Source organism: Euprymna scolopes, chromosome 22 (genome assembly GCF_053919585.1).
Source record: "Euprymna scolopes isolate OS-2025 chromosome 22, ASM5391958v1, whole genome shotgun sequence".
Classification (NCBI taxonomy): domain Eukaryota; kingdom Metazoa; phylum Mollusca; class Cephalopoda; order Sepiida; family Sepiolidae; genus Euprymna; species Euprymna scolopes.
In genome coordinates this window covers 35,292,765-35,540,752 of record NC_136503.1, presented here as the reverse complement: position 1 = coordinate 35,540,752, position 247,988 = coordinate 35,292,765, and the positions used below count along the sequence as shown (strand labels likewise).

General features: G+C 32.9%; 1 protein-coding gene across 1 annotated transcript; it reads right to left on the bottom strand.

Moving 5' to 3' along the window:
- Nucleotides 1-28,247: 28,247 nt before the first annotated feature.
- On the bottom strand, nt 28,248-236,792 carry LOC145243965 (kinetochore-associated protein 1-like). The gene is made up of 61 exons (XM_080107095.1): nt 236,691-236,792; nt 226,576-226,708; nt 221,822-221,939; nt 218,747-218,862; nt 212,113-212,182; nt 210,708-210,791; nt 206,948-207,066; nt 201,221-201,305; nt 198,240-198,304; nt 195,447-195,556; nt 188,634-188,784; nt 186,004-186,041; nt 183,318-183,380; nt 177,052-177,127; nt 171,047-171,166; nt 166,617-166,706; nt 163,201-163,257; nt 161,581-161,642; nt 155,548-155,656; nt 154,065-154,208; nt 151,011-151,067; nt 150,662-150,775; nt 147,750-147,869; nt 145,537-145,680; nt 145,335-145,421; nt 139,887-139,990; nt 137,123-137,231; nt 125,682-125,819; nt 124,853-124,972; nt 122,560-122,635; nt 120,095-120,159; nt 118,601-118,708; nt 115,379-115,407; nt 109,794-109,895; nt 108,808-109,010; nt 106,851-106,936; nt 106,113-106,272; nt 103,255-103,514; nt 97,738-97,830; nt 91,746-91,874; nt 91,452-91,568; nt 88,290-88,399; nt 85,113-85,311; nt 79,337-79,417; nt 77,883-77,978; nt 76,933-77,023; nt 73,560-73,618; nt 69,990-70,221; nt 66,994-67,064; nt 66,150-66,354; nt 65,193-65,308; nt 56,070-56,146; nt 52,337-52,406; nt 49,710-49,828; nt 47,240-47,375; nt 46,045-46,149; nt 44,952-45,063; nt 43,465-43,525; nt 39,179-39,314; nt 31,597-31,683; nt 28,248-28,563 (listed from the first exon to the last, which is right to left on the bottom strand). Exons 2-61 carry the CDS (start codon nt 226,702-226,704, stop codon nt 28,420-28,422), a joined length of 6,534 nt encoding a protein of 2,177 aa, XP_079963221.1. The 5' UTR covers nt 226,705-226,708; nt 236,691-236,792; the 3' UTR covers nt 28,248-28,419.
- Between the last annotated feature and the right edge of the window lie 11,196 nt (nt 236,793-247,988).

Sequence of the window (247,988 nt, the reverse complement as noted above, 5' to 3'; positions counted from 1 at the left end):
AAATATATATATATATAAATATACATATATAAATATACATATATAAATATACATATATATATATATATGTGTGTGTGTGTGTGTGTGTGTGTGTGTGTGTGTGTGTGTGTGTGTGTGTGTGTGTGTGTGTGTGTGTGTGTGTGTGTGTTATGATTCATTTGTGGTTCGAAAGTGATTTTGAATTACCACATCAATGACCCCCCCCCCAAAAAAAAAAAAACAAGTGAGACCAATCAGCTAAGTAGAATCCAGAAGGAATGAAAAACCGAGGAGAGAGCATTGACCAGATCTCCCCTGGATAAGTGCAAAGAGAGCTGGAAGCTTGGGGAGAACTATTGCTACTCAAATTCCAGTGAAGCCAAATAGCCACTGCCAACAAGAAATCAATAGCAAGCAGCTGTTGCGATAATGCAAATTTATTTGCAAATACTATCGAAAGAGGTGAAGAATACTGAAAATCTGAAGAGACTTGTCACTCAGCTTCCAGGGAACAGGACAGGCTGTTTTCAAAGAATGATCTTTGATAACCTCTTTGAACGCTCCTTGTAAGCCAACAATAATGACAATATTTTAGATTAACACTCTCAGCTAAATTCTCATTCCAAAATGAAATATTACTTGGGATGCCAGGTTGCTCACAGGTAGGGGTGGGGCTAGTCTTTTTTTAAGGTCAAGTAAATCTGAACATTTTTTTCTGTTAGTTTGACCGATTCTTTTAGCAAGCTAGTGTGAAAAATCTTTAAGGAAGTAGAGGTAAGGACCATAAAACTTTATTGCTATTATATCCACTCTCTTTCTTTCTCTATTCCTTTGACTGTTCATCATCTATCTATATTTTTATAAAGTAATAGGGTTCGTGTGTTTCTGTCTGTGTGTACAGCTCTCCATCATCAACGAAATATAAAGGAGGTAAGAGGGTAGATCTCTCCTGGTAGAGAAACATTAGAACCCATTTTAGGATGTTTCTGTTATAGGAGATATAAGAATCTTTGCCTAATTTCTTTATATACTAGTCTACAAACCACCCCCGTATCGAATGACTTATGCTCATTTGCATATCACATTATATTAAATCTCTTTAACTAATTACCTCGACCTTATTACATATTGGAAATATTCTAATCATTTCAACTGTATTATTTACAAAATCTATTTAACATTTAATTATTTAATATATTTTCATTTAATTTTATATTCGATTTATTTCACTTTACGTATATTATCAAAACAATTCATTTGCGAGGAAAGCTTTATGTTTTGGGATTGTATTGAAAATGTAATGGAAATTTCAATTTCGTTCCGTTTTAATCTTTTATATTTTACTTGCCAATATTATTGAAAGAATACAATTCAACTATCGTAATTTTATATAAATAAACAAAAACAAATATTTTAAAATAAAACTTTATTAAAAAAGAAATAATTTTATTTTTAAATGAAAAAAATCAATTTAGTAAAATAATTGTATTAAACACCCCCAGCCTTGTCAGCAAACCTGTAAACCTATAAAAGTTAACATTTCGAATGTAAACAGTGATTTTTCGATTTTGTTAGCGCTTGCCGCAATTAAAGACAATTAAAACGGAACTAACTTTATTTCCATTCTATTTTTTAAACAACCCCCAAAACATAACGCTCTCTTCCAGTTATAGCCAATTTTTTTTTAATTAAATAAAACAGGTCAAAATAAACAGATAAGCGCATTTTCTTTTACATTTTTCTTACAACCAACGTTGTCATTTTAACCAACTGCAGGATACCGTTACTTTTGTGGGGTTGTTTTGAAAATGGCACCGAGATTATAATTTCGTTCCAATTTAATCTTTCTGGTCGAGCCTATTTCGAAAGCCTGTCTTATCATAGATTTGAACTACAAATAATTTATTACATTTTGATTATTACTATCTTAAGACTTAAAGCTTATATTTATTTCATTTTTCTATTTATATATTGAATTAGTTATTTCCAGTCTTATTTAAACTTAGTGCTTTCTTTAAACCGGATGAACCTTTTATAAAAATATGAGTAACGTAAAGAACACGAACAAGGTTTTATTCAACTGAATTTCTTCCAGTTTACTAACAAAATATATAAATTTAAAAGAGATATAAATAATAAAATAAAAAGGTTATGTAATTTAAAAGAAATACACGTACTCACAAAAGCAGAACTTTTTTTACACATTTTTTTCTTTAAAACCATAACAATGAGACTAACAATTACCTAGATCTTAGTAATTATTTGTTTTAATAGAACTATTTTAATTGTACTGTTTACTTAGTTAACCTAAGTTGGTATTACATTTATTTTACATTTACTTTTTTTTTTTAATTATTACTTTTAGACTGTGACGTTTACACCCAGAAGTAATGAGTCACACGTAGGTCGCTTTTATTCATTCCTTTTGGTCAAGATCAAAGTGTAGTATCTGTTCTTCAGATGCTGCACTTCATTTTCTTGTTCTCTTTCGGTGGAGGAGAAATCCTTCACGACTGAGACAATTTTTATTTTTGTACCTTTTCTCCACGTTAAAAAACGACCCTGGTGTCTAACTCTGTCCCGTGGGGAGGCATAGTAAATAGGTACAATATAATTGTTTATAATTGTACTATTCAGAAATATTATTTATAGTTCGTCCATTTCAGTTAGTATACATTTCCTTTACGCTTAATTAATTTACAATCATTAATATCGTTAAACAATTCCGTTTAAAACCGAAATTATGCCACCCAAACGAAGTAGAAACGAAAGTGAGGAAGAAAGAATGGAAAGATTGGAAGCTAATAGACTAAGAGTTGCTGCAGTTCGCTCCAATGAAAACAATCCAGATAGAGAAAGACGTCTAGAACTTAACAGGATACGTCAAAGAGAAAGGAGAGCAAGACTGTCAGATTTGGAAAGAGAAACCCAACGTGAAGCTGACAGAACTAGACATGCTGTAAGGCGGTTAAATTCATCACAAGATGAAATTCAAGAAAGGCAAAGATATGCACTGGAAAGAGAAGCAATATTACGATCGAATGAATTATATGAGGTAAGTAGACGTACACAAGGTCAGTTGAGAGTAGCTCAACGACATCAGAATGAATCGGAAACCCAACGAAGCTTTCGCCTATACCAAGGGCAACAACGAGAGGCTGCATGGAGAGAGAGTATGACTTTGCCCCAGCAATTGACAGAAAACGAGGCAGCTAGACAACGAATGACTGCTTTGAGACACCATGAAATAGAACACTGCAATAGAAAAGGATTGCTCTACAACAAAAATGACTCTCTCACTACAGCTGATATAGGAAAAATGGACAAAGTATGTCAACATTGCTCAGCTGTAAAATTTAAAGGAGAACCCCCTGGTTGTTGTTCTTCTTCTGGCAAAGTTGTGCTTGATAGCTTTCCACCACTGCCTCAGTTGCTTCAAGATTTGCTCTCCGGCAATGGTCCCATCTCTAAAGATTTTCTGCAAAATCTACGCAGTTATAACAATTGTTTTGCAATGACATCATTTGGTCACAAAATTGTGGCAGTACATGGGTGGAATCCTTCTTTTAGAATTCGAGGCCAGGTTTGCCACCAGATTGGGAATCTTTTACCACCTGAAGATGAAACAGCAAAGTTTATTCAAGTCTACTTCTTGGATAGTCAGGAAGAGGAACTACATAATCGGGGACGTGACAGTAGACTCAATAGAGACATTCTCCAAAGTCTGACTGAATTTTTACATGAGAACAACAGCTTCATTTGTCAGCTGAAAACAACAAAGGAGAGGATTGAAGAAGAACACTTGGTAGAACATAAAGTTGTCATAAGGGAAGACCGAAGGCCGCAAGAAGAGCATCCACGGCGATTCAATGCTCCAACAACAACGTATGAGATTGGAATATTAATGGAGAATGAACCAACAGCTAACCGGGATATTGTCTTGCGTTTTAGAAATGATACATTAAAATGGATCTCCGAACTACATCCCCTCTACGATACTTTAATGTACCCGTTAATGTACCCCTATGGTTCTCCATCTTACAACATCTACATGAAGGCATCCAATGGGCGAAAAGTTACCCAACAGCAATTTTATTCGTACCATTTAATGACTCGGCCTGGAAACTATTTTCTCTGGTACTGAAGGCTATTTCAACAATGGCTGGTGGATGTGTACTGCAAGATTGAAACAGAACGTTTACAGTTCCTGAGGCGTGAGCAACAGACCCTGAGAGCTGACAATTATAGCAACTTGAGAGATTCAATTCTTAGGGAGGATGGGAATCCAGAACAGTTTGGTCAACGAGTTGTTCTTCCGGCAACTTATACAGGAGGCCCTCGATACATGTTTGAGCGTCAAAGTGATGCCATGGCATATGTTCGGCGAATGGGCCGAGCCGACCTCTTCATCACGTTCACAACAAATCCAAAGTGGACAGAAATTACAGAAAATTGTCTTCAAGGGCAAGACCCTCAGGATCGTCCAGATATTGTTGCCAGGGTTTTCAGGCAGAAGCTAAAAAAGTTACTTGAATTTATTAAAAAGGGAGGATTTGGCAGGTTGAGGGCTTTCCTGTACAGTATTGAATATCAAAAAAGAGGACTGCCGCATGCACACATCCTCACCTGGCAGGCCCCAGAGGACAAACTTCTACCAGAAAAAATGGATCTCTGCATATCTGCAGAGATCCCTGACAAAGAGGAAGATCCTGATCTTCATGCTAAAGTGATGGCACATATGGTGCATGGACCTTGTGGACCATTTAATCCAAAGTGTCCATGTACGATTGACAACAAATGTTCCAAAAAATACCCAAAAGAATTTCTTCAGTGTACCGAGCAAGGCCAAGACTCTTACCCCAAGTACAGGCGAAGAAAACCAGAAGATGGAGGCCAGACTGGTACAATAAGGATGAAGAGAAATGGTCGGTATGTTAATCAAGAAATAACAAACCAGTGGATTGTTCCGTACAACAAGGTCCTCCTTCAGCAGTTCAACGCTCACATTAACGTAGAAATTTGCAGCTCGATCCAAAGCATCAAATATGTCCTCAAATACGTGAATAAAGGATGTGATCAAGCAGTGTTTGAACTACAAAGAACTGATGGAGTAGCTAACCAACAAGGCCAAGTACAAAGTCACATTGTGGATGAGATCCAGCAGTTCCAGAATGCAAGGTATGTCGGCAGTTCAGAGGCAGCCTGGAGGATATTGGAACATCCCATCCATGAACATTTCCCCCCAATTGTACAACTTTCTGTTCATCTTGAAAATGGGCAGCATGTCATGTTCTCAGCTGATACTGCTCTGGAACGAGCCCAAGGTCCACCGCCTGCCACAACTTTGACACCATTTTTTCAACTCTGCCATGAGGATGACTTTGCAAGGGGTCTCAAATACGTAGAAGTCCCTGAGTTTTACACTTGGAACAAATCGACAAAGAAATGGATGAGAAGAATGCGTGGGGTACAAGTTGAAGGTACTGAAAATGATGATGTATGGAAGGCACCATGCATTGGGAGAATCTACACGATTAGTCCAAAAGCAGGGGAGTGTTATTTCTTACGCCTGTTGCTCAATGAGGTTGCTGGTCCAACTTCATTTCAAAATTTGCGAGCATACAATGGTCAGGTGTTTGAAACATACAGAGCAGCGTGCCTTGCTCGAGGCCTTCTAGAAAATGACCATCACTTGCATCAAGCAGTAGGAGAGGCAAGTGCCACTCAATCACCTTCAAATTTGCGAAGCCTATTTGTGATAATTTTAACAGCCTGTGAGCCAAGAAATCCTCTTGAGATCTGGATGGCTTTTCGTGATGTAATATCTGAAGACATTCTTCACAGATACAGGCAAGAAGTTAACAATCCAGAAGCAGATTTTAATGAGGACATCTACAATAAAACTCTTTGTCTAATTGAAGAAAAAGTTCTCCTTATGTGCGGTCAACCATTGGCAAGCTATGGATTACCTGCACCAACGCAAGGGAGAGATGAAAGACTCGCGAGAGAGTATCAACGTGAAGTTACTTATAATCTTGAAGAACTTTCCCTACAAGCAAAAAATATGCAAGAAAAACTGACCGATTCTCAAAGAGAAGTTTACAATTCATTCATGGCAATGTTGGAAGCACAAGGTGAAATGAACAAAAACATGATGTTTCTTGATGCTCCAGGTGGTACGGGCAAGACTTTTGTAATCAATTTGATCCTTGCAAAGATTAGATCCATGAGAAAGATTGTGCTTGCAACAGCATCCAGTGGCATTGCTGCTACTCTACTACAAGGTGGCCGCACTCTTCACAGCACTTTTAAAGTACCCTTGGATACTCATCGAATGGATCAGCCAGTTTGCAAAATTACTGGTAACTCAGCCTTGGCAAATGTAATTAGAGACACCTCTGCAATCATTGTAGACGAAGCCCCAATGACGCACAAGAGTGCTTATGAAGCAATTGACCGAACACTGCAAGACATCACAGGAAACAAGAATCCCATGGGTGGCATTCCAACCTTATTTTGCGGTGATTTCCGTCAAATCCTCCCAGTGGTTAAAAATGGCACAAGGGCTAACATTGTCAATGCAAGTTTGAAACAATCCTATCTCTGGAGGCACGTTATAGTGAAGAGACTGACTACTAATATGAGAGCCTATATCTCTGATAACACAGCTACAGCAGACTTCTCAAAATTGCTTCTCCAAATCGGTAATGGTCAGTTTCCTATCACTTCTTCACCTGACACAATTAAGATTCCAACTGCGCTTGGTAAATGTGTCGGTAATCAGAAGCAACTGAAAGACAAAGTGTACCCAGACCTGCAAAACAATGGAAAATCACCGGATTGGCTTGCTGAGAGGGCTATTATTTCGCCATTAAACAGCAATGTGAATCATTTGAACAATTCAATAATGAATGAATTTCCAGGAGACACAAAGCAATACAAGTCAGTTGATTCGGCTACTAATGAATATGAAGCTGTTCACTACCCTGTGGAGTTTTTAAACTCTTTGGAGATATCTGGAATGCCTCCACACATTTTAAATCTCAAAATTGGATCGCCAATCATGATTCTTCGATCCTTGGAACCGCCAAAAACAACAAACGGAACCAGATGTGTTATCACCAGATTGCACACCAATGTACTTGAGGCCACCATTTCCTGTGGTCCCTACAAAGGCGAAACCGTTCTACTGCCAAGGATCCCCTTAGTTCCATCGGACTCAGAACTTCCATTTAAATTCCGGAGACTCCAATTTCCTGTGAAGGTGTGTTTTGCAATGAGCATAAACAAAAGTCAAGGTCAGACATTTAACACCATTGGCGTAGACTTGACATCAGACTGCTTCAGTCACGGTATGTTCTACGTCTCCATCAGCCGGACAGGAAGTTCAGAAAAACTCTACATTCTGGCTCCAAATCAAAGCAGCAGAAATGTAGTTTACCCTGAGGCTCTTCAGTGAAAAGTTCGAGAAATGGATATGAGGAAAAACTGACATGATCTGATTGTGGTAAGTTTTTAGTATTGAATGTGCAAGATAAAATTTAAGCAAGAGTTGAAAATTACTTCAATGAAAAATTTACTATGTAACATCAAGTAACCTTCCTTTTTGATGAAAATGTTTTGTGAAGTTCCTGATTGAATTTCAGTCACTACAAGAGGTAGTTAAAATGTTAATCACCTTATGCAATCGTTGCTCTTACAACATCAACTTACTGGAAAGGTGCCCACAGATTTTGGTACCCGAGTGCGCAACAAAGCTCCGTGCGAAGCACGGGTATCTTTGCTAGTAATTTATAATCTTAACAAAGCCATTATTATAACACTAGCAGAAAGCCAGGCGCATAAAATCAAACATTAAAAGTAGGACTGTTTGAGAAATGCGGGCTAAGCTCCCATTCCTCTAGTTTAAAATAGGGTGAAGCCCTCTTAGCTTTTGTTTGGAAAAGGTCGGTTTAGTTAGGTTCAAATTCTGTAGAAGCACGAAAAAATTATGGTAGCGTTTTATTTAATAATTATTTCATCATAAATATTTATGCATAATAATCTGAAAAAACAAAGTCTAATTAAAATTTACCGCTGCCATATTTACCTAAATTCAATTTATTTTTTAAGTTTTGAAAATGGAAACTTAATTCAAATATTTAATCGGTGGCGGCCATTACTTTTAATTTTTTTCCCACCAAAACGATTTTTACTTATTAAGTAATTGCGAATTTGGGAAAAACATAAACAAACATATACAAAACAAAAGCAATGCTAAGTTCATAACTATTGGCAAACCAGAATAGTAACCTATTGAAAGTTAGCTGCAAACGGTGTTTGGTCAGATCCTTTTTCTGATATTAAACTACATCAATAATATATAACTTCCTGCGAGAGTTTCAGTTTCTCAAATTTATTTATTTATTAAATTGTAAGGTGAAAGTACAGGATAGTTAACAAAGAACCTTCCTCTTTACGTTAAGGGTGTCTTTCTAAATAATGTTATTATTTCAGCACGGTCAGTAACTTTTATTGGGTGGGATTTCTGCCAGTAATTTGTTTTATTATTTATTTATAAATCATTATTGAGACCTGTGGCGTTCATTTTTTTCTTATTCTCACGTAACCATTGACACAATTGTTTTTTAACCGAATAAACACTTTAAAGTCTATTGTAAAACAAACCCAACATTTCGTATTAAAAACTGTTTTAATTAATTATTTGTAAATGTAAATTTGTAATTCAATTTTGCCAATTTTCTGTATAATAACATGCTTTTTAATAAGTAAAAATCGTTTTGGTGAAAATAATAATAATAATAATAATAATAATAATAATAATAATAATAATAATAATAAACAATGGCCATCAGCGATTAAATCTTTGAGTTAAGTTTCCATTTTCCAGACTTAAAAAATAAATTGAATTTAGGTAAATATGACAGCGGTAAAATTTTATTTAAACTTTTTTCAGATTATTATACATTGTAGCAGTCATAGAAAACTATTTTCTCTGGTGAATCGATGCCCCCCCCCCTCTGAGTTCTTCGGTCACAGGCTGACCCGTCAGCTAACTGGGCGCATTGATTCATCTGTTCCCTAAAAAGTCTTCAGTGAACATCAGTCAGTCAGAACCGGACCTGTAGCCTAGCAACACCTATCCTCACTCGCCCTCTGTCCACTGGACATCTCGACGGCCTCCACTTGGAGACAACTGTTATTAGTTGGCCAACACCTATCCTCACTCGTCCCCTGTCCACAGGACATCTCGCTATAGCATTGACGGCCTCCACTTAGAGACAAACAACTGCTATTAGCTGGGGACGACACAGTACTGGCTGACCAACAACGACCTGAAAAGAATTTTTTTTCTTTCTCCCTTTTTCACAGTCTGACCTGCCAGTTCTTGCACCAAATAAAATATTCTTCGTTGTTAAAAAGAAGTTTGTTATTTCTTTTGTGTTTTGACTATTAATATATTTAATCAGGAAGGTAAAACAATTACCTTTCCTAAAACATAAATATTTATAATAAAATAATTATTAAATAAAATGCTATAATAATTTTTCGCTGCTTCTACAGAATCTGAACCTAACTAAACCGAGTTTTTCCAACTAAAGCTTAGAGGGCTTAGCCTTATTTTAAACTAGGGGAATTTAGAAGTTGTTAACTTAAAAATAAAACAACTTTTATTTACATTTAAAATACCTCAAGCATATGAGATTCCACTTTTTCAGATGATTATGCGTGAATACACTAAAACGATATTTTAGAATTTAGAATGGGTGTTCAATTGTGCATTAATGTAAACTGATCCCATTTCAGTACATCATAACTTTTTAAGCAGTTAAGTAATTTTTACCACTAATTCTAAGGCCGATCAGCAAAACCATAAAATCACATGTAATTGCTATATTTTTCGTTTTTCTACACACATCAGCGTCCCCCCACTCCAGTGAAGGGGAGGAGACGTCTTTGATGGCTGTCCGTCGCCTTCTACGCCCAAACCAAATCTCTACGATTCAGCTAACCTGATCACGTGACTCACACGCAATCCGATCAGCTGATCCTGACTTCCGGTCAACGTATCTCAATATAATTTACACACCTCCCTCTTTCTCTTTGATCCATTCTCTAACATTCTATCTATCCTAATCTTCAAAAAATGTACGCATTTTTACATTCTAGTACATTTTTTTCTATATCTACACAACCACTCGGCTAAGAAAGATCAGACACCATAAAACAAAAAAAACGAAACTTTTTTTTTTCTCAAGTCAGCCCTTTTCCAACTGCCTTCATAATTTTATTTTTTAAACCAGAATCTCTATCTGATCTCTTTGGCATATTCCTTTTGGGTGTAGGGTAGTACCTCCTATAACTCACGTCAGCTGCTTCATCCAGCCACCCTTATGCCGCAAACTAGAGGTCTCACTTTACCTCTTTATGAAATCGACGACTCTTCGTCCAAATGTGTCCTTGATCCTTTCTTCTGTATGGTTGTTCTATTAATTAGGGCTTTGTTTTCGTTTCGTAACTAGCTTATCTTTTGGGGACATTCTCAAAGCTCATTTGTCTTCGTGGTTGGCTTCCAAAGTTTTAAGATATACCTTTCATCCACTGATTCACTCGGATTTCCTTGCTTTGACCCTTAGAACTTGATGAAGACTTAGAAAATATCACCCTTAACTAACTCCTTTGCGCCAAAATACTTATTTGCACACTAAATTCTATCTAATGGCCCGATTTTTGTGATTTTTCTTTTCTCTCATCCGAGCTTCCAAGATCCGGCAGAGATATCCCACATTCATGCGTCTCTAAAAAACATACAAGGTTATATCTTCTGACGTACCTACGGTATGTTTTACTTTTCTCTCACCTCATTAAGCTATATGTGATTTGCCTACAGTACTGCCTCATATAGGTCCCTAGTACCTTTAAGGATTCTCGTATCCTCTCCACGCCTGTCTCTAATTAACTGAGTCAAGTCTTACCTCCTGCTTGGAATCGTCATGTGCGACCAGCTTTTTTTCAAGCCCTCAATTTCCACAGGGTCCATCTTATTCTTCAAACGGGGCATCTCTAATGCTTTCCCGGCAAGTTACTCTTCTTGCGAAAAAATATTTATGGACTTTTTAAAATAAACACAAAAAGCAAATTATTAAAAAAGAAAATCTCTCTTTTAGCCTATCACATCTGTAAAAAATTCTCAAAAATACCCACTTACGTAATTGCTATTTTGGTCCCCTCTCTAAAATTCTAATTTATTCTAAGCCAACCATTTCCAGTATAATCCTATTTTTTCCTAAATCATTTCAATTCTAATGTATATAGCTAATAATGACTACGCATCCGGAGAAAAATCCCACGAGAAAAAAACGACACAAAAAAATTCTACAACCATTTCGAAAATTAGAATAAATATCAACTGAACCTTTGACACTTTCAAAACTTAAGAACTAGTTGACCCCTTATTCAACCCAGTAGTGTGTCTTTTTTTTCTTACATTGCTTAAATCTTATTTCTTTCCCCTTTTCCCAATTTTATTATTATTATTACTATCATTATTACTTAATTAACAACATGTAGTTACTTTTTATATTTTACATTATTTCAATAAACCTCACGAGGCAAAGATTCACTCCTTCTCCATTCTGCGAAAAAAATACATGTCAAGAACAAGAAAATCCAGCATAATACTGATTCGAGAAAACATAATATAAAAAAATAGAAATAAAAAAAATTCTTATAAACATTCACAAAGTTTCATCTCACCAATAAAATATCAAATAACAAAACACAGTTTCGTGGCAACCCCAATTGTCCACGTCAACAAATTCTGAGATCGGCTGTATCACCTTTACCACCTCACAGAATATCAAATAAAAAATTTTAAATCACAGTCGTTTACAAAAAATACATAGACATTTACAATTTAAATACATAGTCGTTTCCAAAAACAAACAAAAAAAAACAACTTACTTATAAACTTCCAGACATTCCTTCACAACCAAAAATTCAACACAAAATAACAAATCGATGGAAACTAAAATTGTCTACGTCACCCAACACTGGGGTTTCCTGAAAAAGAAAAAATATCACCTTTTACTTATCCGAGTGATTTTTGTTATGGCCTCTTCTGCCATTTACTCTTCTGCCACTTACGCCACGTCAGGGGAATTCCATTTGCTCCCCGATGCCGGACAGAAATACATTTCGCTCTGCTATATTGGAAAAAAGACAACACTTGTTTTTTCTTTCTTTTTTTTTCTTCAACTAAAAAACATATTTTAACATTTCATAAAACAGTTTACACGATTTACATACAATGAATAACATTTTTCCACACAGAAAAAAACTTCCTAAGAAAAAACCGTACAATTAGAGAAAAAAAAATTTTCACATCAGCAGAAACTGTCCCTTGTCTTTTCACAAAAACATACCGAGTTTTACAGTCTAAAATTGCAACATTTTAAATGTATATAATTGTGTAACTTCTAACTCATAACAAATATTTTCTCTCTGGTAATGTGAAAGGTCATTTCACCACACTAACTAAATCCATATGTTCTATTTCTTCTTTTTCTGTCTGTTTTACACGTTGGCTGTATATTCAAATCAACAATTTATTATCAGTATGTCGATTGATATATCTGTTTTGTTTTTCAGTTTTTACTATTTATTTTTTCTACACGTAACATTCTTTTTCTTTCTTTCTATTGTCGGTATTAATATTTTTTTTCTTTGTTTCCTCTGTGTTTTCAATTTTCATATTCAAGATCAACAATTCGTTATCTGTATGTCGATCAAGCTGTTTTTTTTTCTTATTTCTTCTTAATTTAGCATATAAGCCTATCTATACATAATTTTAATGTGTCTATTTTTCTTCTTTTTTTCGTTGTGTCTATATTTTTTTTTTCATTGTGTCTATATTTTTTTTTTCGTTGTGTCTATTTTTTTTTTTCGTTGTGTCTATATTTTTTTTTCGTTGTGTCTATTTTTTTTTTCGTTGTGTCTATTTTTTTTTTCGTTGTGTCTATATTTTTTTTTTCGTTGTGTCTATATTTTTTTTTCGTTGTGTCTATATTTTTTTTCGTTGTGTCTATATTTTTTTTTTCGTTGTGTCTATTTTTTTTTTCGTTGTGTCTATATTTTTTTTTCGTTGTGTCTATTTTTTTTTTCGTTGTGTCTATTTTTTTTTTCGTTGTGTCTATTTTTTTTTTCCGTTGTGTCTATATTTTTTTTTCGTTGTGTCTATATTTTTTTTTCGTTGTGTCTATATTTTTTTTTTCGTTGTGTCTATATTTTTTTTTCCGTTGTGTCTATATTTTTTTTTCGTTGTGTCTATATTTTTTTTTTCGTTGTGTCTATATTTTTTTTTTCGTTGTGTCTATATTTTTTTTTCCGTTGTGTCTATATTTTTTTTTTCGTTGTGTCTATATTTTTTTTTCGTTGTGTCTATATTTTTTTTTTCGTTGTGTCTATATTTTTTTTTCGTTGTGTCTATATTTTTTTTTTCGTTGTGTCTATATTTTTTTTTTCGTTGTGTCTATATTTTTTTTTCGTTGTGTCTATATTTTTTTTTTCGTTGTGTCTATATTTTTTTTTCGTTGTGTCTATATTTTTTTTTTCGTTGTGTCTATATTTTTTTCACCATGGTTCAATGAATGGACCCTACATTGTTGTTTTTTTGCTTTAATTTTCTTTATCTTTTCATCTTTTGTGTTTAATGTACAATATTTCTTTTCGCTGTGTCTATATATTTTTATGGTAACCTCCAGGCTCGATTTTTTTTTCTACTTATGTACAGGTGGATTGGTCCACTGGCACCAGAATTTATTATGTTGTGTTGTATCATAAAGGGGATCGTGTGTGATCATCTAGTCAGAGTTAATGTTGTGTGATCATCTAGCTGTTCTTTATATTAAATGATATGTTCATATGCCATTGTGTGTGTGTGTGTGGTACATGTATTTTTCAACATACCATCTACGTCTTGGATATTGGTCCATCTGGAAACATCTCATGCCTTGGAGGGGAGACGGTACCTGTTTTGGACGAAGGTTCATTCACTCCAAAACAAAGAATTTTTTTTATAGTTTTTATTTCACTTTCCAGATGTCTCGCAGAAGATGGAAAGTGAATCTCTGGCTTGTGTAGTTTCTCTTGGTCTCGTTTCTACACACCGCAGCATCCCCCCCCCAGTGAAGGGGAGGAGACGTCTTTGATAGCTGTCCATCGCCTTCTACGCCCAAACCAAATCTCTACGACTCAGCTAACCTGATCACATGATTCACACGCAATCCGATCAGTTGATCCTGACTTCCGGTCAACGTGTCACAATATAATTTACACACCTCTCTCTCTCTCTTTCTCTCTTGATCCATTCTCTAACAAATATATAAAGATTCTTGTAAAAATAAACTTTATTCATTTTTATTCTTTAGAAAAAATATTTTCCTGTACGCCACACAGAAATTTGTCAAAAAAGTTAGTTTTGTTTTAGAAGCAAAATATCGACTTCAGCTTCGTTATCGCATTTAAAAAATAATAAACGTGGTTTTTCATATGTATTTTTATATTTATTCACTAGATGAAAACGTAAAAATGTTTTTTTTCTGTAGAAATTTGTTTTTATGACGGAATGAAATTTGACGCACTGGCGTATCTTTTTAGCAAACCAAAATGGTGTATCGAAATCTGGCATGCTGGCGTACTAGTATGCTGGCGTGCCAAAAAAATTACCCACGACTGATATGCAAAATAAGAAAACAGTGTAGGGAGAGAATAGTTAAAAAAGACCGTCCGATGTCAAGAGTGAGTTTCTATATAATAACACACTATTTAGAAAAACATTCATGACATTAGGAGGGATTTTTGTTAACTATTCTGTACCTTACCTTTTTGAAAACATGTTCAAATGGATGGTTTATCACAAAGGATACCAATATTTATTCAACAGAGTGGCAGGGGATGTCAATGTGGGTTTGCATATTTCTCAGAGTGAGATGAGTCTTTGGGCCATAAGTTAATGAATTGTGTTCAGTTGTAAGATATGTTGGTCTTGATTTGCAAGTTTGTTGTTATTAATGTCCATCTTGATATGGGACCCTTATACAGTAGGATTTTTATGTCCATAACTTGGCAGTAGATTTGCCTTTTCAGGTGGACACTGGGCAGTCTAGCACAAAAAGCCTGAATATATATAAATTTTTCAGCAGATGAACATGGGAGGTTGGGAGTTGGTTTTCTGAGTGTCTCACTTTGGGTTTGTGTGCCTCTAGGGCAGAATGGACCTTTAAGCTGTAAGCTTACAGATTGTTTGGTTGGAACATATGTGTTGATTTGCAAGTCTTTTGTCAGTATTATTGTAAACTTAAAAAAAAAAAAAAAATTTTGTTATTTGTTTTAAAGTGGAGTTATAATTTTGTTTATAGAGAGAATTCTGTCGTAGCACTATCAAAATCGAGCACCGCTCTCAGACCTGCACAATAAGCAGAAGACCACGGTCTGTGCAGTGATGACACACCCTCAGGAAAACATTACCAACAACACTGACCAATGCATGATTGAATTGTATTTTGAAAATTGCATTTTTGGGGGAAAAGGTCAGATGACAACTGAATTTGAAAAGAAAGTGCTTATTCTGTGGAAAAAAAACCTAAAAGATGTTACAAACACAAAGCTAACCAGACGGTAGGAAAATGGCATAAAAAAAATTACGTAGTAGTGATGATGAGAACCGTTAAGATGATGGTATCTTATTGCTTCCATTCTGCGTTGAGACAACGAATACCTTCTGTAAGGGTAGCTGCACATGTAATTGTGAAGCAAGAGTTACACAATCCTTAGCAGCATTCATCCACGTATGGAGTATTGTTGTCACATTTGGGCTGGTGCATCTGCTACTAGTCTCTCACTCCTGGACAGGGTTCAAAAGAGAGTCGCTCACCTGATAGGTCCTAAACTGTCATCTAAGCTTCAACCTCTGTCTCACCGATGAAATATTGCTTCCCTCTGCCTATTTTACAAGTATTTTAATGGTAGATGCTCCGAGAAACGACAAGTCTTTACACCCTCTTGACATAAATACCCTCATCAAGTCCGACAAGCAGCAAAATCCCACCCCTACACTGTAGACATCCCTAGATGTAGGAAAGCCTTCTATTCTAATAGTTTCTTCCCCAGAACAGCTAGACTCTGGAATTCCCTTATGGGTTCCTGCTTCCCTAACTGTATTGGCATGCAGAAGTTCAAGTGTAATGTGAGTATACATCTTGCTGCTCAACTTCCTACATAGTATCCCTACAATTTATGTCCCTGATAGTAGGCTTCTACATCAAAGTGGCACTGTGCCTTTTAAAAAAAAAAAAAAAAAAAAAAAAAGAAAAAATCTCTCCTGAATTGACACTGCTTGATTCCAGTGGTAAGGAGAAACCCAGGCGACTAGAAACAATGCCAAAATAATGGTATATAGCAACCATAATATATTCTAAACAATAAACATTTGAGCAAATGTTAAACAAAACTTGCATTAATATGTAAGAGAAATTTCTAATGCATATTTCAAAAGTGTACAACCATCTGAAGCAAATCTAAATATTAATTTACTTGTTCATGCGTCCGGTGTCACAAAAAAAAAAAAAAAAAAATCTTCATTGCAAACATTAATTAATGAGACGAATTTATAGTCGCTCTTTATCAGTTTAAAAAATTCATTAAAACTATTTCCTCTCCAGAAATTTAAAAACAAAAATAAATAAATAAATGAACATGGCTGTTGGTTTACAGTTTCAAATTTATTTTATAATTTAAAAATTAGTCATGTTAAGAGGAGAATCTAAGTCTTTTTTTTATAATTTTTTTTTTAAATTAAAAAAAAAATGTGCAAGTGAATTGAATTCTGTTTCTTTATAAAATTATTCAGAAAAAAAAAATGTGTTGTGTTGAATTTTCATTGAAAAAAATGTAAATTTTTTAAAATTAATTCTTTTCAGCTTTAAAAGGTGTAAAAAGAATTTACTAAAAATATTGTTTTAAATTCGTTTTTTGTTTTATTTTATTTTTTATTCTTAACTAACCTGGGTGTCTGGCGTTGCCCGGGTGTTTGGAGGTGTATGTTGAGCAAAAAAAAAAGTGATAGTAGGCAGGCTCGACTCCATACTGCGAAGGAGGAAAAGAACGTGAAAAAACAAAACACAAAAAAACATGACATCTTTGCTGTTGTGTCCATCGCAAAACCGGAAGTGACATAGGTTTAAATTAAGGCTAGTCAATCGAAAAAAGGGGATGACTTTTAAAAATATCAGCGAAAAAAATTGACCCCTCCCTGTAGAAAAGTATCCAGTTGAGAGTGAAGGAATTAATGTTTTTAGCCAATTTTTCAATATTTGTCGTCTGAAGGGTCGAGCCTCAAAACAATATTGATCTCGTGAAAATCCGTTTCCATATTACCAGTTCTGGCAAAATTACATTATTATTATTAGAGTTCCACAGGCGTGCAGTTCTAAGAAAGAAGCTTTGTTCATGGAATCCGCGTTTTGATTTAGGCACAGATATAGAGTGGGGGAAATTTTTCACAGTGGATTCAGCTAGACGGGTGTTTTTCGTGAAAGATTGGCGAGGGGGGACCAGAGATTGGAGTTCAGACGAGCATCTGCCATGGAAATAACGATAAAACAAGGACAGGCTCGTAACGTCTCTTCTGTGGGAGAGAGGTTGCAGGGTAGAGAAAAGGGCATCTCCCACTAAGCCACGAAGTCTATTTTGTACTCTGTCAAGGCAGGATAGGCTGTTTTTAGCAGCTCCTGCCCAGATATGGCAACAGTATTCCATCCTTGGACGTACTTGGCTTTTATATAGATAGAGAATTGCATTAGCAGTGAGATATCTTCTGGAGCGGTAGAAGGATCCCACCATCTTTCCAGCGACCTTGGCAACAGACTTGATGTACGTGTTCCATTTCAGATCAGGAGTAAAGGTCAAACCCAGAAGCTTGTCAAAACACGGAGCCTCACCCAGACGAGAGCCATCCATCACAATTGATGCCAGCTGGGGATCAGAGCGTTGATGATGTAAGGATAGGAGTTTGGTTTTGGATGCATTAAAGGTAACCAGCCACATCTTCCCCCACTGAACCACGCGCTCGAGATCAGAGGAGAGAGAATCAGAGAGAACTTTGTCATTTACAGCCTTTGATGTGTTGCCGTAGATGGTTGTGTCATCAGCATAGATGTCAACGAATGATTTAAGTATGTGTTTAGGGAGGTCATTGATGTAGATCAGGAAGAGAGTTGGGCCCAGGATTGACCCCTGGGGGACTCCAGCATTTATATTGCAGGCCTTCGATTTTTGTCCATCGACCACTACTCTTATGAGCCTATCGGAGAGAAATGATTTAATGATTGAGAAAACATTTCCAGTTATACCGTAGCTGGAAATCTTGTGAAGTAGACCCTTATGCCATACCTTGTCAAAGGCCTTTGATATGTCAAGAGCAATTGCCCTAGAAAGGAAGCCTTTGTCAAGAGATTCACTTATCCTGTGGGATATAACCGTCAGCACATCTGCGGTAGATCTTGCAGAGCGGAAACCATATTGTGTGTCACTAAGAAGGTTATTCCTGCTGAGGTGGTTGACTATTTCTCTATTTAATATGGATTCCAGCAACTTACTCATAACACACAGGAGACTTATAGGTCTGTATTGAGAGGGAGATGACTTATCACCTGAATTCTTAAATATAGGGCAAACTGAAGAGGTCTTCCAGGGAGTCGGAAAGCAGTGTTCTTAAATAGGTTTTATATCAGAATGTCTAGTGCATTTGAGAAGGTTTATTACCACACAAGCAGAAAGGCAGTGCATATAAAATCAACAATAGGTTCTTTGATATGACAGGAATGCATTCAAAATGAAAGTTTCTGAGTAAAGCACAAGTGAACCATGATACTTGAGTTTTTTTATTATAACTTAAATTAAAGCTATTATCACCGCACAACCAGAAAAGCTAGACTCTGTTCCGTGTGCCTGCTTCCCACCTGACTACAACTTGGATGTCTTCAAGTCCAATGTTAACAAATTCTTAATGAACCGCCCCCTTAAGTAAACACTTCATCAAATCTCCACACTAACGTAATGTACTTGCAATAACCCTTATCCCTGAGTGGCTTCCGGGCCTTGATAAGTGGTGACCACTGTGTTTAAAAAAAAAAAAAAGGACATACAAAATCAACAATAGGTTCTCTGATATAACAAGGGCATGTTTGAAATTAATGTTTCTGTTAAAAGCACAACTGAAGCATGATACTTGACTTTTGCATTTTAGATTTTAATTCAAGCTGCTATATATGAAAATAATTTTATAAAACCAACAGTAGGTTCTCTTCAGTGCAATGTAGACTACAATGTATTGGGGATTAAGTAACTGTGGTGGGGGGCATGCGAAGCTTCCTCCCGATGCACCACTTTGGATCTCTAATTAGAGCATTTTGAAATACTGAAATAGATTTAATTGAAAAATGGGTGATTTCACTGATTCCAATGTCAATAAAAATATGAGTGTTAAACATTCACTGATCATCATTCAATCCTGTGCAACGTTAGATTTCCCTGCTAGTTTAAAATCTATATATCTATAAAAGTGAACGTGTCTGTGTGTGTGTATCTGTGTACATTTCCCTACGCAATAGCTCAATTTTAAGTCTACAGACTCAAAATTTGATATACAGGGTACTGAGATTTGGGAAAATCTTTGTAATCCGTTTTCAGCCAGAAAGTTGGCTGTTAAGGGGTCAAAATTCAATGGTTTGACCTTTGAGAACTCTACCAAACTCCTCAACCAATTTTGGGTCTAAATGCTTGAAATTTTAGATATAGGTTTCTTGAACATGGATCTAACTTAACTTGATTTGAGCCCCAAACAATAAATGTTACGGTGTCATAATAGGGGTCAAAGTTAAAAAAATTGACCGCTTTTGTTTTTTGCTCAACATACGCCTCCAAACACCTGGGCAACGCCGGGCTGAAATGCTAGTATGTAATAAATGTGATATCTTGAACTTTAATAATAATGCATAAGCGTCCCATACCTAGCCGGACATTAACAACAACAAACTTGCAAATCAAGTAATAAATTCTTACATCATTATTTAAAAGGCATATTCAAGAAAATTTCTCAGTTTTCATTGAAGAAACGAAATCGAATTAGAAAGTTCTTCATTTGAATATTTGATTTCAACAGGAAAAGTGATCAGTTAAATATAAAATGCAGAAAGAAATAATTTTGAAGGTAAAAACAAAATAAATCCAATTTATTGGAATATAATCAAAACATTTTTGAAATATACAAAAGAAAATACAAGTTATCGAAGGAAGTGACATAACTTATTTCTCATTGGTCAGTTTTATCACGTGTGACTGCAGTAATAGTTTCATCTGAATAAACTCTAATATAATTGTGTGATAACATTGTCTATTGATATGGATATTATTCTGGTAGGATCATTTTGGTGAACAAATATGATGTTGGAAAGCCCAAAACTGCAGTCAAATGTTAGCAAAAGGGGTAGACAATTTCCATTCAAATCAAGCTGCGGAATAACTCAAGGAAAACAGCCGAATTGCTCAAGAATTACATACATTAACTTTGCCAATGGTAATCTCACTTATTGTACATTTGTAATAATTTTAATGGCAGTTCACAAATCAATCAGAAGACAAAAAACAGATGCTGCAACATTTGACAAGACTTTAGTGATGCATCTTCATCACGGAAGTGATGGTAGCTAAATGGTTAACAACACGAACTAACAACCTAGGTTTGTCAAATTTCAATCCAGTTTGTCCTACAAAAAACACTTTCACTTTGGATGTTGGCAACCTTCATGTGATCCCTTCTATAAGTACCCAATGTCTTTCTAGAAAGATATTAGGGAAACGAATGCCAACAATTATCTGATTCATACAGAAACACTTTCACTTTGGGATGTTGGCAACCTTCACATGGTCCCATCCGTGAGTACCCAGTGTCTTTCTTTAGAAGGAATTTTATCTGAAAGATATGAGGTGCCTTCAATAAGTTTCCAGACTTTTTTTTGAATGGGCACTTTTATTGACAGTACACACATGAAATTCTAGTCACCTTTGAAGTAATCTCCTTCAGCTGCAATGCACTTGTACTGTTCCAACAACTGATGGAAGACTTCTTGTGTGAGCTGGCCAATGATCCTCATCACAGCCTCTTTCATCTCCTCAATTGTCTCACTAGGTCGAATTAAACAAAAATTGTAAAAAAAGCTAATTAGCAACTAAGTCTTAAATTTCACAATCTAAAAAGGTATGTGGAGATGTATAACACAATATTGTAATTCTGTAACTTGATACAAGTTACAGAACCATGTATTTTAATTTTTTTATTAAACACAATAATATAAACTGTTATGATAGAATTAAATTGTTTTATATGATTTCTTTTCAAGAAAAATGAAGGTCTAATTTGCTGGCACGATGACTTTATAATAATGTATCTGTCTTGCTTCCTGCCCATATACAACTTTTTTAGAAAAATCAATCAAATTTGACCAGTGTTTGGCTGCAAAATTGATAGCAGTAATCTTTATCAGTCTTTTTTTTTTTTTTTTTTTTTTGAGTTGTTCACTATTTCTGGAAAAAACAAAAAACAATTATTTGAAAACACTTATATTTTATATTTTTGTAATGAAATATGAATAAAACTGACTATTGTTTGGGTAAATTGAGAAAACTAATAAAAATTTAATGTAAGTTTATCATCGATATTATATTTTCCAGTAGTGCAAAAGCACTATATTTGGAACTGTTTAAAACAGTAATTTGGATTTCAGTTAACTGTTTTGTTCTCTGAATCATATTAAAATATACTGTTGGTTAAAAAAATTATTGCCGGTTTTGATCTCAAACCAACTAACTGCATACACTTGGATGATAAATTTGACCAGAATATTTGATTTATCATAGTGCTTGAGGATAGACACCTCTGGTCCATAAGCACGTTAACCTTGTGGCTTATGTTAACCATCTTCCTTGATTCAAGGGCCCAATTTTCTAAGCTGCATATCTTAGTTTAACTTCTCGAAAAATGCCAACAGCATACTCTCGAAAAGTAGACTTATCTTCACACTTAAATTATTGGTTTCTTCTGCTGTCAGATAATGATGATTAGGAGAGAAACTATTTTTTTAAATTTTACTTGCGGCAAATCTTTATAATTATTGATACAAAGTTTCCGAAAGGACCAGTAAATGTTGTTAGGCTTTTTGTTTCATCAATTAATTTAAAAATTGCTCTAAATGGCAGTTCTTCTAGTGGAACCTGAAAATTGCAAAATTTGCATGTTTAATAATAGAGCCAGATTACATAATAAATATCAATATATTATCTTATTTTCCACAAAAAAGGAACATAATTGCAGGTGAATCTATAGAATTAATTTTATCTCCTTGTTAGAAGGACAAGTGCAGATTATGTGCCTTGTTTGAAAATTTTCTGTCTTGCACTTTACTGCAAAGTCATCACATCTCAAGACAGGAAGTTTACAGCTACAAGAAAATATATCAAACAGTCTGTCTAGCTGTTCCTTCATTCTTTTCACTTTGATTGCTGCAAGAGATTTCCTGTCAATTTGTTTGGCCCTCTTATAGCAAAATATATTGACCTTCTGTCCTATATAACGTTCCCCCAACAAGGGAAATTGTGGATTAACTACTTGCCAAATACTAATTAATTCCTTAGCAATTAACATAGAAATCCCACTATTTTTTAAGTGAGGATAACTGTTTTCGAGGAAATAACTAAACTGGATGACTTGTCGTGAAGTTGGGGTGCTGTTTCATCCAAACGACAAGGTGGACCAGCAAATTTTGTGAACCACGGGTTAAAACTGAATATTGTGCTTTAACTGATGTTCTAATCTGAAAAGCAAAATAAATAAATGAACTGAAGGAAACTGTTTTAAGCTATCTTCCAGTTTCATATGTAATAATGAAAAACTATGTAGAGTTGCATTAGATGTATTGAAGAGAGAGAGGACAAAACCAAATCAGAGGCATAGTAGTGATTAGTTTAGACATTTTTCGCAGACTTTAGCTCTTCCTTTAATAACATGGATTTACTCATAGATTCATTCTTGCTGTAGTTGTGCCATTTTAAACGAGTGTTTAGAGTTTGAAAAACCAGTGCTTGTGCATCTATGTTACCATGCTATTTTTAATAGTATTTTCAAGTTAAATTTAATTTTTATGCAATTTTTGTTTATTAAATTTTTAGGTGAAATTACAGAATAGTTACAACACAATCTCCTATCTTCCCCATGTTAAGAATGGTTTTCTAAATAACAGTTATTTTAGCACAATAACATAGATGCACAAATAAAGAAAACCTTTAAAGCAGTTTCCTCATTTACTTGTATTAATCTTTGTGGGTTATCTGATTTTAAAACTATAATTTTAGAAGAAAAATACTGCTTAAAAATAATTACTCCCTGAAAATAAAAGAAATAAAAATTTGACACTAATTTTTTGCAAAGTATATTTTTATTAAGTAGAAAAACTTGAAAATTTACGTGGTTATGTTTCATAAAGAATGTGTAGAATAAAATTGTATGGACTAATTTTTTTGTTTGTTTGTTTTAATATAAAACTGGAGTATTACCATATTTTAATAAAAATTTCAAATAGAATTTGATGTTAAATATTAGGTTGGTGAAAAAATAATGTTTTGACGTTCGTTTGAACGTCAAAAAAATGCCATTATTTTTGCACCAACCTAATAGAAAAACAAATTAAAAAAATAAAACAAATGTTTAAATTCACTGCAGACACTTGAAATATAATAATATATATATTTTAAACAAGTCTTTTTCGTTTTTCCTTTCGAAATATTTAAACCTAAATTGTAATGTTTTCAAATTAAATAATAAACAAATGTTAATTTTCAATATCAATAACGAGCATGTTTTGCGACGGTGAAATCTTAAAATGTTTCCACACAAAAAAAGTTCCTGAAATGAAAAAGCGAACTTTGGTCGCTATTATTTAAAAAAAAAACAATTTTTCCTTTACAGTTAATATTTATTTTATTAATTCATTATCCTCACTCACTTTATTTAAAAATGTAGTTTAAAAATTATCCTAAATAATGATTCCATTTTCTTAACAGTACGGTTTTTTTGATGACGGGACGTTCTTGGAAATCCACCAGAAAACTTTTAATAGCTTCAATTTTTCAACTTTTAAAGTCATTTCCTCAAGCAAAGACAACGATTTTAAAAAAAATATTTCATGTAGGTCTTTTCTATGTCAAACCCCAACTATTATCATCATTGCCTCACCGGGGTTCCAAAATCAACCTACCCTATTGTCTCATAACGACAGCCTCTAAAGTCTTCCTTGAGCTTAGGGAATAACCAAAAATCAAAGAGAGCAATGTCTGAACTATAGGGAGGGTGAGAAACTGTCTTGATGACCATCTCGGTCAAATAGTCTGTGACAAAGATGGAGTTGTGGACTGGTGCATTGGCCTGATAGAAATGCTACTGACCCGATTTGAAGAATGCTGATCTCTTCCAACGAAATCTCTTCCTGAACTCACTTAAAACCTCAACATAGTATTCCTTGTTGACTGTCTGTACAGTGGGAACCCAGTGCATGTAAATCATGCCCATGTTGTCAAAAAAGGGGATCATAAGTTTCTGGGTGAATTTGCTCTGACTGACCCAGAAGGCCAGACAGATTCCGATTCCTACTGTAGTTGTTCATTTAAACCAGAAATTATAAAAATTAATCATCTCATCAGATGTATAACAATAACATACTGAATTTTCCAGAGTCTACGACAATTTTAAATGCCTGTACAAAAAATGTCTGGAAATTTATTTAAAGTACCTCACACTCACACACACACACACACACACACATATATATATTATTGTTCGTAAATAAAATCTCAAGATGCCAAGTCTTGAACGATATGCGATTTGCATATGCATGATGGCAAGAGACTATAAAATAGAGCCAAATTATGTCGACAGCTGAACTAGAAATGCGTTCATATTGAAAGGGAATCAACATATTGCAACCATTTTTGAGATGACGAGAGAACAGTGATTGTAGGTTGCATTATATTTTAAACTGTGGCAACAACTACAGTGACAAAACCATGCCATACTATTTTTTTCTGATTTATGTTTCTGCAGCAGAGACAACATTGGAAAATTGCAATTCAGAAAAGGTGCAGAAAAGACAAAGATTGCCTGAAGCAGTAACATCTTAAACTAGACATTACAAAATTACAGATGGAAGATGCAAGAAAAGGATCAGTCACTCAAGACAGACCTTTTAAACAGTTTTTGCCAACATCGACAAAATAAACAAAAATGTAAGAGATCAAGTTGTACTTTCAGCAAAACGATGCAAAAATCACCACAACATTTTACCAAATAAAATTTTATTAAAGATTACTTTTTAAAAGTTAGTGAAATTCTGTCATGTAAAAGCATCAACGTCACAAAATAAGATTGCTAGACGTATCACGAGTTTAATGATTTAAACATGTAAATCTAGTAATCTTGTGTAAAAAAAAATAATAATCAAACTTTATGAAAGTAAAAGTATTACTTTGTGTTGCCTTTACCAAGTGTTGAGAAAAGAATATTAGGTTGAGAAGAAACTTCTTGCAGAATTTTTAATTACGATTTCAAATGTATTTTATGATACTTTTTTTGCTCTAATTGTTTAAATTACAATCGCTTTAAAACAATGTCTTTTCAGACAAGATGGAAATAAGGCAAATTTGCACAATTTTATTTTAATTCAAGCTAGGCCAAAAACCTGCTGAAACAGCTCACGATATCAACGAAGTATTTGGCCCAGGAACCAACACAATGGTAGTTTAAAAAATTTTGTGTCAGCGATGAAAGGGATGTTGACAACAATCAATTAAGAGCCTTAGTCGAAATCAATCCATGCACAAATGTTTGAGAACTTGCTTCTTAATTAGATGTAATGTATACGATTTCCAACCACTGAGAGTGATTGAAAAACTTGATAAAAGGCTGCCTCATGAATTGAACAACAACCAAAAGAAACACCATCCTGAAGTGTCATCTTCCCTTTTGCGCAACAAGAGCACTCCGTCTCTCAACTGGGATGTGACCTTGATGAAAAGTGGGTTCTTTACAACAACTGGTGGTGCTCAGCTCAGTGGTAAGATGTCGACGAAGCTTCACAACACTTTCTGAAGCCAGAGTTGCACCAAAAGAAGGTCACACTGACTGTTTGGTGGTCTGCAACGGGTCTCATCTATTAATTTTTTGAATGCAGGCGAAACCATTACGACAGAGAAGTCTTGTCAACAAATAGATGAAATGTATCAGAAACTTCAGCAACACACAGCATTAGTCAACAGAAAACAATTCTCCTCCACAACAATGCTTGACCGCATATTGCTAAACCGACCCTGCTGAAGTTGAATGAATTAGGATACAAAACTGCTTCATCCGCCATACTCTCCAGACTTCTCACCTACCAACTACCACTTTTTCAAACATCTCAACAACTTTCTGCGTGAAAAATGCTTCAAAAACCTAAGTGATATTAAAAACACATACAGCAACTTCATCAACAGAACGCAATATTTTTATGTTACTGGCATAAATACACTTGTTTTGCATTGGCAAAAATGTGTTGATAAGGATTTTTGTTTGAATCGAGATATGTTCATCTGAATTTAAAAGTTAAAAACAGTAAGAACTTTGTTAATCTGATATATTACAGAAATTTTTAATTGAATTTATTTGGTACAAAAAATAAAACAATCATGCTTCAATTGGTTTTGTAAGGAAAGAGTAGTAGGAATTTAAACAAAAGAGGATACAGTAGCACTTGTCCAAATTCACCTTGAATTGCTGTATTATTGCTGCACTTATTACTTCTCTTACAAGTCTATTAAATTGTTGTATTGCTGGTGACCTTATTTGGACGTCTATTCCAAAGCCCAGGAATCCCGATTAAGAAAGCAGCCCTCTTTTGGTTCACATCTGTGGTGAAATAGTTTCTTGTAGTGTCCGCATAGATCTCTTTTTGGTACAGAAGTGATGGAATAGTGACAGGTCCAGATCAATTTAATGAAATGTAAACATATTAAACTTGCAGAATTTAAAAAAAAAAAAAAAGAAGCAAATTGTATCAATGGCAACTGATGTTGCAACTGTAATGCACTCTGAAAAGGTGGGTTTTGTTGACAGTTTAAAAAAAGATGTTGAAGAGGTACTTTATGACAAAAAAAAAAAAAAAAAAAAAACATTGCGAATTGAAAATAATTTCATATGAGCAAGAGCGTTCAATTACCGACAATTTGTTTATTTTCTCTCCGCCATGAATGTAGAGAATTTCTGGCACGTTTTACAGATTTTTCTTTCTTTTGCTTTCAAAGCTTAGATTGTTTTTGGCGATGAAAAGAAAATATATGTTTCAGAGTTACGTAATCCAATATTTGTAAATTTTGTAATTAAGGAGCTGTTGACAACATTTTGTTTCTTAATATCTACATAATATTTATTTTTCTAAAGTGTTTAACTTGAGAAAAATAATCATTCAAGTCATTTAGAAAACAAATGCACAACCTTAAGTCATTGAAAATAATAGATCAATATGATGCAGCAGGGGAGACAACTGTGTAAGTTTAGATTTCGAGACTTTGTTAAAAAGTATATCAACAAATTATGTGTTGATCAAAATAGAAAAAAAAAATGATAGGGTTCAGATAATTTAATTATTTGTGGCCCTTGAGAAAAATTTAAAATGTTGATACAAATCAAGAATTCAATCTAATTAAAAAACAAAAATATGAAAAAAAAAAAAAAATCTTTGACATACATACCAGTCACAGAACCAAAATGTCATGTTCCGAAAATTACATAAATTGATCAAGTATTTTTTTTTCAATTAAGAAAATCAAATTAAAGCGAAATGTTTTGATCTGACATGTTTAATAAATAAGGGTAAGACAACCCAATTCGAACTACCAAAATCAAAATCAGCCTCCATGGCTACAATTTACTATTAAAAAAAAAAAAAAAATTATTTTCTATATACATAAAAAAAAAAAAAAAAAAAAGAACTACATGATCAATTTATGGGATTTTTGGAATGTGACATTTTTGTTCCATGATAGATGTGTACATCACAAAGATATTTTTGTATTTTTGTTTATTTTAATCAGTTTGAATTCTAGATAAGAAACAAAATCCAATCAAAATTTGAGATGATGTATTGCATGTGCATAGACAAATACAAGCAACGTTGCATAATTACAAAGGAGAAAAATAATCTTCATCCATTTTTTTTTTTTCACATTTACAGTATCAGCAAATTGTTTCCTTTACATTTGAATGTTGTCGAAGGGACTGAAGCATGGGTTGTGGTGTTAATGCCCATTGATCTGAATCTGTGTCCGTTTTGCGGCTTGTTTTGCTTGCATGAAGACATTAAAACTCGCCTCGTACAACGTCTTTGTTACAATGTCCATTTGATTTTCTTGCACAATCAACTCAAAAATCATATCTTCCACCTGAAAAGAAGGAAAACAATAAATCAAAAAATATTGTAAATTTCTTGTTTCAGTTTTACAATAGTCTAAATTGTTGGTTTTCTTTAGTAGACGAACAAATGAATCATACGCTGAGCTGCAAGTTCATTGCTCTCAGAGTTAGGGGCAATGAAAAAGTTTAAAAAGTTCTTGTTCAGAATTCAACCTAAATACAGAAATATCTTTATGACGTATATACCCATCATGAAACGAAAATGTCAGATTCCAAAAATTACATATATTGATCAAGTATTTTTTTAACTAAAAAAAATCAAATTTTATGAGGAAGCGAGGATGGCATGTCACAGTCTACAATATTTATTAGGTTGGTGCAAAAATAATGTTTTTGACATTCAACTATATATATAAAAACGATATTATTTTTGCACCAACCTAATAAAGGAAGACAACTCAATTCGTACTACCAAGACAGAAATAGATATCAAAATCAATTTTGTAATGCCTACAAATTACTATTGCTAAAAATCGTAAAAACATTTTTTACATAAAAAAATTATTGATCAATTTATGTAATTTTTGGAATATGACATATTCGCTCCATGACAACTGCATATATGAAAGATTTTTCTGCATTTTTTTTTTTTAATTGGATTGAATTCTAAACAAACAAAAAAAAAAAACTGTACATTGTAATAATTGGTTAATTGTTTTACGTTTTTGACATCAAATAATGTCAAAAATGTAAAACAAAAAACAATTAATCAATTATTATAAATTATGGAACTCAGTTCTTAGGTATAAGGTGTTGTAATGTTGAATATATTTAGTTTTAGCTTGATGCAAAGGAAGTACAAAGGCAGTGGAAGCTCTCAGATAATTGATTTTTGTGAAATTTTAACAATAAATTAATATTAATAAATATTCCCCAAATTTCAGCTCCTTTGAAGTATTTTAAAGGTTTTATAAGTAAAAAAATGAAAAAAAAAAAAAACAATGATCTTAACTTGCCATTTGAAAACTTAAATATTAAATTTGAGTCATAGTCATTAGACACTTATAAAGCAAGGTTACTTGAAATTTCAATTTCTGAAGACAGTTTAAAAATTAAATTTGAGACATTTTCTAGAATCAAAATCGGAATAAGGATTCTAGATACAAGGTTTGTTATCATATCTTGATTTTTAATCTTTATAAGAGGACATATAAGTGGTGGGAAAATGTTTTCTTTGGGAAATTCATTTTACCCATTCTGGAAATTATATATAAAGGGATTAACCGAGGATGAAAGAAAGCCTCATGGAAATTTAGTTTAATGAGAGTCCATCATAATCTAGTTATGGCAGGGTTATGAATCTTCCAGAATCTCAAACCATCTCTCTTCATCCTCCATCACATCAGGTAAGTCTTCATAAGTACATTGTGAGTCCTTTACTAGTTGTTAGATGTAGGTTCTTTGCGATCTCCCTACTGTTTTAGCATCTATAAAAGAACATTACTGACAATTTCATCCTTAGCCTTCCAGCAAATCTGCTTCTTTCTTTGAGCAAGGCTGAAATCTAAGGAAGATATCCATAGAATTGCTTTCTTGTGAACAGCTGCCTCCAAGGGATGTTAAGAATGCTTACAATTCTGGTGTACATATTCTCAATTTTCTTCTCCAATCTTTTGGGTAAAAGTTCAGCTACTACTTCCATATATGAGAACTGACGTAACAATGATTTTAAAAAAACAAAAAACAGAAACAAAAGAAACTCGCATTTCATTTTAGTGGAAAGATTTGATTTATGGGGAGATGATTTCTGTGGCAAGAGGTGTGCAATCTCGTACCATACCTCTTCTGAGTCGATATTGTTAAATACCAGTGGAAAGTGGAGTGTGTGTGTGTATGTATATATATATATATATATATATATATATATATATATATATATATATATAGTAACTTATAAAATATATATGGCGATTAAGCTACACTGAATATTCTGCGTTTCATCCACTCTAGGACTCTTCAGGCTTATGCACATAAGCCTGAAGAGTCCTAGAGTGGATGAAACGCAGAATATTCAGTGTAGCTTAATCGCCATATATATTTTATAACTTACTAACTAGCTCTACCTACGTATTGAGCACTTTTGAAGTAAATACTTAAAGTTTACGCATAAATTTATACAATTTATACTTTCGTATATTTATTTTATGTGAGTAAATGAAATATATATATATATATATATATATATATATATAACTAAGTGTATGTGTTCAGGACGATTGAAAACAAATGCCGAGATAAGCAGAGAGCACATACGGCACCTAGATTTCTCAAAGGGTCACCCATTTGGTACTAACCAGGCTCAATGTTGCTTAACTTTGGCTTGCTTGTACTAACAAACAAAAAAAATAAATAAACTATACTATTTGCCATTACTTTGAGACAGTGTAGCACAGTTTTAGCTTATTTAGTGTGTCAGCAAAAATTGCCAGACAATCATTTTTTGTTTCACTTATTTATTTATTTATTTTTTTTTACAGTGATCACCACTTATCAAGGCCTGGAAGCCACTCAGGGATAAGGGTTCTAGTACATAAAATTACATTTCATTATTTGTATAATAATATTTATTTCGATGTGGCTAAGTAAAAGTAGGATTGGATTCGAAAGTTTCCACACAAGTTGAAAATTATTTAAGAGAATGCAAAATTTGATTACAAACTTATATAAATTTATAGAGTTGTGAAAGAATGAAGAAATAAAATGTCTAAATTCATGCCCCCCTGATATTATGAACAGGTCTTGGAGTATGAATTCCATATCATATAGATTTTTTTTTTTAGACATTTTTAAAGATATTTTAATAATCGATTAAAAGCAGCAATTTAATATTGTTTTTATGAATTTCAAAATTGAATAAGAACAGAATTTAAATTATTGCATAGTTGCTGAAGTACTACGAATACGATGATGACGACAACAACAGATGCCTTTAAATTTAAATTAAATATTTCAGTATATTTTAACCCCTGACAACATCAAATGTTTTTATAACAGGTACTTACCTCTTTGAGAATAGCTGAATCGACACATTTCGATCTTGTGAATGTCAAATTCTTCAACAAAGCATCAGGACCAACAGATAAAATATTCTGGGAAGAAGAACAAATATGAAAACTTTAATTCTAATATTTTAAAAGAAATCTCAAAAGATTCCTTTTTTTGAAGGTGAATAATTCATATTAAAATGGTATAGTTACAGTTAAGAAAAACATTAAAAAAAATAAATCGTCCATCTCTGAAAATAATAACCTAACTTGAAGTAGTCTGGAAAAAAGCTATTAATGACAAGAATTTATAAAGAGAAAAGTTAAAATTTTGTTTACATCCGAATTGTATCAAAATAATTTTCAAAATAAATGGGCTATCATAAGTCGAAAGTTCATTTTAATATATTTCATACTTTTTCATACTCAAAACAAAGCTGGTTTGAAATATCTTGTACAAACTTTGACAATTCTACCATGAAAACTATAAAAATATATATTTATTATTATTATTTATTCACTTTTTTTTTTTTTCTCCAAATATTGTAGAAAAAGCACTGTGGATGCATTTTCGGCAGCCCAGAAATTCTTGTTTTTCCCTTTTTTCCCCTCAGTCCTCATCTCAAATGAATGAGCGATGTTGTGCGAACAGTAGTTAGAGATTACTAAATTCTCTTTCCATTCTGTTCTTGTTGCCATGTCACCAATAAGAGTGCTGGTGGTAAACGTTTTGCTGGGTTGACGTTATCTGCCTAATAGTCAGGGATCTGACTTTGGTGTAACTCCAAAGGAGGTTATCCTATCAGCAGGTGCAAAATACTGGTACTGCTGTGAGAACTGCTACTGCTTTTCCTTTTCAATGCTCTACAAAAGTCTCCCTTCTTCACTCATTCTTTCATCTTTATTCTCACTCTCTCTCATGTTTTCTCTGCCGACCTCTTCCACAAACTCATATAGCAATACACATGAAAAAATTGAAATAGCTTAAAATATTTCAATATTTGTACTTATTGGAAGAGCTTGATGAGCTAAGAAAGAATCTTTTAAATTTTTAAAATCCAATTCAAATTAAGGAAGTTATGACCATTTTTATGCCCTGCGTGTTTGGATATTTTCCCCTCTTTAAGACCATATGCGTTTTGTCACATTTTTTACACTACTTTCTCAGTAAAAATGCTATATCTTTGTTAAAACACAAAACTAAGCAATGAAATTTACCATATAAGTGTATTTTTGTGCAAGGAATCTGAATATGCTACTAAAAATCTCCAAATATTAATGGTTTCCAAATAATTTGCAGCAAATACACATAAATATGCTGCAATTCCTTAAAAATGTCATATATTCATAAAAAGAAAAGAAGTTAAAGAACTCAAAGCTGAATTGTAATGCATTATATGTACAAATAACTGAAATCGAAATTTAGGACTGTTTAAAAATGAATATATTGCAATATTTCTGTGATATTATTGTAGATTAATACCTTCCGTTAACCCCCCACCCCCCACCCCACTGACCACCTCTCCAAAATATGCAATTTTACCTTTGTAGGCAATACGTGTGAATACCTTAAAAAACTTTAATGAAAGATAAACCAGCCATTCTAGTGCGCCCTTTTTTTTTTTCTAAGACGATTATATGTGGTTTTAAGAGGGTCTGTGTACAATTATGAGAGGGTGGGGAAGTTGCCACCCTGACTTTGGGTTAATGATAGAGCTAAGGAAAATTATTTGTGAACATCCTGAAGACTTGAATGAAACAAAAAAAACAATTTTAGAATTTAGAGTGGGGGTTAGTTTCACATAAATTGAACATAAAATAATTCACCATTTCGAGACTATTCTAGTGCTTTAGGACGGTCTAATTTATTTTTTTATGGATGATAAATGGTGCACTTTTCTGTAAGGAAGGATTTTTTTTAAGACACTTATATGTAGCTTATCAAAGAACTTTATTTGATGAGGAGTTTGCCCCTTAGACTTAGTGTTATTGTTAGGGCTAAAGGTTTTTAAGAGGAGGCTTGCCACTCGTACCTAGGTTAGAGGTAGGATTAAGGGAGTTTTTTTTTTGTTTTTTTAAGGCGTTTGACCCCTATATTTACAGTTAGTGGATCATAATTATTGGCCTTTGAAAATCTTATGCCTTAGATTTTGGACATCAAATTACTTTTAAATATGAAATTTATTTTTGTTTGTTCGTGGTAATTCTTAAGGGAGGGGGGGTGAAACTTAAGAATTACGACAAATAGACGAAAATAAATTTAATTGAAAACAAGTGACGTCATTAACAGAAAACGTGACGTTTGGAAAACTTATTAAGTATTTTTACCCACTTATTTAAATATCAAAAAACATTTTTTGCTGAAGCTAACAAATTGTTCACAAATTTTTGATAAATTTGGTTTTTATTTTCAATTACATTTCTTGTTCGAGTGACACATTATTTCATTAAACTTTCCAGTTGAAGACGTTTTTTTTATTTATCTACCTGGACTTCAGGACAAGATCACAGTGTGGTATTCTGATGCTACATTTCGTCTTTTCTGTCCTCTGTCAGTGAAGGAGAAATCCTTCATGACTGAGACAATTTTTATGTTTGTTTCTATCCAGATTGACCTTTTTGGGAAGCTGGATTTTCCTCGCATTAAAAACTGACCTTGTGTCTAACTGTCCTCGTGGAGAGGCAAGTAAATAGGAACTTAACTAGAAACTGAGCACCTCCTACGAATATTTAAATATTGACTTTGTATTTAAAAAAATTTTTTTTATATATAATTGGGTAGATTAGTGTCCATTCGATTATAATCCACTGAAAAAAATTGTAAAAAAAGACAAAAAAATATATATATATTAGAGGTGGGTGGGTTGACTGCTCGCACACGTGAAGCAAAAAAATCATCTTTCACATTTTCGTTTTTTTTTTTTTTTTTTTTAAACAAAACACTGCTTAATTTACCGTTAAAAACTAATGTAATGGATAAAAGTGCACACGTTACATATTTGTTTTTCAACTATATTTTTTAAATTTGACCAAATATAACGCCGGATTGCTTTAAAATTATATATTCTAATAACCGAATAGCTCTAGTTAAGCTAATTATGTTCTAATAATATGAGCTCCAACTAAATATGTAAGAACATTTTTTTATATTTATATTTTCATTTTTTTAAATTTTTAATTCGTTCTGGAATAAAAAAAAACAAAACAACAAAAAAAAGTTTGTTTACAGTAAAGTAATTAATATCAGCGATAGTAGCTGCTGCTGCTTCTACAGATTGTTTTTAGATACTTTTTAGAAATAGAACGATTTTTTTCCAGGTATCATGATTTTAAATTGTTCGGTACCACGAGATAAAGCCGGTTACATTTTTTAATGGATAAATGTAGTAAAAAGATTGATTTATTTAACAGTGGGTGTACGAAGAGATTTTTTTTCAAAATTTTCCAAACTCGTCATGTTTGAGTTTTTTTTTTTAACACAACAAAAAAATGAGCTGTCAAAAGAATTTCGGACAACCAAATCTATTAAAAGTAATATCTCTCCTAGTTAATTTTCTAAATTTAATGACGAAATTCTTAAGAGAAATGTGGTACGATCGTTTATAAATCAGAGGGGGGGGGGGTCACTACAAAATCTTACCGAAAACGCCGTTTTATGATGTTAACATTTTTAGCACTTTATTTGCTTAAAACTGTTAAAATATATAATGTACATTAATTAATTTATTTGAAAGTATATTCATTTTCGAACAAAACGGTGGTATTTTGAGGACTTATGCTTTGGTTTTTAAAATATGACGATTTTAGCAGAACCCCCTTGAAATCCGTAATTATCCAAAGAGTTTTATCGTCGGTGTGTATTGCTACTCTAAAGCCTAACTATGAATAATCCAAAAAATAAAGTGAAAACCCAGAACCACAACTTCCCATGTAGATCCCCTCTCCCACTACAAGGTCGGTTTCTCTATCAGGAGTTTATATTCCTACCTTCCAGAGATTGAAATACAATTATAAGACCAAACCCAACCTGCTGTTCTTCCTTAGCTGATTTCTCCATCAAAGGTTATTCTAACTTCACACCCAAAACCGACCCTCAAGATCAACATAGAATATGTACCTACATTAAGGATATCTTCAAAGATCCCAAACATACCTACATGTGCTTTAGAGTAACGCTTATTCACAGTACAGCATTTATATTTGCCCTCTACCATCCCCACAATGATGGAGTAGCTATATTTGAGTATTGTTGAGCAAACTGATCATACCCTTTCTATTCATCTCTCAGCTAACATTCAATTCAATATTCACAACGTTGAATGGTTAGTCCATTTAAACAAAACAGATAAAAGATTTTGTCATGATTTCTCCCTTGCTTATGACCTAACCAGATTGTTAACGAACCCACTTGTGCACCCGATGCTGATAGACAATTTCCAAGTCTTTTAGATCATTTTCTAACAACATGCCCCGAACTATGCTCGACCTCAGTTCTATCTCCGCTAGGATATTCTGATCACTCGGTTGTCTCAATAAAGATAAAAAACAAAGTATAACAAAACATCAAACAGTATACAGATACTTGATGGCTGACTGGGACAGTTTCGAAACATTCATATCAAAATAACCCCTACACTATGTTTAAAAAGAATGTCAGCTATAGCATCAGACTTGACTGACTGGTTAACAATCAGCATAGACAGCTACATGCCCTCCAAGAAATTTCAACATAAACCAAACAGCCAGACATGATACACCCCTGAATGTGCTGCTGCCATTGCACACAGAAACCACTACTTCAACTGCTTTAAATGTAATTTTGAAACTAAAGTCGCCTTTAGAACTGCCAGCAATCATTATAAAAGGATTAGAAAATGTGAGACGTCATATGCTCAGTCCATTAAATCCAAACTAGAACAAAAGCTTACCTCTATTCTTTGGCGAATAATAAACAAAGTCTTGAACAGATATGTCTCTTCTATCCTGACCATCATCAATGGGCCTGAGGTGATTTTGTCAGCATCAGATGAAGCCAAATTTTTTGCCAAGAACTTTGCAGCAAACTCAACCCTATGTGATCAGGACCATCTACATCCTGAATTTTCTCTAAAGACCAAAAATAATCAGAGCAACATCCACGTATTTGTTTGTGATGCTACTAAACTCATCAAGAACCTTGATACCAGCAAAACAACTGGTTTTCACAATAATCCAGTCATATTACTCAAAACGCTGCAACCGGAACAAGCACTCGTTCTTGTAAAGTTGTTCAATCAATGACAAGAGGAGATACGCAAATAACATTACCATTTACAGCAACACTTCAAAAAACGATAACGGTCAAGATCTGTCCGAGTCTCTCTCCTCTGACCTTGAGAACGTAATGTAATGGGATAAAAGGTGGTTAAATTTAATACATCTAAAACAAAGTTTCTATCTAGTCACCAAGAATGTCTATCTGATCCGAACTTGGCCCAAATTGATATGGATAGTTTTCGGTTCAAAGAAGCTTTCTACTTTGACAAGTTTCTGGATCTAATCTTCACTCCTGACTTGAAATGGAAGATTTATATCAAATCTGTTGCCAATGGTGCCAGAAAAATGATTGCGTCATTCGATAGCTCCAGAAGGTATCTCACTCCTAATGCAATCCTCTACCTGTATAAGAGCCAGGTATGTCTTAGTGTTGCCACATCTGGGCAGGAGCTACTGGAGCCTCCTATCCTTCCTTGACAGAGTTCAAAACTGGTTTCAAAACCTAGTAGGAGATGCTCTTTTCTCTTCCCTGCAATCTCTTTCTCACAGAAGAAATGTTGCGAGCTTGTCTCTGCTCTACCATTATTTTAATAGTAAGTACTCGTCTGAACTTTAATCTATGGTCTCACCTTGCCAAACCTTCACAAAAGCACTTGTCTAGCTACAACCAACTATTAACAATTTCCCTTACTTATCAGTGCCGAAATCTAAACACAAATTCCATGAACGAAGCTTCTTTTCAAGAACTGCCCGCCTGTGCAACTCTGTGCCACCGGCCTACTTTCCAGCTGAATACAACATGGCCATCTTTATGTTCAATGTAAACAAGTTCTTATCGATAAATATCATATAAATAATCAAATTCTACTCAATTTCCACCGTTAACGATTACTACACTGTTGTCCTTGTGATCTCTCTACTCATTGACCATTATCCTCTAGTGGCCCTTAAGCCTTGATAAATGCGGACTCTCTTGGGTGAAAAAAACCCAAAAAAACTTGATTATCTTCCCTACGAATTAGATTTAAGGTTGTTGCATGTCTGACAAATGCATTCAACCACTAGTTTGACAAAACTTGCAACTCTGTTGTTAAAATTTGCAACATCTAACTCCAAACTGACAAATCTCTGAAAAAAAATCAGCTTTTTTATTTAAAACCAGATGCATTTTATTTGCATATTATTAAAACAAATTAGTTCATAGAAGCTCTCTCTCTCTAGATGTAACCAAGTTAAACCAATCAAAGCATCTCTAATCTCTTTTTTTTTTCTTTTTTTTTTTTTTACATAAGCATCACCACATTATCAAGGCCAAGAGGCCACTCAAGGATAAAGGTTAAAAGAGTGTACAGTAGAAATTGGACAATATAGTAATCATTAGTAATGAAAATTTGGTAAATTTGATAACTTATATGGAACGGCTCATCAAGAACTTATTTACGTTAGACTTGAAGACAACCATATTGTAGTCAGCCGGAAAGCAGGAAAACTGAAGACAATTCCACAGGCGTGCAGTTCTAAGAATCAGTTCATGGAATCTACGTTTAGGTTTAGGCACAGATAAAGAGTGGGGGGAATTATGGATAGTGCTTACAGCTAGACGAGTGTTTCTTGTGAAAGTTTGGCGAGGGGGGACCATAGATTGAAGCTCAGTCGAACACTTTCCATGAAAATAACGATACATCAGAGACAAACTCGCAACATCTCTTCTGTGAGATAGAAGGTGCAAGGAAGAGAAAAGGACATCTCCTACGAGGCTACGAAGTCTATTTTGAACTATATCAAGGCAGGACAAGTCCTTTCTAGCAGCTATCTCAGACAGCCTTCTTCATCCACCACTCTATAATAAAGACTAATATGTACTTACTTATATTTATTCATTCATAATGCATAAATGAGCAAGTAAAAAAATTGCCAGCCAAAACCATTTTAACTGTTTACGGGGGGGGGGGGGGATAACAAATCAGACAAACCCCTGCCATCTGAATCTATTTTTTGTAATGACAGTTTCTTTTTGCTTTTCCTTTTCTTCTGTCTGTACCAATCGACACTTCTTTCTTTTGAACTTTCCAGTTTGCAAGGCTTTTTTTCCTCTATTTTTAAACTTCAGCAATTGAGACATTTTATATAACGATATTAGTGTGAACACTGGTGATGTCTAATAGTTTTTTTTCTCGTCACACTCATATCAGATCTGTTTCCTCTCCCAGACACAAATATTCACAATATTATACAGAAGACATAGAATGCATTTAATTTTATTTTGTATATGATAATCAGCCAGGGATGGAATATTTAAAATCTGAAACATAATAAGAGAAATAGAAAAACGTTTGTAGTTTACCTTGTAGATATCTTGGTCGACGTTGGTAGTGGTAGGAGTGTTCATTAGCAGACAGGCCATTGCACAGACGTAAAGGTCCACATTGCAATAGTATTTAGACAAAATGGTCAATTCAAGGGAATGAATGACAGGGCAACTGGACAATAAAAAAAATAAGTACATAAAAATGATTCTTTTTAATAATAAAGTGGCAGGGCAGCAGGAGAGAGGAAAGGAATGGGAGGGGGGAAGGAGAATGATGGAGAGAGAAGAGGAAGAAGGAGAGAGAAGAGGAAGAAGGAGGGAGAGAAGAGAGGAAGAAGGAAAGAGAAAAGGGAGGAAGAAGGAAAGAGAAAAGGGAGGAAGAAGGAAAGAGAAAAGAGAGGAAGAAGGAAAGAGAAAAGAGAGGAAGAAGGAAAGAGAAAGAGAGGAAGAAGGAAAGAGAAAAGAGAGGAAGAAGGAAAGAGAAAAAAATGTAAAATGTTTGGAAGGATGAATAATGTATACAGAAGTCAGCAAGTTGAAATGAAAACTGTTTATTTCAACTTGCTGTCATTTCTATTTTCAATTCCTTTCTTCATGTTGTTTAATAGTTATTAAATCTTTATCTATCAATGTCTACATCGGTAGGGAATGCAGCTGGAGCTCAAATGTTTTAGCTCCAATTCTAGCTAATGGCACCCAAGTCCATTTTTATTTTTTAAACTTTTGAGATCAGTACTATATATTACATACAATATAATATTCAATAGAGAACCGGCTCTGTAATAATAAATATGAAATCTACATGAATTAAAATATATTTAAGTGTATTTTATGACCCAGCAAGCCACTGGTAGTTTTAAATAAACTAAATCATTAATACATATTCAAACTACATTTAAATTTTTTAAGTGGAACACATTCCCAACAGTTCTTTAATTGTTAACAATTTTTTACCAGACATTAAAACGTTTCTATCGTCGCTTTTTGTAGTTTTTTTTTTTTTAAATTTTTATCCCAAACAAGGCATACTGCCACTTGGAATGTAAGGGGCTACTATTTGGGATTGTATTTAAGAGGGGACTGTGGGACATTGAGCAGCAAGACGTCTGCTCACATTACATTTAAACTTATGTAGGATAGTACAGAGAAGCAGAAAACAGGGAGGTAATTCCAAAGTCTAGCAGTCCAAAGAAAGAAACCATTAGAATAGAAGACTTTCCAGCATCTTTTAGGCACAGAGATGCAATATTGTGGTGATGGGACAGAGATTGGAGCTTGGTTGATAGTGCAGAGCCTATTAGATTTGAAACTTTTTCTTTGAGCATCTAAAAGTGAAAGACTAGTGGTAGACACCAGCCCAGATGTGATAACAATACTCCATGCATGAACTAAAAACCTTTTTAATTGATTGACAAACTATCCCTTCAACTTTTATTCGCTACTAGCAGGACCCATGGGACACCTGCGTTGTCCTGGGGGGGGGGGGAATAATAAACACAAAAACCTACTGTTACCAATCTTGAAACTTAGATTACTATTTTTATTCTAATTTGGAAATTTCTATAATTTTCAACTTTCAAATTATAAATAACCAAAAAATAAAATTTTTTAATCAAGTGTAAGTTACGTAAAGACAAAAATCACATTTACAGAGAGACAAAATACTCTAAGTTGGAATACAAAATTTAATTGTAGCTAGAATTGACTTTAAGTTTAATATTGATGGAATATTTATTGAAATAAAATAAAGGAAAACTGAAATAAATTAAAATAACAAAAATTGTATGAAAAGAAATTTGTAAACCTGAATATATTTTGCATAATATTTCTCCAAACTATCCAATTTAAATATATACCTGGACAATGGCAGGTAAGTAGAGTCAGTTTAATATATAAACAAAATATTAATTATCTATTTATACAAATAAAAGTGTGTTTACACCACAGACTAATATTTGCCATATCGAATTGACAAAACAGATTTTTGTATCTACCTTCCGTTATAAAAGCTATTTACCATTAACGAAAGTGAATGTTACCAAGACTAAAGTGATAAGCAGTGGTTGTAGTGTTGGACAGCATCCAAAAAAGAGGAAAGTTCCTCTGTTCAGTTTGTAAAAATGGCAGTTAAGTGCAATTCAAATTTTGTTTTGGTACCTGTCAGCATTAGTAACACAAATGCAGTGAAATTAATGGTAGGGTGAACGAGGATAATCAAGTTGGGTGCAAGAAATGTAAAACAATAGAGATGGATGAGAACTCGGATGTGGAGAAAATATATTTGGATGCTGAAACTATTGAGCTTTTGCAGAAGTTTTGTTTGTTTGGTGATATTGTGGGACCACAAGGGTGAAACAAATGTTTGCGCAATTGCAAAAATTAGGAGTTCAAAGAGTAATCTCAAGGAACTTCTGCTACTACTAAACAGAAAAGCATTACCACTGTTGACACTAGAAAGAATCTATCAAACGTGTGATGAAGAGAAATAAATGGTATGATGTGATGGATACATAATGTTTGTTTTGTTGAGTTTTACAGCATGTCAACCCTTTTGGTCATTTTATGCTGAGTATCTATGGGTTTAGGACAACTTTACCCCTTGTTCTAGCTGGCATATTAGTGGTATGACCTTTTTAAATTTTTTTTTATATAGGCCAATTTTTTTAAGGTATGAAGGTATAATGTGGAGGTTGGGTTTTTTTTTTGTTTTGTTTTTTTAATAAGATTCTTAATATTTTTTTCTTTATATAAACTACAATGTTTAATGTAAGTCCTAAGACTTAGTTTAGATGCGCTCAGAGGAAGATTAAATCTGACAAGTATAGGGATATGTGTGCAGAAGAGTAGACTTTGTTGGTATGGTCACATTGAAATAATAGATGAGAGTTCTTGTTAGTAAATGTAGAACAGTTGAAGTAGCAGGTTCAATTCACAAAAGAACAAGGAAAACTTGGGAGGAAGTGATAAAATTGAATCTGAGGGAAAGAGGGATGAATAAAATCTAGCCAGAGATAGGACAATTTCTTAGAGCCATCCAACACATGGTGACATGTAAAACAGACGTTAAGCTGAATATAATGATGAAGCAGGTGAAAAATACCATCTTTACTATGTACGTCAGATACTTTACTTAATTGTTGAGGAGATAGATGTACACAGTATATTTTTATTGTGCTCCCAGGATTCACCCTAGGCGGGTGGAATCGGCTTACCCCGTAGGAGGAAGTTTTATGGGAATATCAAGTTCCCAAATAGTCCCTAGTTAGATAAGTTTTTACAACTCTTGCAAGGAGGTCTCAACATCCTCCTACATACAGCACTTGGTATTCCCAAATGGTCACCCATCTGGTATTAATCAGGCTCAATTTTGCTTAACTTTGATCTAACAAACACTGGTGTGTAAACATGATTATGCCGTATATTTTATTTGGAGAAGACATGGATTCAAATCTAGGTTCATATCCATTGCAATCGTTTAATGTTCTATGCATTTCAGATGACATGATTTATTTCATAAACAGATGAACGGTTTTACTATTAAGGCACAACAAATGTACGACAAGGCACAACAATTGTTCTAACTGATTCTCTATATGTGTGTAATTAAGGCATGATGAATTGCTCCTAGCTTTTTTTTTTTTTTTTTTCACTAAAAATCTTTGTAAAAAATAAAGTTTTTTTTCAAAGTTGGAGGAATATTGAAAAAAAAAAAAAAAAAAAAAAAACCAATAAAATACTCTCTTAAAAGAAAAAATGTTACTTTTAAATTGTAAATATTTTTTATACTATTTTTTTATAGTAAATCTTTACTGAAAAAATAACTAAGAAAAGTAAATATATCGAATAATTTAACCACATCCCCACCCCAAATCTCAGCCCATCAGTCTGAACATCAAGGACAAAAACTTGTAAATTTCTTTTACAAAGATTTTTAGCAGAAAAAAAAAAGTGTGCCAATCTATCTAAATTAAAATCAGTTGTTTCTTTTTGTTCTTGACATAAGAATCCCAGGTTGTTGTTTGAATAACGTGCCTAAATATCATATGAATAGAGAATCAGGAGTATTTGTCGTATTTATTCTACGTTTGTAGGGCCTTAATTTGTCATAAATAGTGAAACACAAAGAAGGTAGTTCTTTTCTATCAGCAATCTTCTTGAGATCAAACAAAGATTGCTTAGTGATTGCAAAGAGAACTGCTTTCTGAACATGAAGAGTGTAGATAAAATGTTTTTAACGTTGGGTGACAAATTGATAAATAAAGCAAGCAATAAGATAATGTGCATGTGTAGAAGTAATGGAGGATGTAATGTAAACTACATACCTTTGTATAAGGTTAAACGCATGTAGACAATTTTGGAGTTGCTCATCATTGGAATTAGCAGCTGAAAAATCAAATTAATTCAAAAAAAAAAAAAATGCATCAATTAATTTTGAGGAAAATTGAGGGGGAGAATAGAAAGAGTTCATACTTCACATTTTATTAATTTGAGATATTTACGTTTTCTGCTGCCTAACAACAGTTAATACATTTACAAGAAAAAGAAAACCTTATTTCTGATGTTTTTTGTTGATAATCAAAAGTGAACAGCTGTAATATGATTGGTTTCATTTTTATGGCATATCAACATTTTGTGGTTAACGTTACAACATTTTAAAAATACTTTTTCTTTAATTTGAATACAACAATAACTATAGTAAACAATTCATGGTGAAAGACTTTCCTGGACACACTAATCATCCTGTTAAATTCATGACAGCTCACAATGAGGCAGGTTAATCTTCCTACTAAGTTCATGGGGGATGACAATCCTGGTAAGTTAATAATGGCCAATCATCCTGCCAAGTTCATAATGGACAATGATCCTAGGCAGGTTGATTGCCCTGATAAATTTATGTCAGAAAACCACTCTAGGTAATCATACACCATTTTCATATAAGTATATTTGAAGGTAGACAAAACTTGAATTATATGTATTATAAATACAATATGTTACACATATACACACAAAGGTTGGATATAGATATATTAAAAAACAATAAAATAACAAAGGTTGATATAGATATATTAAAAGACAATAAAATAACAAAGGTTGATATAGATATATTAAAAGACAATAAAATAACAAAGGTTGATATAGATATATTAAAAGATAATAAAATAAGAAAGGTTGATATAGATACATTAAAATAAAAGATACTCAAAAAGGCTTATGAAATAAATGTCATTATCACGTTCGAATTTTTGGTTGTAGCAAAAATATTAGTGTTGGGACGGAGATCGGAATCAGGAATCAGAAAAAAGAAAAAAAATCGACAAATTTGGGGTTATCGGAATCGGTATCGAAAAAATTGGTGCCTATTTTCCAATGCCGAAACGATTCTTTTGTCTTTTTTTTAATTTTGTTTAAAGCAAAATCTTCCATTGCTGGTAATAATGATAAAATAATAAATATTTATTGATTTTAATACCAGTAAAGCTAAAATCTATAAATCATCCTCCACAAGTGTATTTTGAGGTTTAGAAAAATATCTGCATATTTAAACGTGTTTTTTACAAAAATCGGGGAAAAGATGACAACTCTTTTATAGTTAAATATTTAGAGATTTATAAAGAATTGGAATCAAGAATATTATATGGAATCAGTAATTGTATCAGAATCAGGAAAAATATTGGAATCGTCCCATCACTAAAAAATATCTATAATAAGATAAAAATCTTTTTAAAAAAAATTAAAAATAAATTCATTATCACATTTTCTATATTTGTGAAATATTGACAATTCCGATCAGAAATAGGATATTACTTACATTTTGTCAAATGAGACCTAATAACAGCCAACCAGATTTTAGCAAGAGACGGCATTAAAAACAGAGCCGGAATGGAATTAATTCTTATTATTACACTTTCCAGTTCAGTCATCTAGAAAAAAAAAATGTTATAAAATAGTTATATATAGAAAAGCAATTTCATCTTTCTCAGATCCTCAGTTTCAGATTAACAGAAAAATTGCATTAACCTGGCAGATTAAAGAAAACCACCTGGAACAGAAAAGAATTCTTATAGTTTGAAGCTCAAATTCCAGAATACACAAATGATTCAAATAGCTTTGTATAGTTCCAAAAGTTAGGCATTTAAGGCAAAGGATGAAAGTACAGGCATTCTGTTTTCGGAAATTAATGTTGGCAAAACCATTGTGGATCATTGTAAATTAAATAAACTCAGGTTTTAAAATGCCATCAAGGCAAGAAAAGAACGAACTGGTTTGGTCACATCGTTAGAAGAGATAATGAAAACAATCGATAACAGACATTCCAGGAAGAATTTCCCAATAAAAGAACTGGTGGTAGGTCTCTAAAGCATTGAACCGATCAGATCCAGTGATATAGAGCTTCTGCTAACAGTGGACAGATTACTGGTGCTTGTTTAAACAAACGCATTTCAAGTGAAAACCTTATTATGTACTTACGTGTGATGACGAAATTAGTATAAATTCCAATTTTTAATTGTAATTATTTTTCTACTAGATCATTTTTGTAATTTTTACAATAGGTTTTCACCTGAAATGCGTTGGTTTTAAAGGTCATTAGTGTAAACAAGCACCAGATTAGCAAAGGTAGGATTGGATATTCAAAAAATGTGCAAAGATTTGCTGAAGATTATGCAATAAATTAAGTACCAACAAAACAACTGATAAGAAACAATTAGTCAAACACAAGTTGCTATTTTTACACATACCTGATGAAGGGGGATTTTGGGTTCATACCTTTCCAAGATTATTAGTACACAATTAAAAAACAATGCATCCAATAGAATTTGAACTCAGGAGAATGGATTCCATAGTCTGTAATGGAATCCATTCTGCCAATCACACAACTCTTGATTTAATGCTTTAAATCTTACCATTTCCATAGTCTTCATTTTGGTCAAAACTGCATCCCAGAGGCTCAGATCATAAAATTGGTAGTCAAAACACAGACTGGTAACAAGGTATGCAACCAAAGGAATCTGGGGGAAATAGATATAAAGATGCAGATGATGGTTTTATTTAAGAAAATTTTCATTCCATAAAAAAACAATTCAGCTTAATTTTTTTAAACAGACAATTTAAAAAAAAATTAAAAAATTTGGTTTTTGTCCAGAATTCTCCCCGTATTAAAAAACAAAACTAAAAAAATAAAATAAAAAACTCTATGATGGACATACCTGTGACAGAATGAAAATGTCATATCTCAGAAATTATGTAAATTGATCAAATAGTTCTATTTTTAACTAAGAAAATCAAATTTTACAAGTAAGCAAAAAAGAAACTGTCTTGCATCACCATCTTGAAGAAACAAGGGCAAATATCTCCACAATAATTCAAACATGCAAAATCAACCTGGTACTGTCTACAATTTCTTATTAATTGCTTAAAATCATTAAAAAATAATTTTCTTTATAAAAATAAGACTATTTGATTGTGATTTTCGGACTATGATATTTGTTCAGTCATGTGTATGTATATCAAAGATTTTTCTGTATACTTGTTTATTAATATGGGGGAAGCCTGGTCAGCCAGCAAAAATTCTTATACCAGCATTAACCAGGCAATAAAATGATCTATATAATAATATCCTTATTTCTACATTGTCAGCTGTCATTACTTATTTGAAATCGTATTTCATACATATTTTAAAATTTAAACAATGCTTATATTAGGGAAAACACAACTGACTTTCATTGATATAACTTATTGATGTTAATGTTCATGGATATATATATATATATATATATATATATATATATATATATATATATATATATATACACACTGAAAATATGATTTTAATAAAAAAAATAAGTTGCTTGGAAGAAATGAAACTATGTCAAAAATTATTTCACTGAAAATAATTTCTGACCAATCATTAGAATATTATGAAATTCAAAAGCAAAATATTGTTTTTTGCTTTGTAATGTTGCAAATATTTTATTCAAACAGCCAGACATTCTTTAGCCTGGACTGATTACTTAAGAGAGATGTTTTAGTTAGTATATACTTTAGAACAAAAGAAAAAAAAAACATAGAAAAATGAAGGCTTAAGAATTAGCAGCATACGTTTCGCTCCTGATTGTGATTCTTCCAAATACTTCTGGCCAATTTTTCTTTATTACATTCTTCAAAACTTTTTGCTGTCATCGCAATATTCAGTGTCTCTAAACAAACCAAATAGCGTTGAATTTGGATGAGCTTGCTGGAAAACAAATTAAAAGAAAAAAAATTGGGGGAGAAAAAAAGGCATGCATGATAAAAGAAAGTTGCTGGTTTGAAAAATGACTTCATTTAACAATCCTAATAGCGAAACAATTGTTGACCTTAAGTAAATTCAGCTGAATTCAAAAATAGATAATTTGTAATAAGATTTTTTTTTTTAACAATTTAATTGCATTATAGTATTTGAGAACATTGCTGCAAAGAAGGTGGCTTTCCTCTACCGTGCTAGAAAATTACTGACACCTGTAAGCATTCTGTATCTCTACAAAGTAAGCATGAGCAATAAAACCATTCACATCAGACATTATCTTGTATCTTTACAAAGACACCATCTACTCATGCTTGGAGTATTGTTGCAACATTTGGTGAATCTACCATTAGTCTCTCACTCTTATACCGAGTTAAAAAAAGTTGCCAATCTAATAGTGTAACCCCTACAGGGCCGGCTCAGATGCACAGGCTTGAGAAAAGAGTGCAACTGGTGCTGATCCCTGTGGCATCACCTTTGTTTCTGTCTAGTGATCGAATTTTTCGCGCCACCGTGGTCCGCTTACTTGTTTCTAACCTTGATCCGGCTTCCAAACTGTCAACAGGGCCGGTCTGAAAATAGACTGCACTCAGCAACGGCATGTTCAAAACAAAAAAAAAAAGAAGCCAAGGATTAACTGGTTTTTCTTAACATAAAATAATTATTGCTTCAACTTTACAAATAGGATTACACAACTGCATTAATCACTTATAAAGATCTGAGGGGCTAGTGTTCACTAACAAAGTTCTTTGTTTTTTTTATCGTCAGTTACACTGGGGAGAAAAAGTTTACAGAAGCGCGTGTTATAAGGAGAGGGGTAGGTCGCCGAAGACACGTGGCAGAGTGTCACTTAGATGTCTCCGCTTAACGTTATATTAGCATTGGTCAGCTGTAACTCCGCCCCCCCCTCGATTTGTTTCCAAATGGTCGTACATCAATCAGCAGCCGTCCTTTTTTCGGGGTCCAGTAACATCCCGCTTCCTACTGAACTCTGAACGCCCTGACGCAGAAGAGAAGAAAAAAAAAAAAATGACATATAAAACTATCGAAGAGAAAAGGGTTTTTGGTTTTAACGAGTCTCCCTCCCCCCCTCTTGTCAGCGGGCCTCAAAACTAAATTACTACGTCAGCAGAGGTAATAAATGTCCACGTGCCAGGGGATGGTGATTTTATAACTTACTAACACCTATCATTTTCCTTACAATTCAATTTCATGAGATCCAGTCTATCTTGCAATAAACATTTTCTCTTCAATTTTTCATTTATCAATCGTCGTGGAGGTTCTCTTCCCAAAGGGTTTTCACGGTCAATACCAATTAACAGACCACTTGACTCGTTTCTCAAATGATCTTCGAACAACAGAATTATTATTTCAGTAAAGGGGCAACTTTTATAGTTTCGCTGTCAGCTGTAGTGTTCCTTAGACCAAATTTTATGAACCCAGTTTTCCTGTCTTCCATTTACTCTTAGCCACTTGACGGCGATTAACTTGTTTTCCTTTTGGTGGTCCATCAATTAACATAAGTGTTCACTTGTCCTGCTTGGGAATTATTTTTTTATGACTTCTATTTCAGGCATAGATACCCTTCAACTATCCATTCTTGTGTGTGTGTGGGGGAGAGAGATCATTTTGATTATCTGTTAAAAAACACCTTTCTTTTCACTATCATCACCACTAACATCCTCTTCATTAGATTCAACCATGCGAAATCCCCTGAATTCGTGTTGAAAGAGACCACCCAGGAGACAGGCTGCCTTTCAATCCACTAGCAAGGTCCTCCCGGCATCGCCCGGGCCCCATCGGGTGACAATAGGGCTCCTACTATAAACCAAACTCTAACCATTCTCATTGCCGGAATGTTGCATCCTTGCATCTTTTTTTACAAGTACTCTAATGGAATGTGCTCTGATGAACTCATTGCATTTGTACCTTCCTTGATGTACATACGTCCAACAAACCCATCTAGCAACAAAATCTCAACCTTTTACTATGAAGATCGCTAGATGCCAGAAAACCTACTTTAATAGCTTCTTCCCTCAGAGTGCTAGACCTTGAAATTTCCTCCTTGTTTCCTACTTCCCAGACTTTACCAACATGCAGAAGTTTAAATGTAGTATGAACTGAAATCTTGCTAACCTCCTCACATAGTCCCCAGTAGACATGGTCTCAAATAGTAATCCCTTACATCCAAGTGATAATATGCGTTGTTTGGGGTGAATAAGGGGGGGGGGGTCACTCACAAGTATGCAATTTCTCTTTGAAATAACAAAGAATTCCAATACTGACCTAATTTGGTTTGGTGTCATTGAACTGGTGGAAGAAATCTCCTGCATTGAAGCCATATTGAACAAACAACAAAAACTACGCATCTGGCACATACTTGACACATCGGTAGCATTCTGTGACTAAAAGACAAAAAACATTACCATGAATAACAATACAAAGTAGGTAGTTCATCTTTAAGGAAAACAAACTGTTAAAAGAATATATATATATATATAATTTTTTCATTTATTTATATAGACAAATATTCCATAATCGCTACACTGTTTTGGACAAATTAGTTTGCAAGAAACCAAAAGTCACTCGATGTAAAAAAGTTTATTTGCCACCGAAGGCATCTGGTTCAAAAATGGGAGAAATGAAATATATTTTTTTATAAAAATAAAATATTAAAATGCTAAAATTTAAGTGGGAGGGGGGTGACATTAAGTGACATTTTAGACTCACAATAGAAGGTGGTAAGGGAAAAGAGAATACCAAGACTTAATAGGATAAATGGAAAGAGCAGACAGAGATTAAAAAAAAAGAAAAAAAAGAGACAAAAAAGGAAAGGAAGGGACAACGAAAAAGAAGAGGAAAAAAGAAGAAAAAGGAAGAGTTCAGCATGATTACATTACTATAAGGAATGGGATGGGGTGAAAACATGAAGGGTTAAGAGATAATGTGCCAAAGAAGGCAAGAGGCCGACATAAGGGGGGGGACAAATTAGTGTATAGGGTTTATAGTGAAGCATATATACACATATCAGCAATCCAGGCGGACTCATACACAGACATACACGTGTGTAAAGAATATATATATATATATATATATATATATATATACACACACAGGAGATTTACTGGTTTCATTTGAATCAATCTTCAGACAAGAATGAAATGAGTGCTGTTAAAAGCTATTTTCTATTCACATTTATTTCTTGTTTGTAATTATTGTTTCTAATAAAATGCATGCAAAGACAAAAAAAAATATTTGGATTTTCCTGAAAACTACTTTTATGAGCCAAAAATTTAAATTTAATTTTAAACAAATATATTTATTAAAAATTTTTTTTTTTTTTAATCCTCCACTTGTCTGGTCTTTTAACCAGTTAAATTTGGAATTTTAATGTTACAGTTTGTTTTTTTTTAAACAGTGGGTTTTCTATTATTTTGATACACATGCGCATGACTGACAGTTCACACTGAATCGGACATTTAAAACCCCAATCTTAACCAACATTTAAGGATGTGCCAGGCATTACCACCAGCATGTCACATAAAACAAAAAAAAAAAAATATCTGGATTTTTCTGAAGAAGAGTTTACTTATGGGTCGAAAATTCTAATTTTAATAAATATCTTTATTAAAAAAAAATCCTGCACTTATTTGGTCTTTTAAACCATTAAATTTTGAATATATAAGAAACTAGCCTGGGTGCCCGGCGTTGCCCGGGTGTTTGAAGATGTGTGTTGAGAAAAAAAAAAAAAAAAAAAAAAAAACGTAGTAGGCAGGCACGCTCAAACCCGTACTGTGAAGGAGGAAAAGAACATAAAAATAAATGTGACATCTTTGCCATTGCATTCATCACCAAACCAAAAGTGGCGAAGGTTTAAATTAAGGCTAGTCAATTGAAAAGAGAGGATGACTTTCGAAAATATGGGCGAAAAAAGCAACCCCCTCCTCGTAGAAAAGTGCCCAGTTGAGGGTGAAGGAATTAACGTTTTTAGCCAATTTTTCAATATTTTTTGTCCGAAGGGCCGTGCTTCAAAATGGTACCATTCATGAAAATCCGTTGCCTCTGTCGAAAGCTTTAGGCAGACATGCAAGCATACATACATACATTTAAACAGACAGGTGAAATTTATATTATAGATGGTTCTGTTTGAAATTTTGTCCAAATTTCTGAGTTTGACTGAAACATTCCAGAGTTCGACAAGATACACCTGAAGAAGATTGGCGGTTACACCGACCGAACGTTATGAAAATGACATTCAAGGTGAGAACAGTAGTCCGATGAATCCAAATAATATAAAGAAACATTATCTTATAAAAGATATTTTTCTAAATCTGTTAAACAGAATAAACAGTCAAGAATGAATGTGTTAGATTTTTAATAAATAAGTTAAGATTACAAAATCTGGTTCTTATCCAAAATTCAATCTAATTAAAAAAACAAAAATACAGAAAAATCTTTATGCACACTCCTGTTACAACAAAAATATCACATTCCAAAAATCACAAATTAATCAAGTAGTTCTTTTTATATAGAAAATAATTTTTTTTTACAATTTTTAGCTATTAAGAGCATATCATAGCCATTACATGGCTGACTTTAGAATCTTGGTAGTTCGAATTGAGTTGTTTCCATCTATTTATTAAATATGGCTAATCAAGACACACCAGTCTTACTTCATAAAATTTAATTTTCATAGTTCAAAAATGGAAAAATAGGGAGGAAAAGGGAAAAAAGGAAATGAAAAAGAAAAGGAAAAAAGAAAAAAGTAAAAAAGGAGAGAAAAAAAAGAAAGGAAAATGAAAAAAAGGGAAAAAAGGAAAAGGAAAAAGAAAAGTAAAAAAGAACAAAGAAAGGAAAGGCAAAAAAAAAAAGAAAGAACAAAAGACAACATAAAGAAAAAAAGATTGATTCACCTGTCCTGAATAGCCAAGCAGAAATAAAATGCTCCTCGGGATGTTTCCACTTCGTAAAATGTAAGCCACTCTAAAAACATGAAATAAAATAAAAGATTAAAATGAAAGGGATTTAACTAAGTTCACTTAAATTGAGATACAAAAGCAGATTAAACTCTGGAAAAATTACAGTAAAATGTAATGCGACATCTGGGCTATAAAGTGATGGTGGTTTCAGTGGATCCCAGGAAATCCAATGGGATCCAAACTAAAGTTTCTGATTGAATTCTAACATTTAAACTGGGCCCCTTCCCTCACTGATTAACTTGTTTTTACCATTCTCCCAAATTATTTAAATTAACAAAGTTGTTTTTAATTAAATCATTTAAAAAAATAAAAATGTTACTATTTCTTTTTTTTCTTTTAGTTGATAGATCAGTTTGTTTTTTTAAAGTTGGTAATCTATTCATTAATATGGATCTCTTCCATAATTTTTAGAATTTATACTAATTTTGACATGACACGTAAGTACATAATGTCCTCACCTAAAATGCACTGCTTTTAAAGATCACCATTCCACACAAGCATCAAAAACATAGTATGCTCCAATCTATTCACAAAAAACACTTGTCTAGTCAAAAAAAAAAAACTATCAATAAATTCCCCCACTCTCTATCAGTGCCTAAACCTAAATATGGATTCCATCAACAAAGCTTTTTTCCTAGAACTGCCCATCTGTAGAACTGTTCCGCTGGTCTGCATTCCAGCTGACTACAATATTGTTGTTTTCAAGTCTGACGTAAACAAGTTCTTATTGAACCGTCCTCGTAAACAATGTAAATACCAAATTTCCACCACAAACAATTACTAAGCTACTGTTCCAATGTCTACACTACACACATTAACCTTTATCCTTGAGTGGCTTTCAGGCCTTGATATGTGGTAACCCCTTTGTAAAAAAAAAAAAGAAAGAAAAGTGGTCTACATGTAGGGTTGGGAGGGTCTTATCACCATTTTGTATCTTTTAGTCACACTCTTCCATCTCAATTGTAAGATACCATACAGAGGCTCCTTCAGTCTTTGACAGACTATGGATACCCACGTAATTGTGCCTGCGCATGAAATTTTGTGGCAGGAGGTGTACAATCTCAAACCACATCTTTCCTGAGTTGGCATTGTTAAATACCAGTGGTAAGTGAAGGGTATGTACAAGATGACTGGAAACAAATGCCGAGATAAGCGGAGAGCACATACAGCACCTAGAATTCACAAATTGTCACCCATGTGGTACTAACCAGGCTCAATGTTGCTTAACTTCAGTGATTTGACGAGAACCGGTGTGTTAACGCGATTATGCCGTATGTAGGACACCATTAAAGATATTTCAAGCAGTCCATTGAGTTAATTATGCATTATAGTAATTGTATAAATATGATGAATGGAGGAAGACTGAATCAAAGTTATTGTAAGTAGGAATGGATTTAATTTATTTGGATTCTTCAGACTACTGTTCTCATCTTAAATATTATTTTTACGTTTTGGCTGATGTAACCTCAGACCTTCTTCATGGCTCAAGAACCTGTGACATGTATAAAATATTTGGTAAAATTAAATCATAAGTTACTTTTCTGGAGGTTGAAGGTTCAATCCTCAGTGCAGCCAACACTCAAAAATTACAGTTGCAAATTACTTGAGACTTCTACCCAGGCATTGTTGATGGAACGAGAGCATGCTACTTCTGTGGATTAAATAAAGGATTCCGCTTAAAATTCTTTACGGATTCCAGAGTTTAATAAGATACACCTGAAGATCGGAGGTTACATGAACCATAACATTGTGAAAATAACACTCAAGATGAAAATAGTAGTTTGAAGAATCCAACCAATAAGTATAATCCTAATCTAAAAAATTCAGAAATGTAATAATTAGGGCTATGACAACAGCATATTCTTTTCCTTGTTTTGATTCTCAGGTTTATATCCATTGATATCTTATGTTTTTATGCAGAGTGATGTGGTTCTCAGTTGATTAATTGTGTCTAATTGTGTCGGATATATACTCGAGAGTCAAAACAATGAAAAGAATATGCTGTTGTCATAGCCCTAGTAATACAGTATAATTATATAATTTAGATTAAAAGATAAAGAGTAAATGATTATCAACCTTGATCCCTTTAATTGCAAATTGTGACAAATTGAATATTTTTTCTAAAGTAATCCGTTGGATCACAACTGTTTATGACAATTTATTTTTCAATTTCATTAAAAACTGTGACATATCTGTTAAGCAATTATTCTTGCACATCCACAAATAATAAGTGTCTTTACTTCTATATCAATTTTATGGTTAATTTACAAGTAAAAAGAATTAAGTCTAATTTATATACGCGTTTATAATTTCTATGCATACACTATGTAAATAATGAAAACAAAAAAAGATATTAAAAATTATTTGATAGTGGTGGCATTGACACACAGTAGGAGAGAGAGTGAAAAAAATATATTGATAGCAAAGTAAGAGATAGGCGACTTGTTCAGTTTATTATAAATTATGGCTAATTGTCAAACATAATTCAATCCCAGAACTAAGAAATATTTTAACATCTATTTTGTGTCCTTAAAATAGACAGGAAAAAAGCTATAGAAAAACAAAGCTTGATTGACTCACATTTAGTATAATAATAGATGATATATCTAAATGAATAAATGTGAAAGCCGTTATCATTAAATGCACAATGTATGGTTCATTGGATAACATGCTAAGCATCATTTCTAAGTGACAGTTTTCTGGAGATTGAAGGTTCAATCCACAGTACAGGTGATACTAAGAATATAATTAAGAATTACTTTAGACTTCTACTCAGTCACGACTGGCAGAACGAGAGTAATCTACCCCTGTTGATTTAAATAGAGTTCAACTTGAAACTCTGTACAGATTCTGGTGTCCAACAAATGTGGTTAGTGATTACATCATCCAAAATGCGAGAAGATGAAAATGGTAGTCTGAATGATCAAAATAATAATCATGTCATGATTTCATTTGGGGATGTTTTTATAAATAGTTTGACTCAAAGCGAATGCGGTATTATGGTGGTTGAATTTTTAATGAGACAGACAATTGATCATGGTGAATGGGATTGTTAGCTTTTTTTTTTTTTTTTAAATTTTCTTATGATTTTGTTTTAGCTGGAAATGGGGCATCCTATCAGATGACAGCCTTCATCTGTTATCTCATACATTTCAACCGAGAGATCTTTTTAAAATTCCAATCATACCTTTAAATGCAATTGCACTTGATTCACCAAGTATATTTGCCAAGTAGTTTTTGAAATTTAAGTCTAGTTGCTCCAATAATTATTAGAATAATGGAGATCTTCCTAAGATTCCAGTTTCTTTTCATGTCGTATATATGGCCTTCATATTTCGTTGTCTTTTCCCTCTCAGCTCTGTTTAACTTAGCATCATTGAGGACACTGAACGTGTCTAATTAACCGTAAAGAAAATTACCCACCCCCACAAAAAAAAAAGCTACATGAATATTGGAACATTGGAAGAGAATAATCTACCCTCACTCCATGCATTAAAATGAAGAGTTAAGTTTGAAATTTACAAACGATTACTCATTAGATTAAAAAGAAAAGTAGAACATGCAATATGTGAACATGTCAAGGACTAAGATGAAGACAAAAACATGTCAAAAAAATAAACTAAAAAGGGTTGAAACAACCATAGGGAAGAAGTAAAGAGCAAGCTACCTTTTCAAGTTGTCGTTGTCAACATATTTTTCTTCGGTTTCAAAGTTATTAAAGTTGCCAAAATCCATTGTGAGAGTCTGTCAAAAAAAGAAAGAAAAAAAGTCTTTAAACAAATCAGAGTAAGACGTTTCTGAATTTTTGAGATGAGGATTGGTTATTCGTATTATTTGGATTCATCGGACTACTGTCCTCATCATGAGTATCATTTTCACAACGTTTCGGTCGATATAACCTCCGATCTTCTTCAGGTGTATCTTGTCGAACTCGGGAATTTGGACGGAATTTCGAGCGAAACCCTTTATTTAACACCATTAAAGCCAACAATGTGGTTGCGATATGTAGACGACACATTCACACATTCATACTCTGGCCCCATCAGGAAAATGTTCAAACGTAACTAGACCATGTGAACTCGATCCGTCTAACTATATAGTTCAAAATGGAAAAAGAAAATAACAAATTATCGTTCCTAGATGTGCTAATAACTCGCATAGGTCGGGTTTATGTCATATGTATACCAAAAGCCAACTTTCACTGACAGTATCTAAACTACAACTCTCAGCATCCATATAATGTAAAGAAAGGAATCGTCCGTTGCTTACAATACCAAGCAAAAGCAATATGTAGTAACATCAGTGCATACTAAGACGAGATGGACAGTTTAAGAGAAACCCTCCACCGAAACAACTATCCAGACAGCATGACATCAGCTCCAAGAAATCTGGACCAAACATAAAAGGACACCACTCAGAAACTCACCACAGTTTGTATACCATATATGAAATATATCTGAAAAGCTTCAACGAATATGTAATCTATATGACATCAGGACAGTGTTCAGGAGTGATTCAACTCTCCAAAAACAGCTTGTGAGAGTCAAGCCCCCTACAGAAAAAATCCTGACTAAGAACTGTGTACATGAAATCCCATGTAAATGTGGAAAACTATACAGAGGTGAAACATGTCCGTTGAAAGTATGGTTAGAAGAACATCGAAAAGTCGTAGTACGTGGAGAAACTGAAAAGTCAGGTATAACTGACCATATCTGGAAAGAAAAGGGAAACCATCTACCATTATGGGACGAAGTAAAAATTATAGACAGAGAGGAACGGTGGAGAGTAAGACGACTGAAAGAAGCAGCACATATGCTGGGGAATAACCAACTGCTAAGTAGACCTAGTATAGAATTCAATACGATATGGGAACCAGTAATTATAATAACAGATAATATATACAAGTAAAAAAAAAAAAAATTAAAAAATAAAATAAAAAACATTAATATATATAAGTATAGAGATAGATATACATTAATATGTAGTAATAATTAATAATAAATGGTGATATTTACAACTAGAAATAAAAATAGGTTGAAGGCGCCTAAAATTCATACCAGAATTGTCTGCAAGAACTCGTGGCGCAGTGATTAGAGTACTGGGAAAAATCAATTGTAAAACTGATATTCTCCTGAAGGTTGAATCCTCAGTGTGGGCGACCAAAATCTACATTTGTGAATTATTTAGGACCTCTATCCAGTCATGGCTGACGGAACAAGCGCACACTTCATTTCACTAAATTTAATGTAATTCTAGTCAATAATGACTAATTTGACATAATGCTTAGAATTTTCACTAATGGCCCGGGATTCAATTCTTGGTGGAGTTGCTACAAAAACTAAAAAATGCTATTTAATACCTCCCTGCTAAACACCCAGCATTATAAGATGAGGATCAGGGATAAGTGGAGTAAGTGGGAAAAGGAGTAGAACTCTTTCCTCAATCTTGATGTAGTAGTCAATGAAAACGGACCCTTTGTCTCACCCTAAACTATGACCTTCACGCACAGACTTTTTTTTACTACCTAAGGATCCAAGTGCTGATTATTAGTACTAGCGTTCATAATAGTAGTAGTAGTAGTAGTTCAGTTTTGATAATTCTTCTTTGAAAAAGGCTCTAAATGTATATTAATATCTCTAGTAGTGTTGGGACGATTAATCAGAATCAGGAAAATCATAGTTGTTGGGGTATTGAAATTGGGAAAATTTGAGCCTAATTTCAGATTCTAAAAAAAGGTTCTTTTATTTCCTCATTAATTTATTTTTGTTTAAAACTGAATTTCCTGTTGCTGGCTCAAGTGAAAAATATAAATGAAAATATCGTGAGGAGTTTATCAAAAATGTGGAGACAATACATAAAAGGAAAACATTAAGTTTTTTCCAAATTAAAAAGAAAAATTTATCTACGTTTCCAAATAGATCAAAATTCTCTACTACTACCCCCCTCGCCAACAAAAAGAAAAAAAGGAATTCCATTTGCTTTAGGCGATTTTAGAATCAGAATCGGTAATAGAGAAAAGAATCAGTAATTAAATTGGAACTGTCCCAACACTAATCTGTAGTTAACATGGTGGTAAAAAATCGTACCATGTATACAACGATGCTTTGCCAAATTTAGTATAATTCTATTTAGAATTTTTGGAATCTGTAAGTGTTTGTGTTTAATATTAGCAGTAGTATTAACATTTGGTTGAAGAAAAAAAATCTACTTGGTAACATTTTACAGTTTTGAAATTGGAAATTGACAAGCGGTGTTTATCAAATGAAAAATGTCTTATAATTTAATATTGCTTTCATTAGTTTGAAAATATTTTGTTAAGGAGAAAAATTTATCTACATTTCCAAGTAGTTAATTAAATTTCTTTTTACACTAACCTTAAGTCTGAGTAGCCAAGTCATCAAACCATATGTAATAGTCAAAAAAGTTGATCCCCCTCCCACCAACAAAAGGTTTGATTTGGTTCACTGGACAACAATTTTTTACTTTTTGAATGTTGTCTAGATTTCTACAAATGATTTAGGATATTTTTGCACTGCTTCATCAGATCAGGTTTTTGTGTGAAATTGATTAAAAAAAAATCTATATATCTATATAAGTGTATGTGTCTGTGTACATTTCCCTACGCAATAACTGTCAATTTTAAGTCTACAGACTCGAAATTTGATATACAGGCAACTGAGATCTGGGAAAATCTTTGTGATCCATTTTCAGCCAGAAATTTGGCTGTTAAAGGGTCAAAGTTCAAGAAACCTTTGAGAACTCTACCAAACTCCTCCGACAATTTTGGGTCTAAACACTTGAAATTTTAGATTTTTGGACATGGATCTAACTTAATAAGTTGATTTGAACCCAAAACAATAAATGTTAAGGAGTCATAATAGGGGTCAAAGTTAAAAAAATTGACTGCTTTTTTTTTTTTTTGCTCAACATACACCTCCAAACACCCGGCCAACGCCGGGCTGAAATGCTAGTTTAAAAAAAAAAAAAAAAAAAAAAAAATCAAATCTTGTGACAAAATCGATTACATTTTTGTGGCATTATCAGCTGATTTTGTCAACACATATCATCCTAAATGTTTTTAAGAGAAAAAAATATTCTGCCAACAACCTATATTGATTACCTGATAGAAACATCGATTATTATAAACTGAATCGTTGTCATTCATAAAGGTAAGTACACATAAATTGTATGTTGTTTCACCATTGTTCAAAATTCAGGGTTTGAACTTCCATTTCTTCGAACTCTTAGAATGCTCAGCTGCAGGGAGGTCTATCTTCAGATTCCAAAAGTAGTCAGTCATCATGATTGCATCCCAGTAACCCTGATACTTAGTCTCTATCTCTTTCAGGTCCTGATGGAACGTGTGGCCCTGCTCGTCACTCATTGAACCCAGGTTCTCAGGAAACCAGTCCATATGTGAAAATAGGTAGTGCATCTTAACGCTTATGTTGCAGCCCATGTTTCGGAAAGCGGTCAGCATGTTGTTGACAAGCTCTGCATAGTTTCAGGCCTTTTTATTGCATAGAAAGTTTTTCATTACCAGAACAAATACCTTCCACATTTCCAGTTTCACTTTGAGTTTCTGAACTCCGGATCTCTAATGAGCTACTGGATCTATGCCAGCTTTCAATTTGTCAATCCTAGAAAAGCCTGGCATGAGTAAGTGAAGCAATCACCATCCTTGTCCAGAGTCTTTGTGAACTGCTTGGTTAAGCCAAGCTTGATGTGCAGAGATGGGGAGAGTATTCTGTCTGACCACTGGAGGGTCGTTGATGATGTTCCTTTCTTTGCAAGGCACCAGTTCCTCCCGCACATGCTAGTCCTACTTCGTGTAATGTCGGGCACAGTGCTGCACCAATTTTTGGAAGATTTTGAGGTTTTATAACTTCAAACTGATCCCTTCTCAACATAATCACCCAGAACTATAAAATCTGAATACTTCTTGTTATTAAAATAATCATTTCCAATCAAAACAATTACTCAACATGGCATTTTAACCCCCACCAACTTCTAAAATGCTCCACACATGTATACATGTGAACAAAAAAAAAAAAAACATGTGGCCATAGCTCAAAAACTTGACTTGATTGAGTAACACCAATGTGATTTTTGGATTCAGCACATCAGATTTGTGCTAAAAAAAAAAAAAAAAAATAAATAAAAAAAATGCAGACAACAAATTTATTGTTGACCAGTGTTATTTGTGATAAAAAAAAGTTAAACATTTTGAATTATAAAATCTAGTTAGATTTTCTTACGTATTAGTATTAAAAAAATGTTGAAAGCAAATTATTAATCGTCCCCCTTTAAAACATCCAACCTAAACTGTTTGTTGATAAATACTGCTTGTTAATTAAAACCAGAAGTTATCACCAAATAGACTTTTTCACTTTAACCTAACATTTTTACTGAATATGACACACCCAGCATTTCAAGATGTCTTCATGCCAAATTTAATGCGATTTTGTCGAGTGATTATTAAGGCTATACTTATTTAGTAGTAGCAGTAGTAGTGTTAATATTTACTTTTATAATGCGCTCAATATCTCAAAAATACTTCATGAAAAATTTAGTGAAATTTTTATTTATATTTTTAGAGTCTATAACACAGGCGACAAAAAGAAAGTCCGCACTTTTAATTTTTTCAAAAACTGCAAATTTAAGCTAAATTTAATATAACTGTTTAAACAAACTATACCTCATTTGAGTCACCTTTTATTCCTCTATAATTTTACCTGTTCATATTTGACTTCACATCAATTTAAAAAAAATACCTTCAAATTGAGGAGGCAAAAAGAAATTAAAATGTAACTTTGGGACATTAATGCAACAGGAACACAATGAATTAGTTAATATTTAGTAGCATAGCCCTTCTGCAATTTGACAGCCTGCAATCTTTTGGGAATTTCTTGAATTAGCAATACACATGAAAAAATTTAAATGGCTTAAAATATTTCAATATTGGTATATATAGAAAGAACTTGATAAGCTAAGAAAGAATCTTTTTAAATTTTTAAAATCCAATTAAAATCAAGGAAGTTATGACTATTTTTATGCTCTGCATGTTTGGATATTTTCCCTTCTTTAAGACCATATGCAATTTGTCACAATTTTTGCACTACTTTTTCAGTAAAAATGCTATATCTTTGTTAAAACAAAAGATTAAGCAATGAAATTTGCCATATAAGTGTATTTTTGTGCAAGGAATCTGAATATGCTACTGAAAATCTCCAGAAATTAATGATTTCCAAATAATCTGCAGTAAATGCACATAAATGCTGCGATTGCTTAAAAATGCCAGGTATTCATTAAAAGAAAAGTTAGAGAACTAGTTAGTTGTAATGCATTTTATGTGCCAAAAACTGAAATCGAAATCTAGGATTGGTTAAAAATGAATATATTGCAATATTTCTTTGGTATTATTGTAGATTAATACCTTCTGCTACCCCTGTCCATCTGACCACCTCTCCAAAATATGTGATTCTACCTTTATAGACATTTGCATGTAAACAACTTGAAAAACTTTAAAAAAAGATAAACAAAAATTATTTTAGAATTTAATGTAAAATGATTTCCCATTTTGAATCATTTGAGCGTTTTAGGGCAGTTACCCCCTCCCTCTTTTTCCTATGATGGATAAATTCTGGGTGTTTGTTTGTTTGTTTCTTTTCTAAAAGGCGATTATGCGCGGTTTTAAAAGGGTCTTTGTGCAATTATAAGAAGGTGGGGAGGTTGCCACTCTGACTTTGGGTTAATGATAGGGCTAAGGAAAATTATGTGTGAACATCCTGAAGACTTGATAGAAACAAAACAAAAACAATTTTAGAATTTAGAGTGGGGGTTGGTTTCACATAAATGTAAAATAATTCACCATTTCAAGATGATCCTAGCATTTTAGGACAGTTGACCAATTTATTTTTTTATGGGAGATTAATCATGTGCACTTTCTTTAAACGTTTTTTATGCTTTTTTTTTTTTTTTACGCTTACATGAACTCACAGAGGAAGTTTGTTTAGTGGGGAGCTCTGCCACTTGTACTTAGCGTTATTGCTAAGGCTAAAGGTTTTAGGAGGAGGCTTGTCACTCATACCTAAGATTAGACATAGAATTAAGCGAGTTTTTTTTTTTTTTTTAAGAGGGTGTTTGATATCCATTTACAAGAATTACGACAAACAGACAAAAATAAATGTTATTTAAAAAAGTGACGTCCCTCTAACAGAAAACATGATGCTTGCTTATCAAGTATTTAAATTCTATTTAAAAAAAGAAACAAGATTTTGCTAAAGCTGACAAATTGTTAAAAATTTTGAATTAATGTTATTTTGATTTTTAATTACATTTCATTTTTTAACTGAGCACCTCCTACAAGCATTTAAATATTGATTATTTTTTTATTTTATTTTTAATAATCGGGTAGATTAGTTTCCACTTGTTAATAATTCACTGAAAACATTTTTTAAGGGACGAAAATTAGAAGTGTGTGTACCGTTCGTACATGTGAACCAAAACAATCATATTTCACATTTTCACCTATTAAAATATTTTAAAATTTACTACTACCCAATTTTTAAAAATATTTGTATGGTTGATATCAAAATAGCTCTAACTAAACATGTAAGAATTTTAATTTATAACCAGATTTTCAATTTAAAAAAAAATCGATTTGAAATAAAAATAAACAAAAACAAAAGGTCTGTTTACGCCATGTTATCACTGCTGCTGCTGCTGCTTCTATCACTACTACTACTACTACTACTACTACAGAAGTCTTGATTCAAATTCATAACCATTTTTTCGGATATTATGATTTTAAATTGCTACGTACCACTAGAAAAAACATTGTTCAATCATCTTTTTAACGAATAAACATAGTAAAAAGATTGTTTTATTTAATAGTGAGTGTCCGAAGAAAATTTTTTCGAAATTTTCAATACTCATCATTTTGAAATCTTTTTTTAACACAACAAAAAAACGAGTCGTCAAATGAATTTTGAACACTCGAAATTATTAAAAATGACATCTCTTTTGGATAATTTCCAAATTTCATTAAAAAATTCTTCACAGAAACACGGTATGAATGTTTAGAAATTGGGGGGGGGGGGGGGGGGCGTTACAAAATCTTACCGAAAATGCAGTTTTATGATGTTCACATATTTATCACTTTATTTGCTTAAAACTCTAAAAATATATAATGTATGTTATTATTTACTAATTCATTTGAAAGTATATTCATTTCTGAACAAAACGGTGGTATTTTGAAGACTTAAAGTGCTTTGGTTTTTAAAATATGACTATTTTAGCAGAAACCCCCTTGAAATCTGTGATTATCCAAAGCGTTTTAACGGCCATGTGTATTGTTACTTGAATTAGACTGCAGCAATACTCCAGGAAAAGGGCATCCCACTTCTCTTTAATTTTTGTCCAAAGTTCTTCCAAATTTGAAATTTTATCATTGCGTAGCTGTTGCTTGATAGAATGCCATATGTTTTCGATAGGATTGAGGTCTGGAGATTGTGCAGGCCAATCCAAACACGGAATATCTGCTCTTCCAGGAACTTCTTGATATTGCCAGCTGTGTGAATGGGAGCATTATCCTGCATGAAGATGGGATTATCATCCAAATTCCGACCAAAGTAGGGTAGAAAATGCTCAGTCAACATATTAATGTACTTGATAGAATTAATTCAACCTTGCAAGCGAACTATAGGCCCTGGACCATTTGTATTAATAATGTCCCACACCAAAACTGAACCTCCACCACCTTGCAGCGTTGAAATTGCGCACCTAGGATTAAATTCTTCGTCTTTCCTCTGACGGACATACTGCCTACCATCACTGCCTTGCCTATTGAACTTGCTTTCATTGCTAAAAAGCACTTTTGACCAATATGAAGAGTCATGATCTTCATTGCATCTGATGAAGTCCAGACGGCGCTTTCTGTTCTTTACAGAAATCATTGGCTTGCGTCTTGCAACATATCCTCGCAAATTAAATTTCTTTAATCTGTTCTTGACAGTAGAAAGAGAGCATTTTTTAACAAGATTGCACTGTTGTTGGATTTGGGGAGCCATTTCAAATCTGTTTTTTAGGCTACAGATCTTGATAGCATTGCCTTCCCTGTAAGAAGTAACTCTAGTACGACAAGATTTAGGGGTATCACAAACACTGCCGTTATTTTGGTGCTTTTGCACAGTCTTTTGTACTGTTTTCTCGTCACATTTCAATCTGCGGTTGATTTCTCGATTGGATAAAACAGAAAGGTGGAGATTAATGAGCTCCTGACGATCACTAAGAGAAAGTCGAGGCATATGGAGTAAATGTTACATTGGATAACCTGGAACAACAACAATTACGATTAGAGATGCTTTGTTGCCTGTTGGTGGATATTTTAAACTGATTTATGGGCGATAATTGAAACTGATTTTAAGCGAATTTGTTGCTGTGGACTTTCTTTTTGCTTCCTCAATTTGAAGTTATTTTTTTCAATTGACATGAACACTAGAATATTTCAATTAAAAGTCAAATATGAACAGGTAAAATTATAGAGGAATAAAAGGTGACTCAAATGAGGTATAGTTTGTTTAAACAGTTACATTAAATTTAGCTTAAATTTGCAGTTATTGAAAAAATTACAAGTGTGGACTTTCAATTTGCCGGCACTGTATGAGAAATAAAAAAATGCTGAACTATAATATAAATGTAGTAAGTGAGTTTTATAATGAGACAAATATAATATAAACAATAATATTAATAATAAGCAAATGTAAAAAAATAGAGGGAGGGAGATTACCACATCAACATCATCTTGTTTGTGCGTTTTTAACCAATCATAAACCAAGTTGATCTTCAAATCTTCCAAAGACAATTTGTTGATATCAGCGATCTCTATAGCCATTTGATTGATATCTAGTTTGGAAAGAAAAAATATATCTACATCAAAAGAGAAAGTACAAAACATTCATTTAACATCATGGTAAAGCAGAAGATTACTTTGGAAAATGAAAGGATTACAATGGATAACATTTATAGAGCAAACTGGAGTTATTTTTTGATTCACTAGAGGTGCACCCATTTTGTTGTAATGAACACGAGAGAAGCTGCGGGAGTTTGGCGAATACTCAGCGATCATGCTGACTTTGGTATTGTGGGAGGTCATATTGGTGATGTTCTCAATGTATGACCAAACAAAGTAGTTCAGAGGGTTCAGGTTGGGGGAGGAGGGGAGTCAGTGAGAGAAGGGTACAAAGTCGTAGCACTTTTTATGAAGCCAAGCCTGCGTCTCTTTGGACTTGTAGATGTCAACACATCCAGGTGCACTTTGGCATTGACTTTCAAACTGACTTCGAAAATGTAAGTTAGCCATGACAATCAGTGGTTGGAAAGGTTTCTTGTTTTTTTGATAGCGAGGAGGTTTGTCTTGGTAGCATTAACTGTAACAATACCATTTTTTAATCCAGTCTACTACAAAGTAGAGGCTATTTTCTAAATAACTTTAAAAAATTTATTTCCAACTTGAAACTTGAAAATTATAGAAATTAATGAATAAAAATTGATAATTTAGGGTTCAAAATTGGCAAAGATACACATGAATCCTCATCCATTCTTGGGCAATGCTTGATATATTAGCTAATCTATAAGAAAACATTTACAAAATCTAATCCTTAAGAATATATTTTTTTTGTACAGTAGAAGAAAGTTAAATAATGATGGTTCGATGTTAATGAGAAGCAGACAAATGTTATATTACCTGGTTTCAAATGTTCTGGAATAGTTGGATCTAAGATGGATGGATTCTCATAGAGTTTGGTAATCAACTTCTTAGGTTTTGAGCAAAGGTCAAGCAGTTCCGGATTGGCTAGTTTGTGCTGGAAGAGAACTTGTTCAGCTGCCAATTGGCGATACATCATCGTAAACTTATGATGAACAGTTTCAGCCTTCTTACAGTTTACCGGCTGAAAAGAAAATCAAGAAGCAAAATTAAAATAATTATCGGTGAAAGCAACAAAAAAAGTTTAAAAAATGGAGAAAAATTATTGATTATATAAAGTGCAATTGTGTGTATGTGTGTGTGTCCAGCTAAGTTTAAAAAAAAATACAATATAAAGACCCACAAATGTTGGTATATTTTTGATCGGCACAGATGATGATATCTAAAACTAGCAGGCTGCTCGGCGTTGCCCAGTCATAAGATAAACATAAATATATTATAATTCATGCAGATTACGGATTTATTATTATAGAAACAATTCTCTATCAATTATTATATTTAACTTAATATATAGTAGTGAAATTAAAACTAAATATATATATATATATATACGACTTGTGTGCCATCAGCTAAAACTGAAACCAAAACATACAACTCTCATTTCTTAGTCTTTCTGAGCCATGTCCATACGGATATTACACGCATGATGCAAAATTCAACGGTTTAAAAGACCAAAGCAAGTGCAGAATTTTTTTTCATAAATAAACATTCATTAAAATTAAATTCGATATTTCAATTCATAACACCTTTCCTGACATCATCCCGTGGGCACAAGTTCTTTTATGAAAGAATGAAATTCAACAAAAATTACACATTGCTTTACCTCTTTAGCAGTTTGACACCATTTCTCTGCAAAAGCCACACAGTTTTGTAAAGCGACAACTTTTTCTGCACCTGAAAAACGTAATTCATTAAATAGTTAAATTAGGTTTCTGAATTATTTTGATAAGGATTGATAATTTGTAATATTTGGATTATTCGGATTACTGTTCTCGAGTGTTATTCACACAAAGTTTTGGCCAAAGTAGCCACAGCCTTCCTCAAATGTGTCTTTCTGTTGAATTCAAGAATTTGCATTGAATATTCAACAGATCCTTGTTTAATCCACAGAGGGATGGCATGCTTTCATTCCATCAGGCATGTTCAGGTTGAAATCTTAATTCGCAATTATGTTATTCATATCACCCGCACTTTGGATTGAACCATCAACCTCGAGAAGAGTGACATTTAAAACTGAATTTTATAAGTATTTTATCGGTTACGCCATGAGTTGCTTTTAAAATTATGTGTTAATTCCAGCGTTTTTACAAGATACACCTGAAGGTAAGAGATTATATTGGTTGAAACATGCAAAGAACACTCAAGATGAGAACAGTAGTCTGAATAATCCAAATAATATAAATGGTTCAAGAATTCATGACCGAAAATTATATTAAAATGTAAAAAAAAAATAAGTGTTTAAGATTTCATTTCTTTTATGATATATAAACCAATGTAGTATGTGATTGCATGGTAGATTTGAGCTTGCCATTTTGGCTCAGAGAACGTTATTTGAAAAAGAAAAAGAGATTAATGTGAGTGGTTACCAGACTCCAGCTATGTAATAAATCATATCAAAAAGATTTCATTGAAGATCAAGAGGATGACAACAAAAGAGATGAGATGAGGAGAAAAATGCGCAAAATTTGAATGCAGCAGGAAACTAAAGGCAATTAATAACGCACCCCATTAGGGACCATCATAGATTTAATTGCCTCTACATTTCAACTATTTGAAAAAAAGAAAAAAGAAAAAAAAAGAAACACCTTGAGCCTATCCTCGATCTGCCAAACCAGCAGGACATATTTAACGGTTCCCAAACTCCAGCTATATAACAAAACTCATATCAAGATTTCATTGAAGATCAAGAGGATGACAACCAAAAGAGATTGGCCGATCAGATATGTGTTGAGACTGATATGTCGCTTTTGACAGCTGAATGACTGGCTCAAAATGGTTACAAGTGATGAAATTTTGTTTGTTGCAAAAAGTTCTTAAGAGTATGGAAATAAGTCAAGTAAGATGAGTATTTCAACTAGTAACCTATATGACATAAATATTCTTAATCATGCTTAAAAATAAAAACATTGTGACTATAACATTTAATAGGTTGAAATCAGAGTTTGAAAAGATCGGCTTCAGAGTTAATATGGAGGAGATGAAGCATGTGCTATCTGATGCTAAAAAAGATAATATCTAACACATAAGGAAGATATCTATATAGTATCTGTAAGCTTTGAACTGGCTTGACCTCCATCAAATGCTATAATTGACGTCACAGGTACTTCAACCTGCAAGTGATACATATAGCAGATGAAGATAATTTCATTTGCAACATCTGTTGAAATCAGATTCCCATGAAAATATACATTGTTGCGGATGTAAAAAGTCTATAAATTCACGTAATGCAACTTATTCCAGTGAACAGACAAGAGTATGAAACGACATATCTGATTTATGATGTCTTCAGGCAGCTGTTGACAATTTTACAAAAGGATTCCATTGTATGCAGGAATGGCTGCATATATGTCTGAACTGTACTCCTCTGCGAGATGTAATCGATAATGAAACATCAAAGCAACACGATGTTGGCAGCGGTACATCGGATGGAGAAGATTGCCAATGTAACTCTACAGGCGTCGATAAGGAAGTATGTTGTATAATGATGTCTCAGCTGGTACGATCATGTTATCCGCTGTCAGTCATCAAAAATGCTCCAAATTATGTCCCACATTTGTGACAAGGATAGTTACCCTTTTATAAGAGCTGGGATTCTCTTACATTTAAAAGCCTTGTGCCTGACATTTGCTGATCACATGGGGAAACATGTAACAAAAGAAGAAAAACATCAAGCAAATATTATTTTTGAATGAAAACAGTGGAAATGCAGCCAACTCTCTGGAGAATTGAGACGACAACTAAATGATGGGAGTAAGCCTTTTATAAGACAGTATAACTGTAATTTCTTAGAGAATTGATGTGATGTCGGCAGGGATATAACAGACCTTCCAGATATGTCCCCATGGCAATCAGAGAGTTTTTCATTGAACAACAGTACCACGCATGGATGTTGATGATCCAAAGTTACATGATAGGTCGCTTATGACATGGAGACGATCAGTTGGTGATGATCAAATTCTGGCATTCAGCACAAGTTAAATAGCAATAGATAAAACCTAATTCGAAATCTAATGGGTAAAACCGTCTTCTCCACCCTACTTTTTTTTAATCACAGAAACGATGTAGAGAGTCTATCTTTGCTCTATTGATATTTTCATGGCAGGTGTTAAACTGATTTATGCCACCCTCCCCTACAAAACATTTGCAACAAATACTTGTTTACCTACAACAACTGCCAACAATTTCCCTTATTATCTATCTGTACCTAAAACTAAACATAAATTCCATAAGAAAAGTTTCTTTCCTGTAATTATTCATTTGTAGAACATAATAGTGCTGAGCTGCTTCCCAGCTGACTATAACAGTCATTTTCAAGTTTAATATAAACAAGTTACTGCTGAGCTGTTTTCTTAAATATATAAACACTATCAAAGTTTCACCATTACCGATCATCACAGTGTTGTCTCACTGGTCACCTAATCTTATCCTTGAGTGGCATTTAGGTCTTGATAAGTGAGAAAAAATACAGAAGAACAATTGAAAGTCATTCACAAAATGCCTAACCTTAATGAAATGAACATAATAATTAACTTCCATTTTAATGTAATCATTTCTCTTCGTTTTTCCTTTGGAAATTATGTTGTACATTTGTCTCCTTACCCATGGGAAGTTCCTTCATGATGTGTGTACACAAAGCAAGAGCAGATTCACAATCTTTGATTTCACTCATAGCAGTTTTGACAGAATCAAGCAGGTGATTGTTTACTTCTTGGGGATCCCATTTACACCTGAACTTGTCCTCCAAAGTGCTGGCATTCGTCTCGTTTGAGGAATGTACATAAGCTTGGATTGTATTCTGCACTGCGACCACATACAACTGATCAGATGACAACTGAAAATAGTGAGAAAACAAAATGAAATTAACTCATTTTTTTTTTTTTTTTTTTTCTGCTGCTCAAATCCAAATCATGTTAAGTGATGTTAAGTCTTAAAGTAGAATGGTTCATTATTGATATTTAGTGGAAAAAAAAAAAAAAAAAAAATTATTCCATACAATCTGATGTAAAATACTGGCAACTGAGAACACAAGTTCTTTTGTTCTAAATCGAGATGGTAATGTTGAAACATGAAAAATATGACATTTCAAAATAACAGGAAAACTATCAATATACTTATTAGTGAAAAATATTAGTGTACACCAAAAACCATTGAAAATAAGAGTAGAATTTTAATAAAAAATAAAATTTACTATTTGAAGTCAATGAACACCAAATGACAAGATCACATGGCATGTTCATAGTAAAAGAAGGGAGATAATCCACGACATTCTAGCTGGATGTGAATGTCACTCAGAGTCTGTGAACCAGACTAGTAGAAATAGTAAATTGATTTTACGTTTCTGAATTTTTGAGATGAGGATTTGTTATATCTTGAGTGTCATTTTCACAACGTTTCAGTCGATGTAACCTCCAACCTTCTTCCAGTGTTGTCTGCAAGGACCCATAGCGCAATGGTTAGCGTACTTGGAAAAATCAATTGTAAAAAGTGATATTCTCCTGAAGATTGAAGATTCAATTCTCAGTATGGGCAACTGAAAAATACAATCATAAATTACTTAGGACCTCTATCCAGTTGTGGCTGACAGAACGAGAGAATGCTACCCCCATGGAGTAAATAAAAGGTTCCGTTCGAAATTCTATCCAAATTCCCAAGCTTGACAACATAAACCTGAAGAAGGTCGGAGATTGCATCAACCTAAACGTGAAAATAACACTCAAGATGGGAAAAGTAGTTTGATGAATCCATGTAACGAATATTTGGGAACAGTAGTTTGATGAATCCATCTAACGAATATCAGTTGTAGAAATCGGTTTGATCACTAGTTAGGATTGGTTGTTCCTGATCTGTAGATTGTGTGCTTGATATTTCATAGACACTGTTGTTACATTGAAGGTTGGAGGTTGCCATTAGCAGGTGAGGTATCGTAATAAACTATCAACAATAAAGAGCAAGTTTACGAGTAGATTTAAAGAACATTAAAAGGAAGCATGCTAAAACAGGGCTACATATATACAAGGATTATTTATTTACACAGAGGAATATTGAAAAATACAGAGTGTGTTTGTATAAACACATGCATGTGTGTGTGTGTGTGTGTGTGTGTGTGTGTGTGTGTGTGTGTGTGTATCATGCATGAACTAAAATGTCCGTTGTGCGTATGCGCTCATTGTATATACATATATGGAGTTAGAATATTCTTTGTGCATATGTGTGTCTGGATGTTTGTGTGTGATCACAAAAATTCATTAAAATAAGCATTGAATGTTCATAATGTATGCAAGAGTTAAGGGAAACATATGTATTCATTCTTACCTTGATAAAGGTAAACGCCCTATCGAGGCGTGTGCAAAAAGCATGTGTCTACCTCGACGGTTAGACGGGAAGAGATAGAGATAGGCAGCTAACAGAATAGGAAGTAGAACACTGCCTGTCGGCTAAATTGGGAATCACGACAAGGGCAGGTAACCATGCATAGTTGAGTAATATTTCTGTGTGTGTGCGCGACTTATGTAATTGCATATCAGTTCAAAAAGGCATCTGCCCATAATACTCCCCCTCCAGATAGCCGGAGGCTAAGGAGAAAAGAGGTTGCGACAGGAAAAAATATCAACAAAAAGAGTTCAACGCTTGTATAATTGTGTGGAAAGGTCACAGGATGATCAATGTGAATGCAAGTGTGAGAGATTGCAGTCATAGATGCATAATGGTGCCGAATCTAGGAAGTGTGCACAAGTGTCAGCACAGTTGGTTGAAGTTAGTTCGCATCAGTTGCAAATGTGTCTGCAAGGAAATGAATCCATTCCGAGAAAAGAGAGTTGTCGAGATTAGCGCGACGGTCACAAGTGAGTCTGCGGGAAAAATGATTTCATCTGTGATAAGCGTGGTGTCAACGTTGATCAGATGACTGGTGTAACCAGTGGGTCGGTTGGATTGTGAACATCCAGGAAGGAGTTTCGTAGTGTGCGTTTGACAGCTTAACTCATGTTGGCTGGGTAACTTGCCGGTGAGATCGTTGGAGTTTACTGTGCTTGACAAGTGTCTTTGTCAGTTTGCTTGTTGTGTTTGTTGTTGTAAAAGGTTGATATGCCATAACATGTTATTGTAGTTTATTATTTCCTTTCGCGTACACACACAGAGAGTAAAAAAAAAAAAAATATTCTGTTTTACACTGTGTTTTTGAAGATGTGCAAGTGTTTTTATTAGTATACACTGGTTGGCTTGCTGTCGCTTGTTCTCTTCCATATTTTTGTTGAAAACTCGAGTTGAAACAGCGTGAGAGTCGCTATTTTAAGTTTTTGGTGAGCTTGTTGCCACTCGATCTCGATGACGATACAGAAAGCTGGAATCTTTTTTTTTTTTAAAAGTGCGCACATGGTGGAAAAAATATTTAGACAGCGAAAAAAGGTTAACATTTGTGACATGTAGAAATTTGAGAAAAATGCTATTCAGTTTTGTTATTTACGTTTTTTTTACTGCGCACACATGTGGATGAAAAAAATGTGTATGCCTACTAGCATGAGTTTGGCTGAAACCATCTTGTTGTACATGTGGCAGGGTCATTTACTCGTTGCCAACATGTTGAAGAAAAATAGGATTTTTCTTTCTTTTTTCTCAGTCGCAGAGGAATGTTTAATATATGTATATGGAGTTAGAACATTCATTGTGCGTATATATTCTTTGTGCATACGTGTGTCTGGATGATCACAAAAGTTCATTAAAATAGACATTGAATGGTCATAGTGTATGCAAGAGTTAAGGGGAAACACGTATATTCATTTTTACTTTGAGAAAGGTAAATGCCTTGTCAAGGTGTGTGTAAAAGGCGGGTCTACCTCGACGGCTAGATGAGAAATGAGATAGAGAAAGGCAACTAACAGCACAGGAAGTAGAATACGGCCTGTCGGCTAAATCGGGGATCATGGTAACCAGTGCATAGTTGAGTAATATTTGTGCACATGTGTGCGACCTATGTACAGTTTGAAAAGGCATCTGCCCATATCCAAATAATATAAATTGATTTTATTTTTTTTTTTTATTAATTTTCAATAATTTTAGGTGTACACTAACATTTTTCACTGATAAATATGTTCACAAGTTATCTTGGTATTTTAACTGGCATATTTTACATGCATTTCAATAAATATTCTAAATAAAAATAAATAAACATACTTGAAGAATTGTTGCTGCCGAAAGCCAAGTTTGTGTATTCTTCACATCAAGTTCCTTGGCTGTAAAAGTAAAAAATAAAGAAACATAAGGAATAAGTAATTGACAGTAATGGAAGTTAGGAATTATTTGAAGAAAAAACAAGTGAAGCAGGCATAGTCCCTTGTGAGTGCACAGTGAACGAGGCATAAAAAAAAAAAATGACTAAGTTTAGCATTTGCTTCCCCCAACCCCCACCATTTAGCCCCAAAAGTCCCCAAGGGATGTCAAATCCTGATGAAAATGAACAAACGCTGCAGTTTTAGGGCTTAACATATGTTAAGTTCTGTACCATGGGGGGAGGGGTTTACTATTATATATTTTGATTCAAGAATCCAAGTTGTTAGGAAAAAAAAATAAAAAATAAAAAAATAAAACAAATTTCATAATTTTTTTTTCTTCTTATGAACATCACATCTCCATTACTAGTTATGAACATCACATCTCCATTACTAGTTATGAACATCACATCTCCATTACTAGTTATGCTATCTATTTAATCTTGATAGTAAAAAAAAGATTGATTACACTGCTACTTGTTTTTGATTTTCAAAATATACAAAAGAATTTAGTTATTTTGTTTTTCGAAAGAAATTTGGATTTTCGTTAATCTTATATTTTTTAAAAAATGATAGTAACTATAAGAAAAGAAACATTACATTAAAATATTTATTTCATCTCAAACTTGAAAAAGTTTTCTTGCAAAAGTTAAAAAAATAAATAATATTAATATGAACAAACAGATGCTGGCTGTATCTGCTTTAATGAATTCAATTAAATTAAAGCAATGACAGATAAGTATGAGCTTAATTTAATATTTTTATTTTATATATTTTTTAAAGAAGTTTTTTCATTCAGTAAACAATCTATAATATAATTCTCCCCTATCTATTTACATATATGTACGTTTGTATGTCTGCCGAAAACTTTCAAGAGAGGCAATGGATTTTCATGAAATTAGTATTGTTTTGCAGCTCGACCCTTCGGATGACAAAAAATTGGCTTAAAACATTAATTCCTTTACCCTCAACTGGACACTTTTCTACAGGGAGAGGGAGGGTCGCTTTTTTTCGCTGATATTTTCGAAAGTTATCCTCTCTTTTTCATTGACTAGCCTTAATTTAAACATTCATCACTTCCGGTCTGGCAATGGATGCAACAGCAAAGATATCAATTTTTTTTCACATTCTTTTCCTCCTTCTCAGTACGTTTTTTTTTTTTTTTTCTGCTCAACACACACCTCCAAACACCTGGGCACCGCCAGGCACTCAGGCTAGTAAAAAATAAAGGAAATGATAAACACTTAGCAAATTTGATGCCAGTAGTTTTCATAAAAGGTTGTTAAATTTTTTATCTTACTTGAAAATTAGTCAATTAGCATTTATGTTGCGACATGATTTAAACATATCCAGGTCATTAGTGTCCCAGGCATAGGTCTTTACTGTACATTTTCATTTGTATACCAGTAACATAAAGAGAATACCCACAAGGATTCATGAAAATTCAAAGATCCCTAGTGCTTTCGATTTATTCTTAAATCATCAAAATAATAATTCAAATATTCTGGCATTATTAGAAAAGACTGGATTTGGAAAAATAAGGTCAAATAAATCATTGAAATAAGATCAAATAAATTTTAACTTTTTAGAGTACATGGAGTAAAAGTGGATCATGCAGCTTATTATAGATTATGGTAAAACTGATTGGGATAAATACTAGTTCTGTTCTGGGCAATTGAATAGCGATTTATCCCTTCTTTGTCTGAAGCTGGCCCTCCACTTCTGTTCCTTTTGTATCGTTGGCCATCCTTTATTTAATCAGCTCAGTAAATTACAGTCAGAAGCAGGGAGGAACCAGTAACAGTAAGTATGTGTCAGTGCTCAACATAGTAAGTGATTCAGTTTTATTCACTGTCATTGTCACTTTCCTCTTCATTTTCTTGTCTCTTATAAATAAACTTTTTTGACAGTGATATTTACAATACATGTATTGTAAATTTTAATTGTAATAAAGTTTCCTATCATATTTTTACCATCAGCGAAACAGTGGTGATTGGTATGAACTTTATTTCAGGCTGGGGTGTCACTGTTTTGTCCTAAAGTGGGGTCAAAACCTCAACAAAACAGACATTACCTGTACACAAATGAAAAGGTACACTAATGACTGAACCACTAATGACTGGTCACCGACTCAAACATGTGACAGCAATAGCAAAGAATACTTTGAGACTAAATAATAAATTCAAAAATGATAATAAAAAGGGGAATTAAGGGGACATTTTTTAGAAACTATCAGATGAAATCATATGTATATATAACTCAATGTATTTGTGCAGGAGTTATGCTTGTATGTAGAAAGAAAGGTTAAAAAATCTAAAACAAAAAAACAAAAAATACCAGGAAAAACAATGGAAGTATCCCTGAATCTCTAGATGCACCCTTAAGGGCACAAACCTCCTTAGACCTTCAAATATATCCCATTGTGATTAAATTTATATAATGTGTATAAAATTCTAAAATGTCTTCAAGCCCAACATAAACAAATTCCTGATGAATCGCCCACTTAAGACATTTTATCAAATCTCCAATACTAACGATTAATACGATACTATCCCATTGATTACTGTACACGCAATAACCCTTATCCCTGAGTGGCTTCCAGGCCTTGATAAGTGGCGACCTCCATGTAAAAAAAAAAAAAAAAAAAAAAGAAAAAAAAAAAGAAAATTTCTCCCGGGAAGAAAATGGAAATGGTTCTTAAGTTCTATATTATCTCCAACATACCTAATATCTACATACTTTTAAATAACCCATGGAGGATGGAATTTTCTTAAAACTTCAAATATGTATATCCAATTTTAATGAAATATAAACCATATTAGGCACTAATTCAGGGAGATTTCCAACATATCAGCTTCTTCCCACTATATTAAGAGGCAAAACTGGGGGGTGGGGGTGGGGTCAATAAAAACAAAGAAATATTATGTTATGAGCACAGTGAAAAAGTATATGGTAGTGATCTTCATTTAATTCCAAGTTAAATTGTCCTGTTAATATAATTTTATTTCTATTTTAATGTTAATTGTGAAAATATATGTGAAACAATATTTTTCTTTGCTATTAGGGCAAGTTAAAAGGGGAGATCATCCCAAAGGAGTATGACATACAAAATACATTAGATAGAGTAGTTAGAAAAAGAAAGGAAAAAAAAAAAAAACCGGTAAAAGATTCCAGAATTATTTTACAAAAGATTGAATTATTTTTTTAAAATTTTTTAAAAAATAATTGATACAAAAAATTTATGGAGGAAAATAATAAATATAAAAACAAAAACTCACTTATAATTCGCCATGGATCTCCAAACACAAGAGGATGGAATGGCAGACGGTTTTCACTTATACGAGGCAAGCCGTCCAAGACAAACTGTAACTGGGAAAAATATGGACAGACAACAATAAACATTGGAAACGATAAGCAGACAAAATAAACGGATAAAGGTTATGAATGATCAACAATTATGGAAAAGAAAATTATACCTGTTTACGTTTGTTTCTTCATCATCATCATATTCAATTTAATGTCTGTGTTACATGCTGGTATGTGTTGGATGGCTTTAGGAAATTGATTTCTATCATAACCTATCTCTGGCCAGGTTTTATCACTTCCTCCCATGTAAACTGAACCTGTTACCTCAACTGTTCTACATCTACTAACCTAAGAATTTTCATCTATTCTTTCAACAAAGCCATATAATCAAAATCTTCTGTTCCGCACACATCTTGCAATACTTATTTGATCTTTAATTATATATAAGAGAAAGAAAATTAAAACTGTAAGTTTAACTTTACAATCACAATTTATTGTTTGACTGAATACTCCAAAAACCAATTTAGAAAGTCCTTATTCCGTAGAGTTTCAAAGAATGCTATTCTGGTTATTCTTCTCATCAGAGGACATAAAGAAATCAGCAAATTATATTTGTAGCAATGCTAAAATTTGCTAGTTAAGGCATTAAGTGAAACCGCAATTTATTGTAGTTATAAATTGCCAAATAAAAAAGTGAAAAAATGTTGGATATGTAAAAAAAAAAAAAAAAAATGTATATATAAAAACAAACCGCGTATATTTCAGCTTGCATGAAAATCCTCTCATGCAAGCTGAAATATACGCAGTTTTATTTTATATATTTTTTTTACATATCCAACATTTTTTCAATTTTTTATTTGACAATTTATAAGTACAATAAGTACATTATAAATATCAACAACAGAAAGAAATTAAAACTTACATTCTCCTGGTCTCCATCAATTCGGAATTGACATTCATAATCTGAAGGTGAAGTGATTCTTTTGTATCCTTTCAAGAAATTAATTAATTTCACACTCTGGGGAAAAAAAAAAAAAAAAAAAAAAAAAAAAAGTCAAAGATTAAACAGCACTTCTACACTATCAGAACAAAATTTTGTAATTGATTGAGTTTTCAGATAAAAAACAATGGTTTCACCTGATTTTTTTTTTTTTTTGTCAATTCCAATAAATTACAATGTTAACTTCAAAATTATGCAGTGGAAATTAGCTGATATTACTGAATTATTAAAAACAGTAACTTTAGTTATATTAGCAGGTGAAAAATTGCGGCCATCTTGTTTTTATAAAATAAATCGAAACGGAAAATTACGCCCCTTTTGAACTCTCCTGTGTCTTACATAAGCAAATACGATCGTTTTCTTCAAATTCAAATTTATTTAATAAATGATTTTCTACTTTATCGATTTTCGTAATTTTGGGATATAATCACACAAAATCTATAACAACTATTGCTTTTAACAACTATACAAATGCTCAGTATGTATATCTCTATAATAAAGAAAAAAATTTTTTTTTGTTTTCTATCCGCATTAAGAGAAAATAGGAAAATAACAAAAACCTTCATATGCTCATCTGTTTCACAATCCAATTAGTCTAACCATTCATGCATGTTTCCAGAAATTATGCATTCATTTATTTCCTATATTTTTTCTGCATTATCTGACTCTTCAAAAAACTTCTAAAGTGAAAGTAACTTTGATTTTTACTCACTTTTAAATATTTACTTGAACTGCTACCAATACCACCGGGTACTTTTTTGTTAGACGGGAATTTCAGTTAAATCAGCTAAATATTTCAGATTAAAGGAATATCATTCAGCTATTCAGAAAGCCAGATGCTTATATGTTCTGTAAACATTTTGAATCAACTAATTAAGTTTTAATGAACACTTGATGATGTACATTATGAAGTAGCAGCTACGCAAAGAAGATTAAAATTGGAAGCATGGTGGCCGGGGTACTCAAGAGATGTAGAGGACTACATAAAAAGATGCACAAAATGCACAGAACTCAGGAATTTCAAGCAAAAGAAAATACATGTGTGGCTCCGTGGAGCAGAGTACACATGGATCATGCCTATGTCAATGAGATAGGACTATTATTAATATTAGTAGACGCATATTCTTCAGGTTGGCCTGAAGTGGTGAGAGTATCTGATAAAAAAGTACCACCGTAAAACAAATATTAAGAGTAATATTTTCGAGTAATGCGGATGCTGATTTGCATGAATGGTTAAGAAAAATAGGATGTAGACTTTACAAGACCCCTCCCTGGTTGGTAAATTTCTAGAAATTTTATATTTTAGGTTACTGATGAAAGAAAATGTAGATGAAAATGAAAACCAGTATTTATTTATTTTTTTTTTAATTTCTTACCTTCTCAAGCAATGGAGTATTTTCGATCTGACTGGCTTCTTTTAGAATGAGAGACAATGTTTCATAATCATACATGTTGACCTTCAAAAGAAAAACAAAAAGAATTCAGATAAAAAAGAAACCAATTTTTTCTTTTTATAATGAACCTTAGAAATAGTCATGATAAAGGATCGTCATCTTTTACTCTAAAAAAAAATCTTTTAAATTTTGTAAATCAATAACACATCTCTTTTTGTTAATGACCACTAAATATAAAAATGTGTGTATTTGTGTTTTAATTAAGGAGTCATTAAGGCTAAATGCTTTTTGAGGATAATAGTTCATGAGACAAAATGTCAGTTAAATGATGAAGAATATTATGAGAGAATAAAAATGATGAATGAAAATGAACATTTAATTACTTATGAGGATGGTTTATGACAAGTATTTGTGACCTTGGATTTGAGATGACCATGTCGTCTCAAATCAATCAAATTAACACTTCTATTCAGTCATGGTTGAGGGAACAAGAACAATCTACCTTAATTGGGTTAAATTGGGGGGGGGGGATAAGTTTAGTATTCGATACAAGTTCCAAAATTTGTAGCAGAAGCAGCAATAACTAAAATGAGGGGAAAAAGAGCTTACCTCGGGTATGTCTGTTGTGTCACCAGTTGGGGGGGGGGGGGGGAGAGAATTCCAAGATGGCGTCCGGGGGTTTTTATTAGCATTTACCCCATGCAACTCTCGGAAAATCACGTTTCTGTCTCATGTGATTATGCAAATGGATAATTCCCGGCCACTATAAAAGCAGGAGGCTAGAGACGAGTCGGCAGTGTCCTGCAAACTGTGTGTGTGGGTGTTTCTGGCGATTGGAGTGTGTCTTCTTTTACCACGGTTATCACGGACAGGAATTCCCTCTCTTCTGGAGGTGGGCGATATTGACTATTTTGAAGTTGTACTGTTGCTGACAGAACATTTATTTATTTTTTTTTTGCCTACTACATTTTTGTTTCAAGCTATTTCGGCCCGAATATGGCGAAGGTGCGGATAAGCAGTGATATTATCAAGCCGTTCTCTGGCGAGGGAGACGTTGTAGCGTGGCTGAAAAAAGTGAGACTTGTCGCACAACTTCAGCAGGTGGATGACGTAGCGAGTCTGCTACCTTTATACCTGGAAGGCGATGCACTGGCCCTCTACATGGAAATGGAGGAAGACGATCAAAAGAAAATAGACCAGATTGAGGCTCGATTAAAGGAGGCATTTACTGATGACGCGTTTGCAGCATATAGAAAAATAACTATGGTTAGATGGGCTGGTGAACGTGTGGATGTGTACGCCAACAAAATCAGGCAGTTGGTTGGATTGGCCGGATTCACAGGAGAAAGCTCAGAGAGACTCACAAAATTAATTTTTGTCACTGGATTCCCTGACACCATCTCAATTGCTCTTCAACAGGTGCCGAACATCAAAGCCCTGACCATGGGGGAGCTAATGTCGAGAGCGAGAATTTTGACGACGACTGGCGAACAAAATCAGGATGTGGTTGCGGCCACACGCTCACCCAACGACAGGGCCCAGAATAATCCTGTTAACGTGATCTGTTTCAAATGCAATGTTAAAGGCCACCTTGCAAGGGACTGTCGAAAACGTGGAACACGGTGTTACCGTTGCGGTGAGAGTGGACACTGGGCTCGGAACTGCTCGGGAAACGAGCAAGGGGAGGACGCATAAGCGCCAGTCTCCTTCCCAACCAAGATGTGAACACAACGCTCCCGGTGATAAGCATCCATGTTGACGGGACGCGATGTTTGGCGCTTATTGATACAGGATGCTCCAGGACAATTTTACATGCAGACCGGTGCCGGTCTTGGAGAAAAACAAACGTAAATGTCAACACAATTGGTGGAATGTCCCATGCGTGCTGCGGTGTTGGAACGGTCTCTGTATCCACTGATGAAGGTGTGTCTGCCAGAGTCAATGTGTTGGTGGTGCATGGCAAGCCACTGGGATTTGACTTGCTTCTAGGGATCGACGCCATAAAAGCTCTAGGAGGTGTCGTTGTCAAGCCTACAGGATCAGTGCGGTTGGGCGCCAGGAAAAGTATTAAATGCGCAGCCATTTCTATCGATGAACCAGATTTCACTGCTACCTTTGACCATCAAAACCGAACGTGGACCGCATCGTGGAAATGGTCTGTGGACCACCCCCCTGAAAGGCTGCATAATCGAGTGTCAGAGTACCCAGTGCCAGCAGAAATTCGTGAAGAATACACGCAGGAGCTCCACACCTGGATAGATAATGGTTGGCTCGTGCCATACCCAGAGGATAAATTGGGACCCCCCAAAGGTCTAATTCCCCTGATGGCTGTGATACAGCAGAACAAAGCCAAAGTGCGCCCGGTAATGGACTACCGGGAGCTAAATCATTACGTAGACGCATTTACGGCCAACGCAGATGTTTGTGCGGCTAAGCTGCGTGAGTGGAGACAAAAAGGTGCTAACGTGTCTCTACTGGACCTCAGAAGAGCATACCTACAAGTCCGGGTCCATGAGACACTGTGGCCATACCAGACTGTGGAAATCGATGGGAAAAAATACTGTCTGACCCGTCTGGGGTTTGGTTTGAATGTGGCTCCCTTGATAATGAGAGCAATTGTCAGCGAAGTACTATCTCAGGAAGAAGTTATAAGCCGCGCAGCATCTGCTTACATTGATGACATTTTTGTCAATGAAGACGTGGTGCCCGCGACCCGTGTGAGAGAACACCTCGCGCAGTTCGGGTTGGAGTGCAAGAACCCGGAGCAGTTGAAGGACGGTGCACGGGTGCTGGGATTGGCAGTCAGGATGGAACGCAATGAACTGCGGTGGAAGCGAGGAAATGCAATTCCGGAGGCTCCCAGTATTGTTACGCGACGAACAATCTTTTCCCTGTGTGGTCGACTTGTCGGGCACTTTCCGGTGTGCGGTTGGCTTCGTGTGGCTTGCGGAATACTCAGAAGGAGAGTAAGTTCGGTAACGAAGGGCTGGGATGATGAAGCAAGGGACGCCGTACTACATCGTATGATGTTCGAAACCTTAAAATCTGCACAGCAGAACGATCCGGCACAGGGAAATTGGTGTGTGGACGGCAAAGAGCTGAATGTATGGGTCGATGCTAGCTCCCTAGCAATTGGGGCAGCCTTGGAGATGTGTGAAACTGTGCTGGAAGATGCATGTTGGCTGCGACCTGAAGATGACTCTCAACATATCAACTTGGCTGAACTGGATGCCGTATTGAAAGGCATCAATTTGGCTCTCCAGTGGCAGAGCAAGGTGCTACACATAAAGACAGATTCTGTTTGCGTATACCATTGGGTCTCGGACACGCTAACTGGAAAGGCGCGAGTACGCACCAAAGCAGCAAGTGAGATGCTTATTAGAAGGCGATTAAGCACTCTTAAGGAGCTCGTGAAAGAGTACGGGCTGACAGTGGATGTGACACTGGTTCCATCAGCACGAAACATTGCTGACCGACTGACACGAGTGCCACAGCGGTGGTTTGAGGCAATGAAAAAGAAAAACGGTCTTGACCCAGTGATAGGCGCGGTCCACACAGACGAGCTGGATGAGAGTCAAATCATGGCTATTCACAAAGATAGTGGACATCCGGGGGTGCGACGCACTACCTACTTTGTCAGGAGAAGATGTCCAACCACGACAAAAGCAACTGTCAGAACGGTCATACAGAAATGCGAGGAATGTCAGTCCATTGACCCAGCGCCAGTCAGGTGGGAAAAGGGAAAGCTGGAAGTTAACGAGAATTGGCAGAGAATTGGAATGGATATCACGCATTATGGCACCTTCCATTTTTTAACTTTAACAGACTGTGGTCCATCGCGTTTCTCCATTTGGAGGAAATTGGCAAGGCAGGACTCGGCAAGCGTGATTCATCAGTTGGAGGCAGTGTTCCTCGAGCGTGGCGCGCCGCATGAACTCCTTTTAGACAATGACACAGCTTTCTGCAGCAATATGTTCCAAGCATTTGCATGTAAATGGGGAGTTCACTTGCGATTCCGCTGTGCATACGCTCCAGCCGGGAATGGCATAGCGGAGCGATGTCATCGTACAGTGAAACGAATAGCGGCTAGAATGTGTTGTCCCATACAGGAGGCTGTCTACTGGTATAACATCACACCAAGAGACGACACATCTCCCTCCACTGCGCCTGCCAATAGGATTTATCAATACGAAGTTCGAGTAAAGGAGACCAATCTCGCAACTGCGTCCCCAGGTCCCAAGTACAGCTTTTACCAGGTTGGAGATCGCGTATGGGTCAGAAGACCGCAAAATCGATGTACCACGAGGTTCGGCAAGGGTGAGGTGACCAAGGTGATCAGCCCTCAGTCAATTTTGGTGGACGGTGTGCCTCGTCACATGAAGGATTTGCGCCCTCGCCATTATGTTGTTACATCGGAGGAAGAGGGAGACTCAGACAGTATGATGTCTTCTGAAAAGACAGAGAGTATGATGCAGGACGACGAAGAGGATTTTGAGCCATATAATGTACATACTGAAGAAGCGGAGGAAGGACCACCCGTCTTGCCTCTACGAAGGAGTACCCGACAGAAACGAATACTGCCCCCCTGCCCTGATTGTGAAACACCGCCTATGGAGCAGACTGGTGGCAATAATGGCGATGAGGAGGATGGCAGGGAGGAAGTGCTGCCTCCGGTTCTTCGGAGAAGTACCAGACAGAGACGACTGCCCCCCTGCCCCATTTGTGATCATGAGATCAGGGGGGAGTGTAGCAGAAGCAGCAATAACTAAAATGAGGGGAAAAAGAGCTTACCTCGGGTATGTCTGTTGTGTCACCAGTTGGGGGGGGGGGGGGAAAGAGAATTCCAAGATGGCGTCCGGGGGTTTTTATTAGCATTTACCCCATGCAACTCTCGGAAAATCACGTTTCTGTCTCATGTGATTATGCAAATGGATAATTCCCGGCCACTATAAAAGCAGGAGGCTAGAGACGAGTCGGCAGTGTCCTGCAAACTGTGTGTGTGGGTGTTTCTGGCGATTGGAGTGTGTCTTCTTTTACCACGGTTATCACGGACAGGAATTCTCTCTCTTCTGGAGGTGGGCGATATTGACTATTTTGAAGTTGTACTGTTGCTGACAGAACATTTATTTATTTTTTTTTTTTTTGCTTACTACATTTTTGTTTCAAAATTTGAGAATACATCTGAAGATTGCAGGTTACCTCACTTGCTGTTTTGTAGGAAAGAAGTGTTGTAATACAGATGGGAACTCCTTGAAAAGAAACTTTTCATGAAAATTCCATTTGATGTTAAACACACAGATGAAGACAGGAAAGTTCTTTGCATTTGTGCTATTAGCAAGATAAAGGAGAGGGATAGAAAAGGCAGAAAAGACAAAAAAGAGAACAGGTGAAGGGATTTTTTTTCTTAATTCTTGAATCAGAGATTAAAAAAAAAAACAGGTATAAAAAAATAAAACAGTAAAGAAAGCAAAAGTAAATGAATTGCATCATTATTTTCTTTCAACACATTAAAACAGGAATGGATTGGGTGAGGAGATAAGGAAATCAAGATAAAGAGAAGGGTAGAGAGAGAGAGAGAGAGAGAGTGGAAGAGATAGAAGTTTAAATCTAAAGATGTTCCACAAACTATTAAACTTCTATATAGTTTTTTTATGGCTCCTGAACAATGTTGGGTAACTCTGCTAGTTTATATATATAAAAATATATATATATATATATATATATATATATATATAAGAAAAGAAAAAATTCAACTAACCGAATTGATAAGTGTAGTGAGTGTTTTCATCAATCTTGACTGCGACTGGACACGTCTTATAGCATCAACTACTTTATTCAATTTCAATTGCCGTTTAACTGGATTGCAGACTGACCACTGATTGTGGGTTAATGTGATTGATTTGATGATATATTCAAGGTATTTGATCATCCCATCATCATTATCAATTTGGAAATCACTGAGACAAGGGGGGGAAAAAGGAAAGAAATAAAAATTCAAATTTTTAAACATTGATTTGATATGCATGTTACATTAATAAGAATTTTAGATTAGTAATTTATGAAATGTGTGGCAAAATAAAAGAAAAAGGTTAAGCTGGTTAAAGAAAATAATTAAAAAGCCTTGCAAAAATTGGGCAAAAATATTCGATTCATTTATAAACTTTAACTGTAAGGCTCACAAGCAAACAGGACTTTTTAATTGAAAACCATTTTTGGTTTCAAAAGAAAAGAAAAAATCTTGTTCCAAACAAAATGGCAGTCATCAATCAGAGAAGCTTTGAATTGTAAAAGCCAAGACGAACATGAAGAATAGGTTTTCTGTCAGGAAGTTGATCTGTACAAGTATTGGCTTGTGAAGTGCAGGCGGAAAGCAAATTCCTTTTCCTGTTAAGAGACAAAAAAAATCGTGTGCGGGGAATGCTGAAAGATTCAATATTTTTATGGAGCAATTCTGTTGTTTTTTTATTGGTTGCTAGCAGAACATGGCTCCATTTGATTGGTCAGTTCATATCGCCAGGGTGTATAAATAAAATCTTCCAACTTTCTTCAATCATACTCCAGTATAAGTAAAAAATTATTGCAACAATAATAAAACAATTTGATCGCGGACAAAAAAAAACATTAAACAAATCTGGTTAACAGCTAACTTCTATCACAACACGGTTTTGATTTTTTTTATTTAACAAAGTTGATGTCTACAATTCCAGATCAACGATAGGATGGAGAGGGTTAATACACATAACTGTTGCGAGGAAGACCTAAAAATGGTGCATATTGTTTTCTGATGACCAAAAATTATCTCTAGTAAGGATTGAATCTTCAACTTCTCCAAAAGTATTCAGGGAATTAAAAGGTCAAGCTTTATCACAGTTTATAATAACTAAGAATAACATCATAATTTAATTAACACTTCTACTCTGTCATAGTTGACAGAACAAGAACAATCTACCTTAATGGATTAAATGGGTGGGGGGTATTCCATACAGGTTCCAAAATTTGAGAATACATCTGAAGATTGCGTGTGACGTCAGCTGAAATGTCATAAAAATAACAACCAAGATGAGAAGCCCAAATAAAACAAACTATCTAGTTATCTACTCGCTTTGTACAAAATCTCTGCTACTGTTACAGCGATTTCGTTAAAAAACAAAAGAGTACATATATATAATTTTGGGTTTAAAGCTAAATATTAAATGAAACAAAAAATTATCAGAATTGGTTTTACAAAATCAAGCCGTGACATTTTGGCTAGTAGCAAAGTATAGCATCAGAACATATTACACTTCAGCTTTTCTGTCTTGAAAGAGAACATTTTCTAGATCAGGATAATTTAAATTTTTGTCCTAATACAGAGGGCTCTTTCTTTTTCTTTTCTTTTTTTTCCTTAGGAGGAGGAGGGGGGGGGTGTCTAAATTTCCCTACATTAAAAATAGACTTTGCAATGCTTGTGTGATAGCAATAATTAAGAATGGATGGAGTAAATTCAAGGAACTTCTGCCATTACTAACTAGCAGAGCTTTACCACTATCAACCAAAGAAGCGTCAATCAGGTATAAGTACAGAGTGTGATGATGTATGGAAGTGAAACCTGGCTAGTGAGGATTGAGGACATGCGTTGCATGGAGAGAAATAGGAGAATTATACAATGGATGTGTAATGCGAGTCTTAAAGATCGGTTTCAATCTGATGAGCTCAGATAAAGATTAAATCTGGACAGTATATAGAGATCTGTGTAAAATAAGAGACTTGTACTGAAAGAATGGATGAGAGTTTCTGGGGTAGTAGATGTACAACAATTGTGATAACAGACTCACCCCACATGAGAAAGCCAAGAAAAACATGGGAAAAAGTGATAAGGATGTACATAAGAGAAAGAAGGATAAATAAAACCCTGTCCAGAGATAGTTTACCTTGAAAGTCAATTTATAAAAAGCCGTCCAACACATGTCAGCATGTAAAATGGATGTTAAACCAAATCTAATGAAGAACTCCACTTAAATATGAACCGAATTACCTCCATCGGTTTTACACACAACATATTATCCAATTTTATTTAAACAGATATGTATGTGAATATGTTTATATATTTGTAAGTAGAGAATTCACTCCTAAACTAATTAACCGATAATTATGAATTTTAGACCACAGCTGCTAATTATAATGTGGGCAATATTTAAGTTTAATTCAGTTTTATGCAAATTGTTTCAAGAAAATTGAGATACTTTGGATTTTTGTGAAATTTTAACAATAGGTCTTATATCAATCAATTCTATAAGTTTCGTTGAAATATTTGAAAAGGTTTTCAGGTAGCATAACGGACACAAGTCCCATTTGAAAATTAAAATATTTCAGATTTGCATTAAATCTGACTTATAGTCATTAGACATTAAGCAAGATTTTTGAATTTCACTTTTTTTTTTAAGACCCCTCAATCTTAATTTTTTTAATGTATTTTGATTAAAATTAGAATAAATATTCTAGACATAAGGTTAAGCAGCATCATATGTAGATTTTAATCTATGCAAGAAAGCGTAATAATAATAATGCAAAAACATTATGCCTGGGGAACTAATTTTACTTGTCCTGAGACTGGTATTCTTCTGTTTTATATATATATATATATATATATATATATATATATATATATATATATATATATAAATAAATAAATGAGAGAGAGATACAGAGAGTTCTAAGGTTGATGATTATTTCAAAATCTTTTTTCTCAACAATTTCATGAGTTGATGTTTAATCAATAATAAAGCACTGGACTTTTGTAAAAAAAACAAAAAAAAAAAAAAACATTTTTTAGAGGGAAATTTAACTGTCTAAAGTCCACAACATCATTTTAATACAGATTTTGTTTAGAACAATTCTTTCAATTTTCAACACAAATCAATAAAAAAAAAAAAAAAAAAAAAAAAAAAAAACTTACGTGCAGAAATCCTTTACTGTTGTAATACCAATCAACTCAGAACTTGCCATCTGGTTCAAAACTTTGTATTTCTCATTAAGAGGACCAAATAAGGCATCTTTAAAACATACCTGAAATCAATATATATATATATATATATAAACTGTATGGTGTTTGTTGGAAAGAACTCTAGCAAAGTGCTCAATTATAAAGAAAAATTTTTTTAAATAAGAGCATATTTCTTTAAAAAATTTACAGAAGATCAGAAAAACATTGGTCCCCTTATATCGGATTTGAAAGTGACAGTATCAATGTTTTTCTAACCCTCTGTAAAATTTATATATAAATATATATATATATATATAAAATGAAACTTGGTATGTTCGTTTTCGATAAACTACAAAACTACAGATCCGTTTTCTATCACATTTTATGACAGCGTTTTTAGCTAATCTAAGCATGCTGTTATATATTTAAAACGAAAAAATATTTAAAAAAACTTTTTCCAAAATTGTTTCTCTCAACAAAATTCGTCCATTTCATACATGGTGCCCGTATCGTTGGCAATTATGACACCCAAGTGGATTTGGGATGTAAACATCAGTATTTATTTTTTCATATCCTATTTTTACATTCTTAAGGATTTAGTGAGTGTCAAATGATAGGACATATATGTTTGTGTTAATGGCTTCACCGGTTCTTTTTTTAATTTGAATTCTTTTGACATCAATGACGTTTTGGTTTTTTAGATTGTTTTTGATTTCTTCTAAGGGGCACAGTAATAGTTCAGGACTCCAGATCATATTCAAAGTTTTATGGGGGTAGGTTTTGATTTTTCCATCGTCAAAGTGTTTCCATTGCTTGTTTCTGGATTGTTATTTCTATCAGTAATGTGCCATTTCTTATTTGTTTTTACTGTTTTTGGTTTGATTTTGTCTGATAGGAGTTTTTCTATTTTGAATGGAGACATTTTAGTCATTGGCTCTCCTTCAATTGCTTCTATAATAATGTATGTAGGGGAGGTTTGGTTTTTGTTTTCGGCTTTGCAATCTGAGCTTGTAGGGTCATTGATTTCACCATGGTTCCTTTTTTTTTCTAGGCTTGTTGTAGGCCATGTTGGAAGTTTATAGGTTATGTTATCTCTCATGCTCTCCACCCACCTCGGAGCCCTATATGAGAGTTGTTTGGGGGGGAGGGCATTTGGCCCATCAGCAACAGGGATACAGGAGAGGTATACTTTTCTTGCTGGTGGATCCAAGCACCTGTATTTCATCCATTTTTACTAAAAGTTTTAGAGTCTCTTTTTAATAAGAATACCAGTTTTCCAGTCGTGTTAGATCCATTTGTCCAACAAGTTGATTGACCCATGAGCCACCACTTACTAAATCCATTATTGTATAATGTGGGAAGTGTGAGTGTGTTTTCTGGTTATGTTTGTCAAATTTTGAGCTGGAGGTGACCAGCCGATTGATCGGAGCAGGCCTCTCCGACTGCCGATCTAGCCGAGGTAAGGACCAAAGTGGCATGCTGGGAAGGAGAGGAACTCATTTTTATCCTCTACATCCCTCAATCACCAGGATTCCGTTCCAAGGTGTCACAGGACACCACCCACGATAAATAGGTGGCCCCATTGAGGGACTTTTACTCTCTACTGGAGGGCAGTCGGTGTATTCTAATACCCCACCAACGGGGTTGGGAAGGGAGGAAGGGAAAAAAGGAGGGGGCTGTTGTTTTTGTTTTTTTTGCAGAACATAATTAAGTATTACAAAAGAGAATAGAAAAACAAAAAAGAACATCAATGTAGGTGCATTTCATCTCAGGAAGCCAATAGACAGTCTGATCTGGTAGCACCAGATATATATATATGCAATAGTTTTATTGATATTAATATCGATTAAAGTGACTTAATAAAAAGAGAAGAATAAATTACTAAGAAACTTTTATTGAATAAAACTAATATCACTCGCTATGAAGCATAAGCAAACAGAGAAAAGGGAAAGATAGGGTGATTTATTTATTCGATCACTTACTCCCATTAGCGACAATTATTTTTTATGGTTTTTAAATTCAAGAATTTTTTGGTCTTCTATGTTTTTAAATGTATCCACCTTAATTTTTAACAGCTTGCTATTTTAAATTCTGAATTTTAAAAAAGTCCCCCACCACCACCACCACACACATAGACACACTATTGCTAAGAACAATGGATTTCTTTTTTGATTTCATTATGATCTTACTTAAAAGATAAATTTGTATCAAAATGAAAAATGACTGAAATATTAACAAATAAAGGCCAAAGTTTTAGTCTTGTATTTATAAGAAACTTATGAAATGAAATCTTTATCATTTAAAATTTCCATTTCAAATATTTCAAATAGCGAACTTTCCAAAGCAATAACGAGCTAGCATAGCTAGTTAGTTTTGAGTCCAAACATTGTGGACATCTTTCTTCCTGTACTTATAAGCTGAGCAGATAGAATAATATCCTGAAAAAAATTGTCAATTCTGGTCTACAAGACAGAATGATGGATAATATCCATGAGCCCTCTACATATAACAAGAATGAGTATTAAAATTCATCCATTTAATCTGCACATTTAGCAAAAGACATGCTACTTGAAATGTTACCTGGAATGACAGTTCTTGTTCAAAAGAACAAATAATAACCAAAAGATACCATTAAAAGGGTGCAACTCCAGAATTCAAACTAATTAAAAAAATAAAAAGGAAAATCTTTATGATGTATGTACCTGTGACGAAATGAAAATATCTTTAAAAAATCACTTCAATTGATTAAGTAGTTTTATTTTTAGAAAAAAGGAAATAAAATTTTATGGTTAACCAAAGAGTGACTGTCTCACCTGCCATTTTGAAATTTTTTTTTTTAAGAAACAAGGGAGGTAACTCAATAATTCATACTTATATTAGATTTATGTTGTAATGCCTAAGAATTCCCATAAATCACTTAATGATTTTCATTGTAAAATTAAAATTATTTGATCAATTTATGATTTTTGGAATATGATGTTTTTGTTTCGTCATGAGTATGTACATCATACCAATTTCTCTTTATTTGTGTTTCAGTTTTTTTTTGTTTTTTTTGAATGACCAATAGATAGATAGTACCTCTTCACAATGCATTTAAAATGATGCCCTAAAATTAAAATAAAAAATGTTTCTTACTTTGAATTTCCCAAGACGATGTCCCCAAGTAGCACTTATTTCCATCAAATGACACCGAGAAGCAACATCTGGTTCTTTGTAGAACATTCCAAGTGCATGACCAACTTTTCCAAGAGCCTGAAGAAAACAAAATAAAATAAAATAAAAAAAACAAAGAACAGTGATAATTCTTTGCTTCTTGCAGGCAGCTTTCAATAAACAAAAAAAAACAAAAAAAAAACAAAAAACAAACAAAAAAAAAAACAAAAAACAAACAAAAAAAAAAAACAAGAAATGTTCCAAAAAATGAGTTACCATAAGTTTGCGGTAGTTTCGTCCAGCTTGAGTCTGAATTTTCTTGAGGATCTTATGAATCAGCTTTTGGGGGAGGCTTAAACATAAAGCCAACACATATGGATGATCAATTCTTGACTGGTTAAACATCTGAAATTAAATATACAATAACAAATACGCAATCAATTTATGATGCAAAAAGTGTTTTTAAGATGTGACAGCCTGAAAGTAGAGAGAAATGTCCAGAACATTATACAGTCCTGAAAACTGGGAAATCTCAAGCCATCTAATTTTATATATCTATAAAAGTGAACGTGTCTGTCTGTGTGTGTACATTTCCCTACGCAATAACTGTCAATTTTAAGTCTACAGACTCGAAATTTGATATACAGGGTACTGAGATTTGGGAAAATCTTTTTGATTCATTTTCGGCCAGAAATTTGGATGTTAAGGGGTCAAAGTTCAACGATTTGACCTTTGAGAACTTTACCAAACTCCTCCGACAATTTTGAGTCTAAACACTTGAAATTTTAGATATAGGTTCCTTGGACATGGATCTAACCTAATAACTTGATTTGATCCCAAAACAATAAATTTTAAGGGGTCATAATAGGAGTCAAAGTTTTAAAAAATTTGACCTCTGCGGTCTCTACCAAATTACTCAGACAATTTCTGGTTTAAACATTTGAAATTTTACATAAAGGGTATTCAGAGATAGGGCAAGCTTTTTCATCGGTTTAGGTCGAAAATTTTTAGTTACCAATATATAAATGTATGTATGTATGTATGTTTGCATGTCTGCCTAAAACTTTCGACAGAGGCGACGGATTTTTACCAAGATCAGTATCGTTTTGAAGTTTGACCTGTCATATGACAAATATCGAAAAATTGGCTAAAAACATTAATATCTTCACCTTCAACTAGGAACTTTTCTACAGGGGGGGGGGAGTCGCTTTTTTCGTCCATATTTTTGAAAGATATCCTCTCCTTTCGATTGTCTAGCCTTAATTTAAACATAAGTCACTTCAGGTTTGGCGGTGGTCGTAACCACAAAGACGTCAGGTTTTTTTCTCGTTCTTTTCCTCCGTGGTACGGGTTCGAGCCTGCCTTCCTACTACCACTTTTTTTTTTTTTGCTCAATATACACATTCAAACACCCGGGCAACGCCGGGCTGAAATGCTAGTTTTATATAAACTTCTTTGAAAGAAACTGTGTGACAACAAAGTGCGTCCTGTGAATGGCATAATGAAACCAATTAAGAATGCAGTTTCATTTAGCATTGCTTGTTAGCTTGTCTTTTCATATCAGCATATGCTTTAATCACTATATAAACAGACATGACACAGCCCAAGTTGTCACCTTCTATAACCAGCTATGAAAGGCCACCTGTGTAATTAATACATGTTTGAGAATTTTTCTGATGATGATTGATAATTTGTAATATTTAGAATACTATTCTTTTCAGAATGTTTCACCCAACGTAAACTCCAACCATCTTCAGGTGCATATTTTTGAACTCAGGAATGTTTACGTCTTATTTGACGGATAAGGTATTGAGTATTAATTAGTTCTAAGTGAAAGTCTTCTGGAGGCTGATGGTTCAATAGTCACTATAGAAGGTTAAATAACATAAAAATTCTGATTGAAAAGATACAGATGAAGAAGGTCCAATATTACATCATCCAAAACTCTACAAAATGAACAACTATGATGTAATACAAATAATACAAGTTCCCATAATGCATAGCTTCTATTGCCATGCTCCTGCAAATCTTTGATGCTAACATGAAACAAAATCGTAGTGTCTCTCTTTCTCGCTCCTTTAATCAAATCACACTGAGCTCACAAGCACGCAGAAATGGCAAGTACATGTTTGTTTCTCCCCCAAATATATTTTTAAGTTTTGTGCAACAAACATTTGCTTTTTAAATGAAATTGTACATTATTGTTATTGTGGATGAGGAAGTTACAAGCATAGTATGACAGTTCAATACATAGTGCACATGGCAACTGATGTAATGCCTCACTAGTATTAATTAATCATCATCATATTCAGCTTAATGTCTATTTTATATGCTAGCATGCATTAGACAGCTTTTAGAAATTGACTTTTAAACAAACCTATCTCCGGCCAGGTCTTTATTTATCCCTCTTTTTCTCAAAGACATTTTTCTCATTTCCTCAAATTCTTTCCTTGGCCTTCCCCATAAACTGAACTTGCTACCTCAACTGTTCTACATTTAACCCAGAAACTTATCCATTCTTTCACTATGGCCATACCATCAAAGCCTCCTATTTGACATGCATCTCCCCATACTGTCCAGATTTAATCTTACTCTGAGCACATCAGATCTTAAGGAAGTCTTTAAGATTTGTCTTCCATTGTATCATTCATATATCATTTCTCTCCATGCAACACATATTCTCAACTCTCACAGGTTAGATTTCACTTCCATACATTATCACACTGTGTACACATGTCTGATCAGCTTTTCCCTTAGCTAACAGCGGTAATGCTCTGCTGGTTAAATGTCCTGAACTTCATCCACTCCTAATTAGGTCAAGCTTTAATATGACTAAGGTAACAAAACTTGATAACCTCGATAGCTTTGCCATTCAAATATGCTTTCTCTATATCTGAATTCTAATCCATCTCCATTGTCTTCCACTTCTTGCACTTAAATTTATTATCCTCTCTCAACCTTCTAGTAATTCGACTGCAGTTTTCATTTAATGAATGCTTACAAATACACAAAAAAGTTGAGTTGCACCGTATTCCCTTATTATAAACTTAACAGGAGAACTTTCCTCTTTCTGGAGGACTTCCTAACACTAAAACTACTGATCATCACTTAGTTTTAGTAACACTAACTCTTTACTTTTCATAGCATTCCTGCAAGTCTTTAACTTAACATGTAAACCTTACATTGTTTCACAGACAAGTGCTGCATAGGGGTGGGGTCATTTGACGAATATTATATAGTTGAGTGTTCATATTGGAGCGAGAGACATATATCGAGTACATTTTAAAGAGACGGGGAAATGTAATACAATTGGATGAGGGGAGATAGAAGAGAAGAGGCATTTATACAGTTTACAGTCTGTGGTTCTTATAACATATATTAGGAGAGGGATGAGTTATCAGTTCTTTTATCACAGGAGGAGACAGTCATTGCTTATAATGGAGAGGAATATATTTCTGAAGATGGAGAGACACATTACTTAAAGATGGATTTATACATTACTTGAGAATGGGGTTTATACACAAAGTTCATTATTACGATGAGTGGACACAATGTTTATATAAAGATGTGTTTAACATTACCTTTAGTTGTTGAAGAATGATCAACACAAAGATGCAGTTACAAAATTATGATGTTTGTTTATTCATTCAACCGGTCAATGATTGATGACATCCAGAAATTCAAAGTCACTACATGATTACAACTTCTAACCCTTCGCTTCCAAAGGGAGACTCCTTCTGACCAATGTCAGCTCTGTCTCCTGTCCGTCCAACCCTGACTCTGTCTGTCCGACTGTTCTCTTTGTTTCTATCTCAAACTAGCAACTATATTGAGAATTCATTTCTCAGCCATGACGTCATTGCATGGCCAAAAACGTGCTCGATCGATCCCGTGGCCTGAACTCACGTAGCTAAAACATGCACTGCTCACACATGTCTGCAGACGAGAATTCTCTAACTTATTTTCGGCCTAACCTATTTTTCAATATGTTTCTCATTTTCTATTGATCACTTCTAGATGACCTTATTTTAATTCAGTTTTCATAAAAAAGAATTCAACAATCAAGATTCCTTTTTACAATAACATCTCTAAACAATCAAAATTCCTTTTACAATAACATCTCTAAACAATCAAAATTCCTTTTTACAATAACATCTCTAAACAATCAAAATTCCTTTTTACAATAACATCTCTAAACAATCAAAATTCCTTTTTACAATAACATCTCTAAACAATCAAAATTCCTTTTTACAATAACATCTCTAAACAATCAAAATTCCTTTTTACAATAACATCTCTAAACAATCAAAATTCCTTTTTACAATAACATCTCTAAACAATCAAAATTCCTTTTTACAATAACATCTCTAAACAATCAAAATTCCTTTTTACAATAACATCTCTAAACAATCAAAATTCCTTTTTACAATAACATCTCTAAACAATCAAAATTCCTTTTTACAATAACATCTCTAAACAATCAAAATTCCTTTTTACAATAACATCTCTAAACAATCAAAATTCCTTTTTACAATAACATCTCTAAACAATCAAAATTCCTTTTTACAATAACATCTCTAAACAATCAAAATTCCTTTTTACAATAACATCTCTAAGCAATCGAATTCCTTCTGAATCTCTTTCCTGAACCCAATTCCAAACCTAGCTTACCAAGTTCAAATCTCGATCTATTTTTACTTACAAGAAAAGGAGACCTGTTCTTGTAACACAAGTACTAAATCATCAGCATATAGCATCTCTTCCAAACAAACTGTATGGAACTCCTTGAACAAGGCTTCTAAGACATGAATGAAAAGCATCAAACTCAATACAGAATACTGATGTATTCCTATTAAAGCTTTCACTAAATGTGCTGTTTATTGTACAGGGCTCTATGGACAAACTTACCTTTAGCTGACCTTTGACAACTAAATATTTTCGGTTACTAGCTAAATAGAAAAGTTACTAGCGAAACCCATATGATTTTTAGAATATGACATCTTCATTCTGTGACGAGGATGTATATCAAAATGATTTTTCTGTGTTTTTTTTAATAAGTGTAATTCTAAATATACAACAAATTTTATGTTGATATTTGAAGGTACAAACATTCTAATTTTTTCAGATATTTTTTTAAACAGCCTTTGTTTAAAAAAAAAGAGTAAATTATTCTATTAAACTTTCATTGTTTAAATAATTTAACTTTGTTCGTTTCATTAAAAAAAATAAAAAGTTGAAAAGATATTTTTCATTCAGTAGTGAGCTTTGGAAGATTGTCAATGAAAGAAATACAATCGCCAAAAGATGAGCGTTTCATTATTTCTAGCCGCCATTTTGAAAAATCACTTGCAAATGCGACTGTTTCACTCGCAATGTAGAGCCCTGTTGTAATACAACTTTCCGCATTTTTGTACATTTAAGCAATCTTCACCAACAATCTTAAACGATAAAGTATTTGCAAAAGATGAGTATTAATGCCAGTTATATTTCTCTTTTCACCAGACACACACAAATCCTGTTCTTTATAACTGAGTAAGTCTCTTTCACACATATTTAAGGTAATTAATAGAGTAAACAATTCAAGTTCTATAAATAAAATTTTCTGTTATGCAGATTTGTTAGAGTGAAAAAACATGAGGTTTCAAGTTTTAAGAATAGACCAATCATGTAGTTTGTTATTGAAAATTTTCGATTTTTCCGAATATCATGCGATTGAGTTAAATAACAGGATATACTCGACTCAAGCCTTGAAATGACCTGTTCAATGATGACCACAAACACTGGCACATCATCACAACCAGCATAAACAATAGAATTTTGTGGGGAAAATAAATTCATACTGCCATGGCCAATGCGTAACTAACATGTTAAAAGAAAAATAAATAAAGAGAGAAAAAAGAGAAAAGTCACGCAAAAACAGAAAGGAGAAAAATAAAGAAAAAGAATGAAAAAGAACAAGAATAGAAAAGAAAAAAAGACGATAGAAAAAAGATAACAGATAGGAAAAAGGGGAAAAAAAAAAAAAGGAAAAAGGAAAATCCACTTTGGGTAAACTAATGTACAAGTCACATCTGAAAATTGTTACAAGAGTGGTTGAAGATATTTCACATCCAATCAACTACCTTCATGTATGAATCTTGTTTATGCATTAAAAAAGCAACATTTTTTTAAAGTATAGAATGGTATAAAAAAAGCAGAGAAAAGGAAAGAGAAAGGACAGTAAAATAAGATCTATAAACACAGTTGTGAAAACGTAGATGTAAATTACCTTTTGTAGAAGATTAATAATTAACTGAGTGGATATTCCTTGATAATTCAGTTGAGAAAGCACGTCTTGCAAATCTTTTATAAGAGTCTTATCCTAAAAAGATAAAAAGAAAACATCAATTAGTTTCATTGTATATAACATTCAATATGGATTTAAATCATTCTGTTTAAAAGCTTCAAGCTCTTAACATCAAATATAATTGATGTTTTTGTGGCATATCAATCCTTTTTTTTGGGGGGGGGGGTTTATGTTGAATTCAACGATTTTGGTAAACGTGGTTAATATCTTCAAATATTTATAGATTAGTTTTTTGTAGATAAATATTTATAAATAGTCTGCAAATGATTGGCTCTATTTAACCCTTATATAGGATTCCAACAAGTAATACAAATCAGGTGAGAGTAGGCATGAGAATAATGACAACTAAGTGACAGCTTCACCTTTCTTTACTGACAATTCTATGTGATATCTAAAATTATGTTGAGATAAACAGTTTGACTAGTTTATATGGTTGGGAAGTAGATATGAAAAAAAAAAGTTGATTTTGTAGAGCATGATTGAGTTTTGCAAAGGGAAAAGAAAAAAATAGCATCAATGTTTAGTGCAGTTTTGTTCAGGAAACAGTATCTTTAAACAGCCTGATAGTGTAGCACCAAATGCCTTAATAGGTATTACCATTCTGGACCAAAGTGTACACGAGAGCAATAGTAACTAAGAGACAATCACAATAGTCCCCAAATGGATATTTTTAAGGTTATACTCAGGGCCTAACATGGGTGGAAAGTAGATAACAGATAAAAAAAGTTTTTAAAATAAAATGGTGAAAAGATCAAGGAAAGATTGATTTCGATGTGGTGATCTGCAGTAAACACTTTGTCCAACAATACTTCCCACATTCAGAACTGTTTTTTTGTGACACAATTCTCTTTTATGGCATGTGGACCATTTAATACTGAGAAATATATATATATATATATATATATATATATATATATATTTGTAGTCATCGAAGGATTTTCTCCCGAATGAATAGTTTCAAATATTTAGGTTAAATTATCAGCAGCAATTAGTATTCTGGATGAAATCACTGCTTGGATCAATGCTAAATAGCTAAAATGGCGTCCTGCCACTGGTGTCCTTTGACTCAAGTCCCAAATTTACATGACTATAGTATGAACTGTTGTTTTATATGACTCCGAGTACTGGCTGTTGATGATGGATGGCAAAAAGTGTGGTAGTATCAGTCATGAAGACAAAATGGTTTCATTGAACTAAAGTTCTGACCGGACTTGATCATGCCTGTAAAGTCATGCCAACCATTTGAGGTCCTGATGATCTCTAACAAAATGAAAGGAAAATCTGTACTGATATGGACATGTACTGGAATGCAATCAACAATAACATCGTGAAAACAGGCCGCTGGGAAAAGGCCAAGAGTATGGCTTAAATAAAGATGATTAAATACTCTAAACCAACATCTCAAGACTAATAGATTTCATTCTGACCAAGCTTTTGACTGTGTATAGTGGAGGGAGACATCCAGTGCAGGCTCTGCTGTATAGTATAAAATCAGAAGAACATGAAAACATAAGTATGATCGAACCCGAAGCCCTGAGACGAAGTTTGAAAATAAAATCGGCCAGCCAGAATGAGTTAGTGAAAGATGTTTGAATTTATTTAAAAACCAAATTGGCAGGTGCGCGGCCGGAAGTCGTTGAGCGTGACGACGACGTAGGTTTGTTTGTTATAAGCGAAGTAAAAAAAAGAAAACAACGTTAACACTAAGCGGGGGAAAAAAAACACAAAAAAAACTAACGTAAGGAAAACGAACGATGAAAACAGAAAACGAACACGTGAAAAATGGCTTAAATAAGCCTGTTTCGATATTAAAATTTAAAAAATCGGAAAAAAAAAAAAACATTTCACACCACGATTCGAACCCAAAACGTTTACATATTGAAGGTTTACATATTGAATCGAACTGAGCTAAGGCGACGTTCACAAAATTTGTTCGGTTTTTCAACTATTTAAAGTAAATCAGGTCACGACGTCATCTGACGCATGCGTAGAATCGGTCATTGTCACGAGAGGACCGTTTTTGTTGACTTCCCACCCTGTCGAAAATTGTCAATTTTGAGGTGAAAAAGTTAACGTTTTTGGACAATTTTTCGATATTTTTTGACCAAAGGATGGAACTTCGATGTGATACCGAGTTAGTGAATTTTCGTCGCGTCTGTCGAAAGTTTTTAGCTGACATCCAAACATACACACAAACATACATTTTCGCTTTTATATATATATATAGAAAACAATTTTAAATGATGGATGTCCTGACGAACTACAAGCCCTTGTACCCCCCTCGACATAAATACCCCCAACAAACCCAACAAGCAGCAAAATTCCACCCCTATACAGTAGAGATCCATAGATGTAAGAAAACCTTCTACTCTAATAGTTTCTTCCCCAGAACAGCTAGACTTTGGAACTCCCTTCCGGTCCCTGCTTTCCCAACTGTACTGACATGCTGAAGTTCAAGTGTAATGTAAACAAACATCTTGCTGCTCAACTCCCTACATATAGCAATACACATGAAAAAAAATTGAAATGGCTTTAAATATTTCAATATTGATATATATATATATATATATATATATATATATATATATATATATAGAAAGAGCTTGATAAGCTAAGAAAGCATCTTTTTAAATTTTTTTAAATCCAATTAAAATCAAGGAAGTTATGACTATTTTTATTCCCTGCGTGTTTGGATATTTTTCCCTCTTTAAGACCATATGCGTTCTGTTACATTTGTTACACTACTTTTTCAGTAAAAATGCTATATCTTTGTTAAAACACAAGACTAAGCAATGAAATTTACCATATAAGTGTATATTTGATGAGTCAAGAAAGAATCTTTTAAATTTTAAAAATCCAATTAAAATTAAGGAAGCTATGACTATTTTTGTGCCTCACACGTTTGGATATTTTTCCCCTCTTTATGACCATATACGTTTTGTCACATTTTTTACACTACTTTTTCAGTAAAAATGTTATATCTTTGTTAAAACACAAGATGAAGCAATGAAATTTGCTATGAAAGTGTATTTCTGTGCAAGGAACTAGAATATGCTACTGAAAATCTCCAGAAATTAATATTTCCAAATAATCTGGAGTAAATGCACATAAATATGCTGCAATTCCTTAAAAATGCCATGTATTCATTAAAAGAAAAGAAGTTAGAAAACTCAAAGTTGAATTGTAATGTATTTTATGCACAAAAAACTGAAATCTAAATCTAGGACTGTTTAAAAATGAATATATTGCAATATTTCTTTGGTATTATTGTAGATTAATGCGTTCTGTTATCCCTCCACATCTGACCACCTCTCCAAAATATGTGATTCTACCTTTATAGACAATTACGTGAGAACACTTTGAAAAACTTTAATGAAAGATAAACAAAAATTATTTTGGAATTTAATGTAAAATGAGGAGCTCTGCCACTCGGACTTAACGTCATTGTTAGGGCTAAGGTTTTAGGAGGAGGCTTGCTACTTGTACCTAGGATTAGACGTAAGATTAAGAGAGGTTTTTTTTTTTTTGTTAAGAGTGTTTGACATCTATTGTGAAACTTTACAAGAATTACAACAAACAGTCAAAAATAAATGTTATTTAAAACAAGTGACATCACTAACAGAAAAACTTTTGGTAAAGTATTTTTTGTCTCACCTATTTAAATATTACAAAAAAAAAAGTTTATTGCCGAAAATGGAGAAGCCATTTATTCAGCATCTGTCATTAAAATCAGGAAGAAATCAGTATTTTAAACTATGGTCGAAGTAGGAAATAAATAAAAAAATTAAAAAAAAATTAAACTAAATATCAATTACTTCCGGAAAGAACTAAAAAGTAAATAAAGAAAGTGAACATATATCCGTAATTGGTTAATTGGAACTGTTTAGATTTAATTAATGAAAACGGGGAAGTTTTTCATGAAACGTGTATATATATATATATATATATATATATATATATACGTTTTTTATTAAAAAACGAAAATGAAAACGACATATTCATAATTGTTTAAATTGAGCGAGCAGGATTTGAAAACCAAAACATTGTATAAAAATGTATGAAAATATAACTGTAAAGACATTTAAAAGTCTTTAAGAAAATACAATTTTAATAAAACACTTTTGTAATTTTTTTGTTATTTATTTCCTACTTCGCTCATAGTTTAAAATACTGATTTTTCCCTCTGATTTTAAAGACAGGTGCCTGAAAAAATGGCGTCTCCATTTTCGGCAATAAACTGTAGAAGTACCAAAACTCTTCTTGTTGAAGTTGAAAAATTATTCACAAATTTTGAATCAATTTGATTTTATTTTTAATTACATTTAATGTCTTTTTCTACTGCTTTTGTTCCTTAACTGAGCACCTCCGACAAATATTTAAATATTGATTTTGCATTTTTTTTTGTATAATCGGGTAGATTAGTTTTTCATTAAGGGTTGTACCGCTTGTACACGTGAACTAAAAAAAAAAATCATATTTCACATCTTCTGTTGTTCAAAGTGAAACAATATTTTTTAAATTTGGCTACTATCCAAATTTTTTTAAATATTTGTATGGTTGATAACAAAATAGCTCCAACTAAACATGCAAGAAATTTTTTTTTATAACCAGATTTTCAATAAAAAAAAAAAAGGTTGATCTGGAATAAAAATCAACAAAAAAACATGTTTACACCACGCTATTGCTTCTGCTGATGCTATTACTAATACTACATCAGTCTACATGCAAACTAAAAACGACCCCCCCCCCCCCCGATATCATGTTTCTAAATTGCTATGTACCACAAGACAAAACAATACACTATTATTCTTTCAACGGATAAACATAATAAAAAAGATTGTTTTATTTAAAAGTGAGTGTCCGAAGAAATTTTTTTTCAAAATTTTCCAAACTTCTCATATTGAAATCTTTTAACACAACAAAAAAACGAGTGGTCAAATATATTTTGGACACCTGAAAATATTAAAATTGACATTCCTTCTGGCTAGTTTCCAAAATTCATAAAAAAAATTCTTAACAGAAACGCGGTACAAGCAATTACAAATCTTTCGTTACAAAATCTTACCGAAAACGCCGTTTTATGATGTTAACATTTTTATCATTTTATTTATTTAAAACTTTGTAAAAATATAATGTACGTTATCATTTATTAAGTCATTTGAAAGTATATTTATTTCCGAACAAAACGGTAGTATTTTGAAAACTTAAAGCTCTTTGGTTTATAAAATATAGCTATTTTAGCAGAAACCCCTTGAAATCTGTGATTATCCAAAGCGTTTTATCGTCCATGTGTATTGCTACTGCATAGTATCCCTGCAACTTATGTCCCTGGTAGTAGCCCCTTAAATCAAAGTGGCACTGTGCCTTGTTTCGGGTGAAATTGTAATTAAAAATGATTGAAAGATTGAAGCACAAAGAGCAAATAAAAATGGAACTCACCAAATTGACTGCTTGAATATTCACAATACTACAATATTCCAGGGCGGTGAAATAAGTATGCATCAAGTATTGATAAGCAAGTTCCATATTTTGGTTCATTTTCAAAAAATCCAGCAACTTGGGAATTTGTCCAACATAATTCTCCAAGGTCTGTTTGCTATGGTTTTGGGATTTTACATCGACTTCAGGATTCTTGCTAATAACTTTATCAGTTTCTTCACACACTGTTAGATCGGCAGTCTTTCCAGTCATTGAAGGAACTAAAAGAAAATAGTTACAAATTTGTTAAACATTTTCGTATAAAAATATTAGAGGTACATATTCAGTCAAAATGGATGGAGAGAAATATTTGTCAAAGAAATAATTTAAGCATTAAAAGTAAATTTATATCAATAAAATTTCTTCACATTCAGTATTCAAGCAATAAATGAAATACCTTCTCTATTATATGAATTAAAGTTGTTTGTAAATGTTTTTGTATAAACACAAATTTAAAAAAGTACACAAAAAACACCCTCAAAGCTGGTATATTCTTATTCAACATTACTTTGGAAAACCAAAATTTTTTAAAAATAACAAAAAAAAAACCTCATTTTTAGAAACTTCTTATGTATTTATGCAGTCATTTAGAAAATATTGCTAAGACATTCCTTAAGAAATAAAATTGAGGATGATTCGGCCATTTCTTTTCAAATTACTAAATGCTAACTCTGAAGTTTATTTAAAATTTCTTAATGTTCATTTTGGACTATTACCATTATCAACATCATTTATCCCAAATTATTATGAGAGGGAAAGGGTAAGACAAGTCTTCATAGTATTTTCTTTTGTTAGTGTTACATAGACAAGAAACTTGATGTTGTCTGGGAGCAATGAAATAATCATAGATTATTACATTTGGTATACATTAATGCAAAAATATCATGTTGTCCAAGAGCAATAACTCCAATGCTTTGTTATAGCGTTGTATAATAGATAAGAAACTGTTTTCTGGGAAACACAATGTTTACAGCATTACATTTGGTAAAATCAGCAAGAATATTTTCCTCAAATAAATAATCCATAAAGGCAACTAAATTTTTCATCTGACAAAGCATAATGTGTGGCCACCTTATTTAATCATTTTTTTTCTCAGATTTCTCCTCCTCAACATTGCACCTTGAAAACTTAAACTTGACTATCAAAATCTCTTGCTTGAATCTACATTATCATTTGCTTCTTCCAGTTTCACCCTCCCTTCTACAATTTTGTTAAGTCAACCCCAGTCAGCAAGATAGAAGAAAAAAAAAATAAGAGCAAGAAAGTCATCCACAGCAAAACGCTGCATAGTGCTTCCTTCCCTCTTTCACCTGTTTGGTGATGTTCATAAAAACAAAGAGAAAGAAGTAGAAAGTGTAATACACTGCGATTGCCTTACCTTCTTCCTCTTTCAACATTTTGAAACTAATGCTTTGTTTATATTCAAAGTTATTTCTACTTTGCTTTCTTTTCCTACTCTCTTTCAAGCCCTATCAATTAGTATTCTTCATTTATGTGTGTGTGTGTGTGTTAAGTTCTTTTTTCTGTTACAGTGCTGCTAGCTAAATTTTTTAAAAAATTTTACATTGTAATTTTTTCATTATATTTGGATTTTTTCTATTTAAGAATGAAGAAAAAAAAAAGGTCAAATTTTTCAATGCAGTTGCTCCAAAATTTACCTTTAATTTAGCACCAAAATAATATTCTTAACTCTATTTCTATTGTTACTTGCTTAAAATCGACATAAAAAATGAACTCTTTGGAAAATTTGACTTTAGAAATGAATTAATCTAACTTTTTTATATTATACTTCAGCACATCTGAATTTCCCCTAAAATGCCCATTTAGCTCACTGTGGAGCAGTTCTATATAATAACAGTGGATATTTGGAGTGTGGTAGATGCTGAATCCAAACGTGCTCAATACTATAGATTGAATGGTTGTGTATCTTAGTGATAAATATTAAATCAAATAATGCTACATAGATAGAGCAGATGGGTGTAATATATTAATTTGAAATTGTTTTTCTTTTTAACTAATTGTGCTTTATGTTTCTGAAGTTTTTAAACAAGAACTGATTATTTGTATTTGGATTATCTGGACTATATTCTCATCTTGAGTGTTATTTTTACAACGTTTCAGTCAATGTAACTTCTGAGTTTATAATATATTTACCCTAAACAATGTCTTGCAGCAAAAAAAATAAATTTACCCCAAACAATGTCTTGCAGCAAAAAAAATATATTTGCCCTGAACAATACCTTGTAGCAAAAAAATATTAAGTGTTGAGACATTATGTTGAACAAAGATAGCAGTGAAGAATCAGTGCAGTTTCGATCTTGAGTGTTAAGTAATTTCTAGTAACAAAGATGGCGGCAAAGAATCAAATGCAGGTTCGTGACAGAGACGACGGTGAACTGATTGAATCCAAAAGCTTCTGATTGGTTGGTTATTATAACTTGTGGTTATAAAAATGATCGTCAAAATCATTGGTGTCATATCCCATTAGGAGTCAAAAACATTTTAACATTTACTCTGAACAATGTCTTGCAGCAAAAAAAAATATATTTACCCCGAACAATGTCTTGCAGCAAAAAAAAATATATTTACCCCGAACAATGTCTTGCAGCAAAAAAAAAATATATTTACCTCGAACAATGTCTTGCAGCAAAAAAAAAATATATTTACCTCGAACAATGTCTTGCAGCAAAAAAAAATAAATTTACCCCGAACAATGTCTTGCAGCAAAAAAAAAAAAATTTACCCCGAACAATGTCTTGCAACAAAAAAAATATATTTACCCCGAACAATGTCTTGCAGCAAAAAAAAAAAATGTTTACCCTGAACAATGTCTTGCAGCAAAGGATTGAGCAAAGCAGTCTGTGCCATTAATGGAAGAAAAGTTGACGATTCCATAATAAAAGCATCCTCCTTGAACTGAACGGTCAGGTTCCGGATTTGAGCTGCATTTTGATCCACATGTCCACCTATAGTTGATCCCTTCAAAAATAAATAAAAGCAGATGATGCTTGTGTAGATTAGTGATCTTTTAAATGAATGCATTTTAGGTGAAAACATTACATATATTTCATGTTGAAAACATTACATATATTTCATGTTGAAATTAGTATAAATTCCAAAAATTCCAAAAAATAATCCAGTATAAAATAATTACAAGTAAAAATAGAAATTTATTGAATTATCAAGTTTTATTGTACGTTTGAATGTGGAAGAGTTATGCAATCAATTCAGTATGATAAACTGATTTATCTCCCTTGATTTTAATTAAGGCTCTGCCATTTTTAAACAGAACATAATTGTTGATTTTGTTAAAAAATACTTCTAGCACATCTACTAGAACTGGATAAATTTTTATAAATTTTAGAATTTATATTAATTTCAACATGACCTATAAGTATGTAATAACGTTTTTACCTGAAATGCATTGATTTAAAAGATGACCAATCTACACAAATTTCTAAAACAAGTGTTTATAAACACTTATTGTTTGTATATTTAGACAGTAAATTCCGAGTGTTTATTTAAATAATATTGAAGGATAAGTAAAGAAGACATACCTGATTTTCTGCAACCTTCATTTGTTGACTGGCAGTGGCAGCTAACAGAGTACTTTTGCCAAGTTGGATATATTTTGGTAAGCAACCTGTTACCAAAGTGTGGAAGACACAAAAAGAAAAAGAAGTTAAGGGAAATGCTGTATAACATATAACTAGGTATCCCAAACCAAGATTTTATTTTCATTACATCTAAAAAAAAATTAATGTGGTCATATAGATTTTTGTAAACCATAAACAAAAGTACCAAATTTATTTTGGTAGCTCAATTAGCCATCAAATTATGATTGTTCAAAGTTTGTCAGAAAGTTGAAAACTTGCTATCATGGTTCAAAAGCCAAATTTCATAGTATATAACTAAAAATGTAAGCTACTAACAAGTGAAAAATCCTTATAAATGTAATGTCATCTTGTGGTAAATGAAAATTAATACTAATGAAAGCAATAATTATTAGATAAAACCAACTTAAACACTAGGCAAAATCCCACTACCAACGGGGAAAAAGTGCAAATATGACACGGACATGCAACTTTGTTCATATCAATTTCATTTCAATAGCTAATGTATTGAATCTTTTTAGTATGATTCATAACACAGAGATCAAGATAATTTTTTCTTTTAATTATAAATTGATAAAACCACTCAATTGTGGACCATGTAAAAGCAGTCGAACAGACAATTTGGTAAAAAGGGCAAAAGAGGGTTAAAAAAAAATGAGTCAAAAGTATATGTTACTGAAATTACTGTAAAAATGTAACCATTGGAGGTAGAAGCTTAAAACTTTGCAACTTTAATAATTTGGGGGTGAGGAATTAAAAAAAATGTTTGCCTTGTTTCTAATAACAAAACTTTTTGCCACAGAAATATTTTTACTTTGGGGAAATTTAAACTCGCCAAAAAAGGACCAACAACAAGATTTAGAAATTTGTTATACAAAAAGTCACAAGTCATTTTTTTCAAGCATTGAAAAACTTTCAACTTAAAAGACAAGCAAACAAGTAAGATATTTTATAGGCAGAGGTCTTACTACAATTCCTTTCCTTATTGATTTTCTCTCAGAATTCTTTCATAGGCTTCTGCTATGGTAAATATATCAAGAACACTCCAAATCCTACCATCACTTGAAACTGGCATTACCTCAAAACCTCATCCGTAAACAAATGCTGACTCTACCTGTGCAATGTCATCTGACAAAGGCCATTGAAAAAAATCTTTTCTACCTTTGGTTTGCGATAAAAATTTTTATTACAGCGCTGGATGCAGATATAACCTCAATGACTTGGCCAATGTAAAAGTTGGTGTCATAGTAGACAGCAACCCATTATCCTTGATGCTCATAATTGAAGATATCCTGAGATGGTTCTTCATCACAACTGCAGGAGTTATCTGAATGTTCAACAGATTCATTAAGGGATTTTTTTTGTTGCTTTGGAGGTGGAAATAACTGGATTTCTTAAATAGTCAGAGAAAGCAGCTTCCAGTTGAACTTTATTTCCACTGGTGTTGATTTTGACACCTAACACAACCTTGAGTTATCTCAGTTCAAGTTTATCAAAAACACCTGATAGAATATATAGGTCTCGGGGATATCTACAGTTTATTGCCGAAAATGGAGATGCCATTTTTTTTCTCGCACACGTCATTAAAATGAGGAGAGAGGAAAGAAAGGGAAGAAAAGGAGGGAACGAGAAGAAAAGAAAGGAGAAGGGGATTGCAAAAGAAATTAAAAAGGTGAGGAAAGGATGTAGAAAAAGAGGTGAGAGAAATAGATCAAAAAGGAAAACAAATAAAAGGGACAAAATGAAAAAATAAAAAAGAAAAATGAGAAGAAAGAGAAGAAAGAAAAAGACAAAAGAGAAATAAGGGAATGAGGAGGAGAAAAGAAAAGTGAGGTTTTGACAATTACTTTCTTATCACCAATCTTGATAACAAACAAAAAATGTGTTTGGACCAACTTACTTGCATCACATGTGGTGAGCGCAAGGCTGATAATGTTGTGCATATGCAAAGGTAAGTTCGACTTCAGTTCTTCAAGACTATTTTGGTTCTCATCTTCATCCCCATCTTTCATGTTCTCTTCGGACAAAAACTCAAGCAAATGAAGGCACACCTTATACAAGACATCTGCCGTCTCAGCATTTGGTTGACACTCAAGCAAATTGCTGTCAAAATTGTCAATATAAAATCATATCAAACACAAAATTAAAAAGCAAAGCATTTTAAATATTCAAAAAGTTAATATTCTTCAATCAGAAAAGAGCAAAATTTAATTTTAAACAATAAAAATACTAATTGTATCTAGCTGACATTATCCAGAATTCATTGGTTGCACATTTTAAAATTAATTTAGATGAAATGTAAAATTATGAAAAAAAAAAAAAAAAAAAAAAAAAAAAAAAAAAAATGGCAAGAAACAAAGCAAGAAATGTTTAAGTCGTGTATGGATGAAAAACATAGTATGAAGTGTTCACAAAATGTAATTAATATACAAGAGACAGAAAACCAGGTGTAGTTTTCTTCAGCAGTGCACAACTGTACTTTTCTTCTTCATCTTCTTTGATCTTCCATGTTGATTCAAGTAAATAATTTGTCACACCACAATAAAGTATGTATAGATAAATGGCTTGCCTTCTTCAAACAAATTCCCCAGTTCTTCAAACGGTTTGCTTTTATGTAGCCCAGGGTCATACAATTTGCATACAAACTTCAAGAATTTACATTACTTTCACATGACCATTTAGCATAAAAATCAGCTGCAACGTCATCATTTTAGTTTTTCTATTGTTAGGTAACTCGACTTTACAAAACACGCAGAAATATAGGTGTTTCTAAAGCAAGTCATTTTTGCAATTACTATAATTTTACCAACACCATGGATTTTCTATCGGCGATGCTAGTCTAGGCGATAATAATAATAATAATAATAATAATAATGATGAACTCACTGGCAAATATCTTCAACAATTTCACAGTTGCCTGTTTGGGAAGCTTTGATGACCATTTTTGATAAAAATTCTATGCGAGGAATCTGCAGAAGATCAGCAAGGCTACAAGAGAGAGAAATAGAGAAACAGAACAGGTGTTATTCATTCAAATTTAGTTCTTTTGAAAAAAATATTTTTTAAAAGTGGCTAGGTAGAATCAAATATCTATTTGTCAGATGTGATGTTATTTAGATCTGAATCTTAAAATCTGACAAGAAACTTTATGTTAGATAACGTTCTTCTATTATATTTAACATCACTTTCCCCTCGTTTAGGGGTCCAGACATTTTCTAATATTATGTAAGGTTACTCATCCATTCTCATAGTTCAGCAGATGTTTCCAAATTTCACTGAGTGGTCTTGCCTAATCATTCAAATATCAATAAAACACAAAAAAGGAATTGCTCAAAAAAGATATAAAATCTGACACAAAAACAAAAAATGAGCACATCTGGTTATAACAATTAGAATAACATTTGTGTCAAGAATTTAGCATTGGGCTTTATATAATTCCTCCGATATGTTTCTTAATATTGAGGTAAGTGTTTTCATATAAAAATACAAAGAGTATGCTTTCCATTCTGTTAACAATCAACTTCAGAATATTCAATTAATATGAAACAAAACTGTTACAAACAGGTAGAGGTGTATCATGGTAAGTGAAAAACATATGTTCTCCATAGATTAATAAAATAGATAAAGACAACATTGGCGGTTAATAGAAATACCTTTAATTTAGACTGTGCAAATAAAAAGAATTAAAAACAGCAATAGTCAACTTTTACAAAAGGACAATTTCCAGCAGTAATAACAGCATCAAAGAAATGATCTCTGTAAAATATTCAATGTTTATTGGTTGAAAAACTTAATATTAATTGGTTAATTCTATCAAAATAATCTACCTCGATTGGTTGTCAATTCCAGACTTTAACCAATCAGAAAAGGCTGCCTCTGGGAGCAAACACGTCAATTGTGGATTACTAAAATATAGCGACAGCTTAGTCTCCTGAACTCCATCGCATACAAGTTATGGGAACCAAGTTCCACATACAAGCGAACACAAACTTGTAACATTAGGGTAAACCTAATTATCACCCTTTAATTCTGGCAATATCATTATTTGCTGTAAGGTGGCGTTAACATTTCAAATCCGCTTTCGCTTCATATTACTTGCCCTCCTTTTCTCTTGGACATGAAACCATGCAGATGTGTCAAAACTATGCTCTTGTTTTGTACACACGCAAAAGACATTCACACTCCCACAAAGAGACTCTCAGAATTATCACACAAGTAATGTTTTCTCATGCCTCTTCAGTATTGAACCGTTTCTCATTACTCTTGTAACAATTACTGTAAATAAATGTATATATGTATTAAATAAATACATATAAATTATGTATTAAAAAAATGTATATATGTATTAAATAAATGTATATATAAATGTATTATAATCTCGGCATGTCCACGTATTCATTCTTGGATGGTGGCCCAAGCGACCACCATACATTATTCCTCTACACATAAGGGGATCGGTAACTATGATATCCAACGAGTCGACACACATACGGACAAAAACAACACTTTCTTCATTTAGACCTTTTGAATTCCTAACTTTTTACTCTTAGTTGTTCAACAAGAATTAAATAAAATGGTTCTTGTCCAGAATTCTCCCTATATTAAAAAAATAAAAGTTAAAAAAAAAACATCTGCATAATGTACATACTTATGACAGAACAAAAATATCATATTCAAAAGATTATGGAAATTGATAAAATACTTTTATTTTTAACTTAGAAAATCAAATTTTATGAGTAAGACAGTTGCAACTGTCTCATATCACCAACTTGAAAATAATCTCAAGAAACAAGGTAGATAACTCAACAATAATCGAAACTTGCAAGATTTTTTTGTTGTAATATGTCGACAAATTCCTATTGATTGCTTAAAAATGATTTTCTTTATAAAAATGGAACTACTTGATCAATTTATGTAATTTTTGGAATATTATATTTTCATTTAATCGGATACATACATCATACAGATTTTTCTTGATTTTTCTTTTTTTTTTTAATATAGGAGGAATTCTGGACAAAAGCCAATAAAATTAATATATAACATATAGATAAGGGATGGAAAGATTCTAATATTTTTCCTAATTCAAATGCAATTACCAATTCTGTTCTAAATATTGATTCCGATTCTTTTCAAATTTCTAAATATTTAGTTAGAGAGTTATTTTTTTGTTTTTTATTTTTCCAATTATTATAAAAACATTTTTTAAAGTGTAATGTATGCCTGTATTTTCGCAAAAGTAAAAATATCCTGGGGGGGGGGGGGGGGCTTACATCACACAAGTAAATCTTTCTATTTTTGTTTTCAGATTTTTTCCTGTAATTGATTGTAAATAGTGAGGTAACTAAAGATGTCTTATTTAAAACAAAGTTGCTTTGCAGTAGCTTGTCGGGAGTTGGCAAAACATGAACTAAATTTTTTCCATAAACAATTGTTTTTTTTTTTTTTTTTTTTTAACAGACTATAAAATAACTTATTTTAAAAATGAAAATGCTGCAAGGAGACAAAAAATAAGAAATGGAACAGTTTTCTGTTCCATTTCTTATTCCTTTTGAAGATTACAAAATTGATTTTCATTTCTAAGAAACGACCTGTGAGGTGATGTGGTCTCCACATCTAATCCACACATCCAATGTCAACTTATAAAAAAAAATTAAATGTCTGCCTCACAAAATTAAATTAAACCATTACATTTACTGAATTAACCCATTACATTCCACTGTCCTATAAATAGGACACCAAATAATTTCTTTTTGAAATCTATAAATATACAATAATATAACTGCCTAATTACTCTGAAAAAGTATAAAATTCATGTACATTCATCAACTTCTCCCCAAGAGTTGTTAGAACCGTCTTAAATTTTTATGTGAAATTTACTAAAAGTCTATTTGTTTGATAATGTATGAACTTATATAAACGAGTCTTGCAATAGTAAGCAACTTATTGCCAAAAGTAACTCTTTGTGTTAACTGGTTTGCTCCTTATGTGCAAATTTTATTTTGAATGTACAGCCTCTTGATTTCTGAAAAATATCACATGTACAATAGGGTACACATCGTCTTGTTCACAGGAGAGTCAATATTTCACTTTCTAAATAAAATAAATAACTTTCTCATTTTAATTTGTGTGACGAAGGTAGCTTTTAAATATGGAGGTTAATTGTGAAAACTCCATAAGCAGTCCTGGACCAATTGGCAGCCTACTCAGAGGGCGTGTGTGTAATATGTCCAGATGCCTGTTGTAAAGTACGAGCTTGGTGAGTATTGTCCGTCATAAAAGCTGACCAAGTGACTTGGTTGAGTGAGGACTATTGGCCGTGGTTGGTTATCCACTTAGTGTCAATCACAAATAAAATCATTGAAGTTAGGAAGAACATCTAGCTTTAAACCTTTGCGAGAAAGAAACTTATTTCAAACCCTTTTTGTCATACTACAAGGTGTTCAACCCTAACAGAAGGTGTTAACCATGTAGTAAGTATTTTAAACCATTCTTAGCCATTACACAAAGTAACACTCAACACTATTTGTGCTTCAAATTAAAAAAACACTTTAAAGTAAGTTGAAGCACTAAAAACTTATCCAGATAAGTAGAAGAGTTACTTATCCTTCTGTTATATATTTGTTTTTTGAACACTTTTTTCATTTTGTTGTCTATACTACAAAATGTCCATAGTGTTTCTTTGGCCTATTGTTTTTTAAATTCATTCAAATAGACACAATGTCTCAAGAAACTTGTATCGGCCAGTCAATCAGCATTTTGCTCGCATTTACCTCCCTTCCATGAAGGAAAGATGTGACTCAAGGTCGGAAAGATGGGATTGAAAAATCAGTACAAAAGAATGTGCACACCAACTCATGAAATGTTTGAACAGCTCTGTTGTCATTCACTGATAGAGTCACTCAGGCAATTTGTAATAAACTACTTCTCAAAGAGAGATGGTAAAGCTTGGGAGGATGGATCTCCTAGAAGTGCACTGAACCATACACCAAACTGACAGAAACAAGGCCATTAACTCAAAAATGGTCCAGACTATCAGAATGGTTGTCAAGGATGTATCCTTGAAGGACATGAATAAGAACTTTGGTCGACTTTATGTTTAAGTCGGCTTGCATCTGGTCAGAATAGGAAACAGAGTTATAGTCAGCTATCGTACTTCCTAATTTTCAGTGTAGCATTATTGGAAATGGTGACAAAACAAATCAGTTCCTTCACTTTTATTGTTCTTAAGTACAGGGTGGAACGATAAAATTGTCGCCCTAGAAAAGACAACATTAATCCATTTTCGTTTGATGAAAACCGGCTTTTTTTTTTTTTTTTTTTTGTTACAGACCATCTACTAGTTGGCCAGTTGTGTACAAATCCCAAGAGTGATACGAGTCTTCTATCTTGTCTGAAAGTGACACATGTTCAAAGAGAAAGATTGGAGATGTGCCGCTGTACAAATCATGCTCTCTACCGATTCAAGTTATGACAACAAAAATATTGCCAGCACACTCAAGATACAAATCCAAATGGTTCAACACTTGAGGATACAGTTCAACAAAGTTTCCAGTTAAAGTTATAGTCTTTGGTGTGGTTTCAAGTGAGGACCACATCATACCAGTCAGTTTGAAAGTCAACACCACAAGTCCAAAGAGACAGGCTTGGCTTCAGAAGGAGTATTATGACTTTATACCCTTTCTCTCATTGGCCCTCCTCCTCCCCCAACCTGAACCCACTTGACTACTTTGTTTAGTCATATGTCGAGAACATCACCAACATGACTTCCCACAACACCAAAGCCAGCCTGATTGCTATCATCCGCCGAATATTTGCCAAGCTCCGCTGGCGCTTGTGGAAAAGGTATGCTCCCAGTTCCGGACTTGTATAGAGGCGGTGATTGAGGCTGAAGGTGGCTACATCGAATAGATGTCAGCTCTACTACATAACCAAGTTACCTGAATTAATTTTTCCAATAAAAATTTTAAAATAACGCCATAGTGTTGTTTTCTTTAAGGTGACAAATTTATCGTTTCACCCTGTACTTCTATTGCGATTTCAATAATTGTATTTTTATACTTTCATAAACATATCTATTATGTAAATTCATATAAGAAAACTTTTATTTTTAAAATTTAAAAAAAAAACAACTTATTTTTCATAATTTCATAAACATATATTACCTCATAAAATTTCAAATAAAAACCTTATTTTAATTTAGTTATTAAAAGTGCAAATAAACATTAACTGTGTTATTTTTAGCTGTACATAATTTTGTTAATTTTTATTGTATATTTTTCAATAATGTCCTTTTCTTCTCCACTTTACAATAGAAATACTGATGAACAATAAAAGTGAAGGAACTGATTTGCCTTGTCACCGCTTTTTGGTAGCACTATGATAGAAATTAGAAAATATGTTAGCCGACTATAACCAGAAAAAGATTACAAAATTATGTACTAACTTTTAAAAAAAAAATTTGTGTTACTTACCGGTATATTTTGCGATAGTGCTGTTTTATCTGAATATAAAAGATGTTATTCAGTTAAATTACAATTATAACAACAGTCAATTATTAATGCACAACAGATATTTGTTTAAATTAAGTATTCTCTAAACTTATTAAGTAATAAAAAGTGAATCCTTTTTATTCAAAGGAAAAAAATAGGTACTTGTAGAGTTTAATCAAGACATAAAAAAAATGAAAACAGCGAAAAAAAGATTATATTGTACGTATCCATTTCGGACTGAAGATCTCAAAATAAAAAAATTTCACTTAATTTGATAGAGTGTTTTTTTTGGGGTTTTTTTTACAACGGAAAAACACATTTTTATGACAGCACGTTGAAGGTAGCCATCTTTGAATTTTTTGAACATGCAACGGGGAGATAACTTAGTTTAAATTACCGACACTCCCTCCCCATCTTTAATACTAGCTTTTCTTCCTAAAAATCGAACCTTTTGCTAGGTATCATAGCAAATTGTTTTTTCGCAGTAAAAAAAAAAAAAAAAAAAAAAAAAATACTTGATGAAATTAAGTGAAATTTTTTTCAGAGAACTTCATTCCATAACATATGTACAATATAAAATTTTTCGAATATTTGATTTTTTAATGTCTTGGTTAAACTGTACAAGTACCAAAAAATGTAATAAAATACAATAAAGGTAAATAATATCAATCGTATAGAAAAAAATGGAAAAATGTGCAACATACAGAACCTCTATGCTAGCAGTAATAACAACAAGGCCAGAGAAATGATCTCTGAAATATTCAATGTTTATTTGGTTGAACTACTTAATTACTGATTAAATTAAAATACTAAATCTTGATTAGCTGTCTATATCGGACTTCAACCAATCAGAATGTTTGCCTGGGCGCCGGGTACCTGTTGACATTATCTATTTAAGTGAGAACCCAAATGCTGTTGCAAGTTGAAATATCAAACTATCCAATGAACTAAAGTTAATACTGTACTGAAATGGCACTCACCCTATGCTAGTTGAACCGGTTTCCTCCGGAGGAGGAAGTTTCATGAGAGTATGAAATTCACAAGCAGTCCCCAGTTGCATGTATACCCCATCAGAGGAGATAATAACGTTAGGTTTTTGTAGTTCTTGCAAGGAGGGGGTCACCATCTTCCTACATACAGTGTCTGCTTTCCTAAACAGGTTACCCATCTGGTAATGACCAAGCTCAATGTTGCTTAACTTTAGTGATCTAATGAGAGCCGACGTGTCAACATGATTATGCCATATTCTGTTAGTGACAACAAAGTGTGACTAACTGCTACACATACTCTTGACAGGCAAACAAACTTTTGACTACTGGTATCTCGGCAAGCAATACAAATCACATGGACAACTAAAATAGACAATTTACATTTTCATAAAGTCCACATGAATACTTTTTTCATCTAGACCTCTAAACATTTCTCTTTCAAACTCTTTACCTTTGGTTGTTTTAACAAAACAAAGTTGATATATTATGGATAGATTTTGTTGTCATTGGTTTTGATAAATGCTTTTCCCTACTACAAAGACACAAAATATAATCAATAATTGCACTGAAAATACCAGCAGAGTGAAAAGAACTGACACCTTTAATAGCAGCCGATTTGGCATAATGGTTAGTTAGTGTTTATAAATTTCCAGCATAAGACATTTTGTTTTACTTCTTAACTTCACTAGAAACTGAGCACCTCCTACAAATATTTAAATATTGATTTTGCATTTGTTTATTGATAATCAAATAGATTAGTGTCCATTTGATAATAATCCGCTGAAAAAAAAAAAATCATAAAAACAATGAAAACAAAAAAATTGAGGTTGGGATCGAGTTGAGGAGGGGTAGTACCGCTCACACACGTTAATCAAATAAATAATTTAACATTTTTGGTTGTCCAAAACAAAATGCTGCTTAATTCACCATTAAAAACTAATGCAATATAGATAAAAACAGATAAATTGTTAGTGTGGTGATGTTTTCCTAAAATATTTTTTTTGTTGTTAATTCCTAGTCTACACAATTCTTATGTAATTAATTTAAATCTGGGAAATACTTTATGAAAAAAGAATTATTTAAATTATTTTTTTTTAACATTCTTTGCCAAGATAGTCTTTGTTTAATGTTATTTATGAAACAAAGAAAACCTATTTAAAGAAATGAATGTTGTTTATCTTCTACTATATTTCAATTATTTTATGGACCGAACAAATAATTGCCAAGTAAATGTAACTCTTATTGAAACTTATTTGAATGTTCTAACTATTGACATGTCAATTTTTACAAGGGTTTGTTCTAAAAGTAATGCCTCCCATTTTTCATTCTGCCTGAATGGATCAGAGGAGATTGCAAATTACATTGTTATGATGACTGAACATGCATTTATGACCTGAAAGTTTCATCAATCTGTCGCAGATATTGATGGTGTGAGACTAAGAAAGCAACCCCTTGTCATGGACGTGAGTCAGAGAAGAGATGCATCATTGAATTCCTGGCAAAAGTGCAATGACAATGGCGATGACTATATAGAAAAATAAATTCTGGGGTACAAAAGATTGTTCATTTTAATAGTACCACTTCTGTCTTTGTAACTCTTCAACTTTTTTTTATTATAAAAAATAGGAGGCTTTATTTTTGAAAGCCCATTTATAACACAGAAACACTGAATTTCATACATATATATATTTGCACACACAGAGGAAACATGCCCTGCTTTAATGTTTCACTGTTACATAAAATAAAGAAATATAAGAGTTGAAAATTATATGTGAAGATATTTTTAGATGAGATAGTGTTATTTAATTCACTTTCTCTTTAGGAGGTTAACACAAGGTCATATGCGAGTTTTAATAAAAATATTTCTGTAGAACAAACAGGATTCAAACTTGTCACACCTAGGATTTCATTGTTAACCATTTAACCACTGTCATCTCATCCCCCGCAACATTTGTTATTATTTACACATTTCAGATAGTTTTCTAATTTTGGTTGTTGGCATTATCATAACGTTATACTTTCTAACCTCCTTGAGATGGCTTTTTGTAATAGATCACTTCAGCAAAGGAAGCCTGGAGAGTACAAGAACAGAAAAATGGCAACAACGAAGACGAGGGAATGGCATGAAATGAGTAATTTGTAAAATTATGCCTATGTAAAGTTATCAAAATAAAAACATTTTTTTTAATAATTTATCTTTTTTTTTGTAATTTACCATTTCATCGGAACCTGACGTAATTGTGTTAACATAATCCCAAAAAATCTCTTCTTTGAATTCAGTTTCCTTATATTTTTCAAGACAAGGATATTTGCCAAACTCAACCTGAAAATAAAAAATAAAAATAGATCTATATTTTATAAAAAGAATATTCAACAATACCCCCCCACACACACACATCATAATAAACCTGACTCCCTTTTTCTACATATAAGTTTTCAAAGTAATGAGCTGTATTTTATAACTGTTAAATGGCATAACTTTAATGATTTTAGTACTTCTTTGTACTACCATATATTTTATTACAATAAGATTTCTCATTCTTCCTTATGCCGATAGAGCAATGAATAGAAAATAAAACTTAGGACTGTAAAAACAAACAACACCAGGTATTAATCTACACCTAAAGCACATATCTAAAATTTTCCAAGGATTCATTAAAATTGAATTTATAGATTCCATAAGTCACTAAATTAAAAAGCTATCACTCTATACATAGCATAAATTAGTTGATACAAATCAATAAAGTGCTCAATCATAGGTTTTACAAGAGCTAACAAAGTATTTTATTTAAAAACTATACATTAATACATACACTAATGTATCGTTTTTACATGAAAAAACCTTATATAATTTATAAAATATATATGGCGATTAAGCTACACTGAATATTCTGCGTTTCATCCACGCATAAGCCTGACGAATCCTATAAGTGGATGAAACGCAGAATATTCAGTGTAGCTTAATCGCCATATATATTTTATAAATTACTAACTAGCTCTACCTACGTATTGAGCACTTTTGAAGTAAATACTTAAAGTTTACGCATAAATCTACACTTTCGTATATTAAATTTATGTGAGTAAATGAAGTAGTTATATATATGTATATATATATATATATATATATATATATACACACACAGTGTTAATCCAAAATGATTAGTTTCTGTAGAAAATGCTTAGTGTGAAAGCTCCATGCAAAGCAAAGATAAAAGTTAAAAGAAAGAATACGACAAACTTAATCCAATCTCAAACTTATTTCAACCCCAAAACAAGCCTTTGCAAACGAGGTAGGCTATTCAGATATATATAAGAATTAAACGAAAAAATACAGCACAAACTTAACCCAACCTCATAAATTTTTTTCAACCCAATATGGGCCTTTTCAAATGAGACTCACCTTGTTTGAAAAGTCCTGTGTTGGGTTGAAATAAATTTATGAGATTGAGATAAGTTTGTGTTAGATTTTTTTAACTCATATACATACTTTAAAAGCAATATGCACATTATCTCAACATATTAATTCACAGAAAATGTGTTGAAACTAGCTGTAACTACAAACCCTTTACTCTTTGAAACAACCCTTCTATAACAGTCAATCATCCCGAGGTTACACCAGCTTATCCTTATGAACCCAAGAGTGATAAACAGAGTAAACATACAGAAATAAGGAATCATGTTTCACAACATTCAAATTTTGAAATCTCACCTGAAGAGAATAAAGACTCTGCAAATCTTTCTTCAATTGTTGCATATTGTCAAGTTCTTGAAAATCTAGAAATTATTAAGAAAAATATTTTTCATTTAGTAAAAGAGGTTGAAACATGGTTATCCAAAATTCAAATAAATGACAATGCAATGTGCATTGAATATCAATTCTTAATATATGTTAATGATCATTTTCTTTTTGTTTAAATGGCATATCAATGCTTTAGGAGTCAGTTACAGGGAAATTAATGTAGATATATTTAGAAGTAATTTTTTTAAAATTCCATTTTCACTCCACACAAGGCACAGTGCCACTTTGATGTACCTATTTACTATGCCTCCCTACGGGACAGAGTTAGAAACCAGGGTCGTTTTTTAACGTGGAGAAAAGGTACAAAAATAAAAATTGTCTCAGTCGTGAAGGATTTCTCCTCCACCGAAAGAGAACAAGAAATGGAAGTGCAGCATCTGACGAACAGATACTACACTTTGATCTTGACCAAAAGTGCCACTTTGATGTAGAGGGCTACTATCAGGGACATGTTGCAGGGATACTATGTAGGGAGTTGAGCAACAAGATGCCTGTTCACATTACACTTGAACTTCTGCATGTCGGTATAGTTGGGAAAGCAGGAACCCGGAAGGGAGTTCCAAAGTCTAGCAGTTCTGGCGAAGAAACTATTAGAGTAGAAGGCTTTTTTTTACATCTAGGGATCTTTACCGTGTAGGGGTGGGATTTTGCTGTTTGTTGGGTTTGTCAGGGGTATTTATATCAAGGGGGTACAAGGTCTTATACTTCGTCAAAGCATCCACGATTAAAATAGGAAAATACTTGTAGAATAGGCAGAGGGATACATCATTTCAGTGATGGAATAGAGGCTAAAGATTAGATGACAGTACAGGACATAATTTAGTTGTATGCATTGATTTCACATGGGTTGTGCAGACAGTAACTCACATTCTCTACTCCAAATCCGATTCCTGAAAATTTTAAAAGGTATCATACCCAATGAAATCTTCCACTAGAAAACTGAAAGAAAATAAGATACTTATATAAGACTAGCAGGGAGATCCGATATTATCAGGGATTGAATGAGGATCAACAAATGTGCCACCCTTTCATACTTTTGCTATCGAAATGTGAAATTGCTCATTTTTTAATCAAATCGATTAATTGCCCGCTCAATTTAAGAAGCTTCACCTTCTTCCTGCATAGTGCATAATACATTATAGTCTACATTACACTGTAGAGAATTTAAAATTATCTGTAAATAATAGTCTCATTTAAAGTTTAAAATGCAAAAATCAAGTATTATGGTTCAATTATGCTCTAAAACGAAACATTTATTTCAAATGCAGCCTGTCTTATAAAAGTACCTACTGTTGATTTTATACAGCAAGTCTTTCTGCTTGTGCCATGATAAAACTTCTCAAATGCACTTGTGATGTTAGATGTTGTATAAAAGTTGACTTTAGTCAAAATTGGATTTTCTTATTATTGATACTTATCAAATGTATTCCGATACAAAACCTATCTAAGAATACTTCAAGACACATCAAGCACCTTCACGTGAAATTTAAAAAAAAGAAAAAATTGGCCCATCCGTTTTAGAGTCCATAGAGAACAAACTCACACACATAAAGTTCCTTTTATATAATAGTAAAAATAGAGATTATTTTGGTGCCGATATAGTATTAGTGACAAGTGAATTGCATTTCAAATAAAAGTATTTTGATGTATTTACATATCATGCAGAAATAAATATCCTCATCAAAAACTTTTTAAATGATCGTGCAGAAGTTAGCGTATGACTTTTCAGTAAATTTAAAAAAACAGTCTTATATTTTTTTCTATCTGCCATTGATAAGAGCAGAAGTACAGGTTACCAAGTGACAAACTGCATTACCTCCCCTGTTTTAGAGTAATCTTTAAGAGTATAGAATAACATTGTAATTTATAATAAACTTTTATTTGTCATTTATTTTGTCATTTTTATTTATATTTGATGAAGATATCTATTTCTGCATGGTACTCAAGTCCACCAAAGTGTTTTTACTTGAAATACGATTTGCACTGGTAACTAATACGATTTAAACACAATTTCTTTTTCTATGTCGAAATCATTTGTTTTAAAGACATTTAAAAAATAAAAATGTTCAACATTATTTCAACCTACACAGCTTAAATTTAGCTGATGAAATTTCTTTCAATGATAGTCACAGATTATTTTTGGAGAAAGCTTTGTTATAATTCTAAAAAGTTTCAAGCTGTTTAAGTGTAAAGTTTTTTTTTGTTGTTTTTTTTTTACATTAAAAAAAAAAAAAAATGCTGTCTGGAACTTTGCCATTTAACAATTTATTAAGAAACTTTTAAAATTTCCTGGGAGATTGACTTTGGCTATTAGGGGGCTTACAACTTAAATAAAAATTATCACTAATAATGTCCATACATAAAAGGTATCTTACCTGTGATATGCATTTGAAGAAAATCTATGATAGATTTGGCTGCATCAATTACTAAAGTTCTTTTCTTTTTCGTGTCCTAAAGAAATAACAAATAAAAGATGAAAATCAAAATAGGCTAAAATAATATTAAAATGTCGATAAAGTTAAGAGGTCAAATGTGAAAAAAGTAATAACAGTTAAAATATTGGTAAAAAGTTGAAATTCATAGAAAAGATCAGCAAACGAGTCAAATGCAGCCCACAGAAAATTTTTTTTATGATCACTATTTTCACAAATTTTAATAAGCTTTTATTAAACTTAATATCTATTGCCAAATCTAGTTCCTCTCTAGGCAAAAGGGAAAATTATCTCTTAAATCCATTTGATGCTAAAGTAATTTTCATGCGGAGAGAAATCGGCTTCTACTGCAGAACCTCTTCAGACTTGATGCCATCGTTTATGATAAAAAGCCAGGTGACATGGCTTCTGGTCCACTGCACCACTTCTACATCACTTAGTGGTTCTGTAAACACTAACATAATATACATTGTGTTTTCTATTTCAATATCTGTATGTGAAAATACCTATTCCTTTAAATGTAACACTAAAGAAGATGATCTATTACATAAAGAGCAGTCTTCTGTATTTGTATGTCCAGCTAAAACCTCAAAAATAATTTAAAAATTAAAAAAGATTTATTCTTTGTATCATCGACTCATCAAGAATTGAACAGATTTTTAATGTTATCATGTATTAATACCATTGCATACTCCGATCAATCAGGACTTTCTGACAACAGTCTTCATTATTAAAGATAATAAAAGTGCTTATTTACTTCATTCTGTTTTGTTCCTATTTACAATGCCTCCCCACGGGACAGAGTTAGACACCAGGGTGTTTTTTTAATGTAGAGAAAAGGAACAAAAATAAAAATTGTCTCAGTCGTGATTGATTTCTCCTCCACTGACAGAGAACAAGAAATTGAAGTGCAGCATCTGAAGAACAGATGGTATTTATTTGCTCCCCCACCGAGCAAATTAGGCACAAGGCCAATTTTTAATGTGAGGAGTGAAGGGAGGGGGAAGGGAAAAGGGGACCAGCTCCCGAGAGGTGGGAAATGGGAGCTGGTTAAAGGTCAGGCATGTGGGGTTGCCCTCACATCTGGTCCTTGCTAGTCATAGCTAGTCCTAGCTAGTCATAGCTTGCAGTATCTGCCGGAACAGATACTACACTTTGATCTTGTCCCGAAGGCCAAGTTTACTTCATTCTGTTTTGTTTTTCATTTTGATTCAGTGTAAATTCTCAGAAATCGAGAGTCCCTTTCATGTATCCGACACTTGATCTATGTACGAGATACATAGATATCCAAGTAATCAATCAAGATTCTCGGCAACCTTTGAAAAGCTGTGAAGAACATGAATTTTCTTCTTAATTGAACACTTCATTATGTTATAGTTTACCTTTTTGTGCTCTTTTTGGAATTTTGCTGGATTCCAGAGAACAAGAATTCATCTAGTCTGGTGAAGTATCCAGTTCAGTGCTGATAACATCACTAGGAGAAGGTGCACCATTATTTGTACGTAACAGTGTATAGCTTTCTCAAGTGGATCTTATTTAGCCTTTGAATGTTATTTATATATTTGGTCAGGGTTTACTTCTAGAGTAAAGTATCCTCAGGTCAGATTGTCCTGACAAACCCTTGTACAGAGGACGAAGATTTTGAAAAAAAAAAAAAGGGAAACTTTAAATCTTTAATGCATTTTTGAGTCGTTATCTTCAAACAGCCTGATCTGGTAGCACCAGTCGTTTTTATATATTAGAAAGTTTCATGAAGTTTTTATAACGGACCGTCTTTTTCTAACACTAATGCAGTTTTCCAATTGCGTATTGCAATAAAGAATCGCCAGAATAAATTCTGCAACTGTTACTGCTGTTTATCTCAACAAACTTAACGTTGTTTATTTAAAAGGTTTACAATGAGAAAATCATAACCATGATATCATGAAGTTAACCTGAAAGCTGTGATACATATGTCCGATTTCTGGATAAATATTCCAAGATTTAAAAGTTAATTCAAAGCATGAGAATAAAGAATGCCATTCTCACAACGCAAAGCTTTTCCCACCATTTCTTAATTAAATAAATCCGATACTTCAAGTCATTATAAAAACCAAAGTTATTAAGTTTCCAAAGCCAAACTAGATAAAAAAAAAAAAAGAAAAAAAAAAAAGTCTCCTCTTAACTCTTTTTTGCACAAGAAAATGATTAATATAGATGTGAGAGAAAAACAAAGAAGGATCAACAGGTGACTTACCTCTGGGTCCAGGTGAAATTCTTCGTTCAATTGGACCTGGCAAAAAATAAGCAGGCGCTGACCACATACAACAACCAAGTCTGAATCCAAAGACTTCAGTAATTCCAAACATTCACTCAACTTTGAGAAAAAAAAAAAGAAAAAGAAAAAAAAAAAGAAAAAGAAAAAAAGAAAAATATATATACATATATATTTTAAAATTCGGGTGACATACATATTATATTGTATATAAAAATACGAGTGAATGACAAATCTATGAATTCCTGCAGCAAATCCTGAATTTCAGATTACAATAATTATTAATATTTAAAAAATTATTTTTATAAGTTTTAATCTAAAATTTATCTCGTGAGATTTTAAAAGTTTGATCTTAGTATCAAACTGATTCTGAGGAGTTAATTTTCATTTGTTATTAGGGCTATGACAAGAGAATATTCTTTCCATTATTTTGACTCTCGAGTATATATCATTTAATATCGTATTTAGATAGAGTGATGTGGTTCTCAATTGATTAACTATGTCTAACTGTGTCAGATATATACTCAAGAGCCAAAACAATAAGAATATTCTCTTGTCATCGCCCTAGTTATTATACATCATGTTATAAGTAAAAAAAAAATGTCAATAACCATCAATGCTTAACATACATGCATTATAACATCACTTTCTGTTAATGGGATATTTACACAAAAATATGAGAACAATGATAAAAGTATAAATAAAAATTAATATAAATAATGATTACTTCTCATCTCCAAAATTTCAGACAAAAATTACCTTATTGATGTACATAAATAAAAATAAAGAAAAAATGAAGTCAGTTGCTTACTCTATCGTTGAGCATAAGATATCTAAGTCTGAACATGTAAAGCTCTATTTTGAATGTGTTTGTGTCTGTTCTTAAAATTTTCAGGGCATCTTCTAGGCTGTCTGGTTCATCCTTCATTAGAATGTATTTTGATAATTGCTGAAAAGATAAAAACAATTTACAAATTATACAATATTTCAAAACAATTTATCTGCATTAACATTATAAGGTAACACAAATTCTATACATTCTAGCCTGACTATTTTCCTATGCGGATGAAATGCTGAAGATTTTATGTAGTTTAATTGCCACATATATTTTCACTAGTAGGGGTGGCCAGCGTTGCCAGGGTGTTTGTAGATGTAAAAGAAAAAAACAAAGTTTTGGTAGGCAGGTAGGCTCGAACCTGAATCCTTGAGGTGAAAGCAAATAAAAAAATCTGACAACTTACCATGACGCTAAGAAGACAGAGATGCGAGAACGGTTGAAATGAAACAATTAAAAAAAAGTGACAGGTGCGTAAATTTAATGAGGTCAAACATCACGCCATAGGGGAATGAAATCCCGCACTTAACTTTGGCTGCAAGCCAGTTTTTTGGGTTTTGTTTCCCCAAGATGTTTGAGGAAAACCAGCTCCCCATAGAAGGGGAGTGTCCAAATGAATAGCAATTGTCTGATATGACGGTTTTCATTGTATCGATCCAACCTGATTGCTTTCTGGATGTCCTCGGCAGGGAAACTGAAGAATTGCCTTCACTCCATCAGTTGCACTTTATACTAAAAAGCCGAACAAACACGTGACAGAAGAGGATAGCGCAAATTTTATGAAAGTTGATCAAAATAAATCTAGACAAGCCGTCCCTTCGCAAATCGTAGATATTATGATCTAGCGGGTATATAAACAGTTCTAAGAAATAGTAACTCCCTGGAGACCCCCCGCCTCCCAAAAAAAAAGCTTATGCTGGACATACAAAAATATGTGCACCGTTTTTGCCTTTTATAAATTAATAAATTAAATAAAATATAATCTTAAAAAGATAAGATACAAGTTAGAAAAGCATTTCATTTAAGGCATGAAAATTGTTAAACAAAATGTTTTTACTATAGGCTTTAAAAATAAAGGTACAAGATTCAATTTGAAATTTATTTATCTTCAAAGTGCACTTTTATAAATTTTACAAAGTTATAAAAATTTAATTTAAATTGAATCAAAAAATTACCTTGGATTTATATTTTGTAATGTACATTCTGTTGCACTTTAAAAAAAATCATTGAAAATTTTATATCTATATCATTAATTGCTAGATGAAAGATAATGTTTTTAAATTGCAACAAAATGTACATTACATAAAATAAATCCAAGGTAATTTTTTGATTCAATTTAAATTAAATTTTTATACCTTACTTCGTAAAATTTATAAAAGTGCACTTTGAAGATAAATAAATTTCAAATTGAATCTTGTACCTTTATTTTTAAAGCCTATAGTAAAAACATTTTGTTTAACAATTTTCATGCCTTGGATGAAATGCTTTTCTAACTTGTATCTTATCTTTTTAAGATTATATTTTAAAACTCTCCTCTCTATTTCAGTTTGTATTTCTCCTCATACCACAATTCATTTTTACAACCCCCTCTTTGTATTATTGCAGGTCTGAATATTCTCTGTTTCAGTTTGTATTTCTCCTCACACCACAACTCATTTTTTGCAACCCCCTCTTTGTAATACAGGTCTGAATAATGAGAAAATCTGAATTTTTTTTAACAAAAACTTTAAAATAACTTTTTTAGATTACATTTTTTTTAAACTTCTTTCAGAATAGAAAATCTTTAAAATTTAATAAGGAACATATTTCATATAGGTTTCATTCAGTATATAATGAGAAAAATAGAGATGAAAATTTCAAAAGGACTGTATAACTGGTTATGGCCAATAGCAATCCTTGCCAGCGAAAGTCTTTGCTATTGTTATTCTATTATTATTTAAAACATTTTGTGTTCTGCTCTTTCGCGCGAGGACTGATAGGTAACTTACTACCTAGCTATACTCACGTCTTGAGAACTGTTGAATATTGAAATCGAGACATAAAATACATCTCCTTATAATATATATGGGTACATGAAAAAATTATACATATATTCAAAAACTGTCTTTTCATAAGAAAGTTTTATAAAATGGGTGTAATTTTCAGATATAGATTACTTGTTATATGAAGTGATCTTTATTGCCTCCTTAAATGATGACAAATTTAAATTGAACATAATCATTGGCTTTTTATATGTATCAAAAACAAAAATTATTTAAAGGGAAGTGAGGTTAACAATTATATAAATTAACTTTTACTATAAGGTAATGTTTTATACTGCAAATTAAAAAATGATCTTTTTTTTTTAAAAAACGAGTCATCACTTATCAAGACCAAAAGCATTCTAGGATGAGGGCTAACAACATGGATAGAATTGTCAGTTGAATGATGAAAAATATTATGAGCGGACTGACAGTAATAGAATGAACAAAGTGTAATTACTTATGATGGATGGTTTATGAGGAGTATTTTTAACATTGTATTTAAAGATAGTCAAGTTGTAGTTGGCAGGAAAATTGAACATGATGAAAAAAAATTTTGTGCTTATTTAGAATTGCACTTAATAAAAAAATACAGACAAATCTTTATGATGTATCTACTCATATCATATAAATTAATCAAGTATATTTTTTTTTAATTAAGAAAATCAAATTTTATGAGGGAACACGAGGTCCGAGAGGCACTATTCTGTTTTAAAATTCATTGGTGACAATTCAATTTGACTACTGAGATTTTGTTTGTATTCAAAGTAATTTAACTTTTTAAAATCACTAAAAATCATAAATTTAGATTTTTTTAGTAAAAGAAAAAAAAAAAAAAAAGATACAACTACTTAATCAATTTATATAATTTTTGGGATATGACATCTTCATTCCATGATGAGTATGTACATCATAAAGATTTTTCTATATTTTTATAAGTGTAATTCAAAAAACACACCAAAAATTTTTAATTGATTTTCTTGAGTGTTTTAGCAAGAAAATCTTTGTATTATTTTTTGAAGAAAAAGAAACAAAATATTTCAATAAACTTATCTGTTTAAATTGAATTATTTGAATTAAAAACATTTTTTAAAATTAGATATCTTTTTTTTTTTTCTAATTTCTTTCTTTTTCAGAATGCTAGTAAATAATTAAATGTACTAAATTTAATTCTGATGCTATGTCAATACCATATTCGGTTAAACATTTTACATACTGGCAGGTGTTTATATACTGACTTCTGAACTAACTTATCTATAGCTAGGTCTTAATTTATTCTTCTTTTTGTCAAACCCATGTTTTCCCTGACTTTCTCTTGTGAACTGAACTTTCTACCTCAACTGCTCTAAATCTACTAACTGAAGCATTTTTCATCCATTCGCTAAATGTGACCAAACCAACAAAGTCTCCTGTTTTGCATTATCTTCATATACTGTTCAGATTTAATCTTTCTCTAAAGTTATCAGATCTAAGCCTTTCTAAGACTCACATTACATACTCATTGTATCATTCTCATATCATTTCTTTTCATGCAACGCATGTCCTCAATCTTCAATGACAGGTTTTATTCTCACACATCTGTATACACATTGTGGAAATTGAAATTCCCAGGCTAACTCAATTATTGCCCTTTAACTCTGGTAACCAGAGAACGACACAGCCATGCCACTTCTTGTTTTCTAGACTTCTATCGCTTTTTGCTGAACTCTTAACAAGTCAAGATGTGATGATATCACACTCCTGGTTGGCATGGCCACTCAATCAGCTCTCCTAACAAACTCATCAGGCTGTCATCAAATACGAACGGCAAGTAACGTTACTCTCTTCTCAACGAACTCTTAGTCTTACTATCTCTATATTCATTTCCTCACATGTATATTTATGTAAATAAATCTATATTCTTTCACTAAAATATATCGGTATGTTTTGTCTCTTCATTGTGTGACCGTTGCTTCTCAATCACTCTACAATTCATTAACAACACAAGGATGGGATCGCTAATTACATAAACAGACCATCCTGTCCCCCACACACATGTCTGATATACTCTTCCCTGCTGGTTAGTAATGGCAAAAACTTCCTGAACTTATTGCATCCACTATCAACTATATGACTAAATTTTAATAAGCTTGAATCCTTTTTGCAACATGTTGAAACATGTCCAAAATAAAAAAGGATTCATGTTTCATATCACTGAAATAATCACCAGCATTAACATTTATTGTTGAGATTTACAATGGTCAGTTTCACAAACTAATCATTTTTTTTTTTTAATTAAGTTATTCTTTTCTTCATTCAAAATGTGGAAAATCTTCATGCCATTTTCTAATACATAAAAGGCTATACCTCTGTCTGTCTGTCTCCATATTTTCAAACTATCTCTTCCTAAACTAAAAGTCGCAGAGCGGTGCTAGGGGCTTCAAATGATTGGATTTTTTTATGAACCATTCTTTTATGGGTCTTTAGCCGGTTAAAATAGTTTTTAAGGGGTCAAAAATTGAAACAATTGTTATACATTGTGTACATTCATCATAGTTTATTTTTAATCTTAATTGTCTTATATGCTTGTTATGTTGGTACAGTGGTAACATCACCAGCTTTGAATATGATAGTTTCAGTTTCGATTCTAGATGATGGCACCCTCATATTTTTATCTTTTTACTTTTGAAATCACAACTATAATAGCATATACAGAATCTGGACTAATTAAAATATCATATTTAAGTGTCAATTATAAACTATTATGGCACATGAATGTCACAGAATTTTATAAGGAGCTGACACCTGACTAGTTGGGTTAATATTGATACATTTGACATTTAGTGCTCTGAATAATTGTGAAAGTAACTATATATTTTAAAAGAAATACATTTATTTATTGATAGTTTATGAAACATGTATTAGGAACCTGTTGTCTATGCTTTAAATGTTAAAGTAAATTTGGAGTGAATAGCCTGTCAATTTTTTTTTTTTTTGTCATTATGTCATTCTTTTACTAGCCTTACATCTTGGCCTTCGGGACAAGATCAAAGTGTAGTATCTGTTCTTCAGATGCTGCACTTCTATTTCTTGTTCTCTTTCGGTGGAGGAGAAATCCTTCACGACTGAGACAATTTTTATTTTTGTACCTTTTCTCCACGTTAAAAAACGACCCTGGTGTCTAACTCTGTCCCGTGGGGAGGCATAGTAAATAGGTACATTAGTTACTGCTGCTACTCCCGCCTCCTCTCTATTCCATTCCTCCCACCATTTTTTTCAGAGAAAATGTCAAACAACCACACAAGGTTGTTAAAATTTTAATATTATGTAGACTGTAACATGGTGTTCTATACTGTAGGCTACTTCATGGTGCAGCTGAGAAGCACGGTTGGAGACATATTGAAAATGTTTTTTTTCCCAGAAATTTTGGAAGAAAATTAAATCAACTATATTTTAAAATATACAGAATAACATTCTGACCCACTATCTGAGGATAAGAGGTATTGAAAGATAAAATAAAATATTTTCGTTATGGAATTTGCTAAGTATTAAACAAAACAAAGAGATAATTAAGATGTTTGGGAAAAAATATAATCCACATAATGTATTTTCATTTATTTATCTTTTAACGTATCTCGTCTTCAGATAAGGGTCAGAAATTTTAAGCATAGTATTTGTTGTGATACTACATTTAATCTTTTCTGTCTTTGGTCAGTGAAGGAAAAACCATTCTAATCTAAGGCAATTTTTAGTTTTGTCCTTATTCGCAGTACCTTTTTTTGATAAGATGGATTTTCCTCAAATAAAATAAAAAGATCCTGTGTCTAATTCATATTTCATGAAAAAGTAAGTAAATAATAACACTTATGTTTATTTTTGATTAAAACATTTAAAATAAAGTTGAATAAAAATCTAATTTTAAAATGATACTATCAACCCCATAACCCATTTGGTCAACATTGGTACATTGTACATTAGTGTATATATTTAAAGCCCTGAACCGATTGTGAATGTAGATATTCTAGAAGCACATTCATTTATAAGTAATTTATCAAACAATTATTACATGTGAATAAACAGTATAACTATTTACAGAAAATTCTTATTTTAAATATTTTCTATACGTTTTATAATATTAACAAAATCTTTATAACTGTATCAACTGACAAAACACATTTTTCGACATCCAATTTTTACAAAGTACAAGGTGCCTTCAATAAGTTTCCAGATTTTTTTTTTGTACAAGCATTTTATATTGTCGTAGACTCTTGAAAGTTCAGTATGTTATTGCTATAAATCTTATGAGATGACTGACCAATTTTAATGATTTCGGGTTCAAATGAACAGCTACAGCAAGAATTGGAATACACCCTACTAAAGCCCGATTGTCACAGCTGGCGAATTTCAAAAATGCAATCTGGTTGCAAGGACACTTTAAATAAAAAACGATATATAATAAAATTCTGTTTTAAACTTGGAAAAAATGCCACAGAAATGTATGGAATGCTTCAGAGTGTTTTTAGACCATCTTGCATGAATCGAGCATCAGTTTTTGAGTGGCATAAGAGATACAAGAAAGGCAAGGAGTCTGTGAGGGATGATGAGAAGTATGGGAGAAGTAAGGAAGTCAGAACACCAGAGTTGATTGGCCAAATAAAGAATTTCATGGATAAGCACTGTCATGTGTCTATAGAGACAATAAGTGCACAGTTTGATGTCAGTGTGGGAACTGTACACAAAATTAATCGTGAAGAACTGAAGATGCGGAAGATTTATGCAAACTTTGTCCCAAGGGTGCTAAGAGAAGATCAGAAAGAAAGACGTCATGACAGTAGGGAGATGGTCGAGTTGATCAATTCAGATCCCGCAGTTCTTGATGTTCTGATGACCTGCGATGAAAGCTTGATCTACTGCTTTGACCCAGAGACCAAGAGACAGAGTTCCCAGTGGAAGCATGCTGGCTCTCCCAGACCCAAGGTCAGACAGATGGGTTGAGATTTGTGATGAAAAGTGAGTTCTTTACGACAATCAGCCACATTCAGCTCAGTGGTTAGATGCCGACGAAGCTCCACGACACTTCCTGAAGTCAGAGTTGCACCAAAAGAAGGTCATTCTGACTGGTGGTCTGCAACTGGTCTCATCCATTACATTTTTGGATGCTGGCAAAACCACTACAGCATGTCATCAATTTGTTGACAGTACTTGTCAACAAATTGATGAAATGCACCAGAAACTTCGACAACAACACCTAGCATTAGTCAACAGAAAAGGCCTGATTCTCTTCCATGACAATGCCTGACTGCATGTTGCTAAACCAAACCAACCCTGCAGAAGTTGAACGAATTGGGCTATAAAACCTTGCTTCATCTGCCATACTCTCCAGACCTCTCACCTACCGAATACCACTTTTTCAAACATCTCAGCAACTGCTGTGAGAAATCCTTTAAAAACCTAAGCGATATCAAAAAAGATTTTTATTTTACTAAATAAACTTGTTTGTGTTAACAAAAAGTGTGTTGATTCTGATGATGCTCATTTCAATCAATAAATTTTTGTTTGAGTTAAGAGATGTTCATCTGAATTTAAAAGTTAAAAACTGCAAGAACATTTTGTCAACCTAATATATATATACACACATATAGACTGAGATTTTTCAAGTAATTTGTGGTGCAAAAAGTTACCTTATAAAATCTATATTTGAAGAATCATTAAGTTACATACTTTTCATAATTCTCGGTATCTTTAAATGTGTGTATATATATCTTTAAATGTATGTGTGTATGTACATCTTTAAATATATATCTTTAAATATATGTGTGTATATATATATACATCTTTAAATATATGTGTGTGTATATATATCTTTAAATATATATCTTTAAATGTACGTATGTGTATATATATATCTTTAAATGTACGTATGTGTATATATATATCTTTAAATGTATGTGTGTATATATATATCTTTAAATGTATGTGTGTATATATATATCTTTAAATGTATGTGTGTATATATATATATATATATCTTTAAATATATGTGTGTATATATATATATATATATATATCTTTAAATGTATGTGTGTATATATATATATATATATATATATATATATCTTTAAATGTACGTGTATGTATATCTTTAAATATATATCTTTAAATGTATGCGTGTGTATATATATATCTTTAAATGTATGTGCGTATGTATATCTTTAAATATTTATCTTTAAATGTATGTGTGTATGTATATCTTTAAATGTATGTGTGTATATATATATATATATATCTTTAAATGTACATATGTGTATATATATCTTTAAATGTATGTGTGTATATATACATTAGAGAGATGGGACAATTGTAATATTTTCCTCGATTCCGTACTAAATTCTCGATTCCAATGCCATTAATGATTGTTTATAAATCTGTAAATATTTAACTATAAAGTTGTTACTTTTTTCCCGATTACCGTAAAAACGCATGTTAAACATGCATATATTTTCTCAAACGTGAAAACATACTCGTGAGGGATGATCTATAGATTTTAGTTTTACTGGTGGTTTAAAATCAATAAATATTTATTATTTTATTATTACAACCAGCATTTAAACACGATCAAATAAAAAAAAAAAATTAAAGGAATGGTTTTTGTCATCGGAAAATAGCTACAAAGTTTTCTGATTCTGATACCTGCACAAGTTTTGATTTTTCCGATTCAGATTCAGTGTCCTAACAAATATATATATATATATATATATATATATATATATATATATATATATATATAGCCTACACCTTTCGACCTTGCGATGGGGGCTTTTGACTCAGCGGAGGCCACTGACCTGGTGGGCCTATTCATCCTCTACAATCTAACATAACACATCACCAACAATAACGTGGGAATTTATAGAGATGACGGCCTAATACTAGTGGAAAACTCCAACGGACCAAAATGTGAAAGCATCAAGAAAAAACTGATTAAGGAAATGAAGAAACTGGACCTGAAAATTGAGGTGACTTCTAATATAAAAACTGTTAATTTTCTCGATGTTACCTTTAACCTATCCAATGATACCTATGAACCCTATACAAAAAACACCACATATCCCCTATATATACACCCCAGGTCCAACCACCCCAAACACGTAATTAACCATATACCCAAATCTATAGAAAAAAGACTAAGCACTAACTCCTCCAACTCAACTATATTTCATAAACACAAACCATTCTATGAGAGCGCTTTAAAAAAATGTGGCTACCCCAATACTACATTAACATATCTGGAACCTAACATCCCAAATAACAATACTACTAATATTAAGAAGAAAAAGAATAGAACCCGCAAAGTCCTCTGGTTCAACCCTCCTTACAATAATATGGTAAAATCTAAACTAGGCAAAAAATTTTTCATGTTAATTAAAAAACACTTCCCCCCCAATAATATTTTGCATAAAATCTTTAATAACAACACTATCAAATTAAGTTACAGTTGCACCAATAACCTTGAAAATATAATTAAAAAACACAACAACAAAATACTAAATAACAACAATAAAATTAACAATCAAAGCAAATGTAACTGCATTATTAAATCCAGATGCCCACTCCAACAAAACTACCTCGCAACAAACGTAGTATATAAAGCAACTATTACTTCCACAGAAGATCCTAATAATAATAAATTCTATATAGGCATCTCAAGTACCCCCTTTAAGGAAAGATTCAGGGTCCACAAATGCTCCATAAACAACCCTAATCACCCAAACAAAACTTCCTTCACCAACCACTGCCTACAGCTAACCAGAAGCCAACTCACCCCAACTATCACCTAGGAAATCCTAAAAACAACCAGCACTTGCAAATCAATTAACTCCCCAGGTCATCTTTGTTTATATGAAAAATTATTTATCACAAATTTTAAAGACAAGGATAAACTTTTAAATAAAAAATACGAAACATCAATAAATTGCAAACACTACAAACAATATCTCCTTAGTAATTTTACTCCATTCCAAATATAAAAACTAACATAACAGAAATACCCTACCCACTACCTCCTGGATACAACCAATAACCTTTACCTACTACTTTCCTACTTAATTATCTTCCCTCACCTCTACCGCCCATTAACCTAGTTACATACATCTAATAACCTCACCAATTAATATTATCCGACTCATTAACCAATAATTCTACTTTTCCCATCTTTACTATCATGAATAATCATCCTAAATCCGCCTACCTATCTATATTATCCGAACCTGCCCCCCTTCTCTTTTTTTCTCTTCTTCTCTCAACATATATTATCCTTAATAACAACACCTACAAAATGTAAATACCGCATTAATTGTACTCCCCCCCCCCCGGTCTATGTCGCCCCCCCCTCATCCTTAACTAATAATTCCCATCTTTACTATCATCAACAATAATCCTCAATCCGCCCACCTATCTATATTATCCGAACCTGCCCCCCCTTCTCTTTTTTCTTTCTTTTCTCAACATATATTATCCTTAATAACGTCTACAAAATGTAAATACTGCATTAACTGCACTCCCCCCCCCCGTCTATATCGACCCCCCTACTTTCCACCTTCTTACTACCATCAATAATCAACTTTAATCCGCATTAAATATTTTCTCCCCCCGCCCCCAGGTATATTTCGAACCCCCCCCCCTTCATACCCCCCCCCAGCATCCGCATCCATCTCGAATTATATAATTATATGTTTTAATTTTACGCATATATCAATAGCACCTCCAAAAGATCTAAAATCCGGCGTCGTCATAAAAAAAATACGTTGCCATGGTGACAATATTTACCAACTGCTACGGTAGCTACTGATCACTTACTCCCACTCCCTCTCACACAACAACAGATACCATGACGCAAAAAACCTCTACTCCCACTACTCCCCCTAAGTATTTTTTAAAACTTTAACGTCTATTTTTCTTTCTTTCTTTTTTCTTTTTTTCAAACGTATCTAATAGAAACTCTTTAGCGTCTTTTCACAACTGAAATTCTACTATAAAACCTCCTCACACTACCACACGACCTCCCTCTCTATTTAATACCCCCCCTCCAATAACTTTCTATCCATTTCTGTAAGTTTAAATTTCAGTCCACCTATAAATTCCGATGAAATTGGTACTCTACCTCATCTCCTGGGGTGAAAATCCAATAGAAACAGTAATGTACATTTATTATGGGCTCAATAAAAAATTAAATATATATATATATATATATATATATATATATATATATATATATATATATTTAGTTGTTAAATAGGAGGGCACAAAAAATGTATAAATATATATATATATATATATATATATATATATATATATATATATATATATATTTAGTTGTTAAATAGGAGGGCACAAAAAATGTATAAAGAAAACCAGACTTACAAGCACTTCTTTAGTGTCTGCTTTAGGAACATCGACTCCTTTCAGGTCGTATTTTTGTAGCCACTTTTTTATTTCAGCAAGTTCTGCTCGCTTCTTTAGCTCTTCCACTCTGTTTAAAGATAAAAATTAAGTTTTGACACATTTAATATGAAAACAAAGAGCAAGAGCAAATGCCCCCTCTAAAGAAACATTTCTTGATACGCATAAAACACATTGTTTTCATAGATGTAAGCATATGGAAGCATTTGCACTTTAAAGTCGCCACTACTTTGTTAACTAACCAGGTACCATGTTTCATCTCCACTTTTTTTATTTCTGGTTGTATTTATTTTTGGAGGGGCGGGGGTGGGAGGGGGTCACCACTTATCAAATTCCAGAGGCCATTCTAGGATAAGGATTAATGAGCGTTAGGTAGACATGAACAACACTGATGATCAGTAATGGTGGAACTTGCATAGAGTTCAATTTTATAAGAGGACAACTCATCAATAACTTATTTACATTAGACAAGTGGGCAGAGGGGAGGGGGGGGGGGCTGGCTTTGCCCGGGCGTAAAATACGCTTAAATATTTTAATTTACCCAGATTTCGTATATATTATAGAGTCATAGTTTCAAAAAAAAAAAAAAAAAACGTATTTGGGTGCCATCAGCTAGAATCGAAACCGAAAGCAAGACTAGCAATCAAAGCTGGTGACGTTACCACTGTACAAACGTGATATGCATATAAACTGATTAAAAATTAAAAAAATAAATTAAGATGAATGTACAAAATGTATAACAAGTTTTTTTTTTTTCAATTTTGACGCATTAAAAACTATTCAAACCAGCTAAAAGAACGGTTCATAAAAAATCCAATCATTTGAGACGAATAATGCAGCTCTGCGACTTTTAGTTTAGGAAGAGATAGATTTTGAAAATATTGAGGGAAACAGACAGACATATAGCCTTTTATATATTAGATTTGAAAATGACCATATTATAGTCAGCTGGGAAGTAATCCAATGGTATTGTGTTTCACTGATGGACAGGTCAGGCTCTGTTCATGACAGTGGTTGTAGCTAGACGAGTATTTGTTATGAAAGTTTTACAGGGAAGGGTACAATAGGTTGAAGCTCTGTCAAGCACCTACCATAAAACTAACGATGAAGCATGGACTCGTAAGATGGACTCACAACGTCTTTTCTGTGAGAAAGACAAAGTAGGGAGGCAAAAAGTTCTCACCCACTCGCCTTATTTAGTATACAGCAAACAGCTATCCAACAAAATTGCCTCAAACTGACCAAGTAGCTATGTAACAGAGCGCAGACGAATATATGCAAATGCATACCAAATGCGAAATGACGCTGCCATACGGAAGAGGAAACAGACTATAAAAAGGAAAGAGCATGTCAGAGAAGACAATCACATTAAAGACGTGGGTGACATCACAGATGTAATGAGAAGTCATGCGTGAGAGGAGAATGAGGAAATAAATGTTATTACAAAAAAAAAAGAAAAAAGGCGAGTTATTACTTGTCCTATTTTCCTTGTGATGTAGACTGCATACAATGTGTGAGTCGTGCGTGTTCTACGTTACAGTTAGAGCTATGTTAGAAAGAGTATCCTACAGAGCCATGTAACTTTGGGCATCTGCATGTCAGAAGGAATCTCAGTGATATTTGGACAATTATATTCAAGGTGTCAAGTAATCAGATGAATATACTTTTTTGGTCAATTTAGGAGGTAATGGAGAGATTCTGAGAGCATTTCCAAAAGAGCATCACCCAACTGCCTGATATTCCTGTTCAGGACTTTGGCAACTATTTGGCTGATTTCCCTAAACTTGAAGAGGCAAAAATGGTCAGTTAGTTGAGTGTGAGGCCTTTTTTGCATTGAAACAAGTTGACTATAGAAAAAAAACACAGAGGGGATTTATCATACAAAATGTACTTGAGATAGTCTTAAAAGTAAAATGATTGTTTTTTTGTTTTTTTTGTTCACAGAACGTTTTATTTTCGTTGTGTTGATTCCATTGTCTTTTTTAAAATCCGATATAGTTGCAAAAATAAACAGTACACAACTCTGTATTAATGATTTCTTTTCACTGTGGATATATTTACACAAGCTTAATAGTTGGCATGTGATGTGCACATGGAGGAAGCCACATTAAGGCAGCCATGTAGTCAATCTCCCAATTTAATTTCCTTTGTTCGCTTTTTATACGTAGAAAAAGCGTTATTTTCATCATCACTATCATGTAAAGCAGGGACATGAGTGGCAAGAAAAAGCTAAAATGGATATCAACTTTATGGCTCATGGCCCATCACAAATTTCACATGGTTGGGAAATTGAACGTAAAATTATCCCCTTCACTTCCTAGCGATTTCAGTCTCTTGAAGCAGTTACAAAGAAAAAAATGAGGGAAGGGAGGGTGTAGAATTAAAGGGTAGTAAAAAAATAAATTAAAATTACTTCTATCATTAACCCTAGGTTCGAGTGGCAAGCAACCCTCAAATATACTTTCTTAACACTACTACCAACCGTAAATTTGAGTGGCGCCCCCTAAAAAAGGGACATGAAAATGAATCCCAGATTTAGTGCATAATTAAAATTTTCACAAGTAATAACGATAAAATAAGACCAACATAATGTTGAAAAGTAGACAAATTTAAATGAATAAATGTTAGAAACGTTCCTTCTAAAGTGTTTTTATCATCTTTCGAAAAGTAAAACTACCACAAAGTATCTTAAGAGTGAGATTACTTAAAGATTAAGACAACTTACTCAGGACCTTTCAGGGTTAAACTATCATCAACTAATTTTTGGATTCCTGGTGTCCACGGAATAGGGGCCCATTTCATGACTTCAAAGACTGCAGCTATCTTTTGCTGAAAATAAATAAAATAATTTAATTAAGAAATGCATCCAACTCGAAAGCCAAGTAAAATATTAAAAAATTAAATAAAAATATATCAAGCCTTATAGTTTGGATTGTTTGGTTCTGTTGTCATCTAGATGGTCATTCTCAAGAAATGTATCTTGTCAAACTCTGGAATCAGCACAAAATTTCTAACGATACCCTTTATTAAATCCACAGGGATAGCATGCTCTTGCTTTGTCAGCCATGGTTGGGTAGAAATCAAATAATTTACAATTGTATTCTTCGTATCGTCCACACTGAGGACTGAGCCTACTACTTACAGAAGAGTGTCACAATTGAATTTTATCTAGTACTTGATCTGTTATACCAAGGGTCCTTGTGCATTCCCGAGTTCGACGGCATACATCTGAAAAGTGTCAGAGATTACATCGACCAAAACCTTGTGCGAATAACACTCAAGGTGAAAATAGCAGTCCAAATAATCTAAAGAATCCAAATTATCAATCCTCATCTAAAAAATTCAGAAACAAGACTGATATGTTGTAATTAGAAGTATTAACAAGATTATAGCATTACTTACGATACAAAAATGCGAGCATGAAAAGTAATATGGTTAAGCTTAAACATGGAAAAGTAAAGGACAAGTTGTTAAAATTGAAAAAGAAAAGAACAAGATATTCTAGTAAAAAATATAATAAATTTATAACTTTAAATATTTCTGCATTAAGAATTGATTATATGTTATAAATTGAATGTGAAAAAAAAATCTTAATGCTGTAATATTTTAAGACATAAATTTATTATATTTTTTATCAGAATAGCTTGTCCTTTTCTTTTCCAGTTTTAACTAGTCCTTTACTTTTCTTGCTCGCATTTTTCTACTGTAATGCATGATTTTTCCAGGCTTCCAGTAAATTCACTTGGTTTTTTGTTTAATTTTAGTCTTATTTTTTTGCCCCCATAAACATAACATGCACATAGCTTTTTTCTGAGAAGTGCACACCTGTGGAATTCTCTTCCATTTGCCTGTTTCCCACCTGACTACAACTTGGACGTCTTCAAGTCCAACATAAACAAATTCCTGATTAATCGCCCCCTTAAGTAAAATACTTTATCAAATTTCCAATACCAACTATTACTACGATATTATCCCATTGATTATTGTACACAAAATAACCCTTATCCCCGAGTGGCTTCTGGGCCTTCATAAGCAGTGATCCCCATGTAAAAAAAAAAAAAATGTAATAAAAATGTATGGCACTTGTCTGCTTTCAATAAAATCCCCCCAATTATCTCCCTTTCATGCTTTCATTCTGTTTCATTTGTTACTTCTCTTTTCATGAGAGCAGTGAATTGGTAGCAACAGTAGTCGCTGAAGAAACGCGATTGCTATGAAAACCAGTCATAAAAAACATCGCTCACCTCCTTACATTTTTTTATGATTTTGAACACCACTAAATTCATCATAACTTTTGTTTTACTGAACGAAAATTGAAATTTTTTTTCACAATATAGCTAAGAAGGTGATCTCTAAACTGTACTAATTGTTTGAAATTTGGTTGAAAAATGAGGAATGAAGCTTTAAAGCAGTTCTAAATGACTAAAACTGCCATTTAAACATATATTCAAACACTCCTATGTTAAATGATAAAGACATGTCCAGTTAGAAAGTTAAAGGATTTTTTTTTTTTAAGTATGAAAATATTAAATTAAACTGAACACCTAGTAATTAATAATTTCTCTCTTACTCTTTTCATTTAACCTCACTTTCACTTGTTCTGGGGTCAAATGTATTTTGTCATTTTACAAGATATTTCTAGTTTTCATGATTCAATGGGTCAATTGTCTCCAGGATCCCATCTGTATGGTCTTGTCCAATCACTGCTTCCAAGTTTTCTTTGTCTAACCATTCTTCTTGTAATTCAAGAATTCCATGCTTCTAGAAGAGTTACCTAGGAAGTCAAGTGCTCCACATGATCATACAAGTCCTACTCATTTGGCCTTACAATATGCTGGATAATTGTAGCGTTTTTAGCAGATCTTCTGACCTAATGTGTTGAGTTTGGCAATAGTAATATTTATCTACGTAGCGAAAATTAACAGTGTTTATCTGACAATATTTGTTTTAATAGCAGTCTGACTAATCCGATAAATTTTCATGGTCATGGTAGAATCAAAAGTTTAAATATTTGAAATGCTGTGATCCTGGTCAGGTTGAGCCGGCTTCCTCCAGAGTAAGTACAGTATTTCCAACATTGTAGCTCATTTTAACCACTTTTGACTTTGTTGATTGATGGTATGTTAGTAAAACTCTTTTGATTCATCAATGTGTGTGTGTGCGTGCGTGCGCACATATTGTGAGGAGTTAGAAACATCGCAGGTGAGGGTTGGTGTCAGAGTTTTTCCCCTCAATCGTCTTCAACTACAGTCAACTGTAGTCGCCAAGCTAATCAAGAACTTTGATTCCAGTAAAGCAACTGGCCCTGACGGCATTCCAATTATAGCAATGGCCAACGACCCTTTATCTGAGAGTCCATCTTTCAAACTCCTTGGCCTAACGTTCACAGGAAATATGAGTTGGAACAATTACATTGAAGGCATTGCCAGGGCCGCTGCAAGAAAGGTAGGCTCTCTCTACCGTGCTAGAAAACTACTAACACCCGAAAGTATCCTGTACCTCTATAAGGCCACCATTCGCCCATGTATGGAGTATTGCTGCCACATCTGGGCTGGTGCATCTGCTACTAGTCTCTTGCTCCTTGACAAGGTTCAAAAGAGAGTCGCAAATCTGATAGGCCCTGAACTGGCATCTAAGCTTCAGCCTCTGTCCCATCGACGAAATGTTGCATCCCTCTGCCTGTTCTACAAGTATTTTAGTGGTGAATGCTCTGATGAACTGCAATCACTTGTGCCCCCACGACGCGAGCACCCTCGACAAACCCGACAGGCTACTAGATCCCACCCCCACACTGTAGAGGTCCCTAGATGTAAAAGATCTTTTTACTCCAATAGTTTCTTCCCCAGAACCGCAAGACTCTGGAATTCCATTCCAGGTCCCTGCTTCCCCAACAGTACTGACGTGCAGAAGTTCAAGTGTAACGTGAACCGACACCTTGCTGCCCAAATCCCTACATAGTACCCCAGTAGTTGTTGCCCCTGATAGTAGCCCCCTACACCAAAGTGGCAATTTGCCTTGTTTGGGGTGAAAATGTAATAAAAAAAAAAATAAAAAAAAAAAAATAGTGTTAAAAAAAGCTTCAACCAGAACTTGCCCCCATACTTACAAAACTCTTTAAGCGTTGCCTTAAGGAGAAGTGCAGTATGCCCTGTATTTAAGAATTCAGGTGATAAGTCGTCTCCTTCTCAGTACAGACCAATAAGTCTCCTGTGTGTCATGAGTAAGTTGCTGGAATCCATATTAAATAAAGCAGTAGTCAACCACCTCAGTAGAAATAACCTTCTTAGTGACATGCAATATGGTTTCCATTCTACCAGATCTACAGCAGATGTGCTAATGGTTATATCTCATAGGATTAGTGAATCTCTCGACAAAGGCTTCCTTTCTAGGGCAATTGCTCTTGACATATCAAAGGCCTTTGATAAGGTATGGCATAAAGGCCTACTTCACAAGATTTCCAGCTCCGGTATAACTGGAAATGTTTTCTCAATTATTAAATCATTTCTCTCTGATAGTTGGTTGGTTGGTTGTTTTCGTTTTACGGCATATCAACCCTTTTCGGGTTATTTAATGCCGAATCCAAAGATTTTGAAGAAAATTTTTTTTAATAGAATATATTTGTTGTTTTCACGTCGGTTTCTATTTAACCCATAGTTTGGACCCTAACAGGTACTATCACTCCGGGTCAGAGTGGACCTGGGAGCAATGGTAATTAAAGGGTGGCTCCACACTCCCCAAAGCCTACAAGCTGGGGCCTCACCACTGGATATAGTTTAAGGTCTTATCCAGGACCCCCATTGAGGTACTTTTACCCTCTGCAGGGGGGCAGTCGGCATATTCTAATACCCCACCGACAGGGCCATCTCTCTGATAGGCTCATAAGAGTAGTGGTTGATGGGCAGAAATCAGAGGCCCACAGTATTAATGTTGGAGTCCCTCAGGGGTCCATCCTGGGCCCAACTCTCTTCCTGATCTACATCAATGATCTCCCAAAACATACTTAAATCATTCGTTGACATCTTTGCTGATGGCACGACCATCTATGGCAACACATTAAAGACCGTAAATGACAAAGTTCTCTCTGATTCTCTCTCTTCTGATCTTGAGCATGTGATACAGTGGGGGGAAGAGGTGGCTAGTTATTTTTAATGTATCTAAAACCAAGCTCTTATCTTTACATCATCATTGCTCTGATCTCCATCTGGCATCAATTGAAATGAATGGCTCTCGTCTTGGGGAAGCTCCATGTTTTAACAAGCTTCTGGGATTGACCTTTACTCCTGATCTTAAATGGAACACATGCATCAAGTCTGTTGCCAAGGTCGCTGGAAAAATGGTAGGATCCTTTTACTGCTCCAGAAGGTATCTCACTACTGATGCAATTCTCTATCTGTATAAAAGCCAAGTACGTCCAAGGATGGAGTATTGCTGTCACATCTGGGCAGGAGCTGCTAAAAATAGCCTATCCTGCCTTGACAGAGTACAAAATAGAGTTTGTGGCTTAGTGGGGGATGCCCTTTTCTCTTCCCTGCAACCTCTCTCCCACAGAAGAGACGTTGCGAGTCTGTCTTTGTTTTATCGTTACTTCCATGGCAAGTGCTCATCTGAGCTCCAATCTCTGGTCCCCCCCCCCTGCTAATCTTTCATGAAAAACACCCGTTTAGCTGAAACCACTGTCAATAATTTTCCCCACTCTTTATCTGTACCTAAATCAAAATGTAGATTCCATGAACAAAGCTTCTTTCTTAGAAGTGCACGCCTGTGGAACTCTGTTCCATTTGCCTGTTTCCCACCTGACTATAATTTGGATGTTTTCAAGTCCAACATAAACAAATTCCTGATAAAGTGTCTTACTTAAGGGAGCAGTTTATCAAATCTCCATTACTAACGATTACTACAATATTATCTCATTGATTACTGTACACGCAATAACCTTTATCCCCAAGTGGCTTCCTGGCCTTGATAAGCAGTGACTACCATGAAAAAAAAAAAACCAAAAAAAAAAACCGATAATATCCTCAACAAAGCCTTTCAGAATTACATGAAAGTTGATTCAATGGGAAATTAGAGTATCTGATCTTGCCTATGCAAATGGCAAAAGGTTAAGTGGGACAAGCTGATGGATATAGACAGTTACAGAAATGTGATATTTGTATTTGAAAAATAAACATACCTTTGTATCACGTATATAGCCTATAACAGCCAACGCTTTAACTTCCCAATGAGGATGATTGACACTGCCAGCTCTTTCAAGAAGGTCCTACAAAATAATTTTTTTTTTATTACATATGTATAACAAGTAAGACTGAAGAATACAATAGTACAAAAAGAATGGAAATCCCCCCCCCCGCCGTGTAAAGCATAAGCCTACTTACCTGAACATATCTTGAAAAAAGTTCATCCTCATTTAGTTTGTGTTCGTTAATGTAAGGTCGAATGATCTGCTGTAAGGTTTTCTCCATCAATTCGATTGCCACAAGGCGATCCAACATACGAAAGACAATTGTTTCGGTTGTTTCCTGATATAAAGAGAAACATTTTATTTTATTGTTTTTCATCTCAGACAAGGCATATTGCCATTTGGAGCATAAGGGGCTACTATTTTAGATTGTATCTGACAGAGGATTGTGGGGAGTGGAGTAGTGACATGTCTGTTCACATTATATTTAAACTTCGATTGTTAGTACAATCAGGGAAACAGGAAAGAAATTCCCAAGTTATGGCAGTTCGAGGAAATAAACTATTAAAGTAGCAAGCTTTTTGACATCTAGGACTTCAACCGTGAAGGGGTAAGATAACAAAGGGTAATGAATTTCTTAGTTTTAATATATTAGGAATGGGATGATTCCAGTATTTTTACCGATTCCAATACAATTACGATTCCATATTAAATTCCCAATTCCGATACAATTCCCAATTCTGATTCTAAGTCTCTACATATTTAACTATAAAGTTGTTATTTTTCATAATTACCATAAAAACACATGTTAAATGTGGAGATATTTTCATGAAACGTACGGATACACTTGTGAGGGATGATCTATCGATTTTAGTTTTACTAATACTGAATATCCGTTGATTTTAATTTATTTTAGTAATACTATCAGCAATAGAATACTTTTCTTTAAAGAAAATCAAATAAAAAAGCCAATCAAAAGAATCGTTGTTGGCATCAGAAAATAGGCAAAAATTTCAGATTTTTTGAGTCTCGATTCTGATTAATCGACCCAACACTAATTTATATATAACTAGCAGTTCAGCCCTGCTTTGCTTGCGTCCTATGTACTGTTCATAACTTGCCCTAAGTTTAGACCAAAATTTGTTTGAGTAATTTAGTAGAGACCACAGAGGTCAATTTTTTCTTTAACTTTGACTCCAATTTTGACCCCTTAAAATTTATTATTTTGATCTCAAATCAAAATACAAAGTTTTACTCATGTGTAAGTTACCTACATCTAAAATTTCAAGTCTTTAGACCCAAAATTATCGGAGATATTTGGTAGAATCTGCAATGGTCAACTTTTTCAACTTTAATCTTTTGGCAGCCAAATTTTCGCCCCAAAACTGATTAAAATGCTTGCTGCATGTCTAAATACCCGTTATGTATAAATTTTAAATGTTTAGACCAAAAATTGGCTGAATAGTTTGCTAGACACCACAAAGGTAAAATCTTTTGAACTTTGACCCCTTAGCAGCTCAAATTTTTTATCCAAATCGATTAAAAAGCTTGGACTATCTCTGAATACACTTTATGTAAAATTTCAAATGTTTAGACCAGAAATTGACTGAATAATTTGGTAGAGATCACAGAGGTAAAATTTTAAAAAACTTTGACTCCAATTTTGACCCCATAACATTTATTTTTTGGGGCTTAAATCAAATTAAAAAGTTTGATCAATGTCCAAGTAACCTACCTTTAAAATTTCAAGTGTTTAGATCTAAAACTGGTGGAGGAGTTTGGTAGAGTTTTCAAAGATCAAATCATTGAACTTTGATCCCTTGACAGCTAAATTTCTGGCCAATTAAAAAGATTTTCCCAAATCTCAATACTCCTTATGTCAAATCTCGAGTCTCTAGACCGAAAATTGACAGAGTTATTTGGTAGGGAAATGTACACAGACACCGAGAAATTTTCACTTTTATAGATATATATATAGATTATTTACTATAATAATTATTAAATACCTCGAAACTAGTGTTTCATTCTTCTGGGAATCATCATTGCAGAGTGTCACGATTAACACCGGTATATACAAATATATATAAAGCAAAGTAAATAAAATATTTGTTAAAACAAAGTTGATAGGGCAACCAGTCTAAGAGAAGTAAAACTCTGAAATTACACATGAAACTAGGTAAATCTGACATATGACACATCTTAAATACAAGCATTTACCTGAAAAAAATTCTTTTCTTCCAAAATTACACAATCTCATATAATCAAATCAACAAGTGGACGTTGTTTTGGGCTGTTATTGTTATAATTGAGGAACTACTATCACTGTTATTAGAATAAAGAAAAGAAAAATTGGACAGAATAAAAAAAAAAAAAAAGAAAGAAAGAAAGAAAGGTGAGAGAGGGATTTACCTGTGCAAAGTTGGCAGCTGTCATTCTACAGTTATATTTTGTATAAAGACTTTGGAGATTCTTCAAGTCTGTGATTAACTTCGTCATTGGTTCCAAGGTTTGGTTTATGTCTGCGATCGCCTGAAAAATGTAAATGTTTTTTTTTTTAGGGAGAAAACAAAAAAAGCATGAGGAACAAATTACAATTTTAAAACTAGCAATCATTACTGTAATAAAAACAAAGTTTTTTTTTCTTTTCTACTCAAAATTCAGGATAAATAGTATCAGTTCTCAGATGTTAGAAAATCTGAATGACTTGACAATATGTGTGACATAATCCACCATTGGGGAGCTTTAGAACAACGCTGAGGTAGCTAATCATTCCCGGGTGACGCCAGATAACCCGAGGATTTAAAATGGAGAATATAAATATATATATTTTATTTCTTGTCAAAATAGATATTGTTTGAACCCAGAGAAATATATTTTGCAGTTAAGTCGATAACAGGAAGCTTGAAGCATAACATTGTCTGGCCTTGGTGAACTCAAAGTCGGATGTCAGAACTGACATCTGACCTTAGCGAATCGTGAGAATTAGTATGTCCGTAGAATTCAGATCCCAGATTCGAGAATTGCACACACGTAAAAACCTGAAGCTTTTTGATTTTGTGTTGGCTGGGGAAATTTCCACCCCATCCACATACCTCACTATATATATGACTGTCGCGCAGAAATTAGTCAGAAGAAGAAGAAAGAGTTTTTCGAGAGCTTGCTTGTTGATTTTGGGGAGAACAGACCGTATGGAGATGTGACCCCTCTACTTCCTCATCTACCTGTCCGACGCTGCCTGTGAAGAGATTTGAAACTTTGAAAAACTTACTAAGAACTGAATGATATTTGTAAAAACATTTGTACATAAGTTTGTGAAAATTAACTCTGTAGACTAGAGTACACGAGTTTGTTTTTCTTCCTGCCTGTGGCTTCAATATTCGCTTTCAGCATACAGGATTCAATGTAACAACCCACAGAGAAGACTAGACGACACGAGCCGAGATTTCCAGATAAACAGGGGTCCTAACCAGCTTCATCAGTGAGGGGTTACAATGAAGTTTGAGTCTTTTAGATATTGGTAATAATAAAATTTTTGCTTTTACTTTAACTTTTGCATGCTTCTCATATTAGCAGACGTACAACTGTAGAATGACAGACGTACAAGTGTAATATTTAATGTATTTCTTAATTGCTATGGATTTTTTTTTTAAAGTTTCCTATCAACAAGATTTTAAAAAAGGAGAAATAAAATATTTGATTGGCAGTTAGTCAACAGAGGACATAAAAATGAACAACAAGAGTTAAATAATGATGGTATGAGATCCGATATGCCAAAGGTTTGATGATTATAGACAATTTTTGGAATACTGCAGAATATTATATTTGATAACCTTTATGCAACACACAACAAATACACTATTTATAATTCTTTTCAGATTTAGTCCATTATAGTCATGTAGGATGTTATTATTCTACAACAGTATATGAAGTATTTGTAGACTAATTTGCTTAATAGGCAAATATTTCATAAATCTATAAAAGTGAGAATGTGTGTGTGAGAGAGGACACTTCTCAACCTATATACTGAACGAATTTTGGATCTACAGACTTGAAATTTGGTATATAAGTATTCAGACATGTGAAAAAATTTTTTAATTGGTTTGCATCTGGAAGAAAAAAGAGCTGCTAAGGGGTAAAAAGTGAAAAATTGGTACGTGGGAGGACTTTCATTTTATGTTTTCAACTGTTTCATAACTGCGTGTGTGCGGCTGTGAAATAGGACAGCTTTCTTATGTTAAGTATGAGTTGGTTTAAAAACACTTTTTAAAAGTCATGTCAAAGTGGTGTAATGGTTATTGTACTTGATTCACTGTCTTTAGGTTTTGGTTTCGATCTCAGCTCAACTATTTTTTTTTATTTTTTACTTATAAGAAATGAACTGTTTAGAAAAAATATAATACTCTCATGCACATGTCTCAGTTTCTTTCTATGTTTTTTTTTTTATTTTACTGTTTTTTTTTTAAGGAATTTAATGTTATGTTTAATAGTGGGCAACACCGGGTACACCTGCTAGTAGTTTATAAATGTAGATTTTCTTTAACCGATAGATTGCATCCTAATAGGTACTATCCGTTCAGGTTGTAATGGACCCAAGAATATTTGAAGCTTCATTACTTTGTGTCATGTGCAAGACTGGCTACTTTATTTAATTGGTACTAATCCAGAATGTGACCCAGGGTTACATCAACATTTTCTGGTAGTTTATGTTCAGCAACCAAAAAAGTTGCCAGTTGCCGATGCAAACATTGATAGGCGAAAAATTCAAAATGTTGAAAACAAAACTTTAAGACTTACTGTAAATTTAATTATATTTTTTTTTTTTTCAAGAAAAATTAAATAAGATTTTTTTAAAGATGAAAACATGGAAAAAAAAAACTATGAAGGAAAATCAAGTTTTTTTTCTTTCTTTATGGAAAGTATCCGAGTTATTTTTGCAAGAAAAGTTTCAATAAAATAAGTTTTTCTTTTTTGTAACAATGTAAACTTTTTTTTCATGGAAGAATTTTTGTATTGCAAGAATACTTAGATAAATGACTTTTTTTTTATTATTAATGAAAATATAATCTGCTGACAGCTGATTGGATAATCACGTCAGCATTTTCTGGCTGCTTTTCTAGCAGTTTACAGTAAGTTTTCAGTTATGCTCTGGATCAATTCCATTTAATTTACCGAGTATGATTGAGAAATGGAGATAGCTAGACAATACACACAACAATAACAGAAATAGACAACTATGAAATGCTAACTAACATGCACACTTTTTTTTTAATAAATAAAAATTGTAGAATGATTATATTATTGATGTAAAAGTAAGATAGTACCTTTAGTGCCATTTCTGATGGTGTAGCAGAATCGTCAGGGGTAAGCTCTTGAAGGCTTAGGCATCTTTCATGGATACTCTCTAAGAATTTGAGGGCATTGGAAGGCCAATCAGCCTAAAATCAAGAAAAAGAAAAGGATAGAATGTTGAGAGAAAAGCTAATTCAAATGCATTTTTTTTTTTTTTTTTTTTTTTTTTTAGAGATAGAGGAAAAGAGGAGTAAAAGAGGATTGGAGGAGAGCGAAGGGATGAGCGAAAGGGAGGCGGAGGGGAATGCAAAAGGGAGGAAGGGGAGCGCGAAAGGGAGGGAGAGTCATGAAAGATAGATGGAATTCAAAAGAAACATTTACTTTCTCTCTTTTTTCCATATTTTGAGCTTTTGTTATTATCCAGGAGACAAGTACACCCTACAAAAGAAAAAAACTAACATATTTGAAGAGAAAAAAGGAAACAAGTATATTAAACATGGATTTATTTAATGCGAGTTCAACAATGAAAATGCAAGTTCAAACTAAAGTGTGGTTAATCTTTAAAAAATTAAAAAAAAAAAAAAACTATTTAAAAGTACAGTTGGACAGACCATTAAAAATATGATTTCAAAATTAAGCATGGCAGACTGATGAAAATAACATTTCAAACTTGTTCATAAAAAATCAACACATTTAGTGATGGCACTTAAACATTTACTGACCAATGGACAAAGCTTTTTGTAGAAATACAAGGATGCATAAAAAAATGAACCAATAGAAATTAAAGGTTTTGTTCCTAAGATTTAAAAATATATATTTTTTTTTTAATTCAAGAAAACCAAAATTTCAATGGTATTTGATGTTACAGGAACATACAAAAAGACAAAGCAATTTTGCATTTTGCATACATCATAAATGGAGTTGGCAATGTGAAGTTGTAATTGTTGTAGTCCTTGTTGCACATACAAAATATAAACTATAGTAGTAACTTATTATAAATGAAATAATACAGATGTAAAAATTTATTAGCGTAGTTGAACTAAGTAATTAAATGGCATCATATGATGAAACATAACATGCTCAACAAAACACATCACACTGCTTACAATTACATTTTCCTCCTGCATTATTTCTTATGTGAGCATGCATTTGTGTATGTTCACTCTACAGGCTGGGATTATCGGCTTGTCTGAATTTGGTGATCGAGTTTGATACTAGTCGCAGTGTCTCTGTCACTGCTGTAACAAAATTAGACCTTACAATGATATTCATTTTCTTCTACTGAACAACAGGCACGAAAATGAGGAAAAACAAAGCTTCCAACCAGATATGATCTTTTAGCTTAAGAAGGTCCATCTGTCTGAGAATAACAGAAAGCAAACTGACCTCCATTGCTGGAATATATATATATATTACTTGAATAACACCAAGAAACCACTTGAGATTATCAGTTGTTAATCTATAGGTAAAAAAAAAAAAACTGGCTAATCACGAGGGCCATGAACTTTTGAAAAATCTAAAGTGGATCATAATCATAGCATGCAAGCTCATATCCAAGAAAACATTACTCTTTCAAAGGTCACCCATTCTTTCATATTTCTCATACTGCAGGTCCATCACCCACATGAACTGCAACCCAATTAAACATGTAAGCTTGCACATGTTTACACTAATATATCTGACAAAAAATACAGCATAACTGCATTAACACACTGGTTCTCATTAGATCACTAATATTAAGCAACGCCGAGCTTGATCAGCACAAGATGGGTGACTATTTGAGAAGACCAGATGCTGCATGTGAGAGGATAAACTTGGAAGAAAAAAAAAAAAAACATTGTCATAATAATATCTACAGCTGGCGGATAACCCAAACCATTGGTCAATTTTGGCTTCATTGTGTCAAAAAACATGGTATGCAAGCTGGTTGTCCAAGGCGCAACTTGAACTGAACATATCAGACACGTCTTAAGAAATTCTTATGTCACTAGTTTAAATGATATACTAGTATTAGTTTCTTTTTTAAATGATATAAACTAAAGGACTATGTTAATAAAATAGTTCTGGAAATAACTCGGTTGGCACAAAACACAAGTGTAAGAAGTGGGAGACAAATCTACTGATTTTACAACAAAATAAAATAAAAACTGGTAACAGCAACAACGTAGCTTTGCTGGTCTCCAATGTTTTGTATAAGTATCTATTGATGAGAAAGTCATGATTGGTATATAACTGGGCAGAGTTATCACGCTAACATTATCAGTCATGTTCAATTTAATGCTCGTCTTACATGATGCTAGTTCTCGTTGGATGACTTTTAGAAATTCATTTTTTTTTAAGTTTAAAACTTTCAACATAGAACTTTTAAAATGCTCCATATTTTTATTAACTCTGCGCACTTTCTTTGTATCATGTTTGTTATTACAACATAAGTTAATACAAAATTCTTTGCTTGTTGCCGATCTGTTGTATTATACTATCATCAGTTTTACATGCTGACTTTTAGAAATTGATTTCCAAAGTAAACTACCTCTGGCCAGGTCTTTATTTATCCCTCTTAAATCCATTTTTATCACTTTCTCACATGTTATCCTCGGACTTCGCCAATGAACTGAACCTGCTACCTTAACTGTTCTACATCTACTAACACAAGAACTGATCAATTCTTTCAATGTAGTCATACCATGCAAATTTCCAATTCTGCACAACACTCCTAGACGACTTCAATAGCTTTGCCATCCAGATAAACTTTCTACACATCCAAGTGCTCATCCTTCTTTATTGTTTTACATTTCTTGCACATAAGCGTACAAACAAAATATATTGTTGAGAATATAGAGATCAAGTATACAACCTGCTTGAACTTCAGTTTTACAAAAAAAATTTGCATTTATCCCTTTTCGTTTTAACCCCTAGTAAAATACTAGCCTGAGTGTTTGGAGGTGTGCGCTGAGCAAAAATTAAAAAATAAAGTGGTAGTAGGCAGACAGTCTTGAACCCATACTGCGAAAGAGGAAAAGAATGTCAAAAAAAAAATGTGACATCTTTGTTGTTGCGTCCATTGCAAAACCGGAAGTGGCGAAGATTTGAATTACGGCTAGTCCATCGAAAAGAGGGGATGACTTTCGAAAATATCAGCGAAAAAAGCAATCCCTCCTTGTAGAAAAGTGCCCAGTTGAGAGTGAAGGAATTTTTTGTTTTGGGCCAATTTTTCGATATTTGTCGTCCGAAGGGCGAGCTTCAAAACAGTACTGATCTTGTGAAAATCCGTCGCCTCTGTCAAAAGTATTAGGCAGACATAGATACATACATACATTTAAACAGACAGGTGAGATTTATATTATAGATTAAAAAGTTTATCTTTTGAAAGAGATCGATCCTAAGACTTCTTACAAAAAGACTTCAAGATATTGACAAATGTAAAATGTTGCTTACCAATCCTTGTGGTATAACTCGAATAACAAACGGTATGGCATCTTCCCAAAGCCAAGGATACACATTAGTTATCAAAACATAATCTGGAATCTTGTTCAGTAGCAATTCCAAGTAGTCAACATAGCGAAGTTTCTGAATTTCATGCTTAAAGAAAAAAGAAAATTTTTTTTAAATTCAGAAATTTTAGAAATGTGAAAATGTTACTTGATTTTGTGTAAATTGAAAATAGGAAAAGAAGACCTAGTAATTCAACGTTTCACCCTGTTTTGTGGGCTTTTTCAAGAGCAAAGAAAATAGCTAAACTGATACATGATGAAAGGTTCAGTAACTTTGGGAGAATATATATAGTGAGAGTGTAACATTTAAATGTATGTAAATACAGAAAATACACACACATACATATATACACACAATTTATACATGAAATATATACGTTTAAAATTTATACAAAGTCTCATGAAAAAAAAAAAAAGGATATGTGAAAGAACTAATTCATAAGCAGGGAATTATTTAGTGTTGTTTCATTAATAATAGTTTGCAGATAAAACGGAACTTTTAAACCCTGAAACCAATTAATTCTATTTAGGTTAATTTAAAGAGGAAATATTTCGGTTGTCGAACATATCGATGTTCGAACAAACCTCTGGAATGAATTATAGTCGAGCACTGAGGTACAACTGTATATCAAATTTCAACTCTGTAGACTAATATCGAAGAAGCTTGGTAGAGATTTTCGCACACACACCGATAAGGTCATATAGAATATTTTTATCTTAAAGTCTATGCAATTATGTAGTATGTGGAAATTGTGTGTGAATAGAATTCAGTATAATAGTGAAATGAAATCAATCTAAAAAACGATAAAAAATGACGACATAATTGACGCTCATTTTTTCAAAATATGCAAATTTGTTATTCTTCATGTAGTCGCTTTCATATCCATGACTAAGTATATTTAAAAGTTTAGAATTTTTAAATAGAAAAAGTAAGCTTTCAATATCAATGTCAGATGAAGAAAAAAAAACCTCAACTATATATATATATATATATATATAAATTCTTTTAACTTTCTTGAAGTTTTACATTTGGATTTTACCGTCACTGGATTTTTTATCTTCCACCAGACTATCCATTCATGTGTAATCACCTTTTTCTTCACCATATTCCCTCTGCTTCATTTTTTTTGTTTTCAAGTAAGATCTTTGACTTACTTGTTGTTTCATCAAATACTTCTGCATGCAAAATCCGATCCCGCATTTTGCTAATTCCTACCCTCTGATGAGAAGGAAAGTATTTCTTCGAAACTCCGCGGATTAAGGACTATCCATTTATCTAGTGTTTCCTTTTCAGATTAAATATGTTTTTAAATCATTTCAAAGTGCTTTTTAACATATTTTATTAACTGTTTGCTCATATTATAGTGTGTGTGTGTGAACTTCTTTTTTTTTTTCTTCAGTATAGATTGATAAAAAAAAGAAAATACCTGATGTCTTCTCCATATGGTGAATGCTATGTGCAAAAGACCACAGCTGAGATAATTGATGATCATAGAGAATAAGTCATCTTTCTTAAATTTCTCCCAAGTATAAGCACTTGAAAAAAAAAAAAAAAAAAAAAAAAAAAAGTAAAAATAAAATAAAAAGCTTTGTTTAAAAAAATATACTATATAAATTGGAACGAAAAGTGTTGCAATAGATGCTAGTGTCATTTATGTATATGTCAACAAATGAATTTAAAATATAATTCAGATCATTGATGAAGATAAGGAAAAGGGTTAAACCCAAGATAGATTATGGAGCATTAATATTTTGAGCATTGGACTTCCAACCATCGAAGACTACTTGTAAAAAACCTATCAGAAAGAAAAGATTCGATGGTCGAGAAGACATTTCATAGCTGGAAAGCTTGTAAAGTATACCTTTGTGGCAAACCCTACCAAATGCTTATCGCTCTTGGGAGGAAACCTCCTTTTGATAAGATTCACTGATCCTATATGGAAATTACAGTCAGTACATCAGCTGTAGATCTCACAGGATGGAAACTATATTACTTGTCACTTAATAGGTTGTTTTTGCTGAGGTAGTTAACAATTTTTCTTATTAACACGAATTCAAGCAACTTACTCATGACACAGAAAACTAATTGGTCTGTACTGAGATGCAGAAGACAGATTTTGAGTGTTTTTTTAAAATATTGAGCAAATTAATTAGATTTTCTAAGGTCTTGGGAAGCATTTTTCCTTTTTCTCTTGGATGCTTGTTCTCTTTGCAGCTTTTTGAGTACAATAACTAGAATATTGTGAGGATCACTTGCTTTGCTGGGATCAAGGTTCTTGATGAATGTGGCAACAGATATGAATTTATTTATTGCGGACTATTATCCTCATCGTTCTTAGTTGTTGTTTCACAATGCTTCGGCCAACTATTCCTCTGGCCTTCGTCAGGTGGTTACCGCGACGGGATAGGAACTGACGAAGGCCAGAGGAATAGTTGGCCAAAGCATTGTGAAACAACAACTAAGAAAGATGAGAATAACAGTCCGCAATAAATAAATTAATAAATAATGAATTCCAATTAAATAATATAGATATGTGGCTATCGCTCAGATTATTTTGAGTCTTGGAATGGAAATTCATGAGATAGTTGGCACTGATTGCATTGGGTTGAGTTTGCTACAAGGTTCTTGGCTAAGAGTTTGGCTTTGCCAGATACTGATAAAATCACCTCAGGCCCATTAATGATGGCTGGGAGATAGGATATGTATCTGTTCTGAAGCTTGTTTGTTATTCACCAAAACTCATAGGAACCAAACCTCTGTTTTTTTACTTTGAACTTGATATGACTTTCTCACATTTTCTATAATCCTTTTTGCACTGATTGCTGATAGTACTGCTCAGACATGAGGGATGACTATTTAGAACAGGGGTTCTCAACCGGGGTCCATGGAATATTTCTGGGGGTCCACAGAATTATTATTATTACTTATTATCATTATTATGATAATTATTTTAGTTGTTGTAGAATACTTTATTTGCATTAAATTAGTTTTCATTTAAAAATAAAGCTTAATTATATAATATTTCTTTGATTATTAAAACCTCAAAATTTATATGAGTGAAAAATAGAAAATTGTCTTATGACCAATAGTTATGTAGGGGTCCACCAAGATAAAAAGAAGGGAAAAAGGGTCCATGAGTAAAAAAAGGTTGAGAATAGGTATCCCAAACCAAAATTTTATTTTTATCATATCTAAAAAAGAGTAATGTGGGCATGTAGATTTTTGTAAACCATTTAGAAAAATAGCAAATTTATTTTGGTAGGTCAATTAGCCATCAAGTTATGATCATTCAAAGTTTGTCGGAAAGTTGAAATTTGCTATCGTGGCCGAGAAGCCAAATTTCATAGTCTATAACTAAAAATGTAAGCTACTAACAAGTGAAAAATCCTTATAAATGTAATGTCATCTTGTAGTAGATGAAAATTAATACAAATTTAGCCAATAAATATTAGATGAAACCAACTTAAACACTAGGCAAAATCCCTCTATCAACGCGAAAGCAGTGAAAATACGACACGGAAATGCAACTTTAACTGTTCATATCAATTTCATTTTAATAGCTAATGTATTGAATCTTCTTAGTATGATTCAAAACACATTAGAGATCAAGATAATTCTTTCTTTTAATTATAAATTGATAAAACCACTCAATTGTGGACCATGTAAAAGCAGTCAAACAGGCAATTTTGTAAAAAGGGCAAAAAAGGTTAAAAAAATGAGTCAAAAGTATACGTTACTGAAATTGCTATAAAACTGTAACCATTGGTGGTAGAAGCTTGAAACTTTGCAACTTTACTAATTTTGGGGTGAGGAATTCAAAAAAATGGTTGCCTTGTATCTTATAACAAAACTTTTTGCCACAGAAATACTTTTACTTTGGGAAATTTAAACTCGCCAAAAAAGCACCGACGACAATAATATTTAGAAATTTTTTATACAAAAAAAAGGCACAAGTCATTTTTTTTAAACATTGAAAAACTTTTAACTTAAAAAACAAGTAAGAAAAATATTTTAGGTCTTACTACAATTCCTTTCTTATCGATCTTCTCTCAGAATTCTTTCATAGGCTTCTGCTATGGTAGATATCTCAGGAACCCTCCAAATCCTACCATCACTTGAAACTGGCATTACCTCAAAATCCCATCTGTAGACAAATGCTGATTCTACTTGTGCAATGTCATCTGATAAAGGCCATCGAAAATAATCTTTTCTACTTTTTGTTTGCATTAAAAATTTTACTACAGCGCTGGATGCAGATATAATATCAATGACTTGGCCAATGTAAAAGTTGGTGTCATAGTAGACAGCTACCCATTGTCCTTGATGTTCATAACTGAAGATATCCCGAGATGGATCTTCATCACAACTGCAGGAGTTATCTGAATGTTCAGCAGATTCACTTAGGGAAGACATTTTTTGTTGCTTTGGTGGAGGTGGAGATGAATCAATTGGATTTCTTTTCAAGTAGTCAGAGAGAGCAGCTTCCAGTTGAACTTTATTTCCACTGGTGTTGATTTTGACACCTAAAACAACCTTGAGGTATCTCAATTGGTCTTTGAGTGCTTCCAAACCACTTTCTGAAATTTTTTTTATCTGTTTATCAGACTTCACTGGACCACCATGCTTAATAACAGAGTTAATAATTCTCTCTTTCTCAGCAGCAGCTTGACGTTCTTTTTCCTCCTTTAATCTTTCATTTTGTGCAATTTTTTCTTGGACACGAAGTTTCACAAGGGCTTCTTGTTGTGCATGTTTTTGTCGCAAATGTTTTGCATGTTTTCTGGAGATGCTCAGAATGGATTGCCTCTTTGTTGATGGTATTACTTCCAACCAAGCTGTTGTCCGATTGCCCTTAAGCATATTTGAAGATGAACGATTATGTAGTGATGCATGTCGTTTTGTTTGCATGCTAAAATCTAAATCTCCAAAGGCATGCTCACCTGACAGATTTGTTAAAGGGCAGCTCTTCAAGGCATCTCTCGTCTCCTGATCTACATCTTTTCCAAAAGCACCGCCTTCTAAAAAGTCATGCAACTGGTGCTTAGTGACAATGAGGAACTGAGTATCTTGCGCAAACATTCTAAAACAAGTTCAGGAGCTGTGAGACTAATACAGAGAGACACATTGCCTTCCTCAAAGAATTCCCCATTAAATACACCTTTACAGTCAGATTTTGATAACAACTGGGGATTGTTGATCCAGCATTCTAAACTTAGAGCCATTTTCTTGATATAGTGATGGAAGTCAACATACTGAACAGTGCTGTTAACAAGTTTCCAGAAAGGTTTGGTCAAATTAATGTTCAGCAAACCAACTGCAGCAAGTAGGGAATGTAGTCTCATCAGAAATGTCAGCCAAAACACTGTAATTTCATATTGCAAGATGTTGCAAACACAGATAAAAATAATTTTATGTGCTCTTTATGGTGATATACTGCCAGGGCATTTTCAAATAGAGAATTAAACCTATTTGCCCGATAACTTGTGATTTGAGATTGGTACCCTTCTTTGCTGCAGAATGCCAGCCATTCTGTCCTGCAACCACTTTTATTGTTTATGAGTGTATGTACGGGTGACAACAAAAAAAAAATTAATATGCGTTCTGTCACAATTTCTGTTAATGCTGACATAAAAAGTTTTTATGTAATTATTTTCAAATTTTAGGACAAAATAATTTACTATATTTGCTAATATATAGCCTTGGAACTGAGTTTTTATATTTAGTCAGTTTTTTTCTACAAAGCGTAAATGTTGACATGTTTTACGAATCCAAAACAAAGAAACAAAAAATTAGTAAATAAATAATGCTTATTTTAAGTAATTTATTTTAAATAATTTTTTTTTAATTCTCTTTTTTTTTTCATAATTAAAAAAACTTGTTTCTGAACAATAACAAAAACATATACTTTATCGTCATAAGTCACTAGCCGAACGTTTTGTTTATGGAATTTAATTAAAATAATTTAACAATGCTAAAGTTTATCTAACCGAAAAAAAAGTTTCCGTCAGTCCCACACAACTAAAAATGTTTTGTACACGGTTTTATTAATTAATTTAATTAATATAATCTAACAATGCTGAAGTTTATCCATTTATCCAACCGTAACCGAAGGAGAAAGCGATGAAAGATAATATGAAAGTTTGAAAAAAGCTATAGAAAATAAACTGGCATTATTTTTTAAATTGTAAATTTTCATTTTTTTTAATGACGTTCTAAAAATATTAATTAAAAAAATATCTTTCTATAACTTTTAATAAAGAAAAAACAAACTCAGCTAAGAATTTTGGTAAGTCCATAGTGAAACGAGTTGTTTGTTTATGTTTTTCCGTTCAGTCAGTCAGTACGTTGTGCTGCTGCTGTGTGGCTACTGGCTAGCTGACAGTTGATAATTGGTCTTTCTGACATTAAGTTGAAAATCTCTGTAGGTACCCCAACTTTTATTAGTGCGCGCTCCTTGATTTATGGGGCCATAAACATGACACCAACAGATTATTAAAGAGGAGATATTCCTCTACAAAACAATGCCTTTTTCGGAATTCTTACTATAAAATTTCTTTCATGTTTCTTTCACTGAAGTTTTCAAGTTGGATTTTTTTTTAGAAAAAACACTTATAACCTTTTAATAACCTCACCATGTTATTAAGTGACCTTTTTTCTTTAAAATGATACCATTTTTATATACTTAGAGACTCACAATATGAAGCGCAACAAATTTGAAAAACAACATTTTTTGTGTGTAAAAAATAAAGCGACATTTACCAAAATTAGAGGCATAACTTGAAAAATCCTGAAAAAAAAAAAACTATTAAAGACACAAGAAAAAGAATTATATATCTATAAAGACAAAAGATTAAATTTTATTTAAATCAAAACCATATCAAAATAACCCAAAAAACAAACGAGATACCGCAAGTTGAAGTTAAGGGAAATTTTACTTTATTTACTAGTTTTCGCACCTAAACTAGGCCAGTTTGGGATACCTATTGAGAACCACTGATTTAGAACCAGGTCTACAGGGGACTATGTAAGGAAATGAGCGAGATATCTGTTTACATTACATTTAAATGTCTGGAACCAAGGAACTTCCAAGTCTAGCAGTCCGAGGGAAGAATTTTGAGTAGAAGGATTTCCAGCATCTTAGGACCTCTATAATAAAGGAGTGGGATTTTGCTTCTAGTCAGGTTTGTATAATGTATGTATATCTTGCATCAACTCCATAACAAGTCTGAATAACCTCGGTATTAGGGAGTGAGAAAGACCTGGCTTCATAGAGAGCAGGTGTGAGATGTTGCCTGGTGTTGCCCATCCTAGAGATCGCATAGTATCAGTTTACTATTAGATTCTAATGCTGAATCTTTGGAGACAAAATGAAGCGATAGATCCGATACAAACATGATTATAAAAAATAACCAATCAAAAGAAATATACAGACAATATAAAATCACACCTGGAAACTTACCTGTAATTTTTTCGACCAACTGCAAACCAAAAGGTATTAAGCCGATGTTGCATTTGCATAGCCTGAAATAAAAAAATGAATATTACAGATCAGCAATTTTTCACGTTAAATTCTTTTTATGTTTCTGAATTTTTAGATGAAGATTGGCTATTTGTATTATTTGGATTCTTTAAACTACTGTACTTATCTTTAATGTCATTTTCCCGTTTTTATCGATGTAACCTTTGACCTTCTTCAAGTGTATCTTGTCAGACTCTAGTATCTTTTTGCTGAACTCTAAATCCATGGCTGACAGAACAAGAGCATACTACCTCTGTGGATTAAGTAAAATGTTCCGTTCAAAACTGTGCAGATTCTAGAGTTTGAAAAGATATACCTGAAGAAGGTCAGGAGGTTACAATTAGGAAAGGTTGTGAAAATAACACTCAAGATGAGAACAATAGTCTGAAGTCAAATAATACAAATTGTTTTTCTTTTTTTTGTAAATTAAAACAATTATATATTAATAACAAAATTCCATGATGGCTTTCTTTATTGAAATTAAATGTTTTTTTTTTTTTTGGAAAAGTCCATTTATACATTCTTTGGGGCCAGATTTCATCAGGATTGCGGTGTGTGTGTATAGGGGGGGTATCGTTTTTGTTTCTTATTGTTTTCTTTTAACTATTGAATGTTAACTATTATATAAAGGAGAGGTGAATGACTTGTATTATTTTTAATAGAAATAAATGAGCTGATAGAATATGGAAAAGGGGGGGGACAGTATGTGGAAAAATTGGGAAGAGGAAAAAGAGAAATATAGAGAGACGAGTTGAGAAAAGTAGAGAGATAGAAGTTTTAATATAAAGATGTTACATACTTTTTAATCTTTTCTAATTTTGATTATTTTATACCCCCCCCCTCTCTGGACAACAGACTAGGCTGGGTAGATTTGATAGTCATAAATAAGCACCTTAAAAAGAAGAAAAAAAATAGTTGGTATTTCTGTTTTTATAACTCTTTCCGGGCCATGTTTTGTGTGGTAATGAAACTATTAAATAAAATTGATCTCAATTGTTGAAATTAAGTCTGTCCTTTTAATCAAAACTTGCTGATTTTTTTCTTTCAATGATTGGTTGGCTATTTTTGTTTTACGGCATATGAACCCTTTTCAGGTTATTTAATGCCAAATTCAGTGATTTTAAAGAAATTTTTTTTAATAGAATATATTTGTTTTTTCAAGTCAGTTTCTATTTAACCCATACAGGTACTACCACTCCGGGTCAAAGTGGACCTGGCAGCAATGGCAATTAAAGGTTGGCTCCACACTCTCCAAAGCCCGCAAGCCGGAGCCTCACCATCGGATATAGTTTAAGGTCATATTCAGGACCTCTTTGATGATGAATACAGATGTAGTGACCCTACTACAAAATGTCGATCAGACATCTTTTCACCCCTCCTCTACAAACGGAAAAAATCCCTTTAAAAAATCTTTTTTGATTGTCATTCTAAAGAACAGTCCTAATTCAATACCTATGCATATTACATAGCATTTTTTACTGTCGTTAACTATAACTAATCAAGAATACAAACACGTTTAATATCTCACAGATAAAAATCAATAAAAAAAATATCAATTACCTTATTTAATAAACCTTCATCAGTTTCGGTCTTTTCACTGGAGGGTTTCCGACTCAACTAATGGATACAAATAAAAACATTAATAAAATGGAAACTTACAGAAATATTTTAGAAATGGCCAAACATAATTTTGAATTAAAAGTAAAGAAAAAAATTAAAACCAGAAAAAAATAATGATAATAAAAAGCAATTTTTAAATTGTTTTATAGAAACTCCTAATTAAGACGGGTATATTACATTTTTAAATAATGTGTGAAACAAAAGTTCAGCAGCAGCAGTTTAACGTCAGTTTTACATGGTGACATGTATAGGATGACCGGTAGAAATTGACATTTAAACTAATGCATCTCTGGCCAACTCTCTATCTTCCTTTCTCTTAAATCTATCCTTATCACTTTCTGTGTTTTCCACGACTTTCTCATAAGAACTGAACCTGCTACCTTAACTGTTCTACATCTACAAATTTCACCCATTGATTTTATTTAATATGCATTTTTCTCTGTAGATTTTTGCAGTTGTATAAATATAAAGATGACCATCTCAGTCCATGATTGAATTTCACAAACATAGATGAATAAAATATCTGAAAACAATCAATCCTCACATGTTATATATTTATTCGTACAGATATCCAATGTCCATTTTCAAAGTTTTTCAAGGCCTTCTCCAATCAAAATTCAAGTTTTCAAAACAACATTTGATATATAAACAATGATAAAATAAACTAAAAACTTAATTGACAACAGAAAAAGTCATTTTTATTTACATAGAAAAAAAACAATATGCCTGTTGACAACCATATTTACATTCCCTAACCCACTTATATTTGGCCAACCAAATGCGATTAAATGTTATTTTTTCCCATTGTAAATTGGTCTACACTGTGTCCATTTTACTTTTAAATTTTGAATTTCTGGTATTGTGTATGCAAGAGTTACATCCCTTTATCACAAAACTACCTGATGTTATATGAAAAACATCAGATAGTTTTTTGATGAAGGGACGTAACTCTTGTATTCACAATAATATGTAATTTCAGAACAATGTATTTTGATTTTATTTTTAATATTTAGAAAAAGAAAATAGCTTAATGGTATTTTATTAATACTTGAAAAATAATAGAATTTCAATTTTCCTTTTCATATTTCAACACAAAACATAAAGAATAAAATTTTCAAAGCTTTTTCAAGACATTTTCCATATTTTCACGGATTTCTTAAAGTAATAATAGAAATAAGGCCTTTTCAAAGCAAAAGTCAAAATTCAAGAGCATTTCAAGTTTGTACAAACCCTGGTGAAGAGAAGCAGTTCACAGGTAACCAAGCAAGATGCCTGATGAACAGGCCATGAACACAACATACTTCTCGGTCAATGTGTCCCACAAAAAAAGTGAAATCAAATTGAGAGCATAAAGATGGCCATTAACGAATCTTAAAAAGGAACAAGAATTGGAATTTCTAACATTTTGTGCTTTAACAAAAATGAACAGTACCTTTCTGATCAGTTACTAGGAAATGATTAACTCCTTTGTCAATTTGGTTTAGTTTGGTTGCTTTAATGGCAAGAATTTAAAACACATGACATGCAAGCCATCTTTCTGCAGCTTATGGCGAAAACACTTATGCAATCAATATTTTAAACCAATTTTAATAAATTTGTGCCCCCTTAACTTTAACACTTTTGTATTAATATTATTAAACTTTATCTTCTGAGCAAATGCAAACAGACAGTCAATGGTAGTCACAACATTAGTTTTAGTCAAACTCTGGGGAATAAACTCTACTTCTTAACCACCAACCGCCATCTACATTCTAGGAATGTAATGCAAAATAATGTGAAAATGTGCTTCTCTCTGGATTTTATGCCCTCAACCTCGTGTCCACTTAATGCCATCCTCATTTGTAATACTCGATGACGCCGTTTACTCCTGTACCATTGCACCAATTATTCATCACGTAATGGTTTTTTGGGTTTGAATTTATGACCTCTGCTTTTGTGGCATATCAAACTTTTTTGGATCATTTAATAGCACAAAATATCTATGGTTAACAATACATTAACCATAAGTTGCTATTTTAACCATAGCTAAGAAGTGTTAGTACTCTCTCTTCTGTCATGGAAAATGGCCAATAAAAGCGGTTGATCAGAATAGACTAAGTCTTTGACAAGGACAGTGTTTGCTCCATCCTATGCTGCTGCAGTGTGGTTTGAGTATCAGTTAAGCTTTCCGTTGACAATTGAATCTTTAATACTTGGTGTACGCTTTTCTTTAGTGTCATCCAAAATGGTTCAGGCATGCGGTTTGGTGTCCAAATGAACAGCTCATCCACAAGGCCCTTCTCTCCTTCTTCTGTCTGGTTGATCCAAGTATACTAACAAGTCTATTGACCTCCATCAATTTCCTGTTTTAATACCTCATTGTAACACAGCTTCCTATTCCACTAAGTTCTTTCCAAGAACTGCAAGCTTTTGTGAAATTCTCTTCCTGCTGACCATTTTTTGCTTGTCTATAGTCTTGTTCTTTTTTATAACTAAGGTCGATAGGCATCTCCTGTCTTTGCAATAATCAGCTTTCATTCTCATGAGTTCCTTACATCAAGTGGCTTCACGTCTTGTCTGTAATGATTTCCATACAAAAAAAATAAATAAAAGCAGCCAAAAATCTAAGTGACGACAATCAGAGATGATGTAGCAGAACTATCAGTCACACAACTAGTTAGTCTTCAACTATGGAATTGAGATTGACTAGCCAAGGCATATAACCTAGCTCATGATCGGCAAACATGAACTGCAATGTTAGAAGTACTGTACTTGCCCGAGAGAAAGCTGGCGCAACATGACCAGGGTGACAGCCGTTACAAGTCAAAAATCACCAATGGTAATTAAAGTATGAGAGAATGAAATAGATATTACATGGTATAATGGATATCAACATAGACTATCTCATTTGTTGTCAAAACATTCAACAAATGATAATCGATTTTTTTTATTAACTGTCAATCACTTACCTAGTAAACGTATTAAACCTAAACACAGTGATATAAGACAAGAAGAAAAAAAGAAACCATAGAAGTTAGCATCTCCAACAATGTAATGATGCAGAGTTAAATAGATACCAATGTTTTATTTATTTATGGAAAGAAACTGGAATCTTAAGTTCTCCAGCATTCCAGTAATTATATGAGCAAGTGCAATTATAAAAAAGAATTTCAAAACTACCTGGCAAATATACTCAGTGAACAAAGTGCAAGAGACGTACTAATAATTGTACTTAAAGAGATGGTTAGAGTCTTAAAAAGGATAGTGGGTGAATGTCTAGTATCCAGTAGAATGTCCATTCTCAGCTAGAACAAAAAAAATAAAGATTATCAAACACTTAAATTCTTCAAATAAAGTTTGAAATATCAGAAATTTACCCTTTTTTGAATATATTCCAGGAGTTTGTGTGTGTCAGTAAATGTTGGTAAGGTAGCATCAATGCAGAATTGTACGACAAAATTGTCATCCTGTAAAAGAGAGAAAATATAGACATGAAACAAATAGAGGGGAATCAGTTACAGGGAGAAGTGGAAATGTTAGAATTAACTACTTTGCTAACGAGAACAAGAAACTTAATTAAAAAGTTTCAAATGGATTACATTTCTTATATGGTAGAACTGTTTCTAAAAAAATTTTTATAAGTATTTTTCTTTGATCTTCCAATCACAGCAGATTTCAAAAACTAGATCTATTTATACACTAGCGGGGGGGTACCTGGCGTTGCCCGGGTGTTTAGAGGTGTGTGTGCTCAGGCGGGGAAGGAATCAAAACATAAGAATAAGCGAAGTAAATATTTTTAAATATTAAATTATTAAATATTTTATATAAAAAAATGTTAAAACTTAAAAAAAATCGAAAAAAGCACATAAAAAATAAATAAAAAATAAATAAAAAAATAAATAAAAAATAAAAAAAATAACGTAAGGCAAACGAACGATGTCAAATGTAAAAATCGAAAAAAAAAAGAAAACGCGAATGTGATGGAAAAATAAAACAGAAAAACAAATGTTAAAACTTCTTTAAAAAATCTGAAAAGTAAAAACCAAAAAAAAAAAACATAGAAGTGAAAAATGGCTTAAATAACCCTGTTTCAATATTAAACCTTTAAAAATCGAAAAAAAACAAAAGAAAACACATCTCACACCATAATTCGAACCCAAAACCTTTAGATAATGAGGCCGTGCTCTAATGAACTGAGCTAAGACAACGTTGACAAAATTAGGTCGGTTTTTTAATATTTAAACTAAATCATGTTCTGACGTCATTTGTGCATGTGTAGAAGCGAACTTGTCATGAAAGGACGGTTTTTGCTGACCCTCCCTGTAGAAAACTGATGATTTTAGGGTGAAGGAATTAATGTTTTTGGCCAATTTTTCGATATTTGTCAGGCGAAGGATCGAGCTTTAAAATGATACCAATCTCGTGAAAATCCGTGACCAGTGTCGAAAGTTTTTGCAAAACATACAAACACACATACAAACATACATACAGACACACATTTTCGCTTTTATATATATAGATTAGAATTTGTTTGACCAAGGATTTTATTAACACACTTTTGATCATTGGATATTCTGTGAAACTGAAGTCAAATGTTAAGATAAGGCACATTTATTTTATTTATTATCGTTTATAAATCTCTATCTGAAGAATACCAAACTTTATGTAAGGTCTGCTTTCATGTATTCAGCTTTGTTCCAAGTTTAATTTTATGTAAAGATTTATGTTATGTAAACTAATTCTTGTGTTTTTCACATCTTTGTGATTTACATTTCTATTTTAATTGTTTATGGAAATCAAATATGCAATATCTGTATAATAAAATGCGTCTGGGTAATATATGTGTGTGTGTGTGTAGTTAGGCCGCATTCCTTCCTTTAAGCATGTTTCATTAAATAATATCGACAATTTGTGTTTGATTCTGATCATTTCTAATTTTGTCATTAGTTTTGTTTCTGACAAAAAAAAAAAAAAAAAAAAAAAAAAAAAAAGCTATAAATATATTGAAATCTTTATTGTTAAGTATTCCTGAAGATGGATCTGAAAGTACTCTGGTCAAAAGTAACTATGGCAGTTACTGTTATATTATGTACTGCTGGGCATCGCCAAGTAACCTAGGTGATTATTATGATTGTTACTAAATATTTTGAATGCTGAAAATGCAATAGAAAAATAATATTGATGAAAACAAGATATTTCGATAGGATTGGAATTTAGGAAAATTCAGGAATTTTAACTTGATGAAATAGAATTTAGAACAATAACAAAAGAATTGGTTATGTGATAAAGTTCAGGTGACCGATTCTTTGTGCTACATTACAGATAATGGTGTAATTAGATAAAGAAGAGTGGACAGTTAGAAAAAAGACCAGTTCGAGTCAGTTCAAGTATGGGAGTTGAAGTTGACAGTCATGGAAGCATTTGGCTTGGAGACAGTGGGATGTAAAGAAGCGGTATGCACTCCGAGAGCAAAAGAAGTTGCAACCGTGAATAAATGTTAAATACGTGAAATCTAATTTGTTGTCAAAAGTTTTCAGAGGACGAAATGGTTTGTATTTTCAGGAGCATGTCCAGTATAATACATCAATGTGTTGCAACTACAAAAGGTATGTTCTTTTTTTATATCGTGCCAAGCAGAGAAAGATGTTCATTTGCCCCGTAAGGAACTGTTTGTAAACTGTTATATGTATGTCCCGTGGGAACTGTATATACTGGTGTAATGTATATGCATAAACAGTTACACACACACACACACACACACACACACACATCCATGACAAACATTATACACACTACACTGTGTACACAAGTATTGACACGTACATACACTCAACACACTAGAGATGATGACAGGGGAACATAAATATTTACATATACACACGTTATATAACTATATAATATTACTAGCAGGCCGCCCAACATCGCCCAGTCATAAAATATGCATAAATATATTTTAATTCATGCAGAAACTGGGATATGTGCATACAAGTATTATGTTTTTTGTAAACAGTTCACTTCTTGTAAGTAAAAAAAATCTCGAGCCGAGATCGCAAGCAAAACCTAAAGACAGTGAGTTAAGTATGATAACCATTAGGCCAGCTTGACAGTATCTTTAAAAAGTGTTTTCAAACCTACTTTTCTTAATATGAGGAATCTGTCACATGAACAATTCATACATGCGCATTCGTGAAATAGTTGACAAACATAAGAATCCAATAACCCTCAAGTACCAATTGACCTCTTAGCAGCCCCCCCCCCCCATAAAAATCGATTAAAACTTTTCCACGTCTGAATACTCTATATACCAAATTTCAAGTCTGTGGATCAAATATTTGTTGAGTATATAGATTGAGAAGTGTCCTCACACACACATTCTCACTTTTATAGACATATAGATATCAGCCAGTTAATGCTAGAAACAAGGAAACTAATAAGAGAATTAGAAAGAAACAGATCCAGGATATGTAGACAAGAATTGTCAGTACTCGTGCATCTTTTGACCCGGATTTCCATGACCTTAGCAAAAGCTTGACTGGCAGCTGCCGAGAACTGGCAGAAAAAGCTGAGCGAAATAAGAGAGGCGGGAAAACAATAATTTACTAAAAGGAAACAAAAATTAACAAGATAATGGAAAAACCTACCTTAATTCTAATAAATAATTTTAATGTTTTTTTTTTGATTTTGAAGTGTTAGCAAAAAAAAATTTATACTGTTAATCATTGTTTATATTTTTTTAAGAAAAATTTCAATATTGTTTATTTTTGTAGGGTTTTTTTTTTTTCACATTTTAATTTTAATATTTTTGTAGTTTTAATTTTTACATGTTTTTTTTTCAAGAAAAGTTGCAATAACATTTTTTGTAGCAAAACTTTTTTTTGTTTTCTTAATACACTTGAAAGATTTTTTTTTTCAAGACAAGTTAAAATATATTTATATTTTTTCTATTTCTTTGTGGGGAAGAAACCTATTAAAGAACAGGATATTATTCAGAGATTATTAAATTCCTCTCTAGCCAATAACTTAATGTTTCTTCATATGTCTGGATCAATTTCTCCAATTTATTCAGAAAGTCGTTGGCTTCCATATCAAAATTCTAATTTTCATTGGCTAATCAAATGCTCAGCAAAATGATTCGAAAAATAAAAAAGTAAAAATACCCCCCCCCTTCATCATCGCCAAAAATGACTTAAATACTTAAAAAAATAAATAAATAATAAATAAATAACAAAATAAATGGACTAGTTTTTTATTTTTATTTGCTGGTGGTTCTCGTCAGCTGCAGTTCAAGTCTGCGATCAGCGCTTGGCTTTTTCCAGCAGTTCTCATCAGCTGTCAGTTAAGGCCATCCCAACATCACGGAAATTTGGATCAAAAGATTCATGAGTACCGAATCGTCTGTACTAATATAATTTAATGAAACAGGCACACACATATCCATATGTATGTATGCTCTGGTGGAAGAAATGATTTTTCACTTTAGTATTGAAACAAAATTAAAAAATCTAATTTCAAAAGTACAAAAACCTGCCAGAAGGCATTTTACTTTCTTTGTAAAGAAATCAGGAATTTTAATTTGTAATTAATAGTTTTGGAAAAAAAAAAAAAAAAAAAAAAAAAAAAAAAAAGAAAGAAAGAAGAATGACCCTTCATAACTTTTCAAAATTTTAAAGGAATGTGTGTAGTGCTAACTTCTTTATTTAGAACTCACCACCCTCTCTGTACATGCACCCCCTCACATGTACACTTCCATAGTCCCCAAAAAAAAACGGAGCATGACATTATATACAAGCTAAAAGATGCATCTCACCTTGACAAGCTTCATGCTATTCCAGAGTTGTTTGATTAAATTTTCAACTTGATTTTTGTCAATTTCTTGCCATGGTGATAACATCTCCAATAGGTGCAACATATGGGCCTTGCGTAATGGCTGAAAAATGAAACAAATTTCAATGAAGATATATATATATATATATATATATATATATATATATATATATAAAGTAGATGTGAAACTAATAACATTCAAGTATTTACAAAAAAAATCAAACATTTTAGATTCAGCATATCTAATTTTTCATAACTCCATTTCGACTTTCGATAAATTCCATTTTTTTCTTGCATGGTTTACATTTGGCAAATTGTTTTTATTTTTTCTCATTTTTAAACTCAAAGATTTATTACATTTCCATTCAAGTTATCATTCCAACATTTTTTAATGATCATGCTCACGCACAAAGCAAAATGTCTATGTACAACTCAAATAATCATATTATTTTCAGTAAAAAAATAAAATAAAACAAAAATGATCTTACATTAAGATAAAAATTTAATAACCATCGAAAATTCAAGCACGTGGATGAAAAGAATTTAAATTGTTTCAGAAAATTGATTTCTCCACAAGTGAATATTACAAAAATGTAATTTTGTGATAATAATCAAGTTCATTTGAAAAAATTAAATCTATTAAAAAAATTAATCTATTAATCCCAAGATACTTTATTTATTAATACTGAATTGAAACTTTGTGTAATGACTAAAAATACATAAATTGAAAGGAAAAAGTTAATTTCTTTATTTAGAAGACAAAATATTGACTCACCTATAAATAGGATAGTGGGTACATGTGACATATTTTAGAAATCTGCTCCTTACCATAATGTGTACATTTAAGATAAAATGTACACATTATGGTAAGGAACAAAGCAGTTCACATAAGAATTACATTGCATTTTTGGTAATAAGTTAGTGGTTTACTATTGCAAGACTCATTTATAGGAGTTCATAAATCATCAAATAAATAGAATTTTGAATTTCACAAGAATTTTGAAAAGAGTTCCAACAACTCTCAGAGAGATGTTGATGAATGTAGATAAATTTTATCCTTTCTCCAGAGTAATTGTGCCGTAATCAGTACTATTATATATTATCATTTAGATTTAAGCAGAATTATTTGGTGCCTTATTTATAGGATACTGAAACCTTATGAATTGCAAATGTAAATACAATATTATCATACAGAATAAATCCAAAAGCCACACAAAGTACTACAAACACAACTTGAAAACAGAAACGACCCCGACTTCATTGAAAAGAACGCAACTGTCTTTGCGGAATTAATACAGTGTTTAGATGACCGAAGTCTATCACTGGTAATGAGAGAAGCCCTGGACGACGGCTGCAAAGCATTAAACATATTGAGAGAGCATTATTTATCGAAAGGAAAACCCAAAATTATTTCTTTATACACTGAACTGACCTCTCTAAAACGAATGGAAGCCGAAACTATTACTGATTATAAGAGCCGAGACAACTGCAAATTCTTTAAAAATGTCTGGTGAAGTTATAAGTGACAGTCTGTTAATTTCCATGGTCCTTAAGGGATTACTGAGTGATTTCAAGCCATTTACCACCGTGATAACCCAGAAAGAAAAACCCATGACTTTTATCCAATTCAAGGTAGCACTCAGAAGTTACGAAGAAACTGAAAAAATGATCACAGAAAAAAACGAATCCACAAATAACATGAAATTTAAAAATACACACATAAAAACACCAAAATCGAATTATACCCATGCCAGGAATAAAAAACGCAACTTTGCCAAAAGCAGGTTTTTTCCTAAGAAAAGTACAAAAATTATTTGTTATAATTGTGGACGACCTAATCACAAGAGTTTCCAATGTAGATACAGGACTCAAAATGGCGACTACATTAAAAATGTAGAGAGCTCTGTTAGCAAACATACATTTTAATTTTCGTGTACATTTGATGCGTCAACAAGCAATAATAATTTTCTTGTCGATTGTGGGGCCACGGCACATGTGATTACAAAGGAATCTGATTTTATCAATTTTAATCCCAACTTTAAGCCACAAAATCATTTTGTAGAACTAGCTGACGGGAGTCGAGTCAATGATATCGTTTTGAAAAGAGGCAATGCAAAAATCTTGCTAAAGAACGATAAAGGTGAACTGTGTTTCTGTATTCTAGAAAACGCTCTTCTAGTCCCAAAATTTAAACAAAATATATTTTCTGTACAAGCTGCCACAAAAGGTGCAAATATAAACTTTAGCCCCAATAAATCAAAACTGGTATACCCAAATGGAACTGTATTCGACAGTAAAGAAAATGGAAGACTATATTATTTAAATAGCCTGGTCCCATCAAAAACCGCCTGCCATGATCTACAGACATGGCATAAAATTCTTGGACACTGCAATATTCCTGATATCAAAAAGTTGCCGACTGTAGTTGATGGAATGCAAATACAAACATCAAAAACCTTCAACTGCAACGTCTGTACGCAAGGGAAAATGACAAACTATCAAAACAAGATACCAGACAAAAAGGCCAAAAAAATCCTATCAATGGTGCATTGTGACTTAAACGGTCCCGTAGAACCGATGGCCAGAGAACATTATAGATATGTGTTGAATTTCGTAGATGACCATTCAGGTTTAATAATGGTTTACTTTTTAAAGAACAAATCTGATACCCTGCTAGCAACTAAGAAATATCTGGCCGACATGGCTCCCTACGGTGAAATAAAGTGTATTCGCTCTGACAACGGTACGGAATTTACCAATAAAGATTTTGAACTTTTACTAATTAACCATCATATCAGGCATGAAACATCAGCTCCTAGATCGCCACACCAAAACGGGACTGCTGAACGTGCGTGGCGGACACTTTTTGAAATGGCAAGATGCCTACTCATTGAATCAAAACTCCCTAAAAACCTCTGGACGTATGCACTTATGGTGGCAGCCTATATACGCAACAGGTGCTTTAACAAAACACTATCTAAAACTCCATATGAATCTTTCTGCGGTAAAAAACCAAATTTAAGCAGAATGCATATATTTGGTTCAACGTGCTTCGCATACATAGAGAAAAAGAGTAAATTGAATATTAAAGCCGACAGAGGTATATTTCTTGGATACGATAAAAACAGTCCAGCCAATTTAATATTTTTTCCCGAAAAAAATAAAATAAAAAGAATCCGGTGTGTAAAATTCACAGACACGTTTAATTTTACAGAAGAAACCCCGTCATATGAAGAGGATGGAATTATATTACCTCAAATAATTAGAACAAACGAAAACAATAAAAATGACGGAGACGAGTGTCCATGATGATGATGATGATAAAGTCGAAAGATATCCCAAAAGAAATAGAAGACAACCCGATTTTTTTGTGGTCGACAATATAAAAGATTATCAAATCGACTATTGCTATTCAATGGAAAATGTGCCAAAAAAGCTTCAACGAAGCAATTAATTCAGAACATTGTGATGAATGGAAAATTGCCATGAAAAAAGAAATAGATGCCTTAACCGAAAATGATACCTATACGGTAGTGCCTCTCCCAAGAGATAAACATGTTATTTCTACCAGATGGGTCTTTACAAAAAAGAGTACAGCATCAGGCGTAAAACAGTACAAAGCAAGATTTGTTACTAAGGGGTGCTCTCAGATTTACGGTAAAGAATACTTTTCTACGTTCTCACCGACCACAAACCTAACGACAATCAGAATTTTAATGCAAGTCGCATCACAATATGACCTAAACATCCATCAAATGGACGTAAAAAATGCTTATTTGAATGCCCCAATAGACTGTGAAATTTATATTACCCCTCCAGAGGGATTTATAATGAAAAATAAAAATAGCGTGTGGCGACTTAACAAGTCATTATATGGTCTAAAGCAGAGTGCTCAGTGTTGGAACACAGTATTCCATGATTATATTATTAAACAACAATTTAGACAATGCGCTGTAGACCCCTGTTTATATATCCAACACAAAGACAATAAACTACTGATTTTGGTTTTGTGGGTCGATGATATTTTAATCACATCAAATTGTGACATAATGTTAACTGATGTTAAGAACAAATTAAGTAAAAGATTCAAAATGACCGATCTTGGCAAAATATCCTGGTTTCGGGGGATAGAATTTACTCAAAGCAAAGGACTTGTTACGATGACTCAATCGAGATACATCGACGAAATACTATCAAAATTTGGAATGGGAGAAACGCTCTACACCGGTCGAAAATGATATTAATAAAAATATACACGGATAAAGCTACGTTTTTTTCTCAAAACTTGTTGGTGAATTCGACTGAATAATTTTTTGTTTTTTTCTTTCACTGCCCTGTATGTATATAGATTTCTATATATTAAAAATACAGACCAGCGAAGTTCCACTTATGAGAAGGCTCTTACTTTTTTGCATGAATATCAGCGGAAAACCCTAGGGGTAATGTTCAGAGTATATAGATTTCTATATATCAAAAAAAAAATAAATAAATAAAATAAAATAATTAGTCCTGGACAAGACGTTAAACTGTAATCCATTTTATTTGTATTAACACTTTAACCTACTAATACTTTTGCTTAGAAAAAAAAAAAAAAAAAAATCTTTGTAATTTTCCTTTTTGACATTTGAACACAATTAAAAATGGCGTCTTTTTAAATGCTAAAATTCTAAGATCCAAATGATTTCTAATTTTTGTTATGTCTAAGTAAATATAAAAATATATATTTATTTTTGAGCAGAACAAACACAAGGGACTTCCTCATTATAAAAAATAGGGAGGATGTTGCAATATTTTAGGATTAATGGGGTATGATCCCACACAGTCGGAAGATTCTATTTATAAATGATGCTGCTAAGAACTGACGAATCAAATTAATTCGCGTTCTGCTACCAACCAATCAGAAACCAGAATTGCTTCATAAATATTAAACTTTTTCTGGAGCAATTTCACATGTTCTTTCCCGGGTTTCGACACGGTAAGAATATTTTGTTCTGTGGAACTGTCTACTACAAACAAGTCACCTCCCAGGACTTGTGTGTAACAGCGAACCATCTGAAACTGTTCTAAAAGTCAAAATGGCTTACACTTCTACAGACAGATACAGAAAAAGGCTTTGGAAATATATTACTGATGTCTTGAAATTTACTTAGATAAGAATTGATAATTTTGCATTAGTCTTTCATTCTCATTGTGTTTTCATGCTTTGAACAATGTAACTTTTGATCTTTAGGTGAATCTTTTTAAACCTGGGGATCTCATGTCAAACTCTGGAACCTATATGAAATTTCAAACTACACTCTTTATTTAAATCAATAAAGGTAGATTGTTCTAATTCCATCAGCCAAAACCGAGCAGAGGTGTTAATTATTAAATTATTCTTAGTTATCACCTGTAGTAAGAATTGAACCTTCAACCTCTAGAAGGCTATAACTTATAATAGTTAGGCTTTATCTGTTGTGCTACTGATACATGCGTGAAGATACTTTGAATAATCATTCATATATATATATATAAGAAAATGTTATATATACATAATTGGTGGCGGTGGTGGTAGTAGGGATTCTGGTATTTTTTATTCTAACGTTGTTTAACCAAAAAATAATATTCTTATGCAGTTACATGTAAACATCTAAATCTAATTAAGACAGATAAATTAGTAGGGTTGGTTAATTTACAATGAAAAAAAGTGATTAATACCTCTTTCCTTTATTTTAGAGTTGAGAACATGCATTATATGGAGAGAAATAATAGGAAAATGATACAATAGATGTAGAATGGAAGTTTTAAAGACAAACATAGTTCTCGGCTATGTTGAAAGAATGAATGAGAGTTTTGGGTTAGTAGACGTAGAACAGTATAGTTATAGGATTCAGTTAACAGGAAAGACCAAGGAAAACATGGAAGGAAGTGATTAAAATGACCCAGAGGGAAAGAAAGGATAAATAAAACTTGAACAGAGATAGGTTACTTAGGATAAGGTTTCGTTACCTGCATGTCAAGGTTGTATTGTTCAGCAAACTTTTCAGCTTCAGTGAATCGTTTCTTACGTAATAAAGTTGCAAGTCTAAAAAAGATTTTTAAAAAAAACATGAGAAAAAACAAATTTTGAACTCTTTACTTCATGAGGATATCCATTAAAACCAAATTAAAAAATGAGTTACAATGATATAATAGTAAAATATAAATATGAACTGGAGCAAAAGATTGAATCAAAATTTTTAAAAATATCAATAATGAATAGCAGAAAAAGACTTCATTTTTTTTTATTACATCAATGATAAATAAATTCAAATAAGCACTAACAAATGGTAATAAATGCATAAATTATTCCAGTAATGTAAAGCAGTGGTTTTTAGAGGTGGCAAAATTTCAATCAAAATAAATCACAGAAAAATATTTTTATTATACAAATTTATGGTTTATTCCAATTATGATTTAAATACAATTTTGGACATTATGGGGTTGCAAATATATGATGTGGTGTAGAGGTCCAATTTTCACAACTCTGTACATCAAATTAGGCTGCACTTCGCAATAACACATTGAATGTTATCTTTCAAGTGGTCTGTTGTATCTGGCTTATCAGCAAAGATATGGGACTTTACATATTTCCAAAAATAATCTAATGGGGTTAAATTGCACAAAGGAGATGGCCAGCCGACAGCGTGACCATCGTCATAGATGGCCTGGCAGCTGAAAAATGATGTCATCGCCATAGGTCCTAGCAAGCAAGATAAGTGGAACACAGACTGTCGATAATGAGCAGACATTTTTTACTGAAAGCGTTAGAAAACTTCAAAATTGGATTAAAAAAGATAAACATGATACTTTGTACTGAAACTCATCCAATATTAATAATAATATAAACAATAAAAAAACGAATTGAAAGAGAGAAAAGTTGTTAAAAAGTTTAAAAAGAAAAGGAATACGATTTGATTTGTATGAAACTGAAGTTTATTTAATAGAAATAAATAAAAATGAACAAATATTTTTTAAATAAAAAAAAAAAACAACAATATTTTAAAAATCAAAACCGAAAAACAAACAATAAATTAGTTTAACTGAAAAATGAACAATAAATTAGTTTAACTGAATAACAAACAATAAATTACTTTAACTGAATAACAAACAATAAGTTAAAAATTAAATTCAAACAAATGTTAGCATAAACAAAGTTACTAAGGCAGAAATATTTCAAACGCTGAATATTAAAACTTTTCATAAATCTGTTGTAGAATTTAATTAGAAGTTTTAATTTTTCTTTTTCTAATTTTTTTTTTTTTTTTTTACTAATATTGTCATTCTCTTTGCGACAAAAATTCTTTATAAGGGAATTTGATGAACTCCATATCAGCATTTTTTCAATTTGCTGGATAGTGTGACCCTCATCACAAGAGTCAACATGAAATAATCGATTTTGATCAGCCAAAATATTTCAAGTTATGTACATGGCTAATTTTCTCTGATGAATCGAATGTAAAAAAGAATCGCATTTTGTAAATTTGTTTATAACTATATAATTATATAAGACAAAATTATTAGTTATATCATTTGGGTATAGCAGAGAACCTCTGTTAATACCCTAAAAGTAGCTGTTTGATTCAGCTATTTCTTCAACAGCCTCTCTCCTGGATATTAAATTTTTGCAGCTATTGCATTTCACTTTTTTGAAAACTGCATAACAGCAATAACCTGCTAAGGAAGTACTTCCTTGCATTGATTAACATCATCTTCTGTTACATCTATGTTAAATTTATAAAAATGTAACTCTTGCTCCCTTGTCATTTCATCCCAATTAGTTTCTTTTAAATTTTTCAATTCAATAGTTTGATTATTAATTGGTAAGCTCAATTTTAAAACTGACAACATTCTGAGTTTTTTTTTCACATTCATACACCTGACATATCGATATATTATACTGATCTCCACTAAGTTGTCGATACTGGCTAAACCTTGCCTCAAGGTTATCTTTCTGAAACTTTCCTGGTAATATATACACCATGTTCAGTACATTTATACAATATTTAGTCAATTCTAAAATTGCGTAAGTTTCGGTGCAAAGCAGTATATGTTTCCTTTGTTAACTTACCAGTTCTTCCAGGAATGCTATTCCAAGTTTCTAACCAGTCACAGAACACATTTAGGAAACTATAATTATCACTATTTAATGTAAGTGGATTAGCATATTTATTACAAAGTCGACAACCTTTATATGGTGTTTTCACATTCAGTATTGTCCACCAAATATAAAATATTGGAATGTATTCTGCAATTTCTGCATAATTTGCCAAGCATTCCTGTTTTCCTAAGGTTAGCAAACCTTGAATAGTATATTCGTTGAAAATTTGCAAAACCAAATTAACATTTTGCCTTTCAAAAGTAGTCAGAGAAAGAGCTTTTGAAGTCAACTTATAGCAATATTTCACAAGTGATTGAGATTCTAGGGTATAAAGTTTATGTAAATCGCATTGAAATTTTGCAGAAGTAAGTAGTTATCGAGATATAAAAAGTTGTTTTATACATTGTATTCTTTGGCGGCCATCTTTATGGCGTGCGCATACGCACGTAAAAAAGATGTCCGCCAAAGAATATAATGCATAAAACAACTTTTTATATCTCGATAACTACTTATTTCTGCAAAATTTCAATGCGATTTCCGTATTCAGGATAGTCGAAAATCTATACAAGTAGTCATTTAAAAGAAAATTGTGGAGGTGGATCTAATCTAAAAATTTACCTATTTTTCTTTCATTAACTATTAATAGTTTACGCACTTGTTTGGCCATTAAATTAGGAATTAATCAAAATTGTTATAAAGCTTTAATTTAATGGTAACCATCTTACAGGTGGAAACTTCAATATAACAATATAATTTGGTAAATAAATAAATCGGTATTTATGCAGTTTACGTAACTAATAACAGGTATTAGTGCAGTTTAACATCTACAAACAAATTGTTTTCATTTTAAGAGAGTTCCGTCCGCGCAACGTAAAAGTTAACAAAGCCTTACCTCCTCCATGTGCCGAAAGTGACTTTTTAAATTTGCTTGCGAATGTTAAACTGCAGAAGTGCCTAATAAAGTTATTTAGAAACCTATTCTTAATTTAAGGAGAGGGGTGGCTTACTTTATTCTCATCTAACAATTTAATAAGCAAAAAATAACATAAAAAATTGGGAAATTCCTGCAAATTAACAAAAGTAAAAAAAAAAAAAAGGAGAAAAATACAAAAAAAAAAAGACATTTTTTTTACGACCTGGCCCAGCGTAATATAAACACCCCCAACCTGCCCATATTAGGAACGGCTTTCGGAATAAACACCCCCTGAACCTCCTGATGTTAAGAACGGCTTTCGAGGTTGGGGTGTTTATTCTGAAAGCCGTTCTTAACATGGGGAGGTTGGGGTGTTTATAATACGCTGGGGCAAGTCGTAAAAATTTACGATTTAAAAAATAGCACGGATCACTCTGCATTAGCACCTACACACACATATAAAACTACTTCAAGCCTGAAGAATCCTATAAATATTGCACAGTAAAATAGTTGAACTAAAAAGATAAATGATTTTTCTTATTTAGAATTATTTAAACAAGGAATTACGTTTTTACGATATGGCTTTTATTAAATTGTTAGGTGAAAGTACATAATATTTTCACCATACTCCCCATTTTAAATAAGTTTCTAAATAATAATTTATTATTTCAGCACATAACTTAAATAACATGTAAAATTCATTTTTTATATACATACTTTCATTTTTATTTTAAAATACGTTCTAAAAAAAAAAAAAAAAAAAAAAAAAAAAGCGTCTTTTTTTTTTTTTTTTTTTTTTTTAAATATCTCAAACATTTTAACACTTACTCTGCTATATTTAGATAGAGTCAAATTTTTTCTTTTTATTGCATTAATCCACTGGTAAATTATTTCCTTCTTTTTTTTTTGAGAAATGAAAACATGGTAACTTTTGGTCCATTTTCGTAGTTACCTCGGCATTTTGGAACTATACATCTCAACGGCATGTTTAAATTTATTTAACCCTCCAAAACTTTAAACCAACTTCCAGTTTAGTCATGAGACATGCGACTAAATTTCAACAGACCGATGTTCATGATGTCACCAGACTAAATTATAGTCGTCGCTAGGCAATCATATTACAGTAGCCACGCCGACAGGTAGATTTTGTGAAATTATTTGTTCCAAAATGTTTCCCTTCAGTAAATTGATTGTATCGCACACTTTGTGGCATATACCTCCATCCTGCTGATACCATACGAATTGCCAAACCAAGCTGAACTAGAAATAACTAATAGTTGCCAAATCTGCAATTAAGGAAAATGGAGTTATCAATTTAAAGTTTGCCGCCTCTAAAATAAAGCACCGAATATATCCCCAAAACATACCATCTCACAAGTTACATAAATAAAAATGTAATTTTAGTTATATCGGGATCTTCCTTTATAACAACTATTGATATGTGCATACAACTTCATAAACATTTAAAAATGTAGTTATTTATAGAAATAGTTTTGTATTTTTTTTCGTTTTTTCACGAAACTGATTTTTTTTTAATCTATATTAGTAAAATCTTGTGAAAATTCCAAAGTCGCTTTTTTTCATTGAAACTTTTGAAAGTGACAAATTTGGTACAAAGATGAGCTCCCCCTACCAGGCTAGAAACCATGGGAAGTTGAAGAGCTATGAAGACAGAAGTAGTATCATTAAAACAAGCAATCTTTTATACGCCAAAATTTATATACTTTACTACATAGTCACCACCATTTTCAATGCACTATTGCCTGGAATTCAATGACACACCTCTGCTTCTAAAGCATGTCCATGACAGGGTTTGCTTTCTGAAAATCTCACACCGTCAATATCAGCAAAAGAGCAATGAAACTTTCAGGTCATAAATGGATAAGTTCAGTCATCATAATGCAATCTGCAATTCCCTCTGATCTATTCAGGCAGAATAAAAAACAGGAGGCATTTTTTTGGAACAAAAACATTGCAGTATAATCAAAGATTTAATCAGTTCAAGTGAGATAACTCCTGCAATTGTAAACTTGATGTACTAACAAATTACTGATTATCAAGACACAAAGACCACTCGAGGATAAGGATTAATGATTGTCAGGTGGGCAGTGAGGCAATATTATAAAGTATTATTTAGATTCATCAGACTATTCATCTTAAGTGTACTTTTCACAATGTTTTTAGTGGATGTAACCTCCGACCTTCATCAGGTGTATTTTGTTGAACTCGGGAATTTGGACGGAATTTCGAATGGACTCCTTTATTTACTTCAAAAGGGTAGCATGCTCTTGTTCCGTCAGCCATGATTGGATAGAGGTCCCAAGTAATTCACGATTGTGTTTTTTTTTTTTTTTTTGCTCACCCACACTGAGAATTGAACCTTCAAGTTTCAAGTACTGTAACCACTGCACCACAGGTCCACAAAATACAATTGCAAATTATTTAGGACCTCTATCCAGTCATGGCTAATGGAAGAATAACATGCTAGCCTCTTGAAGTAAATAAAGGATTCCATTCAAATTCTCGAGTTCGACAGAAACATTCCTGAGTTCGACAAGATAACCTAAAGAAGGTCGGAGATTACATCGACTGAAACATTGGGAAAATAACTCAAGATGAAAACTGTAGTCCGACGAATCCAAATATGAATAACCAATCCTCATGTCAAAAATTCGGAAACATAACATTGTAAAGATTGATAAAAATGGTTGAAATTGGTCATAATTTGATTGAGGTCAGTTCAAATAATTTGTTCACACTGGATTTGGAAAACGACCATATTGTAGTCAGTCGAAAAGCAGCCTCGTGGTATCATGTTCCACAGATGGGTAATTTTTGTTAAAGAAACTTTGCTCATGAAAACTTTGTTTAATTTAAGATACACAGAGAAAGGAAAATTATTTGCAGTAGTTTTAACCAGACGAGTTTTTATTGTGAATGTTTTACAGGAGAGGAACATAGATTGGAGGTCAGTCAAACACCTACCATGAAAATAAGGATAGTTTAAAGAAAGATCAATAAACTATCTTCTGTGAGAAACAAGCCTATAGGGAAGGACATCGCTCACTAGATTTTAAAGGCATTTATTGAAATTAGTTCTAATTTGATAAATAGATTTAATTTATAATGTACAAAATTTTCTATTTCTAAATAGAAAAGAAACCATTTAAACCTTCAAGTATTTAGAATAGAATGAATAAAATATTTTAAAAAATTACTGACCTGGTTTCTGGATCACTTTCAGACAACAATCGAAATCTTATACTTTCCAATACATCAGGAGTCCTATAAAGATCAAAAGTATTACTATTTTTAATTGCTTTTATATTACGATACAAAAGATAAAACAGTTTACGACACAAATCATCCATTAAAAATAAGGTCACTAGAAAAGCAAAAAATTTGCGGTTGTAAATTTTATTCTTTAGATTTTATTTTAAATTTTATTTTGTCTGGCTTATTCACTTCTCTAATTTTGAGACTCATATTATGGACAAAGGTAGTAGAAAATTTTCAAAAGGTGATTATTTGTTTCTAAAGTGAAAATCTGACAAAATGTTGAGATGTACTAGAGATATTTTTTTTCCAATGATTGCAAAGTATCAATTTGATAATGTTACTGCAACTTTGAAACAAGAAGGTCCTGAAGCTGTTGTTACTTTACCAAAAAAATAGGTAAATTTTTTAAAATTTCCTGCTTTTGTACAAATAAATTAGTTTGACAAATTTCTTACTTTTCTAGTGACCCCCCCCCTGCATTTTTAAATAGCTATTTTCACCAAATGGTTAAAAAAAAAAATCCAAAAGAAAAGCAAAATCCAAAAGAAAAAAAGAAAAGAAAAAAATAGAAAAAAAGAAAAAAAAAAACAAAGAAAAAAGAAAAGAAAACATTTTCACAAGATATCAAAGAGCTCTGCTTGAGAAATTCCAAGAAATTCGTTAACTAGTTTAACCACAAAAATGAATTCCTTTTTTTATTAGTATTATAGCTGGATTCTGTGCCAGACTAGCAAATTTATCATTATTGGAAATAGCTAGCTGTCATCATAGATTACAGTTCAAAAATGAATGCAAGTAGTTTTTTTTATAAAAGGGAGTCATCTTTCACAGAGAGCAACAGCAAGAAACCGTGATTTGGACATGTGACATATGTGGTGTTATATTATAGTTGAATCTTATGCTAGACTTTAGCTGTGGATGTGGTTACAATTATCTGAATAACTGTCATCGTGAAAAAAGGTAGATTGGGAATGCTCAGGACATTTTGTTTGTTTATTTTACTAAAGTGTTATCAAGGCTAAAAGTCACTCAAGGATACAACTTAAATGAAATATGATTAGAAAGTAAAGTATTTTCAAATATAACTAGATTAAATTATGCATTGGTTTAGATCTAATATATAAAGTTATCTTGTCAGATTTTCAAACTCAGACTTAAATCGATGATATGGTAAATTGATGTTTGATTCTGATTAGTAAGCCATGTCTGAAAATTACCACTGTTACTTGTTAGAAAAAAAAATGACATTCCAATTTCCCTTATCATTTACATATTCTATCCAACCTGATACTTCTTAAAGTAATTGAAACTGCCAGAGACTTTGTAATAAAGGTGTGGAGAATGAAACAATAAACGCCAAAGGTTGGCATGTGTCCTCTGTAGAGAAAAGCTGGCATTTGAACCTAAAAACTCGTCAAATTTAGGCACTATCGTAGTTCAAAGCGGCAATATAAAAAAAGACGTTCTTTTTTTTTGTTCGAGGGCAGTGACAGATTTACTTGCTGTCAGTTGGAAAGAGGACAAAAAGAGAATTATGATGGTGGTAGTGAGGGTGAAGAAATAGAACGCTGATTATTAAGAAGGATTCTGAATCTAACCCTTCTTTTTTTCCTGCTTACATTGCTTTGAGAAGAAACCAACATTTTGTTGTGGAAAAAAAAACAAAAAAAAACAATTTCAACGTTGTTTGCTCTCAACTCTGACTAAAATAAAGATTAATTCCTGGAAAAAAAAACTATAGACAATCTTACAGATTAACATTTGTTATAAATTAAAAACGACTCCTTCATTCACGAATTATGCAATTAACGTCACTGACTACTTCAACATAAATTCATATTTAACTAGATAATTTCTACATCAAAACATAAGAAAAGAGAATTATTTGCTGTTTCTTTTAATTTTTCTTTTTTTAAATCATTGGCAAGAACGAAGACCTGACAACAAACGTGATCAACACTATTAATTGTACAAAGAAAAAGAAAAGTTTCAACTCGCATAGACGAGTTATCCCAAAGGTTGATTAATTTTCTATTCCTAATAAGAATTAAAAACATTGGCACTTGTACAGTTTAATCAAGACATTAAAAAATGAAAATATTGAAAAAAAAGTTATATTGTACATATCCGTTTTAAACTGAAGATCTCCGAAAAAAAATTTCACTTAATTTGATTGAGTAGTTTTTTTTTTTACAGTGGAAAAACACGTTTTTATGACAGCATGTTGAAGGTAGCCATCCTTGAATTTTTAAAATTTTTGTTTGGATTTTTAGAACACACCACGAGGAGATAACTCAATTTAAAGCGCCAACACTCCCTCCCCATCTTTAATACTAGCTTTTCTACCTAAAAATCGAACCTTTTGCTTGGTATAAATAAATAAATTGTTCAGAAATTGTTTTTTCGCTGTAACAAAAAAAAAAAAAAAAAAAAAAAAAAAACCTACTTGATGAAATTTTTTTCGGAGAACTTCATTCCATAACAGTTACGTACAATTTAAACATTTTTTCGATATTTTCATTTTTTAAATTTCTTGATTAAAGTGTACAAGCACCAAAACATCAAAAGACAATATGCACAAATTTTGCATGCTAACAAAGAAATTGATAGAGGTATTTTGTATACTTACATAATATCATCACAGCCTTCAATTATACAGAGACTTTCCTATGAAAGACAAACAACAAAAAAAAAAAGATATCTTAAAAATACATTCAATTAATTTAACAGATTTATCATTTAGAGCAGGGTTGCGGAGTTGGATGGTAAAAGTCCGCCTCTGACTCCCAGAATTCCTAGGATGCCAACTGACTCCTTTGATATTTCTGACTCCTAACTCCTTGACCTCTATGTGAAAATCTATTCTGCATATTAATATACCAGCCTCCCACACCTATTCAGCAAGCATTTTATAAATACTTTTCATGTATATTATTTTTACATTTAACATTCACTTATATGATAAATATACTCACATATGCACTCAACCGGCTTTATAGAATGAAGTTAAGATAACACAGAGATAAAAAATTTACAATTAAATTTTATTATGCTATCAGTTCAAAAGGAAATACAATATTTAGGGATATGGGAAATCTCTTAAGGCCATGGTATTTTGAAGCCAAACGCTTCTCATCAGAAAAGGGGAATAATAGCACATTATACAGAGAAGAAATTTTTAAAAAGATAATACTGCCTTTATGGAAAGAGGAAAAACAGGAAAAAGCTATAAAGGGCTTTAGTAGCATGGGTTGCTTCTTATTAATTTAGGCCCCCTTTTTTTTTTTTTTCGGATAAGACTAATTCCAAATCGATCCTGGACTAATCCAATTGCCAAATTCCATTTGATTCAGAAACTGGATAACTTTCGGATTGTTATCCGATATAATTCACAGTGATCTCACTCAAAGACAGAATTTTCATTGATCCTGTGTGATGTCACAACCAAGACAGACAGGATTTTCAGTGATCCGATGGCCCGAAATATCTTGGAAATAGAAGCATTGCAGTAAAGTACAAAATATGATATATCTACAAAAATTAAAGCGAACCCATACAAAAACTGCTAATTTATGCAACTGGTAAAAACAAACAGGAAAAAGATGTGAAAAAATAAATTTATTGGACTTAAGGAAGCGAATAAAAAATTCTGACTCCTAGTACTCTTAGAAATCTGACTCCACAACCCTGAGTTAGATTTTTTATTAATATAAATCCATGGGAACATTATGCCAAACTGCTGTAATTTCTTATTACATAGAAGTAGATCAGTGATTATTTTTTATGAAATTTTAATCAAAATGTAGTCAGTAGCACAAATACACAACTTAAACTCACAAAATTTTAAAAAGTCTAACTTCGGCTTCGAAAGCAATCTGCTTCGATTCCATAACGCCCAGTGACAGTTGCATACAATGATTTTATGTTAAAAGTAGAAGAATACTCACTACAAGACAGGTAAAATTTCATGAAAATTTTTGCAGCAGTTTTATTTCCTGGTTATAAAAATCAAAATGATGACATAATGCTGCAAAATGGTATGTTTAAAATCTCTATTTTAATTTTGATCGAAATTCATTACATGATTTTGATTCTATAAAATATCTAATATTAAAGATCTTAGTTAAAGGAGTATTAAATTAAAATTTATAGAATTTTGCTTAATTGTTATCTAATGACTATGGATCAAATTATTAATGTAAATCTAATATATAAAAGGCACTATATCTGTCTGTCTGCCTCCATATTTTCAAACTATCTCTTCCAAAACTAAATGTCACACAGTGGCACTATGGGCCTCAAATGATTGAATTTTTTATGGTCTGTTCTTTTATGGGTCTTTAGCCCGTTAAAATAGTTTTTTAAGGGGGTCAAAATTGAAAGAATTGTTCTACATTTTGTACATTCATCTTAGTTAATTTTTAAACAGTTCATATGTGTATCACATTGGTACAGTGGTAACGGAATCAGCTTTGAATGCTAGTTTTGCTTTCGGTTTCGATTCTAGCTAATGGCACCCATATACTTTTTTTTTTACTTTTGAAATCACGGCTATAATAATATATACAAAATATGGACAATTTAAAATATAGTTAAGCATATTTTATAACCGAGCAAAGCCCCCCACCCCACCCGACTGAAATATTTGAATTTTCAAATAAAAGGTTGTGCCTATATTACATCCTATAAACTCTTTTAAAATACTTCGAAATAACTGAAATTCAGCAAATATTTATTAATTGATGTCTAATGATTTATTAAAACTTCACAAATAAAAATTATCTGAATTTGATGTAAGGAAAAAAGACGTGGAATGAAAAAAAAAAAGATGTGGAAGGGAAAAAAAAGACGTGGAAGGATAAAAAAAAGGCAGAAGGATAAAAAAAAAAGGCAGAAGGATAAAAAAAAAAGGCAGAAGGATAAAAAAAAAAGGCAGAAGGATAAAAAAAAAAAGGCAGAAGGATTAAAAAAAAAAGGCAGAAGGATTAAAAAAAAAAGGCAGGAGGATAAAAAAAAAAGGCAGGAGGATAAAAAAAAAAGGCAGAAGGATTAAAAAAAAAAGGCAGGAGGATCAAAAAAAAGGCAGAAGGATCAAAAAAAGGCAAAAGGATAAAAAATGGCAGAAGGATAAAAAAAAAAGGCAGAAGGATAAATGAAAAAATGCAAAAAAAAAAAGAAAGAGGTAGAAAGAAAATAAAATTAACAAGAAATAGTAGAAAAAAGAATGAGGAGGGGGGGGAGAAAGTGAGAGAATTTTACCTGTGTGGTAGGTGAACACACAAGCTTGGCCATCATTCCAAGTTTCAATTGGTAGATAGAAGAAAAGTCTGGAACCTGTCGTACTTCAAGTTGAGTTTTACCAATTTCATTTGCTTCGTTTTGTAGAATAATGATCTTCACATTTTCCAGGCTGATAATTGCAACAGTTTAAAATTTATTTTGGAAAAAAGATTTTAGGATTCATGAAATAAACATTTATTTCTAAAGCTATCAAGACTTAACAAATAACAGAACAAATATTGAAATCAATTTATTTTTAAGACTTGTAGCATAATATGTAATAATAAAATTAGAAATAAACAAACTACTATGCATCATAGTAACATTTCAAAAAAGATAACATTTTAGGTCATGATAGTAAATTTTTATTTACTGCTGAAGCAATGAACCACGCTTTACTTCTCGAATAAAAACATACATATCCAAAGCAATGGGTGGAGCCATAGAAAATGAGCTCCAGTCAATTGTAGAATGGAAGCAAAAATAGATCGTAATATTCAATGCTCTGTTCCATTAACAATTATAAGAAACCTTCCAACCATTGATTGCCATGACTGATAGCACCCTTCCAATGTTTAGATTCCTCGGGCTAACATTCACAGGCAACATTAAGTAAAAATACATAAAAGATACTACCAAGTCTGTTGCAAAGATGGTGGGCTCTGGGCTAGAAAACCTGTCGGTATCCTACATCTCTATAAAACCACCATTCACCCATGTATAGTGTATTGTTATCACTATGCTTGCATGCTTTTATATATACAAGCATACAAGATATCAACCGATACATACTAAAGAGTCAAAACAATAAAAAGAATATGCTGTTGTCCTAGCCCTAGTGATCACATTTGGGTTAGTACACTAACCATCAGTCTCCCCATCTTGGACGGGGTGCAAGAAAGAGTCTCTAACCTAAGAGGTTCCGCTCTGTCTGCCAAACTCTTGTTGTATCACCACAATGTTGCATCTCTGTACTTGTTTTACGAGTACTTCCACAGAATGTGTTCCGACGAACTTGCTGCATTTGTACCTCATTGATGTAAATACCACAGACAAAACTATCAGGAAAATCATATTCCTTCATAGCTTTTTTCTTTCCTAAGATCCCTTGCCTTTCAAATTCTATTTCTTTAACTGTACCATAATGCAGAAATTTAAATATGTGAACAAACATTTTGCTACACAACTATAAATTTAGTCTTAATTCAAAGTAATTCTTTTTTTTCTTTTTTTAATTTTCTCATCAGTTTCTTCAAGGACGGGGTGTATCTGACCGGGTGTCAGAAATTCACACGCTCTCTCATATAATCCAAATGAGAGATCTTTTTAAGATTCTAACAGTTCCTTTAAGTGGGATTATTTGAATCTTTCTTGCACGTGGTTCACTGGATTTTTTCCAGGTATTTTTTGAAATTTGTTTTTATGAGTCCAGTTGCTCCTATAATGACTCAAATGAATCTTAGTAGCAATGTGTCTTCTGAATAGAAGTAAAGTAATTCGGTATTCATGCAGAGTGATCCAGACGTAACTCAGTCCGCCCAGTTTTCTTCGGAACATGAAGTCAACAGCCGAAGTAAGCTGAGCGTCGCTGAGGAAATTAATCCGTCTGACGTAAAAAAGCACACCATTTGGTACCTTTTTTCCAAGTCTAGGCTGATAATTGCCATCATAATTAAAATAATCTACTTGTGGGTGTTCGAGCGAGCAACACTGAAAGACCTCCAGCACGAATGCAGAATACGATCTACACACACCATTAATAAAATGGTCTTGAAACAAAAAAAAAAAACACCACAAAAACAAACAAAACAAATACAAACCAAAAAACACATTTTTTTCAATTTTTCTTGAAAAAAAAAAAAAAAAAAAAAAAAAAAAAAAAAATTCCTTGAAAGTATTTGACTTACCTTTGAACCTTTTCTTGAACAAAAAAATCTTTAACATTATTTATTTAAAAAAAAAAAAAAAATATATATATATATAGCAAAAAAAAAAGAATATATACACTTGTGCCCGATATTATTCATACCCCTCGGATCTTTGAGATTTCTATAAGAATATTGCTCAAACCAGAAGGTAGACAATATTAAAGGGATTTCAAACAATAAATCAAGCATAAGCATTTAATTTAAACTCAACAAATAAATAAATTATGCAAGTTTGAAACATTATACAAAGAAAAACAATAATGCCACTAGTTCAAAATTATTCATACCTCTCTTACTAATAGTCAATAGCATGCCCTTTATTCTTAATAACTGCCTGTAACCGTTTTGGATATTTATCAACAAGGTTTTTACAAGCATCAACACTGATTTTTGACCATTCTTCAATGCAGTAGTTCTCCAAATCCCTCAAATTTCTAGGTTTCCGCTTTTTAACCTCAGTTTTCAATATGTGCCAGAGGTTTTCGATAGGGTTCAGGTCGGGACTCTGGCTAGGCCATTCCAAAATATTAATTTGATTATCCTTAAACCATTTCTTGACTATTTTGGCAGTATGTTTTGGATTATTATCCTGTTGAAGGACCCAGTTTGGTCCTAAATGGAGGTTCTCCGCATCCTGTCTAATGTTTTTCTGGAGTATCTCCAAATATTGCTCCTTCTTCATGGTTCCATCTATCTTGACCAAACTACCTGGACCACTAGCCGAAAAGGAGCCCCAAAACATTAGGCTACCACCACCATGTTTCACCGTGGGTATGGTGTTCTTTGGGTTGTAAGATTCTCCTTTCTTCCTCCAAACGTAAGAAGCATCCATACGGCCAAACAATTCAATTTTTGTTTCGTCAGTCCACAAAATACTTGAGAAAACGGACTCTGGAGAATTCACATGGGTCCTAGCAAACTTTAGACGTGCTGCAAGGTGTTTTCCGGTGTGCAATGGAGTCCTTCTTGGTCTTCTTCCTTTCAGACCATTTTCATGCAGAGTCCTTTGCAATGTTTGCCTTGATATTTTTATGCCAGAAGACTCCAGATTTTCTAAAATGTCCTTAGTAGTGGAGGTTGGATTTGCATTAACACTTCTTACAATATTCCGGGTGGCTCTAGCAGACAGTTTCCTTTTCCTTCCTCTACCAATCAAGTTGTTTGTTGTGTGGTCGCTCTGGAATTTTTTGATGATGCTCTGTACTGTTGCTGTAGGGACCTCAAATTTCTTGGAAATTGACTTGTAACCTAAACCATCCTTATGTGAATTTACAATTTTAGTCCTAAGATCATTACTAAGCTCTTTTTTCTTCCCCATTCTAATAATTTTTATTCTTTTATTGGTTTTCAGTTGATATCATTTTAATTTCTGAAAAAATGCAAAAAACGCAATGAAATTAATCAAAGGTTGTATAAAAGCATTCAAAATAAGAATCAAACAGGAAACAAACAGTCAGAAACTCGATTAATACTGAAAAAATAAGGGGGTATGATTATTTTTGAACATTGCAGATTTTATAAATAGCTGTATATTTCTTTTATTACAAGTATCCCGAGATTTTAAAATGACGAAAATGATCAGAAGAGGTTTATTAAGAATATGTATCAATATGGACGTAAACAATAAATTCTTACAAAGTTACACCTAATAAACTCAATTTTCAAGGGGGGGTATGAATAATATCGGGCACAAGTGTATATATTGTTATAACATTTTTCTTTACAGTTAAAATTTAAGTAGGTTTTCTTTTCTTGTTATGCTTTCATTGGTGACGCTCAGCTTACTCCGGCTGTTGACGTCATGTTCTGGGAAAAGCTGGGCGGAAGCTGAGTTACGTCTGGATCACTCTCTGCATGAGTACTGAAAATTCTTTATTTTTTAAGAACTAGCAGGCCACCCAATATTGCCCGATCGTAAAATACATATATTTTAACGCATACAGATTTCTTATTTATTATTATAGAGCCAATTCTCTGTTGATTATCCAATATATAGTAATCATTTCACAAGTTATTAAAAAATATAACTTAAAATTGAAACCAGAACATTTAGCGTTCCAGCCTTAGTCATTATTTATCTCTCCAGCATCATTACCTACAGATGGATATGAAAGGTTAAAAATTTAAGCTATGAATGTTTAATTTTGTGCATACACAAATGTAACAGCAAGGGCAATGTTTTGTTCAACTACTCCTGCCAAGGTCAACTGTTTTTTTTTTCCAGTTTTGACCGAAGTTGCCATCTAAAATCCAAATCAAGTGTGCTACAGGCTCAAATACTCTATATATCAAATTTCAAATCTTTAGACCAAATATTCAGAGAGGAGTTTGGTAGAGACTTTTCACACATACCAACAAGATCACTTTATATCTATATAGAGATAGATAGAAAAAATGTTTGTGTGCTAGAGCTTTTTCATCTTAAATTCTACACAATTATGCAGAATGCAGAAACTATACAGAAATAGAATTCAGCATAATTGTGAAATTATCTATTAGACATCATCTATTAAATGAATGAGCAATTAATTAACACTCGTTTTTTCAAGGAACATGTAAATTAGTTAACCTTCATATAATCGCTCATATATCCATGATTGAGTATATTAAGTTTGTTTTAATAATTTTTAAGTAGAAAAGTAGGCTCAGCTTTATAGGTATATAGATAAACAAGGTTATATTAAATTTGGTCCATGAATGTATAGATCAGGGTTTCATGGAACCCTAAGGTTCCTTAAGAGCTTGCCAAAGGTTCCTTCAAGAGATACTGATAAATAGACTGAGATTATTATGTCTTTACACATATGTGGAAATGCACCCCTTTACACCAAACCTAATTTTCTTATACATGTACAGAAATATTTTTGGAAATTTTTGGTGTATTATAACAATATTTTCAAACAATCACATCATTTTTAAAACAATATAATAACCAGACAGAATATATTTAAAGTATACATTTGGTAAATTTAAACATCAATGTAGTGGTCAGTAGACAAAACTATGTTAGCAATTCATGTGAAACCAAGTAACTTACTTAAAGAGTATACAGTTTTCAGCAGCCTGCTAATCTCTTAAATCGGTTATAAAAAGAAAAATATTGCTTGCATTATGAAAGAGAAATAAATAAGATAGTAAAAAATTTTTTTTTTTTTTTTTTTTTTTTTTTTTTTACACGGTGGTCACCACTTATCAAGGCCCGGAAGCCACTCAGGGATAAGGGTTATTGCAAGTACAGTACGTTAGTGTGGAGATTTAATGAAGTGTTTACTTAAGAGGGCGGTTCATTAGGAATTTGTTAACGTTGGACTTGAAGACATCCAAGTTGTAGTCAGGTGGGAAGCAGGCAGACGGAACAGAGTTCCACAGGCGTGCAGTTCTAAGAAAGAAGCTTTGTTCATGGAATCTACGTTTTGATTTAAAGAGTGGGGGAAATTTTTCACAGTGGATTCAGCTAGACGGGTGTTTTTCGTGAAGGATTGGCGAGGGGGACCAGATATTGGAGTTCAGACGAGCACCTGCCATGGAAATAACGATAAAACAAGGATAGGCTCGCAATGTCTCTTCTGTGGGAGAGAGGTTGCAGGGAAGAGAAAAAGGCATCCCCCACTAAGCCACGAAGTCTATTTTGTACTCTGTCAAGGCAGGATAGGCTGTTTTCAGCAGCTCCTGCCCAGATATGGCAGCAGTATTCCATCCTTGGACGTACTTGGCTTTTATATAGATAGAGAATTGCATCAGTAGTGAGATATCTTCTGGAGCGGTAGAAGGATCCCACCATCTTTCCAGTGACCTTGGCAACAGACTTAATGTACATGTTCCATTTAAGATCAGGAGTAAAGGACAAACCCAGAAGCTTGTCAAAATATGGGGCTTCTCCTAGACGAGAGCCATACATTTCAATTGATGCCAGATGGGGATCAGAGCATTGATGATGTAAAGATAGGAGTTTGGTTTTAGATGCATTAAAGGTAACCAGCCACGTCTTCCCCCACTGAACCACGCGCTTGAGATCAGAGGAGAGAGAATCAGAGAGAGCTTTGTCATTTACAGCCTTTGATATGTTGCCGTAGATGGTTGTGTCATCAGCATAGATGTCAACGAATGATTTAAGTATGTGTTTAGGAAGATCATTGATGTAGATCAGGAAGAGAGTTGGGCCCAGGATGGACCCCTGAGGGACTCCAGCATTAATACTGCAGGTCTCTGATTTTTGTCCATCGACCACTACTCTTATGAGCCTATCGGAGAGAAATGATTTAATGATTGAGAAAACATTTCCAGTTATACCGTAGCTGGAAATCTTGTGAAGTAGACCCTTATGCCATACCTTGTCGAAGGCCTTTGATATGTCAAGAGCAATTGCCCTAGAAAGGAAGCCTTTGTCAAGAGATTCACTAATCCTGTGGGATATAACCGTCAGCACATCTGCGGTAGATCTTGCAGAGCGGAAACCATATTGTGTATCACTAAGAAGGTTATTCCTGCTGAGGTGGTTGACTATTTCTCTATTTAATATGGATTCCACCAACTTACTCATAACACACAGGAGACTTATTGGTCTGTACTGAGAGGGAGATGACTTATCACCTGAATTCTTAAATACAAATATTAAATTAAATATTTTCTTACGTTGGGGTTCCTTGAGACATCATTATATCCCGAAGGAAACACTACTATGGATGGTAATTTTTTATATATTTTTTTTTTTTTTTTGCTATATTTCATTTGTCACAAATATTAATGTTTATATAATGCAGTGGTATTTTCTAGTCTCACACTAAAGCAAGTTTTGAAAAGCAACCTTTATAAAAAAAAATTATAAATTTTATAAAAACCGCAAGAGGATAAAATTGAAACTTACTTGGCAGAAGACAAATCTCCAGTGTCAAAAATTTTGAATTCTTTAACTTTTATATCAGTGAAAGTACGGAGGAGGCAGAATGCCTCCAAATTCCAAACACTGAGTTTTTCCTGAAAAAGGATGTGAAAAAAAAAAATAGAAATAAAAAATAAAAAACATATACAAGCAGGAATTACATCATTAGAAATAAAGAAAATGGTACAATTTTTTTTAAATATGCATTTTATCAGATAAAAATCAGAGTACTTTTAAACTCATATCATTTTGGCCACATTTTAGAATCTAGTCAGAATGCCAGTACAATTTTTAGTTGAAAATTTTTTTTTTTTTTGGGGGGGGGGTCGAATAGACTGGCCAAATATTAATTTTTAGTTCTTTTGATCTGAAACTTTAAAAACTTCAGAATTTATAATCCAACTGGACATTCATTTACTTTTATTTTCTTATGTATGCACTAGGTTATTTGCAAAATACCATAAGACTTTTTAAAAAAATTTTTTAACAAGTTTATTTCAGTTGCTTTTTGTGAAGGGTTTTTATTCAAAATTTAAAATCTACTATAATAATTATAATACTCTGCTTGTTCCTTCCTTAGTTAGTCTGTACATTACACTAAAAAAAAAAAAAACAATTTTTGAAGGCCAAACAGCTTAAAAAAAAAAAAAAAAAGAAAAAAAAAGTCAAATTCACAAAATTTGGCTATAAAAAGGCCAATCTGGACACAAATAGGAGTCAGTTTCTGAGTATTTATTAGTACTTATCAAATTATCTTATTTTGGGTCAGTTCTATATTTAAAATACAATGGACATTATCTCCATAGAAATGTTAATGAGCTCATATTTGCTCCATGTTATTTTTCCAAAAAAATAATTATTTGCACTATACAGAAAAATATCAGATTTATCGAAACATTTTTGTTGATTAAATAGATTTCCCATTTCATGAAATTTCCATCGGTCTTGCTAGTTTATGAATAATTGATGTATAGTCTTTAATGATTATCTCAATTTTGTGCTTATACGCCCAATATATAATTACTTATAATATCACTCTTTATGATTTTTTAATTTTCTTATTTTGTTCTTCATTCTACTGGATGCCACCTGCTATCTCATACATTCCAATCAAGATATCTCTTTTAGATTCTAACCATCCCTTTTAAGTGCAATTGTTTGTATGTCCCTTGCACTTAGTTTACCAGGTATATTCATCAGTTAGTTTTTGAAATTCTTTTTCATGAGTTTGGTTGCTCTGATAATTACTTGAATGATGAAGATCTTAAGATTCCAGTTTCAAGATCTTGATATTTAGATATATTTTCCCTCTCAGATTTGTTTAATCCTGAAATCTTCACTGATGTCACTCCAGAAATAGAAGTGAGAGTTCACTCTTTCTTACCTCTATTTAGTAATAATTTATAATACTTTCTTTCACAATACATTTTTGAAGCATAATAAGCTCCTAATAACAAAGATGAAACAGATACATATATTTTTCTTGCAAGTGTTCAAACTATCATAATGCTTTCCTAGAAAATCATCAGAGAATAGAATGATTCAAAAAATGATTGGATAGTACGAAAGTGGTTTCAAAAATCTTGTAATCGTTAAACCACAGTCAAAAATTTTCCCCACTCTTTATCTGTGCCAAAACCAAAACGTAGATTCCATGAACAAAGCTTCTTACTTAGAAGTGCACGCCTGTGGAACTCTATTCCGTCTGTCTGTTTCCCACCTGACTACAACCTGGATGTCTTTAAGTCCAGCATAAACAAATTCCTGATGAACCGCCCCCTTAAGTAAGACACTTTATCAAATCTCAACACTAACGTACTGTACACGCAATAACCCTTATCCCCGAGTGGCTTCAGGGCCTTGATAAGGGGTGACCACCTTGTAAAAAAAAAAAAAAAAAAAAAAAAAAAAAAAAAGAGATCTGAAGATGAAGGTAGAGAACCGCCACGCTTTAGACAAACATTTGAAAACAATTTTTGAATAAAACTCATGTTAATACATATGAACAATATATAAGGTGTTTGATGTCAGTATTTCAACAGTATTCGGTTATTCAAAGCAAACTGGTATGGTGAAATTGATCATTATTTTCCAAATAATTTGACACTTAAAACTAAAACAATTCATTAGGTTGAAGTAGAGTGAGGTAAGAGGTCATACGTTAGATTTTTAAAAATGTTTTATCTTCTAATGAGACCAATTTATGAATCAAAATGAACAGAATTGTCACGATTCCTTTGTCTTTTGGCTAGGAGTAAAGTATAGTATCTGTTCTGATGAGTTTTTATTCTGTCCTCAGTAAGTGAAAGAGAAACTCTTGAAAGAGAAAGGCAATATCAATTCTTGATCCAAAGAGTACTTACTCTTTGTTGGGGAGCTGGATTTTCTCCACATTAAAAACTGACCTTGTATCTAACTTTGCCCTCCTAGGGAAGCAAGTAAATGGGAACAGAATTGTCAGGAAAAAAATGCCAACTGTTATTTAATATACGATGATGAACTGCAATTTACATTCTTAAGAAAGAAATAACAATCCACTCACACATTTAATATAAGAGACCAAGGGACTATAGGAACAGAACTTTTGAAAAAAAAAGAAAAATCACAGTAATAACGATGAAGATGAGATTAATTTGATATGTAAATCATAAGTTAAAACATTAAACATTAAGAAAACAAAAGTCAAAACAAGTAGAGAAAGCTAATGGTTAACAAACATAAGAAAGCAAAGAAGCAGAATGTGCTAAGTGAAAAGACATAAATTGGAAAGAAACTTACATTATCATCAAGAAGGAATAAATATTTCCCATTGGAAGTAACTTGTCCATTTTTGATGTTGCCCGCTGAAAAATTAATAAGTGTAAATGTATTTTAATGACTTTTTTCATGCATTTATTAGATGCTTCTCTTAAATTTTTTTCTTTTAATAATGTTGGAGGGTGAGGATCTCACCTACGAATTAAACATCTTTGATACATAAGGAATTTTATTCTGACAAAATTTCTTTGAATGACGTCTGCAATTTTAGAGATGTTCAAATTGTGTTTGAATATTTAGAAAATGTTTTGTTTTAAATGTTGTTTCAAAATTGAACTACAATTAAGTTTAAAACCCATTTTTGTTTAGAATTTATAGATATTTTAAACATAAACCTTGTAATGTCCGTATAAATATTTTTAACAATGATAATGAATGAAAATAAGATTTTAAAAGAAAAAAAATTTGTCCGAACTTCTTGCCGACTCTTGACTTCCAATAATCGTCACCATGCGTTTTTTTTTTCTATCTCTCTCAGCTGTCCAAAAACAAAAGACTGATATGTCTTTCCATTCCAGGGTTTTATGGACAAATTTATCTTTAGTTGATCTTTGACAACTAAATATTTTCGTTTATTAGCCAAATAGAAAAGTTATTAGCCAAACACACATGATTTTTAGAATATGATATCTTCGTTCTGTGAGGAGTATGTACATCATAAAGATTTGTTTTTTTTTAATAAGCGTAATTCTAAATATATAACAAATTTTATGTTGATACTTGGAAGGTATAAACATTCTAATTTCTTCAGATATTTTTTTTAAACAATCTTCACTATAAAAGAAAAAAAAAAGAGAGTACATTGTTCTATTAAAATTTTATTATTTAACTTTGTTCGTATTATAAAAAAAAAAAAAGTTGAAGATATTTTTCACTCAGTAGTGAACTTTGGAAGATTGTCAGTGAAAGAAATACAATCACCAAAAGATAAGCATTTCATTATTTCTAATCGCCACTTTGAAAAATCACTTGCAAATGCGACTGTTTCACTCGTAATGTAAAGCCCTGCATCCATGCTTTTCACAGCCGTGACTGTCCTCATATGCAAGCCGTCTAGAGATGAAAGTTTTTCTTTTTGTTTTCCTTTTTTGATCGTCACCCACCAGGATAGACAGAGGTGCCGTCAATAATGTAAGTCACGTTTTGCATTGCTTTTGCCACAGATACTGAAGTGTTCCTAGTTTATGACAGCAAAATTAAATAAAGAAATAAAAAAAAATATTAAAAAATTTGTCTTTGCAAGCGAACAACCACCGGGTTTGAGATCACCGCTGACACCAACCTTCGTCTGTCTGCCTCTGTCCGATCTAACCTGTCAACTCCTTTTATACATGTCTCCCACGTGATTTTGCGTGACTTCCACCAGAGCACACCTTTTAAAACTATTGGCGCCATCTTGATTTCTCTCTCTCTCTTTCGCCCAACCTTGCCCGACACACACGTGGTAACACCTCTGTTCGTTTGATCTGTTTTTTCCCTTTTTCTCCTTTCCTCCTGCTAACGACAGATACATAAATGGGGGACTCAAGTCCGGAAGAAAGAAGTGCTATATCGCACAAAAGCGTTCTGATAAGATATTATATCTCCTTGCTCGCCTTTCACCATAACTTAAGTGCTAGGCGAGATAAATGCAACAAAATGTTACATCTCTCTCCTTATTTCTAGCAATGGCTTTGTTAACCAAGATGAAACTGACAGATTCAATTCCATTCCTATAGCACGGATAAATATATAAAAGTAGGATTGTCCTGCAGGGAGAAGCAATGGAAAGAATAACACTAATGCAAATGAAGATATGGAAGAAGGCAACGCCACATTTAAATAAGAGAAATATTCGTCCAATCTTACTAAAAACATTTTTTTTATTTTGCTATTTTCCGGTCAGTGAGACAGGGGGAAATCTAACTCTATATAGAAGATAGTTCTGTATATTTGCATGTCCACACGACTTTTTCATATGAGCACTTACAAGATTGAAATTTGCTTTCCAGATACACTTTGATAAGATGCATAAAATGATGCAAGTGTGTGTGTGTGTGTGGGTGGGGGGGGGGGGGTTGACAGTAACTAGACATAACGAGAAATGCAAGCAGTATACTCTGCCCTGTTCTAGCCAAAATCACTTGAATTAAGCTTACAGTTTCCTATTTGTGACTTTGTTTTCAATTTGTATGAATTTTCAAATCATTTAACAGAGTTAGGCGCAGAGGCTGTTCTTGGCCTTCGGGCCAGGAGCGGAAAAGGAAGTAATCAGTTCTGGTCAATGTGGGGGCAACCCTTCATATCAGACAATTGCTAATTTTGGACCCTGCCAGAGTGCCCCCTTGGGGGAGCTGGTTTTTCCTCCCCACATTAAAAAACGGCCTTGTGCCTAATTTTCTCAGCAGGGAAGAAAATAAATAAATAACAGAGTTCCACTACTGATACAATCAACATTGTCGAGGTCAGCAAAAAAAACTCTTTGTGTTGGCTTTGGAAGTGACAGACTTATAAATCCATTTCTAAACATGTCCCTCAAATTAAATGCAAATAAAAAGTAAACGGTGAGAAAGTTATACATTGTGATCGGACTGGTCTAACATACTGAAATTAGAATCAAGCATATTAAAACAAAAATCTTAGTACTTCAGTTAGGATCCACTATATTTGATAGAAACCTACTAGAATCACAATCTGTGGGTTTCATGGACTCAATACATTAAAAACCCACAAGTATCACGGTTCAACAATGAAATAATGATTCATTTTTATTGATATGTAAATCTCAACCCCCCCCCCTCAAAAAAAAATATTGCTCAATATTGATAAATAAATATTTTGTACAATTTCTTTAAAGAAAATATTATAAAATTAAATAGAAACAAAAAAAATCTGATAAATATTTTGTACAATTTCTTTAATTATTTTTATTTTTTTTTTTTTAAAAAGGTGGAAATACTTACTATTGTTCAAGAAACTTTGAAATGCCTCAATCACTTTTAATTCTCCATCAACCCAACTCCAAAGAGCCAGAATAATGCCACTTCCCTTGATGGGGATAAAAAAAAAAATTAGAATAAAATTTCAGCAAAGTTAAAATGGAAAAAAAAACTGGAAAAAAGATTTAACTGCCAAAAAATAAAAATAAAAATAAAAAGGGTTATTTTCATTTGATTAACTAAAAATATTCTCAATGTTTATAGTAAAAAAGCTTTTTAAAAATTTAAATATTTCAGCAATAGGGTGGCTTGAAATAATTTATAGAAAAGAATTTTAATCTTTTCCATAAAAAATTTTCAAAGGGTAATTAAAAAAAAAAAACTAATACAAACTTTCTGTATGTTACTACCAGACAAATTCAAACATAATTTACATTTGTATTTTTATACATTCTTTTATGTTGTACCTATCCGTCACAGAACAAACAAGTCGCACGTGCGCGATTCCCCTCTGGTGCTGCATTTGAGATGACACCACAAAAAATAGTGAAGAAATGATGAATGTGAGAACTGTGAAGGGCAAATGTTGCCTTCACATTTTCCCCAAGTTTCAGAAAAATCTAATGAATGGAGCAAAAGTTATGGGTTAAAAAGTGTAATTTTTTTGCAATTTTGCGGCATTTGTGACCTCTTTTGAGCTCCTGGGAATGCCGAATCCCAGTGAAAATGGACAAACGGTACAGTTTCACACCTTAAGATATGTATATTTGAATTCAGCACCATGGAAAACCACTATATAGACACACATATCAAGTTTTTGAGTAATATGAAAAAAGAGCTAAAAAAAGTCATTTTTTTAGTCCTAAAAGTCCGAGAGGGACACGAACCAGAATTTTGCCAGGGTCACCTATACTCAATTTATATTAAGAACAATGGCCTCCACATTTTGGTCAAGTTTCAGGAAAATTTAATTGATGGATAAAACGCTATGGGCCAAAAAGTGTAATTTTTGGGGGCATTTTTTTTTTTACCTTTTTGAGCCCCTGGAGACACCAAATCCCAGTGTAAATGAATATCAGCGCAGTTCCAGGCCTTAACACATGTATATTTGGGTTGATCACCACAAATAAAAACTATATAGTCAGACATATCAAGTTTTTGTTGAGAAATATGAAAAAAGAGCCACAAAAAGGCGCGTTTTTAGCACAAAGTCTCTGGGGATGTAAACCAGAATTTTGCCAGGGTCACCCATACTGGATTTATATTAAGAACAATAGGCTCCACATTTTGGCCAAGTTTCAGAAAAATCTAATGGATGGATCAAAGTTATGGGGTAAAATATGTCATTTTTGGCTATTTTGGGACATTTTTTACTTCTTTTCTGCCCCTGGGGGACGTAATGAGAATTTTCGCAAAAAAAAAAAAAAAAAAATTTTTTACTGTGCACATCTATTTAATGAAATACAATTTGTGGCAAAATTTCAGTAAAAACTAATGGACAGTTATTTGGCAATTGTCCGGACTAATGGACGCAGGGATGGACAGACACCACTGAAAACATAGGTCCCTCTCCGATAAATCGGGAGACCAAAATGTCATATTCCAAAAATCATGTAACTTGATAGAGCAATTTTTTTATATATAGAAAATGATATTTTTATAAGTTTTAGGGATTTATAGTATATTGTAGTAGCAATACACATGAAAAAATTGAAATAGCTTGAAATATTTCAATATTGGTATGCATAGAAAGAGCTTGATGAGCTAAGAAAGAATCTTTTTAAATTTTTAAAATCTGATTAAAATTAAGGAAGTTATGGCTATTTTTGTGCCTCACACGTTTGGATATTTTCCCCTCTTTAAGATCATATGCGTTTCGTCACATTTTTTACACTACTTTTTCAGTAAAAATGTCATATCTTTGTTAAAACACAAGACTAAAAAATGAAATTTACTGTATAAGTGTATTTTTGTACAAGGAATCAGAATATGCAACTGAAAATCTCCCAAAGTTTATGGTTTCCAAATAATCTGCAGTAAATGTGCATAAATATGCAGCAATTCCTTAAAAATGCCATGTATCCATAAACAGAAAAGAAGTTGGAGAACTCAAAGTTGAATTGTAATGTGCTTTATGTACAAAAAACTTAAATCTAAACATAGGACCATTTAAAAATGAATATATTGCAATATTTCTTTGGTATTATTGTAGATTAACACCTTTTGTTTAACCCCACTCAACTCCTTCTGACCACCCCTCCAAAATGTGATTCTAACTTTTTAGGAAATTATGTATAAAATGCCATGAAAAACTTTAATGAAAGATAAACAAATTATTTTAGAATTGAATGTAAAATAATTTCCTATTACAGATCATTCTAGCATTTTAGGGCAGTTAACTGTTTTTTTTTCTATGGGAAAATATGCATGCTTTTTTTTTTTTTAAGATGATTATGTGTAGTTTTAAGAGGGTTTTCTATGCAATGAGAATATGTGGAGGGTTGCCATTCGGACTTTGAATTAATTGTAGGGCTAAGGAAAATTATGTGTGAACATACTGAAAACTTGACAGAGACAAAGCTAACAAAAACAATATTAGAGGGGGGAGCGGTTAGTTCCACAAAAATTTAATGTAAAATAATTCACCATTTCCTGGCCATTCTAGCATTTTAGGACAGTTAACCAATTTATTTTTATGTGTATTTTCTTTAAGGAAGGATCTATTTTTTGTTTGTTTGTTTTAGATGCTTGTATGTGGCTTACAGAGGTATTTTGTTGGAGGGGGAGGGGGGCTTGCCACTCGAACTTAGTGTTATTGTTAGGGTTAAAGAGTGTTTTAGGAGGAGACTTGCCACACATAATTTAGATTAGAGGTGAAGTTAAGAGAGCTTTTTTTCAAAGAGAGCGTTCATCACTCATATTTACTGTTAGCGGTTCATAATTATTGGCTTTATATTATATATTTAGTTTTAATTTAATAAGAAACTGCGTTGCGAAATTTCAAAGAAAATTCCACAAATTTGTTGATTTCTATTTTCGAGGTTGAAGGTGTTAATTCCATACGCCGTTTATACTACGCTGGAGCAGGTTGTAAAAATATCTTTCGCTTAATAAGTAGAAAAAAAAAATAACGAAATAAAAAGCTTCCTAATTGTAGTTTGATGTGTTTTCTAACTGCTTTTAAAATTTCAAGAATATTGATATAGATTTTGAGGGTTTGTATTACTATACACATAGATTCGAAAAAGTTGTCAAAAAAACAAATATATAACAAATAAATGTTATCAAAAGCAAGTTACTTTTCTACCTAACTGGATAATTTTTTAGTGTTTTTATTTAATGTAACATGTTTATTCAGCTTGAAAACAGTGTTTACCGATGTTTTGGAAAATTTTAAATGGCGCCCGCCGCCCGACTCTCTTGAAACGGTAAGTTTTGGGAAAAGAGTTAAAAATAAAAAAGTAAACAAAATACTGCTAGAAACTCGCTCAATATATGTTACCGTGACATAGGCTGACATTCGGTGAGTTTTTAACAGTATTTTGTATAGTTTTTTTTTTTTAATTTTTAACTCCTTTTCTCAAACTTACCGTGTCAAAGAGAGTCGGGCCGGGCGCCATTTTTAATTTTCCAATACATTACATCGGTAAAAACTGTACGCTTTTCGAGCTGAATAAACATGTTACATTAAATAAAAACACTAGAAAATTATCCAGTTAGGTAGAAAAGTAACTTATCTTGCCTTTGATAACATTTATTTGTTATATATATGTTTTTTGACAACTTTTTCGAATCTATGTATAAACGAGATTTTGATACTTATTTTGATTTTGAAAAAAAACATTTGTGGCTGTTTGCAGTAAAACATTTGTTTTAATTCGCTGTTCAAAACTAATTTAAAGAATAAAAGTGCATGCAAGCTATATATCTACAAAAGTTTATTTTGTTTTTTTTAACCATGTTTTTAAATTTGACGAAAAAATGTGAGAAATTGCAACAGATTCATAATGCCGAATTGGTTGGGATTGTTGTTGTTATTATACATTCTGAAAACCGAATAGTTCTAAACTAATGTTATTCTGATAACAAAATAGCTCTAATTAAACATAAGAACATTTATATTCATATTTCATTATGTTTTCATTTTGTTTTTCTTAATTATTTTCATTATGTTTCATTTTGTTTTTCTTAATTCGTTCTTGAATAAAAATTAAAGAACGCGTGTTTGTTTATACACTGTGCTATGGCTGATTCTACAGGCTGTAGCTGCTGCTGCTTCTAGTAATATTAACTTCATTTGACCAAATTCGATAAATAGAAACAATTTTTTTTTTCGGGTAGGTCCTTTTAAATTATCAATTACCGCGGTCCTACTCAACATAAAATAATACTTTTAATTGATAAAGATAGTAAAAAGATTGATTTACTTACTACTGGGTGTCCGAAGAATTTTTTTTTTCAAAATGTTCGATACTCGGCATATTAAAGTCTTATTTTTAACACGACAAAAAAAGAAATGGTCAAAAATATTTCGGACACTTGACAGTATTAAGATTAACACCTCTTCTTATTGATTCCCAAATTTCATGACGAAATTCTTCATACAATCACGGTACGGACCTTTAGAAAACAGGGGGGGTCATTACAAAACCTTACCGAAAACGCCATTTTATGACGTTCACATTTTTATCACTTTATTTGCTCAAAACTCTTAAAATATATAATGTACATTCATATTTATTAATTCATTTGAAAGTATATTCATTTCCGAACAAAACAGTAGTAATTTGAAGACTTGAAGTGCTTTGGTTTAAAAAATATGGCTATTTTAGTAGAACTACCTTGAAATCTGTGATTATCCAAAGCGTTTTTTCGTCCGTGTGTATTACTAATTGTAGACATTAGAGGGATGATTTTAAAATCTCCATAGTTTGAATTGATTTGTCATCCTTTATTAGACATGGCACATGAATGTCTCGCTTCCTCATAAAATTTGATTTTAGTTGAAAAAATAACTACTTGATCAGTTTAGATGATTTTTGGAATATGACATTTTCGGTCTGTCACAGGTACATGCATCATAAAGATTTTTCTATATTTTTGTTTTTTTAAAATTAGGTTGAATTCTAGACAAAAACCAAAAATATTTTTGTTACTTCTTTTAACAAAGAAAAATAAACATTCACTGAAAATGTTTTCTTACCTGGAAAAAGTATTTTCAGAAAGAAAATATATTCCTGCTAATAATATAGTGAATGAGAGAAAAAACAAAACAAAAAAAAAAAAAAAAAACAATAGTATAGTTTGAATCAAATATTGACATGCAAGATAGCTGTTCGGATTTGACTTTGAAAGATCCACAACTTCATAAATATAAATAGTTATACAGGATGCAGCACCATTCTAAAATCAATAACTGTGCCGATAACTGTTACAGTAAAAGTCTATTTAATTAATGTCCTCCCAGTAGTCAGTGGAGAAGAAATCCTTCACGACTGAGACAATTTTTATTTTTGTTCCTTCTCTCTACATTAGAAATGACCCTGGTGTGTAACTCTGCCATGGAGAGGGGGGGGGGAGCATTGTAAATAGGCACTCATAGTTACTTCCTGTATCAAGGGTAGATAACTCCTGGGTGCTATTTCAACACAGGAGTAGATAATGCCTAATCTTACATACAAATACCCTCCGTATCCAGTTTGTATACGCAAATACAAAGCCGATAATTATGAAAACGTTTTGTCATCTTACCATTGTAATGATATTCTTCCCGGACATAAGAAGATCAACTGCTCCATTGTCATGAACCTCATAAGTATTAACTAACTGAAAACTGAATTTGTCTTCAATTTTATTTGTCTGATCACAGCCTAAAAAAGTAAAAAAAATTTTTTTTTTTAAATTGCATAAAAACATCAGTATATAATAATCAATCAAAAAACAGAAATGCTTAAATTATCTTAGATATTACTTTTACCAAACGTCTTCATAAGAATCATTTTGGAAAATATTCTATTTGATAATTAAATATGAATACTTTTTTAACCTTATAGTTTAGTTTCTAAATTTTACAGTATATTACGAAAAATATACACAAAAGAGAGAAGTTTATACAGAGTAATGTAGGTGCCAAATGAACAATAAATATTTTAAAATGGATACAAGTAGATATGTGTGTTCAAGTTGGGCATGTAGCATCCTGCTGGGTGCTAGACATTGACACTATCTCATACATTCCAACTGAGAGATCTTTGTAAATTCTAACTGCCCCTTTAATAAGTGCAATTGTTTGTATCTATCTTGCACTTGATTCACCGGGTATATTTGTCAAGTAGTTTTTAAATTTCTTTTCATGGGTTCAGTTTCTCCTATAATTACTGGAATGGTGGAGATCTTTTTAAGATTCAAGTTTCTTTTCATGCCATATCTGTCCATGTATATATGCAAATGTATTTTTTTTTTTAGTGAGAAGTGCACAATTTTTGCATGTTATAGTCATGTCACAATTACTAGTTTATTATGAAGAATAAATAAATCAAAGAGTTGGAATGAAGAGTACCTTATAGGTAAGTGTGTTGTATACTGGGTGTATAACAAGCGTGTGTATATATATATATATATATATATATATATATATGTGCGTGTGTGTGTGTCTCTGTGTGTGTTGTCTATAACGAGTCTTTTTATCTTGTTAACATGTCATCTATTTAATATGGGTGATGTCTTTCAGATGTTATCATCTGATGTATAAATGTTTCCCTTGTTGACGTGTGCATAATGGGTACCTGTACTTGTCGACATACTAAACAGTTTAGACAGGAGGATAGTTTATAAACAGTTTATAGAGAGAAGGATGTGTGTATAATGTACCTGTCGACATACTAAACAGTTTATAGACAAAAGGATGGATAAACATCTCTTACAAAGATTGGACAAAGAACGACATAACTTGAATCACAACCATTTTCATCTGTTCCGACATGCTTCTGAAATGTAACCATGTCTCTCATGTAAAACTCAAACTAAGTGGTTTCATATATATCATTTTAATTGGAATTCATTATTGAGAGGAGTATTATTTATATTAATTTTATTTATTGCATGGTGAGACAACAACTACAGATGGCAGCGATTGCTGAGAATACAGTTACGAGATTTGAAGTTCCTACCCTTCGCAGTTACCACCTGACGAAGGCCAGGGGATTAGTTGGCCGAAACGTCGTGAAACAAACTAATAAAGATGAGAATAATAGTCCGCAATAAATAAAGTTAATATAAGTGGTTTCATATTTACATTTGTTGTGGTTGTGAGTTGTTGGTTCTAAGGTTGCATGCCATTTTCTTCTCCCAATTACCTATGTTCATTTTCCCGGTCCAGTGCTTCCATGTCATTCATCTGTCTCTACCCCACGACTGTTAAAAACTGTTCAATCTAACTCTTTACGTGTAATCTAAAACTTACTTCCATTTCTGATGTCACTCTCTACCTAGCATCAAAACACATCACCTGTTTTTTTCAAAAATGTATTTTATTTATCCATTTTTTTTGTTTATGTTCTAACATTCTCAGTGAAAAACAACTATCAGAATGACAATATCTATTTCACTTCGATAACATTCCTTCTGATGTTCTACTTTTACCAATCATAATAAACAACCATTAAAATATTTTCCGGTAGACTAACAACATAGCAATCTCCACTCCTGTTTACATTTATATTTGTAAAAATATAAAACAAGCCACATGGGTGTGATCCTCCTCTGGTGCTGCATGTGAGATGACGCCACAAAAATTAGTGAAGAAATGATGAATGTGAGAAGTGTGAAGGTTGAGTTAGTCCTAAAATGAAATATTACTTCCGGCATAGTTAAAAATTGAGTAATTTGATTTGAACTTATCACATTTTTTTGCTCTTTTTGGCCCAATCATGATGCCTGGGCATCCTAAGAAATTACGGTGCTTTTGGGGTAGTCCCCCAAACACTTCTCACAATTTAATCGTCCCAAGCAACACGCTTCCTCTTGTTTGACTTGTTAACACTGGGAACACCTGATTCTGCGATGCAAAACTTTCCTTGTGACCCCTTTTGAGCTCCTGGGAATGCTGAATCCTAGTGAAAATGGACAAATAGTGCAGTTTCGCGCCTTAGGACATGTATATTTGAATTCAGCACCATGGAAAACCACTATATAAACATACATAGAGTTTTGAGTAATATGAAAAAAGAGCTCAAAAAAGTCATGTTTTTTTAACCTTAAAAATCTCAGAGGGATGCGAACCAGAATTTTGCCAGGGTCACCCATACTCAATTTATATTAAGAACAACGGTCTCCACATTTTAGCCAAGTTTCAGGAAAATCTAATGGATGGATCAAACACTATGGGGCAAAAAGTGTCATTTTGGGCCATTTTGACCTCTTTGAGCCCCTACAGACGCCAAATCCCAGTGTAAATGAATAATGGTGCAGTTTCAGGCCTTAACATATATATATTTGAGTTGACCACCATATAAAGCCACTATATAGTCACACATATCAAGTTTTTGTTGAGAAATATGAAAATAGAGCCACAAAAAGGGGCGTTTTTAGCACTAAAAGTTCCCGGGGATGCGAATCAGAATTTTGCCATACTGGATTTATATTAAGAACAATAGGCTCCACATTTTGGCCAAGTTTCTGAAAAATCTAATAGATGGATCAAAAGTTATGGGGCAAAACGTGTCATTTTTGGCCATTTTTTACCTCTTTTGAGCCCCTAGGGACGCAACAGGAATTTTTGTAAAAAATTTTTTTTACTGTGCACATCTATTTAATGAAATACAATCTGTGGCAAAATTTCAGGAAAAACTAATGTGGCAATCGTCCGGACTAACAAACGCCACTGAAAACATAGGTCCCTCTCCAATAAATCAGGGAACCAATAAAGACATTTATCATGTTGAAATAGATTCTTAAAACTGTATATAAAGAAACAAAATAAACAAATTTAAAGGTCATGTATGATGGGAGAAAAAAAAGATTAGAATCAGTCTCTTTTTCTCAAATACCAATTTTCCTGGTTTTGTCTTAACTTTGACACTTAAACTAAAATCAAATCGAGGACACAATAAAGACATGTCCATAAGCACAGTAATGATTATAATATGAAGTTTGAATGAATCTTTCACCAGACACTAAGAGAAGATATTCAATAACATTAACTGCAAATTATTTGATAATTAGCAGAACTATCCCACATTGCACATAGAAAAAAAAATTTAACATTTCTATTAAAACTTCTTTCTTGTTTCCTGTCTCTCCAATCACTTTTTCTTCTACGTCCAGCCCATTCCTCTCTCTGAACATGCACAACTCGAAAAATGAGTCTGCATAAGCACATTCTCTCTGTTGCAGATATTGACAATGTTGTTGTTGTTTTTTGTGTTATGATATACACCATTTTAAATAAGGTTTTTAAATGGAAAGTCGGGAGTTGAAAATATTGCCAAAAAGTATGAAGTTAATGATATACCAGAGATCAAAAGGTCTTTCCCAATGTTCAATAGTATAAACAATTTTCCAGTCATCGTCAGAATGAATATGTCCCATGTATTTTCTGAAAAAGATAAAAAGGAAAAACATTTATTAGTGCTCTTGTATATCAAAAAGGAAAGAAAACACCACTAATTGTTATATATATATATAAGATGGCATCTCCATATGTGCTTTGAATTCAATTTTTTTTTCTTGGGATGATGTAAAAAAAAACTGCAATCAGTATTTCTTTATTCTTATGTTTCTGTAAACTTTAAATAGTTTTTTCATCAATATTTTTCTTTCACCTTTTCATCCTAAGGAAAAAAAAATCTTTCCAACTGCTTTCTGAGGAACATACACTTGTCTGATAATTTGCTTGGTGGGATTCTGCTATTTAACAAAACATGTGTAAGGTTTAGTTCATAAAAATATGAGTAAAGTACTATGAGTATGAACTAAATATATCTGGTTTGGAATGATAACGAATATATATAAACAAATTAACTGAAATTTCAAAATACTTTCAGATAAAAGATTGTATAACACTGTAAAATTTAAGTCCATATAAATATTAGTATCAATATTTATCTTCATTGTCTTGGATCTTATGATTATGCCTCTACTATTCTTCATTGAACCTAACTACACTATGGAATATCATTTTTTTAATTTTGGCTTCTATTAAACTTTACATTCAAGCTTTTGTTTTTCAATCTGTGCTAAATAGCAAAATTTATGACTGCCTATAAATATTATTTTGCTAAAAACATTTCCTTTGACGAGATAAGCTATCTATTAAAAATTCACGGATTAAGGAAAAAAACTTAACATTTTTTGTATTCCTTGTAATATAATAAATCTGTCGTCAATTTTTAACTTACTTAATTTAACTGCAAATTTTCATATATATATATATATATATATATATATATATATATATATATATAGTGAGAGAGAGAAAGATAACTGATGCTAAAATGCAGTGAAATCAATTCATATAACTTTATTTTTCCTGGTTTTCCTGGAGGCCATTTTTTTTTTAATTTATACAAAAGAAAAATTAAATTTTAGTTTTAAGAGATAACTCTTGACATTTTTTGATTAAAATAAGAAGTTACTCAAGTTGATTTTTCGGTGATTAGATAAAATGTGTTTCATAAATTATATGGTTTGTGCTGAATTTTAAAAAATATTTTGCATGTTATCATACTGACAATAACAGTACAGTAGTAAGAAATTAATACTGGTTTGTCAGAAACAAAGTTTGGTTTGTCGTTTAAAAATCAGGCTTGTAAAATTCAACACAATTTTATAAAAATAGATTAAATTTTTGACTGGAAAGAGAGAGATCAAAAAAAAATTTTAATAAAAAGGGATTGGAATCTTGGAAATTACTTTACCTTGGTTAGGCATGAAGAGTATTTTCCTGAAAGCATTTTCGCCTGTCTTATTTGTATCGGACAACAAATTCTGGAAAGATAAAATAGATTCCTAAAGATTTCAATTTCAGTATATAAATATTAGTGATGGGATGATTCCAATATTTTTCCCTGATTTCGATACAATTACTGATTCTGTACTAAATTTCCGATTCCGATTCTTTATTAATCTCTTAATATTTAACCATAAAGTTGCTATTTTTCTGCATTAACATAAAAACATGTTAAATGTGCAGCTATTTTCTCAAACATAAAAATATACTTGTGGAAGTGGTGATCTATTAATTTTACTCCATAAATATTTATTATTTCATCATTACAATAGCCATGGAATATTTTGCTTTAAACAAAATCAAATAAAACAAGATAATTAAAAGAATCGATTTTGGCATCAGAAAATAGGTACAAATTTTTCTGGTTCTGATGCCCTCAAAAGTTCTGATATTTCTGGTCCCCGATTCCGATTCTTCATCCCAATACTAATAAATATACTTGTAGACATACCTGGTGTTGCCTAGAAACAAATTAGGTTCTGTGTATATTAATATATATATATATATATTGCTATTATGCTCTTAATCTAAAACTACATATTTAAAGTTTTTGTTTTTTTTTATTTTAAAAACTGTGTCATGAATATCATCCATCCATCCATTTTGGAAATAATGGTGCTTTCAGCTCTGTTCAGGTGAAGCTTATAATGAGGTAAAGAAAATGTCAAACATCAGTCATTGCATTTTTTTTTTTTTTTTTTTTTGCATACACTATGATAAGATACATAGATGCAAAAGTCATCTTACACTTGCATCATTATTTATAACGTCTCTTAAATTGATTTATCTTGAATCATAATTGTGTTTGTTTCTGGTAATGTTTTTCTTTTTCAAATTGAGTACGAGAGTATACATGCGTGTGTGTGGAGAGATGAAAAAGGAACAAGCCAAATTATATGTTCATCTTTATTTCAAGACTTCCTCAGGATGATTAAATTGAAGAAAATAAAATACCAGTACAATATATGAAAATATAATTGTGAAAAGGAGGTCTTTGTTCTATTTGAGAATAAAAAAGTCATTACCGTTTCAAAATATTTCTCGCATTGTGAAGAGAGTAGACCAAAAGAGAAATCACTCAAGATACAGAAATATACCCATTCTGGGAGTTTCCATCTCCATCTCGTCAGATTATTATTTCCTTTATTCTCATCATCATATATATATATATATATATATATATATATATAATGTGGTGTGTCAGTTTCGTGTGCATTCTTGCATTTGGTGATGAATGCACAATTTCTACATATAACAGCATTGTGATTACTACAGGGTGGCCAAAAAAAACAAAAAAACGGGCCCCAACTCTAATTAGGCCCCATTTCTTAGTGTTTTTTCCGAATGAAATGCAACTTTGGTCATAACTAGTTTATCATATTCAAAACATCACATCAAAACACTAGGGTTTTTATATATATATATATATATATATATATATATATATATATAGAGAGAGAGAGAGAGAGAGAGATTGTATAGAGAGAGAGAGAGAGAGGGGCCCGACAAAAGTTGTCAAAGGCAGTTGGAGCTTTGCGCTGAAGAGTGAAAGTCGGGAGTGGCGAAACCGACTATAGACAGTGGCGGCGACGACAGAGGTGAACATTAACGAGTTATAGCTGCAAGACGAACGTGGCGATGATGAAAGTCATTTTTGACTAGCGGCCAAAGTGAAAAGCCTCACGAAACAAGAATAAACCCCAACGATGATATAGCTGGACAAAAAATTGAAAGAATGGCGCAATACTTATGACAGACCAGCGATTTCATATGAGTTTTGGAAACACGGATTTGGAGCAAACCACACGCATAACAATTGTAAACAAGGGAAGGCGTTTGAATATAAAAACCATAGGAAAGAAATCTAAAAACAAAAGAAAGGACACATTTTAAAAGGAAATCCGTGAGTTATCCATTCAAAACTTTTCATCTCTCTCTCACATAACTTATGATCCATCTTAAACAGAGCAGACAAACTTTTTTTATATGAATTTGAACTGTTGTGTGTTGGTTATATATTTTTCTCTTTGTAAAATTTGGATGACCTAAGACTATTTCACTTAGTTATATATTTATTTTTTTCTTTAATTGAATTGAATTTTATTTATTTTTTTATATAAATAAAAGTTTGTTAATTTCTCATCGGTATTTGTTCTCATTACTCTTATGGGATTTCGTTGTCCAGTATATATCATTTTATTGTCTTCGAGACGGATTCCCTTTCCCATACCAATGCATTATCAAGGAACCTGGGAAATTTCTTTTTTTTTATATCTTGTTATGTCACCCATCTCTACCGTTCCAAGTAGGGCCGGAATATGGCATAACACTTCTCATTGGTTGATTGTCTTACCGTAGTTATAAACAAGATCATCCAAATGTCTGTAGTCATACCCTACATTATAACCAAAAACATTTTACCCCCACTCCCACACCTTTTTTGACATAATGAAAAAAATCCTTTCGGACTCAATTTGGTTTGATAGTGTAAAAATAAAAAAATATTTATTTCTTTTATTTTCTTTTTTTTTGTTTTATTTATTTTTGGAATTTATTTTTATTCACATTGGTCAAAAAAATATCAATATATTGGTATAATGTGTGTAAAAAGAAGCCATTTTTAATCCAATTGTTTAAGATTTTTTTTTTAATTATATACACATATATATATATATATATATATATATATATATATATATATATATATATATATGAGTTTTTTTTTTGTGCACCTGTCGTTAAAATCCAAAGGAGAAATCAGTATTTTAAACTATGACCGAAGTTAGAAATAAATAACAAAAAAATTAAACTAGATATTAATTACTTCCGGAAAGAACTATGGAAAAAAGTAAATAAAGAAAGTGAAAGAGAACATATATCCGTAATTATTTAATTGAAAATGTTTCAATTCAATTAATGAAAACGGGAATGTTTTTCATGAAACGTATATATATTTTTATTATTAAAAACAGAAAATGAAAATGACATATTCATAATTGTCTAAACTGGGCGAGCGCAATTTGAAAACCAAAACATTTACTGTATAAAAGTTTGCATAAGAAATTATAATTTTAATAAAACAATTTTGTAATGAAATCAACATTGGATTTTTATAAAATAGCCCCCCCCCCCCGAACAAATAATTTTAATGAAACATTTTTTTGAATTAAAGCAACTTTAAAGGGTCAACAAAAAATTAATTTAAATGAAACTGAAAAATCATTATCTAGTTTAATTTTTTTTTGTTATTTATTTCATGCTTCGATCATAGTTTAAAATACTGATTTCTCCTTCGGATTTTAACGACATGTGCATGAAAAAAAAATGGCATCTGCATTTTCGGCGATAAACTGTATAAGTACCCCTGAGACCCATATGTTCTACCAGGTGTTTTTGATAAACTGAGATATCTCAAGGTTGTGTTAGGTGTCAAAATCAACACCAGTGGAAATAAAGTTCAACTGGAAGCTGCTTTCTCTGACTATTTAAGAAATCCAGTTGATTCATTTCCACCTCCAAAGCAACAAAAAAAGTCCCTTAATGAATCTGCTGACATACAAATAACTCCTGCAGTTATGATGAAGAACCATCTCAGAATATCTTCAGTTATGAACATCAAGGATAATGCGTTGCTGTCTACTATGACACTAACTTTTACATTGGCCAAGTCATTGAGGTTATATCTGCATCCAGCGCTGTAATAAAATTTTTATCGCAAACCAGGTAGAAAGATTTTTTTCAATGGCCTTTGTCAGATGACATTGCACAGGTAGAGTCAGCATTTGTTTACAGATGGGGTTTTGAGGTAATGCCAGTTTCAAATGATGGTAGGATTTGGAGTATTCTTGATATATCTACCATAGCAGAAGCCTATGAAAGAACTCTGAGAGAAAATCAATAAGGAAAGGAATTGTAGTAAGACCTGCCTATAAAATATCTTACTTGTTTATTTGTCTTTTAAGTTGAAAGTTTTTCAATGTTTGAAAAAAAAAAAAAAAAAAAAAAAAAAATGACTTGTGACTTTTTGTATAACAAATTTCTAAATCTTGTTGTTGGTCCTTTTTTGGTGAGTTTAAATCCCCCAAAATAAAAAATATTTCTGTGGCAAAAAGTTTTGTTATTAGAAACAAGGCAAACATTTTTTTTTAATTCCTCATCCAAAAATTATTAAAGTTGCAAAGTTTTAAGCTTCTACCTCCAATGGTTACATGTTTACAGCAATTTCAGTAATGTATACTTTTGACTCATTTTTTTTTAAACTCTTTTTTGCCCTTTTTACCAAATTGTCTGTTCGGCTGCTTTTACATGGTCCACAATTGAGTGGTTTCATCAATTTATAATTAAAAGAAAAAATTATCTTGATCTCTAATGTGTTATGAATCATACTAAGAAGATTCAATACATTAACTATTGAAATGAAATTGATATGAACAAAGTTGCATTTCCATGTCATATTTGCACTTTTTTTCCATTGGTAGTGGGATTTTGCCTAGTGTTTAGGTTGGTTTCATCTAATAATTATTGCTTTCATTAGTATTAATTTTCATTTACCACAAGATGACATTACATTTATAAGGATTTTTCACTTGTTAGTAGCTTACATTTTTAGCTATATACTATGAAATTTGGCAATTTTCAACTTTCCGACAAACTTTGAACGATCATAACTTGATGGCTAATTGAGCTACCAAAATAAATTTGGTTCTTTTGTTTATGGTTTACAAAAATCTATATGACCACATTAATTTTTTTTTTTAGATATAATGAAAATAAAATTTTGGTTTGGGATACCTACTTAACTGCCCACAGGATGCCCAGAAAAACAACTGACTCCTTCTCTCCTGCAGGAATACAGTAATATCGCTGATCCATTGTGCAGACCACCCAGTTATCTACTCAAAAAAGGTAATCTGCTGTCAATCTACAGACATAAAAAACCTAGTGTCTAGGGGTTCTGTACTTGGACGGTCGTTAAATTTGGAAAACTGAGCTAGTCATAACCACAAGAGAGAACTTCCTATCTGTAGAAGCATTATTTTTTTTTTCAAGTGGACAAATCAAATTCTTAGTGATGGAAACTCTAGAACAGGTATATTTCCCATATCGAGTAATTTCTCTTCTCTTGGTCAAATATCTCTCCAACACAAAATTGCAACTGCCTTGCATATGTTTTACAATAACGTTTATTACAATTCTACAATCATATATTTGTATAGGACTCAATCTACCACCTGGATGTGATCTATACTGATATAGCAAATAATCTTCTGCTAGTTTGAACAGATGTCTGTGTCTTATTCATTAAATTGGCCGTGATTGTGTTGTTTTTGTGGGGTTTTTTTTTACTCACAGTCACCCCTAACAAGACATATCGCCACTTGGACATAAGGGACTACTATTTCGGACCATGCCTAGGAAAGGTTTACAAGATATTGATTAACGTTACATTTAAACTTTAAATGAGTTCATCAGAACACATTTCATTAAAATATTTGTAAAATAGGCACAATATTGCAGTGATGGGACAGAGGTCCGTAGTCATTGCTAGATTCAGACAGCAGTCATAGCATCAATTGTATGGTTTCAGGCAGTACTACAACACAAAGATCTTCTCTCCAAACCAAAGTACGACCACGCTATGAAATAATAGTTTGATGTTTTAGAAGATTACAATGATACTCCTATCCTTCTAGCAAACAACAGACTTGCAAATGAAAATTCTTACTCAACCAAATATGAAACACAAATCCATCCAGACATAATGCATTGGCTAGGAACCTGAAGGCTTATCTCTCTCTGTGAGGTACTCAAACCATCATGACCAACTCTCTTCCCCTTCTCATCTACTGAAATATATATATAGACTATCAGGGAGACCAAACATTACCCAGGATTAAATGATGGTCAACGAATATTCCACACTGATACAAAACCCATGTAAGAACATTGCCAGATACATAAAATATATTTCTGTGAAATTTCATAAAAATCGACCCAACTGTTTCAGAGACCATAGGAAACGAACTCACATGCACAGTTCATTTTATACAATAGACAGATAGAAGATATTTGAGTCTTTGGTAGACCACCCAGTATCCATCTGAAAATAATGACTAGCCTTTGGCTAATTATTCCAGATCTAGACGACTATTAAATTTGTCAGACTCTGAATGGGTCATAACCATAGCATGGATCTGTAGAAGCATTACTTTCTTTTCAAGTGGAAAAATCGAATTCTGGGTGGTCAATTCCAAAACAGAGACATTTCCTATATATTGGATGATTTCTCTTCCCTTGATTAAATCTCTCTAACAGCTAGTCTCTTATTCACATGCATTGCAAACATGCAACTGTGCTTAGTGTCTATTTTACAATATTATTTGTTGCAATTCTACAATCATATCAAACTGTAGAGCAATAGATTACAGTTTGTTTTCCTTTCCAAGTGTTTTTACTTTTTAGCAAGATGTAATTAGAGGAATTAATAAATCATAAAAAAAGAAAAAAATATATAAATAAAAGAAAAAGTGGTTTAAACTTACATAAGAAAAGACAATCTCTTTTATTTCTGTGTCGATTATGTACAATATTCCTTTTCTATCACCAACAATAAGCAAAGAACCATCAGGGCAAAGACTCATGACATCAACAAGATTTTCTAAAAAAGATGAAAGAAACAGGATTTTCTGTTTTTAAAGATAAGAATCTTACATATACGGAGATAAAAAAAAAAAAAAGAAATGGTAATTCCAGAATTCCCCCAATATTATCAAAACAAAACTAAAGAAAAATCTGTATGCATGACAAAACAAAAATATCATATTCCAATTGAAGTATCGTAGTGCTCACATCAATTTAAAAAATTAACTTTAAATCGAAAATGCAAAAAGAAATTCTGCAGCAAATATGAGCTTAAAACCAGCTTAAAATATCCACTTTTTAGGCAACACAGTATCTCTAATCGTAATTGTTGTTGTTCCAGATTATACAGCATAACATTTAGTCCATATGCCTTGACTTTCTCTTAGTGATCGTCAAAAGTTCATTAATCTCCACCTTTCTGGTTTATCCAACGAGAAATTGGCCGCAGATTAAAATATGATGAGAAAATGTATGGCTGTGCAAAAGCACCAAAACACTGGCAGAGTTCGTGATGCTCCTAAACCTGCTCGTAGAGTTACTTCTTACAGGGAAGACAATTTTATCAAGATCTTAGAAACACATTTGAAATCGCTCCCCAAATTCAACAATGTAATCTTGTTTCTACAGTTAAGAACAGACTGAAGGAATTTAATTTGCAAGGTTGTAAAGAACAGAAAGCGCCGTCTGGACTTAGATGCAATGAATATCATGACTTTTCATATTGGTCGAAAGTGACTTTTAGTAACAAAAGCAAGTTCAATAGGCTAGGCAGTGATGGTAGGCAGTACATCCATCAAAAGGACAAAGAATTTAATCCTAAGTGCACAGTTTCAATGCTGCAAAGTGGTGGAAGTTCAGTTTTGGTGTGGAGCGTTATTAGTGCCAATGGTCCAGAGTCTATAGTTTGCTTGCAAGGTTGAATTTATTCAACCAAGTACATTAATATGTTGATTGAGCATTTTCTACCCTACTTTGGACAGAATTTGGATGATAATCCCATTATCATGCAGGATAATGCTCCCATTCACACAGCTGGCAATGACAAAAGGTTCCTTGAAGAGCATGATATTTTGTGCTTGGATTGGCCTGCATAATCTCTAGACCTCAATCCTATTGAAAACGTATGGCATTACATCAAGCAACAGTTATGCAATGATAGAATTTCAAATCTGGAAGAACTTAGAACAAAAATTAAAGAGAAGTTGGATGCCCTTTCATCAGAGTATTGCCGCAGACTAATTCAAGGAATGCCCAAAAGATTGCAGGCTGTCAAATTGCAGAAGAACTATGCTACTAAATATTAACTAATTCATTGTGTTGTATTTATATTACATTCATGTTCTAAAGTTATATTTAAATAACAATTTTCAATTGTGTGCAGTTTCTTTTTGCTTTCTCGATTTGAAGTTAATTTTTTAAATTGATGTGAACACTAGGATGCTTCAAAGTCAAATGAAAAAGCAAAATTATAAAGAAATAAAAGGCAAATCTAATGAAGTATAGGTTGTTTAAACAGTTACATTCAATTTAGCTTACATTTGTGGTTTTTGAAACAATGACAAGTGCGGACATCCTTTTGGATGAATGTGTGTGTGCATTGTTCAGAATTGGAAAAATCTGAACTTTTAAGGGTATCGGAAAAATTTATGCATACTTTTCAATGCTAAAAACAATTCTTTTAATTGCCTTTTTTATTTAATTTTGTTTAAAACAAAATCTTCCATTGTTGGTAGTAATGTAAAAAAATTTATTGATTTTAAAAAAACAGTAAAACTAAAAATCATACCTCGCCCCCGAGTTTGTTTTATGGTAATAAAAAAATTTAAATTCTATAGTTAAATATTTAGATATTTATAAAGAATCGGAATCAGTAATTAAATATGGAATATAGGTAATTGTATCGGAATTGTCTCATGACTAATTATATATATATATATATATATATATATATATATACATATATATAAAGAAGGTTCTCATGGTTGGTTCATGTATTGAGTGTCGAGTGTGTTAGTTTTAAATAATGGTTATTTTGTTTGGTTGTACTTTTAATTGCTCAAGGACAAGGGCAGATAAAGGGTTTGGTGGGAAAGCATCTAAAGATGTTATCTTTATGAAAACATTGGGCCCCATCATATCACTGGCTTGGCATTAGAAAAAACATCTAGCCTATGAAACTTGTCTCATTTAGAAAAAAAACTTTCCAAAGAAACTTGACCAGAGATAAATTTGGAAGTAAATTTTCTCAAAGCTGTCCAACACATGCTAACATGTAAAACAATGCTGAACAACTACTACTACTATTGTGGTGGTGGTGGTGACGGCAAGTTTAAAGGCCAGATCAGTAATAAACATAGAGAAGAGACAACTGGCTGGAGAATGATGTCATTTGGGAAGGAAGTTCAGTTCACAACTAGGGAGCAAGTTGACAATACATGAAGATGGATTCTTAAACGATAAACCATTCTTACATAAACTCTCGTCCCCACTCCTTGTGTTTGTTGTATATAAGACCCAAATAAAGGATGAAACATCCAGTAACAAATTATGAAATTATTTTTATCAATAGACATCAATTAATAAATATTTCCCAAATTTTAGTTTATTTATAGTAGTATTTTAAATGGTTTTAATGGTCATAATATGGACACAACTTCCCATTTGAAAGTTAAAATATTTCAGAGTTGCATTAGACACCAATTAAGCAACATTCCGAGAATTGCAATCTCTTCATAAGACAATTTTTAGACATTTCCTAGAACCAAAACTATGTAACGGATATGAATCAAAATTGGAATAAGGATTCTAGATTAAGGATTAATATCATTATATCTTGATTTTAATCTTTGTAAGAGCATATAAAAGTGGTGCAAAACTGTTCTGTTCCAGAAATTAAAATTATCCGTTCCCGAATATTCTTATAGTTTAATATAAGGACAAATACAAACATTGAAGGAAGTTTTGTGCTCACTTACTGAATTTTAAGCTCACTACAAACTGGCTGTCCTTGAAGATGCTAAGATTGTTATCAATGGCCACACAAAATAAATCTCCAACCATTTCAGAAACAACTGACGGAACTGGACCATTCTCCTGGAATTAGAAACAAAAAAGAAAAATGTTAATTCAAAATTCCCAGTTATATTCAGTTCATAGAAACAATGATCATTCATGAAGGTCATCATGACATGATCATACACCTTTACTCTGTTCTGTAAACACGCATTATGCAGAGGATATCTCTTGAGTGATCGGATTCTGGTCAGATATCTTCAGCCCCCCCCCACTCACCCACCCGCTTTTCCTTTGACCAAGCATCCAACAACCGCATGCTTGCCATTCACAATGTGAATTTTTTAGAACATAAAATATCTGAGATTCATTTTTGATTATAATAATAATAGATAGCAAGACCCAGAAAATAAAATATTTCAGTCATAACAAAAAAAAAAAAAAAAAAAAAAAAAAAAAAAAAAAAATGCTGCTGGCAACAACAAATATCAAAATTCAGTGCTCTTTCTTTGGGATGGTTAGTCAACTAGTGCATTTTTGCTAGAACTTCAAGTTTGTGCATCTGTCAACAATCTTAAAAAAAAAAAAAAAAAAAAAAAAAAATGGTATACCATGGAAATGGTCTGCTGAGTATCATTGTTTTTAATAAGATTAACCCATCTATGAATATTATTGTTGATTCTGATGCATCTGATTATACTGTTTAAGCTGTCATTTCACAGTTTTCCCCAATGGCAGCCAAAAAGCCATAGTAACTGACACCTGCTAAATGAAACTGTAGTCAGATAGAGAAGAAAGCACTGGAATAATTATTTTGCTACAAAAAATTTCATAAAATGCTATACAGACATCATTTTACTTTGATCACAGATCATACACCTCTTGTTAACATTTTTAATTTCATTTTTGGATTACTTAAGGGGAACAGCTCATCAAGAACTTGTTTATGTTGGACTTGAAGACAACCATATCATGAGCCAGAAAGCAGGCAGATGGAAGAGAGTTCCACAGGTGTGCAGTTCTAAGAAAGAAACTGTTCATGGAATCTACATTTAGGTTTAGGTAGAGATAAAGAGTGAGGGAAATTATTGATAGTGTTTTCAGCTAGATGAGTGTTTCTCATGAAAGTTTGTTGGATTATGATTTCTCCATCAGATATTGCTCAGCTGATAAAATCGGACATGTAGATGTTTCATCCAGACTTATGGATAAGCAAAACAAATTTAAAGAGGATTCAGTGCCATTTTTTCAGCAGTTTTTGTGGAAACAGAAATTATTTCAGTATCATATCAACTGTCAGAGCCAATTACTTTACAAAAGATTCATGTGCCTAGAGTTTTTTATCTCTTATTAGACAGTGTTGCACTTTCACCGTAGAAAATGGCCTGAAGTATATAAAGAGAAAAACCTTCAACCTTTTTGTTCAACATCAATTATTGTCTGAGATCAGTGTGTGTATTTTTTATTTTTGAAAATGTGAGATTGTTCCATTAAAATTATATGATTATGTATTAAAACAATTTAGAAGATCAGAGTATTAGCCAACTGAAAACATTAGCACATAGCTATGGTTGAGCAATAACTAGAAAAAATGTCAGTCAGCAGCAAAACTCCTAAAGATGGACAAACTTTTTCCTTGGTCTATTATGGATTCATTTTGATCACATCGACTTTTCAAGGCTCATTCATGGAAAATGTTTTTAGAGCAAGAATACAGTTCAACCTAATTAAAAACAAACAAACAAAGAATCTTTATAATATACTTACTCATCACAAAAATAAAATGTTATATTCCAAAAATCCTGGAAATTAATCAAGTAGTTCGTTTTTTTAACTAAGAAAATCTAATTTTATGAGGAAGTGAGTTGTTGGGTTTTGATATGCCATGTTTAATAAAGGGAGACAACTTAATTCGAACTACCACGAGCAAAGTAAGCTTTGTGATGGTTATGATTTACTATTAAAATTGCTAAAAATCATTAAAAAAATATGATTTTCTATACATATTTAAAAAACAATAATTTACATGAATTTTTAAATTTTTGGATTTTTCTGTAGTTTTATTTATTTATTTTTTAAATCAAGTTGAACTCTGGATTTGCACCAATGTTTTCTACTGCAAGTAGATCCTTCCAGTATAAATTACTATTTTTCCAGTGATCCGCATTATCTTGGAGAAAATGATTTCAAAATTACAATAAATTTTCAGTTAATTTGCAGTCCCAGAAACAAGAGGTACTGGCAACGGTACTCTTTTCACTCCAGTGAATTTGTCAGATTACTGCAATCAGAATAGTATCAACCATACACACACACATCAACGTTTCATCCTCAATCAAAAGAAAAAATTGAGTTTTGTGGATACATTTACGAGAGCACTTTTAAAATTCAAAGGGGAAAGAACTACTCTATAAATCCTAGAGATATTCTTTAGAAGTTATAGAGCTACATCAAACCCAAATTACTCTAATAGTAGTTTACCAACTGAAGCTCTATTGAACTGGAAAGTTTGTTCATCAATAAATGCTATTCATTCAGCTGGACAAACTTCTCACAAGAAAAACATACATATGAAACAGCAATTCAACCATCACCATGGTTGCAAAAAGTGGCACTTCCAAACTGGGACAAAAAAGTTTTAGAAAAAGACTATTGGAATGGTAAAGAGAAGTTTGGTCTGGGTTTGACATACAAATCAGTTGCGACTCATCTTACAGAAATCAACATGTAGATCATGTAGGATGATACTTTTCCACTGGAAATAGTGTTGGATACATTTGATTTGCACCAACAATACATTTCAGTGATGGAGGGCAAACAATGACTCGACTGAAACTGATCAAGGAAGTCGGTTGGTTGTTTTACGATTTATCAACCTTTTTTTGAAGTTATTTAATGCCGAATCTGGTAACTTTGAAAAAGGTTTTTATGCTTCAAATTCTTTGTACTATTGAATATTTATTTATTCATAGAGTTTGGTTTGTTTCATAGAAAAAAATTTTTTTTGGAAATAAAATAGGAAAAAAAAAAATGTTTGTAAGCCACATTACAACGCAATATTATGAAAATAAACCAATCTTTATTTGCTTGAAATTAATATTTTGGAGATAGACTCCATCCTCAAGATTTTATGCATTTTTTCTTTTACTCACTATGATGTTAAACTGAAGAAAAAAAATAGTAAAGAGTCCATGTTATCTATCTGCAGTGTTATTTTGAAATTCCGGAAGAATATGCTTGTCGCACGTGATATTTTTTTTTAAATTGAAAATATTTTTATAAGCCAATACAATACAGAGATTTTTTTTATAAAATAAATATTTGTTTAAAATCAGGATATTCTTTTCTTTTTTTCTTTATCCCATGGTGTTGAAGTGAAGGAAATAGTAAAAATAGAGTCCACGTGTTTTCTTCAACAGTGATGTCTTTGAATGTTCAGGTGATAAGCATGGCACGCGTTAAGTGAATTGTTCCCGTGATATAAGCGCTGTTTAAGATTTAAATATGTTTATAAGCAACGCAGAGATTTTTTTTTTTAAATATACAAATTTTAATATCGTTTATTGGTTTTAACTGTTTTATAAAAAGCTAAAACTAAAATTCTTCCACTCACAGTTTAATGGCGAAGATACTTCATTCAGTTTTAATGTTTAACAGAGCAAAAGATTGATAAATACTTAAATTGAAATATGTTTATAAGCCAATACAACAGAGATTTTCATTATAAAATAAACAAATATTTATTTACTTAAAATGAAAATTTTTCGACATTAGACACCTTTCTTAGAATACTTTTTTTTTTTATCTTTTCTTCGACGCATGGTATTAAAACAAAAGAAATAGTAATAAAAATAGAGTCCATGTGTTTTATTTTTATTTTGCAGAACATGATTGAGTTTTGCAGAGGGGATAGAAAATAAAATCAATAACATCAAAGTTTGATCCAAGTTTTTGCCAGAAAGCCAGTATCATCGAGACGTGGTGAACTTGTTGAAAAGAGTCGGCCCAACCAAACCAGGACGAATGCTGCAATCATGACCATATCTTCAGACAGCCTGATTTGAGAGCACCACAGGCTATAACATGTAGTACCATTCCAAGACTAGTGGACCTGGAAGCAATGGTAACTAAGGGTCACTGCTTGATGTCTTTCACGGTCATACCTAGACCCTCAAGGAGATTGGTTCACATCACAATAATGCAGGTTAGGATACAGCAATAACACAAAGCTTGAAGGAGGTGTTAGATGAAACAGATGTCATTGAGGAAATACTATTAGAAGATCAAATAACTTTGTCTCAAAAGTTGTCTCCCTTACTTCAGAGAGATTTTAAAGAGTTATGTTTCTTGCATATTTCAGACCAGCTGAAATTGTGGATTGGACATGTAACACAATCTTCAATAAATCTTAATTCTAAAGAAATTCTTGCTTAGCTGTAAATACCCAATAAATACTTATTTGTTGATCTATACAGTAGAATTTTTATTCAATTTATTTCCATATCTCACAAATACAATTAATTTACACAACTAATTCTAGTCGCAAAATATTTTAAATACAAATTCATGTGTAAACAAAAGCACTTATTCTCAATCACAATCACACAAGATTTAACTGAAATATATTTTAAATATAATTTTAAGAAAGCTTTACAAATTTGATAAAACAAAAAAATAGGAAATAAAATAATGTAAACAAAAACAAACAGAAACTTACTTTGTCACTTGAAGAAACTGTAGCAAAAGTTGTGACTTGGTAGAGAGCAGAACCCGTCTCACACCGGGGGCCAAAGTTGACTGTTTCATCACCTCCAAATGCTGATTGTAAAACATCCCAGGATGACATTCTCCTATTTAAAACAGAAACAGAGCAATTGTCATGTAGTTGCAGAAGATGATCATTGCCAACAACATTATCATCCCTTTGGAACCATTGCATTTATGATAATAAATGGACCATTGAGAATTTGAGAGTAATACCAAAGAGTGTACTTATGGATGTATATGCAAGAAATCGGAGGGTGGGGGCTTATTTGCCAATTTAGTACAGAATTCTTCAGTAGGGAGCAAACCAGTTGTTCTGCGGCCATCAGTGTGGATACAAAATTTTGGGTGGATTTTGAGCAGAATTTCCATTTAGACGCATTGTAGGACCAACTTAAAGTTGCGCATAAAATTTTATTTTGGTTCAGTCAGTTTTCTTTGTTAATGGAGATACAACTTCATGGAAAATTTAAAAAGAAACTAATGAAGCAAATCTTAAAGAATCAGAAGAATAATGTAATATATATGCAATGCAATATATATTTTTTTTCTTAAATCTGTACCATCTTTCATTTGATAAAACATGCTGGTAAATATGTAATTGGTAATTATTGAATTTATCAATATTGTCATTTTATATACATTTACGTCGTATGATTTTCTATCAATGTTTTCAACCTGATATTGCGTTGTCATTGCTTTCAATAAACAAACTTTTTACTACTAACAATGTATCACCATCGAATATACAAGGGACATTCCAAAAGTAATAGCTCTTATTTTTTTTATTCCATCTGAATGAATCAAAGGATTGCAAATTGCGTTTTTATGACTAAACTTATGCATTCATGACCAGAAAGTTTCGCCTCTGTTGCAGATATTGATGACAATGAGACTCTAAGAAAGCAATCCTGGTCATGGTCATGCGTCAGAAACAAAAACGTATCATTGAGTTACTTCATGCAGAAAAAATTGAACTGATCGACATTCATCAGTGCCTGTTGAGCGTTGATGCAGTTGATGTCAGCCCAGTTAAGAGATAGGTTTGTTGATTTTTTTTTTTTTTTTCTTCCTTTGAAGATTGTATAGGGCAGCCAAACCAGCTGCCAACATTGCCCCCCTTTTTTATTGAAACCAACCGAGAGCTCTTTTTAGTATCCTCGCTGTTCCCTTAAGTGCAATTGTCTGAATCTATTTTGCACTTGGTTCACCATGAATATTAGTTAGGTAGGACTTCAGGTTCTTCTTCATAAGTCCTGTGGCACCTATGATAACTGGTATGATCGATATCCCCTTTAGGTTCCAGTTTCTTTTCATATCATACATGAGACCTTGGTATTTGGTCTGTTTCTCTCTTTCAGCTCTGTTAAGACCGCCATCATTAGGAACACTCACTTCAACCAAGGTTGCAACCCTCTCTGACTTATTCCATATAACTATGTCAGGTTTCACAGCAGCATTTTCAAGGTAGGTGGCTGTAGGGATTACATGGTCGTAATGTATGGTATATAAGTCATTTCCAACTGTTCTTTCAGGTTGATGTTCCCAGGACTTGCTGCTACACTAGATGTTTAATTTTTTACAGATGGTCCAGTGGAGGTACTTGCATAGTCCATCATGTCTCGCTGTATAGTAGCCGTCCCCTAGAAGAACTTTTCCAACTTGGCAACAGATGTGAGTGATAAAGCACACTGAATTTTTACAACTGTGGCATCAAAAAAAGTGCATTGAGAATGATGGCAACTATGTAGAAAAATAAGTTCTGAAGCACAAAAGGTTACTCATCTTAATGGTACTGTCTTCATAGATTTCCAATGTTTTAGTTTTTTTATTTAAAAAATAGGAGGCTTTACTTTTGGAATGACACTCTTACTTTCTGGTTACAATCAGTACCAGGCCCAGGTCAACAGAATTTGAGTAGTTGATAGGATTGGAAAGTGGGGAAAAAAATGGAGAGGAGGGGATATGCTTTTATTCACCCCAAACAAGACATATTATTTATACAAAAGAGGTTACTGTGGTCAAGGGCCAGATATTTAAAAAGGTTGTATAAGTTTGTTTACATTATATTTAAATTTCTACATGCTGAAAACAGAATCGCCCCCTTAAGACACTTTATCAAATCTCCAATATTAACGATTACTACGATACTATCCCACTGATTACTATACATGCAATAACCCTTATCCCCGAGTGGCTTCCCGGCCTTGATAAGTGGTTACCTCCATGTAAAAAAAATTTTTTTTTTAAATTAATTTCAAAGGCATGATCTTCTCATGGAAATTAAATATGCAATATAAATAAACTCTTCTTAGACAAGCGAAAAATTCAGGTTGTCCGCCATAGTCATATGGCAAAATAATGATATAAATACAGGTGTGCTACAAGGGACAATCCGTCAACCTTTATTATTCCTGATATTCATAATTACCTCCTTGATAAAATTATCTTTGAGATGGCTATATTTGCTGATGACACCACACTTAGACAAGAGAGGAAAATGAATGAACACATCTAAGGCAATGGCATCTTTTTTATATATTGACAATAACTACATCGACATGGCAAAAATGGCATTGCGTGTTTTTGTATGTCCACGAAAGGCTTTTTTTTGGGGGGGGGGGCTCTTGACCACATTACTATTTTTTTTAGAACTTTTTATATACTTCCTAAATTATAATATTTTTTTAGAACTTTTTATATACTTCCTAGATTATAATATCTCTGATTTGCGAATGGGCGTCGTCTCTACATTTATTTTGATCGACTTTTATAAAATTCCCCCTATTCCATCCTTTCGCGTGTTTATTTGTCTTTTTCGTATAAAAACAAAACTAATCAGAGCGAAGTAGGCCGCCTGGCTTTCCAGCTGTGACCTCCAGAAACGCAATTTGCTTTGATGAATGTTGGGGAAACCCTTCATATCAAACAATTGCTATTTATTTGGAGAGCTCCCCATTTGGGGGGGGGGGGATTTGTTTTCCCCAACATCGTGGGAAAACAAAATACGGCCGAAACTGGCCAGCAGTCAACCTTCATTTCTGCACCTGTGTGATTCTTAACGTTCATTTCAAGTCAACTTTTTGATTGACATTGATAAACTTGAATGCTTTTCACTTCCTCTCGCCTCATAGCATAGTAGTAAAATCTCAGTTTTACTTTCACTTTCTTTTCCGCCTTTGCATCATAGGTTCGAGCCTACCTGCCTACTAGCACTTTTTTTTTTACACCTCCAAACTTCCGAGTAACGCTGGGCACCCACGCTAGTCTATATATATAAGAGCGAAAATGTGTGTGCGTATGTATGTTTGCTTGTTATGAATGTCTGAGAAAGGCTTTTTTTCCGAGAAGCGATCGGTCGTCTATCTCCTTAAAACTTTTTATATCACGTCTAAATGATAATATCTACAAGTTAACAACAGGCGTCGCCTGTCTAATTTGCCCGAGTTTGAAAAGCTAAATATTCCACATTTTTCGATCACCACGTGTGGATTGGGCTTTTTCGTATAATAAAAAAAAGCGAAACGAAGTTAAAGATGTCCAAAAGCAATTAGCTTTGATCAATGCAGAGTTTCTCCTTATATCAGACAATTGCTATTCAATTTGGACAATACCCTTTTATGCGGAGCTGGCCCCCCCCCAACATCTTGGAGAAACAAAAAACTAAAATCGAAAAAGCTTTCCCGCAGTAAATAAAATACTGCCCTGCAGTGAAAGTTGACCTTATTAAGTCATTAAGTACGGGCACCTGCCAATTCTTAATACTTAAATAAATTCAAACATGTTTCCGTTACTATTTCTTGGTGGCCCAGTGGTTAACGTCACACATTTTTTTTTTTTCACACTTTATTTTCCAATTTCGCCTCAAGGCTTCGGGTTCGATCCTTCATACTTACCTACCAAAACTTTTTTTTAATTATTTTACACCCCCCCCCCCGACACAAACACCCGGGCAACGATTTTTTATTCTTCTTTTGCTTTGATTTACCCAAAACCACACACACCTCAAAACACCCGGGTAATGCCGGGTGACCCCCGCTAGTCTTCTATATATATATATATATATATATAAAAGCGAAAATGTATGTATGTGTGTATGTTTGTGTGTCTGCTAAAAACTTTCGACAGACACAACGAAAATTCACAAACTCAGTATCATATTGAAACCCCCATCCTTCGCTCGAAAAATATTGAAAAATTGGCCAAAAACGTTCATTTTTTCACCCCGAAATCGACAATTTTCGACAGGAGGTGGGGGGGGGCAACAAAAACGGTCTTCTCATGACGACGACCGGTTCTACGCATGTGTCAGATGACGTCATGACCTGATTTACTTTAAATAGTTGAAAAACTGACTAAATTTCATGTACGTCGCGTTAGCTCAGTTAGTTAGACGGTTGGTTCATTATCTAAACGTTTTGGGTTCGAATCGTGGTGTGAGATGTCTTCTTTTTTTTTTTTTTTTTTTTCGATTTTTTTAAATTTAAATATTGAACAAGTGTCATTTAAGCCATTTTTCACGTAACGATCGTTTTTCTGGTTTTTTTTTTTTTTTACTTCGCTTATCCACCCCCGACCACACACTCAAAAACACCCGGGTACCCACCGATTTTTTTAATTTTAATATCGAAACAGGCTTATTTAAGCCATTTTTCACGTGTTCGTTTTTCTGTTTTCATCGTTCGTTTGCCTTACGTTAGTATTTTTTGGGTTTTTTTCGATGTTTTGATTACCCCCCCCCCTCGCTTAAGTTTTAACGTTGTTTTCTTTTTTTACTTCGCTTATAACAAACAAACCTGGTCATTGACCTCATTTGCTGAATAGTCGTCGTCGTCGTAACGCTCGACGACTTCCGGGCATGCACCTGTCAATTTGGTTCTTACTTAAATAAATTCAAACATCTTTCAGTAACTCATTCTGGCTGGCCGATTTTATTTTCAAACTTCGCTTCAGGGCTTTGGGTTCGATCCTACCCCCCACCCCCGGTTCTTTTTTATTAAACACCACACACACCTCCAAATATCTGGGCAACGCCGGGTACCCCTGCTAGTCTATTATATAAAAGGCAAAATGGGCACGAACATTTGTGTATGTCTGCAAAAGGCTTTTCTCGTCAGCATTCTCACGTCGGTTAAATTTATAGAGAACTTTCCTTATACTTCCTAGATCGTAATATCTCCAATTTGCAAACGGACATCGTCTCTATCTTTTATTTGATAGAGTTTTAAAACAATCCCTAGTTTCCAGTGTTTGTTTGTCTTTTTCATATAAAAGCAAAACTAATTAAAGCTCCTGGCCTTCCTGGTCGGGACATCTTGAAGACAATTAGCTTTGATCAATGTGGGGGAACCCTTCATATCAGACAATTGCTATTCATTTAGACACTGCGAGAGTTCCCCCTTTTTGGGGGGAGCTGATTTTCCTCAACATCGTGGGGAAACAAATACAGCAGAAAGCTGGAAGCTTAACTGGCCTACAGCCAGACTTAAGTGGATGATTTCATTTCGCTATCCGTTATGGCATAATGGTTGACATCGCTAAATTTGAATGCTTTACACTTCCGGTCACGTCATGGCGTAGCAGGAGGATGGCAGGTTTTCTTTCAATTTCTTTTCTGCCTTTGCGTCACAGGTTTGAGCCTGCCTGCCTACTACCACTCTCCCCTCCAAACACACACCTACAAATACCCAAGCAACGCCGGGCACCCCCACTAGTTTAATAAAAATTGGGTATACATGGTAGCTTCCTTCAGTCTTGACAAGTCTATGGATACCCACTCTAAGAGTGCCTGCACATGAAATTTTTGTGGCAAGAGTTGCACAATCTCCAACCACATATATCCTGAGTCGATATTGTTACATACCAGTGGCAAGTAGAGGTTCAGGACGAGTGGAAACAATGTCGAGATGAGCAGAGAGCACATATAGCACCTAGAATTCCCAAATGGTTACCCATCTGGTACTAGCCAGGCTCAACGTTGCTTAACTTCGGTGACCTGACAAGAACTAGTGTGTCAATGTGATTATGCCATATACAAATATATTGGGTATAAAAGTTGTTATAACAAAAGAAAACAAAAGATATAAAATGAAAATAACTGAAATATTGAGAAAATAGAAGGATCACTAGTTAGCAAGTGCTAACTAAAAACATGACCAGTTTGCAAATGACAAATTGAGAGAAAAAAAAAACAATTTTATAACAAAACATTTTTATATCTAACAATTTTATAAACATATAAAAGTTATTTATTTTCAGTTATGAAAATTGAGCAGTCTCAAGTCAAAATGTTTATAGTGTGAATAATATACTTATCTAAGTAATACATGAGTATTTGGAAGTGTGACACTGTGCATGTATGTTGGTTTACCTTTTCTTGTTAGTGAGTATATAGTTGTAAGTAGCAATTTGTTTCTGTTTGTTTTACTAGTAAAAATCATTTAGGTGTGGGGGGGGGGGGGGATACATTCTTGGGGTCCAGTCAGAGACACGATCAGCAGGTGTCACCAGAGGAAAATTTCATTTGGCCACTGTTCTTATTGGGGAGCTGGATTTTTCTCACATTAAAAACTGACCATGTGTTTAACTCTGTCCTGGTGGGGAGGCAAGTAAATAGGAACAATTGAATTTTTCGGAAGTGTATGTAATAAAGTGATAGGGCCTGCATCCACAATTCAACTGGCAAATCGGTTTATCTGCAACATTTAGAAATTGGGGGTGGGATCTATATCAATTTCTTTTTTTATTCATCCACTGTAAATATTAACACTTATGCAGAATACGGATCATACTGAAATAACATTTAGAAATCTATTCTTATTGGGGGGGGGGGGGGGGAGTTAAACTATTCTATATTTTTGGTATTTTTTTTACAAGAGTACCCAGTGTAGTATAAACACCCTGTTGTCTTAAGTTAAAACTTACCACATGTGTGTGTTGAACGAGGTCGGGCAATAAAGAGAGAAATTAAAGATGGCCCCTGCGGTTTTATAAGCTGTGATCTTGTGAAACCTCACCGCACATATGCAAATGGGGAAGATTGGCTGCTTTTATACAGTTGAAAAGTAGTTTTGTGACTTTTGACAATTGTTAGATTTCTAGCTACACGTTTGGGGGCCCGCTGTCACGACTTCTCACAAGTTGATCAAGCTATTTTCAGCTATGGCCACCAGCCTGAACAATATAAAGCCACTCAGTAGTGAAGGCGACGTGGTGGCTTGGGTAAAGAAAGTGGACCTAGTGGTGAAGCTCCAAAAGATATGTGATGTTGCCACAGTGAGGATGCACTAGCCCTATACTTGGAGCTGAATGAGCGGGTACAATATGTCACTTAGATCGGAACAAGTGCAGGAGACAGTTCCACACCTGTCGATATTCACATACTACTGAAACCATCCCAGGATTCTTCCAGCAAACAGGGAGACTGAGACAACAGGGATCATCAACCTCGGGGATGGAGTATGGGTGAGGCCCCCAGGGGCACAATGTACCACACAGTGGAACAGAGGACGCGTGACCGGGAGTAATATGAGCAAGAACATTGCGATAGATGGGGTAGTGACACATATTCTTGCTATCAGGATAGTGGAAAGTGATGAGCAGCAAGAGGGTGATGAGATATCTTGGAGGTCAAATAGGGAAAGACGACCGTCACAGTGGATGAGGGAGTACGAAATGTGATCTAGAGATCAGGGGGCATGTTGTCTTAAGGAAACAGAAGTCTTACCATGTGTGTGTGTCAGGCGCGGTCGGACGAGAAAGAAAGATGGCCCCTGCAGTTTTATAAGCTGTGGTCTCGCAAAATCTCACCGCACACATGCAAATGCAGAAGATGGGCTGCTTTTATACAGCCTGAGTTGAGAAGTAATTTTGTGACCTTTGACGATTGTTGGATTTCTAGCTGCGCATTTGGGGGACCGCTGTCACAACTTCTCACGAGTTGATCAACTAAAGAGCACACCGCCACTTCACTATGTTAAGAACAGTGTAAGAAATTCTGCAGAAATAAGCAGTTTCCTCATTAGTCAGTTTGACCGCCCACAATTTTATTTGAACCTATCAGATTGATTGTTCTTACTAATTGCCGAGGCATATTCTTGGCACTATTTTTCATATTTTAGGCCGCCAGTTCTCACAATGACAACAGGTCGAAATGGACATACAAAAACTCACTCGAGGCTTGTAGCCTCAAAACCCCTTTGTCTCATTGAGACGTATTAATGCCCTAATGTGAGGTGAAATGTTATCATTTGCAAATACCAATGTCCTTGTGTTGGGCGAAATATTATATTCATCGCACACTGTTGTGCTTTGCAAATTGATTGACTTTCATCATTACTTATTCTCTCAAAGACGAAATTAAAGTCTACATTTTGACCTGTTCTTTGTCCGCCATTCGGACAATTATTCACAGTGAATTCCATGTACCACCCCACCAGACTCGCAGCATTCATCCTTGGAAGGCATCACTTAACTCATCGACTTGTTGCAACTATTCTTTGAACAGCGTGGAGTATGTAAACGCGAAGATAAACCATGAACTACTACCCTTTTCGGGTGTTACCAGCCCTGCACGGCAGATAGCTAAAGATGACACATCTTTTGCAACTTGGATCTTTTTGCGTTAATAAAATTTATGTTGAAGTTTAAAAGGTGAGCCTGTTATGATTTCTGATTGTTTTCTTTCCTTCTGCCAAGGACAAAACCGAGGTGAGAGAATATCTCACAACGGCTTTCGAGGTTAGGAGTGTTTATTCCGAAAGCCATTCTTAATGTAGGGAGGGTGGGGTCTTTATACTATGCTTGGGACGCTCATAATAATAATAATATATATATATATATATATATATTCTTTTTTTCATCTAACAATTTAATAAAAAATAATATACTGTAAAACAAGGGTTGGCAACATATGCCACAGTCACACAGACCGAAGGGACCACGAGTCTAATTACCAATCACTATTTTTAACAGGAGTCGTCATTTTAAAAGTGAGTGTTAGGGTGGAAAGAAAATAAAACGGTAAAACTATACAAACACCGTGACAGCGAATTAACCCTAACCCTAAACCCTAACCCTAATCCTAACCCTAACGCTGTCACGGTGTTTGTATAATAATACCAATAAAACAAGCATGTATGGTCCCCTGTGCATGCACAGTGAACGAGGCATAAAAAATGACGAAGTTCAGCATTTGCCCCCTCCTCTTCATTTACCCACAAAGTCCCCAGGGGACGTCAAATCCTGGTGAAAATAAACAAGCGGTGCACTGTGCAGTGTGCACTGTGCAGTTTTAGGCCTTAACATATGTAAATTTGAGTTCTGCAACATGCAAAAAAAAAAAAAAAAAAAAAAAAAAAGGAGTAAGTCCATCATTTGCCCCAAAAATCGCCAAGGCCTTCCCTTAACATATTTAAATTTGAATTCAGCACCATGCAAAGCTGCTAAATATACATACACAAAAAATTTTGGATATTTTTTTACGACCTGCCCCTGGTGTATAAACACCCACACCTCCCCATGTTAAGAACGGCTTTCGGAATACCCCCCCAACCTCCAAAGCCGTTCATACCATGGGGAGGTTGGGGTGTCTATTCCGAAAGCCGTTTTTAACATGGGGAAATTGAAGTGTTTATACCGCTAGGGGGACGGGGGGGGGGCTCGTAAAAAAAAAAAAAAAAAAAATACCGTCGCTTTTTCTTTGTTATTTTAGCGTCCCAAATTCTCGTATGAAAACAAAATGAATGAATCTCTCCTTAAAAAAGTTTAAAACAAACAACTGTTAAAAATGCAAGAGTTTAAAGAAAAAAAATTTGACGATCTACATGTTAGAGATTAGCTAAAATAACGATAACAAAACAGTTTGACATAAGAGAACATTTTAACTTAAAAGTTTTAAGGTTGACTTGAAAGAAAGAAAAACACTTGCTTTTAAAAAGAAATACATAAGTTTTTTATATTTAGAGAAAGATGCTTTTTAAGTAATGTTTCAGTTTCTGAAAAAATACAAACAAATACAATATGCATAAGAAATGAGAAATGAATAATATAAAATAATAATAATCTTACGATTTTTTGTTGTTTACTTTTGACGTTGTTAAAACTTCCCGCCCGCTTTATAGGAAATCTCGTAAATTCTCGTGAAGAGACGAGATCACGTTACGAGATTTTTTTGTTTGTTTGTTTGTTTGTTTTCCGTGCTGGAATCAGAAATACATTTCGTACTTGTAACTCAATGAGCTATTTCGTAAACAGTTCTTTACGTTTAAGAGTTTATTTTTTATTTTTTTATCCATTTTTTAAATGTAATGATTTAGTCACATAATTTTAATTTAATCAAGTAGATTGGTTTTGTTTACATTCGTGATCTTTTAAACCAATGCATTTCAGCTGAAAACATTATTACGTACTTATTTGTCATGTCGAAATGAGTATATCTTCCAAAAATTACGAAAGATAATCCAGTAGAAAAATAGGGTTTGTATTACTGTACACATAGATTCGAAAAATTGTCAAAAAACAAATATATAACAAATAAATGTTATCAAAAGCAAGATAAGTTACTTTTCTACTAAACTGGATATATTTTTCGTGTTTTTATTCAATGTAACATGTTTATTCAGCTCGAAAAACATACAGTGTTTACCGATGTATTCGAAAATTCAAGATGGCGTCTGATTCTCTCTTTAACACGGTAAGTTGTGGAAAGTTATTATAAATAAAAAAAAAACTATACAAAATACTATAAAAACCCGCCGAATATATGTCAACCTATGTCACGGTAACATATTGAGCGAGTTTTTAACAGTATTTTATCTGGGTTTTTATTTATAACACCTTTTCCCAAACTTACCGTGTTAAAGAGAGAATCAGACGCCATCTTGAATTTTCCAAAACATCGGTAAACACTGTATGTTTTTCGAGCTGAATACATATGTTACATTGAATAAATACACGAAAAATATATCCAGTTTGGTAGAAAAGTAACTTATCTTGCCTTTGATAACATTTATTTGTTATATATTTGTTTTTTGACAACTTTTCGAATCTATGTGTACAGTAATACAAACCCGAAAAATAATTACAAGTACAACTATAATTTATCGAATTTACCAGTTTGGTAAATGTTTATTTTAACTGTAACATAACGCCGACAATTCTAGTTTGTGTTTGTATGGATTAAGATGGCCGCTGAAAATGGTTTACTAAGGCCGTTGAAAACGAATCTGGCATTTAAACTCGATGCAAAACTACCTTTTTCATGTTATTAACCCCTGGAGCCTGGAACTATTTTGCGCTATTTTACCACTTTCGTTAACGTTTTTCTTACATGATGCGTCCGCGCGTGCACGCGCGTAGTAAAGTGACTTGTCACATCGCGAAGGAATCTTTAGCGGAGATTTGAAATAGCAAGTTATCAAAAAAAAAAGTATGGTTCATTTTTTTTGTATTGTTACGTAGTTTTTTTATGCTTTTAAAGTGATCTAAAAGTTTAAGTTTTCACGAACGGTTTACAAAGACATATTTTTATGTTTTTCGTTCTTTTTTTTGTGGGGGGGGGGTATTCAGTTATATATATATATTTTTTTTTTTTTTTTTTATTACATTTTCACCCCAAACAAGGCACATTGCCACTTTGGTGTAGGGGGCTACTATCAGGGGTGGGGTACTATGTAGGGATTAGGGCAGCGAGATGTTGGTTCACGTTGCACTTGAACTTATGCATGTCAGTACAGTTGGGGAAGCAGTGACCTGGAATGGAATTCCAAAGTCTAGCAGTTCTGGGGAAGAAACTACTGGAGTAGAAAGATCTTTTACATCTAGGGATCTCTACAGTGTGGGGGTGGGATTTTGCAGCTTGTCGGGTCTGTCGAGGGTGTTCACGTCGTGGGGGCACAAGTGCTTGCAGTTCTTCAGAGCATTCACCATTATAATACTTGTAGAACAGGCAGAGGGATGCAATTGCAACGTTTCGACGATGGGACAGAGGCTGAAGTTTAGATGCCAGTTTAGGGCCTATCAGATTTGCGACGTGTATAGTTTTTAACAGGTTCTTCTGCAATTTGATTAACCGATTTTCCATAAGAACTTGTGAATTTTTAGCAGGTGCTCCCAATGTAAACAGAATTTGTGTGAAATATTAAACTGAATTCATTATTGAGATGAATATTATTTATTAATTTATTTATTTATTATCCTCATTGAAACTGCTATCTTCAGACAATTCTCACCTGGGGCCCGTGGTGCAGTGTATAGAGATGTCGAATCTCTACTGTTCCAGGTAAGAATTGTCTGAAGATAGCGGTTTCAATCCTACCCAAAGCCAGCCAGAGGCTTACTTGGTCAAAACGTGTTGAGAAAACAACAACTATGGAAGGCAGTAATTGCTGAGGATACAGTTACGGGATTTGGAGTTCCTATCCCGTCGCGGTTACCACCTGACGAAGGCCAGAGGAATAGTTGACTGAAATATCGTGAAACAACAACTAAAAAAGATGAGGATAATAGTCTGCAATGAATAAATAAATTAAATATTAAATGGTTCTTCTGCTCGGTTGATGTCGACATGTTACTTACGGAAAAACCGTTAATTAAACTGCAGAAGCACCTGTTAAAAAATTTACAAGTTCTATAATTTAATGCCTCCCTCCAAAAAAAGAAACAAAAAACAAAAAATGTTTTTTTAAACCCGTCATGAAAACTTAATTTTTTATATCAATTACAAAGCATTAAAAACTATGTAACAACACAAAAAAAAAGAACCACATATTTTTTTTTTTAACTTTCTTATTTCAAATCTCCGCTAAAGATTCCTCCACGATGTGACAAGTCACTTTACTACATGTGTGTACAAGCGAACACATCATGTAAGAAAAGCATTAACAAAAATGGTGCAATAGCGCAAAATAGTCTCAGGCTCCAGGGGTTAATATCATGCAATCATTTTCAATGGCGTCGGTAATCCCTAAAACCACAAACTAGAATGGTCAGCATTGTGTTACAGTTAAAATAGACGTTTACCTTTAGTTTTATCGTATGTTTGAATGTGAAACAGTTGTGTGAAACAGTTGTGTGCAAAATCAATGGCCTATCCCAAAAATGCATAAACATTTTGACCACTTCCTTCATTTAAAAATTCACCAAAATTCAGGAAATCAATCAATTTAATGAAATTTGCAGTATTTATTAATCACAGAATATAATGAAACTATTATTTTTTTAATTTTAATGAAAATGTATTATATTTTGTAAACAAAAAATACTTTTGTTAAAGTTTTAAGTTCTACAAAAAAAAAGACCTACGAGTTTCTGTTTACTATTTTTATAAAAATAAAGCATCGTAGATGTTAAAAAAAAATTTTTATGTATATATTTCAGGAAAATTACAAAGTAAGCACCTAAAGTCCATGTTAATGAAGCCAGAACAAATCTTCGGAAGAGACATTTTCATAGCAATCACCGTTTTGACGCCCACAGATATCAGAAAGCGCAAAGACACAACATCATAATTTGCCCATCCGCATACATGCGATGAAGGAACTATGTTACATTTCATGCTCGGTAATACAACAGATAGACTGGAATGTTCAACTATATTGTTCGTGGTGTGGTGTGTCGATTCAGTGGAATTGTTCGAGATTGCGTTGAGGAATTTGTTCATTTGTTCAGGACCGTGCCGTCACTTGTGATGTAAAAAATTTTTTTTTTTTTTTTGCGCTCTCTCTTCCCTTGTGAAGCGACATGTAAATCAGATCTAGTTAAATTTACTTTTAACGGTCCCAGTGATACTCTACTACTTTCGACTTCTAGAGATTCCTGCACCTGCAACTTTGGTCTTAAAAATAGATAGATCCAGATTGCAAATTGGTTATCCTACCAAGTCGCATTCATTCCTACAAAGTCAATATAACTCGAAAAAAATGAATTTCTTGAACTATGAATATTATCATTGCATGAAGCATTGTTTATTCAATATTTTCACTAAAAAAATGCAATTGAAAAAATATTTCATGTGATTTTAATGATAACAATTCTCACAAAAATTTCAAATATAATATTATATTTTTCTTATATGCATGATGGTGTAAACATCAACGTCAGAAATTATTTTTATAATCCTAAAAATGAAAAATTGAGATCCCGGGTCACTAAGAAAAAATGATAATAACAATTAATTTAGACAACTATGGATGGTCAAAATTGTAAAAAAAATTTGTTTAAATAGAAACAGGATTTGCATCCCACCCGCCATATTCTCTTTAATCTGTAGCGACTGCTATATATGGCCCGAACAAATCTTCGGCAGAGATATTTCATAGCAATCACTGTTTTCAACACACACACTTATGAAGTACATGCAAGCTTACAACGTTGTAATTTGCCCATCCGTACACATGCGATAAAGGAACTATGTTGCATTTCATGTGTAGTGATACAAGAAATAGTCTGGAATATTCTAGAATGCAGGTATATAAGCATTTGCGCACGTAAATCAAATCAGTCCAGTGCAGTTCAGGATGCAGTTCCACGAATAAACATCATCGCTGTCCGACTCCGTACTTGTGTGATGTTAAACCACCCAACGTGACTTCGTGCGTTATGCACCTAAATTCTTACCATATCAAACGAGAATTAATTCTTTCCAACAAATTATTTTTAACTGCTTTTTTCATATGTAATGAACACAATTTAAATTCATCCTTGCCAGTCTTTGTTTGTATGACAGGTGACTCAATTCAAGCACCATTTTTGTTGCCTTTAATTTAACATATACGTTTGCAATGCAGGGTTTCATGTTAGCGCAGCATATTCCAGACGTGGTCACACTGATGAGTGAAGTACAATTTTCTTGCCTTTATGTGTTGTTTTACAACACTAAATATTTTATTTGCCTTTATTGCAGTTGCTGCCATGTTTTGCTATACTTAATGTTGTTAGTTATTATTATTTTTTTCTTTTTATAAGGGAGTTACTACTTATGAAGGCTTGAAGGGCACTCGAGGATAAGAGTTAATGAGTGTCAAGATGTCAATGAGACAACACCATAATGATGAGCAATGGTGAAAATTGGGAAGAATTTGATTATTTAACAGGACAGCTCAAGAAGAACTTGTTTACATTAGAGTTGAAAACGATTGGGCATACATATATAGATACAGGCGTTTTCCCTTTTATATTATAGATAATGAGCGTGTAGGTGGCATGTATTTGGGTCACTAATTTGTGGGCTTGGTTTGTCAATTCGCAGAGCTATACCTTTTCCTTTTGACAGGTAATTCCACTTTTAATTGTTAACTAGAAACGTTTACACTTGCATGTGCACTTGCTTCTAACTGCAATCATCCTCACTCCCACTGTTGTCGTGCTGTGACTACTCTGAACAACAAGTTAGAAAGAGAATAAGATCTTGTTCTAAAATCCTTATGTGGGTGAAACGAGTTTTCTTCACCTCTTGACAGGAGAGTAATGTTGGGCAGAATAAACTCTGATATAACTCAGATATCACTCCAAGGGAAATAACTCAAATAGTTCTGTCCTTACACTTCTGAATGGTAAGAAGAGAAAATAGGAAAAGTATTAATAAAAAAAAAAGAAAAGAAAGTTCTTCTATAATTTCTATAATGTCTAGTAAGTAAATTGAAGAAATATTTTGGCGAAAAAATGGCTAACAAATATTTTAAAGAATTGAAGAAGTTCTGTCAGATGTTGTTCTAGGCAGCACTGTAATGCTACATACATTTTAACGGAGATGTGCAGAGAGGGTGCCCAAGCACTTGCCCCTTTTGCTCCTGCTGTAATGCTTTTTAGCGGAATGTATTATAAGCCTGTGCCCCACTGAGGCACCATTTTTTTTCACTTGAGCACCTGCTCTGAAAAAGTTCTCTACATGTCACTGCATCTGAAACATATATAGACTGACAATACACTGGACATATATTCACAGAAGACATCAGCCACAAAAACATTAAGCTCCCTGACAAGTGAAAAAGGAAAAAAAACAAGCCAAGCTGTCAACCACAGCAAACCCTGCCTTCTCCCCCTCTCTCTTTCTGCCTAGTGACGTTAAGGAAAGCAGAGAGAAAGAAGCAGACAGCCATTGTCATCTTCCTCTTCTCTTACATCTTTAAGCCTTGCAACACATGAAAAAAAAAATTTTTGTTTTGTTTTTTTCTACTTAATTCATTTGAGATCCAATCACTCAATAAGCTTTCTCTTTTTTTCAATTATCAATTATGTGCATTCTTATTATTTATGTTCATTATTATTTATGTGGTGTGTTTGCTCAACATGCCACATTCTTATAAGCAAAAGTAAAAAAAGAAAAACACATTTATTTTTTTCAAACTTGGGCATCTGAAAATTGTCATATTTGGAGCACATGTGATTGCTCCTGCTGGCTTATCTTGCTGAGTTTGAACAACGGTTTGTGTAATATACATATGTTTGAAACATATATAGACTGGCAAAACACCGGGTATATATTCACGGAAGAGATTGTGCACAAAAACACATTGGGCAGTTTTAGCTAGGCTGACTCGGCGTACTAACATGCGTGTAAATAATGAGAATAAAAAAGGTATTTTTCAGAGACCGCAGTAAATTTAAAGTGGTGAACTTGGACAGCAGTGTGTTGAATTTAACCATGAAAATTTTAGTTGAAAGTACAACATAATTAACAATTGATTATTTAACCACACCTATGTAAAATTATTATGACTGCATGTTTTCTATACATATTTTTTTTATTTTCATGTTATTTAAATTATTTGTCATTTTAATTTAATACTATTTCCATTGATTTTAAATGTTGTGATTGCAAATTATCAATGGACGTAATTCATGGACATATTGTGTGTCTGACCAATTGAGAAATTGTAAACAAAAGATGTGGTGGATTAGGGTTTATAGTATTGGGATGTCTGGGGGATATTTAAAAATACTGAAATTTTTATTGAAATATGGGTACTTGTACAGTTTAATCAAGACATTAAAAAATGAAAATATCGGGAAAAAAAAAAGATTATATTGTATGTATCCGTTTTCGACTGAAGATCTCTAATAAAAAATTTCACTTGAGTAGTTTTTTTGTTTTGTTTTTTTTTTTACAGCGGAAAAACACGTTTTTATGACAGCACGTTGCAGGTAACTATCTTTGAATTTTCTGAGCACACCACGGGGAGATAACTCAGTTTAAAGCGCCGATACTCCCTCTCCATTTTTAATACTAGCTTTTCTTCCTGAAAATCGAACCTTTTGCTCAGTATTATAACAAATTGTTTTTTTTGCTGTAAAAAAAAAAAACCCTACTTGATGAAATTAAATGATTTTTTTTTTTTGAGATCTTCATTCCAAAAATACGTACAATATCACCTTTTTCGATATTTTCATTTTTTAATGTCTTGATTAAACTGTACAAGTACCGAAATATGCAACAACTACAGTTTTGTATATATCATGTGGAAGAACGCTTAAGAAATATAGTGTTATATGATGACTAAATAGGAAGTAAATATTGAAAATATATTAACTGAAATCTGAAATTGTGGTTGTGTGGGTGATAAACGTAATCGCCAAATTTTGCAGGAAAAAAAATCGTTGGCCACTAGATTGAAATTTTAGTAGCCAGATTCCAAGCAAAATCTCAAGATCTAGCTGTGAAAACTGCTAAATTGGCAACAATGTCATTGCTAAAGTATAAAAGGAAAGAGTTATCTCCCTTGTACCTTGTTTAGTTGACCAACACGCAGGCACAAAATTGAAAAAATAAAGCAAAAACCAATACAAACACTTGAAAAAAAAAAGAAGATTTTTATTTTATTTATTTATCACTAGCAGAACTCTATGGATATCAATCGGTATAATTTACTGTAAAAAATAAAAAGAAGAAGAAAAAGAAGGATGGTGGTGGTGGTGGTGGTGGTGTGTATGTGTTTTAAATAATGTAAATATGGCTGTCAGGATCAATATTATGAAGTAAACATTACTCTTTCTTTTTCCATAAAAATAATTATCATTATTAGTTAAATATTCTTAAAAATAAATAAAACGAACATATCTCATATGTATTTATTTGTTTGTTAAAAACTGTAGCAATTTAATTATTTTTTAAAACAATAAATAATCTCCAAATCAATAAAACTGGAGCAGTTTACATGAGAGAACTATTTTGTTTATATGTATATACAATGTCTTGCATTATGTTGAGTTGTGATTTGGTTGGCATATTGATATGCAAGTAATTAGCACACCATGAACATGTGCACTTGAAACCTTCTGATCTCCACCCAGGGGATTTAATGCTAGGATGGAATACTGTTACCACATTTGGGCAGGAGTTGCTCGAAGCACTCTATCCTACCTTGACAGAATTCAAAATAGACTTCATAGCCTATTATGGGATGCCCTGCAACCTCTTTCCTACAGAAGAGACATTGCAAGCCTGTCTCTACTCTTTCATTATTTTCATGGCAAGTGCTTGTCTGAGCTCCAATTTAGGCCTCCCTCCTCGCCAAACTTTCACAAAAAACACTCGTCTAGTTGAAACCACTATCAATAATTTCCCCCATTCTTTATCTGTGCCTAAACCCAAACATGGACTCCATGAACAAAATTTTCCAGCTGACTATAATATGGTCGTCTTCAAGTCCAACGTAAACAAGATTTTGATGAGCCGTCCCCTTAAATAATCCAATTTACTAAATTTCCACTACTAATGATTATTATGATATTATCCCATTGACTTAACCCTTATCCTTGAGTGTTCCTTTTGAATAAAGTTGATTTACATTTTAGTGGCGATGTTTGGTGTGTTTCAGGGAACATAGTAACCCTTTTCTTATTTAATATACAATTCAAATCAGATATGTCCAGACACAGCCAGCCCCACAAAGTAACCTTTTATTTCTTTTTTTATTTATTTATTTATTTTTTTACACAGTGATCACCACTGATCAAGGTCCGGAAGCCACTCAGGGATAAGGGTTCATTCTAATGTTCTTCCAAACCAATTAAACCCTCAACTAAAAAATGAATGTCACTTTCTGAAATTCCTTTACTAAAAGTGTACTGTTTTAGTCAACAGGACTACATAATTTGATTTTGGAACAATTAATCTAAAAAATGAGTAAAGTTGGATTTTTTTAATGTGTGTGAAAGGAGATAGTGTACAGACATACATGAAATGCCTTAGCATATTATATAAACCTGCAGCATCTTTGAAAACGCCTGCATGGATGACATTCTTTCCCTTTTTGAGAGAGACAAAACTATACTTCAAAATACAATACCAGGTCTCAACACACACAAACACAAAAAATTTCATCTGATGTAAATAATCTAATGCTCAAGGAAGAAATATGGTAAAAAAAAAAATGAAGGCAAACAATTCTAAAACAATTCCAAAAAACAAACTCAAAACTTTGAAAACAATAAAAAAATCTTTTAAATCTATAATATATCTTACCTGTTAGTTTAAATGTATGTATGTATGCCTAAAGCTTTTGGCAGAGGCAACGGATTTTCACAGGATTTGTATCATTTTGAAGCTCTACCCTTCGGACGACAAATATCAAGAAATTAGCTAAAAAATTAATTCTTTCACCCTCAACTGGGCACTTTTTTACAGGGAGGGGGTCGCTTTTTTTCGCCAATATTTTCGAAAGTCATCCCCTCCTTTTGATTGCCTAGCCTTAATTTAAACCTACGTCACTTCCGGTTTGGTGATGGGCGCAACAGCAAAGACGTCACGTTTTTTTTTTCACATTTTTTCTTCCTCTGTTGGTTCCAGCCTACCTGCCTACTACCACTTTTTTTATTTATTTATTTATTTTGCTCAACACACACCTCCAAACACCCGGACAACGCCAGGCACCCAGGCTAGTAAATTAATAAAATAAAATGAAATAAATAAAAATGAACTTTTTTCTTTCACAAATCAATGTCTCTCCCCTGTGTTATTTGGCCACATACTGACCAATCAGGGGTGCGGTGCATTGATCATTTCTCTCCCCTAAGGAAATCGGACAACTTCTGGTTTGAAGGAAAAAATTCCTGCTTACCGAGAGAGACACCAAGCAGATAGGACCCTTTTCCTCGCTCTCTCTCCATCTCTGTGTTATTTCATCTGGTATCAACGATTCCCACTGGGAATAACTACCATGATAGCACCAGATAGCCAGAGTCCAGCTTTTACCCAGGGATAATATCTCCCTGTGAACATTCGCCTGAATAAACATTTGTTACATTTATTGAAGTTGTTGTGTTCGTTGTATCAAAAGCTTGTGTTGAATTATTTATTTTCGTAGGTTGTGCCCCAAAAGCACGAACCCTAAAATTCTTAGCATTAAATGACCTTAGCATTATTTGGATTCTTCAAACTACTTTTCTCCTCTCTGGTGTTATTTTCACGTTTCATTCGGTGTAACCTCTGGCTTTCTTCAGGTGTATCTTGTAGCTGAGAAAATAACATTGAAAATGAGAACAGTAGTCTGAAGAAAACAAATAAAAATAGTCAATCCTCATCTCAAAAATTCATAAATGTAAAAAATCTCTAATCTTATTGTTGATCTCTATTCTGTAAACATTCATGTACATTTGTAGCAGACTTATTTTCTCTCACAGATAAATGTCCCTGCTGGGCGATTGGGTTACACAGTGATCAATATTTCATCAGCCCTTTTGAAAATCACAGTCAGTGAGCAGAGAGAATCTGCTTACCGATCTATGACTGCTTAAGAGAGAATCTGCTTACCGATCTATGACTGCTTAAATAACTTTCTTTTCTTCACTTGGACATTGTCCAACTTCCAGTTAAATAAATCCTTTCATTGTTATGTTAAAAGAGGTTTTGTTTTTCCTTCCATGCAACATTTTCGTTTATTACTAATATATAGAAGTGCATCCCACATTCCTATCTTCTCTTTTTCTCTATTTTTTTTATACTTAATAAAATAGGGAAGTTGTTTTCCCTTTATAAAATGATGGCATAGCTTTGCAAACACTGCTTCCACACATACATCGAAAATGGTCACACCACCTACCACTACTCGATGCAAGTTTTTCAGCTATCATCATTCAATTTTATTTGCTATTACAAATCACTATATTATTTCCAAAGAGAGTAAAACAAGTCATAGTGAAGCCTGGTAGGAGGATAACTTACTCACTAAATATTTTCTCCTGTGACTACCCCAGTTAAGACTGGAGAAAATATTCCATAGAATTCACTTTAGAATCTGCATCCATTTTTGGCTATTCACAATTTCCCTCTTAATTATCTAATAAAATAATAAAAGCTTCTTTAATCATTCGCTCCTTAATTTTCCAGTGATTTCATTAATTGAACAGTTAATGAATACTTTGGCACTA

Bases quoted from the DNA above. Each gene is read 5' to 3' on its own strand.
- LOC145243965 (XM_080107095.1), bottom strand. From the start codon at position 226,704: ATGTCATCCTGGGATGTTTTACAATCAGCATTTGGAGGTGATGAAACA. The intron at 210,792-212,112 runs GTAAAGTAATTT...TATCTTTTTCAG, and splicing joins ACTCTTCATGCCTAACCAAG to AAAATACATGGGACATATTC. The intron at 85,312-88,289 runs GTAAGTTTTTTT...CCCTTGTCTCAG, and splicing joins ACAGTAAAGGATTTCTGCAC to TGATTTCCAAATTGATAATG.